Source organism: Osmia lignaria, chromosome 3, assembly GCF_051020975.1.
Source record: "Osmia lignaria lignaria isolate PbOS001 chromosome 3, iyOsmLign1, whole genome shotgun sequence".
Classification (NCBI taxonomy): domain Eukaryota; kingdom Metazoa; phylum Arthropoda; class Insecta; order Hymenoptera; family Megachilidae; genus Osmia; species Osmia lignaria.
In genome coordinates this window covers 10740192-11028549 of record NC_135034.1, presented here as the reverse complement: position 1 = coordinate 11028549, position 288358 = coordinate 10740192, and the positions used below count along the sequence as shown (strand labels likewise).

The following is a 288358-nucleotide window of genomic DNA, read 5'->3' as shown; positions in this document are numbered from 1 at the left end:
TAAATGCTCCAGATTTTATCATTTTCATTATCTGATTTTATGTGAAATTTTAACAAAATGTAGATTTTTATTACGTAATACTAGTAAGTTCGGACAGTACAACACTCAGTTTTGCATAAGATTACAAAAGACGACACAAAATTAGTTACGATAAATTTTACAAATACCGTGCGCACTAATACTTCATTATTATCAAGGTCATTCTGAAGTAATTCTTGATAGTATTTCCATGAAAGTTAGAATTAATTTAGGAAATTTTTTAGTTTCCCATAATCTATCTGATAAAATTTAAGTTGTTATATTTGTAATAATCTTATTATTGCTAATCTAATTCGTACAGATACTTCAAAAGAACTGAAAATAAAACAGGTATAGAGCAATTTTTTTAGTGATAGAAATCATGAAAATCTTGAACCCATTTAATCAAAGGCCTACTTACGATTATTTCTACGAAAATTAATATCGATAAAATATATTTAGCCATACTATAGTATTCATTTACACGGCTTGTAATAAATTTATACTCTACTTACTTGCTGATCAGATAATAGGCAGGTATGCATTACGAATAAATCAAAAGCTTTATGCGAGTTATGAACCATTTGTTATAAGGCAAAAAAGCATAAAAATAAAGTTTATGCGCGAGATAATAAGCCTGACTAATTTTAATATAACATACTGCGGCTTTTAAATATCAGATATTCGCTGTTATAATTAAGCTAGCAGCAAAAAAACAAACAGCAAAAAGCTTTACTACTTTCAAATTGAGATGTCCACCTCGTTATTATTACAGAATTATATATTCATAAGCAATAGGTGTTGGACATGAGACTTAGAATTAATAAATTTTAACATTACATATTGGAAATACATAATTTATATTTATGAGAACAATTATTCGCTATACACGATGTATATGAGTCATATCGATCATTGTTATACATATATATGAATCTACTAATAAATATCATTACAGAAATTCAATATTCTGTCTAAATAATCCTGCATACGTATTTTATACAATTTGGTAAGTAATGTGTCACTAATCAACTATATTATTACGTATTTTTATAAGATAGGTTTATATTTTCTCCATTTAACTATGAATTAATAAATATACTTTCTAACTTTCTATACTAATTAACGTTATATCATATATGTTAGGAATTATATTATCGGTACTGTTTTTTTATAAAAAATTTATTTTTTATATTAACAATAATAAGATGACTAGCGTTGTTAATGAATGTAAAAATAAAATATCTGCGCTTGTAAATAGCTTTTGAATACCATATTAAGAATTACACATCTGAACGTTTGTTTAGAATATAGATTTCATTTAAATTTAAAGCACAAATTAACTAGGTACAAATTAAAGAAACGCTTCAAACGTATATTGCACTTGAAAGTATATTCCCTAATTTGTTTCTATTCACATATTATCAATAGCCATTTGTTGGCAAGTATAACTAAAATCTATCATCTATGTGATATGTGTAAAATACAAATTCTTCAAATATCTTTTCCTTGTACGTTTGTAGTCTCTCTTACGACGAAACGAGAACACCCTGAAAACAACAATTGTCAACGCGAATTTCATGATATTTATGTAACTACTACGTATAAAATAATTATCTACAACAGAGCATATAATTTTTAAATAATTTGTATAAATATATAAACTATAAAATAGAATTTAAGATTCTATCGTAACGAACTAGATAAATTAATTAATAATTTTGCTATTTTATGAATTTTTTTAAATCAAGAAAAAAATATTTAGATCACAAAATAAATTTTTGTATTTAAACTAAAACATTGGCCAATTACTTTTCAGCAGGTTTAATAAAATTCAATTCATATTTAAACCATAGTACAGAAATAAGTTTTTCTGTACTTTTAAACGAATAAAAAAAAAAAGAAATTAATGTGTGTATTTTTTTTACGACCTTAATTATTTATTTTGGATCATTTATGTTAGGATTAATGTTTGCTGTGCACTTTTATTCATACATCTCAATGTATACATGTTACACAATATTTTTACTAATATACATTCATTATGAATGTAGAAATTATATTAATTAATGTTGATAATTACTCTGAAGTAACTTATATAAGTACAAGTATTGCTTGTAATAACAGACATTTGGGTATACTAAAAATGATATAACATAATGCATAGAATTCACACAGTTTCTAAGCATGATTCATAAAATCATAATTCTAGATACTGTAATGCAGCTTTTCTATAAGCACATTGGAAGTTAAATTACTCTGCACGAGTATTATGCAAGTAATAAAACTGAAACTTGACCTGTTCTAAGATAAAAAAAGAAAAGAACAAGAACAGTACAATTAAAAAAAAAAAAAAGAAAAATAAATAAAGATAATATTATTTTTAATATAACTGTACAAAATGTACTACTGTAAAAGCTGCATAAACAATCCTAGACATCATTCAACAGTCATACAAAAAACCTGATTAATACAAGTAGTAATGTTTCATCAATTTGTGTATTGACACCTATAGTAATCGGTAAGTTATTATATTCTTTAGTAACATTTAGTAATGTTACTAAATATTATGCAATAATAGACTATTAAACTACTAACTGTTGTTCAGTAACATATAAAGACCATGAAAGGCATCTCTCACTTTATCACAAATTGCTCTTATTCTTGTATATATTACTATCCATTAAAAACGAAATGATCATTAGTATTCATACTGATGACACTGTCATACATCATTTCAATGAATACACTTAAAATAAAAAATCTAAGGAAAGAATTGATATTCAATTGAATGTTATGCTAAAGTTTGTACTTTACTATTATGCATTGAAAGAAACAAAATCTGAATCATGAATACATTCAGCACTACTTGAATAAAAGCTAGAAAAGTCTTAAAATGCAGCAATCAGTGATGTGAAACATATTAATACAAGAAACAGAGTTCACTGGTACAGCTAACTAGTGAATATTCTCATTTTGTTCATCACATTTTAATGATTTTCTTTTGCAATAAAAATATATATATATCTGTTTTAATATATAATACTATTTACATACAAATTGAACAATAACATACTGCTCGAATTTTATAAAACTGGCATTTCAACATTGAATTGTTTTCAACATGAGAAAACGATCTTTTAATAAATAGTAATAAATATCGATACTCGTCAAATCAAGATTAGGACATATTCTGAAAATCGAAATATTTAGAAAAAATTGAGATTTATAATATGTAAAATAATTTTTTTGTTTTGATTATAATTAAATGTACAACTATCTGAATGAAAAATTTATTTTAAAACATTACTTGCACCTGTAAAAGGAGTGCTATTATTATGCACGTAGCATTTTAAAATATTGCATAAAAGTTGTGCTTTACCTCAGATAATGAAATGTTCTACAATACTTTTTCTTTTCACAAGTGTACTAAGAACTTTAAAATTACACATATGTAGCACCAAAGGAAAAAAAAATATTAATCATGAACTTGTGTGATGTTTGAAATAATTGTACTTGTTACTTTATAAAGTCATGAACTCGCACGTTCACGAGTAAGTATCTTGACACTATATTACGTATATATTACAATTAAAATCCAATAATGAAACAAAAAAAAGGTAGAATTTGCTTACGACTGTGAAAATCATAGTAAGCACTTTTCACTGGAACTATAAATATTAATAACATCTTTGCACCACGATCTATTGTTATACCCTTCGCGCGACTACATGTTCTTTTTATAGAAATACTTATTTCTTTTCATTTAATAGAAAGTAAAGATAAAAAAAATTTCAATTGATATATTATGCAAAAAAAGATCAATCAATCTGTACCAGATTGATTTATCTTAGTAATAGCAAACCATGTTACTTACAGTCTTACATTAAACAGAAGTCAGTCTACAGAAGGTTTACGTGATGTCTTCAATATCTAAATATATTTGGATTCTCACCCTCTATTGCACACGTAAAAGTAAAATACGTATATATTTATTAGCCGCAAATGCATAATTAAAAGTCGAATGTAGGGTAGATCGTAAATAAATACAAAATTATGCATTGTATATAAAATTGAATAACATATTAGTAAGAAATTATTTCTACTAAATATTTTTTAACTATTAACATACGAATAAATAAAATATTATGCATGATTATGCTTGCTGACTATTTGCAGTTTATTAAACTGCACACAGAATTTATTTACGTAAAATTATATACGTTTTTACTTTTTATGCAATGAATTAATAATTTAAAAACATTCACAATAATAATTTGATAAACAAAATGTTAGTATATGCATTTTTCTAATATCTTAATCCATTTTCATTATTTTATACCACATCTCACCTTCTGTGATTGATTTTCTATTAGTTTATGTTTCTATTGTAAGTACTAACTTATTAAATTGTATGCTAATAAAGTTCAATTAATCCGTACCAAAGTATTTCTGTCCAAAATGATTTGGGGCAACACTATGAATTTCTGATGTCAAAATCTTCATCTATAAAAAGGAAATTTCAGACAAAAAATTGAGTTATGATATAATCTGCAAACTATTTGCATCTGTGTGTACTAACTACATTTGCTCTGAGAATGTATTATACCTTTTAGTGATAAAGAAGTAAACTTATTTAAAAACATTACCTGAGGAAAGGCAGTGACTAGAGATTTGGCTGCAATTGGTGTGCAAAACAGATTTGATAGAATAATGTTTTCTTCGAGTACATTATGTTCCTTTAACACTGCCATTGCTTTGATCACAGTATTTCCAGTACCTTCAATCAGTTCATACATTAATTATTATGCTTCAAACATTAAAAAAAAAAAAAAAAAAAAAAAATGGGAGCATTTCTAATTATGACTTAAAACCATGTCCTTACTCATTATTGGATACATTAACAAAACTTTTCTTTCAGATATATCATCTGGAAATTTTGCATAAACTACTTTGGCCTCGTGCGTATCTGCATCACTTTCAACTAATATTTTTCCAATCCTAATACTGCGACAACAATCTCTTAAACCCTATATATAAAGTAATAAATATAATCAAAAAATCTCAATTGCTAATGACTATACAAATTAATATTATACTTGTTCCATTGCTTCTCCACTTCTTACTATGGATACCCCACAATTTCCTTTTTGGTACTTCAAACCATTGTATTTGGCTCCTGTTGGTGTAGTTACCACACATTTGGAAAAGGGTAACTGATTTAAACTTTCTTCTATAACTAGCCTGATCTGAAAGTTTAAAGCTCTATATATATATATATATACCTTCTTCCTTAAATATATATATGGCTAATCTTATTTTTTGTTAACAGGAGTATAAAAAAAAATAAAAAGTATTTGTTATTATTAAAACCATGATCATTCTTGAGCAAAAACCGTATATGACAGTATAACTAAATGAGAGGAGTAACTCACCAACCGGTCGGCGTAAAACTTGAAATCGCTCCTCGTGGTGTTTCTGTAAACGAAGATGCATCATACTCATTAATATATTTAATTGGAAACAGACGATACGATGTACCGGCATTGTGCCGGTATATTAACTCTAGAAAAAAATCCTATATGCAAACCGAATGATTTCCTTTAGTTAATTTACTTACTTATCCCGTAGTATAGTCTGCAATTCTTTCACTTGGTTATTACATGGAAGTGTTTTTAAATTTGGACCATAAATATCACCGATATCAGTGCTTTCACTCAATTTCTTTGGAACTGTTGTTATTTCCGTACTACCCATGCCTAATTTTTTACACATATACTATTTATCACGTTGATTGAGCGAAGGACACAGTTCATATGCGGTGATATCCCACAGAGCAATCAGCAAATTCCGCTGCCATTAACAAGGCAACTAATAGAGATATGATTTTGCAAAGGAACTAATGATGCTAGTGAAAAGAATTAATTATATTAAAAAATCAAACCCGATTTTCTTAGTTTACAACAGTAGTAAGTATAAAAATCAGTTGATGCTTGTACAATTTTTATTCTTATTAAAATTAACTGTTGTGTTAGTTACCTTTTCAAAATTTTGTGCAATATAATTTTAATCGTGTAATACGATTTTTATGGATTATTTGATATACATATATGTATATACAGTAAAAAAGAATATATGCCAAAAGCGGATCATGATTGGATGTATAACGCATCAGTATTTCTAGTCTTAAAAATGATTTTGGTGAAAACTGATTCCATTGCGTTTCTAGACAGAACGTCGAATTGATCAATATTTAAGCAAGATTTTGTGTTGAAAGCAGGGAACATTAACAGTGTAAAGGTACATACAATAAAAATGTCTCATCCTTACGGATCAGTTTCAGCACAAGGAAATTATGCACGTCGCAGCAAACATGGTAAACAAAATTATTACAAAAATTAATCAGTATAACCACATTTATGTAATTGTATGTTTAAATTGCAGTCTGTATAAACTACAATCTTATCTCTTTTACAGTTTGATAACATGTGCCATTAGGCAATGTAACATGTAATAATAATTGTTTGTAAACGTTATAAGAATATTATACTTCAGTTAGGTTAGAATTGCTAGTTTGACATTAGAATTGTATTCTTCTAATATTGCGTGTTATGATTTTTGTGCAGGGAGCAAAGTTGATAGTTCTCAATCTGAAAGTTCACGCACTGAACATCATGGTGCTTCAAGAAGCACAGGGCAAAGACATCCTCCATGGTTAAAGGGAAAAGATATAGGATTATATTACAGAGACAAAGCCATTAACAAAGCTAAACAAAAGCAACAATCCATCTGCAACATTAAGCTTCCATCGCATGTTCAAGATAAAATTGAAAATTTGTTAGAAAGATCTAAAGGGTATTATGATAAACTACATAACAATGAAGCTTGTACAGAAGATACCAATACTGCATTGGAGAATAAATATGTTCATATTCATGATTCCCAGTTTAAGAGAAAGTTTTTAAATATAGTGTCTGGTAATATACAAGAGAATCTTGCCAAAGCTTTACTTGTTAAATCAAAGTTAGACAAGGATAATGATATAGATGAGAAATTAATAAATGAATATAAGGCAAAACAGTCTTTGCAAGAATATGAGAATATGATGAAATTTCGAACGAAACTGCCATCATATCAAAAAAGATCAGAAATATTAGAATTACTTAGAGAAAATCAAGTTGTTGTAATAAGTGGAGAGACTGGTGAGTTTATTATTAAAGATGTGATGTTAACTCTACTAAGAAATTCTAGCTATTATATAGATGTATTTTAGGTTGTGGTAAAACAACACAAATTGCCCAGTTTATATTGGATGACCAAATAGAACAAGGCAATGGTAGTGTTACCAAAATCATTTGCACTCAACCTAGAAGAATATCAGCTATATCTGTTGCTGAAAGAGTTGCTGCTGAAAGAGCAGAAAAACTTGGTAGATCTGTAGGTTTCCACATAAGGCTTGAAAAGTATGTTATTATTTTAATATTTTTTAACTTATTTTATCATTGTTTTATTATATCTTCACTTCTTATAGAGTATTACCCAGAGATAGAGGAAGTATATTATTTTGTACTACTGGGTTATTATTACAATTCATGCAAGGTGATCCAGCTTTAAAAGAATTCTCTCATATTATTCTGGATGAAATTCACGAACGTTCTACAGATAGTGATTTCATTATTGCTCTATTAAAATTAATTATTCCAAAGGTATAATTAGTGTCATTCAATTCAAATTTCAATAAAGTAAAACTGATGTTCCCCCTTTAACATATATACTAATTTTAGAGGCCGGATTTGAAAGTTATTTTAATGAGCGCGACGCTTAACTCGGACACATTTTCAAAATATTATAATGGCTGTCCAATAATTCACATTCCCGGTTTTACTTACCCAGTGGAAGAATTTTATTTAGAGGATGTTTTATCACTCACAAGGTAATATTTTTTGCTATGCTTACTTTAAACAAGAATCCGGACAAAAATTAGAGTATATATCAATTTATAGATTTAAGTTTCCTGAAGCACAGCTTCCCCCTCAAGATCATAGGAAACACAGTAAAAAATATAAAAAAATGCAGGAGACCACAGATGAGTTTTTCAGAATCATAGATCCACACATCCGCAGACTTATAGCACAAGCAAGTATCGTTCTTATGCGATGGATTAGTTTATTATTTTCTCATTTTCTCGATTAATTATTTTTATTTTACTACAGAAAACATTTCCAAGACACGTGACTGATCAGTTAAGAAACCCAGAAAGTGAGAAATTATCTCTTGAACTTACAGAACAATTGATTAGGTATATCTGTAGTACAAAAGGTCCAGGAGCTATTTTAGTTTTTCTTCCTGGTATGATGGATATAATAAAATTACACAGGATGTTGTTAGATAGTGTACGATATCCTGATAGTAAGTGTATTTTATGGACATAATATATATTGTTTTTGATGATTGTAATAATTTAAACAATTGTTTGACGTATAGGTCAATATGTTATTTATCCTCTTCACTCTCTTATGCCAACAATTGATCAAAAACTCATATTCAAAGAACCACCCGAAGGGGTTCGAAAAATAATTATCGCTACTTCTATCGCTGAAAGTTCTATAACTATCGAAGATATAGTATATGTCATTGATTGTGGAAAAACGAAATTTGGAAAGTTTGATATAGAGAAGAATGTACAAACTTTAGAACCTGAGTGGATATCCTTGGCAAATGCGAAACAAAGAAGAGGTAGAGCAGGCAGGTAAAATAAGTGATACTCTATAGAAATGAACTTGTTGTTTAAAATATATCTGTCTGATTAATTGTATTTTATTTGTTTAGAGTAAGACCTGGTTTTTGTTATCATTTGTATTCGAAAGCTAGAGAAATGACGTTTGAACAGTATCCATTACCGGAAATGTTAAGAACACGATTAGAGGAAGTTATTTTACGTATAAAAATTTTACAATTAGGAAAGGCTAGATCTTTCCTAGACAGTGTTATGAACCCTCCAAACTGGGAAGCTATAGATTTATCTTTAAATTTACTCAGGACCCTGAATGCATTAGATAATGACGAAAATTTAACACCTTTAGGGTATCATTTGGCACAACTGCCAGTTGATCCACGAACAGGTAATATTTTTGTTTGTGAACATAAATTTTTATTATAATTTTCTAACGATCTCTGCATTTTTAGGAAAAATGATCATATGGGCAGCATTATTTTCATGTGTCGAACCAGTATTTGCAATCGCAGCGAGTCTAAGTTTCAAACACGCATTTTACTGTCCTCTAGGGAAAGAGGCAGAAGCAAAGCAAAAGAAACTTGAGCTTAATAAGGAGCAATATAGCGATCACATAGCATTAGCCGAAGCATTGACGAGATTCGAATCTTCGTATAGAAGGGGAAATGCTGGTTATTTTTGTAGAAATTATTTTCTTTCTTTTAGTACGCTGAAACTTCTTTCCGAAATGAAATCACAATTTGCTCAACATTTGTACGAAATGAAATTTTTGAACAGTCAAAACCCTAGTGATCCAAATGCCAATAGAAATTCTCATAACATAACTTTGGTAAAAGCAATAGTATGCGCCGCATTATACCCAAATGTTGCTGTAATCAGGTGCGTAAAATTTCTAACGTAACAATATAATATTGCAACACAAATTTTAATACATTTATCCCATTTATGTCTTTCAGGGATGTCACAAAAAATGGAACGCTTGCATGGACTCCGGAAGATGGTCGAGTTACTATACATCCTTCTAGTGTAAATGATAAAGTCAAGCAAGTTCCTAGTCAGTTTATTACATATTTTACGAAACAGCGATCAACTGCAGTATATTTACATGACACTACATGTGTTACCGTTCCGATTCTTATATTTGCTGCTCCGAATATCTGTATAAGTACGTAAATGAATGTTTCATATTTGTATTAATTAAAATACCTAATGTTTTCATTGATGTTTTGGACTTTTCAGAAGTAGAAAAAGGAAATTTCGTTATCACTTTGCCAAGTTTTCAAACTTTTCCTTGCGATCAACGAACTGCACAACTCATTCAGGTATGAAAATACATGAAAATTTACTTTTTAAAAATGATAATTTACTGACATTTTTTGTTTGAATTATTGCAGAAACTACAAGATCAGTTTAATAATATGTTAGAATATAAAATTACACATCCAGGAACAGTAACCTGGAATAATTACGAAGGCGACCTACTAAAGTAAGTGTTGTGCACTGTTTAAATGCATTTTTTTGTTATGTTTTATCTTTATATCGAAACACTAACTTAATTTATATGATCCTAGTGCGATTATAGATGTGGTCTGCCAAACAAATGAGAGTATGGGATTTTCCAAATCTAATGTTCAAGAACAGAGAAATAATACGTATGATGATGTTTGAATATTATTTAATAATTTATTTAACAAATAATGTAATTACTATAATTATTGCTTCAGAATGTATTGAAACAAATTCATAAATTGAACTTTCTGTTAATTTTCTAATGAAATTGATGTGAAAGACCATTAAATAACAATTCATTGACTATGGTTTTATTATAATACTAAATAGATGAAATTAAATAAAGAAATAGGATTATTACCAAGTGTGTAATATAAAAAAGAATAAAGTTTTATAGACAAAGTAACTAAAAATAGTATGATGATTAAATTTATATCAAATCCTGTTGCACAGTGAGATAAATTGGGCAAGGTATAACAATTTTATTTTTCTTTTAATACGGACAAATAATTGCAATAATTTATAAATTTTCAATTTTTTTTTTCTAATAGGTATAAGAATCATAATGTTACCTGACTGAATGTTATTTTATTCGGACACCGATTGCCCATTTAAATACCTGTATCCACCACTACCGATGGAACTATTATCAGTCGTTACTGTTCACTAATCTGTATCAAAGAAAAGCAGGAAGTTTCAGTAAGACAAAAGATTCGGAATTTCGAGAATAAGCCTCCCCACTGTTGTGGACGCGTATTCGCGCGTCGTCAGTAAAAATGAGCCTGGGGTCTGGCACGAGCTGATAGCCACCGCGAAGAGAAGTAAATAGGGAAAGAGAGGGGGGGGAGAGGGCAGAGAACGAGAACAAGCGAGTAAAAGAGAGGGTGGATATAGGAGGGACGTGATCCGACAAAACACGAGCGATGCTCGTAGCGTTCGATTCAGTCTGCATCCGACCGCCGCGAGTGTCGCGTCGTGAAGTTGTGCTTGAACTTCGGGGGGGAACACGAGACTCCGATACAAGAGAGTCAGTTGTGCGAGTGCGCGTGATACGACACCACGGTTCCTTATCCCGTATCTAGCGTACACCCTTGTTTTTTTTTCCGTATCTTTTCGTTTCTTCCTTTTCGACTCGTGCTCGCGAACGGGAGAGGGAGAGAGAAAAAAAAAATCAGTGAAAAATCGGAGCCGCGTACGATTGGTGTTAGAGAGAGAAAGAGAGAAAGAGAGAGAGAGAGCGGGTCACTGAACGACCGCACAAAGGTAAGGAAGAGGGAGAACGAAAAATAAAAGAGGGACAGAGAGGGATTTTCGTCGCGACGTATACATACATACGTATATACACGTGCGAACCCGAGGAGAGACGTGAATACGCGCGTGCGCACCCGCGTATATATCGCACACACGCGGACACGTACATTTCCACATATACATCTACACATACACGGACGAAAGAGAAAGACAACGACGACACGGCGCAGGAAAAGAGGGAAGAGAGCCAGTGACACCGGGAGGGTCGGGTGTTCCTCGTGCAAAACCGCCACCGGAATATATGTCGTGAATGTGTACGGCCAAAGATCCGCGGATAGAGACCGGCGATAGTGCGTGCAGGGCTTTAAGGAGCGAAAAAAAAAAAAGGCAAAGACGACTCCGGGTGAAAAGCAATGCGGGTTCATTGACTGCGTGCCGCGCAATGGCCGCATGTTCGTGGCCAATGCACAGTGCATGTGTGACAGGAGCTACGAGCAAGACGACGCCGAGGACGACGAGGCCGAAGATACCGGCTAATATCGAACTCGAGACCTACTAAAGTTTTATTCGGCTTTCTGGACGATCTGGAACGTGTACCTCGATCGGGAGGAGCACCGATAAGGACAAGGAACGCATTGGAATTTATCGTGCTTTTTAAGGTAAGTGTTTCTGATACTTCATATTTGATTCTATGAAATCGACACGGATGAAATACTCAACGATATCGGAGCATTGTTGATATTTTGTAAAAATGAAGTGAGGAATTTTCAAATGTTTTGACTTTTCGGTAAATAATGATTATTGTGACATCTATGTGCTACTTTAAGAATCTTCGTTCGCAAGATGTTGCGATGCATTATGGTAGCGGCATCGAATCGACCTAATTTTTCGTTTCCAGTCTCTGTTTAGTAATTTCGTGTCTCTTTTTACGACGCGTAAACACCCGTTATTAAAATTGACTTTCGACTAGAACAAGTGTGTCTCGAGTGTATCAAGGGCGCAGGGTCATTCACAGTGACCGGTGTTTTCTCGTTCACCGGTTGTTCCCGCAAGAATGTCTTGATCGCGATCAATTATTTTTCTTTTTTCGACCGTTTCTCTTGCGTTCCCGTGTTTTCGACTTTTCTAGATTTCCCTTCGATCATACATTTTTATTATTCCGCTCGTTAACGAAAGAAAGCGTAACCGAACGATACGTACGCGTTATATTTTCAATCTTTTATCCTTGATTGAGTCGACCGAGCGCGTTGCCGTAGGCGTTTTAAGAAATTGTAAACAAATGTTCTTCTTCGGTTATAACGAGGATTTTCAGTTAGGAAAAATGACATTTTACAGATATCTCTCTCGTTAAAAATTCATTCCTTTGTAACGAAGGACGAGCAAGCGAAGGACGCATACGTCATACTTGCAATGACCTTATCACCAATACGCTGACCTTACCTACCGTAGGTATTATAAACGTCACATTTTTGTAATAATACTTAATGGGATGGTTGTCGCAGTGTAGCCAATCTTGTTCCGAAAAGCACGTTCCCCGATACCCTGATGATTCTTCCATTAACCCAGGGGTGGACAATTGTTTTGGCTCGGGGGCCACTTTGTGGAAGCGGAGGTTAGCGGAGGGCCGTACCTTTTAAAATTGCATTCATTAGTTAACTTTGCATTTTAGAAAAGTATAAATTGTACCATAAAAATCAATAAATCATGAATTTATTTAAATACGAGACGAATCTTTGGTCGCGCATGGGAAGGAAATCTGGATTCAAGGCGGATTTTTCTGTCTTGAAGAGCCACAAAAAAACTCTTAGGGGGCCGATATTTGTCCACCCCTGCATTAACCCATAGCGTAGAAAATAATTTTAATCCTTCGGTCCGGAACAGGTTGTTATACCCGAAAGAACGACTCCATCTTTTTTTTCCTCTCCGCTTTGTTCATTAAGTTCATGAACCTTTCTAATTTCGTATCTAATCAACGGATGATAGACTTTGTCACGAGTCGACGGTGTCTTATCTTTCTTTATTTTCATAGTTTCTTTCTGAAAATTTGGAGGGTACATTTAAATAAGAGGATCAAGAGATAGGAAAGAAATCTCTGGAGAACGATTGCGTAAACGTAGAACAAGGAACGATTTCGCTTTCATCAACGAGTATTTTTAGGTTATTCAATTTTCAAAACTCGGATACGTCCGATTAGACGGCACCGGTTGTAGCGTACGAAAGGAACAACAAGTTCGCGGTTTGGAACAAATCCAACCGGTTGGCTTGTGTATTCTAATCGAGTAAATCAGGATAAGTACGTGTTTTAGCCTGGTCCGATCACCGGTTAATTTGCCGCCACTTTACACGATACAACAGGTGGAATATTTCATCGAATGATACAATAATATTTAAATACAATGGTTAGTTTGAAAGGTGCAGATATTAGATGGAAGCTCGTCGAATAGACGGCGGTGATCGAAATTCAAAGTCGTAATCTCGTTGGTAGTTATCGACCGTTGGTGTTCATTGATCTCGTTGTTTAACAGACCGAGATCATTGCACCCGTGACACGAAACGTACTACTCCCGATGAGATAATTGTTCTTAATCGTCGCACATTCTCATTGATAATAGTCGTAGCTAAACGTGTATGTATCTGGAAATTTCGTATTTTCGAAAAGTCGTTCCATTGATCGATTAGTTATTTCGAAATGATCGATAATGTTTTTATAACCTAAACTTGACATAACCTAAAATTATCGAGCGTGAATTATATCCATGGAATTCTTTTTAGTGATTTCAAGGTAACATTTACCGAACGAACGGTATCGCTTTCGTACAATACCGGTATCATAACCTTCCTCAACGTTTACGATTTCGAACAGCAGCGCCACTAATATTACCCGCCTGAAGGCTGTCGCTCGACGGAACTATCGAACGGAAGTTCGATACATATAGCGTCAGTAGGCGATCAGACGTATCGGCGGCCGTGAAATTAAAATCGTGTCGTTCGTAATCGTGTTTTAAGGTGGTTCGACTAATTAGGAACACTTGTCAAAATCATCCGGAGGATGTCCGCGTTATACGAGTCTTCGTATGTTAGCCACTCATCCGTGACTAATGCTTGGCAGGTGAAAATTGGCGCGATGTAAATATGGGACGCGTTCTCGTGTGGCGTCCGTCGCGTATATCCGCTCGATTTACTTCGTCAGTTTGAAACGCGACGTCTAACCTGACCATCTCCTTGCCACCGCGTCTACGCGTTCCCGATGCTAGAATTACGTTAAACCACTGACAAATCTCGTCGATAAATAACGACGATCCACGGTGAAACGATGGCGATTCGAATCATTCGAGGAATTCGGAAGTCGATCGTCGTTGACACGAATCAGTGTACGCTGGCAACAAAAATAGGTAACCCATATTTATATATACGTATAAATGCATACTGTTTCGCGAAATTGAGACGAATTTTTCAAATTCTTTTCTCGTCGGCCGTCAGTGGTAGCTTTAAAACGTTACTGCTACTTTTTTATTTACATTCCGGCCGTTTGTTTGGAATTTCTTCGTGCGACCGTAGAATGCGTTCTGACGTATACACTTAGAAAGATGGCGCTGTAGGCGTACTTGATATTTCGAAACTTTCAAACATATTTTCGAATATAAATACGATTAAAAATTTCTATTCAATTTCTTTTTCTTTCCATTATATTGAATTTCTAGTATCGTTCATCGGTGCGATCAGGCAATTTTAATCGACGAATACGAGAGGAAATGTAACGATGCCAAACATAATATCGCGAAATAAAGGTTCGCGTTCTGTTTTTGTTGGCCTGGTTGCCGGTAACGGATTACTCGACAGATTACCTTCGCTAGTAGTAATAGACGATTATGAATGAACGCGATGCTGCGGCTAGTCACGCTCACGAACGTATACGAAGCGTTCGTTGTGAACGGTAGCGCAGCGTTCTCTGGGAATATCAGATATGCTCGAGTAGAATGGACTCCGCTCGTAATTCTAAACTTACCGACCGTGGGTCGTATTAAAATGGTCTCGGTGCTACGTGCCGCGGCTCTTTACTTCATCGCGAATAGACAGCGCGTTTGAAAATAGAGGCACTTGACATTCTCTACGCGTTCCGTTTCTACTCCTTCGTTTCTCTCATTGTTCCGTTCCATCCAGCTGGAATATATCGGGAATAAAGAGGAACCTGGAAATTTTTTTCATTTGTCGCCTGGCACATTGCGGTATGCTTCTCTATAGGTACTAGAATTCGTCCGGAGAGTCGGCGACGCACGGTACTTAAGCGTACAACCTTATACAAGGGCACACCACAAAAGCGTAACTAATCAAAATCATTTTCTTTCGTTTTCAGACGACCGAAACAGTGCTGCTCGCAAAGGCACGACCTCAAGTCGTCACCCTACCAAAGAAGATCCAATCGAACGGTTAAACTCGATCAGCTGTTCGAGTTCGAACAATATTACTTGACGAACGTTTTTTAACCTTCCTCGAACTTAATGCTCGCGATCAAGTATCGTTATCGAGACACGTCATCGGTGTCTTGTCGCTGGATCGGTGAACGAAAATGTTGTCCGTTTGCTGACGAGAGAGAGGGCGGCGAAGAAGCCGGTGAATCGTTGCTCGCGATCGGTTCGGACATATTCGGGTGGCGGGACTTGGGTGAGAATCTTGTTCGTTTCTACGTGGTCGTGGTCGTGTTCGTGGTCGTCGCGCGTTGTACAGTCAGTGGTTCGGCAGTGAGAGAAAGATAAAAGGGAGAGGCGGGCAGCTATAACCGGCAACCACACGGTGGACATGATTATTTCAAAGGATCTGTTCCTCTTTGGCGACCAAGATTACCTGCGCCTTCCCAGTAACGAGAAGCGCCAGCAACGGGCAATGGGCCGACCGATCATCAATGCTCCCAGGTAAGTGCCTTCTACGATTACCATTTTACCATTTTACGACCAGCATTTCCTTCCTCTATCACCGGGTAACCGGTGTGAAAAATACACCGTGTATATTGTAACACTCTCGACATTGAAGAAACGTTTCTCAATGATTCCGTGCACCGATCCGTTGCACTTTATCAACTCGCGAACGTTGCACCGCGTCGCCTATCGCTTTCTGAGTGATTTTCGCGAGGAAACGCGTCCGCGATTTCTGGAATCGTAGAGAATTCTCGCGTGGAAACGATGCCGTCTGGCAAGAAACCGTTGAAAGTCCATTCGTCGCGGCGCATCGTATATCGCGTAGGCTAGAAAACAGCTATAAGAGTAGCAAGAAATCCGCTCGACTTTTCTTCCATCGCGACCGGTCCACGCCCGTGATAAAGAGAACGCGAATACGTAGAACACGTGCGGACAGCGAGGGAGAAACAGAGTCCCTTCACAGAGCTGAGAGTGGGTCACGCATGGGAAACTGGAACAGTTTCATCTCTGCCAAGCGGAAGACTCGATTTTTCTCCGGAGGAGAAACCACCGATTTTTCTTTCGATCGCACGAAAGGTTTCTAGGTTACACAGGCGTATCGTACGCTAACACGCCTCTGCTTCACGCTCGTGTAATACTTGCACGTAATGGGAATGGGAATGAATGCTTTTATCCACGCGGCTCGTTAGAAATCTGCTCGCGGACGATTCTGCGGTTTTCAACGCGTCGCGCCGTTCATTTTCTCCTCCGATATCTAACCGTCTGTCCCATGGTATCAACCGTCCGATCGATGGAAAACAGGATGGTCTCGATGCCTTTTTTTCCATCAACGTAATTCGATTAAAATTTCGATTAAAGTTATCGAGCCGAAGATAGATATCCCGGCTGCTTACGCAACACGCGGCTCTTTTCGCGCGAAAAAAGAAGAAGAAACAAAAAGCCCGGGAAAAAGCGCGTACTATTTAAAGAAGCGCGACGATCGAACGCGTGTTATCTCGCGAGCGAGCGAGCGTAGCGTAGCAAACGTGGATTCAAGTTCAATTTGGTGTCGGTGCAATGCACTTTGGCCGTGTTCTTTCGAGACTGGATGGAATGATTCATTCGACGGAATTAGTCAGACTGTCGGCGAGATCGATCGGCGTGGAAACGTTGATTTCACGATAGTTTCCATGCGAATCGATCCGATTTCATTTCGTTCTATGTAAAAGGGTATCAAGAATCGCGAACACGTTTCGATCGTTTCCGATTTTGATTATTCGAAGGAAAAGGGAATTTTTCTTTATTGGGGGAAAAAGAGTTAAGACGCGGGTCAGGTGAGACCAGAGTATTTTGCTTAGGCGCAAAAGTGGAACGAAAAAAGGAAGAAAAAAAAAAAAAAGAAGGAAAAAAGAACATCGAGGCCCGGTATTCCAACACGACTGACGGTGAGATGAAATCGAGGACGGTGCACGCAGGCAACCGTGCCATTAAGTAGATTGAATATTACCCTATATTCGGTAGACGCAATCAATAGCCTAGAAAAATGCGCTATTCTCCTTCGTAGCTAGCACGCGGCCTTGAATGGCCTATCAGCTTCGCGTCTAATTTACCAGGGAATTGTCTTGCCTCCACTTGCTCCAAGTTTCTCCTCGTGCTTTCGATCTTTCGTCTTTTTATCAAAAAAAAACAATTCACTAAAATTCTATTTCGGTGATCGGTGCTTGAAGTGCGACACGCAATCAAATAATTAAAACCAGAAAAGTTAAATTCGAAGATTCGCAGGTATAAGAATGTAGAAAAATGATGAATTTATTTTGAACGTTGTATCTTTTCGTTGAAAGAGTATCTGCTTGTAACATGTATGACCGTGACTATGCATCACGTAACAAAGCAGAAATTTGTATCAATCTTTTAACACTTGATCAATCGATTAAGTTTACGAGCTCAGTTGAAACTAGCCAATTTTATATCGATACAAATGCAATCGACTGACGTTGTTCTACGCATCACCGATTTCATCTGTATCGTTCATCCGCGAATAATACACCGACGAGCATTCAGTTTCGAAAATCAAGAAAATCAAGGGTTAAGAAAGAAACGAACTTTTCGATTAATTAAGAAGATGCTCGGTGGCTAATTTTATTCGGAGCACCGAGCCCGATGATCTGAAACGAATTAATATAGAAAATATATTTTAAGAGTCACATATTTCCCAAGCGATTAAAACATTTCAACGATAACGAGCATAAGTTGACCCAGTTTCTTTTGGTTAATTAGCGTACGGTTATCTAATGTACGAAACTTGTCGAGATAAAGAAACATCGAAAGTAGGAAGCAAGCTTCTAATCACACTACACAGAGGATTCAGCTTATCTATATATATCATTTTATTCCATTTATCGTGGGACTTTATTGAAACCGAACGGTACACGAATCAGATATCGAATCACTGACCTATCTTTTTATTTTTATCTGATACACCTTATCGAGGAATATCGATCGATTATTTTCGGTCTAGTCAGAAAACGTTTCATTCAGATAAAAAATAGTGAAAGCAGGTGTCGAGAAGGATCATCGACCTACAACACTCTGGTCCAAATAGTCCATAACGTTAGACCTACTTCTAATATACCAGATCTATTCTCATCGCTTTATTAGAAGGTTTCAGATCTTTTTCTGACAATGAATAAAGAAAATTGTGAAAGTAGGCGAGGTAAGGAAGGATCACTGACCTATACTACTTCATCGTTCGATAAACAAGAGATTTTTGGATCCACGTGAAACTATATTCTCGATCACACCCTGTATATTCGCATGCCTCGCCGGTTCTACGAGAGGCCGGTCCTGAAAGCCACGGATACAACTCAACTTATTATAGTTGAGCATATGATATATGCATACTCGTTCGCTCGGATTATTTATGTTCGACTGCAGGTGTCTGTCGTTAGTTTAGCTTGCGTTACCTCGCTGCACGTGTCTAGATCGTGCCTTTTATTTTCGAACATAAAAAGGGAATCTGAAAAAGTTTCGATATTTGTTGAAAACTTAGAATCTCGATTATAATGCATTTACCGGTACGGTGTAGGAAAATTGTTATCGGTTCTCCGGGATGTTGTACCTTGGATTTGTTTCAACGACGGACGCGGATGACGCTCGACGATTACAGAGAATCTTAATAGTTTTATCAAGCGTGGTACGAGTGAAGGGTACGAAGAATGATTTCTCCTGTGAGAGTGACACTGACCTGCTTCACGTAATTCCTCCCGTTCGAGAGCGATTTTCCTCGCAGAAAGCAGCTCGCTCGAGAACAAAGGATTATTCAATTTCACCAACGATGGAAACTGCGCTCGATGGTCTACTTATTTTTATCTGTACACCATCCAAATAACGAAGTTTCACAACTTTCCTACGAGATCCAAATTTATCATTCGACTTCGAAATCGTTTTTCAAGAGAAACATGTTAGGAGGAGATAAGAGAGGTAGATCGTTTGGAAAAATTGCGATGCGTAGATGGTTACCGAAGGTACGAGAAGAAGAAGAATAAGAAGAGAATGAGAAGAAGGCCCAGGAGGCATGCAAATGCCTCGATGAAGAAGCCCATTCTGAAAATGAATCATTCCCTTGGCCGAGGACGCCTGACCTGCCTCACGCGACTCGTTCTACTGTCTCAGAGACTCGTTTCAACGACGGAAAGAACAAGTCTACCGGAGAAGATCCGAACGAGCGTATATATTCCCTTCTTAAATCAGCGGAGGCACGGTATAGGGGAGGAATGCAAATGCCTCGTTTCAGAGGAATCACGTGACGGACATCAGCGAGAGCAGAAACTCTAGCCCAGGTCCCGCTGAAAATCACAAGGTGCAGCCGAACAATGGACCAGAGTGGTTGTCTTTTGTTGTTCGGAAAGGCTTCTTCTTATTCAGATGGCGAGCGGTGGCTTCGTAACCGTGGAACAAATTTATGGTTAATAACTCGTCCGGACGAGATGCGTTTCTTAACCGGCTCGCGAGAAATTCCAGAGAAACTCGGCTCCAACCAAGAATCATCGTTCCCTCTTGTTTCGTTCGTCGAGCGAGATGAAATTTCGGGGTTGTCTCGGAGGGAAAATCGGTTAATGAAGAATTTAACGAATCAACACCGGTAACGGAATGCGTCGAACGGATGGGGCGATAGTTGGATCGTGTACGGGGCATTCTGGAAGGAAATAGGAGTGTGCCAGGGATTCCTGCCGACGAGTGGGACGCTGACCTACCTCACGCGAGCCACGCCACTCTCGAGAGGCGAGTTTATTATAGTTATCTATCGCTGCTTGTTACACGAGCGGTGCGCCTTCCGTTTCGAGTTCTCGCTCGATCCTCGAGGCAAGCCAAGGACGCGTCGCGTCGCGTCGCCTCGCGTCGTTCCGCTCGCGTGTACGCGCTCCGATCACGTAGAAAACGGAAGTCACGTTCTCCAGCTGATGCCAATTTCGAAAGTGTAACTACCGTCGAATTTAATCGGCAACTATTCCTTTTCCTTTCTCGTGTCAGAGTAGATTTTCATTATTAAGGGTGGAAATTCTGGGGTTAAATTTACCAAGATTCGTGGTTAAATTTTTCTACAAGCTTGTTTACGTTTGATTGACGTTTTGCGGATTTAAACGGCAGGGTATTCCCGAGTCGTCCGAGGGATGAAGGTTCGTTATGTTTTTCTCTTTCTCTGCACGAAATCGACGGGCAAATTCGTGACCGGACTGAGGAATCGGATCGGTCGGTTGTTTTGCTGGGACGAAACTGTCGGATGGTCAGTGTGCCGTCGATGGTCGAAGGTGAACGCGATTCGGGTCATTCGGTGAACGTTTCAGTAGGAAACTTTCCTCCTGCCAATTCTTTCGCGCTCGAAAGCGATTTTTCTTTGATATTAACCGACTCGACACCCTGTATAATTGTTTACCAAGCGGATGCTCCAACTGCTGTTGGCTCGTTTCGTATCGGGAACGGAATGAGAATGAAATTATGACGCGAGAACCACGCAGCTTTTCGATGCAATTTACGATATCAACGTGCGTGCCGGCTGTTCAAATTCGGTCCCTCGTCTAAAATTGTCTTCGTCGCGTCCCACACGATCTGCTTATTCGCAACGTGCTCTCCAAACTTCTCTCGTTTTCCACGAGCGCCCCTCACCGTTTTACGAACCGTTGAGCACAGCTTTGAACGACGATCCGAATACCTTTGATTGTCAATGGCAATGCTGATCTTCGTATTTTCCAAATACTTACGCTCGAAGCTATTCGAAACGATTTCATCAACGATTTCCAAATATTTTCGTTCGTATTTCCCTCCTAATGACATTGGTTGCTCAACGACTCATAGATGTTTCAACGCGTCGCGTAATGATATTTCTGAAAAAAAAAATCGAACTGCTAATTGAGCAATCGTCAAATGTTCAGGCGCAGTCAGTAAAATATGCGTACGGTATAGGTCGTCCATAAAACACCATTAGTATTAGCGTAACCGAGATAACCAGAGAACCTGGCTCGCATTATCTTCCACTTATTATCGAATCCCTGTCTTTACAATTTACCGAACATTTAACTTCGTCAACCTCGAGCACAGCTTTTTACGAGGTTACTCTTACTTTTAAACGCGAATACGTTGAATAGAATATTTACCGCGTTTTTAGGTGTTTATTCGGTAAAATAACACGGTCTACTGCCACGGTATAGATACAGACGTCTGGTCCGACGCAGACTTAGTTTCTTGCATTAATTTAGAATTTCAACTGTATTTTAACCCTTTGACGGGCATATTTTTCTTCCGAACAGATTATCGAAATCAAAGATTTTTGCTAACGTCAGAATATTGCATAATTTAAAAATTCTGAAAAAAAAGTGTTTTAGTTTACAATTAATTATAAGCAGATAAGCCAAGAGTATAAAAAGTACTCGCATGTTGAGAAAAATCTGCAAATTAAAGAAAAGCACTGGCCCTCTGAAAGGGTTAAAAAACGGGAATGGCAAAGAAGAAAAAGAAAGTAATGAGAGGAGAGGTGAAAGAGGGGAGTCCTTAAGGGTACGCGAGGGTAAGAATAATGCCTCGGGGCACAACCCGATTATAATTACGCCTAGCCGAAAGAGAGAAGAAATATCTACGGGTATATCTATGGTATCGCGTTTGCTGAGCGGACACTCTTTATTCCGCTTGCGTATTCGTATGAACGGGCCAACGACAGAGAACGAATACCAGACATGTCAGTGTGGCTCTGGTGCGAACGTAGAGACATCCGATGACCGTATGCAAATCGCATCCTTGACTCGGCGAATGCAAGTACATAACACGGACGTGTACACTCCGTTAGGCGTTGGTGTATATACCTGCGTCAACGGGCCAATGACCGGCGCCGTCACGGTCCTCTCCTCTCCTCTCTTCTCTCTTTATGGTCCGTCTTTTTGCCCCTCTACGCGTCTCCCCCTGCACTCGAGGACTCGAAACGAGCAATGGAAACTTTCTCCCTCGTTCGTGATATACAGGGTGTCGTGTAATCGATGCTTGAAAAATCGAGCGAGATCACTTCAAAAATTCACACGAAAATCTGAAAAATTTCTAAACGAAAAGAAAAATCTGACACCCTGTACACCTCGCGACCGTCTGCTCCCTCCTAAAACGTCGAGGTTCCTCCGAGGTTCCTCGAGGATGGAGATACGGGCGCCGCTCGTTTCCTCGAGGATAACCCAACCACGGATATTCCCCGTGACTTTTATGCGTCGTAAGTTTAAACGTGGATTAGGACTGAAGAATCCTCGGGAATCTCTCGAGCGATGATTCCTTCTTAGTAGGGAACAGTCGTAAGGGTTAACAAGCACGAGAAATTCGCTTCCCTGAAAGACCAAGTTAGATTTTCATCTGAAAATCAGCCGAAAGTTTGTTTTTACCAAGAGAAACGTGTCAAGTAAGAAGTTTATCGAACACTTTGCGCTTCAAACGGTTGCTTCTATCACCTATCTAACGCCGTAAACGAGGCGCACAACGCGCCTCTGTATAACATACATATTATATAGATATACCATACATAATAGGTGTATGAAATATGGTCGCAAAAGCGTGTTGCAGTGGCTTCTTTGTTATCGCCGTTGTTGCCGTCCCAGTTTCCTCGCTCCGATACACGCGGTGCGTTTGCAATACGGCGCACAATATTGTCGCTTTCGGACGGAATCGTTGAAACAATGACACGATTTGTTCGCCGATAACCCGGTCGTTAAGGCCGATCGATCGAATTTTTCTTTTTCTCACCGTCGGTTTATACCCTCGCGTATTCTCTGGTTCAGCCACCCAAGGGTCCTCGACGAAGGGGAGAAAATAAAAAAAAAAATGAAAGAAGGGATCGAGTGGTTGTTTTTTCGTTGTTGCTCGATTCATTGTTTGCATAGCGAAGAATTTTCTTTCCTTTCGATAGCCGAGATCTTGTCTGGGCTCCGTTGGAATTGTTTTCGTAGCAACCTTCGACGACTCCTCGAGGTTTATTTAATTTTGCCGATGGAAATGGTTCGTTGGTAAAATGAAATTTATAAGGGTAGAATTTCTAGACCTCTCTAGACGCCCGTACAGAAATAACTTTGCAGCTCGATGTCGAGACGCGTTCTATCGGCGCAAGTTTCTTTCCTCCCGCGATCCTCGAGGATCATCCCCGTCCGCTAGCTGGCAGATTTTCGCGATCCCGCGATCCTAAGCCGATTAAATCAACCAACGACGGATTTTATTGGTAATCGGTGGGCGTCGACGGAGTTTGTTACGCGAGCTCGCGGAAAAGCGTTTTGAAATTTTCCCGTCGCCAGGCGGAGGAAGCTCGCGTAAGAGAGACAGTCCGGTCATAAAGCGTTTTAATTGACGTTGGTTAGGTCCGCGCGCTGATAGACGTCTCCATGTGGCGTTCAAGATTCCTGACCAGTTTCCAAAAGCTGCCCAGCTGGAGGCAATAAACGTTCCCCGCTGACACGATTATTGCGACTAAAGCCGACGGGCAACTATTAAAAGTTCCTTCGATGATGCATGCGCGAACCGCGATCGTAAACCGTTTGTTTACGAGAACGAACGATGCGCCACCCTGCGCTCGATCCTGCGCTCTCATTTACATTCTAAGCTCTTCTAATGTATTTATCTGACGGATAAACGAGACCTGGCCTGTGATCGATCGTTAAACGATAAAGTTCCTCGTTCCTCGATTCATTTCCGGTAATTAATTATACGGTTAACGCGGATCTGGAACGCAAATAATCGCCGATCGATCTCGTTGTCCTATTGTTTGTAATTCGATTTCAAAATTTTGGAAATAAAGATTCATAAATCGATAATTTATCGAGAAATCCGAGTAGATAAATTCTACCGGTAGTCGGGGAATTAGAAAGTGGCAAGCGTTGTCAACTGGCGGCTAATTATTTCTAGTAACGCGTTGATAAATCAAGCTCGACGCGATCGTGCGGAGAGCGAAGCAGACCCACCGGCTAGTCGAGACTGTTTTCAATCAAAAGAACCGTCTGATTTACGGAGGCGATCTACGAAATTTAGGAGATCTTTCTTCTTGGAGTGGGAAAAGGGAGAAAAATGGGAATAGTAACGATGGAGGTAGGGGCGCGGTGTTTCGAGAGGAATTTTCATTCCGGTTATCGCGCTCGCTCGTTCGCTCGACTTATCGCCGGTTAAAATTCTGCACACAAGGCCACGCCTTGTCTGCAATAACGTGGATGTGGGACGAAAAACGTGAGCGAAAAGGTGGACGTAACATTGGAACTCTGTACAGCAGTCCGGTTGTAATTTTATTCGTTTGAAAGTTTTTAGCTTTTCTTTGCCGATAGACGATTATCGTTCGATTTCAAGCTTGGTAAGCTCTTCTGAAAGGAGAAAATCGAGCGTTGAAACGATTGTTGGTGATCGTGGCGACGGTACGCTCGAGATGACGAGCGAAATAGCTCTGTACGCAGGGGGAAAGTGATAGAATTTAATGCCCACGGCGCGCCGCGTTTGATAAGATGGCCAATATATGTACAATCATGGTGGTTATCGAGTCGTTAGCACCGAGTCGCACTGACCTTTAAGCACGGGGGTCAGTTCTGGCTGCTCCTACCAGCCGTGTCACGTATGAACGTGCTTATTTTCTCATAATGCGCGCCAATTGACGGACCTATCTCGATTCCGTCACACTTTCGCCGCTCGTTACCAACTACCAGACCTTTATCTCAGAACTTGCACGTACCTACGAATCAATCGAGTCAACTAAAGATCCCTTAGAATCTAGAACAATTGATTCGTATTTCTTCCGATGACACAGTGGTGACGTTTGGCCAATCTGGCGGGACAAAAATATTTCATCAAGGAAATACTAATTATCGTTGGTTTTGTTTGTTAATCATTAGATAATCATTATCCAAAATGATTATAAAAATTTTTCTATTAATTTATCCATTAAACAAGTATACAGAATGTTTATTATAAAAATTTATTCAAACTTTCTTTTTTAAATTACATTTGAAAATTACATTAATATTAACATTTTCCTATGAAATGGACATTCTGTTTATGTCATTGGGCGTATCTGTGCCGGTTGCAAAATCGATTTTTCTCCCCGCTAGATTGGGCAAACGTTACACTGGGCGATGGGTAGAACGACAGTCCGGCATAGAATCTGTTCGTTTCGCGAAGGAAATCGCGCAAAGTGTCCGAGGCATCCGCGAGTATGACGCAGCTAATGAGCAACGTGTACGCGGGTCGAGTGCAAAAACAGAAGTGCATCGTCATCGAGAAAACGACGAACGCGTCCAAAAAATGGAACGTCGACCGCGTGTGTTCGCCATTACTAGGACACCGTGACGAGTTGTTGGCGCGTACCGCGTCACTCCCACGTCGTTTCGAATCCAACACACGATCAGCTGCGATAAAGTTGCACCGGACATTCCAGCCGGTAGATCCGCATCGACGCATCGGTCGCATCCACACGGATGCGGCTCGTCGATCGGCCGTATTTCTGCGCCCACATGCGCGCTCGCGTGCCAGGGCGTACATACGTATTTCGTACGACTCTCACTTTCGACGGTGTTCGCGCGAGCACGCATCGCGCGACGCGGCGTTTCCGTCTCCCATGGATAATATTTTATTGCTCGTTAAGACGATTAACGGGCGGCGTTCATCGAACGTGCCCGGTGAAACGAAACGAGGACGTTCCGGCAGATAAGCCTCGGTTGCCTTTATCTTCGCGTGAAAACGCGACGACGAACGGGAGCCTTCAGGGCCGTTTCTCCGATTCGTCTCGGCGACCAAGTTTTTGACGCGAGAAAAGCGCGCGAAACCGTTGAGGTTCCATGGAAATTTCTATCCTCGAGACGGATCGCGAGCGGCCGCGGTCCGCGAAAAGGTCCATTATCGTTCCTCGATATCCCATTCGGCGCTGCAACGAGAAAGGGGGTCCCCAGACGTTGCACTCTCCGTTGGCGAACGCGCCGCTGTCCGACTGCACCGAGCGTTGCGCTCGCGTGAAAGATGGTGAAAGAAGGAACGAGAGTAGCCGTGCGGAGTTTGACTCCGAGGGTTGGGTGGAAGGGTGGGAGGGTGGTATCGAGAGGGAAAGAGATAGGTGGGCATAGAAGGAAAGGACAAGATGGACGGCGAGATACCGGGAGCGTTGGATAGAACGAGGAGAGACGATGCACCGAAAGAAAAGTGGGAGGGAGAAAGAGAGAGTGAGAGAAGTCTCGAAAAAGGAGGGTAAAGGGTGGAGTAGGGTGGCGGACAGAGATATAACCAGGCTGTAGAAAGAGAAAGGGGCAGCGAGGGTGCGGTGAAGCGGGCACGAGAGACAAGGACGAAAGACAGGCGAAAAGTTAGCGAGAGATAGAAAGCTACAGCCTGCGAGGGGAAGGGAGGGTAAGTTGTTGGGGGGGGAGGAGGAGGGCGCGAGAGGGACGAGCCGAGGGATCGTTGAACTCGGCAGTGATCGCAGTCTGTGCTCAATGTGCGACTGCGTGAATGTGTGCTCGCGCGAAAGTGCATCGGTGTGAGAGTGCGCCGTTGCACCGCTTGCACTCGCGCGCACACATCGCCGCAGCAGCCAAGGTAGAAAGAGAAAAAGCAGCGCGAGGCTACCGATGCGAGAGAGAGAACGGCATAAGGCCAGGCCAGTCAGTAACGATGTCATTAGTTTAGTCAGTCAGCGAGTCAACAACTACGCTGTTTCGCGGCCGTTTCGCGTGGGTCCCTGCGGTCCCCGGGCTTTTTACCGTGCCCTCCCCCCACTCCCGACCGGCAGTCGACTGTTCGCCACTCGGCAGACCGCAAATCTCTCGAAAATCGGGTAATAGTCATTGTCGTTGCTGGGCCAGTCGCGGCAATTCGTCGTCCCTCGCATCTGATTTCGATGAAATACGTTGAAATTTCGACTGAATCGAACGGGGTTAGGACAGATGGCACGCGATGGATATTGAAATAATAGAGTTAGAGAGGCGTAGAAGCGTTACGTTAACCAGCAATTAGAGCTGAGTCGTGCTGGTTAACCCCGCGGCGCAATTTCTTAATCGGCCACGTTTTCGCAAATGGGACACATGGTGCTCTTTCATGGGGACAATTTGTTTGTTATCGTTGCCGATCCCTTCTCGTCTCGTTTCAGCCTCGTTCGTAATCGACACTTCGAAACAATCTGACGTTTCTATATCACCTACTCTAACCAGAGTAGTAATTCGAATAAACGATAGCCGAACGCACCATTCTTTATCTTACAATGACTCTTAGGACACCGAAATAATAATTCGATTCGAAGGCAAATGTGTCCCGATCGGGTGCAGATAGTAGAATAATACGAAGAATCGTCTCGCGGATACGTTCGAGTCTTATTCCGTGATCGCGATCGTCATCGTCCTCGTCGTAGGCAGCCGAAGGTTTCTCAACCCCGCTCCGTGTTTTCGCATCTCTCTCGTAATAATAATAACTGCGAGGAGAACACAATCCTCGCGAACACACGATCCCGCGTTGTGCAATGCTGCAACTGCAGTGCACTGCACCGCCGTCACCACCACCACCGGGCAAGGCATCGCCGGCCACCACCACCGTAGTCGAACGCGAACCAACGACGGCTCCGCGGCTCGCTGACTCTCGTGTAGGTGCGAACGCGTACGTGTTAGTGTTTTATACGCGGGTCAATGACTCTTGGAGTGCATAGTTTGCGCATGCGTGCCACCGTGTGCGTGTGCATACCGTGCACGTGCAACGTGAACGGCTGCGCGTATACGCGACCGCCGCATTAAATATGTTAATGTATGGTGGTTCTGACTCAATAGTACGGCCAATATTCCATTGGCGTATCGACCCGATGATATGCGCGTGTATTTTTGTACCGGCCACCCTCTCCGGCTCGCGACAATCAATCGTCACCGCGATGCACCTGCGCGAATCCAGGAGGTTGGTCCAGGTTGATCGAGGACGACGACGACGATAGTCGGTAGCTCGATAATCGTGGCAATTGGACCGATGCCCTTAAGTAGACTCGTTCATCTTCCCCTTTTTTCTTTAACCTTCCACCGTTTGAGATAGTTTAGAAATTGGACAGTCGCGCAAAGTTGTAACACTTTGATCTCGGAGTGTCCCCGCAAGGCACGCTAACAGGATAATCGGTTCGAGAAAGATTCTGGTTACCGAGCGACGCCTCGAAACGCTCGATCGTCTCTTATGTAAAACGAGACGCGACAAATTGCATGCGTTTTGCAACGTAATCTTCCTTTTCCTTGCACCGAGTTGCATCGCAGAACACGATGCACCGGTTACTCCCGATGCGTGAGAAACACGAGATTGCACAATTTTCGTGGAAAGACATTATCCTTTCCAGATGAAAATAAAGTGATAGAAATGGAAGGAAAAGGAAGACACGAATCCTTGCCGCGATTAAATGTTTTTTTTTTTTTCATATAATTAGTAGGCAATGATACCGTTACGCGTAATCGGCGAATCGTCGCGATCTCCCTGATAATCGACGCTGTTTCTTACCGAAAAAGGTCTCGGGTGTCCATGTTTGTGCTCGCGTGAACGTTATAGGATGTATGTTAACCCCCGGGGGCACGCGCGATACACATCGGCAATGCAACCGCGTACGTTTGCCTCTTATATCACGGTTCATTAACGTGGTTAATTAGTTTACTGGTACAACCGTAACGCGGCTGGTACAACTCGATTCACGTCGTAGCACGTTTCATTGGGAATTTATAGCGGACGCTTGTGAATAAAGTTTCGAGCTTAAGATTCCTTTATCCCTGCCCCGAGTTTACCGCTCCTCTTTCTCGCTCGCGCTTCGCGGGCATACTGTAATTTCGTTCCATCAAGTAGGCTAACTAGGGTCGACCAGATTGTCTCTTGTTTCGCTTCGTTTCGTCTCGTTCGGACGGAAATGAAATTTCGAGGAAATAACGGTAGGAAAGTTTGCAACGAAATTGTAAATATATTTTCATATCAAAAGAGAATTGTTGGAAGCCGGTTCTTCTTTTTTTTTTTTTTTTTCAAACCGCCGAAAATCGTATTCTAACAGTCTAACCGAACTCTTCTGCTGAAATATTCCAAGGAAGGTGATTGACCTCCTTGTTACTCGGTCACCGTATACGCTACGCGTTCTTTCGTCTAACAGTCACGACGTGGTTACTGTTAGTTCGTCAAATTTGCCCCAACATTGTCCGATGTTGTTGCGCAACCAGGGGACCGAACGGAACCCGTAAATCCTTGCCTCCGCCGACCAACCGAAAGCCTCCGAAACTCTGACCTCCTTTCCTTTCTTTTTCTTTCGAGCGTAAATAGACGTACGTGTTCTATTACCTTGTGTAATAGACTAATAGAAATTTCAAACCGTTCAGGTTATTCGTAATTTTCTTGGAAAAAGAAAAAGAAAAATCCAGCCGAAGGTTGCGTAAAAATAAAGTTTTACACATGATCGATCGATTTTCCATTGAAACTACCCGTTCACTCTTTTCAGTTCGACATTGAACGAAGAAATGTGTACTTGTCGTCTTAATTGATTACGCTCGATTTACGCGCGGAGGTGGGGAGAAGTTGTTCGAAGGCGGTCCACTTCTCCCATTTTCCGTCCGGTTAACATTAGCAATGTTATACCTTAAGGTTTAGCGAGAATTTGAAAAATAGTGTTTTAGAAAACACGGGAATAGAAGCAGGAAGTCGGATCGAAAGTAAACGATCGAATCCGATACCACCTGTAACACGCGTTGTAGCTGGCAAACATCGAGATTGAAAAAACATGTCGACCGGTGAATAGAAAGAAGGAACAGAAGCTTAACGTAATCCCTGCTCTCGACTTGTATATATGTGTGCGTACCTAACGATAGAAACGCTGCTTACAAAACTTGCCTGAGGAAGGTCAGTGACCCTTTCAAACACTCGAAGGCGCCGCCTAATGACTGGAATCATCGCGAAGGGATCAATTGCCGGCCTCTTCAGGCAATTAAATCACTACCGCGAAGAAGAAGAAGAAGAAGCGAAACGCGATCTAATTTTATCCTTTGCCATACAATTTTCGTGTCACGCTATTTAACATTTTTCGAAAATCTTTCAATCAATTTTTCATTTATTTATTTATCGTTTTCGTTCAACCAAACGCTACTCCGACAATTCTACTCTAACGCCAATGATTATTTGAACGCTCACTCCTCTCCTGTACGTCTAAACTCTAACGGGTCACTGACCTGCCGCGACGAAGTTGTAGCCGGCGACGTCCATTTCATTAGACGGCGGATACTTAGTGAAATTAGTATTAACACTCAAACGAGGCTGGCTCTCACTCTCGAGACGTTACGCTCGACACTTTCCGGAAAGAAAGCTTTTCGCGTTGACTCGCGAAAACTCGCTAGGGGATCTCGACTCGCTCTTGCCTGCTTGTACATTCAAATTTTCGAGTATTAGAATATTTGATTATCCAAGAAAAATGTCCAGTCCCTATTTCGAGGGGGAAAAAAAAGTCGAGCCATTAAGTGGACGCCGATTCTTCGGACGAATCGTTGGTACCTGTACGAAATCAGACTCCCAGGCTGCGAAGCAAATAAAATCCAAAGGATGAAAACGTGATGAAACCGCGTAAAAACGCGAATTACGAGCGTGTGAAAGCCTCCTGTTGCATACAGAAAACGCACACTAAGTTGGCGCAGGTGAGGCTTGCTTGTCGGCGTCGGGTCTTGGGTAGAACGTGGCGACGACATCGATCGGAGAACTACTTTCACCAAAGGGTGAATGCCTTTCGACTTTATTCTCGCCTTTATCCGCCTCCGTGGGCCTTCAAGAACAGAGAAAGATATACGGGGACGTATAGAGAGTATGTACACGTCACGCGGCTCTCTTGAGCAGCTTAGAGAGCAGCGAAACCTGTTGCTATTTAATGGTTCGAACTCGGTCATTGAACGTACACCGATTTTTTTTTTTTCTTTATTTATTACCTACGTGACCGGTGATACTGGATTAGACGCGGGTTGACAAAAGTGTTCCGTCTCGACTGGCCCGATTCCTATACGATTTATCGAACGCTAATGATTTTTAATTCACCCCTTTGGAGGGATGAAATTTCATTTTTGAAAATGAAAATCAATGAATCTCAGGGAAGGTGAAAATGATTAAAAAAAATTGTGAAATTTGTTATTTTTAATTTCCGATATTGATTGAAATTTTATATGAAAAATTCATGAAAGATCAATTCTTCGAAGGGATGAACGGCGTCGATGGAACGGTTGACCAAGTGGAGGCTTGTTTTTTCGTATTCTCTTATCCTTGGGTCACCCACTTTCAGTCAACTCTGCGCCATTGTAACACCGGTTTGCGATCGTCAAGGTACGATTCCCTTATTAAGGTATATCCGTCGAGACCTCTGATTTTCATCAACGACTTCTTTTTTTTCACTCGTTCACATCACAGGATTGTTTCTATCTTTAGCGTTAGAGGGGCGATAGTTAAATGTAACGCAACGATGTTACATCGAAATGTATGGAACGGGTTAAACGGTTGTTCGGCATTCCGTTTCGACGGAAAGTGAGTTAACCGAACGGTGTCCCGGGTGAATAACAAAATGAAATGATGCGAGAATAATGGTAGGTGAGTTAGTGTTTCGGCTGGTTAACGGGTCCTCCTCGATATTTCTTACGTCGACCTTCGTTGTCATAGTCGGAAGCGGTATAGTTGTTGGACCGAACAGAGAATAGCCGTATCCCGTTTTGCCTGCAGGCATCGTTTTCTGTTCAACCTTCGCCTAGGTCGCTTGATTTTCAACGCGTGCGCGCACCTTTACGCCTCCAAGGACGGCTTTTGAACACGAAAATTCGCATATATGATAATGACCGATCTTCTACGCAGAGAAGAAAGTAAAAGATTGCTCTTCGAAATAATTAAATTTCTAAAATTCAATCATTTGGAAAATAAGAGTAAATCGTTTCTTTTCCTACGGTGACGATAGCAAAGACAAAGTTCATTTTGAAAAAATACACTCACACCTGGACCTGGTCTGAAAGAGGTACACACGATTATGTCCCTGAGACTGTCTCGTCTTGTTGCTCAACATTTAAATAATTCTACTCCTCCGAAAATTTGCATATCGTCATTGCAATGTTGTGTCTCGTCAAAAACGCGTCGCAGAAACCAGAATGTTTATCGAATGAAAAAATTATTCGAAAATCATCGAGACTCTTCTTGGCGAAGCTCCAGGGAAACGAATTATTATTCCTCGATTTTCATCTTTTCTCGAAAACTTTTCAAAGGAAAGAGAATACTCTTTCTTCTATTATGAAAATTAGAGAGCGTGAAAGAGATACTCTCGATCGATGGATCGGTCGATCGAGCCGATCGAGGGGTAGCCAGCGCGATGATGATCTACGAGCGTTTTCTGGAAGGCCCCGGGCACGCCGATGGGGCTCCCTAGAAAAGTGGTGGAAGAAGGTGGAGAAGAGAGGCACGTGGCGAAAAGAGAGGCGCCTGCAACGTTCACGGATTAGTTGGGAGAGGAGTCCTTGACTTTTGGAATGCGGACCACTGGGGTCTCCAGGTACATCCAGGTAGCCCAGTGCCGCGGTTCACCGGTTACCCACACCTCTTGGTATACGTGTGTTGGTGAACAGAGGTAACCCGTCTTCGTTACTCTAACGCCGACGAACCGGGATGAAAGGACCTCGTGTAACGTTCGTTGCTGCTGCACTGTGCACCTGCTCTCTCTCCTCCGAGGCTTAATTATTGCCCCGTACCAGCCTGAGAGGATTCTTCGTCAAGTCGTATATATTCGCTGCCCTCTCTAGCTATTCGATTCGAGCGTTGATGCAGACAGTTGGACCGACGTTCGAGGAAGTTGGCCGCGCTGAGGGATGATTGACGAGCCTTTTCGACGAACTCTACACGCTGTCTCGAGTCGAAACTCGTTGAATCGCGGGAAACGCGTGGGCGGGTGGAAAAGATAGCTGAAATACTCGTGGGATATTCGAATAATTCAATCTCGAAAATCTGCTTCACTTCGGGGAGGCTTGGGTTACTTTTATTCGAGAGGGTGTTCAGTTGTTTTCCTCTTTTCTTTTTTTCTTTCGTGGATTTAGGTTCGAGTTTTAACTTTCTAACGTTGGATTTTCTTTTTCTGTTTCAGGTAAGAGTCAAGCAATGAATTGCAGAATTTTCATCCACTTCTTATTATCGACTGATTGTAAGTTATTTATATTTAAGTAGTTGCTTATGAGATTGAAACACGTGAAAAAGATTGATCGGTGAACGTGAAGCATCGGGGTTTGGCAAAGGTTAGCCAGGTTGCATGGCAACTCGTGTCGTGGAAGCTGATTCCAAGAAAATGGCCGATCATTTACCTGACCAGGTCAGCGGCACGAGATGCTAGAACTCGATGTCCAGACATTGCCGAACGATCAGAATTTCATCTTCGAAACTGTGAAAATTCATCTTCGAAAACTGTTCCCGATTATATTCTTGAATCTCGTCCAGATTCAAATACGATCATCGAGAAGAGAAACTAGTTTATAGTTCGCATCAATCTCCGTAAACTGTTCCCAATTATTCCTGAACTTCTCGTTCGCCTATTAAATTATTTATAGATACCTAATTATTTCTAGATTACGTATAAAGGGTTTTCTCTTAATTCGCACTTCTCGAATTTTCGGTTATCACTTGGTAGAACGGTAAATGAATGAAACGCGTAATGAATCAGCTTATTCTTGAATCTAGTATCTAGAATGGGTCAATAAATACCGTTCAAGGTTGAGCGTTTAACAGCTAGGCGAAGTGGAAACGCGTAAGGTGCTCGAAGTATTTCGTTGTCTGTTTCGCACAGAAATGTCTATTTGGAATTCTTTTCTGTCTCATCCTCTCCTCTTTGTCTCTCCGTCTTTCCAAATCTTCTCTTTCGCTGTCGAGAGTGTGATGTTGCTCGAAAAAAACTCGATCGTGGCCATAGGCCGTATAAAAAGATTCCTCTGGCAAGGTTTCGCGCGTCTCTTTCTCTTCTTGGTCCGCGCTCGCTGCAGCCTGGGAGATAAATTTTGATTTATACCACTGTGTTTTCACTTTCCTTCTGCTCTTCAATTCTTTTTTTTTTTAAATTTATTTTTGCACTGATATTATAAGATGGCACATCGAAATCCTTATATTAAAAGGGTTAAATAAAAATCCCTTCGAGGCGTGGGAAAAGAAGAACGACTTCAGTAGCAAAATCTCGATCGAGCCAGCGATCTAACGTTTCGATGTTTGTCTTTCGAGTAAAGTGGGTTCCCGCCATGAATTATTCATCCGCGGATGACTAACACGACCGAGAGACAATTGTTGTCCGTTGATAACGAACGTAGCGTCGATTCGCGAGCTCGTTTCTACCATTTATCTATACTTCCAACAAGCTTTTCGAATCTATCCAACTGATTGAAATGGAAAACTCTGTGAAAAATCCCTAGATCCGAGGAGTTCTAGAACCTCCCTGGAAAGAAGAACTTACAAGACTTATTAAACGCCCTGATACTCTGCGAAATAGAAAATTCCCTAGAAGTACCGTCCGATGTGATTTTGATACCAGCAAATTTTCCGCTCGATTTTCCCACGATCGTATGGAAAATCGAGGATGGCCACCGACACACGCGTCAAGGTCCAGTTTCGTCTTTTGCCTGCAGGCCAGAATGAGACGGGACCAGACTCTGGGGATTTTTACGGAGCCACCGTTTCGGGCCACGTCATTTCGTCTGGTTACATTGCAAGTTGGTGTGCGGCGATCCTGTTCGTGTTTCGCCACGGTATATAGAAACGGCAGAGACACGCGCGAGCGACCTTGCATTTGCTTTGCATATATACGACATGGCTTTGGGCATGGTCACACGGAACACAACCTTGGCGGGAGCATAAACGAAGGAACGCACCGCAAGAGGAGGACCGTGTGGGACGGACGGGCAAGGGGAGGGCAACACCGGGTCCACGTCACGCCACTTTCGGTTTTATCGTCGTATATCCGGCCACCATGCCATTTCCTCGCATCTCCGCATATGTATCTTCCATCGAATTCTATCATACTCGATGGATGCACGAATTCTTCATCAGATACCCCGAGACGTAAGGGTGCTGATTGACTTTGAAGGGGTTGATTAGTAAATCGATAGGACTATTGTTCAGAATGTACTCGTAATCTTCAAGGGTGTCGTTGAGCATACCGGAACCGATCGCTGGCTTTTGCGTATTTTCGACACTCTCTTTGCTCAATGCCTTCTATTTATACCTCCTTCTGATCCTCCTGCCTCTGGGGACAACTCTTGCTCCTCCATTATCCTCCCGACCTTCGTTGATAGTAATGTACGAGACTCGATTGAGATAGTTGAAAGGGAACGGACGTAGCAGTAGGAATTGCAATGTTTTTGTGACAAAATTTAAGGAAAATTTCGATGGTTGGAAAAGACGCGACGAGCGAGCGCATTGGTAGCCGTAATTGGTAGGAAACTCACCAATAATCGGGCTAAGCGGCTATTGAGGGCGATGAGAGTTTATATAGGGACGGTAATAATTTAGAAGCCGGCCATTGATGATTCCATGCTGGCGTTCCGATCGTGCTTCTCGAGATGCGATCATTCTTGCGTTTTCTTTTCTACCCTTTCCTGCTTTTAATGTCTTACTTAAAAATATTCATCATTTCTCTCTGTAAATTTAAATACCGACAAATCTGGAATGGTCTCAACGAAATTCCACGAATTTAAAGTGAATTTATTTATCTTCGCGCCGAGTTATCTGTTCCTTTTTATTGCTGATAGCCGTATCAGGTGCGTGGTTGAATTGCATTGTTTAACAGCGCGTTTTTTTATCTATTTCGAGGAAAAAAACATTATTACCGATGGCCTCGTGGATAACGGGATACTAATAAACAGGAGTGTTAAAAAATGCCATTGACTAGGTGACAATTTGCTGGTTTTCAAATTATAAGATTTTTCAAACTAAGATTTGTCAACTAAGCGTTGACGTTCGAGCAGACGATCGGCTATTTAACGAGCATCCACTTAACGCGCGGTAGGGGAAAGGTCAAGATTAGCCGACGCGACGAGACAGCTTTTCATCTTGGTGCAACGCGACCTCGGTTCACGCTCGCGGTGATCGGTGTCAGGCCGAATCCGCTGGTTGTAACGCGTCCAGAACGGGTCCCAATTTGGTGAATCAGTGGCCGGAATTTCGGCAGGCAGACGGGCCGACCTCAACGAGACTGAAAGTGAGAATTTTAGCGCCTACCAAGGCTGCCGCTGTTCTCGGATAAACACACGTACATGCTGCCCACCGGCATCGTCATTGACATTCGAACACGCGAAGCTGCGCCCTGGTGTGCACCTCCGAGGAAGAGAGTGGATGGCAAAGTAAGGAACACAAAGGGAAAGGAGAAAAGAAGAAGAAAAGCAAAGCTCGTCGTTTCGTACTTAGAGACGAGGAATATTTTCGGCTATTAATAATTTCTCTCGGAGGTTCAAAGTGAAAAGTTACTAAACGCATCTAGGGATCCCTAGATTCGCAGACCTTAAAATAGATACGAATCGCGTTTGATTAAAATGATGTATCAGAGATAACTTGCGATTTTTTTTTTTTTGCGATAATAAAAACGAGGTGGGATTGGATTGCCGTATCTTCGCAACGTTCGAGAATAAGCATCGTAAAGATCGAAATTACTTCTTGGAACTTTCCGACTGGCCAGATGAATCTCTTAAAATATACCCGAAATTCCAGCAGTTCGTCCAATATTTGCACGGTTCGACATGTATACCGAGAGATGCACCGGCTCTTTGGAGTCGGGATGTTCTGTCTCGAGCTACCGCGGGCCATGTGGCCTTTGTTTCTATTGTTGGAAAGAGCACTCCCTCTTTTCCTTCTTTCGGCTTCCTCGTTTCCCGATCGAAGGAAAGAATTCTCAATGAGACGAGAACGTTTGATCGATCGACGATAGAGGAAAAAGAAGAAAATGGCGTTATTTCGTAATAGTTGGCCAGCTCGTTTACAAATCACCACGAAGGAAGGCCTTTCTGCGGCGAACAGCCCCGGTTGCAATTGGACGAGCACGGATAATTAGTAAGTCGCCGGTAACCACTTTAACAAACGTGTCAAAGGAGCGGTCAACTTTAATATCAGGACAAAGACGAATGAACTGTTATTGATGGCACTTAACGCGTCGGAACGGCAGAGCCCGAGATGCTGCCACGAGTTTTACATCCTATTACTCGGTCGGTGTAAATTTATCTATGCGTCATTGATACTTCAGCGAATTCGTAACTTGCAATTCTTCCGCTCCCTCATCACCGACCATTCTCGTTACTTTTTCGGCCACAGTTTTAACACGAAAGAGCTGGATACGGATCGTGTCTCAGACAGGTGGTATTCGCTTCTTCATTTTCTTTTTACGTCGAGTCATCTCATCTCAATGAGAATCTTCAGCAAGGCAAATTTCCTTATTGATTTCGATACAAAACTAGGGACCAGTTAAATCGTGTTGTCTCTGCTTCTCGTCACTCGGTCCGACTTGATTCATCGTCTAATTAGTCGGCTAATTTCGTCGCGTAAGGTGGCCAACTAGAATTCGCATAGTTTCGATCCCTTCGACGATACTTGGTTGCCCGATGTTCGCGTGGGTTGATTTTGGCCTCCACGAATCGCGACACGCCGGGTTTACGCGTAGACGTAGCGATTGCAACGAACTCGTCTCCTCGGCTCCCTGAATCGTGAATCGATTTAAAAATAGCATAGGTTTATTGTTGGACCTCTTGGTGGTGCTCGTCTCGTGTCGCGTCGCGTCACGCCGTTCCTCCAGCCTCTGACGGGACACTCTCGAGATGCGTTTCCTTTTTAGTCTCTTCTGGGCCAAAATGGAAAATATCGTGTCGTAAGCGAGCCCGTTTGCCATCATTTTTCTTTTCCCCTCCATCGAAGCAAGAAATTCTCGACTCGTTCCCTTACGATCAATTTCGAGGCTGAAGCGAAAAGAAACGGCCTCCATTCGCAACGAGTTTTCCCTCTTTAATCGTCCACATTCCTCGCCCTATCAAACTCCCTAGATCTCGAACGCCGAACATTTCGAGCTCGCCGCCTAGAACGTTAACGAGTCTCCAGATTAAGGGCAGCGAAACTGATTAACGCGCGACAACGTCGACAATTCAGCCGGAGCGAGAGGCATAAACAATTCGCGGAAACTATTCGAAGCGTGAGCGAGAAAAAATTACCACACGGCTAGGTGGTACGCGAATCGCTCCCAGATAACGTTTCATTTTCCCCAGGTGAACCTACCATGCTCCGTACTGTACCTGTTCGAGGTAAAAACCTCGTAATTGGTCCTTCCATCGAGCACGTACGGCATCGTTGATTTCGTGTTTCGAGCAGTGCCGTGTATCGTACGATTAGAATTCCTTGGCCGGAAGTAGGTCACCGAGGACGAAGAAACATTGTGCCGGTGCCAAGTAATTCCGCTGACGGTTCTTCCATTATTTCGTCGGCCTCTACCGCGCCACCAGGAGCATCTTTACATCCGCCGAGTGTGGCAAATGTTCCTTCCGGTTCATTCAAGACCCGCATCCGTGAACGACCGCGACATACTTGGCCAACACGAACACGGCTGCCGTCTGAACGAACCTCTTGCCAATTGTACACCATGTACCATCTTTTTTTCATCGTTTCCACGATTGATCGATCGTTGGCAGTGGCATAGTTTTTTCTTAGAATTCCACGAAGAATTTCGAACAATGAAAGAAGGTGTACCTAGATCAGTCTGCTAGCCGAACGAAGGCTACGTTTCTCTCGAGTGTACAGTTCAGTTCAGTTCAGTTGCCTGGAGAAGGACAATCGTCCTTGTCCGGGCAATGTTTCCGATCGAGGTCCATCGATATTCCGCGAACTGGTCGCTCGAGGGCCACCGAACGTGGTCCTCCGGAGGCAACGTGCGTGCATTCCAGCAGCCGGTGAACCCACACAGCGGCGAGAACGTAGCACGCATGCTGATACGGGAAGCGAGTCCGGGCGAACAAAGAGGATCGCGGCCGGGGCCCCACGTTGCGTTTGCGAGCAGCGCCAAGGACTGAGCCGCAATTAATTCTTCGTCACTGGTTCTTGCCAGGCGAAGCTGGTGAATGAGCAACGAGAAAGGGACGAAGGAAAAGGAGAGGAGAACGGAACATCCGGACCCCTGGAGACGGACGAAGCATCCACGTTGCATGCACAACTATACCGCGAGGATAATTGTCCGGTCGCTGGGGCAACGATCGAGGAAGATTCTAGCCCCGCGTCGTTGACTGGGACCGTGTAATTGCCACATCTCGTGTAAACGGGCCGGCAATGGTAATAGCTCGTTTAGAACACTCGCATGCAGTTAATATCGCCCTCCTGGAGTGTCTACCGTCGAACCGACGCGACGACGAACTGGAACGTTTCTTCTCCCGGCGACACGCTCGCTCGCGACTCTTTTGAACAAGGACGAGGAGAACCGCGCCTCGTCCTGCTGTCGTTCTATTTCGGATGCGACGCGTGACGTCGCCGTCGAACGCGGAATCGCGCTTCGTCGAGCGTTTCTCTTTCGCAACTGTAGCCCCACTGCGACCTGGAGGATAACGGTTTGAGCCCTGAGCCAACATGGTACCCTCGGAATCTTAACCATTGATATTTGGAATCATAATCCCCGGTTACGGTGGTCTACTACCTATGTCCCAGATAATATTTCCGAAGAAGCATCCTGGAGTTATTCTCATCCCCTTCGAAGGAACGCCTCGAGCACCTACCGTCCCTTGGATCATCCAGACAGCAAGTTTCTCTAACTCGTTCGTTCGCCCGAAACTTCCCCCGGCACGATTTATATCCCGAAGTGAAGCGGATTTGCTTCGGTTACTCCGTTACGAGGCCGGTGAGAGCTCGCTGCGTGCCAAAAATCTGCCCGACGACCCTGACGCGAGAGCAGGCCAGCCATCATCAAAGCTCGGGCCCGCGTTCGAGCAACATCTCTCGGGATCCTTGGAGCAACAGAAAGGGGGATCAGGGCGATCCATTGCAAGGCCCTCTCCATTATATCCGAACAATGTAACAAATAACCTCATCAGACTATCTCAGACGCCATTGTGAGGCGTCGTTCAACGTTCGTCGGAGAATGCACCTTTGCCGGCTGTTTCTCCGCTTTTTTTTTTTTTTTTCTTCCACTGCATCGCCGTTTTCGTTTATTTTTCTCCAAAGACGCCGGAGTTAGAGCGGAGAAGAAGGAGAGAGTCTGGTATAAAGGTTGCATCAGGAGCCGGCCAGAGGCTCGTATAGTTTCATAATTCCTTGTACAGGCAGATTTGTCAAGTGTCCTTCGCTCGAGGGCGAAATAAAGGGACGCGGTGGTCCGCTTCTTCTTTTTTTTTTTTTTTTTTTTTTTTTTTCGATGCCAGACAGGATTTTCCGTCCTTCCTTCTAAGATTAATCCAAAGGACGGCCATTAGACGATAGCGGCGGGCAGGAAAGTCTGGAAATTGGCCGAGCAGTTTAGCTGGCTACCTTTTACGAGCCACGAGGGCTGTTTAAATTTAACCCGGGCTCGAGTCTCCTTTCTTTTCCCTCGAACAATGCGACCCACGGCACAAAACTCGGACTCGTACCTTTCTACCTTGAAATACCCTTGTTTCGACATTCAGCTGAATTTTCCCTCCTCTCTCGACCGAAAGTTCTTCTTTGCTTCGCGCTTCGTCGACCGTGTTTGCGAACTTATACTCGAGAAAAAGTTTCCCCCCAGACTACCGAGAAAATACTTGGGCGAGAGTTAAAGAATTTTCTCGTTAAACGCGCTCGTCCGAATGCTTTGTACTTTTGGAGAGTTTTCTGAAATGTTACTAGGATTTCGATAAGAATTCAGTTTATTCATATGTAACGAAAAGTTTTATTGCTTATGGGGAATATAAAAAGAAAGATCTCGGTGATAGAATTCATTATAACCATCTAGGCATCCCTAGGAATTCAAGAATCTAGGGATCCCTAGATGGACATCTCGAGAACTATTCGCAGTTCGATGTTTACCCACGTATTTACTTTGATTTTCGTCTATTTTCAACAACGGCGATCGGGTGAATCGTGACCCAGACTTACACAACGATCCGTCGACGAAAGTTTGAAAAATTTTCGAAACATAGCATTGAATGGGCATCGTTAGCAGCCGGTTACTCGAAGGAAGGCGATGTTTGGCCAGGAACAAGAACTCGACCCGGCTTTTTGGCTCGGCTCCACGAGATCGTGGCCAGACTAGCCAAGCGGACTAGTCCGCTCGATTCCACGCCCACGCTTCGCGAATCCCGCATGTACAAACGCGCCTCTTATCTCGCTAACAGTTTTTATTTCGAGCCAAACCCAGCTGTGGTCTAGGCCCATTCTCGCAGGGTGGCTTTCTCCTCACCCTGTGCTGGAATCTCGGATAAATCTTTCCCTCTTTATTTTTTCCTCCTATACCAGGCTCATTATGCGTTTCGAGTTTCTACATTCGATCGGCTAACAGCGTTTTACAACCGTGTCCTCTTTTTTATTTCTTCTGCTGGTCAATCTTTGATTTTAAGGCTGGTCGAGTATCACCGGTCGTGTCTTTTATTTTTATATTCAGATTTTGTTATTCGTTTCGCATGGATCAGATTACAGAAATTTTCTTTATGTCAGAGATTTAGATAAATATTAGAATTATATATCATCAAGGAGAAGTTGTCCGTTCACCAACTGATGTACTCCCCACGGAAGTGTTCTTCTCTCACTCGGGCATAATCGACTCCGTGGAGTCATCGATAGAAATACATCGCGATGGTTGCGGTTGATTTTCCGTTTCGCCATTGTTTCGTGTCGATTCGATGAGATAAGTGTTAATCGCTTTTAATATCTCATTGCGAAAGACGAGCCTTAGAGACACTGCAAACTTTTGCATAATTATTCTTTAATTAAACGTTCAACTACGCTCATCTTCGAATCATAGATACGTTTATATTTCCCATCGATTGCATTTGGCACGATTCGAACGAGCGTATACGGCTGCACCATCACGAAATGTGGGGCACAGTCGGGTCTAGGCTGAGTTATTCAGATTAATTGTCTTTTAACGTCGTCCAGGCAGAAACGGCCGCCGCGCAGGTAGCAATGGGACAATGCCAGTCACGGTGTCAGTCTGCTCTTCCTCGTTTCGCTACTCGTTTATTTTCATTCGTATCTGTCACGGCTACGAAGGAATCATCGACAGCTAGCGATGGGAATTTCAGACAGATTCCACTCTCTTATACCCGTTCGCCGGTACATTTCAATTTTTAATTAATTAAAACGGTGCTGTATAAATGATTATTCGAGCTCGATTTATGAAAACGATTTTCCGATCGGAGAAAGAAATTTCTATAAAAATTTCTTTAGTTTTCACTTCGAGTGTCTCGATACCGTTCGAGTGCCATCGCTATCAAGGATAACCGCCATCAGCCGTTTAGACCGAGCTTAATATTTATTTATCGTCTTCGGGTCAGGCTTTTGACCGACGTTCTTTTCCTCTTGCCGTTCGAGAGGACAATTGAAAAGGCGAATAAACGCGTGCTGAACATTGATAATCGCTTTGGATCCATTCGACGGAGAACTTTCGAAGGGTGAAAGTGGTTTCAGGTCGGAGGTATCAGGTTGGAACGATGTTAAGGCTGTCGTGGAGCTTATCGAAGCCGGTTGTTGTTCGTCGAGCAGAAATATATATATATAGAAAGAAGAAAAAAAAAAAAAAACGCTATCACGAATATAATTTATCAAGTAATAACAATTTTACAGTTGGTTGACTCCTGTCGTTCGAGTCGAGCGTTTCGACGTTCGAATAACATTAAGCTGCAAATGCTTACGTAGTAGTTTTCGTTTAAGCTTCGAATCGATACGTCCCGAGTGTTATTTTGCAATACCTCTTTATGTCATCGAAACGCGATGGCGAATTCGATTGCTGATAAAGCGTTTAATTCGCGGATTACGAAATTAGAATATCGGAGCGAATGTTTGACGAGTATGCAATCGTCCGGGGAATTCGTTTTCGAGTCCGCTTCGTAAACGCGGAAGTATCGACGAAGGATTACGCAATTATCCCCGAATATCCGACACCGTTCGCGCGTAATTGAAGGAATCAAAGAGAGAAAGAGAGAGAGAGAGGAGTAACGGTGCGCGCTCGAATTGCAAATGCTGATTTTTGACATTCCTCTGCGCTGGACACGTCTGACCCACTTTTTCACCCGCTACGCCATCGATATATCCGATGTTTCTTGCCTGTTCCTCGGAGAAGCCGAGAAATTTATTACCGCGTACACGATAACTGTTTAGATAACAGGCTCGCTCGGTGTCGAAACAAATAAATAATCCCGCGATGAATTTCCGAGATGACCGCTTGGAAAGTTTGAATTTTCAAACAAAGAAACAGTGAGATGCTAATCGATGCGAGGATAAGATTGAATATAGAGGATCGAGGGTGCCGGGCCCCCGGAAGTCCATTGTCCTTCCAGGTCTTTGGTCCTCGTAATGTCATAAGGACTAGGAAGAACTCGGGGGGTGGGGCTGATATATTACAGACACCGTCGCATCGTCCGTGAAAGGCATAGGCTGAAGGAGGAAGGTGGACGACGTCGGTAGCGGTTATAAAGATTTGTAGGGACAGGTTCCCGACTACCTACGAGCAGCTGGTTGCTCGTCCTAGCTACGAGAAGATTGCAGTAGATCTTCCAAGAGTCGCGTCCTCTTCCTCGTGGTTCGCTCTGTTCGTCCGCGGTCCATTCTCGTCCTCGTCCTGCTAGCTTGTTCACCGGTATACCTACACCTACAACACGCGGCTGAGACCGCCTTCGCTATACCCAGCAACCTACCTACGTGATCCTGCCCGGCTAACACACTGCCACACTGCCATTCTGCCTCGTAACGGTACATCAGTCCGTACCTATGTGCGGTCATTTCGTGTCGCGTGGTTACACGAACAGCTACGAAAACGCGAATCCGCAGAGACAGAGGAGCCCGAAGGAGTTCGACGGGTGATGGATGAAATTTTGGTTAGGAATCGATAAGGATTCTTCAGCACAGACGGAACGGGGTTGAAGGAAAATGAAGAGAGCTAGGTCGAGGAAGGCTGGTTAAAGAAAGTACAGAAGGAAAGAGAGAGTAGACCGGAGGATAAGAAAGAAAAGTGGAATAAGTGAGATAGTAGAACGAGGCAGGAAAGTAAAACGGGTAAACGGTAGAAGAGCAGTGAAAGCACGGATAGAAAGAAAAAGTGACTTCCAGGTAGAAGAAAATAAGAGAAAACACAAACACCTATGCTTCGATCCACGGCTACCATTTCCGTGCCTTCACTGGTGTATCCATCAGGGTCTCGCTGTTTTACTTCGAAAATCGATCGTTAAACTTGCGAAAGATTTCTCGAAGGATGACCAAACAAGAAGCGGGCTGCGTCATCGAAGCATCTATCGTCGAAAAATATTCGCAGGACCTGGAACAACGGGGAGTCCTTCCGTTCTTTCATCTCTGACGAATTTTCAATTATAAACATTTTATGTTAACGCGACACTAGTCATTCCTCTTTCTCTTTCATTTTGCGCTATTTCGAATGATCGCAAAGGTTTCGAGGGTGGAATGGAAAAAAAGAGGGGAAAGAAGGAGACGGGCCACCCGTTGGATAGGTGTACGCACGAGCGAATCGATGCAGAAGCTTGTGCGTGTTGCCGCGTGTGCGTGCCGCGAGTACTTTCACACGGAGGTGAACAACACGCGGCGGTATCCAGGCCAGGGGTGGCCAACCACTCCTGTTCGAACCGTACGTACTCCTATATACCGACGCTCTCTCACGTGCCAGCATCTCCTCTCTCTTTTCCTCCTTACGATGTGCCACTCATTGTCCGACCGACGTTTTCTTCAAAGGGTTAAGTAACTGGCCTACTCGTCTTTCGAATCTCCATTCATCAGAGATGTACCGGTAGCCGAAACGACGGGCTAATATCCGATGCTAATTATCTCGTGATAATTGGAACGCAACGTTGCAATTGCCGCGTTGAAAACGCGTTCAGGGTTCCCGGGGATCAGCTTCGCGGTAACCTTCCTTCCTTGGCAACGTGTAGAGACTGTGTGCCTATTGGACGTTCCTCGTATGGAACGTCGAATCGAGACTCGCGGCTGTTGATCGAGACTTTGGATCGACGCCGCGTGCAACTGCAATTGTCGAGATTCTTGCGATCCTCGGGACTGGAAACGGTGAATAGCTGCGACCGAATCATTTTCAATCGTAGTCTTTCATGCGATTTATCATAATCATTTTTGTTGGAAATGAACGGTTCTCGAGATATCGATTTTTATTTTCGAAAAAATTCAGGTTTCGAGTGTGTTATTAACCCTCTATTGCATTCCGTTTTGCAACTTCCGCTAAAAGGGATTGTAATTCCATCTATTCTATCGGTTGACATTTCCAACACCGAGGGAATAGGAAAAATTGAAAGAAATTTTCCTCTCCTAACGCGATTTATCATAGAGAATATACAGACGCAGAATACATAAGATAGCATTCTTGACTTTGCAAATATTCGCAAGACCGTTGCATTTCCAATCGATCCCTCGGAGGATTCAACAGCTGAATTAGCCAGCGTCGAATTTTTTTCGCGATCGTGGCAGAATCCGCGAACCGTGACGTTATTTTATCGGGAACACAATGAACGGTTTATTCGCCGGCACGACTTTCCTTCGTGGCAAATATTGAAGCTATTCAACAGATAAGACTTTTGCAGACTGTCGAGCGCGCTAGCAGACAAACGTAACCGTGCAAACCGTCTTTTTCTCTTTTTCTATCTGGTAAACGTTGAACCCCCCCCTCTCCGTCGACCAGGAAACTAGAGCAAAATCGTCAAAGTACCGCTTCGCGCGTTAATACGATTCGATCGGTCAACTTTGAATCAACGAAGACTACGAGTATCAACCGGATGGAAATTTATGTTTATTAAAAGTCCGGTAACTTGGCTGCGTTGAATCGTGTTCTGGCTAACGCGGAAGTCGTTCCCAATTAAATACGTTGATCTCGCGAGGATTCGAGGCAGAATTACACGAAACAGCTGTCGAGCACGTAGGTGACTGATGCGCTCCGTTCCTTGTAACGTTGCTGTTGACGAATGTAGCCAATAAGTGGAACAGGGTGCACCGGGGATAATTAGGATCGACGAAATTAATATCGACAGCGAATTAATCCGCGTTTTCACCTATCTTCTACGAATCCACCCAGAAAGAAAATACGCCAATTCAAGTATCTATTTCAGAGTATTGTACTTTGTTGGCGATCGATAAGACTGTTATTCTCTTATCTCTGCGTCGAGGAGGGAATCGAATGAAAAAGAACTTTGCCCGTTTTTTCAAAATACCCTGCGGTGTTGCTAATTTCGTCGACACAGGTTGTCGCAAGTACACTATCTGCGCCATAAATTAACGCGACAAGAACCGTGTTGTAACGTTGAATTACGTAGGCGTGAAGATACACTTCTTGGATGTACAGTTTTATCTATTCAATTTTAACTTGAAGATTAGTGTGCATCAAACGTTGGTAGTTCTATTCAAAACCGAATTGAAAATTACGATCGTTGAATTTGGTTTAGAGACACTTTCGACCACCTTATCCTGTTATACCCTTTAATTTGATTTATTTGGAAGTAAATGAATATCTGATTAGATATCATTGTCCTTATCACGAAACGGTGTCGGTGTAGGATAAGTTGGATCGTAGATTTACCGTATCAAGGGGACGCGACATACCGTCTCTCGCGGTGGTAGCCTACGGCGCTCGAAAGGCCGCGAATAAAATTCCGACCGCGAAGAAAAGTGGGACGCACTCGCGCTGGCACTCGCGTTCGAGTGCGCGTTGGCGGTAGCCGTCGCGAGTCGAGCTCGCGTACGGTCAGCCGCAGAAACTGCAAATTTGCATCTTTGAACAACCATACGTCAGCGCGATGCATCGCGTAATTGGTTGCTTATCAAAATTTCAGAGACGACTCGACGTTGTCGGAGGTCAATTGCAAAAACGAAACGATTAGATAGCGAACGAAGGAGTTGTTTGCGCAGGTGTGAAGTAACAGACGATGCAAATAGTACGATTCGAGATGGACGGAGTTCGTCAATGAACGCTTATTCCACTGAATAATTCGAAAAATAATCCGACAGTCGGTATCTGTAAATACAGCACTCGTCGATCGGTAGTTACTCGAGAAATTTGGAGAAAGGCTTGCACGTATGACTTGTGTACGTTTACCGAGAATCTTGGTACAGCAGGTTTCGAGAAAGTTGGAAACGAGTGAGATCACCTTCTGCCTTGGATCATCGCGAACCGTATCCAAGGTGAGGTTTCTAAGCGGCTTCGTAATGCCGTTCTTCGACGTATGTGTGCGCAATTAAAAAGAGAAAAAAAAAAAGAACGCCAACGCCCTGGCAAATCAATAATCCAGCATTTCCATAACGGAATGGCTCGTCTCATTAAACAGTCAGATCCAAGGTGCAACACGCGTCACGATCATTATACAAATCGTACGGATTGACCGATGTGTCCCGTCGAAGCGTAAATCAATTATCCTAATTGAATCCTTGATAGATTAAACGGATGTGTATTCGAAAAAATTCGATTCCTTGTGTAACATCGAAAAGCGTTCGTTTCTGACCCGCGTATCGGGTCCAGATCGAGTAGAGGAGAAAAATAGGAAGGATTAAAAAAAAAGAAAAAAAAAGAGGATCAACCGGGTGGCATTCCATTTCGATTACCTTGGCACAGATCCTTTCTTCGGAATCGCTGGCCACACTGTCGTATCGCATTAAAATTTACCTCGTGCGCGAACTCGGTTATGCATAAATAAAAGGCACGATGCATTCTTTAAGGTCAGTAACTCACCGATCCTGTCTAATGCACCCGATGGCCCTGTTTTGCTTGTTAAATGGTAACAAAAAAATCCTTTCTAAAAATACTCGAAATTTATTTTGCTAACATTGCTTTTTAATTCCAATGCATTCGGTTTGCATCGCAAATTAATCGATTCATCAGTTTCCTTGAAGGATCGTTGTACTTTCTTTAGCCTTTGATTATATCAAAGAATCTTTCGTCAAACGAAAACTACTGTTCGATGAACAGCACGGAAGGTGTCGAAGGGTTAACGCGTGGGTGTAGCATTCACCCTTCCGGTGGATCTTGAGGGAATGTTAAGGAAACGTAACTGAAGCTTGTCGCCGGTATAATTAGCTAACGCGATGGCAGAGGAGAGTCAGAGGATCCAAATTTCAGTCGGGGACGAGGTCGTTGCACTCGGTGAATTTCAGAGATCCGAGGGGAGTTCTTGCCGGCGAGGTGGACGGGTGATGGGTGGTAGGCAGAGGTTGATGGCCGGGTTTACTTCCTAGTCTGGTTGCTTGTATCGACCGGGTAGCGTCCCGACGTCTATAGGCCCTCGGATCGCTGATCTAGCCCACCTCTCCTCTAACGGGGCATCTGGACCCGTCTCCCGTGGGATACGCGCAGGTCAGTGCTCCGAAGTTAATTAATACCTTAGGAATCGGTGAAAAATAGAAAATTGCGAGCGGAAATTGACGAATTAGAAATTAATGAAATTTTCCCGATGAGTCTAATTAATTAAAATTACCCGGTCATAATCTCTCTGTTAAAATTAAAGTCCAACACCCAATATTTTACCCCCAACACCATGTTTCGCTTCTTTCAACCCCTGAATATCAACGTTAATATTATTTTGTTTTTCACTTGGACCTTAATTTAACTATCTACTTTCGTGCCCTCTCGAGAAACGCTTTCACTCGGCATCAACGGTTTCGTCGATCACCGAAACGGGTTAAATAATAACTGACGGACACTGTGGGAGTGGTGGCCGAAGAAAAGGTACGGTCACCCGTGAAAAGAAGCACACGGCATAACGATTGACTGTGCAACCGCTCGAGGACGGTTTCGGCAAGCTTTTTGCCCGGCTAACGAAATTGTTGCGGTCATCCGGTAAGGCCGCTTTCGGTAAATTACCGTGTTTGCCGGTAATGTTACACGCTGCCCTGGCATATTATTAGAGGAGGGCCGTGGGTCGTTTTTGGACGGTGGTTCTCACGCGAACCGGTAGACACTTGTCGGAACTCGACCGACTTTGTCGTTCAATTCTCTCTGTTTCATACATCCTCCGAATTGAAATCCTTTCCCCGACTTGACGGTACTGTTGCGTTCACGGAATTTGATGAACGAAAGGAGCCGAAAATTATCCGCCGTAACAGTACCGTTTTTTCGAATCGTGTAACTACGGAGATCGGGGTCAAAAGTAACACATATTATCACAAATTTTGAATATATATTATGAAGAATTACAATTGAAATACACTAAATAAAGTGATTTACACATTTATTACAGTTGTGAAAGTAATTAAAATTTTTTTGAAGAATTTCATTTATATTTAGTTATATCTCTTTTTCATTTCTTAGCTGATTCGTAAGAAATTTTGAAATTTCTAGAAGTGTGCCTGTTTCTTTGAAATGCAAACACGGTTTCGTAGGTACTGCTGGTTAGCTTTGACGTGTTACGTAATTGTTCGTTGCACCGAGGTAAACGTGAGAAACATTGAGAGGCGTTTCGTAACGAGTTTAACCTCTAATAAGCCGCGAATTTCGCGCGACACTCGGCTGCGAAATCGCCGCCGACCCCTTTCCACGGCACGAGACTGTCTCGTGCACCGTTGCGAGATTGCCTTCTAATCGATCGCGAACGATCGACGATCGAGATCGGAAAAATCGCCGCGGCGCGCCGCGTGATTTCGTATTGAACCGTTTAATTGCTGGAAAATGAATTACCCTACGTCTCGGAATTATTACACCTCATGGTCGATAACTTAACCCGGCTAAACGTACCGCTACGTGATTTATCGGTAATTGATCGAGAACGACTCGCGAAAATCTTTCGCTTTGGTGGAAATTTGATTATGTTCTAAGATGAATGGTTCGATAAAATCTTGAATACAGTAGCTCGCGAAAGTATTCGGTCACCGTTTAAAACAGAATACTTCATTGAAAAATTGGACCATATGACTTAAGGTTTTTTGTAAATTAATTTGTATAGCTTCTCAGAAAATCTTGAATCATTTGGTCCAATTTTATAAACGAGGTATTCTGTTTTAAACCGTGTCCGAATACTTTCGTGAGCAACTGTATATGCTTAATAAATGATCGGTTTATACGGGGAGAGCAGTTAAGAATATGTGCGGGATAATTCTATGGTATTTGGTTTAATGATACATTAAAGAGTAGAAAACGCCTATCGTAGTAAATTAAGCATCCAGGCGTACGGTGTATTAGCATATTTCTTAGAATTTCATACTCGATTCATTGCTTTATTAAAATAATAAACAGTCCAGACGGTTTTCAAATTTTTCTAACATTTCGCTCTGTTATGCAAATCTCAGGTGATTCATGGTCTTTAGCACCGAATAATTATATCTTTGATTTTCGTGCGTTCATTCGTTACGCAATCGGTGGATCGTATAATTGAATCAAGCTTAATGTAGCCGTAATGAGAATTGCATATGCATTGCAATCGGTATCGTTAACTGATATCGTGTTTCCATTTACATGCGCCTCGATAATATTACTCGCCTCGATATCGATGATATTACTCTATAAATTTAATTACCCGTCGACATTCGTCCGGTATATCGAACAAACGATCGAACAGATTCGTCGAATAATCGTGAATTTAACAAATTTTCTGTTCCCCTTTTTCGAAGGGAAATTTCGAGTGAAACGAGGCAGAAACTTTAGAAACTCCAGTTTCGTAGAATTTCACGGATCGCGTAGTTACGAGGGAAAATTTCCAGCTGGAAAAGGTAGCAGGACAATAAGGGTGTTTCAAACTGTGTCCAGAGGAGGGAGGGGATGTTGGCAAGTAGACACGATGCTCGTAAACTTTGATTGCACTAGCCAACTTAAAGGATGCGAACTCGGTGAACGAAAAGCCCCCCCTAACAATTTCACTTTTATGCGTTTTACAAGCACGACCGAGTGTACCAGCTGGCTATTAGCGTTTAAACGCTAACCGTAAGCCGCGAGCGTTCGCGAATTGCCTTCTAACGAGACGGCGAAACAATCCTCGCCAAAAATCACCGTAAACTGACCCGGTTAAACTCCGCGGCAATCTCCTCTCTCCGAAATAGAATCATTAATCCTCCGTAACTGAAATTGCTTTCATAAGTTGTTATAAAGATCGGTTGGTAAATCGAGCCGGTTGATCCTTTCTCTGTAACGAACGGGTTAGTTAGCGTCGATCAGTCGAATTTTTGCGAGAATAATACCGTGTCTGAATCGGTGGTATGAAAAATTAGAAGAATGGAAATCGCTTGATCTCTTCGAGATCGTTTCCCCTAAAATTCCCATCGTTCATCGAAATTCATGGAACAGTCGAGTTTAAACAGTGGATGCTGAATTACCGCGGGGGTGGATCGATGAAGGGTGGCGCGGGTTGAGGACATCTGGCAGGGTTGAGAGCTGCTGGTTGTCCGGGGTGGCGGAGAGCGAGCGAAGAGTAGGGTACGGGGTGGGGGTAGGTAGCCGGACGTAGAGAGCGTGGAGGAAGAGGGAGGGCTAGCAGACGAGGGATGGCGGCGGTTGTCAGGTGGAGGGGTCGATGGGTGGCGGAGAGAAAGGTCGATGAACTTGGGGTCGATATCCGCGCCGCGACCGACCGAGCCAACATCCACCCCAGACTCCTCTTCTACCTTCGCCAGCTGATCTACCTGATCTCCCCGATTAAATTGCACCAGCAGCCGAGGTAGAAGCATTTTCTTTCCGGCTAGTCGCGTCCTCGCCGCGTCTTACGATCACATTTCCATCCCTTTTCCCTCTAGGGATGTTTACCATCCTGCAGGAGGAATCGATCGACGAAATTCAAATGAATTGAAAGCTGGAACATCAACCCGTGTGAAGTTGGGCCCCTAATATAAAAATTAAAAATATTTTAATATTGGGGGGTGTCAACTTCACACGGTTGGGAAAATAAACGAAGAATTTTGAAAGGAGGCGCTCTCGTTAGAATTAAGGTCCGACGTGTAGAATCCGGGCCAAGGTATTGAACTCTTGCGAGCGTTCATAATTCAATTGGCATCGTGCTGTGAATGGACGTTTATACGTCGAAAAAGGCAGCCTCGTTGCGGCAGCAGGTCAGTATGCTGATTTATCCAGGGATCGGTGGAAAAAGATGGAGGTGTACCGGTAGGCACGAGCCGGGCTGACGGCCGGCTCGCTGATATCAGCGTCCAGGGGCCGTTGAATAGAGGCCAGGACGTGTATATTTTCTGTTGTACACGCGTGTCGGGACGCGTTTTTACGTTACGTAGGACGGGAGGTATGTGAGGCAGGCCGGCTCTCTCGCCAGCCAGCAGATAGATAGATAGCGTGCCCAGGGAGATTGTATCTGCGAGTTCACAGACCCCTGGCTATACGTGAATTTCTGCTAGTCTATGTACGTGTATGCATTTCTTGCGCCACAGCTACGCGTATAGAACGCGGCAATAGCACGTTCGCCAGTGATAAGCTCTATCGGCGGCCAATAACGGACCGTCCATCCGTACCGCACAATGAGACCATTGTATAATAATTGGCTACGGAGATGATGCCTCGCAGGAGATTCGGTCATTCGAAAGTAGTGACGGGCATATTTCTGAATCGCATCGATATTTGTTATCGGTATAGATCAATTGGGAATAAAGTATCGAGATTATTTAGAATCTATACAGGTTCGTTACATATTTAATAAACTTCTATAAATTTACCAAATTTATTATCTTTCAAGCATCAAATATGAAATGTTGAAACGCTATTAGAGCATAGTAAAGCAAGTTTTCTGCGTACGGTTGAATTAACTATAAATCAGACTGAATTCAAGCGATTGAAATTATTTATGGTCAGCAAGGATCGGACACACAACGGGCTTCTTTGAGTTGTGTTTCTTGTATGGTGCACCATAAATACGATAGCCGTGAAGAATAGGGACGGCCGTAAAATTGAAACGGTCTCGCGGCCACGATTCCTTTCTCGTTATGGCTATAATATAGTATCTATTAGCACAGAAAGCTCATGGGGGTTTGTTTCAGTCGTTGACACCGGATCTGAACCACCTTCGATTTACCTTCTACAGCTCCTTCGACGTATCTATATCAAATAGAAATTTTAGCATAGATATTTCTTTATTCTGCTCCTTGAAAAATCTATCTTTTTTATCATAGAAAGAGAAGAAAAGAGATATACATATGTATCGATCGATTTCTCTCAGCAGAGTAGAGAAACCATGGAAATGGTAGAGTGGACCCTTGGGTCGAACGATCACCGGGTCGCGGTTCGTGTTCCTTCGAGCAAGTTACTGGAACATGGTCGAAAGGGTGGGATGTGCAGTGGCCGGTTAAAATGTGGGCCAGTGCACATCCGTCCTTGGTTTCTTTCACTGGAAAGCAAGCATCCTTTACCGACTGACCCTTCTAACCCTAATTTCATCCAACGTTTATATCAAAGTTAACGTATCAAATTTACGGAGCAAACTCTTTTATACTTTTAAGTATACGTTTACGATTTAAGTTCCCTTACGTGGTCGAGGCTCGTGATTTAGTCACGTAGCGAGCTCGTTATCGGCTACGCGTGTCATAAAAGCGTGTAAACGTGGTTTTCGTGTCGCGTAGCATAACGCAACCCTTTCTGGTGAAACGTCACTGTAAACGACCAGGAAACACGGTAGCACCCTTTGGTATTTTAATAACTCGCGCGTTTCGTCGAAAGGAAATCGAGTTGTTTCGGATGGTTCGATCAGAAAGAAAAATCAATTTTCTACGATAAAGCGAGATGATCTCTCTGGTGGAAGAGAAAATAAGCGATCACGGTGAGGTGATAGACCCCCTTTGCTGGAAGAAACGCCACTCTCTTAGCGTCTCCCCTGGTCGATGGGAGAGCAACGTTTCCCAAGGAACGAGGTGAAAGAAACCTCGGTCCGCTCTCCAATGTTTACCGGGGCTGCGAAAACAACGGGAAAGTGCATTGAACCTTTCCAGCCGTTCGGCGTGTTGGCAGTTTCGTGATAACTGGCAATGAGTCACCGTGAGAGGCTGTGCCTCTCTCGAATAGCATTTACCGTCCAAGAGATTGGGAAATCTCAGCCATCAAAGCCAGCTAGGCTGTTTTCCGTCTGCGTTCTCCACCGTATCACGTGTACCGTGAACAAGGATAATTTGTGTCGAACGCGTGACCGTGCTGCCGTTGATTTATGCGGACTATACCTACTCCTCGCTACCTACAAGCTCGATGTTTATCTAAATCGTTGGACAATCTCTCTTTTCACGATCTCCAGAGAGAGAGTAGACCTAGCCTGTTGTACCCTGAAAGGAAGAATTTCACGCGTCTCGTTAACCGAGTCGATTGCCTTCTCTCGATGCTCGTCGCAATCGTGAATTTAACCCTTTCTCGATTTTCTAAGCTTCGCGGGGGTTAGAAATACGGAAGTATTCGAAAATATCGAGGAGACTTCTCGAAAATATTGGGTTAATTATCACGAGAGGGTGCATCTTTGCACGGGTAATTAATTCTACGTTCATTTTTCTGTTTTCAGGTAAGAATCGTATAAACTGGAAACTCTATCGGTCTATCAAGAGAATCAAGGTAAAATTATTCAGTTTCAATGGGTGATCGAATTATTAGAGCTGCTCGCATAAATTGACGATTTTATTAAAAAATTAATTCTTAAATGAAAAGCTAGTTAAACATAGTTTTCGTTATTTCTTTTGTGATGTATCGATGCTTGTAAAGTTATACACAGTAGAGAAAAGTGAAAGTTGTTGACTGGCTTGGAAATTTTCCGGACTTCAACCCCATCGACGATTTGTGGGAACATTTATTGTTAGTAATAAGTGTCAATTGATTGAACGTTTGATAGAAGTATGGGCCAGAAATAAAAAATGTCTTAAATTTGTGGCTCCACGCAAATACGAGAAACCTATTCTTCATATCGTCGCTCTAATAAGTTGATCACCCACTGTAATATTGATTCCAACGTGAATCTCAGCGAGAACAAACGAGTAGGTAGACGTGTACGATTAATAGATGCAGTTGGTCTAGGTTTTTAACGATCAGTGGCGTGTCGTATCGAGAGGTATCCTCGAAACGATGTCAAGGCTGCGACCTAATGCAAGGTCGTCGACCCTGACGAGTCTTCCCATCTTTCTCTTCAATTTCTTTTATCTTTCAACAGTGAAATTTTCAACGCCCACCCGGCAATTCACGGTATTCTGAAAGGAAAATTTGAAATCGATTGGAAATTATTATCAGCCGGAAGAATTGTCAGGGCGGAAGAATTAGAAGAGAGCGAGAGAGAAAGAGATAGCAGGAAGGATTATAGGAGCGGCGTGAAATATTCATTAATTCCATTAGCAAAGCGACACGATAATCGATAAGAATCGTATGACTCACGGAGTGGGGGGGACATAATGGGCCTCGCACGACTACCACGCTCTTTATCGTCGTTTAATTTACGCCGCTCCTTTATCATGCAGATTAGAAAGGTGCTGGCGCGGATACGGTGTCGGATTCTGACACGGCTAATTAACAGGCCGATCAATTCGATGACGGGTCAGCGACACCTTCTCCTTGTTCGATCGTAGCTATGCCTATGCAAGCGACAAAAAGAAAAAGCTACGAGAACTTCCTACGATTCACGGATATATGCGAGTCGCATACCTTATCGACAGGCTCGTTGCTCTACGAGACCTTAATGTGAATCGTATCCTGTGTGTTCCATTCGTGTCGCGGTGATCCTACGTCGAACAATCCTTCGTTGCTTTTCAATTACTTCTGCGAACGTTATCTTATTAGACGTTCAATTCTAAAAGGATGAATTTTTCAAAGAAATTCTTGGAAACGAGATCAGGACCTCTTCAGTGGAGATAGCGATCGATAATCCTGAATTCTTCCGCTATGATGCCTCTGCACACGAAGCTGTATGTGCGCGCGCGCGTGTCATTGCAGGAGCGGAGAGGAGAGACGGGTTGCATACAGAGTAGAGGATGAGGGGGCTAGGCACCCTCGTCGTGCACGCATGCACAATGCTCGAGGAGGGTGCAACAACCTCCTCCACCTTGGACTAGGAAGAAGAGAACGGAGTCGAAGAAGAAGGACAGACTCGGCGAGGCGAAAGAATAGTCTACAGTCTCGTTTTCAAGCACTCGTTGAAAACTCGACGCGTCTCCTCTCTACCAAACCTTCACCCATCTCCCAACTTTATTCCCAAACTTGGAAAATAATTCGTCACTCAAAAATGTCGAAAATTAAAGGAACGATGAATTACGAATAAAAAGGCGTTCGTAGACGTCTAGCCTGAAAATATTATGCAGTCGAAGAAAGGAGCGTTATTCGCAGACACGCTCGTCCAGCAGGACGCTTTTATTATTCCCTTTCGGCCGTGCGAGCTTAGAAAAGTCTCGCGGTATATAGCCTGGCTATAGGCTGGCGTTCGCGAGCAAGAATATAAAGCGTTTTATGGGTCTGTCTGGCGTGCGAGCGAGCGAGCGAGTCTCGTGCAAGGCCCTTAGCCCCTCTGCAATCCTAGTCTTCCAGCCGAGTCGTGTTCACCGGCTTCAGAGCGTTGCGAGTTCCGAGTCCGGGGTCCTTGCGCCCATCTACCTCGGCAACGCGAACCATCGAGAACGAAACCCTTGGCTAAAGTTCTGCCCGTCGTTGTCCATAAACGCGTGGAAGCCGCTATAAATCATGCCGGTTGCTCGAGCAACGAATCCGTTCGCGGTTCGTTAGGAAATTACTGAGCATCATAGACGAGGACTGGCTGGAACGGTCAGTGACGAAGCGACCGGAAGCGTATTTTATATTGTTAGTACGATACCGATGGGTTTCGATGAATTTAGATTGAATTTAGATAATTTCGGGAATTTCAGTATCCGGACTCGTGGCGCGAGAGAAAGGGTTGAAGGAACGTTTTCAGTCGAATGGAATCGCGAGCGTGCACGGTGAACACGTGTCGCCGTTGACCGGTGCACACAGGTGCAGTGCGGTGCATTTTTCCGCGGTGTGTGCAGCGTGATGCCGCATCACGTGTCTAGAATGTTACTTTCACTTCGCGCTGCGTGCGGCTGCTGACCCAACCAAAAGGGGGGATCGTTTCAGCCCGCGATCCGTTTTGCAACCGCTTCGCTTACTACAGCCAAGTGGATTCGCTCGCGGAAATCTTCGCGCAACTGGCGAGCTGTCAGAGTCTCGCAATAATTGAAATTTACACGAGCGAACATAGGACAGGGATAATTAAAATGATTTCTGAATAAGATACTCAGGAATCCAAGTACCATGACCTTCTCCAACTTGCAGCGGCTCGAAATCAACCCTGGTTCTCACCTCTTTCTTTCTTTCTTTCTATTTTTATTATTCACGATCAATCCCGCGAACGCGTGGAACATCGACCCTCCAAGTCGCGAGGCAACTCGCTCGAATACCTTGACCCTAGCTCGTCGCGCCCTTCGAAAGCTCTCGAGCTTCTTCCTGCTGCGGAGGGTGCGAATAGAAAGTGACGGAAAGAACGAGCGGAGGAAGAGAAGAATCGGGTAGACGGTGAAAACACCGACATCCCTAACGATCCAACCCTCTCGGGGGACGTCATCTCGTCGGTGATAACGGGTGACGAGTCGACGCGACGCGATGCTGCACTTAATCCTTCGGCTAGAACGAGTTCCGCGGTAAAATCATCGTCTGGCGAATATTCTTCAATAGAAATCGATGCAAATTTCATAATTTCTCCAATTTTCATTCGGAGGGTAAATGAAAAATATCATGTTTTTCAATTGGACGAAACGAGGAATAGAGACGGTTAATGGGTGCAGGGCGAGGAGGGATGGGAAACAGAGGGAGCGACGGAGTCTGCGAGGAGAGGAGAGGAAGAGGTAAAGGAGGGAAGGGCTTTTGGTGGGGGACATGGTCGTCGGCGACCTCCGGTCGGAGGAGGCAGAAAACGGCTGGAGAGGAGATGCAGCCGAAGGAAAGTGGCGGAAGGGCGACGAGGGGGTGACGCCGGGGTCAATACACCCGTAATCTCGGTGAAATGCACTTGGGTGCAACTACCGAAGCGCTACTACTGCCGTTACGCCAGAAGGAAAGAGAGAAAGAGAGAGAACCCTAACCGAGGCCAGAAATAAATATATCGAGACGGGCCGAAGTTCGCGGACTCGTACCGTGCTTTCGAGCTTGCTTTTCAAATGTTTCTCAATCGATTCGTATATCAGTTTGAAAGCACAGAGAAAATGATTAATTAATTATCACTCTTCGATTCCACGTGTATCTTCCTTACGAGTAGAGACGGTTTTCCCGCGAAATTAGAAAGTCGCCAGCCAGTGGAGGATACGGGTTCCCGATATATCAGGGCCGGCGATTACCGTTGATCGACTCTCAAGATTCACGATCGGTATATCGTCGTTCGATCGTGCATTAATTCTCCTATCCCGGATAGAGCCGATCGCGGGAAAGCAGTCGCGTGCATCATCTCTGTTCGACACTCCCATCTGCAACCTAGTTTCATCGTATCTCGAAAATTTCGCATTTAAAGAAATTCGAAATCATCGAAGAAACTGTTCGAATAATTCTAACATTCGAATTTGAATTATTTGAACGTCGATATCTCGTAATTAACCCATAAAGATACTCTATCGCGACGATACTGCAACATAGTAGCGCGACGTGTCACAGCTCTGTCGTAAACATTGACATACCGTTCGTCTAATTTCGCTTATCTTAATTGTTAATCAAGAAGAAAATAGAAAATGACGAAGAGGATCGATAGACTAAACGGAAGACGAAACTCGATCAGCAGGCTTGATCGAATGCAAAAGAAGGATTCAGGATTCAATGAAGCGATCGTACCCGGTCGACGATTAATCGCTATTGATAATTCATCGCGAGGATGTGTTTCTAAACAACCGACGACTTTGCATACGCTTTATGAGTGGCGAAAACAAAGAATACGAGGAGAATGCACGCCGACGTGGTTTATTACGGGACGCGTCTCCGAGAGAAGCCTCGATAAATTATTTTCCGAGATTTCTGGATAAACCAACTGGTATATGGAGAAATAGTCGGAGATTTATACAGTGCCTCTCTAAATGGCAAGACACTGACAGGGAGGTATAATTGTAATACTCGTTTTATTAAATCTCATTTTTATTTTATTTTTATAAATTTACGCTGAAATAGCAGAGAATTTTGAGCAGTGCGCTCCCTCGTTAAATGTCGCGGCTGAGATTAGACAGCGACAGTTAGAGAGGTAATGTCGTATCGCTAGTCGGCGATGTAACGCGTGACACGGCAATGCAACCGCGTTCAAGGCTGCTCGGCGCATTCCGTCGTGGCTTTTACCACTTTCCTGCTCACGTGCGCCGGAACGAAGACTCGTGGCAAGTTGCAACCCGCCATCCGCCACCGGGAACCTGTTTCGTCTCGGTCCTGCCGGTTTTTTGCGATCCCCCTTCTTCGTGATCGAAGCGAGTCCGCGGCTTATGCAAAACGTTACCTTTTGCCGGCCGGTGATCTTTGGGATCGCGATGTTTCCATAGATATCGTTGTTCATCCGCCAAGGGAGGCAACACCCGGCCGTCATTGATCAACCATCCGCTGAGCACGGCGATCGTTAACTAATTGCATGTATCAAGGATGATAAATGAACGAATTTGAATCGGGTAATTATCTGGTAGCGAGAAGGGATCGATCGTTTCACCGAGATTCCCTCGAGCGTGTATTGAAAAGCAGTTGGAAATCGTTTTCTCTTCTGGTTCCGGTGCCGGTTGTCACCGTTCTTCCGTGCCGCGTAAAAATCTGAACTAGTTTCGTCGGAAACGATCGGACACGGTTCGGTTGTCGAATTAAAGGCGGGCGAGTAATATCGCGGCACGGGATCGCGGAGAAAATTACATGTCACCGATCCGCCTCGCAAGTGGAACGCGACGGCCACTTTCAACCATAGAAGATGTACCACGGGGCTCGTTTAAATAGTTAATCGTTAATGAAGCCCGATAGCTAGAAAGTGCTCCTTTATCGCTCGATTTCAGCACGGATCTCGCCTGATTCTCTGCGCTTCGCAGGATACGAAATAGAAATGCCTCGCGGCACGATGAACTCGCCTCTTCGTGTACCACATTTCGATCGATAGATTTTCGTAGAAAGTGTCTCTGAAATCGAGCTTGCTCCAACGTCGGGCTAATTGTTCCGCGAATTAAGCGTTAATACTGGAAAAAAGTTAGGGGTTCGTTAATTAAGCCGGTCGAAAGGAAGGAAGTGTGATCGTCGATGCGAGTGATCAGGAAAGCAGAAGTCGACCGGTTCAGAACTTTTCAACGAGTTCTATTCTCGTGGGAAGGGCCGTGCTGATTGGATAGAAAGACGTCTGAGAATAAAAGTTGGAAGCTCGAGTCGATGAAACGAAGCGAAATAAAAGCGATTATCTGGTCAAGAGTTTGAAAGGCTTAAGCTAATTCATTGGTAATTGATTCATTTCATTATCCACCGTACGAGGCTACCTGAGAATTTATCAGAATAACCTAATATTAACCGAGTCACCAGCCTTCTGTTGAAATTCTCAAACCGAAATCTCAATTTTTCGACTCTTTTGCGTTTTTTATTTTTCCGAAAAATCCGAAGAAATTGGGAAAATATGACAGAAACCGCTTTTTCTATTCTACCCTCCTGATTGAGATACAGGGTTGAAACTTGACGAACACTTTTGACTATCTTATCCTGCAATACCCTTTGCATGAAACATCAATAGCGATGTTGATAGAAAGCCACGGAGAGTGATCACCCACGATCCGCAGGTAGTCGGAAAGCAGCACACGCGTGCTGTTGAAAAATCAGCATGGAGGTTGATCAGGGTACAAGAACCCGGACGCTCTCTAACCAGGTAACGTCCCACATCAGCCTGGAAACAATATCCACCTAAATCTGCCTATGAATCGTTGCCCGATATCCAAGAAACCCTCTCTCTTCCTTTCTTTATTCTCCCGAGATGCGTTCCGTTGTTGGAAAGCGACGTCGTCTTCGTCGTCGTCGCCGTGGTGGTTAGGAACCTCTCTCGTAGTATCCTATCTCTGTCTGTTGGATACACAGGTAAAGGGGATAGGTTGAAGGGAGAGGGAGAGACGGGATGGTTGGATGCAGCTGCAAACACGAGCTTACCTGTTCACGTGCTGCCACGAAGGTGACCGTGCCTCCTAGCCGAGAGTGCATCGAACGAGGTATCCAGGCTGACACCCACGCCGTAACGTTTTCTGGGCCGAAAAATCAACGGAGAGCGCCGTTCACTTCCGTGTGGCCTGTTGCAGAGAGCCAGGAGAGCTTGGTCGCGAGCTACACCGCTCACACTTGGGTTCCGGGTCGGTTTTTCGCCCTGAAAACGTCGCGATTGTCGAGACCCAGGCCTGGCTGAGCCGGGCGTGACCAGTTCTCCATTTTTTTCTCTCATTCTATATCTGCTCTCCGCGTCGCGTCGCCTCGCGTCGCCCCTTTTCTTCGAGGCTGGTACACACCGCCCCGAGTCACACTTGTCCGTCTTTAAACCACGCTTCTCACTGTTCCTTTTTCCTTTTCCTTTTCCTTTCCTTTCTCCAACGCTTAAGACGTCTCGCTTGTTTCACCGCACTTCTTTTCCCCAGCTGCGTAAAGTGCAAGATGATGTTCAGCATCCTCTGTGTTACGAATAAAGTCACTCCAAGTGGTCTGTAGTTGTAAAGTTTCAAGTAATTCAGAAGCATAGTTAGATGGTCGAAAATATTCTGTTTATGGTAATTTATGGAAAAAATCGTGGATATCTAGCACCGGTGCGATTGTCTCCGTGTTCGATCGGGTAAGAAGGTGGTGGGCGAGGAAGCGAGGGAAGAAAGAAGGGATAATATTGGTAGGGGAAAGTAAAAAAGAAAGAAGTGTACCGATCGAGCACAAGCGGATCGGTCGAGGGAAAAATCGATTTCGCGGTGGAAACGCATAACGCGAGGAATGCACACGGTGCATCGATCGTTCGATGGCCAACAGCAACTTGGTGCACTGGCGTACTCGAGCATCCATGCCTTCTATATACGCCTACGGATATTCCTAGTTACTTTGCTCGCGTGGGTAGCCTCGGAACGAGTATTTACGTGAATTCGGTGGATCGCGAAGCGACTCGAAGCTGTGAACTCGGTCATCGAAAGACGGATAGCCTTTGCCGATTTTCTATCGCGCGTGTCAATCGTCGTTCTTCAGGAGAACGCGATCTCGCGGCAAGACGAACACGAAGACGTCTGCTATGGTGGCTGGATACCTGGACGAGAATTCTTGCACGATTCTACTCTTGGTCGACAGGTATTTTCTCTATTTATTCATCGCGATTTTTCTTAACGCTTCGATCGAATTTTCAAACGAAACGCGTTTCAAGTTTCTACTTCAACGAGTTAGAACGAAGACAGTCGTTGAACTCGGTGCACCAGGAGCTGACGTGGATTAATTGTCCCCGGCGCGGCGGGCTTGTCGCGATTTTTTATCAGATCACCGCGAAACGACTTCATCCAGTCCGTTTTATTAGCGGCGAATCCGTTGAAGGAGACTTAATTGCCAGCTAGAACTCACTCGTCATCCTGCGTTTTAGTCATGACCGTACTTAACGTCGTTCCATTTTATCCCTTTGCATCGCTGCCCTTGACAGATAAACCGATTCGCCACGAAGGTTAATAAATGAAACCATTTTGTACAGACTCCTGTCTGTTGTTTTCTTTTCTCGAGATGAAAAATAATTATGTTAATCAGAGTGGACTGGCAACAGGTGCTAGTTAAGCTAATAGACGAAGTTCGCGATCGATCGGAAACGCTTCGGTTGAAGTGCAAGTTGCATCTCCAATGGCTCGGTTGAGCAGGAGAAATCGGTAGAAATTGGGCCAGTCGGTCAATTGGAAGTAACGAACCCTCCACCGTCGTATTATGTATTTCGAAAATGATCCTCTCTCTGGATAATTAACGGAGAAAAAGACAATTCGTGACACTCCTTTCTCCCGGTTAGTATATCATTTTTGCTTATTATGTGAATTTTCTATTTCGTAGAAAGTCACGTCCCATTACCGGGACGTTTGAATCTCCTACGGTTTAAGTACCGTCCGTCGCCGACTCTTCGGACGAATCCAATTTGACGTCCTGAAAGATTTCCAACTTCCCTTTCGTAAGAATGACAATTCCGTTGGGTTTGAAAGTGATTCATGAATTATTTTATACCCTTCTACGTATGGTTTTCATGAAATCCTTCGATTGACGAACGTTTCACGACCATCCTGGGAATCGTGGAAGAGTTTCGCGGAATTCTTGTTTCCTCTCGAGGCTTCTTCTTCTTCAAGGTCTAAAAGGAAAACGGTAGAAAGCGGTGGATCGCGTTTAAAAACTGCATCTCTTCGAACGAGCATCCGCGATTAGAAGGAAACTTTCACGCGGATGATATTTTCTCCGCTCGCAGTCGAATAGGCAAGATTATCGACCTCGTGTACAGAAGCGAGGATACGTGAAAATAATGGGCAACGATTTAAAGTCCATTCCGTTGTTCGAGATCTGTTTTTCCTTCGTTTTCCTCGTTTCACCTTCGAAGCAACCGCGCGATGTAACCGGTTTCGGAATTGAACAGACTCGATGATTGATTTCCACGACTCAGCGTTCGACGAAACAAGTCGTTCCCTTTTGATTTATGCGTTTCCTCGAATGCCGGAAAAACTTTTCCATCGAATCATTTGTATTTGTCCTTTTTTACATCGTTTAATCAATTTCGGTGACCCATTGTCGAAATGACGATTAAAGTGTTTCATGAACTTCAATCAAATTCGATTTATCAACAGGGTTGTTTAATTTGGGGAAGGATTTATCAGCGCGCCGAGGCTTACACTAGCGACTGTGCCTCGCTCGATAAGACGACGTCCTTAATTTCCAATTATCCTGGTTATTAAGGCCGGAGAGAAACTTGGCCGATGCTTCTCCTTTCACATTGTAAACTCGCGGACTTGTTTATCGTTCGCTTTAATTGAACAACCGACTCGCGAGGCATACTTATTGCCTGTTTAAAATGCAATTTCAAAAGAGTTTGCCTTATTTCTAACAAGTTTTCTAGAAAATCAGGATTTCCTAGGGAAATTTACGATGTAGTGATTTTCTAAAAATAATTTAGAAACAAAATAATATGATTTTTAATTATTAAATATAAAATTTAGTGTCTATAACTGAGAAATATGGATAATGAACGAATATCGATTTAAATTCTGCCGCGTAATTGTTGGGTCCGCCATAGGCCTATATATAGGGAGTCTCCACCCCTCGATCGTCATTCTCCTCGGGACCGCCCAAGGGGAAGGATGGATCCCGATTTGATCGCGGTTGTATCTACACTATTCTTATCGATATCGCGATCTACTTTCTGATAAAAACTTCCAACCACTGATTGTTTTCCAATCTGCCAAAATTACCATCGTTACACGCCATTGTTATCAGGGTGACGAGCCGATAACGCGACGATTCGTCGTTTTCTTGATCGAGGAAGTAAGACCGTTGCTCGCAAACACACGCGACGGTACACGCAAACAGAGGAACGGATGGACGCGCGACGCGAGGTCAACGGCACGTTGGAAAACAACCGTCGGTGCAGTATGGTACACGCGTTGCATACAATCGTGCACGTAGACGCGTGTGTGTCACGCGGTCGTTCAATATTATCGAGGCAATTTCGATTGCTTCCTTTTTTTTTTTTTAACCCCTTGCCGCGTGTCCTTTGTTCGCTGCGGCCAGGGAAACACCGCAGGCGCAGACGAAAGAGACGAAGATATTGTTGCAGTCGAACGGGCAGTGCATTTTTTTTATTTACGACGCTGTTTGCTTCGAGGGACTCTTTATTGGAGTCGTTTATCGAACGTTGCTTTGTTTTTCGCCGGTTATTCCTCATCGCCTTTAGACATTTCCCTCCTCTAGAGACGCTGTTCTATTTCTCTCTTGAAAATCACTTTGTTAATTGATTTTCAACATTTTTTTCACAATTATGGCCAAGTAGGTGTCGAATTTGTCCTTCTTTCGCATCCCCATCGGCGATTCGCGCGTATACCCAGAAAAAAGAGCAGGAAACCGAGCGGGAGTAGGCGGAATGGCGTTCGATGAAAGGGGAAATTGCTCGAGGAGGAGGGGGCTCAGAGATTTCCACGGTGAAGAGGGAAAGAGAGAGGCAGAATTTTTCCTGGACGGTGAAACTGTCCTACGATCGACTTTCCGTGCGACAGCGATGGAATCGAACCTCTATCGAGTATGTTTGCAAATCTATTCTCGAAACTAACATAAATTTAAGTAATACTCGTTTTCCCTCTAATCCGATGCTGTTTATTCTATAATATATTTTCCGATTCGTTCTCTAAAAAGAAATCAGACGTTTGATCCAGAGTATCAGGGAGTATATTACCAGTGGATTGTACGGCAGCCGGCAGTACGTTTCTCTCGTTTAGCTTGGAATTTATCGGGGAGACGAGAAAACAAAATTCTTTTCGAGAACGAAACGACTATCGTAGCGAAGCTCGATGAGCCAGTAACGAGTATCGAGGATTTTTCGTCCGAAAGCTAGTAGAATAAAACGACGGAAAACGCGACGCGGAGATCCACGCTTCAACCCTCCAAGCTGATATACAGCTCGTTTCAAAACTCTACTCGCTGTTTTAATAAAAATTAACCGTCGAACCTTGGATGCTGTCTCGTTTAAGATTCAATCTTCAATTTTATAATCAAATATTTTATCGCTGGATTATCTTTCCCTCAGCATCGATTGCTTCTATGTTTGCCTTCCGAGAATAATTTAAACATCGTTAAAATCAATTTCATTCTTCATTTTCACTTTTCACTTTCTTTTTTCTTTTATTTTGAACGTTCGGCTACACAAGATATACAAACGCTTGGCTAACAAAATATTGTTTTGCCAATTTCGTTTGAACGTAGAATTTGGAACAGCCTGTAAATGATAGGCCAGTTCTCATCCGTAGACACGATGATTCTTTGCCACGATCTATCACGATGACGATGATGAAGCTACGAGAACGAGTTGCAATTTTAATGGGCCCTCTCGTTGTCGGGAGTAACTAATGCCTTTCATTTGCGTTTTTCTTGCGGTTGTTTCGCCTTGCAAATGACCAGCAGATCTTCCTTTCGGTCTTCTCTCTCGTTCTGCTCTGTTTCTCATCGATATTCCGTAGAAACACATTAGAAAACATTCCATCTTTCCTCTCTAATTTCAAGTGGATCAATCGTGAGAACAACAGAATCTTTATCGTCGACGTTCCATTGTATTTTTGGATTTTATCGTTTTCAGTTTCATTCGCGTCTGCAGGATTCATTTCTTAAAATACAAAATTCTCGCCTCTGATCTCACGTTTTTCCTTTCCTTTTGATTGCAGGTAAGAATCGTCACCAATTTTTCATCCCTTATCGTTGAGGTTTTAGCAATCGTCCAAAGGTAGGACTAAGAATTTCTTTTGAAAATTTCCTTTCTTACGAATGAAGTACCAAATCTTCCAAGTTGCCTCGCGTTTACGACCTTCGATATTCGATGAAAAAGGCGGCAAAAATCATCGTTGATCCTAACAATCTCATCTACCAAGGGGTCCGCGTGACTCGTCGAGAATGCAGAGCGAAACGCTAGAAAAACCGGGACATAAAGCTTGGAAACGGGGTTACAGAGGCAACGACGGGTCGTTATTGGCCGTCCGGACGATTCGTCGAGATGGCAATTAGACGAGGAACATTTACGTCACGCAATTACCGTTACGACGCGTGTCATTGGTTCGGAAACGGTAAAGTTCAGCCGGCGGCCGGCTAAACTTTATTTTAGGGCACACCAAATTTTCGACCTTTTTTCTTTCTAATTTACAGTTTTTTATGCGTAGAATCTGAAAATGTAATCTCTTAACTTTAGGAATCCAGTGGTTAAAAATTTACGAGGGATGAAAAACGATGAAAAAGAGCGAATCGCCTTTTCATCCCCTTTTCGTGACGGTCGAAAAATGACGACCTTCGGGTCGGCACACCGTCAAGGATGACGCGAACGTTGTTTTACTACCACATTGTCGAGGGTCGTTCTTTCTCGGAGAAAAACAAGTTTCGGAATTTCATGGGAGAGACTTGGAAGCTCGTAAAAGCTTTACTACCGTGCCCACGAATTAATCCCTCCCTCGTTCGTCTCGCCCTCGAAACTCGACACAAATTGAAATTCAACGTGTCGCGTCATCGCGACGAAATTGGCCTCTTTAGCGGACAACACGAGCCTGTTGCAAGCGTTTTGATGAATGAAACCACGGCGCTCTTTGGATCTTGTAATCGCGTTCCGAGAAGGCTCGAAGGGCGGTGCGGTAGGTCAGATTGTTTGAGAGCACTGAAAAATACAGGGTGTACTATAACATGTCGACCTAACTTAATAAGTATGTACTGTGAGTCAGGCCTGCTTCGAGCACATGAATTTCTACGCATTTACTGTCTCTTCTCGTTGGATGAAACTGTGATCATAGACGAAAGGGTTAAAAATAATCAATTTTCATTTACATCAGTCACCTGTGTGTCCACCTATTATGATCCAACCTGTATAGCTAATCGACTGTTTAGAGTTCACGTTGGGACCTGGCTGACTATCTCGTTTCCAGTCAGTTGTAATTTTTCATTGCGAAAGATCGGCTGAACGGTAGTCGTTCGCTGGATGAGGATGTTTAGGAAGGTTAGAGGCTGCCCATTGGGCAAGTTTTAACGAGGAATAATGGGTGTTGAGAAAATGCCACTTAACCCTTTCACTGCACGTTCCTTGTGCAATTACTGAAACTTGATAAATAATTGACTCGTTAGCAGCGTTCGAGGTTGCATCGCGTATTAATTTGGAAGAGGATGACCGATGCCGCGGATAAGAATCGAGCGACGATTACGAGGAAACAAACGGAGTCGCGGGGAGGAATCGAGCGACGATTGCTCCCTCCCCCCCCCCGGTGCTCGCACCCCATTTTTCTCGTTAGCGGCGTCCGGAGAGACAGGATGTACCGAGATTGCAGCTCGACTATTAGAAGGTAATCGAACAGGCGAAAGGCACAGGCGTAAGGGGCGAGAAACGACAACGGAAGAGAAGAAGTCTCGAGTCCGGGAACGAGAGATAGCGAGGGGAGCGAACGAGCCTCTCGGGAGGGTCGTCGAACACACAGAGGGAGAGATAGAAAAAAAAGAAGCAACGAGTGAGAAAGGAGGAGGAGAAATCAAGTGAACGAGGGAGAAAGAGGGAGAAAGAGAGAATTGCCAAGAATATCCGAGGGCCGATGACCCGTGACACACAGTCAGTCGTATATATACTTGATATCATCACTCAACGTCCGACTTGCACGCATGCAATCGCGCATGCGCCTATGCTCGTTGCATCGACCAATACACCACCGAATATCCTAGTTATTTTTTGATCCATATAGAGATTTCCACCGTTCGAAGATACATATTTCGTCATTCTTAGGCTCTGAGTTCTACACGCTTAAAAATTTCGATACTTTAAAGAAATTTAAAGAATTTTAGGAATTTCGCAAGCGTTTCTCTTACTTAACTCTATCAAGGATCCAGCCGGATAGTCGGCGACGCACGGTACTTAGACTTTAAGTTAAGGGACCTTAGACCTTCCATTCTTGTTTCGCTCGAAACTTAGAAACTTTTCCATTTATCTTCGAGAAACAATGTCTGACCACATACCTCCCTTGTTCGAGAAACAATGTCTGACCACATACCTCCCTATTTTTCATTCTAATTCAAGAAGTTCCTTGGGAAATAAATTTGTCTCGCATATTCTACAATCTATTCCCTAGATATTTTATCATTTACAATTCGAAATTCGGTCGTTAACAAGACGTTGAAATTATTCTGAAATTCTAATGCAAGTCACTCGGTTATCTGGATGCAAATAGATGCACCCGTTCTTTAACTTCGCCGATGCTAATTGCGTGTACTTAATTCGAAGTTACACGTCAAGAATTTACAAGAATTTGCAAGTTAAAAAAAAAGGAACTCGATTCGATGCAAATTAGTTAACCACGATTTCTTCTCAAATCCTCCTTGTGTCCATTCTGAAACTCAAACAATTCAACCTTTCCCCTCGTGTTTTTATTATACTAATTATTAGATTACATTACCGCGTTTGATAGAGTATTATGTTTACATATACTTATGTTTAGTGAAGATTACGATATAAAAAGATTGTCACACAACTGTTTCGTCTCTTTATTATTTTCTACCGATCTTAAAACAAAGGGGAATATCGTTGATGCGCTTCTATCATCTCGCTGGAGAAGAAAAAAAAAAAAAAGAACGAATCGCGACGGGACGAGAAAATATATGAGTCTAGCTGTTACGATTTATTCGCAATGACACTCGTAACTTTCAGCTTCTTTTTTTATCGTCGCTAAGAATACTTGGCCAGACTTCGCTTTGTTTGACGTGGCTCGCTTTCAGCCGTGATAACGGCCCGTTATCAGTCGCCAGTTCAGTTTCTTTATTATTGGAAAAAAGAGGGAGAATAATTTCAATACAACTTTTCTGCTTTGTCATATTTTCCTTTGTTATCAGCCGTGCTAAGGTGCAATCTCCGCTCGAACGTTTAACGCGTTTATTATCATAGGGGTTCATTAATGAACCGACTCGAAAAGAAATGGCCATTTTCATTTTTACCGATCCATCTCGTATTTTTGTAAATCGATGAAAATCGACCCCCCGGTCGGTTCTGATTCCATTCCGAAGGGTATTAAATGTCCACGAGAGGTATGGATGACGCATCGTTGAACACCGTGATTCGCTGCCCACTTTGCACGCCCACGCGTTTATGCAGAAATCGAATTTCCCGGTGGGTTAAAAAAGGCACCGCACACCGTCGCGTCGCGTCGGCCGTTCCCTCGTGGACAAATCAGGTACCCATAGGTTCGTGGTGACGTACACCACGTTGCTGTCGCAACAGATATTACCATACCGTGTTCCGTTCTCATGTTTTTCAGCGTTACGTTGCGATCCGTTGACGTAGTGCTACGTTCTTTCCATCGGTGGGAGTCGAGACCCGTTCACGTAGCGTAACAGGTTGTTCTCGCGTGGAAAATTAAACGAACGCTCGTTCTTGACACGAAGAAAAATTGCAGGAATTATTATTGAATTAAACGTAGTGACACGTTTCGTCAGTTCATAACGCACGTTCATCCCCTTCTTTACCTTGTTAACGCCTTTTTTTTTTTCACACTGACCAAACAACGCTCCTTCGCTTTTCAGACCCACCAAGTACCCTTGCACACGGGATATAAAGTCCCGTTTGTGAGGAACGTAGTGGTACGTTTATTCGTACGCGTTTTCGCGCGCAATTTTCTCCCTGCCGACCATTGTTCGACGGTAACTCGTTAACGCGCGCGTTGCGGATCCAGTTCACGGACTGTGAACGCAAATCCCGGTCAGCTGTGTTATTGGGTCATTATTCCGGGGTAAACCGTGGGGAAGCGAAAAAAAAAAAAAAAAAACGAGGAAGAAGAAAGCCAGGGGTAGGTCCCCTCGATGGTTGGAAAACGAACCGCTCGGAAATCGCTCGCGCGAGTTCACGCGACCGATCCGATTGATTTCGCATGGATAAATTAATATTTGATTAGCGATATTTCGAAGACAATTATTAGAGATTTTTGATTTTTTAATTTCCTTTTTTACCCTTTCTTACTTTGAATAAAATCATTGGAGAATCATTCAAGATTGAGTATACACATAGTAAAATTAGAAATGAAAAATTTGAGAAGAAGCGTTAAATTTGTTAATTAGGAAAGAATGTTTCACCGTGAAAAAAAAATAAAAATCTAATGAATAGGAGATTTTCACTGACGCGTATCGCTCCCTTTTCCGATGGGCGTCTGTGCATCGTAACGGAAAATCGGCGTGGAAAACGAAAGGGAAAGGGTGCGTTTCCCAGGGGGGTAATATGGGTCTGGTGGTAAGAAGTGAAAGGGAAACAACGTGCCCAGGGACACGTGGACTTCCGATTGTTTTCACTTTTCGAGAAGCAAGGGTGGCCGAACTGGGGCAAACAAGTATCGATCAGTCAGCGTCGATGACCGTTCGGTGGAAGTGAAAAATAATGATGCAAGGAACGTGGTGTCATTTGAAAATTTTCAGTAACAGTAGAGGATAAATAGCGATACTCTGAACAACCTGAAATCCCTAGAACAAAGTCCCCAACGTAAATATCACAAAACAGCGTTCTAATTCCAGCTTCCTAATCGAATAAAAAACTTCTCGAATCCCGATGAACTCTTACATCCCAAGCAAATAAGAACTTTGAAAAAGTAGATTGAACAGAATCTTGAATCCCAAATCGAAAAGCTTGAGAAGCAAATCGAAAATCCGCAAACAGTAACCGCATCGCGATTCGACAAATTCGAAAACTTGAATGTAAAGTTCGATGTCGAGAAATCACCGGTTCGAGACTTCGGAAAGGTGAACGGTCGATCGAAAAGTGTAGAAGATACGAAGTTTTAGGTTTCTTTGCAAGGAACACCGTGTATAACGCGGCGCGAAGCCGAGAACAGTCGAGCCGAGTCTCGTGGTCGTGGAACAGTGACCCCCTGGACCAGAGATACAGTTATTGCGTTTACTCTCCTCTGTGCCGGTGCACCTACCAGCTCGAACACGCGAGCGTGTACAGAAAGACACACACAGAGAGAGAAATGCACACAAGCTCGTTGCACTCGATCGTCGTCCGTACATTGCACCGCTTCAGCTAGCGATCCTCTGCTTCGACTTCGCGAACGATCGAGTTTGAGGAATAATTTTCTTGATTATTTATTGAATTTTTTTTTATTTCAACGTTTCTTCGTCTCTGCTTAAAGAGAAGGATAATTTAATTAACAAGATTGATTTCATGATTATAATTGGTATTTAATATTTCATGATAGGTGTCATATATCGGTGAGTTTAATTGATACAATTATTGAAATTAACATAATTATAGTACTTTAGGTCGATTATTATTAAGTTTAATATTAAGAAATTGATTTGTTTGAAACTTACGACGGGTCGAAGCTATCACTACATAATTTCTATTTAATTTCCCAGTTTGGATAGAATTTTCTATAATTGTTAGGTTGAGTTTTCGATGATGTTTGCGATAGTTTTTTTGAGCGTTGTTCAAAAGCGATCGATGCGGATCGAAGCCTTCGCTAGTTCGATCAGGATCGAACGATCTTTCTGGTTTGGTTCGCGAAGAAAAGCAAGAAACGAGCTGGTGTACTCACGCACATTCGCGCGTCGTCGCCGAAAAATTACGACGCTTTGTTTTGAGTGTCCCTGTTTCTCTGCACTCCCGAGAAGACGCCTTTTTTTCGATCGGCCACTCTTTCTCTTTTACCCGTTTGTTTTCGACCAAATACACCGAATACTTGGTTCGTTTCTTATTTTCCTACTTGGGTGGTGACGCCAGGATTTGATTAAAAATTTGTATACAATCTAAAGTTTATTCGATCTTCGTCAATTTCATTCATAATATTCGTAATAATCAATGTTTGCGAAGAACGCTTAATTAGTTGAATATAATTGAACGAAATCTTGCCTGTCTCGTTTCGCTCGAGAATTCCACTTTTTCCGTGCGAGTGGTCGGTGACTCATTTAGCAGGAGAAAAGCATCTGAAACGTAACGTTACAAAGTGACCCGATTTACAGTTTTATTTCGAGCTTGTCGAATTTAGAAACCGCCGTGTTTTCTTTGTCTTGTTAACTAAGATCGATGAAAATATTATAAACGAGTCATTGGAAACCGTCCATGGATCCAACGAGCCGCGTTATTCGTTCCTCCATAAAATAATAATATAAATACGAAACAAAAAAAGAATTTTAGTATCGCAAATTTCACGTAATGTGTGTTAAATGAAAACGCGGATACCGTAGGAAAATCGCTACGGTAATTGATGATGCGGTTAAGGAAAAACACTCGGAATCGCGGGGGTCATCGATGAAACCTTCGCGCGAGAATCGAGCGGAATATCGAAATTACACGCGTATTGCACGCGCGACTCGCGGTGAGAACCGAGATAACCTCGTTTTGGGTGCAGCGAACGAAACGGGTTTCCTGCAGCCGGCTTTCGTCGCACGGAAAGACTTTAGCACGCACCGCGTTACGATAGAATCGCATACAACCGCTCAATCTTTCGCAAATTTCCTCTGACATCGAGTTTCAGTCCTTATCTTGATGTTATTCGCAAGGAAAAACGAATAAAACTGGTAGAATTATAATCAGCCTCCTTTAGAATAATTCTGATACACTGAACCGATGAGACAGGAGCTTTCTCTTTGATTTTATCTAAAAATAGTTAAACAACTTATGACGTTCCGCGGGTGAATTTTTTTATTTCATCCTGTACTATAACCTGGTATGTTTGATTTTTTTCGGAAAATGTAATTTTAAACGTACAAAGGGGTTAATTCGATTGCGAAATTTCATTGGAGATGTATGGATGGCGCGAGCGTAGGCAAACAGTGGCAGCGACCGGTATCGGTTCGTAAATCGAGTTATCGAGCACATTTCGATTTTTTCGCCTAGCTGGAAAGCGTCCGGGGGACCGTGCAAGCTATCTCCGCGGGTATCTTTTGCTTGGAAAGTGGGACGCCGCAGCGTCCACCTCTTCTCTCTTTCTTTCTGTTGCTCCCTGTTGCGCGCCGCGACGTTTTATCACTTTGCTATCGCACGTAGTTCGCAGTAAGCAACGTAGTAGAAAGTACGAGCATTTGGTGGTTGTATTTTAGCTTTCACGATCAGATACCGGGGACGTCGTACGCGCACGCGGCCATTTTATCGTGCATTTTGCATTATCCCCCATCTCCGTCGGCCTAACGCGGACAATTTTCGTTTCCGAAAGCGACTGTCCTTTTCCTGGATCGAATTTCATCGAAATATAGCTTATTTTGGTTAGTAGTTTCTGGTTGCCCTTTGAAAACTTAAGGTACAATAACAGACCCTTGCAATCGTCTCGATTGCAAATTCATGCTCGACAAACGAGACGCTGATAACTCAATTTACCGACAATTATGCGATTGTGATAGGCGTGCTCGAGTTTTCAAGCACGACACGCGCGCATTTTGCTCGCGGCACAATTTGCATATCGGTATTGCAAATTTACGATCGACCAGTGGAAGAATCAACGATTCGACTTGTCGCTGAACAAGATACGTACTTCTGCGTCGTTTGCTCGTGAAAGGTTCGAACACTGGCGACATAATTATTCATAGGCGGAGATCGGAATCGCTGAACGGGAGCCGCGTGAAATTTGCGTGTCGTTCGAGTAATTTATTAACTACCATCGCGAATCGATCATTTAATCCTCAATGGCAAGTTTAGAAGCTCGGCAATCCGAGAATTCTAAAGCTCGGAAAATGAAAATTTCATATTTCACATTTTTTTTAGAATTCTAATGCTCGAGCATCGGAGCACTCTTACGTTCGAAAATTTCAGAATTTTCAAACTTAGAAGTTTGAGAAATTGAAAAGTCGAAAGGTTCTTGGATCTTGAATCTGGTTGAATTCCGTTGGAAAGCGTTCAACGTTGAAGAAAGCCGACATCGGGCGACAATGTTTCGCGGGCATAAATCAGATCGGAGAAAGTTACAACCCCAATTAACCTCGGTGATACGAGATGACTTGTGCACAGGGTTCGTTGAACCGATCTCCGAGGAACGAACGAGAACGCCACGAGCCCCGGCCGTTTTGGTCCGTTCACCTGATAAGAGACTGTATACGCTCGGGTAAATATAGAACTTTGCGTCGACCATCGACCAATTTCCATCATAATATGGTCCATTAACAAATATAATTAACAAGTAATCGTTTTATATCAAAATTAATAATGAACGCTTTGCCATTTCACGATACTTTTAAGGTCGTGAAATCGTGTCAGAATTTCTGTATTTTACGCCGTTTCAATTGTCGCTTGTTCTAACGCGAAAAGAAGAAATCTTTCGTCTCATAAATAGATAGGTGTGAAAATGAATAGCGGGAAAAAAAATTCCAGGATGGATATTGGTGACAGAGAGAAGAGAACGGTCGAAATTTTGTCGCTGTCATTTGCATACAGGAGCCAGTTCAATGAACTCGAGCGGGGTCAATTCGACCAGGGGCCCTGGAACTTCCTTCAACGAGACCTAACCCCGTGAAACCTCGACCCGACATTGAGCCAATGAATTACGAAAATGATCGAGGGAGAAAAAAAGATAGGGACGAAGGTGGACGAGTGTTGTAACCGGAGAGTAAAGGAGAAGAGAATAGGCGCTTACGCATCGGGTCGAATTCTGCGAACCGCAAAAAACTAACAACCAGATCTTCTTGGGTTAACGATCTAATGAAGAGATCCATTGTACCGTGAAGTTTCGATGAAATTGGGCCAAATAATGTTACACGTGGATCAAGGATCGATACTATCCTGCCAAGGACCAAGGCGTTGATGTGTAATAATTTTTAATCAATGTTTAATAACCTTTCCATCGAATTTTCTCAATATTTCTTAATAAACAAAAGAAGAAATGTACAGAATTATAAATTACTATGACAATTATGTTTGAACAAATTCGTCGATCAACCGCAAAGGGTTAAGACGTTCTCCAAAAAGCATCCCGTAAGTTCGATGAAATTCAAGAAGAAACTACCCCGTTCCGTGTCAGGCGACCGAAAGGGTTACGAGTGCGATTGTTTTCAATACGTCGAAGAAGAAAAGATAGAGTTGCTCGATAAATATCACGAAACGAAGCGGTCTCTCTTTCTGCCTCGCCATTTGTTTCTCTCTCTTTCATCGAATCCCTCTTCTTCCCCCTTCGTCTTGTCACTCTCTCTCATCGTCCCTCGTCTTTCCTCCCTCTTCGGGACTGTCGTGCGACGTCGTCGAGTTCAACGAACCCCGGGATGACGTGATACTGCCATGTTGGGAATTTATTATCTGACTTGGTTGTCCAACGACCCCCGCTTTTTGTGTATCGCGACGCGACCGACCGCTTCCACTACGCTACGGGTTAGTTCCTTTCCGATTTCATCGGGGGAGGATCGGTAAGGCGAATCGTCACGTGACGGGCGTAGAGCTAAAGCTAAGTCGTGGATATCCACCGGCATCGCCAAAGGGATGACGAGGCGAACAAGTTCGATGGAACACGATGGAATTCCAATGGATGGAGGATAAGGTGAATACAGGTGATGGAAGTTTATGTAGGATCACTTTTGGGAATCGGAAAATTTGGAAAAATATAGAGATTTGAAAGTAGGAAATTCTAGAGCTCGAGAACTCTAGAATTTAAATACTTGAATGCTTGACAACTCGAGAGCTGAGAAACTTTATGCTTTGAGAATTCTAGAGCTTAGAAAATTGAAAATATCAGAATTGAATATTTTCTGATTGAACGAGTGAGTAATAAAATTGATACGGTTTACTCGAAATGCGATTAAAGAATCTCTGAAGAATTTCCTACTGAAATTTCACCTAACACAGGTGTAAAAGCAAATAGCAGCAGTTTGTTGTTTACTAGGAAATACTCGGATTACGTGCGAATAGCTTTCTCGCTATCACGAGAAGCGTCGTGTTTCTTTGCGTTTATCTTGCGTTCAGTGAGCACGCAAAACATGCATCATTGTCCAGAGGTATTGTTTTAACGTCTCGCAGAGATACCAGGAGATTTCTTAATTCCCTTTCATTTTACAGCCAGCGAAATTAGAAATTTGGAAGGGACTCGAAAACTCTAGAGCTAAGAATGAAATGTTTCTTCGGCATCAAGGATAACACAGATTGAGATATTCAATTTTTATTCGATACATCTGTTAAATGAACATTTGACAGGATAATTGAGATTAATACTCGGAATATGCGATTTATTCTTCGCGAATAGAACGATTTCAATTAAAGAAACGATGTCGGATCCTTTCTCTCGCGAGTTTCTTGGCTTTTTCACTTGCTGGAATCAATGAAAATAATTGTAAGAAAGAGAATACGTTGAACGGTAGAGTTAGAGGTTGAATATTTCATTTGAAAGCGAGCCAGATCTTGTTTGACATGGTCTGATTCGAGGCACAACACATGTCTCTCTTAATTGTTGTCGTGAAATAGCTTCGATGGCGCGTCATTGTTATTACGAAGACAACTGTTCGTGAAATGGTAGGCCAGAGTTTCGAAATTCCTACGCTTTTTCCGCCTTCCCAACAGGTTCAAGAACAATCGAGTTACTTTAAACTGGAAACTTGGGAGTTTGAAAATTTACGAATTCGTAGGCTTATCTTAAAATACTTGAAAGCTAATATCAAGCAGGGGTTCGATTTCAAGTATATTCATTAAGGCAGCGTTCGGGAAGACAATAGGAAAAGACCGCAATGGAACACCGAGTCAACTTACCCTACCTCCTTCTCATTAATTCCTCTTCAGAAGAAAGGAAAAGCACCCTTCCAAAAACGAAACAACAAAGGAAAGAAAGTTCCAATTAAGAACCTTCCATTTCTCGTTCATCCCTCGGAGCGATTCGTTGTTAACGATCGTTGAAAAGAAGCTTCTTACTAATTTTCTAGCGAAAAATCAAAGTCTTTCATTTTTCTCTTGACGAAGGCTAACCGTTCGATCAGCAATTTTAATCATCCTTCTCTATTTTTGTTTCATTGGTTACAGAGTGGAAAGCTCAGCGTTGCAGTTGGTGTATCCGCTGGATTCTCGTCCGGTGCAGTTAATCTTCCGGGGGTTGCAGGTGGTCAAGGAGAAACGTTCTCTTCTGAGGGATGTTTCGGGCATTGTTAAACCCGGTGAACTTTTGGCCGTCATGGGCCCTTCAGGTACGTCTTTCGTTATTGTACTTGGTAATTCGAGAACTTTGTAGCTTGAAACTTTGGCAATTCGAGAATTCTATGTCTTAGAAATTTAAGAACTCGGCCACTTTAAATCTCGGCGGGTTAAAATTAAAAAACGTTCAATTTTCGGAACTCTAAAGCTTGAAAACTTAAAAATTTGTTAATTTTAATCGGCGCAACTTCTTGTCACGCTCGAATAACGTTGCTCGTGTTGATGAACCTTGCAAAATGCAACGAATGCTGAAACGCATGTTACGTTCGTTCGCAAATAGAAATGGTGAACAGAGAAAAGGAATTACGAGCGCGAAGGTTTAAAGAGTAGGCCGTGTCTGTAGATACGGGACGAAATAAACGAATGACGCAAACAAGCGCAAAATTGTCCAATAGAGGAGCGCCGAAACTCGATCGGGTACCACGAGCATTCAAGAGAATAATAGCGATTGAGTCAATTAACTTTAAACGAATTCACCCAGTTATTCTCGGAATTCTCATCGATCCAAATTTATCTCGAACAATTAAATAAATTTATTTCTTTTATTCGGTTCGTAGGTTGCGGCAAAACGACGTTGTTGAATTGCCTGTCAGGCCGAGTGGGCGTCGACGGGGGTGAAATCTGGCTGAATCGTGAAAGACTGACAAAAAGATGGCGCAGGAGAATCTGCTACGTTCAGCAGCAGGACGTTTTCTTTCCCGATCTCACGTTGCGCCAGACACTCGAGGTGAGTTTAATCTCAAAACACGAATTAACATTTACTCCAAAAAATGTAAAAATTTTTCGGAAATAGTTTCGTTTACCTGATAGCAAGTAGTTCGTGCACGCAAGTAGAAGCGGCTGAGGATGGTCAGACGCGATATCAAAGCCAAGCGGTAATTGTCTCGGTAGAATAGGAAAGGGCAACCTAGAGACGAACAATTTCCTCGTTTTCCCGGAAAATCGAGCGTCTCCCGTGCCAAGTTCCGTGAAATTTACGAAGGCCCCGGTTGAAGAGAAAATTAGAAGGACACCGTGGATTTTCGAGCGCGCGGAATGCGGGACAGAAGCCAAACGGCTAGCGTTTGCGTTTAGAGGATTTAAACGTATCGTAGATCGCGCATGACCCACCTCGTTCTCGTTGCCATTCAAGTCTGAAATTGAACGGACCGCGACCTAATGAATTCTATGCAAACTAGGGGAACGCAAAGGGAAACATTTTGATATTGCTTTCACCCTTGAAATTTTTCGCCAAATTGACTTTCCCTTTTCGCGATGATCAGCATCGTTGTCGAGAAATTTTCGAGAGAGACAACGATCTTGACAGTCGTTGTTCCGAGTAGTCCAGTTTCCTGCTGGCCGAGAAGATGACCGCTATACCAGTCGCGAAATATCATCGGCCGCCACTTTCTCTCTCGGCATAACGGATCCTCTTGTGTAACGGACTCGGCTGTTGAGAAAATGGCACGTCCATCCGCGTTGCTCGCTGCGCAGGGTGTGTCGACCGCCGAAGTACCATAAAGCCTCGTGCACACAGAAGCGAGCAGGCGCCATCGAACCGACTGGGTGCGATAGAATTTTTCTAACATCGATAAGGGTACTCTTTTACTCGTCGGGTAAAACAAAGCAACGAAATCGTGTCGTTCGAACGGTAATGAAATTTCCTCTCATTAAGCCGTTTAATGGTTTCGTTGGAGCGGAATTTCAAAGAGGTGGCTGGGAAACAATGGGCCGTTTAATTGGCTGCTTTACATTGATTTAAGTTGACCAACTGCGTCAAAAGCTATTATCACTCGTTCCATACGGTTGCACGTTCTTTCGTTGGAACGGTTAAGTGGGACTATTAATCAGCCGTATAATAGAATTTTAAAAGCCCACCCAAGAACACGAGGCTCTACTTTTAACTAAGCGATATCTTATTATATTTTCGTCGTTTCTTCGGTAAATATTCAATTCTTTTATCTGACTATTGGAGGAAAGTAAATCGCTCAAATATTTTCGTACGTTGAAAGCGTTTAATAAGATAGAAGAAGAAACGTTTTCTTTCGTTTCTCTCGCTTCTCCTCGGCTCGCGTGTGTCCCCGAATTATCGAATGCACGTGAACGCGTTTTACCATGATGGAAAGTCCGTGCACTACGTGCAGAATCGCGTACGACCGATGGTGGCTCGTTTCTAGCCGAGTTGACAAAGGTGTGGCTCGTTACACCGCCACGCCGTTTCGTGCTTCCTCTTTACCACGGAAGATTCACAGTTTCTGCATTATGCAATTCGTGTATTCTTCTCTCCTCCTCCTCCTCCTACACAATCCAATGGACACTAGTAAGGATGTTCAAACAACGTCGAACATCAAATACAAGAAGGTTCTATATGAAAAGAAAAGATTGTTAATTAATTACCAATAACACCTCGGCGAGGTTTCAAAGAAGTGATTTCAAACAGGTCAAGTAACTGGAGAACAATCGGGAAGCCGAAAAATAATGGTCGAAGAGAGACAAGAAAAGGATGTAATAAAAATCTGATGGGGGTCGATTTAGGGTGCGTTATTCGTAATTGATCGATCAGGATGAAGAATGAAACGGTACATCTTACCCCGAGGGTAGCTACGTGTCGGATGGTAATAATAGACACAAAGTGGGCTGGATGTTACGAAACGGAAATGTGCACGTCCACGCCGACAGCTTTTGCTTACGTTGATGTTTAATGCGGTAAACGGTGCCCAACCGCGCGACCGGTTAAAGGCGACCCCCTTTTTCCCGGGAACCACGATACCGATCATCTTCGACGTACCCCTTGTTACGGATTCGCTTGATCTTTTTTTTTCTTTTCTTTTCTCATGGGTTCCAGTACCAGGCGAGGCTCAGGCTTCCGGACACGTTCTCGCACTCCCAGAAGATGCAGTGCGTGGATCACATCATCGAGGTCCTCGATCTTTCCGGCTGCCAGGACACAAGTAAGTAGAAATATCCTCCTCTTAACCCTTTCCCTAAACCCTTTCGCTGGATCACAGTTTTAATACAGTGTTTCGAAATTTTTCGTGATTTAGATGTCTTTTGATATTTGAAAGTTGATAGATGATTTTTACGATTTCCACGATCCCGTTTTCTCAAAGATCAAAGCCGCCCGGATCGAGAGCAGAGCCTACTATTCCGTCTTACTTTCCTGTCTCGCGTGCGATGCACCCACGTAAATTCACGGTAATTTGTTTACGAACGCGAAACTAGAAAGCCGTGTAACGATTTACGACTTCCACCGGTAAGAAACGATTTTAGCCGGCGTTGCTTTTCGCTAACCGGACGTCGTCGTCGCCACGATTCTGATTGACGATTTCCGCGATCGTAGCACGTTCGTTTTTCCCCGTAACGAAGTTCGTTATTGACCCAAATGCTACTCATTATTTAATAATTAAATATTAGACGCATTTCTGAATTTTAAAATCCAGTCGCTGGCAGGAAAAGAATGGAAAGTTGAATAATAATTATGTTTAATAAAAAAAAAAGAAAAAGCACGCAGACACCTCTTTCTTCTGAAATTATTGACGAAAAAGTGAAAGGCAATTGAAAAAGCGATTGCATACCGTGATAGCAGTTTATTTTATATCGGTGAATGGTTTTTACATAACGATGCACAGAAAACGGAAAAAAAAAAAACGAAGAACGAAAACATTTTATTCATTGCGACAGAGAATTTCGCCAGACACCAATCAATTTTTATTTAACCCGACCATCGAACGAGGTTCGATTGAATTTTTCCAATGCACCGTCGCTTTTGTAATTCAATTTCGAGGCAATTTTTCCACCTATCGCAATGAAACGGGAATTTTCATTCATTCCGCTTCTGTCGGTTATCGATCGATGCTCGGAATAAAATAACAATGTTGATGTGTTTCAATTGCAGTTATCGGAGATTACACGAAACGAGGACTGTCTGGCGGTGAAAAGAAGAGGACCAGCATAGCATGCGAGTTGCTTACGAATCCGTCGCTGATGTTGCTGGACGTAAGGATCTCTTTCGGTTATGATAATAACTTGTTTCACCTTTTTAAAATATTAAAATGTACTTTGTTATTCGATAGGAACCAACGAGCGGGCTGGACTCGCACTCGGCACAGGCGTTGATTTCACGGCTGAAGAAGTACGCTGAACAAGAGGGTAAAAGCATCGTGGTGACAGTGCATCAACCCAGTTCCAGGATGTTTCACAGCTTCAGTAAGCTTCTTCTGTTGAGCCGTGGCCAGGTGGCGTATTACGGCTCCACCTCGAATGTTGGCAGGTTTTTCTCCACGATAGGACTTACCTTGCTGCCGCATTACAACCCCGCCGACTTTATACGTGAGTACACTCCTTTATTCATCGTGTCGACGCCGGCGCTGCAATTAGTGGTTTTCGCTATCGAGCGGATCCATTAACAGAAATTTTTTCTATTTACCAAATGAATTTTAGAGTTAGCCACCCGTGGTACCTTTAAGTTTTAGAATGATACGTTTCATTTCGACTCGTCGGGGATCGATCGATATGCAATAATGTTCGAGTTGGTACTTTAAACACGGTTCTTCGCGATTGTTTCAGTGGAACAAATAAAGGGTCCAGAGGAGGTTCGGGAGCGTATCGTAACCGCAGCGCGGAACGCGAGACAGGGACCTGACTGCCCGCCGGAACTTCGTCCGGAATATAATCCCAGCCAACATCCGCTCTGCGACCATCTCATACATTATCACGAGCACCACATCAGCCACAACGGTAATACTTATTTCAACTTACGCTACGCGCCGTAACGTGAGATCGTTAGAAATATGAAAAATTCATTTGTTCGATAATTATTAGGCGACGGTGTTAACCCTTTGAAGAATTAAGTCAATGACACTTATCATTTTTATTTTTTATTTTATTTCATTTTTTTTTTTTTTCAAAGGGTTAATCTCGATGTTATTAAATCGAATAATATTCTAAATTGCACACGGTCGTTTTCACTGAGCTAGGGAACGTGTCGGAGCTCGATAGGAATTGAATAACACTAGTAATAATAAATTTAGTGTCACCGATCGTCTATTAAACACGTGTTCGCGTTCGCCGATGAATGCGAATCATTGTTAGCCGGTAATCAGCTAATAACGCGTATCTCGTTGCACGAATATTTCCTCTGGCGCTGTTTGATTAAAGCTTTATAAATGGAGATGTTTTTCACCGTTCAGAAGTGTGTCGACCCGAAGGGGATGATTTTTTTTTTTTCTCTCTTCCTCGTGGTTTCGCGTGTAATCGAACTTTCTCTCGATTAGACATCCCTCGAATGCCGGTGTGTACAAGAAAATAACAGCTCGGAAATTTTCTTGAATTACAGTTAAAGAAGACGAAGGTCGTACACTGTGGTTGGACACACAAAGCCATGCCAGCAGCAGTGCCAGTTCGGCGGACGAGGACTATTCCTGGCAGTGGCCCACCAGTTTCTGGTCGCAATTCAAAGTAAGTACCATTTTGCCATTTTCGAAATGGTCAATTTCCATTTTTCTTTCAAACTGGATGAAATTGAATGAGTAAAGAGGAAGGTTGAACGAAGTGATATATTTTGCTCGAAAATCGATGCACAACATCCCGAGAAGTGAAATCAGAAAGTGATCGGGAACCGGAGCATCGAGCCGAACGATCTCGTGACGATTCTGTTTTCAATTGCTTAACTGACGTCACTTCTTCTGGAGAAATAACGGAACCGAGTCCGGTTCATTTCGTTCCTTTAACGATACCTTCTTTCTCCATCGTTCCAGAGCGTTTGGAGCTCGTGACACCAGACACGTAGGTAATTTTCTTAATTGAGATTCACGGCGACGAACTGATCTGACTAATAGATACCCAACGATACGGAATTACAATTCAAACAATTGATCAGTAATGAGAAATAGTTATCAAACAACGTAATAAAATATTAAGTTGTTACAAAATTCTAGAACGATTTCATGACATAAAAGTATCATGAAATAGTAATTATTATACATCAATTTGAAGCTTAAACTTTAATAAAAACGACTACATACGCGTTTCATGAATATTCTTAATATAAAATAAATGATCCATCATTGGAGTAAACAATAAGCCGGTTCAGTCACTACGTCTTCTAATAAAGAATCAGCCATTTTGTATGAAGAATATTAATAAAACCTTTATACGATCATTTTCCTCGAAGTTTAAGCTTTAAAATGATGTATAATAATTACAGTTTCACGATACTTTTATGTCATGAAATCGTATCAGGCTTTCCATGTTTCGAAATCAGCTATCTAAACCATCTGATAGCAAAGGAGATCTCAATTCAGTATTAATTATTCCAATAAATAATGAATGAAACGAGCGGTGTCACTATATAAATTATCGTTCGGATTATCTACCGTTCGAACCAGCTCGAACTAGATCCAGATGTTAACTTAAATAAATTGCTTAAATACCAGGAATTAATGATTACAATATATAACCATATATATCTAAGCAACGCGTGATTTCACACAGCTCGTTGTCACCGTTTCGTATTTCTATCGAACGACGAAGGAGAGATCGAAAAGTTCGATTGCGCGACTAGACGCGATTAATAGAGCATGCAGTGGTAATATGAAAATTTAGATGAGTGTTCTGGTATTCGAGCTAGATAATAGCTTAGGGTAATTAGAATGACATCAGGATTCAAGTGTAATGCTCTCGTTAATCCTCGGAAGACGGATACTTGTTAATTAATGCTAGATCTGATCCATAATAAAAAACCTCGTTAGATACAAATCCGAAGGTCTTGATTTCGTAAAAAATTTTTAAATACATATTTTTAATGACAAAAAAACACTCGAATTTCCAAACAGAACATTTTACTGTATTACAATTCGGAAAATTAATTTGAAGAAGTATAAACAGGTGTGAAGGTCATTTTTCACACGGTCGAATAAAGTAATTTTCCGGCTGTTGAAAATTTGATAGAATAATTTCCTCCGGTTTGCAAAGGAGGAACTGCTACAATTTCCTCCCATAAAAAATGAAACGGGCTCGGATGCAGGAAGTAAACCTCCGTTTCCTGTCTTCGTCTACGTTAACCCCAGTTGATGAACTTCACCTTCTATAATTCAGATTTTCTATTCCAGACGAAAAATTATGATCTATGGAATTATAGAAATCCAACGTTGAATTATTGTTTATTGGATTCGAAGCGAGAGAAATAATAGTGGTCGGAGAAAAAGAGAATCGAGCGTGCACAAAGGAGAACTAGGTCGCGTTTACACGATTCGCCATATCCGGATAATTACCGCGACCAGCATGCCCGTTTGCGATGATGCTCTTTGTACAGGAACGCATCTCGTCACTTGCATCACTTTTACTCCATCTAGAAATTCTTCTTCGTCAAATCGCGTTTGATTCTCTGAGAAACAGAGAAAGTTTCACCCTTTTCCTTAATCTACGTCGACTGAAAAATATCTTTGCGACACCTAATTCGATGGAAATTAATTTTATATTTTTCTTCCAGTCATCTGTCATTCGAAGATTTCTTAAAAAGGAATTCTCGAAATATTCCACTGTTCAGGTGCGAAGCGACGGACCCTAATTTTAATTAACCACGCCCCAAATTCCTATCAATTTTCTCCAACTTCCCCAATTTTTCCCAGTTCGCCTCTGATCACATCTCGGGATAAGAAACGAATCGATATCACATCGCACAGATAATTGAGTGATCAACGATACAAAGTTCCTCTTCGTTGCACGGTTGAATGTCTCTGTTATATAGTTGTAATTTAAAGAGGCCTTCGAAAGCAGCATTGTGAAACTTTTGCGTTCTATTTCCTCACGGCCGTTGATATAATTGAGCTGCACCAAAGAGGTGTACCGAGCAACCTTGCATTGTGACATTGTCGCTCAGCATTTGTATCGTTATGAACATGTGTGATTAATAACCAGCACTCTCTGTCAGTCTATTTTTTGTACACAATTTATCATGATACGAGCTCTCTATCATCGTCGCATGAAACTTACACGAAGCTTCGTTCAAGTTTTAAAAAATAATTTGTCAACGAACTAAGCCATTTAGATTCTGTCGATGCTTGAAGATCATCGAAGCGAAGGCGAGTTAAGCCAAAGAATAGCAAAGAAGGAGACACTTTTTTAAGGTCCATAAGAGAAACAGGATAAAGGATTATTTAATAATAATTAATAAACTATGGATTTCTGTATCGGTTCGCAGGTATTATCAGAAAGAAACTTTCAAGAGGCACGGCCACGAATGCTGTCTCGTCTGAATTGGCTGCAAACGATAGCCCTAGGTTTACTCGCTGGACTGCTGTGGCTCAGGCTTCCCAGAACCGAAGCAGCTCTTCACGACATTCAAGGCTGGATGTTCTTCAGCACCACGTATTGGATGCTGTTCGCACACTTCAGTACACTCTCCAGTTGTAAGTATTCTTTAGACGAGAAAGGTGGAACAGCAGTCGAGCCATGGGAATTCGAAGGCAGGGATTTCGGACTTCAAAATAACTTCTCACTACCCTTAGACGAACTCACTCTTTCCTACGCAAACCTCTTCTAATTTTTAATTTCTTTTTGTCTTTATCACACCTTCATAAAATGTAAAGGGTACCCACCGGTGTATCCTAAATAAATTAAATGAAAATTAAATTAGGACCCTATCCTGTCCGCTAAATCAAATTTCTTGGCAAAAATTTAAGTTCCAGTCAATCCCTGTGAGTACTCCTTGAATTTTCATTAAAAGAATTCGATGCATAATTAAAAATTTTCCTCTAAAAATTACTTAACTTAAGATACAGTGAACTCGTAAGAATGCTGCTTGGAGTATAGAAGAATGGAATAAAAGCTATCGCGCGAAAAGTTCTCAGGTATTCGAGAGAGGATTGCGCAACGCGAACAGAGTCAGATGAGGTAGATTGGTTAATTGAGCGACGACGACGTGACGCGCTGAATCGGCCATTCAGCTAAGATCGTTTTTTTTTATTGCAAAGATTTGCAAAGGACCAGAGGAACGGTCAATCAAGAACGTTAGTATATGTAGGTCGCGCCGTGACCCACTATCCGGACCGGGTAATTGGAGGCCCTTTTGTCGACTCTGTACCGTGCAAAACGAGCGTGACGAAATTTTAGACAACGAATCCGCGCGGCTGAATTGCTTATAGAAAAACATCAAACGAGATATAGAAAATTTCATTGAAACGAATGCAATCTTGCGTTCGTAGTAGAAAGATGAGACTCGTGCCACCGGTTGAGCAAAAGGTGACAAATCGTCGCGAACAAAGGGTAGTAAAGGATAAAATGAAAAAGTTTAATAGGTACTCTACTATTTTAAGAGAGGTATAAACTTAGCCATAGACTTGCTCACGGTCTAGTCGCGAGTGTTTTACATTGCTCGTCTCTTATCCTGGCTAGAAAGTGAAACAGCTCGGAGGAGACGTTATAAAAGCGAACCCGAGAAAGGGTCAGAGTCGTAAAAGCAATTTTACCATCCTCCTTGATTCTCCTTTCCCTTCCTGTTCTTCGTTCCTTTGTAGCACTGTTACCGATCCATCGTATCTTTTTATCGCTCAAGGTTGCCCTCGACAAATTCTATTCGACCCCGATCGTGTTCGACATTTCGAAAAATAAGGGATGCTGAGAGGTGGAAAATGTTTGTTTCAGTTCCTCCAGAACGCGAGGTTATCAACAAGGAGCGATTGTCAGGGTCGTATCGGCTCTCGGCCTATTACCTGGCGAAAATGGTCGGCGAGTTGCCGCTTACGATTACGCTGCCCGCTGTTTACCATATCATTAGTTACCCCATGTTGGGCTTCCACAGTCCGGCTGTTTTCGTCACCCTGTTGGCGTTCCTGCTGCTCAACACGATCGTTGCACAGGTAGGGAAAAATCATCTGGATAAACTAGCCGTAACGCTATCGGCTAGACTTTGCCCAACGTAAGAGTAACTTCAGTTTTCGTCCAGTTTTCGACCGATCTGCGCATCCCCCACCATTACCTACCGATCTGGCGCATACGATTGGTCGCTACTCTATCCCTACCGGTCTCCTACTGATAACGGTACCGCCCAAATTGGGGACGATATCGGTGTATGTATAAGGAATTAATTGTCACCGCGTATGAAAAAAGAAGAACGTGTGCAGTTAAGTGGGGCGTCGTTACGCCTCCTGCCATCCAATCCATGCGCGAAACGACGTTATTCTTACGTTGGACAGAGTATACGTTCGTTTATTTTTCATCGCTCGAAACGACAAGCATTTCGCGGTTTCCTTTTTTTTTTTTTTTTCTTTCCTTCCTGCCCTTACTTCTCGACACTGTCCACCTACGGTCAATACTCTAAGTCATTGTAGCATGAAAGGCGGTCACGATTTACTTTCAAAACCACCTACCTATTGACGGAAATGAGTAACTCTCGTGTTTCACAATACACCGCGGTGTAATATCACGATCGAATCGGTGGCCACGATTTTGCGGTGCTCGTTTACGCGAATTTCAATCGTTTCGAACGAATCGGTGCCGCGTAAATCTCGGATGAAAATGATCGACGAATTAGGGACATTTCTAACGGATCGATGTTTGATTCGCAGAGCGTGGGCTTCTTCGTCGGTGCGTGCTGTTTGGACTTACAGGTGAGCATAACCGCTTCGGCGCTTTACACGCTCGCCACGCAATTGTTGGGCGGGTATTTAGCGACCGCGGTACCACCGTGGTTGGCGTGGGCCAGATACACGAGCATGGTTCACTACGCCTACCAGAACATGCAGATCCTGGAATTCGGCGTCGGCGAGCCGATCACGTAAGTGCACGTTTATACCTTAGAAAACGTTTATCGAGAATCATTTCCAAAGACGATCGATCCTCCGCTACCTGTCCCCGATCGGGCCGATTTAATCAAGTTAAAGTAACGTCGCGTGTAAATAATGAACGTATCCGAACCGCGACACGGCGCATACATCATTCAATTCCCAGACCTAACCGCTTCAGACTTCGCACTTTAGGAATAACGTGTTTCCCGACTCGCGTCTCATCCTGGTTACGCGATAATCGAGTTAGTTTTGAATCGATCTCGCCGGACGAAGTGAAAAGGACCAGAGGGGTGGATAATGGTTTTAATCTGGCGGCCTCTTTCCAATATACGAGACGAATGCAAATTTTAAATAACGTTGAACCGCACGGGTTTTTGCAAAAATTCGGTCTTAAATTATGCAGCGCGGTAACTCTGTCATTTAATTCGACAGTTTTGTAAATTATCCAATTATTTGCATTCTAAGATTACTGTAACATTAACAGTTTATTTCCATTCCCGTTAAACGTACCGATAGTTGGGTCCACTGAGCCGATTCCGTGGCATTTTTTTATCAGACGTGTTTGATCGCGGAGAATCGCTTTTGTGTTCCAGATGCTCACAGCCAAGCAAATTCCCCGAATGCAGAAACGCGACGACGATACCAGTGTCCGCGATTCTGGAGAGCCAAAATGGCGCCAGGGGTTCCGGTCTTCCATTGTGGGCGAACACGGCCGTTCTCCTGGCGTTTCTCGTGATTTTCCGTACACTCGGCTACCTGGTGTTGCGTTATTACCGCGTGCCGAAGTGAACCACCCGACGGCCCCATCGTCATGGACTGTATCGGCTGATCGATTAATCGACGGACATCGACGGTTAGCCCAGGTTGCGCTAACGGAAAATACGCGTCGAAGGCTTCCTTGACCCTTCGTTTCGAGACGGCCACGACAACAGAAATCGCGACGCGAAAGCTTTATTTTTCCAGGGGATCACGTTCCGGTTTTAACGAACGAGACAACCGGAAATGGCGATGGAAAGATGCATCTTAATTGGATTACCATTGGAAAGTTCAGAGTTATCCTACAGTAAGCATACTGACTAAAGTTCAGCTTGAGAAATTATTATTTTTCATTTCAATTTCGGTCATTTTGTAGAATAGAGCCTTGACAGTTTGAATTTCAAAAATATATATGAGGTACACTCGCGATCAGATCGAATGATATAACAGGAATTTTCAGAGTTATAATTTTGACGATATTAATATTAAATTTAGTTTGTTACTAAATTTCATCAAATTTAGTATATGAATAATAAATAAATATCTATTCAAATTTTCCCGCAATGACGTTGATGAGCCCTCCATTCCTACATTGTCATTCTCCCCGGGAATGCTTATGGGGAAGGGTGAGACCCGGAACATCCCCATTTACCTCGAGAAATTCTCCATTTTTCTGATTTGATTGCGAGTGTACCATCGTCATTAAATTGTGATTATGCGTAATGTAGGATCAATAGAAGTCTGATTTAACTCTAGACGGAGGGATTCGATGTAATTAAGAGTCAATTTTTCAGCTCCATTATCCGGTCACCGCTATTTTTAATTAACGAACGATTAGCAGATATTTTTCTTAACTGTACACTCATCTCGCAGAATAGTACGTATATGTATATATTAATATACCTCAGATAGAACAGGGAACCAGCGACCTAACGAAACGAAGGGTTAAACAAGGAGTGTTTAATTTCTCTTCTTTTGTATTCGGAATGTTCGTCGGGAATGGTCCCGCGATCGGGAGACAGGCGGACACGCCATCGAGAGACTTTGGCGAAGACTATTATATAATAATAAGATTGTATCAAGTAGAGACTTTATATATACGAATATATGTATCAACGCTAAAAACGAAGTACGAGAAACAGGGAGAATGAAAAATGAACGGGGAGAGAATGAGACATCTTCTTTGTTTTAATTTCTTGCGGCAACAAGGGTATAATAGTAGCGAGAGAGAAAAAAAGGAACAGAGCGAACGAGACGAGAATGAATGCTACCACAACTTGCGAGAATGAGAGAGAGAGCGTCTTTTTCTTTTTTGGAAAAATCGATGCGGCGTCGGGACGCCGCGAAACCGACTGAAAAAACAAAACAAACACATTTGTACGGACGACGATACATTTCTTACGCGCGAAATACAAAGAAATGAGAAGAGTACGAAAAAAATGAAGAAAAAAAAAAAAATGACAAAAAAATATGTATATGAAAGGGGGAATAGAGAAAGAAGAATACATCCTCCCTCACCCCTCCAAACGTGACCCGAGTAGGTTTAGGAAAGACGTATTGTAAAATCGCGAAGAAACTTTTTAATAATCGTTTAGCGACTATCCACGTTTCATTTTTACTTTTTATTACCGCAGAACAATTTACGCTACCCGTTTTTAAGATAATCCGCCTTAGGTGTTTAAGGTGATGCTGCTGCTATCTATTCATTAATTAACTACTCTACCACTTAGTACTTTTTATTATCGAGCGCTGTAAAACTGTAAGTGATTATCGAGCGAGATAAGGATACAAACCAACCGTTCATATATACATATATATACATATATAATATTATATATATGCCTGCCAATTTCGATATTCTACCGTGTAGAAAAAAAGAAAGCAAGGAACAAGGGGATGAGATGAGACACGTGTACGGTGTGAAAATAATGGAGATAGGTTTCTAGGACAATTAAACAAAGAAATTCTTCACAGGTCGCACGTGAATGAATTTTTTTTTTTTATACATAATTTAATATTGCGACTGATGGGATTCGATGTAACACGCGCGAGCAGTGTTACGAATAGGTATGCGTTTATGCTGACTTGCTTTATGGGAAATCGGGCTTCGATTAGCCGACCCCCATTAGAATTTGTTGGCCACTGACTCGTATCTATGTGATGTGTCTTTTTTTCTTCTCTTTTTTTCTTTTCTAGAAGCTCGATATTGTTACGAAATTGGGGATCCAAATGAAACATTTAACGAGCGGTGTAATAATTCATTGGCTACCTTGTGTACATAGAAATTTTATATATATATATACATACAAATATTATATATATATGAAACTATTATAATTATTATTATCATTATTATTATTATTATTTTTATTATTATTATTAATATTATTATTATTACTATCGCATGTACATGTGAACTAAGGACTGAACGAGGAGACACGCGACGTTTTTCTTTTCTCATTTTTTTTTCTTTTTTTTTTCTAATTATTATAAATGCACTGATTGGGGAAACGATACAGGATACAACATACGTGAACGAATATTCGGTATAGCAATGAACAGTTCACGAAATTTTAAGACTAATCTATGAATTTTATAAAAAAAGAATCTTTTTATCTGCATTTCTGACAGAGATCTTTTATTAGAATTACTAAACTAAAAATAGTGGATGATTCGTTGGTATACCTAATATTATTCTACCGATATTACCGATATTAACCCTTTCACTGCAGGAGAGTTCACCTAAAAGATCCAATAATCGTTACGAAGGAAAAAGATGGAGGTTGTATTTAGGAAATTAAAGGAGATTAGTCAAATTAATCGAACGTCTACGGCAGTGAAAGGGTTGAATAAATCCGCCAGCAATTCTAAAGCAAACAGTCTAAAAGCATGGATCCGAGTTACGGGAAAGGACAGATCCTCCGCAAGAACACGCACACTAAACACACACATACACAGCCAGAAGTTACGGAAAAGTTGAAATGTTCGCGTTTATATAGTATAAATAATAGTTAGGTTACCGTGGATCGTGGACGATGACGAGCCTCGATTCGAGAGGAACGATGTGTGCTTTTCTTTAGTCGGCCAAAAGGGGCAAAACGTTTTCGATTTTGTGCGAAGAACCGGACGACTCGCCTAATCCGCTAAGCTTTCCTTCGAGAGAAAAAAAGAAATAAATAAATAAATTAATCGGGGAAACCGTCGCGTGTCCAATCACCCTTTGCATATCCTCGTTGGGACAGCTTTCGTAAAGTTTCTTTTTTACTCTTCGTGACCTAATTAACCGCTTCGAAGTTTTATATACATATTTTTTGTTTCTTCAAATTTTTCATCACTTCCTTCGAAGAAACTTGGACGCTGACCGAACGACTTCCGGTTGTTTGAAAGACACGCGACGGGATTCGTCCGGTACACGCACATCGCAATATCCACCAAGTGTTCAGAAGTGGGTTCGGTGTCGAACGAGGGCGAGGGGATTAGAAATTGATTAAAGAACGAATTGTTCCGCGATTACAAAAAAAAAAAAAAAAAAAAAATAGTAGGTTTTAAGGGGGGTCGAGGAGAAAAATAAAACGAATACGAAGACCGTGGCTACGTATCGGAGATGTTTAAACAAAGATTTGGCTGTGTCAATGTCTCGAACGATTTATTCATTTTTCTAATGCTTTCTTTTTTCTACTTAAACGTTTCAAAACCACCTGACTGTTCGCGAATGCTCTGAACGTTCAAGGCATATCTCGAACAGCTCTGGTGTTGGAAAGTCATGGAAAATGTTGTTACGAAAGAACAGGGAAGAATGATTGATGAAAGAGAGTATGAAAGTGACGAACAGCGCACAGTTAAGAGAAAGAAACGAAGAGTAAATTAAAGAAAGTCGTTCAACGTCGATCATCGTTGAGAGTTATCCTCTTTCCTTTTCGAGGAAAATCTGTCTCAAACACGTGCGATTAGTATTCGTGGGAAAAAATATCACTGCCAAAACGAGGTAACGACCATTTTTCATTTTTAGTATACCTACAAGATACTCTGAATCGGATCGTGTTCAGGAAATAACGAAAGCGAATTGTACAATCTTGTTTCAATTCAAACGAACACCATATTATATCAAATGTAACATAGATGTTCTTGGATATTAAACGTTTATGGTGTATGCCTGGTTTATAAATGATTATCCATGTTACTTGGAGAAAGAAACTGTCTCTCTATACCTTTTCTATTAGGTCTTTTCTAATTTCCACGAAATAATACTTGTGATATATCAAATTAAAGCTTAAAGTTTCATAAAGGTTTCGTTGATATAATAAACTTTTGGCATGATAAATCATTCTAAAATGACCTAATAGAATATATTTTACACAGTTTTGAAACATATGTAATTGAATAAAGAATAATCCATAACATTGCAATCCTATGCAATAAAGGGAGACACTTTTCTTTCCCACGAATCGTCTGCTATCTCTTTTTTTTGTAATTACAAAAACGTTTATTTGTTGCTTGTAAGAAAATAACAGCGAACGAGACGACGAACGACTCGACGTTTGCTTTCTCTACTTGCCAGTAGTACGGCGTCTCTTTTCTCAGACAAAGTTTATACATATTATAGAAGATAGATGTGTGTCGAAGGTGGCGACGATATCGATGACAGTCTATACTTTCGTTTCAATTTCACCTTCGACGCATCCGCCGGCGACGATGAAAAACTGATATCACCGTTTTACGACACGCGTCTTTTTCCAAATTTTGATACTCCTATTGTATACACTGTACTCAGCGTTCCCAACATATTTGTATACGTTTTACAAACTTACAATTTTTGCAGGAAATCCGAATCGAACTCTCGCGATTGATACAATTCCCCGAGATAGATTTTCAAGATCGATCGTAGAGTTCGAACGAACAGCGAGCGCACGTTTTGTAGTGAACATTTTCGTCATCTTCGAGGATAGCCTCGAAGTTTCTACACACACACACACACACTTTTTCACGCTTTTTCGCACTGAAATACAATTTATAAGACTGAGAACGTTTTTGATACATGTTAGTCGTGACGGATACCACGAGCACCGCTGCGAGACGAAAGGATTCGAAAAGTTAGTGTCAAAGTGTTGAAAAATTTTCTTGAACAATCCCGAGAATTCCAATGCTCGTAGAGTTTAAATGATATTTCGAATACCCAATCGCTAATTGCGCTCACCCTGAAGAGGCTCGCAGAATGAAATTAACACAGCCAAACAACTCTCTCCCAATGATCGTTTCTTCGCGTTTCTTCAAACTCTGCCTTCTTCTTCGTAGGAGACATTTTTCGAAACGAATTCACGATCGAATGATCGGTTTAGGAATGTGATATAACGAAACTCGAGGAACGTTTATGTAAGATTTGATCTTGAACGAACGAGAAGGGAAGTTGTACGCGACGAGATGTGACTGTTTCGCTTTACAAAAATAGTGCCTTTTTTTAAAGAAAAACTCTGTTGTTTGTGCCAAGTCGAATTCAAGGGATGCGAATGCGTACGCGTTACACAGAGACACACAGGCTCGATTGTAAAGGGAAGGAGACGCGAAGAGGGCTGCGAATGTAATGAAGAGCTTAAGGAATTCGTCGAGAGACTGATTGAAAGGGGTCGTTTTTCATTATACAGGCTTTAAAAGGGTTGATAGAAGAATTTCTTCTCTAAAAACGTAGAATGTTTAGTTCACAGGGAACGAATCGATCAGTTCTTTACTCTACACTTTAGTTCGTTTAACCCTTTTCTAAGGCACACGTTCACGATTTACGGAGACAGAGAACGAGGGTGCAAGAAAAAGATCGTTCGGTTAGAAGGGCGTGTTTCTTGATTAAAAGATGAAAATGAGAGTATGATTGTGTGTATGTGGGTGTGCGAGAGAGAGAAACCACGGGACTAACGAGAAGAAAAGAAAAATGCCAAAAAGTGTTCCACTAATATTGGCGTAACTAGATAGAGAAGTAATTAAAAGAAAATTCAGATTAGGGATTCAAATTTCCAAATAAAATACCATTGCGAATTGCAAAAATATTTAAAAATTAGTCAAATTACAATTTTATGAAATAAAAATATCTGGGACCCTAGAAAATCCTAGTTACGCCAGTGTCTATTAACCATTGCCGCCGTGGATCCCCAGAATAGTACCTACCATTAAAAAAAAAAATGAAATTGAGTGTAATAATCATGTATGTAGATTGAGTGCAAAAGAGAGGAACAAACGGGAGGAAAAAAGTTAATATATAACTCGAATCATGTTCATACATATGTACATAATGTGTGTGTTCATCTATGTATAGGTATATATGTGTGTATCTATGTACAGCATCGAGCAAAGTAGAAATAATAGCATTACAAAATTTTAATTTCGATTATATTAATATTAAAATGTAAATGATTTTTAATCTCAAATTCTTCCATCTAAACGTTTGTACGCCAATGATGGGAGTCCATGAGATCTCTTTCCCTACATGGCCTTTATCCCCAGAGAAGCCTACCATGCTCGGTACTGTACACTGCGTATGCACACGTATGAGACACATGGACACGCGTTGCATATTTCATCGTCACCAATTCTACACACACACACACACACACACTCATAGACACACTTTGTATCGTCATCCCTTCGACATACCAATTTTCATCAGATTTTTTAGACTGCGTACTGTATATATATACATGAATTGTACGAGATATACATAAGTATATAGAGGGTGTGTCATTTCAATCAATTCCCTTTGAATACCCACTGAACTGTTGATAATATCAAAAATATTTCTGAGGAGAGTTTAAGGATTTTGAAAATTATTCGAGCTCCTCGTTTGTAAAATTAATTTAAGTCCACAAAATAAAAAGTAGGAAATTGTCAAAAGTTTATGAACCGGAGTTAATTACTTTGATCTGGGTATAATTCATACAACTCTGAAATATTTTTTTATATTATAAATAGTTTGGTAGATATTCGAGGAATGGTACACCCTGTATATGGATATAACGATACACTTAGCACTAACAGAATTATTACCCTATTATTATTATTGTATGAAATGATATTAATTAACTGATAGTATTATACCTGTTGTCCTGGTAGCGGATACAAGTTCTTTCGCAGTAATATTACCCATTAAAGAAAAAAAAAAAAAATGAAAATCGTTATACATATATACATATATATATAGCGTTATCAGACTTTGATTTTACCGATAATCGTTAAATAATCGTCATTGGTGTAACGATAAGGATTATTATTATTATCATTATTATATTATATTGTATTATTACTATTAATATTATTATCGTCAGCATCGTCGTTGTCATCGTCGTAGTCGTCATTGTCGATCCTCATCTTCGATCACATTTCTTCTATTTCTTATTCAAGTCTTTCAATTACTATACTTCACTTTTTGTTATTCTCTATTTTACTCTACGTCCTTCGCTTCTTCGATTTCTTCTTGCTCGATGTCGATCTTAAAAAAGGGACCCCAAATAGACTTTTCTCTGTTTTTTTTTTAATTGATTAATTAATTAATCACGTTGCCAATAACGAGCTGACTTCGTTTCGCGGCAGAGAAGAACGGTGAATCGTGCAAAGGTTTCTTCCTTCGGGTTTTTCATTTTTCTAAAGCATTACGACGATCGTGATTCTATCTGGAAGGAACGTTCGCACGATAATTAGATAATTAGAAATGAAAATTGAGAAAAATTCTTCGATTTTTAATTAACACTTTGAGTGCGAGGCCAAAACCGTAAATCTTTCAAGTATCTAATAAAATTAGTAGTAATTCGCTAAATGAGATACGAGTAAATGGCAATCAAAGTGTTGATGATAATTAGAAATGAAATTCTAGCGAAACTGTGTTAAATTAAATAGGACAGCGTTTCCCAAATTCTTCAGGTTGCATTTTTTTTAAAACAAATTGTACATTTCATAATTCTACAGAATTTGGGAAACGTTGGAATGATAAATGTCATCGATACAACTCTTTCGCCACGACTAACGTGCAATAATCAGAAGAAACAATTTGTTCGTTTTACATTTTCACGCGTACTCTTATTCTTACTCTATTGAAATTGATTATTCGTGACGAAAGGGTTAATCGAGACGATTGGTGCCGAGAGAAGAGAATAAGAAGAAGCACCAAATCCTGTTATCAATGTTATCAACCCTTCGTTGTCCCCGTTTCCTGTTACTTTTGAGGCGTGCATGTGCGTGTGTGCTCGGATAGTCGCGAGTCCGACTTGAATCGAATAATCGATCTCGTTTTCCAACCTGACAATTTATCGTTGAATGGTTCAGCTTATTTAACTTGTAAATAAATCACCAATTGATCAAACGAATCCAAGAGTTTTGATTTTCAATATCGAAAGAAAAAAGAAAAATGGTCCGTTTCAAGCAGGGATTCTCGTCCGTGGAAATCGGCTATTCGATTCGACGTCCAAAGCGATTTCCTGGAGGAAGGCTTTTAAGCGAAACTTGGCTCTTGAATGTTACCGATGTTCGTCGAGCACGGGTATTTATTTTCGAATAAAACCGTGTATCTTCGAACCTCGAAAGCGATCGTACCGCGGGAATTCGAACGAGGACACTTCCAGCAGGGAGAACACGTTCGAATTCAACAACGCGGACGAATCTTTGCTCAAAGCAAATGTTACCATTCTGCCGGCACAATTTGATCTTGTAAGGAGAAGAAAATTGTTGAAATTTCATCGAAATTAATTTTGTCATCGCGCGAGATATCGCGTGCTGGATCGTTGACTGTAAAAGTTGCGGCACACTTTCCTGTATATCGTTCTACAAGTTCGAATCGTGCACGGCTGTTACACAACAGTTTATTAGTGACTAAAAACGCGCTATTGCATACTCGAGATGTTCGCTTCGTAATTTATTGTAAATGTTAAAGAAGGCTAGAAAAAGAAAGACGAACGAGATAATGCCAAGAGAGAGAGAGCTGTTGATCGTGAAAGAAATTTTTATTGTAACGTAATTCTTCCTCGTGCTGGTGTTTAGAATGAAAAAAATTGAATGATCGACCACGTTGGTAATGGATCATCGGATATGGTTGGACGGAAAGTGTAAATAAATGGCGTCGCTGGCTGTGTAAATTGTTGAATGGCGATGTGATACACACACGATACATACATACACACACATACGCATATGTATAGAGTGTTAAATTTTGAACGAAAGGTAAAAGGTGAACTCACGTTTCGACGCCACCACATTTTGATTCGTTGACGCAAAGAATGAATAAACGATTGAACGATCCATCAGCATTTTAACTTCGCAGAAGTGATATAAAGGAACGCGTGTTTGAATTTTCGCGCCATTACGATCGAGCTTTAGATCGATTCGAGAGCTACAAAGGCGACTTTTGCAACGCGTGTCTAAAACGCGAGCAACAAATAATAAACTGCGTTCGATCAAAGATGACATAGATTCGATTCCATTTTTTAAATCTCTTTTTCTCATTCTTTTCATTCGCGTTTGGTTAGATTCGTCATGGGTTCTAATGAAAGAGATTAGAATAAATTGATGCAAAGAAAAATTAGTGATGAAAGAACGATGCAAAGTGCAAACGTTTCTTCTGTAAATTTTGCTTCAAGTAAACTATATAGATAGCAGACATGTGTATTCGAAACCGCGTTCCAATTCAAGCGAAGTCCTCGATATCTCGATCGCGATATATCGAGAATGCTGCGCGCGAGTCGAATTGGAACAAAATCGGAAACGATCTTCAAAACGAAATGCGATCCTTTCAAACTGATTCGATTTATCACGTTCAACTCGAATTCAGATTTAATCGATCAGCATCAGAGTCGAGGAGAAGGGTTCCTTAGTCTCAATTACTAGTTCGAATGTTTCTTGTAGCGAGACCATTTTAATAAATGGTATGCTAGGATTGAGTATGCGGTCGTGGAACAATTTTAAGCGGCACGAGGTCAATAAGCGATCACGAACGTTAATTTTATTATGAAACAATGTGCGATACTCTATTGTGTTCTATTATTATTCACGATGCATTTATTTTTACCTGAAAAATTAGATAAAATCTTTCCTTAAATTATTTGTTCAATTGTTTAAAATAAATTGTTATTTTTCAAGCAGCTATTAACTCATTGTTTAAAAATAAAGATACCATATCATAATAGGAGTTATATATAAGAAAAATAGCAGATTCGTATCGCTTATTAACTGTGTCTGCAAGAAACTATAGAAACAAGCAACCTATCACGGACATTGTACCTTGGACGGAGTTCTGGTGTCGGTATTAAAGAGTTGCTGGCAACTTAGAGGATCGACAAAATCGTCGATATCCCCTTGCAATTGTGTGTCTTTCGATTCGCGATAAGGAGGTACCGGAACACTGTCCCCAGGACTGGTTCGTTTATTTCTTATCTGTCTTATGATGCACCGAACTCCAGTGACGCGTGCGCGTACCGCGTTTCATTTAAATAGACTCTTGGTCATGTGTCTGCGCAGTGCATATGCGCAGATGTCACAAAGTGGTAATCGAATGCAGTTTTTCAAACTATGAAATTGTAACTCTTTTTACATGTATTTTATGCTATTAAAACTATATTGAGTGAAAAGTATTCATGCGTGCTGGAGTTTGATGCATGTTTTGTCATTGAACTGACGTTAATTACCATTGTGTTAATACAAAATCAGAAACAGTGAAAGGGAAAAAGAAATGCGTGTACATTTATCATAGAAAAAGAAAGGCTAAAGAACACATACTTGATTGTGTATACATATGTAAGAGAAAAAGGGAGAGGTTTCAACTGATGATTATTCTTCACCAACTATATGCAATATGAAATTGAGTATACAGAGCAAAGCAGCGCGAACCATTTGTCCTAGTCCTAGTACTCAAACTCATCACCATAATTTATAACCGATTTCAATTTAAATCTAATAAAACGATGTTATAACACAAAATACTTTGTTTCATCCTTCCTTTTAATAACGCGGAAAATGTCTGGGTGACGCTGAGACATTGTACGCATGCTCGAAAACAAGGCAAAAAAATGTTATATGTATACATTAACAATGCTTTACCGACAGTCCCTAGAAAAATCCCTAGAAAAATCCCTAGACGCAAGTTCTCAAATTACGTCATCATTTCTAAACAGAATGCAAAAAAATTTGAGGGACGTGTTTAGGAGGCTCTAAAGAATGGTAGTCTGATCCTTATATTATCCTTATATTATCCAATTCATAAATTATTCCTAGATACGCCCATCTTTGCCGGTAATGTCACTTCGCTGCATTAACCGTGTCTACCACCTTAATTAGAACTAGCACAAGGCCGAAAAATCATTAAAATAATTGTTTAACAAATTTAACTTCAATTACTTTAGAAAATAAATCATTTTAGAAAAGCAATAAATTATTTAAAGAATCGAAGAGTATTTGTAACTGTTATTATTGTATAATGTTCAATAACAGTTTGATAAAAATCAAATTTATATTAAAACACAATAATCACTTCTTAATATTGTATAAAAATTAAATAATTCAAACAAATTTACTGGATATCCATGTATAAAAATGATAAAAATAATAAATTTCAATAGATATAAGAATAATTTAATTAACAAACAATTGTAAAATTATAAATAATAATTAAATAATTTTTAATAGAATAATTAAACAAAAGTTTACAATATACCTACGCGGAAATGTAAAGAAATGAACAATTTAAATAGATATAACAATAATTTGATTAATAAACAATTGTAAAATATAAAATAATAATTAAATAAATATTAACAAATATCAGTTAAATGTAGCCGGCCGCGGAACCGGCGAAGCGGAACGTCATGCTTGATTGCGCGCTGCGCGCGCCGGTACAAGAGCGACCTGGAGGAAGGTCAAATCTAGTCAGTCTTATCGCGGCCGCCGAAGGATACGGATCGAGCTGTCAAACATATACCGGTACGGGTTGATACCATGGATATTCGTGCATAGATTTATTAGTGTATTACCACAAGTGTTACTGTGTGTGCCTATGGTGTTTCCTATAGTGTTTCCCATGTATTTTGGAATATTTATACGGATATATTAGTGCGTTTTATGGTGTGGTCACCCATGGATTCTGACATTTGGTTGTTGTCTGATATGGGTCCCATACATATTAGAGTGCCATATAACAATAAATGACGTACACAATCATACACGCGAAAATACATTAGGTTAGGTTCTATAACGTGGGACCCATATCAGACAATCCCCTGACATTTTTATACAAGTGCATTAGTGTGCTGTGTGGTGTGGTACCCCATGTATCTGCATGTGCTTTATTGTATTTTATGGTGTGGTTTCCTTTGTGCTTTGGCATATATTTACGGATTTATTAGTGGGTTTTATGGAGTGGTACCCTATGTGTTTTGGCATATTTATACGGATTTATTAGTGGGTTTTATGGAGTAGTACCCTTGTGTTTTGGCATATTTATACGGAATTATTAGTAGGTTTTATGGATTGGTACCCTATGTATTTTACTATAATTTTGCAAATATTTTATAGTGTTCTATGGTTTTGATCTTCGAGTGTTTTGGGATGTATTTGCATGTGTTTTACCGTGATTTATGGTGTAGTTATTCTCATATAGTTTTGCATGCATATTTTTGAATTATCCTATGTATTAGCATATTAACTACAACAAATTGAGAGAAAACATATATCGTTCAAGAATCGTGATTTTTATGCTTTCAGACGAGTGCTTTGGCCAGTGTCAATCTAACAATAAGATGCGTGGCGAGTGCAGTGGTGCAAGTCAACGATCGGTGAGTCGCATGCTTTAAAGTTCCTCCGGTTCCCACCATGTCGTAGGACGAATGGTCCGTAGCGACACGGGAATTGGTTGTAATTTTTATTTTTTGAGCGAGCATAGTGACCCACGAATATCACTGTATCATTTTATACAATGATAATCGTGCAAATTGCTTTTTTGTGTATTTTATGCCTTAGCTCAGGATAGGGTTTTCTTGTACATATTTACATATATAGATTTCGAGTTTAAAAATGTAGAGAAGTCGGATGACCCTCCGACTTCACAATACACTTTCTTTTTTATATGTACAAGAATTTATTTCGCGATGAGCGGATTTCAATATCAAAGTAATAAGCATGAATACTATTAATTATTATAACTACTTACTTTGATAACGAAATCGCTCTTGAAATTGAAACGTTTTTCCGATTTTACTTGTGAAATTGGCATCAGTTTAGTATATGGGCTGGCCCCCAAGGGGGTCGGTATTTGCTCTTCAAGCATTGTATAAAGTTCCCCTTTCGTACTTGAAATTCATTCTATTACGTTCACATTTCTCGACCCTAAATACTCATCATTCACACATCAGCCTCACGAACTCCATCACATAATCATTTATCCACCCGCATACGCTTGTGTAGTGAAATATTACCCCGTTAGGATTTTCAAGTTTAAGTAGTGTTGCGAAAAATTTTCAACGCGAGAGTAAATATTACCCCGTAAGGAGTTTCAAGTTTAAGTAGTGTTGCGAAAAATTTTCAACGCGAGGGTAAATATTACCCCGTTAGAATTTTCAAGTTTAAGTAGTGTTGCGAAAAATTTCCGGCGCGAGAGTAAATATGACTATACACTGACTAGTATTCGGTGGGAATCCTTTTGGTTTTTATTTGATAAAATTAGTAACAAGGATTCCGCGGCATAAGACCGTGAACACCACCTCATGGGAGATAAAACCATGCATTACTAGGCCTTTTCAGGCACAGCCATAGAGTACGGAACATTTAAGTATGTTGCATCCCATACGCTAAGCTGTCTTAAAGTCCTTTTGCCTATACTATGGGCGTCCACCACTCGGACACGTTGGATGCAACGTGTTCGATGGGTGGGTAGCGCTCTTAGCGAAGGGGTGCACCCTGCCTGGGCCTAGAGCCTTAAACAGGCGGGGTGGGTGGTATGTAGCGTCGGGCGTAAGTCCAGGGGGCCTAAGAACCTCCGTTGCCAGCTGATATTAGCAGTGGACGAATGTTTGAGTCATATTTGCTCGATTTTGCTTTTCAATATTTGCTCTTCAAGCATAATTTAAAGCTCCCCTTTAGTGATGTTGCTAGATCAGGATTTTCTATTTTAATTAGTGTTGCGAAAAATTTCCAACGCGAGAGTAACTATGACGATGCACTTACTAGTATTCGGTGGGAATCCTTTTGGTTTTTAAACTCAATGTTTTATTTAATTAATCAAATTAGTTACAAGGATTCCGCGGCATAAGACCGTGAACACCATCTCTGGGAGATATACCCATGCATTACTAGGCCTTTCAAGGCGCAGTTTAGAATGTGGCGCCCATCCATAGGTTCCATTTAATAAACTGCAGTCCTTTTGTCTATACTATGGGCGTCCGTCAATCTGACACGTTGGATGCAACGTGTTGGACGGGCGGGTAGCGCTCTTAGCGAAGGGGTGCACCCTGTTCTAGGCGGGGTGGGTGGTATGTAGCGTCGGGCGTAAGTCCAGGGGGCCCGAAAACCTCCGTTGCCAACCGATATTAGAAGTGCACCATTTTTGCGTCATAGTTGCTCTATTTTGCTTTTCAGTATTTGCTCTTCAAGCACTGTAGAAAGCTCTTGTTTCGTACTTGAAATTCATTCTGTCACGTTCACGGTTCTCGACCCTAAACACTCATCATTCACACTCATCACTCATCAGTATAGTGAAATATTAGCCCGTTAGATGTTTATGTACTAGTCATGTTCTTAGATCAGGATTTTCTATTTTAATTAGTGTTGCGAAAAATTTCCAACGCGAGAGTAAATATGACACTGCACTGACTAGTATTCAGTGGGAATCCTTTTGGTTTTTAAACTCAATCCAATGTATTATTTATTTAATCAAATTCGTTACAAGGATTCCGCGGCATAAGACCGTGAAACACCATCTCATGGGAGATAAACCCATGCATTACTAGGCCTTTGCAGGCGCAGCTTTAGAATACGGAACATATGAAAATATGTTACCATATTCTAAACTGTAGTCCTTTTGTCTATACTATGGGCGTCCGTCAATCTGACACCGTTGGATGCAACGTGTTGGACGGGCGGGTAGCGCTCTTAGCGAAGGGGTGCATCCTGTCCTGGCGTTACGACGTCCAGGCGGGGTGGGTGGTATGTAGCGTCGGGCGTAAGTCCAGGGGGCCTAAGAACCTCCGTTGCCAGCTGATATTAGCAGTGCACCATGTTTGTGTCATAGTTGCTCAATTTTGCTTTTCAGTATTTGCTCTTCAAGCATTGTATAAAGTTCCCCTTTCGAACTTGAAATTCATTCTGTCACGTTCACATTTCTCGACCCTAAACACTCATCATTCGCACTTCAGCCTCACGAACTCTATCACATAATCATTTATCCACCTGCATACGCTTGTGTAGTGAAATATTACCCCGTTAGGATTTTCAAGTTTAAGTAGTGTTGCGAAAAATTTTCAACGCGAGAGTAAATATTACCTCGTTCGGATTTTCAAGTTTAAGTAGTGTTGCGAAAAATTTTCAATGTGAGAATAAATATTAGCTCGTTAGAATTTTCAAGTTTAAGTAGTGTTGCGAAAAATTTCCGGCGCGAGAGTAAATATGACTATACACTGACTAGTATTCGGTGGGAATCCTTTTGGTTTTTATTTGATAAAATTAGTTACAAGGATTCCGCGGCATAAGACCGTGAACACCACCTCATGGGAGATAAAACCATGCATTACTAGGCCTTTTCAGGCACAGCCATAGAGTACGGAACATTTAAGTATGTTGCATCCCATACGCTAAGCTGTCTTAAAGTCCTTTTGCCTATACTATGGGCGTCCACCACTCGAACACGTTGGATGCAACGTGTTCGATGGGTGGGTAGCGCTCTTAGCGAAGGGGTGCACCCTGCCTGGGCCTAGAGCCTTAAACAGGCGGGGTGGGTGGTATGTAGCGTCGGGCGTAAGTCCAGGGGGCCTAAGAACCTCCGTTGCCAGCTGATATTAGCAGTGGACGAATGTTTGAGTCATATTTGCTCAATTTTGCTTTTTAGTATTTGCTCTTCAAGCATAATTTAAAGCTCCCCTTTAGTGATGTGGCTAGATCAGGATTTTCTATTTTAATTAGTGTTGCGAAAAATTTCCAGCGCGAGAGTAACAATGACGATGCACTTACTAGTATTCGGTGGGAATCCTTTTGGTTTTGAAACTCAATGTTTTATTTAGTTAATCAAATTAGTTACAAGGATTCCGCGGCATAAGACCGTGAACACCATCTCATGGGAGATAAAACCATGCATTACTAGGCCTTTCAAGGCGCAGTTTAGGATGTGGCGCACATCCATATGTTCCATTTAATAAACTGCAGTCCTTTTGCCTATACTATGGGCGTCCGTCAATCTGACACGTTGGATGCAACGTGTTGGACGGGCGGGTAGCGCTCTTAGCGAAGGGGTGCATCCTTTCCTAGGCGGGGTGGGTGGTATGTAGCGTCGGGCGTAAGTCCAGGGGGCCCGAAAACCTCCGTTGCCAGCTGATATTAGAAGTGCACCGTTTTTGCGTCATAGTTGCTCTATTTTGCTTTTCAGTATTTGCTCTTCAAGCATTGTAGAAAGCTCTTCGTTCATACTTCAAATTCATTCTGTCACGTTCACGGTTCTCGACCCTAAACACTCATCATTCACACTCATCATTCATCAGTATAGTGAAATATTAGCCAGTTAGATGTTTATGTACTAGTCATGTTTTTAGATCAGGATTTTCCATTTTAATTAGTGTTGCAAAAAATTTCCAACGCGAGAGTAAATATGACAATGCACTGACTAGTATTCGGTGGGAATCCTTTTGGTTTTTAAACTCAGTCCAATATTTTATTTATTTAATCAAATTAGTTACAAGGATTCCGCGGCATAAGACCGTGAAACACCATCTCATGGGAGATAAACCCATGCATTACTAGGCCTTTGCAGGCGCAGCTTTAGGATACGGAACATATGAAAATATGTTACCATATTCTAAACTGTAGTCCTTTTGCCTATACTATGGGCGTCCGTCAATCTGACACCGTTGGATGCAACGTGTTGGACGGGCGGGTAGCGCTTTTAGCGAAGGGGTGCATCCTGTCCTGGCGTTACGACGTCCAGGCGGGGTGGGTGGTATGTAGCGTCGGGCGCAAGTCCAGGGGGCCTAAGAACCTCCGTTGCCAACTGATATTAGCAGTGCACCATGTTTTATGTCATAGTTGCTCAATTTTGCTTTTCTGTATTTGCTCTTCAAGCTTTATATTTGCAAAGTCGAGTCACTTTCATTAAAAATAAACGCCCCTGGGGGGTCCAGCCCATATACTAATTCGGTGCCGTGAAATTTCGCCGATATTCTTACGTTTAATAAAGTGAGAATATCATCTTTAGTTTTTGCTAATCATACGTTTTAGCTTAGGCATTTCAGCACACATGAAGAAAACTGGTAGGTGAAAATACCTTTGGCCTTGTTCATTTTTATGCCCAAAGCTCATTCGGGTACTTAGATGTACTCGCGTGGGTGGAGGGCGGTGGACAAGGTTTAGTTTTAAGTGTAATACATTTTGGCGACTGACAAAAGTAGTGAACCAATAGTGAACCGCGATAGAAGTTCCACATGTGTGTGTGTGGTTAGGATGTGGGATTTGTATCGTTTATAAACAATCTTAACTTTCTATTACAAAATACTTATCAAGAATAAATTGAAAAATTTTTACATTACATAATTCAATAGAACACGAAAATGAAATGTGTTACTTTAGCATAATGTTCACTATTATTTGTCAGTCGATTTCAGCAAAAAGGTATGATTTTATTAGAGTGTGAAAGTTGAATTGAACTCGGGTGTCGGAGGCGTCCCGGGACGTTCTCTCTAGGTGTAGGCATTTTTGCACCCGGGTGGTTGTATGAGAACCGTGGAGTGAATTTTTGAGAGAATGATTTTTGCCCTTTTTTAAATATAGCGATAGGCAGGCAGGTAGTTTACTTCTGGTGTGATTGAGTTTAGTTTATAAGTAGGCAGGGCCAGAGCAAGCTTTCATGTTTCTCTTCGTATTCTCCTCTAATACGTGAGAAGCTTGTATCTGGGGTTGGAAATTAAAAAATCGAGAGGAAAAATGAAAATGCAAATTAATTAGTTGATTAATTAATTAATTTAGCATTCTCTCTTGATTTTTTCAAGGCCAAGCCTTATTAGTTTGTAAGTCGTAGTCGTGGTACTAGACCCGATTACAAAAATGAAGTATTAAAGTGAATGTGCAGTGAAGTGAAGTGAAGTGAAGTGAAATTAAAAAGTGTTTTGTGCTTGGACATTTGCAAAAATTGTGCAGGTATGCGAGTAGCGATTCAAGGGATCGTTGCTCGTTTACGTGTTACGTTTTTACAAATGTCTGAGCAAACGTAAAATTTTCGCGAGTGATTTTTGTGAGGCTATTGCCGAAGAAAGAAGAAGCTATATGCTGAAGAGCCCCGGCAAAATTTGCCCAGAAGAGGGGAACTACTAATGGCTCTCCATCTTCGGATGGACAGTCATTCTGTCACTATGCTCGCTAATTTGTTTTTTCATTTTTTGTTTTTTTTTTTGTATGTGCCTTTTGCACATATCGTCGAGAACATATTGAACTCGAAATTTTACAAGTTCAATACCCAGCTCGTTGAATGGTCAACTCACGATTTTATTTCCCCTATTTCTTTTTTATTTATTACTTTATTGAAATAAATTATTCTTTTCTTATTGATTTGCATCTCAATTATATTTCATTTTCTCATTTTAAATAGGTTCAATTTATTTAAAACATAGTCTGGGTGAGTTCTCATTTTATTAAATATCTCTGAGATTGTAATGGTAATTATATTTTCGGCATTTTTCATTCAATTGTAATCGAAATTATGATGTTAATTATATTTTCTATTTCAGCATTTTATTGTTGAATTGTTATTTTGTTATATGTTACTGAAATTATGATATTAATTATATTTTCTATTTCAGCATTTTATTATTGAATTATTATTGTGTTAATTGTTACTGAAATTATGATGTTAATTATATTTTCTATTTCAGCATTTTATTGTTGAAAGTTTTATATTGTCTGTTTTGGGGGGATTTTATAATTTTAGGGAGGTCACTATTTTATTTCAGGAAATTATTCTCTTCTTATTGATTTTATATATAAATCATATCTTATGTTTTCACATCATATATTCGTATTCTGGTTTCTTTTATTAAATGGTTCTGAGGTTGCTATGTTAATTGCTTACTGTTTCCATATTCTACCGTTTCATTTGTTACTGACATGAGACTATAATATCAATAATCATTTTTTCTATTACAGCATTTTAATGTTCAATTGTTATTTTCTCAATTTTTGCTGAAATTATGATGCTAGTTATATTTTCTGTTTCAACATTTTATCGTTTAAATTGGTATTTAATGTTGTCTCTTTTTGAGAATTTTATTGTTTTAGGTGGGTCACTAATGTAGCCACCTCCACGTGGTGTGACCTGGTAATTGATATCGTTTTCTAAAGATAACTTTTAGAAAGCGATACCAAGCTAAGAGCTACAATAAAAAGATTTATATATTTTTTAATTGGGAAACAATCGTTTAAATTAAGAAAAGTATTTTCGGGACTGCAATATTATATGATATTGATTCACGAACGTCAACGTAAACTCATATTGCTTTATAAGTCGTGTATCAGAGCGGTAAAGCCTAGTTAGTGTTTTGGTACAGTGCATTGTAATTGCTTTTTCCTGCCTTTTTGAAGTTTGCGGTGGATGGTGAACAAAGTCAAATATATATTTCAACTTATTTATAATTTAACTGATTAGGTCCTTTAAAAAGAAAACGCTCAACGTCCATCAAGGGAAAATGGCTGTCTAATTTAATTTAATTTAATAATTTGCTCTTTTGGGGTAAATTCCGATGTGTTTTGCACCGGGTGCGAACCCCGGTGCACCCCAGATGGGCATCAATGTGCCAGGCGTGGAGGGCTCTGGAGTAATACACATAAGGACCCAGGGACCTCCAGCACCAGTGTTGATCGGCGTAGGGTTTTAGTCAGTAGGAATCTGACACTCCCCCGCCGCCTTCCCACAGGGGGCGGTGGGGGGTCTTATGCAAGATTTCCCCACGTTAAAAAAAAAATCTGCAGACACCGATACCTTTTCATCCCTACATTCTTTTCATCCCTATATTCCTTTCATCCCTACATTCTTTTCATCCCTATATTCTTTTCATCCCTACGTTCCTTACATCTCTTCATCCCTTAAATCCCTACATTATTATCATCCCTACATTCACTTCATCTCTACATTCTTTTCAGTCCTACATTCCTTTCATCCCTACATTCCTTACATCGCTTCATCTCTTACATCACTGCATCACTTATATTTCATTTCATCCCTGCATTCATTTCATCCCTACATTTCTTTCATCCCTACATTCATTCCATCCCTTCATTCTTCTCATCCCTGCATTCCTTTCATCGCTACATTCATTTCATCCCTACATTATTTCCATCCCTTCATTCATTACATCGCTTCATCCCTTACATCACTGCATCACTTATATTTCATTTCATCCCTGCATTCATTTCATCCCTGCATTCATTTCATCCCTACATTTCTTTCATCCCTCCATTCATTTCATCCCTTCATTCTTCTCATCCCTGCATTCCTTTCATCGCTACATTCATTTCATCCCTACATTATTTCCATCCCTTCATTCATTACATCCCTACATTCTTTCCATCCCTACATTCTTTCCATCCTTACATTCATTCCATCCCTACATTCATTTCATCCCTTCATTCATTTCATCCCTACATTCCCTACATCTCTCCATCCCTTATATCTCTGTATCCCTTACATCCCTGCATTCTTCACATATTTGCAACATTTCAATGCAAAATCGTGCAAAATTTAGTTCCCTTTTTCGCCACCAGAGGGCGCTGATTCGACATTGAAATTTTAGTTCACATTTTTGCCGCTAGAGGGCCAAAAATTGAGCATTGTTTAGTTCCTTTTTCCAAAACCAGATGGCGCTGATTCGACATCGAGATTTTAGTTCACATTTTTGCCGCTAGAGGGCCAAAAATCGAGTCTGGTTTAGTTCCTTTTTCCAAAACCAGATGGCGCTGATTCGACATCGAGATTTTAGTTCACATTTTTGCCGCTAGAGGGCCAAAAATCGAGCCTGGTTTAGTTCCTTTTTCCAAAACCAGATGGCGCTGATTCGACATCGAAATTTTAGTTCACATTTTTGCCGCTAGAGGGCCAAAAATTGAGCCTGGTTTAGTTCCTTTTTCCAAAACCAGATGGCGCTGATGCGACATCGAAATTTTAGTTCACATTTTTGCCGCTAGGGGGCGCTGTTTTTTCGAAATTTTCGCGAAATTCTCGAAAGATATTGCGAAAATGTTGCAAATATGTGAAGAATGGAGGGATGTAAGGGATACAGAGATATAAGGGATGTATAGATGTTGGGAATGTAGGGATGGAATGAATGTAGGGATGGAAAGAATGTAGGGATGGAAAGAATGTAGGGATGGAAAGAATGTAGGGATGAAAAGAATATAGGGATGAAAAGAATGTAGGGATGAAAAGAATGTAGGGATGGAATAAATGTAGGGATGCAAAGAATGTAGGGATGTAATGAATGATGGGGTAAGAAGGAATGTAGGGATGAAAGGAATGTAGGGATGAAATGAATATAGGGATGTAAAGAATATAGGGATGTAATGAATGAAGGGATGGAAAGAATGTAGGGATGAAAGGAATGTAGGGATGAAATGAATGTAGGGATGAAATGAATATAGGGATGTAAAGAATGTAGGGATGTAATGAATGAAGGGATGGAAAGAATGTAGGGATGAAAGGAATGTAGGGATGAAATGAATGTAGGGATGAAATGAATGTAGCGATGAAAGGAATGCAGGGATGAGAAGAATGGAGGGATGAAAAGAATATAGGGATGAAATGAATGTAGGAATGAAATGAATGTAGGGGTCAAAGGAATGTAGGAATGAACAGAATGTAGGGATGAAAAGAATGTACGGATGACAATAATATAAGGATTTAAGGGATGAAGAGATGTAAAGAATGTAGGGATGCAAAGAATATAGGGATGAAAAGAATGTATGAATGAAATGAATATAGGGATGAAAAGATTGTAGGGATGAAAAGAAATTCCGTGGGGGTCCGGAGCTGGGGCCCCGGGTCTCCACTGCACGCGGGCCGAGGAGTGCCGCCATCGGGTGTGGCTCCCGATGTTGGCTGAGTTTGGCACATGGCGGAAGGTCAAATGACCCTTCCTGCCGCGCTAGTGCAGGCCACCGTGGTGGTTTTAGTGGGTAGAAATCCCACACTACCTCCGGCCCCTCCCCAGGGGGGCTGAAGGTGTCTTTCTGAAGATTTCCACCACGTTAAAATAAAAAAAAAAAAAAAAAAAATGGTATTTAAGCGTTGCAGGAGTGTAAGGAAATCAGAGATGGAAGGAATGCTGGGATGGAAGCAATGCAGGGGTGTAAGGGGTACTGAGATAGCCTTGGCCTATAATGAGAAATAAAATTATATCAATAACTGGGAAAAGTAAAATAAATGGGGTCCTCGGCTGAGACCCAGAAGAGGGATATAATCATAAATGTTCCCTTCGATGAGCTTATTTAATGAGGAAAAAAAAATAAATTAAATAAATTAAATAAACTTTGGAAAAAAATTATACTGGTTCTGCCCTCTTCATACGGTCCTGGTATTATCCAGGGGTGTCAGAGACCCTGCTGCGCCAATGACGCCCTTTACGTACCGACCTGATATCATATTGGGGTATTAAGGACCCCGAAACGCCGGTGACTATCTTTGTATACCAATAATATAACATCCGGGGTTCCAGGGACCCCCAAGCACCATTGACCATCTCTGCATACCGACATGATATCATCTTGGGGCGTCAGGAACCCCGAAGCACCGGCGACACTGTTTACATACTCACATTTTGGCATCCGGGGTTCCAGGGACCCCGGAGCACCATTGACCATCTCTGCGTACCGACATGATATCATCTTGGGGCGTCAGGAACCCCGAAGCACCGGCGACACTTTACATACTTGCATTTTGGCATCCGGGGTTCCAGGGACCCCGAAGCACCATTGACACTCTTTGCTTACCGTCACTACGACATTGGGGGTTTCGAGGACCCCAATGCCCCTGTAACACCGTTTCCATACCGACATTTTGGCATCCGGGGTACCAGGGACCCCGAGCTACCGGTAATGCTGCATACAATTTTAAATCGCTGTGGTGTCAAGGACCCCAAAGCAACTAGCGAAATATAAGAACGAAAAACGAACAAATCGTGAAACTCACTTGTTCGGAATAGTGATGGGTTTAACCAGATCTAGCGAAATATAAGAACGAAATCCGAACAAATCGTGAAACTTACTTGTTCGGGGTAGTGATGGGTTTAACCGGATCTAGCGAAATATAAGAACGAAAAACGAACAAATCGTGAAACTCACTTGTTCGGGGTAGTGATGGGTTTGACCGGATCTAGCGAAATATAAGAACGAAAAACGAACAAATCCTGAAACTCACTTGTTCGGGGTAGTGATGGGTTTGACTTGATCTAGCGAAATATAAGAACGAAAAACGAACAAATCGTCAAACTCACTTGTTCGAGGTAGTGATAGGTACGACCGAATCTGTAGCGCATGCGCACTACAATTATTTATTATAAAACAAACTTGTAAATAATAAAGAAATTATTCACTCAGAAACAATGAAAATTATATATTTGTAAATTACAAACGATTTCCAATCAATTACAGTTATCAATTATCACAGAATCTTTTTATTATAAGAAGTTGCTAAAATGTTTCCACTCACATCATGATTGAAATAAAATTGCTAATTACACAAGAACTAATTTGTCACAAACGTTAAAAATAGACTCACAATCAATGACAAACGATTTACAAACGAAATACACTAAGAAAAATTAAAAATAATCATATTTTATTATTCATTCCGGCTACCTGCATGTATGTACTTACATAGGTCTATGCATACCGACCTGATTCCATCCGGGGTGTTAGGGACCCCGAAGCACTAGTGGCGCTCTATGCATACCGACCTGATTCCATCCGGGGTGCCAGGGACCCCGAAACACTAGTGGCACTCTATGTATACCAACTCGATTCCATCCTGGGGTGTCTAGGACCCCGCTGCACCGGTGGCGCAGCAGTATAGTTTTGGAAAACTGTTGTTGAGTAGTTTCCGCCGTATTCTAATAGATGGCGCAACAGCAAATTTTTATAAATGAGCGCATTAATTTAAACAAGTTATGTATGTATATCATAAAGGGTATAGCAGGATAAGATAGTCAAAAGTGCCCTTGAGCCGAATTTGCTTCGCAATGCACCATTCGATAGCATATCCCAAAAAACCATGGTACACCAAGTTTCAACCCTGTACCTCAACCGGGAGGGTAGTTACAGGGTAAGAAAGAAAAAGTAGTTTTTGCCATATTTTCCCTATTAAATGGCATTCAAAAAATCTGAAAAAATTCTAGAATATTCTAGCCATGTTTCTTTATGATTGTGAATTTTCTCAGATTTTTCGGTTGCAAATCCTAGGCGTGAAAAATCAAAAACGCAAAAAAAAGTCGAAAAATAGAGATTTCGGGTAGAAGCTTTCGAGACACTAGATTTTTACTTTTACAGTAGTTAGATATTAGCATGACTGGTGTCCTCAATTTTTTTCAGATTTTTCATTCTGGTGCGTCAAACCGAAAAAAATCAAAAACCGATATTTTCGATATATTTCGTGCGATAACATGAGAAATACTTTCAATTTCTACATTTCCTTTACACACTTAGTGCATTATGTGATTTCGAACATTTTTGCACTGGATGCAGTAAAATCTGAATGGAGAGAGTGAAGTTATTATAAATAATTGAAAATTACGCACCTTATCCTCTAAAATATTAGAAACTTTTTCAACGTCGCCGATGGATAAGTCGGTAAGGTGTCCGACTATGGAACCGCTGGAAACTTTTTGTCACGAGTTCGCGCCCCATGAATGTACAATTCTATTTTTTGTCATGAAACAATTTTTTTTTAAATTATTAATCACATAAGAATACACAATAATCATTTAATAACGTATGAAAATAATTTTGAAATATTTTATTATTAAGTATACATAAAAATCAGTGGTACACAACCGACTCTTTGGCTATATGTACAATTAAGGTAAAATATACATATCTGTATTGATTTCAATATCCATCATAAACCAACAACCACACAACTTTTCAATTAACAAAATATTGGGAGCTATCCGTAATTAGAACAGTACGAAATCAGAAAATCGGTAGTGCACCACTTATTTTTATGTATACTTAATAATAAAATATTTCAAAATTATTTTCATACGTTATTAAATGATTATTGTGTATTCTTATGTGATTAATAATTTAAAAAAAAATTGTTTTATGACAAAAAATAGAATTGTACATTCATGGGGCGCGAACTCGTGACAAAAAAGTTTCCAGCGGTTCCATAGTCGGACACCTTACCGACTTATCCATCGGCGACGTTGAAAAAGTTTCTAATATTTTAGAGGATAAGGTGCGTAATTTTCAATTATTTATAATAACTTCACTCTCTCCATTCAGATTTTACTGCATCCAGTGCAAAAATGTTCGAAATCACATAATGCACTAAGTGTGTAAAGGAAATGTAGAAATTGAAAGTATTTCTCATGTTATCGCACGAAATATGTCGAAAATATCGGTGTTTGATTTTTTTCGGTTTGACGCACCAGAATGAAAAATCTGAAAAAAATTGAGGACACCAGTCATGCTAATATCTAACTACTGTAAAAGTAAAAATCTAGTGTCTCGAAAGCTTCTACCCGAAATCTCTATTTTTCGACTTTTTTTTGCGTTTCTGATTTTTCACGCCTAGGATTTGCAACCGAAAAATCTGAGAAAATTCACAATCATAAAGAAACATGGCTAGAATATTCTAGAATTTTTTTAGATTTTTTGAATGCCATTAAATAGGGAAAATATGGCAAAAACTACTTTTTCTTTCTTACCCTGTAACTACCCTCCCGGTTGAGGTACAGGGTTGAAACTTGGTGTACCATGGTTTTTTGGGATATGCTATCGAATGGTGCATTGCGAAGCAAATTCGGCTCAAGGGCACTTTTGACCATCTTATCCTGCTATACCCTTTATTAAAAGATTTCTTTTTGTATTGTATAATGTTCTGTCTTATTGTTATAAAATTAACTGATAATAAAGCAAACACATTCCATGTTTTAATGACACAGATGAGGTTTTATTCCATCGCTATATGGACATATTCGGCAATACACAATAGAATTTCATTTCTCACACGACGTGACCGAAAATGTTGCTATAGTTAAAATACATTAAAATAAATAAGTAAATGCTGTATATATTCCACGTTAGGTTAAATAATAGAGAAGAAAATTCACTAACTAGTAGTCACCAACGTTTTGTACGTATATGCAATATTTATATATTGATTGATCCAAAAATGTACAGATTTTCTTTAAAGCAACGGTAAAGCGTGTTAACATTTATATAACGATAAAAATCTTTTCTTTATCTTCGTATTTTAGAGAAATTCACATGTTTCTTTTTGTAAGTCGTATTCGTTGTATTCTACATTTAAAAATAAAAAAAAAACGGAATATGAATTGATTACATACATGTATACTGAGGTATATTACATTAATGACAAATCTGATAATCGTAAAAAGAAAGTGCGTAAACGTTTATGCTGCTTTCTGTAATCGCTCAAATATTTTTTAAAGGACTTAGTATTGAATAGAATCCCTTAAAGAACGTTATCATGATACAGGAATCATCTCCGTTTTAAATACAACTTCCTGACCTGCAAATGGACCCTTAATTTCGGGTTGTACTCTTATTGCTACCTAACAAACATTAATTTCACTGGTCTGAGAATCTTATACAACAATCTGATACTTTTCGATTTTGTTATAATGTTATATCTATAAATATCTTCTCTCGCGAGCACGATCTCAAAAAACCTTCAAATTACATTTTTACTTTCGTTTACACGTTCATACGATTTATACAGAAAATTGTTCCTATGAGGTGTTAATACTGGTATGAGTCCTTCGGAACCGTTACAATTATGTGAGTCCTCGAAATAAGTACTACTTAATTGTTAGTAACTAACATAAGTAAAAAAAAGAGAAAAAAAATCACAAAGACATGATTGAAATTTGTAAATCGACTGTAACCTATGAAAAACATTCCATAAAGATAAGTGCCTTAAATACATTTTGTAGACTTGACGTAGGTACTTAAACCATACTGTGCACCATCTTGAACACTTGACGCGTATACAGAATTAAAGTATTTGAAAATAGCTAAAAATATCAGACACCAAAAAAGTTGTGTGTATGGACGAACGGGACATTTCAATGAAATTCAAAACGTCTCAGTTCAATAGGCTTTCACTGCTAGGCCGTGGTTTGATGACCAGACTTTGTAAGGCTCTTATCTCGTTTTCACTGAGATTCGGAGGTCCAAATAGAAACTCCCTTCGAGAACTCGGATTGGACAGAAGGTCCTGCATGTTCTCGTTGGTTAGCACCAGATAATGCAGAGAGGTTTGAGTTAAATTTACTTTCCTAGCTAACGTCCCGGTAATATGAACATCATCGATCCAGAAATATGGCTCTTTTTGTGCCTCGCGATACAAAAGGAATACGCTATCAGGAGAATACAATATAGCCCATCCGGCACAGTACGCAGGATAATGTCTACCAGGATATTCTTGAGGTGAAACCCTCCATTTGGAACGCCAAGATCTCTTCACGGTGCCGGCTGATAGAAGATCGCAAAGGATCAACCGTCTGGCGCCCCAAGGTGACAGATCTCGTGTCAAAAAATCCAGCATCGCGGGTATGTGAACAAAAACATCGTCGTCTAACTTTAGTACATATTTGGCACCTGAAACAGGTATTAAAAATCTTTTAGAAAGTTCTACATTACCTTTGGAATATTTTCATTTTAAATATTTTTATTTCTTACTTGGACAATGATACGTAGCCCATTTCAACGCCATCACATGCTTGTAAGTCATGTTTCTGTAGGCATCGAGAAAGTTGCCTTGTATCAAATCTTTATATCTCCTATTCTCCTCCTCCAGTCTCGTCTGATATTCATCGGACCAGCCAACGAGGAAGAGGAGCGCTACATCCGTTGACTGTTGACCCCAAGTGTCTCTGACGACGTTCCTCTTGAGGAAATTCTCGGGTGCCGAATGGACGAGCATCAATAGCAACGGATGCGTCCGGTTGCACGGATCGTGGTTGATCGTGAACCTGAAATCCTTTATATCGATCAGGCTGGATTTGTCACCGAACGAAAGTTCGTGCAGTAAGTACGGCTGCGGTGAGGGTGTAGCGTTCCCAGGAAAGATCAGCAGATATCCCGGTGCCGTGCCACCGCCGTTGCTGTAAGCTGTCGAGGATCCGGATCCCTCGATGTGAAGCCAAAAGGAGAAGCATCCAGTCAGTGCCAAAGCGACCACAAAAATCAGGGTGCATGGTGGCGAACCGGAGGCATAAAGCCGCCGCTTATCCAGCATACTAACGAACCCCTTACATCATACACATCCGAGCCTGGCTGAAAAAGAAAAAAAAATCAAGATTAGACACATGTCGCAACGGATACAATGTGTACTTATTTTGTATTTACAGCACACACTCTCAAATAATAATTAATGTGAAACTGAAAAATTCCACCTGTTTTTCTTATTTACATTGACACCTTACACCTGCCTTACATATCCACGAAGAAGAAATTATAAATAATCTACCGATTGACATTTAAAATCGCACCAGATCTCTCTTATAGTTGACATAAGTCTACTTCAGTGAAAGTTGAACAGATACCGGATTATTGATATTCCAGATACCTTGAACTATCGTCGGACTTGTATCACTTGTATGTTTACTACTAACATCGAATAACTTAACGAAGTCCGCCAATGTTTCAAGGAAACGAAACAGCAATAAAACTGATTGAAACTACATACAAGTTAAGACTATTGCAACTTCAATGTGCACGCTATCATCGTTTCAACGGCCACTGATGCTGTACCCATGTTATAAGGAAACAGGAAACGAAAAGATATAATAAAGGTTGCGATACCATGTTTTGTTATACTTTACAAGTTAAATAATTTAGAACAAAGCATTAAATTAAGGCAGGGCGATATAGCGGTTACGTAACTCCCAAAGATGACCTAAGATAGTAGTAGGGATGGCCCCCTGCGGCCCCGCCCGCTGATTAGCGATCAATGTACACTATCCAATCAGTATACATTGTTTGATTGGTGAAAAACTTCAAAGGGATGATTTTCATCCCCAATTTCCGGTGGAAGGAGTGGTCCTCGAGGTCTGAAAATTTGGATGTGCTTCCTTCCGGTTATCGATCCTTCTGCGTTCAATAGTCAAGGTCCCAAGTCGATACCCCTTACCGTTTGGCTGCTACGGAGCGGGACAGACAGACAGACAGACATTTACAATTCTAATGGGGGTCGCGGCCCGCCTGGGCAGGGGCAGCCGCACCGCCAATAAAAGGATCCCACAATGATTAACATAGTTTTCATTTACAAGGTGTTAAATATGACAAACCACGCCTTTAAATCCTCAACAACATCACTACAATTCCTTACTCCTACCTTCGGTCTCATGCCAAGAATATTTTTTATGGCTTTTTTTATGTCTAATGCAAGAAAATTCAGTACAAATCGATATCACAACATTATAATGATTTAGATTCAACTGCTGTTCCTGCAGATGAGACAGTGTTTTGCAAGATCGCTTTTATTATTTCCTGCCAGAGAAAGCAATTAGATAGCGTATACATACCGAATGATTAATCTTTTAATTATTATCAATGATACCGAACACCTGTAGACAATGTAATGCCCGGAACAATTGATAAACGATATAACATACAGTCGGACGCAACAGAAGTTTTTGTGTTTTGTTTAAACAAATTCGACGCGTCTCATGCACGGTAATTCATAACAGAGTGTGCATATAGATTCCTTTAAATAATTATAACTCGTGTATAAACCTTGAAGAGTTTGAAGGTTCTTGCAAGTTGTCTCATTATCCTTATCTACATATAATATGTGATTGCAGACCGAATCATTCTTTTTTTTTATAAAATGACATAATTATAGCGTCAATATGGAAAATCGATGCTGATAGCTAAAATATTAATAATTAAAAATATTGGGTTGTTCGGTAGAAATCGATGGTTGGTAAATTATCTTGCTTTTTAGTAGAGGCATTCCAATTCCAGTTGCAGCATAAGTAACCGCCAATTATCCGAGTGTTATGCGATAAGAATATATTTCTTATCAGTTAAACATCGATTGCGGCTACGTTATACTAGTATTCTCTAGTGCTCGCACTCGAAAGGTCGATTTCTTCTTAGTTTCTAGTGTTAGAAAAATCAATGCTATTCTAAAATGCTGTTTTTCTTCATTTGAAGATTCACAAGTGCATCAATAAGTTTCTATGCAGTTAAAGGTAAACGTATTGAGAATTAATTTGTTAAACTCGGTTACGTAAAGCAAACATTCGGCTTCGAAATATAAAAGATATTTAAGATTTTTTCTGCTGTGAATATTAGTAAATAATAAAATTAGTTATGATATTAGTTGCATTAATTTTGGTCCCTTGATATTTCTCTGCTGTATGTACAAATATGCACAGCAGCTAAAATATTGCTCTAAAAATGAATATAACAGAACCTTTATCTTACAGCAGTGGTTCTCAAACATTTTGTCTGGTGGCACACTGAAATCATTAAACAAAATACACAGCAACCCTATTATTATTATTATTTGCTTTTTACAGTTAATAATCTACAGCCTTTTATTAATATTTATCTTTTTACATACAAATAATTCAAAATTTTGCAGCACCCAGTTTTAGAACCACTGCCTTACAGCATATTTGAACACAACAGTAAATTGTTAATACTATTCTAAACACATCTGTTTCTTTCTACTTGTAACAATAGAAGTGTTATAGAACCAACTGCTTTACATCCTTCATTAATAAATCACAGAGACACATGGTACATACTCTTGTTAATCTTTATAAGTTTGGTACATAATTAATTCAACAGTGTATACATATAATTCACTCAGTGTACAGTTCTAATACATGTACAGTTATAATACACTTACACAATATAAACAAAAGAATTTTTCATAAAAACATGCGTACCAAAAGGTAATTTTGCTAGATCTACATTGTGTTGATCATACCTGTGCCATTCAAATGTCACACTTCCTACTATCCATCATGCTATAGGATGAAAAAAAAAAAAGAATGTAGAGAAAGTACCAAAATGAACAATCATCTAATGATGTCCAAGCATAAATAATAACAATAATGAGGAAATAGTATGTTTATAACTTACGTGCAGAAAAAAGCTTTGGAAATTTCTAAGCATCCACTGTGATAATGAAAATCTTGTTTTGCACATTCGGCACAGGTGATATTAATGTCCTGACGTCGTTAAAACGTAATGTAATCCCAAAACGATTTGAGGTTAGGTCAGATGAATGTATTGTTGATGATGGGGAGCGTTCAACGGCAGCATATTCACAAGTCGCTCTTTAGAAAGGTGTCATTTTTCGAAACTAATAACGTGAATATCAACGACGCGTATGTTTCGCAGTGTTCAGCAACTTTGTTTCTTTTTTTTCCTGACACCCCTCATTTTCCTTACTATTTGTTTGTTTAATCGTACGTCTCTACGTAGCAGAGAACGAATCGAACCATGTGTAAAAAAATTTGCTAGGAGGTGAAGTAAAGCCACAGGACAAAGTCGTGGGCGAGGGGCGAAATCCGTTTGGGTCTTGAAACAGAGGTTAACATGGTATTCCTACCCTGGTCCGTTTGGTGCACGGGGAATGCACCCTCTTTAGTCACTGGGTCACATTGCAATCCAAGGCGGAAGCTTCAAACGCACAAATCTACTTATAAAGAAAATTAAGCATAATCTTTTCTTACAACATTTCCCAGTTAATTCTTCGTGTTATATGCTTCTTGTACCTTAGATAATTAAAAGAAAAATAAGCTGGATGATGTATGAATGAAATAAAAGATTTCTAAGAAAAAACTTACTACTGGGGTTCAACACCATATTAGAAAGATAGAACTTTTTGAATCCTAATCAATTTAATAGAACATAAGCAATAAAATTGCAATGATAGAAAACTAATGTTTCAAACAACTAGCTTTAATACCATTATATTCATCGTACTATTTCAAAATGATCTAGAATGTCTGCATTAGATTTAGAATAACGTAATAGAAATTTTGATATACGTAACAGCCATTCATGCCTGAAGGGTATATCTTAAGGATCGAATAATGGGTTAAGCGTTTGAAATGTTGTTTCAAAGTAGTGCAGAACGAATCGATAAGAAGATGAAAGCGGCAAGAATGAAAACGCGCGGTATACGCGAACAGTTCAACAAACGGTAATTGTTTCGAATGTTACCGCGGACGGTGTTTAGTCGTGAATGGCGGCATCGGGTGGCGCTAACTATTCGCGGCATGAATTGAATGGACGCGAGAAACTCAAGCGTCTGCAACGCTCAAGCCAGCTCTCCCAGGGGCGCTTAACGCGCACGCGTCACACGTTTATTATCTTCTTTCTGTTCAAGTGCCATTTCATTGCATGCAGTGCAGTCTATAAAACAGAATGCGTTCTCAGTGGATCTCGAGTTTCCTATCACTTATCGTCATTCGTAGCGTATAAACATAACAGCACGCGGTCATTAACTTACAAATTGTTTACGTGTCGTCTGACACATGGGAACCCCTTAATATCGTGGCTGAAATGCTAGTTTTCGCGCTATAAAAAACACGATCGTGCCATTGTTAGCGTCGTACACGGGTTTCGGATCGAATTTTCGAACGATCGTGCGAGCAAAATGTCATGCAGCTACGCGGACGGGCTTTCGCAGTACGAAAACAAAGGAGTGCTGGGTTTGGAAGAGGTAAAAAGCGTTGTTTCTACCCGCTCGTTTAGGCGGGAGTCGGCCATCCGCGATGCATTCAATCGTTTGTTTGATGTGTAAATTTTTTTTTTCTTCTTTCCTTTTTAGAGATACGACAGCGTCGAGGCATTACGACTGAAATGTGGCCTTCTAGCCGAGTGGATACAGGCGGCACGTCACGTTGTCGTTCACACCGGTGCTGGTATCAGCACTGCTGCGGGCATTCCGGATTTTCGGTGATTATCATTTGTAATTTTTCCCTCAAATCCCCACCCTACTTCAATGTAGTTCCATCCCTTCCCCCCAGCACCCCGATACCCTCTGTTTCCGATCTGTTCTGCGTTTCAAAGCGCCACTGGTCAATTCTTTCAAATTAATCAAGCGGGAAATGGAGCCGCGAAGAAAGGAGCGAAATTCCTTTGATCGACGCCGTCCACCATTGTTGCGCGCGACAATGGTGGTGATGATTTCTCGAAACATTGATAGCCCAGCATCTACGATAAACAAAAATGATGAAATTATTGCAAATTTAAGTAGAAGACGTCCAAAATATGAATAGTCTAAATTCTATATAATTATAATTAATATTTTAATATATTTTTTACCCTACTATACATTCATGATTAATTCATTTCTTTTTTTTCCTTTTTAATTATTTTCACATATCATGCATGATCATAGAGGTACAAATGGAGTATGGACATTGGAACAAAAAGGTTTAAAGCCTACCATGAACATTTCCTTTGATGAAGCAATTCCTACAAAGACACATATGTCATTGAAAAAATTAATAGATGCTAGTAAGTATAGTTAGAAGAAAGCATAGCTATCCAATAAACAGTAACGAAATTTCATTAATACCTGATTGGTTTCCTTTAGAAAAAGTTAAATTTATCATAAGTCAGAACATTGATGGTTTGCACCTTCGGTCTGGAGTGCAAAGACAGCACCTTGCAGAGTTACATGGTAACATGTTTACTGAACAATGTGATAAATGTGGAAGGTTGGTATTCTTTTGTCAAAATTTAATTGTACAATATTAAATAATATACCATAATACATTTTTAGGCAATTTATTCGAAATTTCGCTACTAAAAGCGTGGGCAAGAAGTCTCTTGACACTGTGTGTAGATCTGAGCAAATTGGTGGTCGTCCATGCCGTGGACGCATGCACGACACTATCCTCGATTGGGAGCATAACTTACCAGACAGTGATCTAACATTATCTGATTTACATTCTAGGTAATTTGATGTGAAAAATATTGGAAAAAAATCGTTAATCTAAAAATTCTGTGTCTCAGGTTTTAGTTTAACAATTACGGTATGGAAATGTATGTTTGCAGTGTGGCGGATTTAAGTATATGTCTTGGAACGACGCTCCAAATTATACCAAGCGGTAATTTACCTCTGTACACGAAAAAGTATGGTGGTCGTCTCGTCATATGTAATCTGCAACCAACAAAGCATGTAAGGATAAATTTTATGCTTAAAAATTCTAATAACAAATGTATTAATCATTTATTATTTATGTACATTAACTAAAGCATAGAGTGTGGTCAGTATAATTGTTAATTTACAACTGAGTACACCTATGGAGAATACTTTTTTTTTAGGATAAAAAGGCAGATTTAATAATCAATGGTAACGTTGACGAAATAATGATCAGTGTGATGAAAAAGTTAGGGCTAGAGATCCCTGAATACGAAAGTACAATGGATCCGACACGCAATTCTGACACAACGTCCAAGGAAATGGATTGGACGATACCGACCAGCAGAATAAAAGAGATGAACGTGCTTTATAAAAAAGTATGCAAGCCGATGAGAAGAAAACGAAAAACGTTTATGTACGAAAGAGACAGAACGGATGCGAAACGGGAGACTAAGACGAAGAAGCAGGCGTTCATGATGAAGCAAGATATAAAAACAGAGGATACGTTAGACACGTCAAACATGGTTTGCAATAACGCTGTAGTCAGCGATAATATGAGTAGCAATGCGGTGAAAATCGAAGATGAAATAAAAGACGTGGAACCATTTGATTTTTCGACGAACGACATGATACAACCGGATCCTGGTTTGCCAATGAACGACATACTGTAGCATGATTTGATCTTACAGTGATCTAACGACCTAATACTCCTATTAATCTCAGTCTCTGTTAAATTTATTTATGAGTGCATATAGAATGGATGTTATCTGTATGTGAAGAATGCCTAAAGTGCTATTGATTTGTTTATACAAAAACACAGGAAAAGGCAAAGAAAAAAAAAAAAGAAAAATTGAAACGTAAGATAAGTTTATCAACCGGTAAATTGCTTTTATCGTCAAGTCAGAAAGCGTTGCAATACGTGTACATACATATGTGTAGTAGTACTTTCATAATCGCTTCCATGTTTTGTCCGCTTTTTCATTACTTATACGTAGTTCTTATTCTGAAAGGGATTAATGTGTATCATATTTCTAAGCATACACATATATTGCATGCCCCATATTTTTTCCCCCTACTACGATACACTAACATTAAGTACTTAAGATGATTTGTTTAGGATCGTTTTTAACGTGTTAACAGGAAGATTTTATAGTAGCGATGCGTCGATCACGAGAAAGTTCAGAGAAGAGCGTGAGTTAATGTCTTATGTTCGAATGTATTTTATTAATCATTTTTAATCATTGGCGTAACTAAGCGGAAAGCGGAATGAGCTGGAGAAAAATCTTAGTTACGTCAGTGTCTATACTCTTAGTGTTTTTCTCGATACATGACCAAGTCTTCTATATAAAAATGTTTGTAACTCACGAAGCGATTAAGGAAGATATATTATGAGGATGTTTTAACGCATCGGAATAGTGGATACTCGTTGCTACTTTGAACGTTTATGATTGAAATCTTTAATAGGACGCTCCATACGAGCGAGTCGGTGTTGTTTGATCATCTAGTAGTTAAGTGTCTCTCGTTAAACGCACACGTTTGTATAATCGTGAAAGAACAAAGAAGTGTCATTAACGGATGTTGAAATGAACAATGGGACCGTAAGGTTTTATCCTTGACAATATGTATCCCAAAGCGAAAGTGCAAAAGTTGAGGAAGAAAAGAAAAGAAAAGAAAAAAAAAAAAAATGAATTAAATATAAAATGTAAGCAAGTCTTTCTTATATCGGCATTCAACGCTATTTTGTCGATAGCGTTTTTAATGTAGAACGCAGTTTAGCGAAATGTGTAATATTTATATGTAAATAGCGCAATATATGCTTGGTTGCTCTTAATAATTTATTACTTTAATTGATATCATTTACTGGACGTTACTATTAGTAAAATATATTATATAGTATTTGACAGGAAATAAAATCGTGGAAAGGAGCTTGCGTATAATCGTTATTTCCCCGTTTCGTTTTTTCAAATAATTGAAAAATTAGTCGTTAATTTGTCATTTTGATATGCTATATTCTTATTCATAGCCAAGTTTAAACAAGGATACAACATAATCTTGTACACGTGCGCTACAATAATTACTCCATAGCTTAAATTCTTCTTAAACAAATCAAGAAAAACACTTCAAGGATTCAAACATATTTCGCCTCTTTAATAAATAGATCTTTATCATTTACATGTTCCATGCTTTTTTTTTCACGCAGACTTAACCGACACATTGCGCCACATCGACGTGGAAATATTCGAATAAGATCTGAAACAGCGTTTCATCTTTCTGAGATGATGAAGATTATTTCGACGGTTTATTGATTACGATACTCCATGCCTAAACGCTTTCGAAGAATCTGGAAGGAATAATCCAGACAGTCAAAGATATTAATATTGTAGTATACGGACCAAATTAACAACTAACTTTCTGTTGAAGAAAATTATGAGAAAGAAAACGTTCCCTTAATATATGTACGACTACCTCTTATGGACCTTGAAATCCGTTTGAAAAATATCTTCATTACAGCGACGGATCCAGAACGATGAAATCTTCGAAAAATTAATTTATACGTGAACTTGATTATTTACTTTCAAATTGTGCAAGAAAAGATTCAAAAATGCTTCTAGATCCGACCCTGTTTCACGCAGCAAAGAAACACCGATTCAGAGCGAATGATCACTACGGGGTGTTTTCCGTGTAATTGTACAAAGAACAAAGCTAATTATATACGTTTTGATTTTCCTAAAGTTACGGTCAGTTTCGGTATTTATAATAAATACACCGTTGACACAAGAGACATGTACAAATTTTCGATATCGATACCTTAAACTTCGAGCGTAATCGCTAACTCTATATTTACACGCGTACGGTTTACACGATTCGCAATAAATCGCATTATTTTTGACATTCGGGGATTTAACAACAATTTTCATTGAACACGTTCAAGTTTCGACAGAAACACGACGAACCGCCTTTATATATGTATAACTATATCTGACTTTCCTAACCTAAATATTACAAAGGGGGTGTTAACGCTAGCAACCCCGTTTAATCGTGGAAACGGATTTCGACGCGCATCGAATCGTCTGTATCGATTAAACGAAGTCATTCGACATCGTTGTCACCGATTCCAACGGGATAAAGTATACACACGTAATTTATTCGCAATAAATATGTTATGCACAGGAAATGCATAACGCAACATCGAGGAGAGACCCCAAATACTATCGACGGCACTTTAAAAGTGAAACGGAAAGCACCCCGAGCAAATTATCCTCGACTTCCCGATGAGCGCACGTCGACTCACCCAAGTCGTTCTTTCTATAAAAGAATAAATACAGTGAGCTTAAAAAGAGAGAGAGAGACGCAAATAGAAATGGGACAGAAAGAGATTTTCTTTTAAAGAGACAAAGACGAAAGGTAGAAGAAATACATTTGTTAAATCATTCGTGTGCTCGTGTGATGCAAGAGAGATCATACGGTGAACGAGGAAAAACAATAACCGTAAAGAAGAAGAAATTGAAAAGGAAAGTATCACGATTAGGAGATATAAATCTTTTTTACCGCGTCGGTTCGAATCGCGTTGCACGAGATCGATCGAGTGATCGATGTCGATTTCGACGCCCGGCTAAATCAAAGCCGATTTATTTGGTATAATTGCATTTTAAATATCGTCTCCTTGTTCGGAAAACTCATTAACACCTACCAAAAGTGTTCAATTAGACTATCTATATACAGTAATCTTTACGCGACGGAATAAAAATCGATGATTACATATATCTATATTTATATATATATAATAGTCATGATAAACTTTTTCTTCCTATATTGCTCTACTTGCGTATTTTATCGATCGCTTCTTCGATTTTGCACGACGCTTACCGAAAGAACAGATGCAACTGATTACCGTTCAAGCTGTTGAAAACTCGGTCGGCAACTTATCATCGTTCGTCAATCCTTTCAGCTTATTCCGCGTTTCGAGACTTCCTTCTCGTCAAAGAAAAAAAAACAAAAATACAGTTCGACGGGAAAGTTCTTTTCTCTAATTACCGTGACAAACAATAAATAGAAGTACGTATTATATATGGCTAACTTAATTCGTTGTGTAAAATGTATCTTTGGGTTTCAGTACGGTCCGATCGATCAACGGGGAGCGCCGTCGATCGAATAAACGCTGCTAATACTTGATACCTGGTGACGCTCTCCCGTTCTCGACGGGCGCATTCGCATGCTAGTTTTCCCTTTGTCTTCGCTCATCCTTGTATTGGCAAGGCTACATGTATGTACATATGTAAATACAAAGAGGTACACGCGAGTACGCTCTGGCGCTTGGTGTGGGAAAAGAAAAAAAAAAACCGAGAAAGGTAGGCACGTAATCGACGTAGAGAACGAACAGTGACCCTAACTACGATCATTCTCACAGTGAAAATGGAGAAAAGCAAACGTGGCTCTGCGCTTTTGTAATCAATATATAACGCGTTCCTCCCCTAGCTCGTTCGAAGAACCTGATGAACTTCATGAAAATGATATATAACATTATTGATACGAATTCATTGTTGAATTGTTGTGTCACTGAGATTAGTACGAAATATCCAAGACAAAGAGAATTCTGAACAAGATCGAAACGATCGAATTTCAAAGATTCTTAATTAAAACAGAATTGGACATAAATATGAAATAAATAAAGCACAAGAACATCAACAACTTCATCAATTACCTATTCAGATCAATACGGTGTTGTTGACATCATCCAATGAATGTTCATGTACACCCAATGCTTTGGTAGAAAGTTGTTACAACAACTCTTTGTCCGCAATCGTTTAACAAAGAGTTGCTATAGCAACCGTTACTGATACATTGAACATTCATCCATGAACTGTTGCAACACTTCTGCAATAAACTATCGTGAAGATTCATCAAGATCGCACACCTAACTATGATTCCTTTCAGATATACCTCTGTTCCACATATGTAGATCAACTCACTGGTTTAGACGACGAGGAGAGGAACCTAAGGCACAAATGTGAAATGTTTGAAAAATAAGATGCAGCTTTATTCCTGGCTGCGTTTCACTCCTAGCAGCTTGGCGGCATCGTCGGCGGACGCTTGTAGTACCCGGTCAATAAAGCTCTTGTCTCGTATCCCAAGGAGATTCGAAATCAAGTCATTGTCCGTGCTCTCGGTCGCGTCTGGATTTACATTTTGCGGTATGCTAGCCAGTTTACCGGTCAGGGTGGTCAGTTTCTTGTACGGATTGAATCTCATCAGTCCGCTGGGCGTTGCATCACCGCTGACAACTGGAGCGACACTAGATAAAGAGATTCTATCTGAAATCTGAGGGTTTCCCGCATTGGCCCCGATCAACACCGGGGTATGCTGTTGAGTTCGAGGCGTGATCGTAGGCGGTTGGGTGGGCGAGTTCTCCTCGTCGCCGCTGGTGCCAACGTACATCGTCGAGTCGATGGACTCGTGCTTCTTCCGGTGACGCAGCATGCTGTGCTTCAGGGTGAACCTTCTGCAGCAAATGTCGCAGGAGAACGGTCTCTCCCCTGTGTGCGTCCTCATGTGACGACGGAGATCCTCCGCGGACCAGAACCGCCTCATGCAGAAAGCGCAGACCACCTGGAAATGTTGGCTCTTTTAGTTGCCGCGATTCTTCGTTAATGCTTGATCTGTTACAGAACAAGTACATATTCCTAGGAAGGACTTTAGAGGTGTGCGATAACAAAAAAAACAATAAATGTACCTTTCTGTTACTGTAATCCGGGAAACGTCCTCTCTTCTCCTCTCCGTCGCTGGTGTGCTGTTGAGGCGGTGGTTGTTGCTGGTCCTCCACGGTGTCTATATCCATATCCAGAGCTCCTTTCGCCACCAGCATCTCGTACGACCGTTTATGATTCACCTTGATGTGTTCCAAGCAATCCTGTCGCTCTGCGAAACCACAGTCGCACAAGTGGCACTTGAAGGGTACGTCGCTAGGTCCTGGGGATGACCTCGGCGATGGTCTTCTCGATCTTGACGTGTCGTTGGTCGACGGCGAAGTGTTCGAGGTTGATTTAGGAAGTCCTGGCACCGAAGAGGTCTCCATACCTTCGGATACACTGGACGATTGACTGTCGTAATCGGTCTGCTCGTTGTTCTGCTTGCTGCACTCCTGAGGGCTGTTCTGGGGCTCGCTGGACGGAGTATCGGACCTAGACTTCATTTTACGAGCATGTTTCGTGGAACGATGCTTCTTCAAGTTACCCAGAGTGGAGAATGTCGAGCTGGGGCATTGGTTGCATTTGTACGGCCTCTCGGGCACGTTTCTCATAGAGAAGGAGTTGTTGTTGCTGATGACCGCCTGCGAATCGGGAGAAGAAGAGTTCCTGGCTCGACGTACCTTGTTCGGGTTCGCCTTGTGCTTTCTCAACAAATGACGGTCGCAATTGGATTTCGTGGTGAACAAGAGGGAACAGTGCATGCACTGGTAAGGCTTCTGTCCCGTGTGCGTGAGGATGTGTCTCCTGAGGGACGATGTCCAGGGAAAAGGTCGTTCGCAGTATGGACAAATGACGCGATTCGGTGCCATCGAGTACGCGGATTTCTTCTTCTTCTTCTTCTTTTTCTTCTTCTTCTTCGACGAGATGCTGACGGAATTCAACGAGTTCACCGAGTCCGACTTGTCGTCGCTGCCGGAATTATTGCAGTCGCTATGGGAGGCTACCAGTCCCTCTTCGTCGCTCAGATATTGCGGTTGGAATTGTTGATATTGTTGAGAAGCGTTATCCAATAATTCAGAAACGCTCGCAAGGTCTGTCACACCATCTTCCGCCTTCTCACTTTTGTCATCGGTAGATTCGATCTTGAACGCTCGATTCTGTGTCTTATCCTGCGAGTTCTCACTTTCAGTTGGTCTCTCCGACATAGAGTCCGACGCCTTGGCATCTTCGGCATCGTTGTTCTCGTTGTTCGCCGATTCGACGTTTCCGATCTCCGAGGCGTCTTTCGTGGATTCTTCAGCCTCGTCCCTCATCACGGTGTCTTTCGAAGTATCTGCACCCTCTAAATGCCCTCTCAGCAAACTCTTCTCCTTCTGATCCTGAGATTCTTGACCGTCTTTATCTTGGGGATCCTCGTCGATCACGAGCTCCTCCTCGGAATCGTTCTCTTCCATCTTGTTGGCTTTCAACTGCTGCGCCAGAATCGCGTACTTCACTTGATCGGAGATTGGATGTTTCGCGAAGTCCGAGTTCGATGGTTGTTCAACTTTCGGCAGGATTTTCGTGTAAGACTGAGTCGCCTGAGAAGCAGCGGGCTGTCCGAGATTCTGAAGCAACGTGGGGTGACTGGATGGAGGCCTTCCCCTGGTCGAGTGACCTCCTCTGGGTCTCTGGCTCCAGTGCTGTGGGTGTTGCTGTTTAATATGTCTCTCCATGTTGCTCCTTAGAGTGAATCTCGCGGAACAGTGTTCGCAGGTGAACGGTCTCTCGGTTCTGTATCGTCTTTGCTTTTGTTTCGGCATCAACACTCCGTTCTTGATCACCATCTTGACCGAGTTGGAAGAGGATATGTTGTCCGGTTTGTCGCGATTCGACAGAGCTTTGCTCGCCATCTTCGCGGAGATCAGTTTCGCGTATTCGTTCTGTTCGCTTGCCGAATGAGAGTTTAATTCTCTGCTCTGCGCGAACGCTGTAAATCCCGCGGCACCGATCGAAGGCTCGACCAAAGTACCTCCGCTGGTCAGCTGCAGACCTCTGACCAATTCCTTCTGTAGCCTTTCCTTCATCGAGAAATCTTGTCCGAACACGTGAGGATTGAACATGTACGGTGGCAGAATGCCTGCCCCGACACCAGCACCGAACGTACCGAAGTTTCTGTAAATCGCGTTCGCGTAAAGAGCCTCCAACGAGGTTGCTTGAGAGGTACCTTGTCCAGCTTTCAATAGGGCCTCGGTTAACAGCAGCTGACTAGTGGTGTTGTACAAGTCCTTTTGATTCTTTCCAAATTGTTCGTGCGACGCGGCGAAATCGTTCTCGTCTTTGTCCTTCGACTTCTTGCTCAGGTCTAGCACGTCCATGGAAAGATCCAGGGGACCATCCTCCCCGGCAGCGTTCTCTGACACGTTAAGACCCTTCTTCAGGTTCATCGGACTAGCTTGTATTCTTTGGTGCGAATCTGATTTGGTATCACTGACTAGAGACACGCTGCCTTCCGACGACCTCGACTCAAGATCCTCGTCCAGCTTCGAGTAGTCCGACTTGGTATCCTGGGTGGATTTCGTGTCCTCGAGATTCCGTTGCGTCAGTTCGATCGGTTGGCTGGGTCTCGAGAACGCGTCGCTCTTCTCAAAATGATTCGCTGCCACATTGTGCATCGAAATCGCCGAGTTGTGCAACTTCGCCTCCTCTATTATCCTGATCTCACCCCTGACGTCCATAGGCGTCGGAGGATAGTGTACCTGAGCCTGGTGCTGGAACTCGGGACGTTCGTTGGGATAAACTAAACTCTTCCTCGCGTCGCTGTCCTTCATCACCCTGGGAGAGCTCCTCTCCACGTTCTCGTTCGTCGAGTCCTCGTTCGGATGATAGATCAGCACGCTTTTGATGTCCTCTCTGGTCAGTTTACCGTGTCTGTTTCTCACGTGACGTTCGCAGTTCGCCTTCGTGGTGAAAGCGTAATTGCAAAGGGAGCACTCGTAGGGTCTGTCACCGTTGTGAGACCTTAGATGTCTGACTAAGGTAGCTTTGTCTGTGCTGGTGTAGGGACACATGTTGCAGGGGTACGGCATGCCAGGTCCAACACCCATGTGCGCCCTGTTGTGACCCTTCAGCGCCCTTAAATTTGGAAATATCGCCGAGCAGAGTCTGCAGGGAAACTCCCCCTTCAATTTCATCTTCCTGAACTCGGCCGCGAACGCGTCTTGAGCTTCCTCTTCGTGATATTCGGACGAGAACGCGCCAGACGAGCCGGACGAATTCAGACTGGGAGTGTATTTGATGTTATTCTCAGGAGTACTGGCGTCCGATCGAGGAAAGTTTTGCAGTATAGGACCGGATGTGACGGATATGATGCTCTGGATATCGGCGAGATCCTTTCCTTCTTTCGCTTCCGTCAGGGCGGCTTTGTTCTGCAGATCCAGGCCCGCGAAGAAATTGTCGCGTCTGGACTGATTGTCGTCCGTCACCCTTGCGTGAGAGTTGGTCGTGCCGCAATCGATTTCGTGGGCATCTAGAGCAGACCTACAGGGGAATGCTCGCAGACACTTGGAACATTGAAACTTGGCCACCTCTCCCGAGGCTGGTCTGTGCAGAGACTGTTCGCACATCGCCCTGGCGATCGCCGGGAACTTGTCCGACGAGAAATCCACGAAAGTCAGATCGTTGAAGCCTACCACCGAGTTCCTCAGATTCCTCGCTGTATTTCCGATCGAGTGATCCGCGAAATGGATCATGAACCGGTGCAGGTTCAGCACCCGGTGGTTCTTGAACGACAGATTGCAGGAGTCGCATTTCGCGGGGAATTCCGGGTGACTTCGTTCGAGATGCGCCTCCAGGAGTGCACTCGTGGCAAAGTCCTGTCTACCACATACAGGACAATTGTAAACGTTCTGGTTATCGTCTGGCGACGACTTGATCTCGGTCCTTGAATTGTTCATCAAGATCTTGTGCCTCTTCTGGTTCTCGTTATCGCTCAGATAGTCGGTGCACTTTCTTTTAGTGGCCAAACTCGGCGATCTCTCTTCTCTGTCGATGATGTCAGGCGAGTTCCTCTTAGTGATCTCGTTGTTGTTGTACTCCTCCATGTGCTTTCTCTTCGTGGGCTTCTCCGAGTCGCTGCTACCCTCTGAATCGGTGCAGCTGTTCAACGACGCGCCTCGGTGCGCCGTTCTCAGGTGTCTGTTCATGTTACCGTTCGTCGTGAACGCCATTTCGCAGTATTTGCACTTGAACGGCCGTTCCCCGGAATGCACCAACACGTGCCTGTCCAGGGAACTAGCCGAGCTGAGCACCTTGTTGCACACTCCGCAGCAATAGTCCTCTTCGCCGCTGCAATCGGTGCTGCGGGGCGAATTGTGGCCACGAAGATGGTTCGTCAGCTCCCTGCAACTCGGCAGGATCGTGGGACAGGCAGGACAAGGATGCGCGCTTTCTGGCAGCTCCACCTGTAACAGACGAGTGGAACGCGTTAAGGACAAAGCACCTGAAAAGATCTATTTCAGGAAAATACAAAATATTCGCTGATCAATATTCCCAAGTTCTATTTTTAAATTTAGCATGAATCTTACAAATTTAATTACGCCGATGAAACGAATATGTATCGGGTTGAACAACTTACGCTCGACGGAGACGATGCAGCATCAGCTTGCGTTTCGCTCTCGTGTCCCTGATCGGATCCGCTCTTGACGGTAACTGAAACCAGACCAAACATTCATCGTTATTAACAGGAAGACGCATATATTCTGAGATTTGACAATTAATTCAAAGAAGATTATTGCCGTCTACTCGATCTCAATTGCACGGAAGAAAAATAGCTCTCCCCCTTTGATAACAGTCTTGCGTATTGTTTGTAAATGTTTTTAATTGTCCTAGAGGAGGATACGATCGCGTCGCCAGAAGGCTGTGCACGCGTATTCCGGAAACTGCTGATACAAGACCGCAAAGAACGGGCCGGAGCTGGGACAATGACACTTATCGGAGAGTTTGACCACACTCGTCCTTATTTACGCGGCTTTTCGATGCCGTTTCACGTGGCTCCTTCCGAGGGCTACTTCCGAGAACGATATCAGAGAACGAAAAGAAAAACAAAATAACACTGGCTGTCACGTTGCGAACAGTCATACAATATAATATTAATGAATAATTTAGTATAGTTTCATTTATTTGATCGAGCTAAAATGCACACACTATGATCTTACGCGTTGGCCTTTATCTCCAGTATTCTTTTCATCCGACAAGCAATTAGATTAAGCGTTATTGACAATCGCGCAGCGTCGATTCGCATTATCGGCCCGTAGCAGGAAGCAGACAAAACATCTCGCCCTGTTATCTCGATCTACGGTTAGCCGACCTTAAGATCATTGTCGTTCGAGCGAGTTAGAGATGTTGAGAAACATCGGACGATTCTAGCTACTGTCCACACGAATATACAAGTGACTAAATTAAAAGAAAAATTCAATTAAATTAAGAGAAAAATTAAAAAACATTAAAGCTGTGAATTCTGAATCGATGCGAAATAAGTAAATTGACAAAAAAAATGTTAAGGTGGGTAATTTGATCTTTTACGAGGACAGGTCGTCGACAAGTTGACGAGGGGAAGACAGGTGCGAGCGAATGAACTCGATTAAACCCGCGTTCTCCGGTGACAAACGTACGTAGTACCTGCTGCCACTGGCTGCACACAGGTGACTTTATTCATGCACGTAAATCACGCGGACGGAACGGGTTTTCGGTCGTTTAACTACGACTTAGCTTGCGGTTTGCGTTCGCGTTTAGCGAGCCGGTTCGCGCTAAACGCGCGAATAAATTCGATACGAATGATTTACCGACCAACGGGGACTCGTTTTTCGCTTGCCGAGAAACCGTCACGTGGACGGATCGTAGAGAATGCCGATTGAAACGGAACGCGAAATCACGGGGTTAACGTTCGTTAACCAACGCGATATTTTGACCGACACGTAACCTGACACTCTTTTCAAATGTTGGGAAATTTTTACTGGTAAACAGGTGCCCTGAGAGTCGCAAATTTTACTTGGAATTACGTTACGTTACCTTTCTAATTGAAGAAATAGAATTTATTTCAGCTTGCTTTGAGATTATCTCCGCGACTGGCGCTTGATGCACACCTTACTCAGGAATTATGAGAAATTCGCAAAAGTTCCTGGCTGATAATTTCGCAACGGATAGCAAATAAACATTTATCTAACAGATTAAAAAAACTACTTATCTGCGACGGAGCTGACTAACCTTATCTGGATTTCGAGAAATTTTGTTTTTAAAATATAATATTATATCTCGATCATCGAAAGGCGCGATCGTGATGATCGCATGCGAGAAGTATGATGAGTGCACTCGAGAATCTCTAGAACTTTGAAACGTCTCAAGAAAGACACATGACTCTCGGTGAAATTCGCGGCAAAGTGGAAATTCAGCTGCTTTCCATTTCTAACGATCACCGATCGTTTGAGACCGATGGTTACGAGGCTCTGCGAACCACAAAAACTGATTTCTATTTTTCTACCGTCTTAAAATACATATTATTAAATGGAGGAAACTGGAAATTTCAATAGTTTCCGGCTTGTGAGGTAAACGAAATAAGGGGATGAAAGCGGAGAACGAAGGGCGACATTGCAAAGGGCCAAACGCCACGCCCTGTATCTGCAATGCACCCCCTGGGGTAGGTTTCGCGTCGCAGAGAAGCACGGAAAAGGGAGCAGTGTCAGTTGATCGAGGGCGTACATGCGCACTTCCGCCAACCCGTGCCTCCTACGAATCATAGGATGCTGCGCTCGAATCATTGGTGGGGAGATGCTCACCCATTGGTCGCCTCTCATCTGTCCGAGCTTTTATCTCGTTTCCCTCTCCGTCCCACCACTAACTTCCCCCACTCGCCAACCGCACTACCACCTCCTCCTTATCCTCCTCCTCTCCTCGTTTCTCTCTCTCTTTCACCGACTCTGCCTCTCTATCTCATTGTCACATTTCTTTCTTTTTATTTATCATGCAATTATTTATAAAAAGACCCTTCTATTTTTCAATTAAAATTCTAAAGAACTAAAAATTTTTAATTTATACTTAAATTTTTGTTCCTATCCTCCGCTGAAGTAAAAACTAGGTATTTATTAAAATCTCTAAAATTTTCCTTCTCAATTAACGTAAATGAAAATTCGATCGCTTTTCTCGGAATTTTCACCTTCCGCACACTCTCTCTCATCTTCCCCTATCTCCCACCATTTTCATCCTTCCTCTTTCTCTTTCTTTCATCTCGTTCTTTCGAGCGTGTCCGACGTCGGCTTTCTTTCTCCATCTTCTCTGTTTCTCCCTCGCCCCGCTCTCGCCACGCTCGGTTACACCCACGCAGCACGCAGGAGAAGCAAAGATGGCGGTCGGTTAGTGTGTTTCGAGAGTCGTAGCCCTGACAACCTTGGACTTACCCAGCCGTGACACCCTGCCACCCTCTCTGCCGACCCTCCATGCTCTTACCCGTGGGTGACACGCTTTTTTTTTTCTCCTTGTTTCCTCTCTTTTCAGGGGGACACACATGATGCAGAACGGAGGAAGGACAGACAGGGGCGCTGCCGCAGGAGGGGAGACATCAAGGTGTAATTTGAATTTGTAACGGGGCTCTTTGAACAGTATCTTCATTGGTTAAAAACCCGTTAATACTTTGATTAACATAAACAAATAAGTAACAGCAGACTTACGCGAATCATCACGCGGATGAAAAGAAAAAGAAGAGCAAAAGGATAACCCTCGTCTTATCTGTGCCCGAAAATGGATTCTTCATACAGATTAGTGAGATTAGATTCTATTTCTACGGGGTCCAAAGTTTGCACGAAAAAATAAGGCGCGTGTCTACGGTCGAAAACTTACAACGGATGATCTAACATTCGCGGTGATCGATATCTCAAAATATCAGAAGTTATCGCGGTTGGATTTGTAATTGAACACTTGATTTCCTTATTAAAGAGCATCATCTTCCATACAGTAGATATATGTTGTGTTTGTCTCGGATCAATTTAGTTAAATCATTCGTTCGAACATAATACACAACACTGGTTCGAACGATTTCGAAACACAGCATTATCTCGTCGGAGAATGATCGACTAGACATACTTTCTTCGAAAACGCTGATCTGCCTGCGTGTAAACAGAAGAAATGACCTCTAGATCTCGATAGCAAACAGGCTAAGCATTGCCTAACAATAAGATCGTTCTGGTTCGAAGCGAAACGAAAAAGTTGCGCCCGTAAACGATTTGGATCGCGGATGTTCGACGTGAATTTTCTAATTTATAATAAGAAATCAAAAACTTGTCAAAGTTTTTCAGCTACATATTTTCTGTATCGATTCTACCTATCCCGTATCGAAGAATCGATCGGGAAGGGGACAACGATTCTCACGTTTTCAGGATTTTCTTGGGAACGAGCGAAGCCAGCGGGCGGAAAATGAAAGGAGGCAACGTTCCGCGCGCGGATCGAAGCGGGGAAAATGGTTTCTCAGGCCACGCGGAACCACAACGAATGGACGATCGCGATATGTTCGAATTCTATTCCGTTTTCTCCGTTTCGATATCGTGAAATCTCTTTAAATCAAGTTTTGCTTTCGTTCGATAAATCTTCATTTTTAAATACAAATTATATTACAAATTATTGTTTCCTCTAATAAATTCAACAATTCAGTTCGTTAAATTCAACAAATTTCCCAACGTTTCGATCCAACATGGTCGAAGAAAGAAATTATACGACAGTTCGGCCCATTAAGTTGCTCTCGACCGTTGCTATTGACCAACGGGGCCAACTGTCCATCTATATCCACGGTAAAGGATGTCACGTAAAGAAATCTTGCGTATACGTGGCCCAACCGAGTGTTTCCGCATATACCCGGACACGATTGTCATTTATACCCACCCCCGCGTTATATGCAAAGACCGATTCTAGCGCCTGGAACGAATTCTCACTTTTCTTCACGCCAAGATACCAGCAATTCGTGTCAGGTTATAGTTGAAAATCATAATGAGAATTATTTTTCATATTTGAATTTATTCGGATGTTGCAAAAATAATATTTAAAGGATGAAATTCAGAGACACGAACGCTAGGATAGCAAGCAAAATTTTCCCTGGTGGTCGACGAGACTAACGTTAATTAGGACGTCTCGTCCAGAGGGTGAAATCGTCAAGGGGCGAGAAAAAGGAGCGGTTGACTTTCCACGCCACGCCCTGATTCACCTTCTACCGACCCTTCGGAAAGTACGAAAACGCGCTTATTACCCTCCATCAAACTCGATCTGTCCTTTTCAAATCTGTTCCGTACACCTGTACCCGAATATCTGGCCAGAAATCACGAATAATCGGTGTTTAATTAATAAAATCAAGCGGAGAAATTTCGAGTGCAATGCCGGATACTCGACCGAAAGATTAAACAAATTTCAATCTGGTTTTCTCATATTTCGTGATTAGCTATCTCTGCGCAGAGGGTCAGAAATCAATGAAAGAAGAAATTGATTAATTATCACCAAAATGAATTGATCGAAATCGATTAGTAGATAATTCGAAGATAAAATTGAAATTTTTATAATTTCAATTGAATAACCGTTAAAAATGAATCTTGGTCCAGACAATGTTGAAAGTATTCGAGGAAAATACCTATTTGAAAATTTCTTTCACGATCCTCGGAAGATGGTTGGCCCTTTTTACGAGAACACCTCGAAAGATAATTCCACAGATAAGAGAAGAGGTCCTTATCTACTTGGACTGTCGACTCTCTTTCCCGATAGATTACAATTCAAACACGTCAGTCTCGAATCTCCGTGCGCGCCTTTCCTTCTTTTTCTTATAATTGATGATACGAGAAGTTAGGATAAGCTTGCTTTCCGTCTATCGAACAGTAACGGAAAAAAGTCGATACTCGAGCTTCCTGGAAACTGGCTTGCTGCTAGGATACACGGGACTGCGTCACCGACGATCCGGGTAATCTCGTTATCTCGTAAGCTTTCATTCCACGGACGCGCGAATTTTAGCCTCTGCTCCGTTTTAGACGCCATATTGGAACGGGACCGATCGCTGGACATTTAATACACCACAGACACGTTTCTGTTTATCGCCGCAGATGATAGAAGTGGAAAAAAAATATTTCATTTTTCAACTTCTACTGATTTTTACGTAAAAATTTAAGTAGCTAACTGGAAGAGGAGAATTATCTGTTTGAAGAGTCATCGAGATGACTCAGGAATTCGTGAATTCTTGAAGTTAGATTTTTTGTTGTTTTAAATATGCTAAGATAAAAATTGCAGTAAGTAATTAGATGACAAGAATCATCTGGTTAGAGCTGCACCACATATCGTGATGATTCAGAGATTTGTGGTTTCTCTCACTTCCAATGTAGAACTTTATCTTTCCTACGAATACTCGGAATTTTTCTCGAATTACAAAGAAGAATCTAAATGAATTGAAACAATTTTTGACAACTATGTTGATTATCGTTGATTACAGCGAAACATTAGCAGGATAACACTCGAACGAAGAACGTATCGTGTTCTTGAAACGAAAATCCCATTATGCCGAGTTAATGGAGATACCGATAGGCATCGATATTTTGTGTGTTAATCGAAAGACGCGCGAGACAACGGGGCCTCGAACGATAATAATCTGCTGTTCGTTCATCATCAAACTCTCGACTCATTAGCCATCGAATTTCGGTCGTTTCCGAGTATATCCCGTTGTCTCAGAGCCGAATAGCTATTCCCATGCCACAGATAAATCGACGTTAACGCCACCATTGGCTCAACATCCAGAAACAATGTACCGATCGTTAAAACAATAATAAGCGAAAGATCGTTTTTTCCTCTTCTCTTTCGACCGTCATCGACAGTGTCATTACAAAAAAAAAAACGTAAACGAAGACAATTCTGATCAATTCTCTTTCCCATTTATATACATTTAACGGCCGATAAAAAATGGAAGATAACGTAGAATAAAAGTTATGTCAAGTATCTCTGAGAAAAATTCATTTTAAACGAATCTGACCGAAGATGGTTCTCCACGTCCATCTTTAAATCGAAAACCCTACCAGCAGCTACGTTAGCCATCACCATCGAGGAGAGGTGGAAACAACGAAAAAATATCTTGATTTATCGATGATCATCGTTGGATATTGAAACGTACCTTTCGTCGAGCAATCCATGCTTCCCTCGTCAGCGTCGTGGTACACTCATGGAGTAGCTAATTAGGTCCCGGCACTTAATATCCATAGATTCTGCACTTAACACGAGCTTTCGTCATCGGGGTCTCACTCGCGGACCGGTCAATCTCTCGATTTCTCACTGTTTTCTACGAAACTCGCATCGGAACGTCGCACAAACAGTTAAATAAAAGTATCGTAAGAAACAAATTGGTTGCTTCTTCCAAGGGATTAGTCCTTCGAGGGTCAGCCTCCGTGGCTCGATATATCTTGCTACACTTCCCTCGGAACGGTCACCATCACCGTGTCGATTGGAGCACTGGTTCGACGCGTCGCATCCATGCGTGCTCGCTCGACGAAGGATCATGGACGAGTAAAAGGACCGGTGGGAATTCGAAGGGGTCGCTGGACACCTCTACCACGGCTCCCACGAGAGAGAAGAAGGATGCGACGCGGTGGGGAAGCACACGCAAAAGCCAGGTCCAGCTGAGGTCACGACGGGCCGACTCACCACGGACAAGTGACACGGTGCTTCTGACAATTTCTCTCCAGCCTGCGCCCGAGCCTCATCATCCCTCCTACCTGTTCTCTCCCTCCCACCCTCTCGACTCTCCGGAGAGACCTACGGTGCGTGCCGTGCCTTGCCTCTCCCACTACCAGGCTACCCTTCAACCTCTTCACCGCTTCCTATTCCCCTTTTTCCTGTCGTACACCCTTCTGCCGTGGCGCTCGGCTACTCCCGTGGATCTCCTCCGGGTACCACTCTCCCTTCCTTCTATCCTACTCTATCCTCACCGCTCCTTCGTCGCTCTATCTTCTTTTTCTCTCGCGAGTCTCTTGCGGTCATCCCCACCATTCGACTCAAACTTCTCCCGCCTGGCTGCATCGTGCTCCTACGTGTTCTCTACCGGAGAAGCGTATGTCCGGTTTCTCTGTATGTGTTCACGGGTAGAAGAGACGAGTTTGATAAATGTTACGCTTAATGATCAATGTATGCGTTCATGTAAGATTTGAGGGAAAAATAGTTGATCTGAAATATATTTTTATCGTATCAGATCTGAAAGTTGCAATCCCTTTATTACTTCCCTCTTACCCGTACATAAAATTTCAGGTCATCCTCGTTGCATTCGGTTGTCTCTGTTTTCGATTCTGATCGTTTTTCTCGGCTCCTGCTGTTGCCACCCCTCCCACGCTTCTATCATCCCCTCTCGCCGCACTTGGGCGATGGCCTTTCTCTTTCTCTCCGCTCTATCTATCCCCACCCGATGCCAATCTGTACCTATGCCAACGTCGTGTAACAGCGTCGGTCGCGGTCGCGCGCACCCGCGGCCGCCCGTGCACCTTCGGCTCCGTTCGGTTCGATGTGTACGTGATCGCAGGCGCGCGCGAACACCCGCCTCGTCATGCCAAGCGGGAGGATAGGCGCGATCCTTTGGATCCGATACGCTTCCCCCTTTCGATCGGTCCCGCGCATCCGCGAGCCGTCCAACGGTGCACCGATGCACCCGTTCCCCGTGCGATGCAACGGGAATTACGTAAAACGGCCACGGGGGTGGCCGTGCGAACCGAGCGGATATTTGAAAACGAGTCAGAGAATTTGGAGCAGTAGCTTCGAATCAGTCGATTACAATTCCCCTTCCTTACTTTCGGAAGGAAAAGAAATGTCACGATTTAACTAAGAGAACCCCTGATACGTGGTCGATGGATGGATTCATCAAAGGCAAAGTTGGAAATAAAAAAAGAAACAAAGGGATTCTTTTCGTAGAAATAGCGAATCTTGTACTAGCCTCGAATCGCGAAAATTACGACGATAGTCAGCGTCGATAAGGTGCAAGGTCACCGTCATTGGATGGATGACCGAGCATTAAAGTTTCGTTAGATAATGTACTTGCTCGTGCTTTTGCGTCAGCTCGTTTAGAATAATGGCGAATATAAAATCAGCCGTGAAAATTGATCAATTTTCATAATCATCGGCTACCTTTCCTCGATGAATAATAATTAAGTAATAATTATTACACAAAATCTATACTATGTACAGACAACGTTTGCGGTGAAATAAATTATCTGGTCCAAATATTCCTATGGAAAGTAGCGATTTGACTTGAAAGACGACAATTATTACGGTGCCCTCTCTTATTACAGGTACAGGACGATGTTCGAAGGAAGGAACCCTTGGACTTTGTCATTTTAAAGGGTTTACCGAATTCTTGTTTGCCCGCACGGAGATACGTACAACGGGCTGAATAGAAAGGGATCAGTTGGTAATTTTGGTAATAATGTTCGTCGCCTTGTGTATTAGAGACTCTAGTACAGTCTGCAGTCTGGAGAAGTAGTCTTTGACAGGCAATAAATTAAGGTGAACAATTATTGCAGCAATAAAAGGCGTTGGTTAAAGTGGTTCGTTTGCGGGACCTACACGGTATAATGGTATACCTTCATTACATTTATTGCAATTACTGTCGTTATTCGGTAAATACGTCGCCAGTCAGAGAAGTAACGAGAATTCAATCACGCAATAACTACAATACTCAGCGAACTGTTTCAGAGAATTAAGCGGTTTTACCACCTAACTTTCATGTTTCAAATTAATATGTATAAAACATAGGAAAAATTAGAAATGTACAAAGAATAAAATTCCGTTGTGCTTATACGGGTTAATCGTTAGAACTTAAACCAGCCACCCCCTTTCGGCAACCCCTTTCGAGCCACCGTAAAATCCCGAGATCCTATACCTGAGGCCCCGGACAAAAAGCACGTAATCTTCGAAGTCTGTTGGTCAAACAGCCGCATCTTTGGACCCAATAAAATAATGCAGGACAATAGTTAACTCCGGGTATTATTGTACCCCGAGACATTAGGACCATCGGACGAAACAACGAGCAACTACCCCGTAACGTATTCCGAGAGGTGTCCAGGCTGGCCGTATGTTAATATCGCTTACCTGAGACGATTTCGTCAAGTATCGTTCATTATATAAAAACGAAGGGTAAAGAGATTGACCGCGATGTCCAGATGGTCCATCGTGACCTGGAGGTAAAAAGAAAAGGGGTGGAGAAAGAAGCTACCCTCGTCATTTATATCTCGCGCCTGGACCTGTCGGAAGTCAAATTGAATCCCGGAAGAAAAAAAGGAAAAGATCAGGATGGTAGTTGACTTTTAACCGTTTCCTCTTCTACCTGAAAGCGAGAAGGTTTGCTTCCGAGTCAGTGACTTCGAAAATTGAATCATTATTAATCGTAAGTTTCTCGAGCGAAACTCAGAAACTGAGTAACTCGCGCTTGATCGTCGCGTTACAATATTGTTTTTAACAATAACAAAAGGATTTGCAAGGGATGGTCGTGCGAGAAAATAAAACACAAAGGAGGTATTATTTGGGGAAACGGTAACGCTGTGTATAATTTACGCGTTCAACGCGGCTTGCCTTTCACGTGGAATTAACCAAGGGACTCGGTCATACCTGTCTCCATACCTGAGCGATTCTAGGCATAACGACAGGAATATTGGTACGCAATCAAGTCGAGGAGAATTCCAGAAAGATGGGACACGCTGTTCTGCCATTCAAATTCCTTGGAATTTATATTTCATTCGACTGATTACCGTGGCACAAGTGTTCCAAGATGAGGGTTAAACTTTTGTAAGACAAATCACACGAATGACAATGTTTGCAGGAACAATTAAAATGAAGGATTACCGTCTTTCATTCTGCAAATATACAAAATCCTTCGAATGATAGTATTTGCGAAAATGAATAAAACAAGAGGTCTGAAAAGCAAATAACTGTTATCGAGCGGAGTTTAAGATCTTCGAATGATAATATTTGCAAAAACGAGCGAGTCTGTTAATTTCTCTCTTTGCTGTCCCTTCAAACGCGTGGTCCAATTATCTTTCCAAATATTATATCATAGTCGACAAATTTTTTAAAAGCGGTACACGAGAAAATTTCCATTTGCAAATATTGTTAACTGGAGAATCGCGATTCTGGGAAACTCTGTGGTACCCATTCCCTTGTTCCAGGGGTTGGATCGGTGTAAAACGACCTTCGTAATAAAAGGGATTAACAAGTTTCTGGCCAACGAGCCTCGTTGAATAAGTCAGTGAAAAGCTGCTTAATCCGCAATCGCGTTATTAGCACGCCATAAAGGAAGGTTCCCGAAACGGCTAACTAATGGCCGATCTTCGAATGGCTAATGACGTCTCCCAGACGATGCTGATGACATTATGGCACCACCTAGACGTCTCGACGTCGCTTCTTCCCCTTGAATCTTTGGTACGTTCGTGATTTTTCTCAACTACACTAAGAGAATTTCATCAAAATTTAATGGTACCCCGTGCAACGTTTGTTTGCGAGTCAAGCTAATTAAGACGAGACACACAACAGATAAGGAAATCAAATAATTGACGAAAGATTATGATAATTACAATGACAAGGTGTTTTATATGGTACTTGTGTCACATCGAAAGTTTTTGATAATTCTCATCGCAAATGGAACATTGGAAAATTGAAATCCCGATGCCGTTACCGATAGACGTTTCTCAGATTGTATTGCGAGACTAATTGCCGAGCTTCGTTTAGGAAACTCTTCGAGATTAGCGAACGAAAGTCGCCGTTTACAGCTTAAAGGGTCGCGATTAGAGAGGAGATACCCTTAATGGCTTAGGTATAAGAATCCGAGGGTTATTTCTATAGGAATTGTTGCATTATTACGATTGGGAATTTTCCAGACGATTTCTCGTCGACCGGAACGATAGTGAATGGTTTTCGAAATAAAGTTTTACAGAAAGAAAAAGACGAGCTATCGATTTTCTCTTGTTCCCAGTTTCAAGCGAATCGAGTGTTAGTCAGAGAGGAATCGAAAGAGGAAGAGAGAAGGGAAGGTCGGAGCTGGTCGACCACGGTTTCCGGGACGGAAACCTGTCGATGGCGACCGCGTGGTCTCGTGGCCGAGCCGATCCGATGCGGACGTTCACGTGGTGGGCCTCGTTGATAAGCTGTTCCCACAGGAAAGTCCTGGAATCAGCAGAGTGATGCTGCATCGTCAATAACTTCTCTTTCAGCTTCGAAGCTGATAAGTGACGCACGCGATTAGATCGCTCTTGTTTGCTTCTCCTCGCCCATGTTTGAACGGTGATGTCACCGTTGGTCCATCCGGTCCGGGATTAGGTCAAAGTCTCGTCACTGATAAAAATCGAACGCTACCCAGAAACTTCTCCTTTCTCTGAACGAAATATCGACGAAAAATGGGTAGACTCGAAAGGTAACGTTACCATTAAACGATCGCCAATTTCAGCCGGGTAATACTTTAATACCTTGCTCTATAAATTCTATTCCTTATCAGCGATTACCCTCGACATATTCAGCAGTAACGGATTAACGTTCCTAATATTTTATCAATACTATAGATATTTTCTAAACCGAATAAGATTAACGATTTCCATAAATGGAAATAGAAATATTGATAGCACGATAGTCCTCAGCATCACTGCTTTAAATCATGAAATCACTGTCCAATATTTGCCATTACCCGTCCCCTTATTTGTACAAAGAATTCTGAAAAATGTCTCGATACGAATTTCACGGGTGTGTTTATCTTTCGCAAAAAAAAAAAATCGAGAGCACTCTTCGAAACTTGGCCAGCAAATAAAATAATCGAACGAACCAAAATTCGAGACTCGTTTCAACAGGCTCCGTCATCGGGAACGCTTTCTGAACCGTCGATCGCCTATTAGCCATTGAAAGCACATTCGAGGAAACGAACAAGAGTCGAGACAAAAAAGAAAAAGGGAAACGTCAATAAATCAGTCAAAATTAGAATCGTCTGAATGGACGATGGGACACCAAGCAGGTATATACCTGTTCGAGAAACTTTTATTCGCGGACAATTCTATGATTCCCCTTCGGGTCGTTTGACTGAAACGCGAGACAACGGTACGAGACCCACTTACTTACGTACGTGGTATTTACGTACCATATCTGACCGAGTATACAGACGCGATAGATTCTCGTGTGGTAGAGAGATACACGCGAATAAAGAGGTGTACGAGGAAAAGAAGCGACGAAAGTTGCATACGAAAGGGACCCTGGCTAATCCACGTGGACACGGCCATGAGCGTATCAGTTCGACGCGAATGTAGGTTATCCGTTAGAATATGACCAGCAATTGGAAGCAACGTCGTTACAACGAGTCGACCAGTCCGATGCAACCAAGCAAAAATATCGTTCGTTTCTAATATACCTAGCAATCCTTCAAAGTGGCAGATTTCAAAGAAAGAAAATTTTGCCTCTTTTCATTATTAAATTACAATAAATTATACCGATATTCCCTCCTAGACTTAAAGGAACGTTTTAAAGCTCTGACATGTGTGATTTGACGGAAAGCATATATCCGTGTATGTGTGCTTTCATGTGTACCCATACTACCTGTACACAACAGATGTCCGTGCGGCTTGTGTAAATATAAGTACCTGTCTAGCCTCGCCCTGAAAGCCGCCCTTCAGCCTCCCTGCGCCATTATATGCTCATCAACCACCTACCATGGGGTTGCGACTTTCCAGCATGTGTGTCGTTAATGTGCAACACGCACGCGAGACACCCTTTGCTTTCCTTTTCCAATTATTTTCCTTCGCTTTTTCCATGGGAGAAGATCGATGAATTTCGAAGATTCGAATTTTAGTTAAAAGTTTGATTTTCGAAGGGAAGAGAATCGAGAAGGACGTATTTGAACGCACCTCCACGTAGATGAGGAGCAGGTTACAGATCGTCTCGCGAGCTTTTTATGCTTCCCGTGTTGCCGAAGTCTCATTCATCTGTGAACGAGACGTTGTTTGAATTACGAATGAGAAGCGGCCATTGGTCCGTTTCACTTCTCTTCTTCTTCTCGCGTGTCTCTTCGTGGGTTTTTATTCACCGACATCGAAGCCAGCGAGAAGATTCCTTCCTGTAGAACGTCTTCTTTTTCTTCGTCTTTCATGTACCTCGCTCGATCCTTTGGAATCTCATCTACCTATTCTTCAGGCATCGCGATAGAAGAGACACTTTTGTCACAAGTATTCTCTACTTTAAAAGTCGGTATATAAAATTTACGATGCGCTCGCGAGGAGTGGAAATATTTTCGTGAAGGAAGTCGTATCGAACAGATGGTATGCACTGCTTTCTCCCGTATGGTTTCGCCTGCATCCACTCGGCTGAATGGAGATACTTCCTTGCACAGGTTTCATCGAGATACTTTCGTTTCTCGAAATTTGAGCTAAGGATCGATCACCATCCTCCGGATAAATGATTTTCTTAGTTGAGGGTTAATATTATTTCGAGGTCGAAGAATAACGAAGACCGCGACTCATAGTTGCTTTTGTCCTCGTGTACGATGCAGCGTGCACGCACGACCTCAGGCCGTGTTGCGTTGCATCACGTTGGGAGGCTGGCTGCATCGCACACGTGGGAGACAGGTAGTTCACTTCCGGTCGCCGCGGCCGGAGACCATTATACGGGATGCACGAAATGCGCAGACCCACCGCACGATACCTTCGAAGATTCAATATTACACGCGTACGTGTTGCAGCACGTAACATAACGTGCGATCCGCAGCTTCCTTCGTGATCACGCGCAAAGTTCTTCGTTGCCCTCGATATTCGAGGCTTCCTCTCTTCCTACCTTTCGATGATTTTGAAATCTTTCAATTATTTCTCGATTCCTTTGTAAGATCAACTTGCGTGGCAGAAGAGGAGCAGAGTGTGCGAAGAGGAAGGTGCGTGGTTGCAACGCGTTGACTCGGTGTGCTCCGTACAATGGTCTCTAGCGACCGGAAGCGAGCTACCTGTCTCCCACGTGCGCGATGCAGCCTCCCAACGAACGAACGCACCTTGGTGCTGCGTGCACCAAGATTAGTTTGTATTCATCGAATAGATTTTTTTTTTATTGTTTCGACGCTAGACCGACGCGGTATTATTCCACGTGAGAACGCGCAGTTCGCTCTGCACCGTGAAAGCTGTTTACATTGTAATATGGAAATATGGAAATCCTCGTGGCAATGTGCATTCGATTAATTGATCAACTCGTTTCGATACTGAGAGAAATAGTTGTGCAACGGGTGCTTTCTTTATTTTCATTATCTGAAACCGGATACTTATTGCTTTCGAATGAAAACCTCACAAATGTACACGCATCCGTCATGGAAAGTCAAACGATCGAGGATATAATAAAGGAGAAAGGAAGTTTGATTAATCGTACCAGTTTTCCGAAGGGAAAAACACACCCGATTTTCATGTAACGTTACCACGAAAGGGTGAACGGTGAAAGGAGCTGCTTATGGGTTCACAGAGGCACATGGAAAGGAGGATTTGCATGAATTTTATTGTTAGCAGAACGACGTGAACGATGGATTAACGAGGTTTTACAATAAGTAATTGTGGAGCGATAAAAAAAAAAAAAAAAAATGATCAATTGAAGAAGTTTGAACAATCAACGTCCCTGTAGATGTATCGGTTTTAGAAATCTGTTGTAGAGACGAGGGAAGCTATTATCGCAGCTCTAACAGGAAACCTTCTGAAACGACGTGGCGCCTATAGAAATATACTTCCTTGCTTCTTTTACATATACTCTTTGGGTGGGTGAAAGAAAGAGATAAAAATATAAAGAGAGAATGGTACAGGTGTGTTCTGTAGCTACGAGAATTCATGGTGTAACTAAGAAAATAATTAAACTTTGCGAAGGATAATAAATATTTGTCATTTCGAACTTTTTACATTCGGTAAATACTGTGTAAATTTTCAATTAAGACACTTGGGCGTACAGATTACCATCCTCTGATGAGAATTGAATTTTTTAAAAGATCCTTGTACATGTTAATAACGATTCATTTATTTTTGATAGATCGCTGGAGATGTTCTCTCGAGATTAGCCACGTAATGCACACGAGTAAGTGGGTAAAACGGTTCGATCGATGTTTTAATTAACACTGCGACTAACAAGTGGTAAGGTCTAAAAGTGGGTTAAGTTAATTCTATCGGTACAATGGGATCGCGGCTCTTTTACGTTAATTGTATGTATATGTGGTAATATTCCGAGAGTCATTTTTCTTTGAAAACCAGTTTCCTATAACGAAGAATTCTAGCGAAGTTTGTGAATTCGCAAATTTTTCATTTCTTCCTGGATCGCGGTTCGATTACGGAATTAATTGATCAAACTAATACTTCCGGTAGACGAAGTCGCGAGTCTGGAAAATAATTCAGAGTAACGATAAATACGATTCGCGACGAGGTGAGCAGCTCAGAAATAATTTTATCGAGGCTTCGATAGCGGGTGATAAAATCCACAAGTGTCACGGAATACGTCTACGTGATCCAAGATCTTCGATTTCAATCGAACTCCTCGATCAGACGAGTTTAAGAAGAAACGATTCATCAACATCGAGCTGCTCGTTGTTTCCCGAGTAAACTTCCATGAAATACGAAAAATCAACCACGGATGTTTATAAGATCCTCTGGTTCTTCGGCCTCCAATCATCGGCGACGTTCTTCTTGTTTGCACATCTGTGATCCACTCGGTCGTCGAGCGAGTCGAATCGACTTATCATCCAACGATTTGCTTTATTTACAAATTACCATCTCTTTTCTTCTTTATTAACATTATCGTGTTCAGATCAGGTGTCTAACTCTACCGATATATGTTCTTTATCCTTTGTTACTTATCGTTGGTATAGATCTTTCTGATTTATAAAAATTCTCGATCACCGGGAATGTATACGAAAATTGTAGCGCGTGCTAAGGTTGAACTGGCTTTATCGTACCATTAAGGCGAATTGAACACATCTTCCGCGACTGATACCGAATCTCCAGTTTCATCCGTGTGCAGATTTCGATCAACGGATTCGATATCGATACCGTGAGCTTTGATAAAGCCTCGGAGAGAACGGATGGAATTTTTTTTGTTCCCCTGACGAACAGCGATTTGCGCAGCTCGTGAACAGTTACGTGGATTTTGGTTGAAACTTTTATCTCATTTTTCAGATATGTTTTGTTAGAGGAAGGCTTCTTAAATTTATCGAATTCGATACAAATTCGAATTATTCTAATTATTTCCTCAAATTATTATCGTTATTTATTTAAGCTGGTAACTCTGTTGGGATTAATTTCGAACACCCCGGGTTTCGCGATCTTATTTTTAATTCAAACGTCCCCGTGTAGAAATCTAACCGGGGACTGCAAAATTTCGAATTCAATCGAATCGAATTCATCGAAAAGCCGAGTCGGAGGAAGAAAATTTTGGAAGCGGAATATTCCGTCCTGCTCATCTGCAGCCAGGTCGCGACGACGGTGCAAACAGTCGCATCTTCCACGTCGTATGAGAAAGATACGTCGAAGATATACATATACTGAGTTACGAGTTTGTCGAGCGGATGACAAAGCCGTGTTCTTTCGCGGGAGAAGATAATGCTGTTCGTGTACACAGGTGGCGAGAGGAGGCCACGCAGATGCTGCGTCTAATCGTAAGTAACCGGACGAGCGGATATAGAACCTGCCGTGTCGTACACGATCCTCGATTCCTTCGCTATCGAATAATCATCAATTGGTATCGAAAAGATTCGTTAATTGCTTTATAATAATTTCACTATTCCGTACGAAAGTTTCATTCCACGATTTAAAAAATAAGAAATTCTATAACGTTCAAATTCCGTCTAAAATTCCCCGAATCGAAATTTTCAATCTCGCGGAAGTCATCGCTCAGCTGATTCACACCGAACTCGATGTAATTTTGATATGATATAGAACTCGAAAAAACACCTGACACGTGGTTTCTTTTTATCGGTAAAAATCCATATTGTCAGTTTGAAAATTCGAAACTGAATATCCTAGTTTAAAGAGGAGACCACGTTTCCGCGGCTACTATACCGTGAACAGATCTCCCGGGAGCAGAAGCCGAGTTTCAAGCGCGAGCAACTCGCATGAGCGCAAAGAATTATTACATCTTCTCGGTCTGCTGCACGAGGCTGTACGTTTAGTTATGCCACGTCCGAAAGTGGCCTCTGAGAAGACGAAGAAAATCGACGACGAGGACGATGAGCGTAACAGGAAGCGGTACACTGGACTGTACGATCAAATTATCGAGATTTCCTTCTTCAGCCAGGACAATTTCATTCTCCCGGTATTTGCGAGGAAAGATTGTGTAGACGAGTCTAATGACTTCTTATCCTTCCCTTTGAAATTCTAATACTGTTACTGTAGAATCATTACTTTCAAAATATTGTTAAGTATCGAACGAGAGTCCGGCACGTCTGGCTCTCCTCGCTGTTAATCAGCCATCAAACGTTATCATCGCGACAAATGTTGACAAAAGATGGAAACAACCGTTCCGAGAAACGTACGGCCACGGTTAGATTAGCGAGGAGAGTAGATCAGTTCGCGTTTAATCGGTGATTCTTATTGTTAACGTGTATCGTTCACGGGAAACGTCACGGTAATGGACGTCCAGATAAAATTTGCGGATGTTTCTTGTAAGGTTCGCGTGCATCCTCCTAGCTGGAAAACTATTAGCCACGGTTATCTGGCTTATGCGATCGCACGACTAACGAGCCAATCTACCCGCGAAATACAAATAAACCAACTTAATAATAGCATTCCATTTTGCAATCGCGATCTCTTTTATCGTAATTAGGTACATTCTTGTACGTATTATTCAATCGAGCAATTTTCTAGTCGATCTTGAACGATACCTCTTCTGTTTGTTCGTAACACGAGCTTTTAATTAAAAAGCTATCGTTAACGATTCGGATATTGAACTTCCCTTAACGCATTCGATTGTTAATTTAACTTCGTATCATTCAAGCCGCGTTAAGAGCGTGAAGAAAAGGAAGGAAGAGAATGATTGAAAATTCGTGGTTCTTTATGGCCATTTGGGATGCAAGTCAGTGATCGTTTGCAACAATGAGGGGTCATTGATCGCATACGATTTCCTGGACAAACTTTCTGTCCAACTTGCGTTTCCGTAAGGCTCTTTCCTTCCTTTCTTTTCCTTTCTTATCTTTTTTATTCTCAAAGAATTATTTCATCTTTAATCATTGAACAGCGAAGCGGTGTAAAAGTTAGAAGAGTTAATATTTCTAAGCAACGGTAGCTGCTACACGTGTATCAAGGTCTGTCGCGTGGGAGGTGATATATAAGAGAAATCTACTAATATACTCGGACGAATTGCAGAAGTAAAGATCTCGACTTTGCTAGTATCAAATGACGTTGATCTTGCGTTTCTCGCGCCTCCAGCTTTGCCTCGTCTTTCAAGATGCTCCAGAGCAATGCCGACGAATCGGAAACGACCAAGACCCGGACGGTTCGATGGAATTCGCTTATGTGACAAGGAATGTGGAATAAAAATCGATGAGATCGCGATACCGTTTTAGCTGGAAGCGAGCGTCACCGCGAAACTCTGTACCCGGCAGATTTTGCCGGGCACCGTCTTCAGGAACGTCGCGTTTCTCTTATTCCGCAGACGGGGCGAAATCAATCGGCGATGCGAGACTTTTCGAGCCTTGAAAACGATCCTTCTAGATATCTCGGTAGATTGTCACTGGATTCTGACAGTCAGAAGTATATCAGAATGATCAAATAACTCATTTAATCGTACGATTATACAAATTTTTACAAAAGTTAATTCGACTGTTCCTCGTTGAATCTCCAGTAAAAGGCACATCGAGATAATTACCTGTTATCGATGGCTGACTGTACAAGAATCGATTGAAATATTTCACGGAAAGATTGGTGGAGAGTCTTAAGCCAATTGGATCTGATCGATGAGTCAATAACGAGCGTCCCGTTTCTGTGTTGTCACACGAGACGAGTTTTGCGCAATTTCGAAATACCTCTTCCATAGCAACGGCGCGCGTTAAGCTCGTCTGCCTATGTGTGCGAACGTGTATTTCATGAATTTGCGAATAAAGATCTATACTTCTGTTGGTCTTTTGTTTAGTCTGGAAATGATCGACAATTCCGTTCGTAAGCAAATTCCTAAGGAACATGCCTCACCGAAAAGGTGAATTTAATTTTATAGTTCGTTACCCTAATAATATAGGCATAGAAAGGTGAGATAAAATAAGTATAATTCTATAAAATTAAAGAGAATAGAGATTCTAGTAGAGAATCGTTCCCGCTTTTGAACACTTCTCGAATCCTTTTTCCAGGCGTGCGCGAGTGCGAGGAATCTGTCGCGTAATGCGTGTCACACGTCGCTGGAGGAAAGCAACGGTGCTACGCTCTGACGTATCGTCATTTTGTTATGCAAGGGCTGTCATTTCCTTCTTCTATCGTGAGTCTCTTCGAGAAACGACGGGGAAGAAGGAACGCATCGTCAATCGAGAGCAAGATTCCTGAGTACACAGTTTCCGAAATCCGGACACGATTCGATGAAGTATCGCTAAATAGCACTCGTACCGTATCAATTTGTGGCTAAAGGTTTAATTGAACGATTAATTATTTCAAGGAAGAAACAAATGGAAGCCATCGAATCGTGTCAAACTTTCTATGTTTTGATATGGATCACTCGACGATGTTATCAGATATCGTTTCAAAGAGGGAACAGAATCATAAAGTATCGTGGAAGCGAACGAATAAGGTGGAATTTCTCTAATAGAAACTGAACAAACACGTCGAGGCATCGACGTCGAAACGGAACGCGACTCCACGCGATCGGCCATTACGTAATAAGTTACGCGTTACACGTTACAACTCGAGGAAAAGAGCGGCTGGAAGAGCGGGTACCGTCGGTTTTGTTATGCGAGGGGCATCATTTCCTTCTCGTCAGCTTCGTGAGAAGAGGAGAAACGACGAAGAACGACGGAACAGCTGCGATTCAACGGGCACGCCACGAAATTGTCGAAAGCTGGCCTCATTTCGTTCGATGTGCTCGTGTGAAACGAGAATACTCTTCTCACTTTCCGGTTCGAACGATTTTTCGACCGTGCCGAGGATCGAAAACCTTCTATAAATCGGGGATATCGTATGAAATCTGTATTCCACTTAATCGCATGGAATATAGAAGAAACGAAAAGAAGCTTCGAGTTGTAAAACTTAAGCTGGCCAGGTCGACGAATATCTTGGGAAGATTTCTTAGCGTGCGAATAGCTGTCGCCTAAGAGATTTCAAATCAACACTGAATGCCGGCCACACGGTTTTACTGTTGCAGGTAACACCATAAACGTAAACCCTAGCCTCGAAGTGTAACGGGATCAGGAGGTGGAGTAAGGAGGACCATTTTAACTAACCAGGGATGTTGTTCGAGTGATACAAGGTTCTCCAAAATTTGGATACCGAAGGGGTGAAAAGAAATTGGGATTGGATTTGATCGTTTACTTAGTATTCCCCGTTCGCTTTCGAGAGAAATCTGGCTTCCATTTTTGAATTTATCGATCTCCTCTTCGATTACCTCTCGATTCATCGACTTGCCATGCACGATACGTCGTTTCCTTCTACGACGCTTCTCTGCTCGCGGACGAGGAAACGATCGGGAGAAGAAGGAACCGGGCAACGGAAAACGGTACGAAGTGGCCGAACGGCACGTGTTGAACGTCGGTGCCATTGTCCGGAACCTGCTCCGTTCCGGAGAGTCCAGAGTGTGTCCCAAACAGGGACAGAAAGGCTCGTCGAAAGATGAGAGGTCAAGTGCAACGACGACGACCAAAGGCACACGGGTTCAACTAACTCACGGATACAGAGAGTTCATTTCGTTGCTCGAGTCTCGTTGACTGTCGAAAAAATAAATTTAAAAAAAACATCGGAATTTCGTTAATTTTTCGCAGAGGGAATGAACGAGATCACGGTTAATTTGCCGGTCAGAGAGAAGGCTGAAGTACACGTAGCACGTTCTATTGTCGAGCGTGTGGACGCGTGTTACCGCTCGACACATCGCGTCGCACGTACGCGCGTAATCACGTAGGTAAGTTGGCCGTTTTGCGGGTCCGGTGTCAGATCTTCATGGCGTGGGACCAGAGACGCTTAAAAGCCCATTTTCTGCCGGCTCGTCTTGCGAAACGCTTACAAATTGCTCCTTTTCAACGGCGATGAGAAACGCGAGTACGACGAGTTCTTAGTTGAAACTGAAAGGTGTTTCGCTTTAAATTACGGACGACTGTAAGACTTTCTTTACCGAATTAGTCTTGATCGTGATTACGCGTTTCATCTCTCATTTTGGTCCCATGCGAAGCATCCGATTTCCGCGAAACATTGTCGCTTTAATCTGTCGGGGATCAACCGGGAAGCAAATAAGATTACAACGTTATCTAAGCATGTTGGAGGATACGCGCCGGTGACGACGACACGTGGTAACGTAGCTCGTTCAACGCTGAATTTTCAGGTTGTTTCTCGTAATGAGCAAACGCGAAACAAGATAAAATGAAGCTTAACGTCAGCCGTAGTTGACTCACTGTGAAAAACGCGAAACAGAGTCGACAGATATGGAGTGAATCTTACTGGAACGACGGGCAATGACTAACACGATCAGTCTACGGTTACTATGTAATTAAAACTTTAAATTGCAATTCATGTTTGCCAGTTTTTCCGGAAAATATTCGTCAGATTCTTGGATAAATAATGCTTGGAAATTTTATTTATCTAAAAAAAGGAGAATTTTTATTTACGATTATCGATAATAGAATGTTTTTTCGTTTGTGTACAGGTAGATAGGTAATGAAGGCGAGTCGAAGCGCGTTGCCTTTCCGCTGTGATTAACGAGCAGCGAGAATCCGAATGTAAAACGCTTTAAAGAAGTCGAGAGAGTGAAATGAGCTGGCTGCTAGAGGATAAATCAGAGCCACGTTTTCTTTTCCTTACCGGAAGCGAGGAGGCCGAATCCGAAAAACGCGGACGCTTCCCCTTCTAATTGACGCGCGAACGCTCTGATTTATTCGATCAAGGAAATTCTTCTTCGAATTTTTCATAGAAAAATGAATTTTCGAAATAACGAGAGCCATTCTCCAAGAGGAGAAATAATACCTAAACGCAAGAGATGCGTCAAGATTGTCGGTCAATTAACCAGATCTCGAAAGGGAAAATATTTCCTTTCTATATGCATAATGAAGAAAAAGTGAGAAAACACGAGTTAACTCGTCTCGAGCAGCAGCTCGAGGTAAATAATAACACAGTTATAGATTAGGATATTCGAGGTAATTATAAATGACGGGGATTTTTAATTAGTCCTGTTCAGATAACATTGATTATAACGATGAATTATTTTCCTCATAAAGCGTAAAATAATAAAAGATATTTCGATTTCGTATGAATTATGTCGGTGGATATTTAAGAAGGCGGAAGAGATTCGCCTCCGAGGATTTCCTCTTTCTTCGTCTCTTTTTGGAGCACGTGATTCCCTCTTATCGTGCGATCGAAAGCATAACGCGAGCCTTCACCAGCTTGAACACGAGTTAGTGTAACTTCCTCGTCTTCCGAGCTTTTCCTGTTTCCTCTCGATCGAATCGAATTTCATTTTCTAAGGAAATTTTTCGAAAGAAAAACTTTCATTTTCCAAAGAAAAATCTGGAGTAAATCTAGTATGTCTTACAAATAGAAATAAAAAGAAAGTATTGGATAAACTGGAGCAAAATACACTTCGATTAGTTGCATTTAATTTTTGCAAAGAGTAGGTATGCGATACGATTAGGAAATTAATTTGGAAAATCTGATTTGTCGAGAGGCAAGCAATTTGCAAGGATTACAAGGCGCCATGCCAGCGAACATCGTATCCGCGTTCGCGTTCTAACGCACACTCACCTACGCAACACCACGCTGGCAAAATAGAATCGTGTGAGCGTCTATCTCGGCTGGCTGACCGCCGGTTTCTCCCGCGCTAATTAGCAAAAGTTCGCTGTGCAATAAACGCGTCCAGTTTTACGTAATCCGACCTGGACAATTGCGGATTCGTGGCCGTTGCGAACGGATTACGAGCGAGTTGTTGGCGTACCATCCGCGGAAATAAATCACGACGAGTTCCTTTGCCGAATAGAGAAATACTGAGAAATTAAGTCTTCCAGATTTTTCTTCGAAAATGCAATTTCTAAAACTAAAACCTTCCAGGTGTACAATTATTTTGTTATCCTTCGAAATGTTACGAGATTCATACATAATTCAATGAAATGATAGATCATTTCAATAAAATGTGATTTTATCTAATTGCCCCACTGTGCGTGTTATTACGTTCACTGACCTGTTCGATACCCGAAGAAGTGAATTCAGATCTTCAACTCCGATCTTAGAGCAGTCGATTTCGAAAAGTCACTTTCGAAAACGCGAGCACGCATCGATTCGCCTATCCCCTTCGTAATCCGACAATTTTCTGCATTTCCCGTGTTGAACCAATTAAGTAACCACGTCGTTGTGGCCCACGCGTAACGACCGAGAAGTAAACAACTCGATCGATCGGAGATTCAGAACAGTGAAAATTGCATTTCAAATAACCATCAGGTTTTACTTCTTCCCTTCAAATGTTTTGCAATTGGTTATTGACCACTTCGATTGGAATTAATAAGGATTGGGAAGTACCGTCCGGACGGATTCTTAGTATCTACAGGGGAGAATAATGCGAGGACTAATTGGGAAATAGAAAAATTGAAACAACTCTGCCAAGGATCGTCGTTAATACCTACAGGAAAAATGTAATCCATTCTTCGACAAATCAAACGTTCCACTGGTTCAACATCTAACTTAGTTTTATAAGAAACTTAACGCTTTCCTGACCCACGGAACTCCGCTAAAAAAAAAATCACGTTTCATCACCAGACAGACTTCCTGGATCCTGTTCTACGAGCTTGGATCAGTTGACAGAGGCTCGTTTCACGGGTTCGCACGTCTGGCTTGATTCTAGGCGCGTGTAACGCTACCGCAACGAACAGAGAAAAAGAATGGTTCGACGTTGGATCGTTAGAGCGAACGGGCCTGGTCAATGATAATTAAAAATAATTAAGAACCGTGAAATGAATTTCGTGAGCGAGCGAGCTAGTTATTGCGGAAAAGAGAGACGGCCACCAAGTTCTACACGCGTTTCGTTCCTTTAAAGATACACGGTTCGTCTCGTTCTATCGGGAAGCATTTCGGCAAAGCCAGACAGATAAATAATCCGTGCTCTTTAATAATTCATGTCGCTTCGTTACGTTGAAATGATCATTAGCAACCATCATCCGGAGCCTTAAACGCTTCGATGATTCATCTCGTAGTTTCGGAATTTTCTATCGATTTTACGCAGACTTTTATCGATACGCTTCGATTGAATCGTAACGCATTTTCCTGTGGTCGAATTAGAAAAGAAAAGAAAAAAAAAAAAGAAAAGAAAAATGTTACGTTCAAGTGATATCGAATCCACAATCTCCACTTCCCTCTTCGTTGCTCGCTTTCACCGATTTCATCTTGCTCGCGGATTTTTATTACGGATAACGATCTCGACGGAATCCCGAGGGTGGAGGGAGGAATAATTTGCGGAGAGTGGAAGCTAGCTAAAGTTTCTCGACGATACTTGTAAAATATTACGAAAAAAAAATAGCGGTGAATTTCCGTGGGCTGTCAGCGATCATACGAAATCTTTCAATAATTGTTCATTTCGATATGTAACGAAGATACGTACGCAACCTATCAGATGCTGAAAACCTTCTGATGCAGAAAGTCAGGAATTAGCCGTTGGATTTAGATGGGAAAGGCGATAACGGTGAAAAACGTATGGAAAATAGCGTTCCACGAAGGCCATAAGGAAACCGTGTAAACCTTTTTCAACTGTTCGAATGGAAATCGAAAAACTTATGCAATTATCGTTACAGAAGAGCGATGGTTTTTGCAATTAGACGTTCTTTGTGCTCTGCATCACTCCTTGCAATTGGTGAAACGTTTTTTTATTTTTATTCCATTTGGAAGAAATGAAAGTTTCTCGTTGCAGAAGATACAATGAGTTGTGTAATCATTTTTTTTCCTTCTGAATTTGTCAATATTTCGTCCATAAGTGGAAAATTAGGATTCTTTTTAAATCGATGCGTGATTAAACTCTTCGAATGATGATTTCTGAATACCGTGAACAGAAGTCGAATAACGAGCACGTGTAACCCTACCTGTAACACGGCTCCTGACACCAGCTGTGACATTCCAATAGCGACAGATACCTGACGATGCGACTTTTCAACAGGTTCCAGGGCAAAGGCTACGATTAACATTGGTCAGGGGATCGTTTCAACCTTCGAATTTACACCTAACAACATTTTAGACACTGCAGAGAATGTAACGAAAAAAATAAAGAAATTTAAAAAGAAAAGAGAAGCAGGTCCAAGATGAAAAGAAAATTGTTGCGCAGCGTTGACGGACAAAAGGCTGACTTCTTTCGAAATAGTGCACGGGGTTACATGCGAGGCAGTCATCTTGCAGGAGAACTAGAGCTATTAAACGGGTCTTGCTACACCCCACCCCATAAATCCCATAAAGCTTCAGACCGCTGAAACGTTACATGACGTGCACCATTTCTTTCTTTTCTCTTTTTCTTTTTCCCCCGTCCAACTGTTGTGGACTACCAGTTTTAGGTGGAAACGCCGTTCGACTATAAAGAAACTTCATGGCCATGGGATATCTCGTTGATGACACCATGGAAATGGCTGATCACCCGGCAGATACGAGCAGTATCCGCGTTTACGTGACCGCCACGAAGGTTCATGGGATCTGATATTATGAACGCGCCTTAAACGCTCTTCTGTGTTGTCCTCTGTATCGAGATACCGCGAGATATACTTTTGATACCGACTGTAAGCATATGCAAACTCGACTGCTGAGTTATTTTAGCACGTGGCAACGAGACACTGTGCCAGTTGCATCGGAGATGATGTGTACACGCGTACCATTCCCCCCTTACGTATTAAGTGATAACACATCGAAATTATATAGACATAGACGTGTATATACGTCGCGAGTCGACAAGGATACGAGCCGTCCCATCTCGCGATTGTTCCTTTTCTTATCGCTCGATCTTGCTGTGTAGGATGTCTTCGAGAATGCTGATCCCATCGAGTCACTCGAGATTGTTGCAGGAAGAGAACGAGCGTAACGTTGCAAGATTTGTTCGCGCCACGTTAATGATACCTTAATTGATCAATTTACAAGGTAATTCAATCTTAATTCGTTGCTTTGATGATTTATGCAACGCGGATTAATTGTACGAATAATTTGGAAGAGTTGAACACAGTGGAAGAATCATTTTTTTAGAGGAACATGTGCGAAGTTTCGAAAATCGGGACTCTCTCCATGGTCCGCCACCCCGTCCGAGGGTTAAACGATACTCTGGCTGATAACGAGAGGATGTTTTGGTTGCGGGAGGTAATGGCGATACAAGAAGAGAGGTCAGGGATTATGAATCGTGTGGCACGTGTAATCTGCGTAACGTTATACTTTCGTATCATCTGTAAACTAGCCGTGTTTTTTATCCACGTTACATCCTACACGCGTGTTATTGCATTCGTAAGAATCGTACACAGGATGTTCATGATACAACAACTGTTCCGATTGAATCCGTGTGCGAACAACCGAAACAAGAACTACCTCAATTACCCTCGAACCATGAATATCGTTTACCTACGGTGTTCCTTTACATTTCCACGGGCGCGACGGTAATCCGCGCGTAACGGGACGCCTTTACACAATATGGGTATACCTGGACGGAGGAGAGCGCGTAACGAGAAAACGGGAATGAACGAAGGGCACAAGGGGATTGGAAAAGCGGATTCGGAATCACGAGGCACGTTGTTAATGCAGATTGGACGATTGTGCGCCCGATGAATCACGTGCTTTCCGGAGTGAATGCGTGTCCGCACGCATATCGAGGCACGCGTTGACAGAAGGGGCCTCCTTGTGACTCATGCCTGGATCCTAAGTCTCCTTCGTGTCACCTATGGGCCACGATTCACCTTCAAAATTCACTACCAGCCTTGTTATTTTCGTCTTTTCAAACGTCGCTTCGACATTCGTCATCGAACGATAATTTACGATCGGGCCTTTCCGTTGGGGATGAAATGCAGATATTATTTAAGACCGTCCAATGTCAAGGTTCTAATGCAAGCCTAGTCTCGATGTTTACCAGGAAATTATTTATCGATCGATCGCGTAGCACGGTTCGAGGAAAAGACCATGGAAATTGTCGATTGATATCGTGCAACTCGGTTATCAGTCGCATTTACGAGTATCTCCGTAAACGATCAACAAGGAGTGGATATAAACACACGGCACCTTGGCTAGGTTCGAATTTTTTTTTTTTTCTTTCTCTGATCATTCGAGAGCACGGGTAAATAGTGACGATAAAAGTGTAATGCCGACACGTGACTTTAGTATAGCGTGCACGTGTTCCTGAATCTATTTCTTCGAGAAAATTGTGGCGAAATTGTTTTCTGCTAATACCTTCCACGAATATCAAACTCTTTTAACGTCCGACTTCTAATCTCGCACTCTTATCTACGAACGTACGTAAATTCTGAAGGTACAATAAAATAGTTCTACAAATTCCACTAATGCATCATTGATGATTAAATGTACACCGATGTACATTTTCTAGGAAACATACCGAGCTCTATCGATAGAGTCACTCGCGTATCGGCATCTTATTGCTTCGTGTTTTTACATCTTCTATTGATCTTCAAACCTTGACAACGAACTTTTCAAACGTTATCTTTATCGAGAGACGTGTTGCGAGAAGACACACAGATTACCCGATGCGTTTGTTGTTATCATAACCGTACAATGTTTCTCGTATTGCGTAATTCTTTTCACACATTCTATTCGCTTTAACAGTCACACGAGAATCTTTATAGATATCTTACATTTCGAAAAACTTAATTAGGTAATAAAAATGAAGCGAGACTCACCCATTTCGTCGATTTTTCTTGCCGTGGACGAGGTAACCTCTTTGCTCTCGCACCAGGGCCGAGTCTTCTCCCGCGACCTCTCATACGCCGATCGTCTTCTGTCTATCGATCAAACTGTTCGCGGTGCCGATCGATCAATTACGCAGCGGCCGTGCGAACCGATTCGAAATTCATTCTACGACACGTTCCACGCGAACAGAAACGATGGAGGCGAACAGGGTGGGAGAAACAGTTGGGTTGAATTTATGAGAAGCTATGACCGACGATTCTTGCCGACCGTTTTACGTTAATTGCGACAGAGATTGGACCGAGTCCAGAAACGATCTGAACACTGAACACGGAAATTCGATTGAACGATCGTCATAGAGGAGCCGAAGGTGAACACGATATGTGGAGAACGAAGCAAGTCCGCGAGGAACCCTTCCCCCACTACGGAACACGCAGGACCACCCTTTTGCTCGTGCTCCAGTTTTCTATTCGGGCTGATGCTCGAGTTTTCCTTCCAGACCATTCGTGGAAGGGTTAAACCAACCCCTCCTCTTCCCATTCTTTCTTTCTTATTTTTTTTTTTTTTTCTATTTGAGTTAACGAATTTGCGAACCGGAATTTTACAACCGTCTCCTTAGAAGGACATCGGTAATGAAATGTAATTAATTATTCAGTTAAGAAATTATTCATTTCAAGGAATCGGATAGGGACATCTTAACGTTTGCATCGAAGATCGATATAATTGAGCTATCAATATTTATGGGGATATTATTAGGACTTTGACATTAGTATTTATTTAAAAACGTTTTAGAATATTGATTATCGAGATACGATAAATCTCGAGAATGAAAATTTCACAAGTGGTAGTTTCTATGACGAAAATCAACTGCTTTCTCTTAGCATTTTCATTAGGTATTTCCTACGTTTTGCTCGTAGAAAGCACGCGTAGACGACGCGAGCGAGACACGATTATCAAACGTTTCGTTAATTAATTAATTACGTACAAACGAAACAGGCGTTCCACTCGTACCGGTGTTTTAACTAGCGATCGGCTTAAAAACATTGACTAAATTTGAATCCACTAGTTTAAATAACAATAATTAAATTATTATATTGAACTTGATTCCATCACTAAATTTAAACGTGGTCGATGCTTAGAACACAAGTTTTTTTCTACTCTGAACTATTCTCCAAGAAACCGGTCGGAAATCGGTATCGAACAAGTTCGCCGCGTTCATTTTATCATCGCGACGATAACTCGCGCTCGCAGGTCGCTTGCGCAACGATTATGCGACAAAAAGACACCGTATGCAAAACGTGTGCTCGTTTTTCCAATCAACGTACGCGTATAATAATTCTCTTTTCTTTAACATTATCCCCGAAACGAATCGAATTCCTACGAAGAAGAGACGATAAGAAGTCATTCTGATAAATGCACGAGAGGCTGGACCATTCTAGGAGAGGGGAGATCCCCTTTCGGATTGGTTCTGGTCCAGAGACCAATAGCAAGCCGGGTGATCACGTCTGCGGAGCATCCGGCGATTTCCAGAGCTCATCTATAGAAGTCCCTAGATTCATACGCGAAATTGCTCTAGTTCCCAATGTCACTAACAATTCATTAACCTTACATTATTATCAATAACCTTTTCTTTCACTAACGCGCTGAAATTTAAAATTTAGGATAAATGTAAGATAAATAAAAATTAAATACCATGAATTGCTCTAATCAACCGTCTTTCATTGCGAATCCCAAGATGTTGCAATTTCTAGAAAAATCACATCCTAAGAAAAGAAGCTACGTTCGTCCAGAGAGCGGAGAGAACCGGAAATAAATAAGAAGTGGAGCAGGACGCAGGGGTCAGAGGATCATATACCTGCACGTTCCTGGGGGACACTGACATCGTCCACTACCTGTTCGATCGAGAGCATGCGTGTGGAAAAACCTGTTTCCCGGGGGATCGGATTCGAATGGGCCAGTCGAAGGGGAACCGTCAGGTTCGCAGGTCAGAATGGACCCAAGGGTGAAACGGTGCAGGTCACGCAGGTAGATAACCCTTTTAGAGGGCTCGTTTAAATGTCCTCGTTTCGCGCGTACCCTTTCCTCGACGGGGTGTTAGAAAATACCGCTGATAAAACGTCTGTTCTTCTCGAACGTTCTGATTGGAGGATTCTACATGGAAGGGAGTAGAGTGTCGGTGTGTCCAGTTGCTTGAAACCGTTTTCGAGGAAAGAAGAAGATGGACAACGGGCACGGCACGAGGTGACCGTTGGCTAAAACGATCAATCGGATCAACAGGGTGTTCTCGGTGACAGGGGGTTGATCAACGACCACTGGTTCTAAAAACAATTTCTCGCTGACTAATTTGACGATCTTGAAGGGGATGGATATTGTTAATGAATCGGGGTGCTTAATCTTGTTTATCCTTTAATGTCTAGAATTACTGTGTCGAAATGACAAAGAAATCCTCAGTCGGGTCGTAATAAACGAATAAAGATAAAAAGGTTCGTCGTTCTCTCTTTCCAGAAGATTGCGACTTTTATATCCGTTTCCTTGGAACCTTTATGTCCTCCAACGCGCATCGTGATTTTCGTAAAACGTTTATCTACCGCGTTGCACCGATCTTCCTTTTCGTTTTATCAACAAAGTGAATATTCAAAGCGTATATTCGTGACGAGATATCGTGTCTTTAGGACGACAATACTCGTGGCATTCGATGAGTTCAGCAATAATTCTCGAGAACTATACCTTCGAGTATATCTATTGAATAATGTAAAGAATATGACGGTACAGTGGTCCCGATAACAGGTGATAAACTTTAACCAACGTGGCTGATTAAATTTCAAGGTTCGCGGCAGGGAATAGGTGGAAAAACGTTATTATATCTCATTTCTAAGACTCACCTATCGAATGCAATAATAAAACGTCTATAAATCATGGAAATTTCCAGAAATCCTTGCTCTAGAATTTACATACGTCCCTTAAATACCTTCAAACGCGAAATCAAACAATCCTGAAAGGGTTGAAAGCGAAACTTCCAACGGAAGAAAGCAAAGCTCGATCAATCAGGCCGGAAATCCACGGTCTGTCCGTTGCTCCATATAAAATCGAGCCAGTGGCAAAGCAACCCCCATAGAAAATCCAACGGTCGACGATTCTGACCAGCCAGAATATCAAACAAACCGCCATCACGCTCCACCCCGTGGTGGGGATGAAATTTCAAATTCTCAAGACCGTTGCTCCAGTTAACGAAATGACCCAACGACGACGGCATAGGCGAAAAGAAAAAAAACTGAAACGAGAGAAAAAGCGGAAGACAACGACACTGATATAGAGCGTTTGTCCAGGTGCAAAGGACACCCCGCATCCCTTAACCGTCTGCCATATTAGCGGTTGCCTTTCCTCTTTCCCATCGTCCAAGGATATCGTGCCGGACACGAGGACGGTCACCTATGTCTAACGGATTTTTTCGACCTGATTTAAATAGGTTTCGAACGCGTTGTATCTATCCGGGGTGGTGAAATGGCGAGCACGGGGTGTTCAGGTAAAATTCGATGACCGCGCGTCCTTTTTTCCAGCGGGTCGAAACAGAAATCGGCTACCATCCAGGTAGCTGAAATCCATGGGAATCTAGACCGACTGACCATTCGCATAGGTCAGTCGATCTCGAAATTAGAATATCGCCAACCCTCGAGAATCATCGGGATGTCCCTCGACCTTTTTCAGGCTGTAGGAACTCTTTCTGGCCGGAAGAAGGTTGCGTCCATGGTCCATGGGGATCTCATGGGAAACTGGGGTGCCTTATCGCTCGCTTCGAATGTGAGAAAAGAATCTCTGCTTCTTCTAGTAGATAGTAGCTTTTTTTTTATTATAATTGTTTCACCAAGAAAATTCATTAGAGAAGGATTTATTTATTCAGGCCGTGTTAACAGGTCTCCGTATCATCGCTAAAGTATACCGGTGTCGGTCGGTATGAGCTTCCAGAACTACTGATACATCTTGATTAACATAAATTTACAGACGGAACGTCCGGTGTACTGGCCTGCGACTGGCTATCGGCGTGGTAATCGTCTGCTTTGCATACACTTAATCCCTAAGCGTTATTTACTTCTATGGATCCATCGTACACGTTCGCGAACAGAAGATAAAAAATAGAGATATAACATATTTCATGCTTCTATGTCGGATAATATTTTCAACGATCTTCAATTTATTCAGATTCTTTCATCCCTTCGAATTTCATTCTGTTTCATCGAGATTTTGATCGAAGCGCGTTTCGCTGCTCATTCCCGAGTGTTAAAATAAAAATACAAATTGTCGTCCCATATTCTTTCAACCCTTCAATTGTCACGTTCGTTTCCTTCTTAGTTAGACTATCTCTCTAGCTTTGCATCGCGGTCTGGTTTCCGGGAGGCCATGACGCCTGTCGTTTCTGACACGAGCTCGAAACTCGGTATGTTCCCACATGGAGGATTGTTTGCAACGACCTCTGACCCCCGGTATACGCGTCGCAACATCATCGTTACATTCACGCAAATAACCCAGCCAATTCTCGAAGGCTAACGCGTCGAGACGTCGAGCTTCTTCGTCGTTCCTCCTCTGGCTCATGAATCTACATGAATATGGATCGTCCATGCTCGATATCGATCACTCATTGATCCTCAGGTCAGGAGGATGCTCTAACTTCTGCCCGATATCATGGCTGGTCCCTACGTCACTGATTGTTTACCTTCCTCTACACAACCCCGCTACGACATCTTTTTCTGTCTGCTTGGAAATCGACGGTCGATCCTTTCCTTGCTCGCCAACCGTCGTTTCATTGAATGCAAATCACCGTACGACTGTCGCGGCGGGCAGCGCGGATTTCCATCCGGAGAATTATGACGAAAATTTTGATTCTTTGCTGTTGGCGATGGTTTGCCGAGGTGCGCGGGATGCGTCGCGACTGAATAATGTGCCATTCTACAGGGTGCTTCAACGATAACGCGTATACGAAAACGGCGGACCATGGAGAGAAGCCTAATTTTAATTTAATTTAAATATTTTAAATAATTAGTTTTTCCAATATTATTTTTGCAATACTTTCCGTCAGAACATGCGAATTCTTTTCCACGAGTTCACCGCAGATAGGAGACAGTGAGTCACTCGTTTCCAGCTCTAGATATGCCAAATATAACCAATGGCCGGCATTATGCGAACATATATCGCTGCCGTACACAGCTATTTGGTTCCTGTTTTTCTTGCTACGATGTACGTATCTGCAGTAAATGTCGGGACAAAACATTAACGCCGTCCTCCTTATCGCGGTTAATTGCGCGACTATTAACAGCATCGACCAATTAACCGTTGTTAGATGTTCGACGAATTTTCTATGTTCCCTACTCGATACCGACGCTCGATTTACTCGTAACTAACGACGCTGTAATGTGGATCAAAGCAGATGTAAATAGGGCAAAAGATGGCGCGATGAAAATAAAATCACGATCACGTGTCAAGGTGATAAATAGAAAACTTGAAACGTCAAAGATGGACGGAACAACTGAGTAATCAGAACCTGTGTCCAAACGCGTCACGTGTACGCCGCGTTTATCGCGATTGCGGAAAGAAAAGGAATCAACGTGACTTGGAATTATTGCGCAAGATTTTTCAGCAGCTGCGACCGAATCTCATTCCTTCGTTCTTGAAATGTAATCGAGATGTTTCGAGTCTGAATCGTCAAGTTCGTAAAGCAAAAAAATTACGCAAATTCGAGGTGGTGGTAGATGATAAACCCGACCCTTCTCCCGTCCATTTTTCCCCATTTTCCTCTCCCTTTTTCAAGCGGATAATCGTTAAAGCAGGTGTCCCCGACGAGCGTGGGAGAGTGGAGCGCCTCCCGGCGCGGCGCAACTCCCAACCCATTACTATAACGAACACCGAAGCGTCACCATAGCGACCCTTGGAGAAACACACGTGGGGTTGTAGTAGCTCGCTCCCGTTTTTTCCTCACCCTTCTCTTTCCAACTCTCGTCCACCCTCAATCCGTTACCTCTTTCTCCTCTTTCTCTCGCCGGTGGCTCGTGCTTTTTCACCGGCTTCCCTCTCGCCCTTCGACCTCTTTCATCGAAGCGGAATATCTCGCAAACGGAGAACCAGCCAGCCAGCCAGCCAGCCAGCCAGCCGTCTCTACGTTTGTGAATTAAAGCCCGAATGAGCTAGCAACGTTACCATGGCCACCAGGTTGGTTGCCATCGCGATACCCGGCCACAACATAAAATCGCCACTTTGACGATTTGTTTCGGGCCATTGATGCCACACGAGAATCAATTTCACCCTTCCTCTATTTTCCCATCTTACATGTAAACTTTCATTCTCACCCCCGTACGTTCGCAGTTGCCCCGATGAATTATCCTATCGACTTCATTTTCCAGTTTAATATCCTTCCACGATAGCTGCCTTGCTCATCCTGAGTCACCCTTTCATGTCTGACTGGCCTGCTTCTCGGATGGAAACGACTTTCTTCGATCTCCTCCATGTAATTCCTTTTAATGGTACCTTCGATGACGAGGCAACGTTTATTTACTGACTTATCGTCGTACAAGGGGATTGGATTGCAGCTTGAAAACGATACACCTTACATTTTGAAAGAGGGCCATTTCGGTTTCATTTCTATTTCTTTCATTGAAAAATATCGAAATTCTTTCTTCGTACCGTTCGCAGTCTCGAATACTTCGTACACAGTCGACTACCTGCCTTCATTTTTAAATGTTGTTATCTTATCTCCGTTAATTTATACCTCTTTTGCATACGTATCTTTGTAACTTATCTTTTTTTTCCTTATTTTTTTTCTTGGCCTTCTCGCATCGAGCATTTCTCTCCTGACGATTCTGGTTACCGAGTCGTCGATAGGTATCGTTTAACCAAGTCAATTGTTGCTTGGATCAACGGATCCGTTTGGTCGGCTGTATTATATACACGCGTATATATGTATAAATGTTCGTGCAACAAACGCATAAGCCACTGCGTCATATAGGTAAGAGTATTTAGGTATTTAGGCGTAGCTACCGTGTGCATTTAAGTATAACGATCTCAAGTTCAAGCTCACACGCCACACGGTCGTTGCGGTTATATTTTGCACGATAAAGTCGAAAACTTCTCGTGGAAAAAGTTTTCTTCTTCCGCCGTCTCTTGGTGAATTGAAATTAATTGAAAGGCGTGTGACTCGTGATACGCGAAACCCAGTTGAAAGCGACGCAAACTTTTTTTAAGGGATGATAGATAAGAGAAACGATTGATTTGAGATCCGAAATGTTCGATCGTTTCGTTCTACTCGGGTATCTTTTGGATACGACTACCCTTTCGATTGTTCTATGAAAGCAAGTGATCGCGCAAGAGACTTTCCTCGACGCTAGTCGAGCATCGTCTGTTATGACGACCACGAATACAGGCGAACGCACACGCGAACGCGTTCGGTTACGAGATCCACCGACTGTTATGTAAATACGGTTGCTCGCTTACGCGCGAGGACGTAAACCACCGCGTTTCTCCGCTCCTTCATTTTTCTCCTCGCGATTTTCCCTACGAAACACCTTGCTTCTTCGTTTTAATCGTCGAGATTTCATCATTTGCCTTCAAGTATTTTTCGAGTAACGTTGACTGAACAAAATAAAGCGAACAATTCAAACGGAACGTGTGCAAAAATCCTACGACCGGCATCGCCATTCGAACGCTTCAATCGACGCTGTTTATCAGCGCTGTACTTGTTAACTGACGTTACTCGTAAGATAATGTTCAAGAAATATAATGTATATTATTTTCTCTAGACTGGAAATTTTGTTTAAAACATTACAGTACGGCTGAAGGATTATTCGAACGAATTATTGCAAAGTGTAGTCTAATTTAGCAGAAGAGGAATGGCGAGAAATCAGCTCTAGAAAAAGGACGAGCCGTTCCCTTACACGGTGAAAAAAGAAAACAGAGATATCACGTGGCACGAGTGAAAGTGGAAGGAACAGAACACGGTTAGATTCGCGTTAGTTAACGATTGGCGTGGCCAATAAGATGCAGGGCCGTTCATCAGCCATTATTCATTGCGCGCGATTGCGAAAACTCGCGTTTCGATTTCCCCCGACTTTCCTTCAGATTAATAAAACTCGAAACTGTTTGCTTTATTCTACGATCTATCTTCGATTCAACATCTTCTTCGCGATAATCGTATATAGAAAAATTTTGAAAATTCTACGACGTATTGTAATAAGTGAAATCTATTCGTTAGATAGGTTTCTATTCGCAGCTACGAGTTCGAAGATGGCCGCGGAGGAACGACGCAGAAAAGACGCTTCCGATAACGATAAACCACCGGTATCGGTTCGTCCCCCTTTTTCCTTTCGCCCCTTCTTCTTCTACGGACAGCTCTTCATTGTCGAGCCGGGAAACAAGCTGTCTTTCCCTTGAAAGATATTACTAGACCATTCGAACGTCCGATCATCTGAAGAAAATTTCATTTGAATAGAATACGATACAAGGAAAAATAATGAAAAAAATAAAGGAACAAGGAAACTCTCACGGAAACGAATTCATCTATTGATTCTCTAATCCATGCAAATTCTATGCGAAACGAAGTTGAACATATTTGTCATCGCATCGTTGATGATATGCGTCTTTCGAGTGAATATTCTGAACGTGAAAAATGTAAAAAACCACACAGCAGATAAGACTCTTTTTCACGTGCACTGATAAAAACAAGGAGAATAGCTTAAGAATGATTTGTAATTGTAACCAATGGCGTGCCTCGACGCATCAACGCCCCTAAATACTTTTGCCGAAAAGTCCTCGAAAGGGTCTGCCTTTCAACGAGCACCCTCGTCTCCCATGGCGCACATTGGTCGCCATGGAATTCTCTGTGACCAATGAATCATTTCCATGGGATTTCCCCGGCCGATAAGTAACAGGTGATGGGGAACAAGTGAATTACTTGTTAAAATAATGTCAATAAAGTCGACAGAGTGTACGTTTGAAATCGAAGTTAATCGTCCTCTTTTACGAGCGCACAGAAACGATAAAATGTCCTTCCTCGGCTCTATCGAAGAACCGAAGTAGTAATAAACAGCCAAGGAAGTGATAGCGACTAATAGACACGTAAACATCTTTATTCGAGCTGGTGTACGTAAGCGAGGACATTCGTCCAATGTATTAGAAAATGTATCATATTATATTTCCTACCTTTTTAGAAAAGGGGTGAATCATTGTACAGGGATGAACAACTGTACACGTTACCCTATTAATAGTTGAAAAATGGCAAGTTAATAGTCGATATTGCCGGGTGTCTTACTAGACGTAGCTGTTTCTACTGCGACCATCAACATTTCAATACGTTCACTGGCAAAGTAGAAACGGACATCTGTAGCGAGACACATTAAAGCACTAATCGCTTAATTTCGTCAAGCATTTAAATTATCGCCTGAAAATAAGAAATGAGTCGGGTATAAAAGAAAAAGAAACGAGAGAAAAACGAGTATACATGTCAGCACGAGATTCCAACATCAAAAGGCCGGCTTACTTTCGCTTTCCTTAAACAGAAATCGTCGGCAATTATTTCGGCAATCAATTTTTTTGTCCCTCGTCCACGTGACATCGCGACAAGTGCATCAACGGGTTGTTAGCTGCTGAACGAACGGGCGTCGATCACGCCTGTCATTGGCCCGTTTCCAGGGGACATTTTCATCTGCGCGCGAGGGATCGTTGACCGTTACAGAGAGGAGATAGCGATTAAAAGCGAAGGAGAAACGGGGAGAAAGGTAACGCAACGTAATGTAAATGTGGATGCGGTTGGCGCGTGCGCCTGCAGTAGGGCAGGGCAAGACGACAGCTGTTTCAGTCCTCAGGCAACATCAGCGTTGCACCTGCCTACTTGCCTGCCTGCCTGCCTGCCTGCTTGCTTACTTGCTTGCTTGTCTGTTCGTCTGCCCGCTTGCCTGCTTGCCTGCCCGCTAACCTATAACAACCACTATCCACCTACCAACCACTCGCAGACTCGAGTAGCTTTTATTAGCTCACTGATCTACCGGCTTTTATCGCCGAACCTCATGGCTATCCGCGAGTAGATCGTTTAATACTCGTTGTAAGGTAACTTCGAAGGTTTATGAATGGAACTGGTATCGTGGTACCAGAAGATCGAGATATTATTGGTTACTCTACTAGCATTTTATTCCACGGATCACACGGATCGCATTCGAGTCTGAGAAACGTAGCTAGTGAATTGTAAAGCGAACGAGACGGTACAGTTAGCTCTAAACAACAAGGCTCGTTGTTGCTCCCGCATATAATACGAGATGCGCGCATGCCATATAATATGAGAAAATACCTCGTTACTTAGATTCCGGTAATAGAGACACGCCGATGCCGGTACGTAATAAGTAGCCTAACCTTTAATAAGAAACGAGCGAATCGGAAAAAAGCGAGTAACAAACCAGGCGATAAGTTTTATAGTGATTGACTATCGGAGGATTCTAGCAGACCGGTTAACGATATTTCACACCGGTGAGCGACATTAATTTTCTCTTCCACTTTGATCCGACTGACCCGTTGACCAAGAATCGACGGATTGATTGGCCAAGAGACTTCCGTTACCGCAATGAAGTAGGCCTAGCAGCGACAGCGTTTGCCTTCTAAGTCGCGATTCTTATTAACCAGTTCCCCTCCTCATGTAAATTCATCGTTTAAACAGTATTATAATAATATATAGTACAATAGAATAATGATCGAAGAAAGAAATTTGTTAAAATTCCATAGGTATAGAAGATACGAGGAGATCGAAGATAGATTGGTTTTTAAATCCCGTTAGTTTTCGTCTACAACGCCTTGTTTATCGGCGATGAGGCGAGGCGTCGTGACGCGTGCCACGCTTGCTTATGCGGGCGCCGACGTTCGACGACGCATCGGATATATTAGGCGTCGTCAACGAACTATGCGTGCAGGCAGGACCGAAAATAAACTGTTAACGTTCTTAACACGTGCTCGCGTGGCTGTCTTACAAATCGCATGCGGGGTACGAACGTTCGCTGAAATTTATTGCCACCAGATAGAATCGTGGATGGTCAGCTTGCCGATTATTCGGCTCACCGTGGCAATCATTGAAACCACAATATTTGAACAATTTTTAACGAAAAATAGTTATTTTTCATATCCGTTAACATCTTGATTAAACGAATTCTGTCTGAGCTGACAAATAACCGGCTAAAGAAGGCATCGGTGAAACTGAATTCAGATAATCAAGTTTAATGACGATTGATTAAAAATGAAAACCTTGATAGGATAGGAGAGAGTCGCGATCGGTACGTTACGATAATTAAGACTTGCATTCGCGTGCAATAATTTACATTTAAATAAGCTTCGCAAAGAAGAACGAGAAAAAAAGAGAGAATATAAGAAGGGTGGGTGCAGCTTGAATGAAGCTGCACCCACCACGATAAAGCGATGACAGATGTTGCAGCCACATTAGATAATTAATCTGGCGAAGAGAGTGGATCCCGAACGACGGGCGTAGAGGGATGATTATCGACTCTGTTTAGTCCTATTAGCTCGTTCGCTCAGGATGGGGGCGAATTTAACCTTCCGACTTCTCGTGCCCTTTCGAACCCCTGTGATTTCGGTTTACCCGGTGGATAAATGAATTTAATCATCGAGAAGCCTGCGAAGAGTAAACAGCAGGAAATGGAAAGGGATGAACGTGTCTCTTCTATATTCGTATACTATGGACCAAACAGAGGATAGATGTTTTTCGAATTTTTTTCTTCCTCAACCCTTGAAAAAAGGCTGTTTCGCGAGAACAAACGAGCATGGTCCCACGAACCCGAACTATTATGGGGAGGAAGATCGATTCCTGGGAAGGGAATTAGAGGAAAAAGTCAACGATCGATCGAAAGCGAGTAGAAGGGGCCGTTTAGGAAACGGTGAGAAAGAAGGATGAATAGGTCCACCTACATGCGATCTGGGAAGAAGGATAAACAAGCGATCTCTCCCCTTGACGGGGTAAAAAAAGGAAGGAGAAAAGAAACTTCCTCGGCCGGTTTCTCGACTCTCGGAGCGAAGTCGAAGGGCCTTTGGTAGCGTGGTGCCACGCACCCTGACATTATCTGCCGGTTTATTATATAGGTACCTGGTGGCACGCGCCCGCTCGGCAACAGCTGCTCTTGTGCCCGAACACCGGAGCTGGATGAATAAAGTGAGAGGCACACCTTGCTGCAGACGCGTGCCGGCAGCCTTCAAGATGTGAATACCGAGATCCTTCGTGTGTCTGGCCGTTGCCCTCCTTGCCTTCTATCTTCGCCAATCGGACCCGGTGAAATTTCCACCTCGTGTAGCCCGACTCGGAAATTGCCTCTTTCTTCCGGAAGTTGAACACTTTTCTTTCAACGATTATCATTCACAGTTTCCCGTACTACTAACTTTTATCTAAAGTCAACGGAAAATTTGTCGGATCGATATCGTAAGAATCGATCACTATTGCTACTAATCACCTACCAAATAGTTCTCTCCTCCAGAACGCGTATGTCCAGCATTGCTTTCCGAAGAACGAATCTTACAGACATTCGAGTATCCATTATCGATATCGATTCTCTATCGTTCTCTGCCAGATGTTTCTTGATCGATCATAACACCGAACCTTTGATCAATCTGCTTAATCGATCTCGGATTTATCTGCAGCTCACGGCTGGAAAATTTTCAGACTGATAGCACGAACGGTATATATCAGTTCCGAGATATTTCAGATTTCTTCTTAAAAGATAGAATATACAATCTTTTAAAAATTTCTTTTTTTTTATATCTATCATTTTCCGCTCTGGCATGTTATAAATGATAACAATGCACTGTAGGTAGCGATTGCATAATTAGGAGACGCGGCGCGAAAGACAATAAAAAGTGGAAACGAGGGATGTCAAGATGGATAGGTTGCATCTGCGAACGCGATATAACGTCGCGACGACCATCTTGCAGATGCGGGGACCTGCGTTGCGCTTGTGTTGTAAGTCAGCTCTCTCGAGTTGTATATATCGCGGTATTCATCCCGTTGCATGAAGGGTAGCACCTGCCAGCTGAGCCAACAATGCTTGCTCGGATGAAGATCCTTGCGTAAAATTTTTTTATCACCGTTGCACCAGGAGACGAAGAAGCAGGCGTCCGAGCGGCCTAACTTCTTCTCGTGCAGACTCATCGGCGTTCTCTTAACCCAGATACGTCCGCAGATATTTTCAGACAATTTTTCACTTTTACTTTCCCATCGGCGTCCCAATGTCGGATCTCTTTGGTCTTTCAAATATTCAACCCTTTAACGTCTTACGCGGTTGACCTTCCGAACCGCGTTTTCTTCGCGCAACATCAAGTTCTGCTCGAGCGAAGAGATAAAGATCGCATCTCTCATCTGTTCCTTTCATGGGCTGCGAAGGTCCGTTTAAATTCATGGATGTCACCTGCTGCTTCAAGAACGATCGGTGCTGCCTTTTAGTTGGGCCGCTCGCAATGCACAACGAGATGCATATCGGCGACAAGATATCTTAGTTTCCATTCGCCATGAGTTTCCCACCGATGGCGCTCGTGATCACACATTTTCCAGTCGTGATAATATTCTTGATATACCGCCGAGTTAATTGAAACGATCGGCAACTTTCTCGCGTACCTACTTCAAAAAGGTTTATAATATCCGGCTTAATGAAATCAGCTTACAAGTTTGTATCAATTATACGTGATAAATTACACGAGGAGTAAGGCTGATCGCTTCGAGCATCTCGCGCGTGTTTATTCTTTCTTTTTTTTTTTAAGGCAACCCATATGCGTCCACATCTTTGGCCGCCGCGGTGCGGCGGATGGAACTGACAATAACCTACTGATCGAAGGCAGCTGGACCTTCCTCGAGTCATCTGCCCGTGTAGCTCGCGATGCGATAACTATTCCCCCTTCTCGCCACGACCGCATTAATGGATATTTATTATCGTCATCGAAGGTATGGGTACTCAGAAGACAGCTGACTCTGAGAAGAGTACCGAGCGGATGATGCGAACGAACCACCTTACGATACGCTCCTTCATTTTTTTAAAAATTTATTTTACCGAAATTCAATTCTATCGGTTCGTTTAAGAAATAAACAATCCACGGTCCACTCCAACAAATTGGACCGGCATGAAAACGATTATCCTGGACGAGCAATTAATACACTACCCCGGCCACCAGATACCTACACGGCAAATATTTGATACAACGATGAAAATGACAAGCTGGACGCGGTGGAAGAGTGCAATTCTATCCAGGGGACCGAGTTTCGTGTCGAGACGGTGGTTTTGGCACGCGCCTGCCACCGAAACCGAGTGTGGGAAGTGCACACATACAGGGACAGAAAGGGGAGCGGAGATGACGGCATTACATCGTGCGGAAAGGCGGGAAATGTTCTAATAACGGGCTACGATGATCAGATAGGAAATTGTATAGGGGAGAGGCAAAATGCCAGACTGTTAAAATGTCAGAACAGCATCCCTCTAATAGGCCGGTACCACTCGGCCGCCGACCTATTGTCCCTGTATATAGTTCATCATGTTACTTTGTCACGGTTTAGAGTCATCTTTTTTTTTCAGAGGGGAGATACAAACGAAAAGGTTTCCCTAATTTTTTTTTTTTCCCATCACCGGTATGATATAAGACTACGGAACACGTTGAATAGTTCAATTATTTATGAAGAAAGTATTTGCTTTCCCAAAATGAATAATTCAATCGCGAGGAAAGTTAGAATCCAGGAAAAGGAAAAATTATTGATCTCGGTACGCGTACGGAGGTAACGTTTTCCAAGCTTATCGAGTTACAACGATGCTCGTTGCGTGCGAGTTACAAGATGATTCCACTGTTTTGACTCGTGCAAACCGAGGTGGTACGCGCACGAACACCTTGATGAAACTTAGAAATCTTTGTTTTCGAGCTCGTTCAGGCCGCGTTCTGTCACGGTTCGAAGATGCTTTTTAATTTCAAGAGGAGAGAAAACCTAGGGGGCTTACGAGCATTCGCTCTGTCCGCGGCAAAAGTGTTCCTTTGTTCTTTCTGCTACGTTGCTGTACCGTGAAACGGTAACTTTCCTCGATGACGAGACGTCCAAACGATTATACAATATCAGAAACAAAGATTTTCCTTTTCTCGAAGATACCATTAATCCACGGTAACGAGATCATCTCCAAATTTGAAAGAGTTAGCTCCAGTTCTCTAGCTAGTTTCAAGGTGTTCCAAGAGCGAGACACACACATTCGAGTGTCACATTTTTCTTCCTGCGTGTAGGTGACCACCCACACTATCGCACAGTGTATCGAAACGAAGCGTGCAGCTATCGGCGTGCAAACGTGTCCACTGGTTGGTCGATAACGGGTAGAGACGCAGACTGTAGGATGTTCATCGGACACCGTATATCCTGTTATTCGGCCTACTACAGTTCGAGTCGCGAAAAAAGAAAAGAACGATGAAGAAGATGAGCTGCGCCGAGCGCGGACCGTGGACTCGCGTTAGCCCCCCGTATCAACTGGGAAGACGTTAAAATTGTCAAACTCTGAAAGACGTATCAGAAGACATCGGAAAATGCCACAGATGAGGAGGCAACATCGACAAGAAGCATTCTTAGAATCACAATATTGCTTATTACAGTTATCCGTTCGAAGGGTAATTAAAGGCAGCCTATCAGCTCCGTGAGATCGAAATCACAATACGAGCTTCTGTGTTCAGGTATGCAGAGTTGTATGAGCCTAAGGTATTGTCGATGAGTCAGACAACAACGTGGAATGTCGTTAATGAGTCGTGCCGGTCACGAGTCGAAACGCGGAGTCTTCGTGGCATCGCAGCTTTACTTACAAAAATGATTTTTCGTCAACGTTCTATGGAGTCGAACGCCATAGAAATTCGGTCAATTTATCGCGGCATATTTGAAACGAGAAAACGACACCGCCCCCGCACAGATTGCAGGACTCCCCGGTAAGGCATCGTGCAATTAAATTTCCGCATGCAAGCCCGGGAATGACACAGTGCAACCGAATGAATTGCACGAAACGTTTAAATGGCGACCTATCCTCGTATGTCCGGCGTCGAATTAGGGAAAAACATATTTCCTTCGGAGACTGATTACGACGCGACGCGGTCTCGGATCTCGGATGTGGTAGCGTCATGCGAGATCCCTGTAATCAAAGACAGAACGGAGAACGCGGCCTGGTACCTTGAATTCGCGTGTTCGCGAATCGTGGGAACTGGTGTAGTATCTTTCAAGAGCGTGGGTTAGCAGTATTAGTGTTTATTCAACAGGCGGAACAATGGAGAGGACTGTCGGTGGCCGTTACGCATTGCTGCTTCCAAGATCATCAGCAGCCTCTGCTACTGTTCTAAAGTGTACCTTTGTCACTTTCCGATGACTAACGGCATCTATTTAAATCCTTCCCCTCGCTTCCCTGCCCGCCGATCGTCGCTAATGAAATCAGAATTGTGTGTACAAAGGATTACGTGATCACGAGACAGAGGAAGAGACGCTGGATCCTCGACGATCGTTATCGCGACGAGAACTAACAACGGATATTTCCAAGAATACGAATAACGTTTAGAAAATTTCAACGATTTGCAAGAATTAATTCAACGGTTACCATAGGTTCCCTACCGAACAATGCGTAGCCACAGCTCGACGCGAATTACCAAACCGGGTAAAATGGCTAAACCAAAAAGACGCGCGCGTAGAGAAGGGAGTTTCGCAACGAGCCCGCTAATTTCCCATTCGATAAGACCTTAAGAGCAGTTTTCAACGACGCCCAGTTACGCAAATGCCAATTGGTCCCTCGGTACATCCGAGGCTAGCCTCGATTCCCGTTCCCGTCGTCATCTCGCGGCCGAACAATGGACACGATTACGAGGACGATGGTCTTTCCAGACAATCGGTCGCGGTGGATTTCTCAGGTGAGCGCCAACGTTAACGCAATTTCCATGAAAGGTGTGTACTCGACGGAAGACAGCTCGTGGAGCTGGCGAGGTCCCCGGTTATTGATCGGCTGGCTGGTTGGCTGGCTGGCTGGCTGACTGGCTGGTTGATTTTACTCCCAGCACGAGGAGGACCATATTGGATGTGCTATGGATAATGGTCGCCTATACCTACGTACTGTACACCCACACCTGCTCGTCGAAACTACACGTATAGCTATCGTGGGTGCACGTGAAGTAACGGCGCAGATACCGATTTAAACTCGGCTGCAGGGGATCGACTCGGTCGACGTAATATTACGTTCTGAAAAATTTGGGAACCACTCGACCGTCCGTTTCTGCGGCGGAACGGGCTTATGTTCTTATTCTCTTAGCGAAGATTAGGTCTCGTTTCGTAGGGTTTCGATTGCTCTGGAAGCTGATGCGGTGACCAATGGCTTCGTTTGGGAGATTCGAACTGACGATGAACTACTTGTATATATTTCGAAGAAGGAAACGAATGTCTGTTTTATCGATGATCGTAGAAAAAAAAAAAAAAAAAGAAATATTTGCAGGCTCGCGTAGTAGGAAACGTGACAAAGGAGGACTCGAAAGTTCGCCAGTGTGGCGACGAGGATCCGAGGTAGGTGGTTTCGTAGCCTGGCAACCTGGGCTAGTTCCAGCCGTAACCACACCCTCGATTGACCAATTTATTACTCATCCAACGAGCCGTCGTCGTCGTCGGCTACTGTCTGCCGCAGTGTGTGCTTCTGATCCTGGATAACCATCGTTTCCATCCTCTTCCTACCTTTCGATTAACGTTTGATAATTCTCCCTCTGGTCGGATCGATAATAATTTTCGAAGAAATCCGAAATGTTCCTTTGAAAATTCATCCAATCCAGTGATTAACTTAAGATCATCAACGCAAACAGTCCGATCGTTGAGAGTAGAATTTCGACTGACACGAGGATGATTCGATGGTGGTAATAACCATCTGGCCTACCCTGTCGTCGGGGGGGGGAGCAGATTCGTGACGTGGGCGGAGGTACGAATGCGAGAACTTGCGAGGAAGCCTTAATGATCGAGCGTTCGCTTCTTCCACGAACCCGGGGAATCTGATTCAAGGGGGAGAAAGAGGTGGCCGCGTGGGTGGACGGGTGGCCCGTAGGCTAAAGTCAGATCTCCAAGGTTTCATAGGTGTGTTGGCTACAAACGGTTGCTAAGCTACCGCTAGGGAGGCAACCGGTCAATACCTCGCCTCTGCTGTTGCCGCCTTTACCTCCGCATGAGCTAAAACGTCACCGGTGGAGAGTTGCTCTCCACCTGTCCCACCCTTCCTACCGACCCTCCCCGACCGACCGCGACGCCAGCAGCAGTAGCACCAGCACACCATCCCCTCCGAACCCAGTCACGCCACCGCCATCCACCCGTTTCGTTCTTCTTTTTTTCTGACAACCACCGCCGGACACCAACCCCTCCGATACGTTTCACGTTATCTCCTTTGCTCTACGATTTTCCTATGCTACTTGATTCCAGCACGACTACTTCCTATGAATTAACTGGAATTAATTGAACGGCGGGAACATCCTAAAATCTTCGATTCTTTTTCTCTCAACCTGTATATTTTCAAAGTAAACATTGACGTTGCATGTTCCCATCATGGATGAAAGTTTCACGAACGTCGCTTAGACCATGAATAAATAACGGCTCTCGACAATTAGATACCACGTCCTCGCGAGTTTCATCCTTGAATGAACTACGTTACGTGTAGTACTCGAGATCGTTCGAAGGAATCGATGCAGATCGTCGTAGAATTTCTATTTCTACCCGTGTTCACGCGTGTTCCTTTCCTGGCGTCCTAGCCAGCCACCCATTTCCGGGAACCGCAGCCACGGGACATCCCCGCGCCCCGTGAAGCCCCAGGGACGAGCGAAAGGGTGCTCTATTTCTCTCCCTCTCGTTGTGCTCTGCACCACCCGCAAACACGCAACTCTTTTCTCTCCGTGTGTATACGTGAGCGTTGATGTTGATGCATCCCCTGGCCGATGGCGGTCGAACACTCTCTTGCGGCCGCTTCCTCTACGCCATTTTTCGAGCCCGATGACAACGTTACTTTCGAACGAAGCCTTCCTTTCGATGCTAAAAGGTCGCCTCCATTACCAGGAATACTCCCTGCATGACCGAGTGTGTATTTCGTTGCGGTTCTTTGCGGTTTTGCCTCCGCCTCCCGTATCCACTGCCGTATATTTCCTGGCATTCGATATTTTTATATCGATTCGTGACAGAGAAAAGTTATTAGGAGAATTTTCTGAGAACGTTTGGGGTATCCGTTAATGGGTCGTTTGCGAGCTAAGCGTTATTGCTTTCACAGCGTTCATTAGAAGCTCTTTAACTCGTATCGTCTTAACATTTCGGCTAGGAAGCTTGATTGTTCCTCCTAACGAGTTGATTTTATCAGAAAATCGTCTGGATGCATAATCATTCGCTGTTAACCTCTCGTAAGAGGATTCTAGATTACTGTTATTATTTAGATTTCTAATGACTTCATCACTTTCGAATTTTACCTTTCGTAGGTTTGAACGTAGGAACATTTAGTACGACGCTGGATAAAGATGTACATAGACTCGGTGAAGCATCTTGCGGAGTCGGGTAATCTAGCCTCGGGCAAGTCGATTCCTCAGTTTCAGCCGCGTGCACATCCTCTCCACAGTCTGGTTGCTCACCTGCGTTCACCTGTCTTCCGCTCACTTTCCTTACCCCAACGTGGGCGATGCTGAACGCGTACGAACCACTTTGTGGCGACCATTTAAACATCACTCCGTTTCTCAACCTTCTTCAGCTCCCACATTAACGATTAGACAGACGCGATTGCGCCATCGAGGGGAGTATTCTTTCCCCGTTCGTCGTATATGGAGATTTTTCTTCTGTACGCGCTGAAATTACCCGTAACGTAACCATTCCTTTCCGCTACACGGAATCGTTTCGCATTTGAAAAATGAAAAAAAAAAAAAATTCGACGATTGAAAATATATATCAAGCGAGCCGGGTTTCTCGCTTCGTGTCTCACATTCGCGCCCTAAAGTGCTAACATAAAATACACGATTAATCATCATCACCCTGTACACCGGTTGCTCTTGAACAAACGTATCTCTCGACGAATCAGCAATTGCAACATCGTTTGAAAATGATCGCTCGAAATGGCTGACGGCAGAAACGAGAAGTCCATCCAAGGCCCGAGTAACCAACGCGCGCTATGTTGCATTGAATGTTAATTAATGAGAAATGCGATCGACGTGGTTCGTTTCGGAAGAAATCGAGAATATAGAAAGTAAGCGGCAGACGGAACGAAGAATCGACGTTACTACTTGCCGGCTTGGAAATTGTAAGGCAAAGGTGTCTGTGAAGCGGAGGCTAGGAAACTTTTGTCTTTCCTCAGCCATCGTTTAGAGTTCAATGTTCTCGGATGCTATCACGCGATTCAGACGCCATCGTTCTATACCGAGTTTCCGTGAAAAACCGAACTCGATAGGCCGTTCGATTATTTATGTATACCCGGTATAGATCTTCTGTTACCATTTTCGCGCTCCAACCGTTCGTGGGAGGTAACGGATAGTTGGTAAATTCATCGAGTGTCTAATAATTAATTCTACAATTTGATCTAATGTCCGAATAAAAGAGGACGTTGGTGTCAAACGGTCGGAAGGCAACATTTCCATAACTTCTCAGCGAACGCACGAATGCGTTAAGTCGGTTATCTCGCCACGAGAATTGATCAAGATTAGAATTCCCACATCCGGAAGCGTTTCTTATAAAGTTTCCCTCTTTCCTTCATCTTCCGCGACCGTTCCACAACCTGCTGTACTCTCAGCGATGCATCCATGCACTTTCTTTCGTCTTTGTTCCTTTACCGATCATTCAAATTTTGTAATGAAAATTATTCTACGCTCGTCGTTTCTGATATCGATATAAAATCAGGTGAAATTTTCGAAGAGAACGTCGAAGAATTTCAAGCGCGACACGGTTAGCGCGCGATGAATATCTTCCGTGGAGAAGTTATGCTTCTCGTTTTATCAACTTGCCTTTTGTGATACGCGATCTGCTATATTTGCACCGGTGTCATCGAAGCAAGTTGTCGCCGTTATAATACGAGAACGCTTCTTGGAAAACGGATGCGGCGCTAATATTTCCGTGCCACGTGTAACAGGGAACGCGAAACGTTCGAAAAATCGCCAAACCCGCGAAATTTTCTCTAGAACACCGACAGATGTGCACGGTCACTCCTTTTTTGTATCGTACTCTTGCACGCTTCGACTATCCTCGCAGACATCAACGCATTTTCGTAATTACAAAAATTAACATACGTATGTATAACGCAACCTTGACGTTTCATTAACAACTGTGACCGAGCGAAATTTTATTAAACAACTAAAAAGGGCTTTACGATATTAATGTTAAGTTTTGCAATTGTTTGAACGGATTCAAACAAGACACCCTGTAAATGCAATAAATCGTTCAATTATGTAACGTTCAATAATCGAGTGGAAAGGCCAGAATTACTGATCCGACGCAATTAAAATAATGTCCCCGTATTTCGTCGCACCTTTAAAATAGGTAACAAATGAATGGCAATTAATGTAAAGAGTAATAAACGACGCGACGTCCACGGTAATTGCCGTCTGAATCGTCCATAAATTCGTCGGCTGTCTAACATGCAAAGTTACAGTGTAACCACGCGCAAGTATAGCGTGAAATTTGGCAAAATGTTGCAGAGAAGTGTGAATTATTGGCGAAAGTAGTGGTTGAAAATGCATTTGTTAATCGATCGGCATGGCAACCTGCACCTTCGCTTCTGCTGCATAATTTCATTCCATAATTTTCAACGAAATTTATTCTCCAATCGCCTTCGCGCTCCCGTTTTACTCAAATATTGTATCACCGTGATCTTACAATGACGCACGACTTCCTATAAGCGGACGTAAGTAAGAGGGCATAAAAAATGCAAAGCGTCGGAATAAAGGTGGGTATTCTTCTTAATGCAGTATAATCCTTGGTATGGATAATTAAGGGAGGAATCGAGGGGAGAACCGGTGTGGAATTGACGGTAAACATCCTCCACCGTTGCATCGAGTTTTCGATCATAACAGCCACGATTTTCATTGTTCATCGAGCATAAATCGTGGTCGCGTTCGGTCGCCGAATTAAAATGCATATGTATTCGATCGTTCTAGCCGGCTGATACGCTCCCGAGATCGAATAAACAAACGGCCTGATTATGCGTCGGATGACCCTTGATTACTGACCTTTTCACCTATACCGTCCACGCGTGAATTATTCATCCTCTTTAACGGCCATCCTAAAAACTCATCAACGGACCTCGTCCAAGTCTTCTCGAAGCGTCGAGTTAATGAATACGAAAGAAAAGAGGGGCGGGAAGAAACGCGTTTCCTTTACAGCGTTTGGAAACGAGGGAACGCGATGGAATTCAGAAAACTTCGATCGAACGGACGCTTGGCAACGTTAAAAAGTCAATTGTTAAGTCGCGACAGGTGATGCAAGCGCTTGGGAAAGTGTTTGAAGCCTTAGAAGCTGAGTTACGAACTCGGTGCAGCGACTTTATTCCACTCTTCCCGACGAGAGAGTTACAAGATATTCCCTTTGATATTTCTACAGTTCCTCTGAACGTCGAATCATCTAGATTTTCCCTCGTGCTAAACTCATTCCAAAGTGAAATGAAACTTCCAGCCGTGAAACGTTTCCATTTATCTCCTTGAAATTGATCCTATCGAGACTGGTAAGGGTGAAGGTAACGAGACCCATATTTTCTGTAGATCTAAGAAATTTTCGCGAAGCAGGCGAAGCATAGGATTCGCAGATGCGTTTCTCGTCCAGATGTATCCACGTCCGTGGAGATAGGCGCGCATTAAACCCCGCACACACGTGCAAACCGGTGTGTAGGTCCACCTGAGCGAGCAGACGAGTGAGTGAGCACGGAGGAGAAGGTGTCTCACATGGGTGCCTCTGTTCCCTGCAACACGAGTCCCACAGATGGGGGAGACATCCGGGCAGCTGACGTTCAAATGAAACTGACTGACTGACTTCGGCTTAACCGACTCCACATCCTCCTTCGATTAAGGAGAACTACGTCCGGAGAAGTTGGAGAACGGAGGATGAGAAGTTTATATTCCATCAAATTCCGTCTTTTCCCTCTCCCCCACTCGGATCGTAACAACCTGTACGTCTGTCTGTCTGTTTGTCCCTTCATCGGTTCTAACACGCTACCTCGTTCCTTCTTCATTGTTTCTCGAGACCTTTCCTCCTCGACGACGGATTCGGAATCGAGAATCGAGCTAGGATTACGTATCCCTGAATGTCCACGGTTAAATTGAAGCCGATTCACATGCATATGTATGCGCGCTGAATTTTCCTGCCTCTCTTTTAACCGCCACGAACGCACGACTGGCGGAGGAAAGATTATCTGCTTACGAAATGAGAATCGAGACCGTTTTCGGGATCGGCTCGCCGGACGGCCAGGCGGAATTTAAAACGTGTCAGGGCGTGAGAAGAGCGTAGAAAGTGAATCGTGAGAAGTAACCGTGACGAATCATGGAAATGTTACGGTTCCCTGTTAGTTTTGCCCGTAATAATAAATAGCACGATATCCGTGCGCCGTTTCTTTTTAACGTTATTCGTTTAACCCTTACGAAGGATTAACAGGGACATTTCAATTTAACTTGCCGCGTTTCGAGTAGATAATTTGTTGAACGAAGATGATCCATCGATCTGTCGTGTTATACGTGCCAAAATACGCGCGCTTATCAGCTCGATTCGATAAGATTGCGTGATATAGGTACATACGCAAAGGCATGCGAACGTGCCACGCAATAGCTTGCCTCCTATTAATTCAGTTGTTACAAGCTGCCTCCCCCCTTGTCATAGGACGATTAGTAAGATATGATTGAGCACATGCCTCCCTGGATCAACTATCGATAGGTAACCTTGCCCCGACGCCGCCACCTTTATCTTCCTATCTACGTTGATTATATTAAAGCGTTATAAGGCGCGTATGACGTATCGTCGATCGTCGTACACTTCGCGAAGCAATAATAAGGTAAGAAGGGACGTTTCAACATCCGCAGATCGTCGGTGATCTACTCTGAAAATTTCCAATGACATTTCGCGATTCCGATGATAAGGCGAATAGAAGCCGCGCCCTCGAAACACTCGGCTCGTACCGAGATAATCCCTACGTGGTTGTTCACGGTGACCAATTTCAACGTATTATATGTACCGGGTTCGTAGGCCAGGTTACCGAGTAGAACGAGATGGAGTACGGCATTTGCGAGCACGAGGGGGAAACAGAAGGAAGGAGAGGCAGGAAAGAAAGAAAAAAAGAGAAGAGAAGAGAGAGAGAGAAAGAGAGAGAAAGGAGAGATAATGTACCCCAGGGACGGGGAGTAGCCCATGAAACGACGAAGAGGGCTTCGATAAGAGCTGAGCGGTGGCGAGCAACGGAGGGGCGCCGACCGGGAGAGACAACTGGAGAACAAGGGAGAGACGGGGAGTGTACGGATAAGAGGAAGCGTGGGCACTCAGGTGTGACTCTCCCGCGGGTTCTCCTGCCTCTCCTTGCCAGCAGCAACAGATACGCGGACCTTGGTCTCCCCGTGCGCCTCCGGAAGTGCTCTTTATCTCTGTCGGTCTGTCCCCTCGCCCGTACCAGCGTGCGTGCGTGCGTGCGGTGCCTGCCTGCCTGCCTGCCTGCCTGCATGCGTGCGTGCATACGTCTACCTCTCTTGCTACAGGGTCTGCACCAACACCGGGGCCACGTATGGCCGCTCGATTAACCGAAATTTCGATCGTACGAATTCGTATCGACCAAACCTTCCGATCCCTCCGACGAATTTCCTGCTTTTGCCCGGCTGCACACGTGCCACTGGGGTTACATCCGAGTTCTTTCTCCATGGTACGAGTACCATCGATTACTTTCCGAAACTAACCGATTTATCATTCGCATTGAGAAAACGTTTCCTCAATTTTAACCCTCGAACAAAATTAATTTCCAAAAAAAATGAAAATATCGAAGAAGTTTCAGAAGAAGATAGCGTTCCGAGGAGAATCTATCGTACGGTCGTCGCTGCTCCCAATGCGTGGCGTGTCGCACTCTCGGGCAAGAAAAGAAGCGCAAAGGGGACACGAAACTCGGTGAAATTCGCATTACGTATTACATAGCGATGAATCCGATGCGTCTTCGAAAGGTAACGCGCCGCGTGCAGGTGTACGGGGTAACCGATTGATCGACGGTTACACGATTAGACGCGTTTCACGCATTTATTTACACGCGAGACTAATTGTAAGTAAGCCGGTGCTACGTGAACGTTCGAAAGCTGGATTTCCTTGAATTTCGTAAAAGCCCCCTTACTTCATTGATCGCTCCTACGCCGATACAGGTGTCTACCATCGGGAAAGGGAAATTGAGAAAACGGAAAGAACACGTTTCTGGGAGAAACGAAAGGGCAACAGAGAGATGGATTAGTGGTGCGGAATAGTTGGTCTGGTGGGGTTTAATCGGATGAAGAGACTTTCGCACAAAATCTACGGTTAATTTCGTTACTTGAAGTGATATTTTTCTTATCGATGAAACTACTTCGAACAAATGTAAACTGATCCTTTTTCACGAGTGACTTGTTATAAAATACACGAACAAATTTTCCATTTAAAGGAAAAAGATCGCATGCACGATGCGGATGGCTGGAAAATTATTCAGCTTTCAACGGATAAACGCGATGAAGGCTGAGGTAAGCGGGTCGAAAGAGGGAAGATAGAATCGCGGGAAGCGGGGCGTTTTTTTTTTCCCCCCCGAGAGAGAGAACGTTTTTTCCGCTCGAGGAGAAGAGGAAGCGGAGCAAAAGACGAGGAGGAGACAGACGGAGAAGAGATGCCAGAGAAGCAATGCTAATTCCTAGCTCGCAGTTGGGAGAACCAGAGAGGTTTCCCACCTTCTACGGTTTCCCTCTTCTAGACGGCACGACGGCCACTCGTCTGCCGAACGTTCGTTCGAGATGATAATCATTTCCTTACCGATCGCTCCGTTAAATCGATCTTAACTATTCACCGTCAACGTAATTCCTTACGTCGAACGATAGATAAGCACGAACACCTTTTATTCGAAACTGTTTCCGTAGATTGGTAAAATTTTTCATCTGTTAAATTGTCTTCTTAAATTACTCGAGAGGTAATTAATTTTCATTGCTACAGCAAGCAAAAGCTATCTTTTGCACCTGTATTCTATTGAATCTTAAAGAAATTATTGATAACTCTCGAGTAACGCGAGCGCGCAGCGTTATCGGTCTTGTAACGCTAGGATGTAACATCAAACGAAATCGATGATGAGATAATGGACGCGGACGATACGACGTTCGGTGCTGAATATAAATCGTTTCTGAGTCAGAAGTTCGCCAATGTGTATGCACTTTGGTAGTAACAATTTTTCAAACAATTTCGAATAAAATACATTGAAGAATTTAAGGAAAGCCCGCGACATCTGCCGGAGAGGTAGCAAAATGAGGGAAAACTTGGCTGATAAATTCGTTACCATTCTTTCTTTTTTAACAATGTTTTTTTACGAAGAATTGTTTAAAAAATCCTTGGTTGATAAAAATGAAAAATATTTTCTAGTTTCTTTGATTATGAAATCGAGGCATGGCTCCGTTACTGACACTGCAATTCACAATAATTTTCTCTGTGCCTATTTCTCGACGAGAAATATATCATTTTATATAGTCTGATTAACGTCGCAACTATTATTGGTAACCATCTCGATTCTCTGAGTAACACAGTGGTTCTCTCTCGAAATTTTCATTTCTTTTTACCAGAGAACAGATAGAAAATTAATTGGAAACACTTGGGGATCCAAAAAATTAATGGATCAATTAAGGGCCATTATTCTTGAATAATGTATTTAAAGGCTGTTATCTTAATTGAGAGATTTTTGCAAAAATTATGACGATTAACAGGTACAAATAAGGCGAGTGTGTAAAGCCAGTTCCTTCCATAGAATCGATAGAAAGTCGAAATTCCTCGAGTCGATGATCGAGAACCTCTATCCATTGTTTAGCAGTTGTCATTTCGCGGATGGTAGTCGCGAGTTACGATGGCAATACGGGAAATGCTACACTCATCCACCCTGGCCAGGCAGAACGACCGTTACATCGTGTGCTCTTAACTACTGTTCTCTCTTCTGCGTCAATGGTCAATCGTGGAAAAAGAAAAGCTACTCCAGATACCAGTAATTTTCCCGAACCGAGCGGATCGTCCGACTGAAAGACCATCGTCAGTTCTATCTTCGACAAATAAACTAAAAAAGTTAAATGAGAGAAATAATCATCTAACACCTCGATTGAATTTCGACAAATATTCAGCGATTCTTGTTGCCCTACCAGCGCCACTTCCGTTATCAACGAGGCTCGAAGAAAAAAAAGGAGCACACGTTATCTAAATACGTGCCACGGTAGATTTAGATATGTATTCGGTTCAAAAGATCGCCGGACGGAATGGCGGCTCGCAGTGATGACCGGAAGTTGTCGATACCGTAATGTTCGGGTACCAGGCGAACCGGAAGCAGCGTCCACGTGTGCTACAGAGAAAGAACGGGGAAGGGGCACGCGGAGACTGTTGCTTGTACGATGACTTTCTTAACGAACGACTCAATAAATCAATCACGTAAAAGAAACTTATGCGCAATGTTTTTCGCATATGTATGATGAGTTATTAAAGGACTCTCGGGCCAATGACGATTAAATTCGCCCGAAGAAGATGACGGTTTATGGACACCTCGTTGGATCACTGAGAACAGACGAATGGTTCCTAGGATTGGAAACGAAAATAGAACTCTCAAGTTCAACTTTAATTGTACTATTAATGCAAGGAGGTGATGGATCCTTTGATTGTACCATTGGAAAATGTACTCTCCAAGGTCACGATGATCTTCGTGTTTTCCCGATTGAGAAAGCTCAATAAAGCGTGGCGCGGAGCGGAGCGTAGAGGCGATCACGATCTCACCGCATCTAAAATCACCCGGCGGTCCTCGTGATTGTATTAATTCACTTGACAGAATACAGAATACGGGACGCAGAGTGTATACAGATGCGGGAGAGCGTACCACCGTGTGGATGTGGATGTATTGTCTTCTCGGCTCCTTTCTCGCATTAGCATAAGAATTCAGCGTGTACATGATCCGGGTATCAATGCCCGTCCCGGTGAATCAAGACTTAAATCTTGCACCATGATCACCGCGACGCTCGAATGGTGAAATATCGTCATCGACGATTGAAACCTGGGACACGTTGACCCGACGGGACACGGGACCCGGGAACCTAACGGGGAAACGACCAATGCTTTTCTCGGAACGGCGAACCTAGTCGCAAAACGTTTCCAAGAAACTGATACATCTTTTGTCGCGTCTCTTCGTCTTCGATCTTCAGAGGGATGAAAGGGGTATCATTTGGAAAATTTCTGTTCTATCGTGTACTCGCTCGAACCTAACCCTTTTTATTTCATATTTCCATAAATTCGACATCGTTGGAGTTTGTTCGACATTCGACAAGTTTGAGAGTTACGATAGACCTAGGCTACATTGTTTAAGGGTTAATGTCGCTAGACTATTCGCAAACAACTCTGTCTAGAAGAAAAGTAAAATTCTGAACTTCCTGACCCAGCAGTCGACCCCTGGAGTCTGCGTTACGAAGATAAATTCCCGAAGAAAGGACAAGAATCACGTAGAATCGCGATAAATTAAAACGTCCAGTTGAATATCGCATAAATTTCACTTCTCGCGTACCGATAAATCCTTGCATCTCCATGATGCGCGTAATAGATCCAACCTGTACAGACTAGATCCTCGAATACCTTAACGATCATCATCCCTTACGCGTGAAACAATGTTGCAAACAGAGAGTTGGAGATCGAGTTCCATCGAATAGCTCGTAGAAGGAGGGTAGAAAAAGAAAGCTGCGCCAAGGTGGGGTCGTTCCTCGGACGACAAGGAAGATCGAAAACGCGCGTGTCCGAGACGGGACAGCAGCACGGATGTGCAACACGGCCAACTGGAAGGATCGACTCGATCCATCCAGTGGCTCCAGTCCCAAGAACAGAAATTGTTACGTGCCCGCTTCGTCGTCGTGATTCGAATGCTCATGGGTGTATCGGCCCCGGTCATCCAGAGAGACGAGAGGAGAAGACTGAGAGAGTTCCGTGGCGTGGCTCGAGCGAACAGCTTTCCTCGACGCGTAATACATTATCCTTCATAAATATCCGGACGATTGTTAACTTGATACCAGACGTAACACAGAAATTCGATGATTTCAATGCTGGCAATATACGTACGACGATACCTAGGTCATTATTAATATTTCCGACCCTCAGCTGGTGGCGGTCACCAGTGATCGATACCACAGATTCAAGCTAATCGAATAATTAAAAATTTCAAGTAGTATTAATAGGCGGGTGTAAAGGTGGAGGGGTTGGTGATCGCGCGGGCGCTCCTCAAAGGCGATTGCCCGTCCACGCGGAAGCAGAAGCATACGCTCCCGAGGATCTATCCCTCGATCGCCTCTCACTCGCAGAACACGTACACTTCGTGTCCCCGTACACGTTCCTCTGGTGGCTCTCTTGTACGCCGGTATTTCGGTGGCGGTGTGTATGTGCCAGTTACTTCGCCACGACACGCTGTGCAACGTCCAAATTATCGGGCCGAGGAATAGGAGAGCTCGATGCTTTCGCGACGAACATTCCAATCGCTGCCTCTTCACTCGACTTTGTTCGATTCCACGTTTTCCAGGTGAAAAGTGACCTCCATCATTTCTTTGCTTGCTTTTGCCTCGCCGAGCTTTGCGCGAGTTCAACCTCCCGATAAAATTGACGATCAATCTCCCATTGGAAAAAAGGAAACAATGCTAAACGACTTCTGTAGACGGCTAATTACGTTTCCAACGAGTATCGTTGAGGATCTATTTTAAGGCCGAGTATCTCGGCTAACGTTACCGGCTTGGATGAGGCCGTTGAATACCGACAACTAGATTCCGATTTTGCGTCCGCGCGGCGTATCAATTGCCTCGATTCGATACGAATCGATTCGATTGATCGCCAAACTGGTAAGCCGCTTTATGAATGCGGCTGGCATTGTGCCGTGGGTGGGTGAGCCGAATATGGACACGGCTCGAAGATGAACGTAGCCGATCAGACGACGTCCATCGAATAAGGACGTGACGTAGTTATATCCTCGCGTATAAGGAACATTGGCTCGCTGTTAATAGTCAATATGCATTAGAGAAACAATGAGCGGATCTTCGTGCCTCACACGAAGACGACCGCAGAGGATGTTGGTCGCGAATCAACCATAAGCGAATAACACCTTCAGGAAATTTTTCGAATAAACGACTCATCGAACGACAGGAATTCCCTTTTGCGAGTTGTCTGAATTTTTGATGGTATCGATCAACGCTTCCTTGGAAATTTCTACATCAATCGAATACAATTCCCTCCTCTTGGAAGAATGTTTCACCCGTATCGATCGTTTCTATTTCTAAAATCATTCACGAAACGCCAACGATGCGATGGAAATCAAGGAAGAAGCGAAGAAACACAGATTTCGAAGGAGAGTGGAAAAAGAAAGCACCGGAGAAAGATGAAAAGGAAGAAGAACAGAGGGGCAAGAGAGAAACGATGAGGTGAGACGGATTTCGAATGCGTCGCACGGTTCGCTACGAAATCTCGGATTCTATTAACGGAGAAATTATAACGGATTGACGGACGCAAGGAGTGGATGCACAGACGGATAGACAGAACACCGCCTCCTGTCCCGAGAAAGATTTCTCTTGAATCGTAAATACCGATCAGTTGCTTGTTTTACCGGTTAAGCCTCACGTTGCATGTTAAAGTACTTCCCGGTGCAATCGCAAATTGTACCAGAGGACGGAGGCGCGGTTTATGCAACCTGCTCGACACGAAATACGCCTCTCTGTTATAGGCTCCCGATTCAGAAGAAAGTATCGACTGTGACCGGCTGTAAATGATCGATTCCCGTGCAATCGATGCGTGCAACGTCTCGAGGAAAATCGAGTATAAATCGTGGAACGCCTCCACGAGATTATTCTACCGCAACGTTTCCTAATTTTATTTCTCTCGTTTTTATACTAGTTTCCACGATCCTTCGAGCTTTCATACAGATGGACATGCGATTCAATCATGCATAAAGCGATAGTAATTCAAAATAACTGACTCACCGTTCGCAGCACGTCTCGTTGTCAATGATTTTTCGATTTACCTGCATCCTTGATCCTGAAGTACCTCGGTCCTTGATCGATGATCCTTCGCGTAGATGCCCTTCTCTTTCGTTGTTATCGATCCCTGAAACAATACATGAATTATTTAGTCACTGAAAGTGAATCTATCCAATCATATAATTTCCCTGAAAAAAAAAAAAATCTGAAAAACGCCCAGACCTGACGGACGCATCGATCGATGTGTCAATCATGAGATCACAAATTTGGCAATTAGCTAAATTAGGGTAAATCGAAGGGAAGATTTGATCCTGTTGTAACATGAAAATTGTTTCAAGTATGTAACTAAAGCTTCGTCACCTTTTCACTATGCAAAAAGACTCTGGGTTCACGAAAAATCGAAACATTTGTGACATCCGAAATTTCAATCCAGAAGGTACTTTTTACCAAGAGATCTAAACAAAAATTTCATCGCCTAACTTTATTCAACTTTACTTTCAGATATAACCACAGTTTACAAACACCCAGATGTCATTCATGTTTGCGAATATATCAAAGACAAACTGTATTTTGCAACGTTAAACAATGGTCGAAAAGATGTAAAAAGTACTTCGAGTATTAGTTTTTTCAGCATCGATCACGAGCTAATTTATAATAACTTTTACAACGATTTTGGCCCCTTGAACATTGCCTGTTTGTACAGGTAAACTTACTCCTTTGGAAACTTTATAATCATAGATTTTCTGTTAAAATGATATCGTCCACAGATACTGCTGTAAGGTGAACAAAAAGCTCGAAAGTTCGGTAAACCAACATAGACAAATCGTGCATTACACCTCGCAACGAGATCAGAAGAGAACAAATGCCGCTTACCTAATCACATCCTACGCCTTGTTGTACTTAAATAAAACCCCCAAAGAGGCTTACAACAGCCTCTTCACGGGGGGCGATGTTCCTCTAAAACCATTTCGAGATGCATCTATGGGGCCGGCCATCTACAACATTCATTTATTAGGTAATGAAATTCAACATTCTCCTTTCTTTTCAATTTTATTAATTAATTAATCTCGGTGTTTTCGTTAAGAGCAGATTGTTTGAACGCGCTCCAGAAAGCAGCCTCGTTTGGATTTTTTAATTTTAATGACTTCGATGTAAACGAATACGAGAAATACGAGGATATAAGAAACGGTGATTTAAGTTGGATAGTACCGCAAAAGTTTCTTGCTTTTGTTGGGCCAAGCACAGAACCAGGCACCCCTTATCATCCACCCGAATGTTACATTGATTATTTTTTAAAAAATGGAGTGATTGCAGTGGTCAGATTGAATAAAAAGTCTTATGATGCATCGAGGTATATATTATAATATTCTTATAGATTTTATTGAATTATTATATTATATTTTTTGAGCTAGGTTCACCGAGGCGGGAATAAAACATTACGATATGTTCATGCCGGACGGTACGGTTCCCCCTAGAAGAATTCTCAACGAATTCCTTCAGCTCAGTGAAAATACTACAGGACCAATAGCGATTCATTGCAAAGTAAATTTCATTATGCGAGCGTTTCATTACGACTATTCTGATTTTTAATTTATTACAAATCTAGGCTGGGTTAGGAAGAACAGGTTCGCTAATTGCCGCGTATTTGATAAAGCATTACAAAATGTCCGCCAGAGAGGCTATAGCTTGGACAAGAATTTGTAGACCCGGTTCCGTGATTGGGCACCAACAATCATGGTTGGAAAATATGGAGAAAAATTTATTGAATACCGGCCAACAGTACAAGTAACTTAAATTTACAAGTATAAAACTGTTTAGATGATATTGTTATTGATTTGATTAAATACCTGTACTGGTTACACCAGATTGAAGTACTATGGCGATGGTGACGTAATACTGCACCACAAGTATGGAATATACTCGATTACAAATCCAGTGGAGAAACAAATATCTTACTCCTCCGAAATTGGATGCACTGGTGAGGATTTTCTCTTGCAACCCCTGCAACATGTTGAATATTTAAGAATTTGCCCGATTCAATCACGAATGTCATCTATCTTTGATTTTTCAGAAGCTAACAAATACGATAGTCCACCGATCGAGAAGAGGAATAAAATGAAGCTTACGAAAATTTTAGGTGAGAATCTGATTCAAGTAATTGTTAACCTAATAGTTAAAATCACGAATAAAAGCTTCGAATTCAGTCGTAAATCATATTAAAAGTACAAATTTTTATAGATTTGTCGAAATATTAACGAGTTATTGATGACGCATTGTAGATACATTAACCGCTTAACCCATAGTATGCTATCATGTAATATTTCGTCTGTGAATACAAAAAACTTATTGATTATTATATCTTTGTACATACCACTGACTTGGCGATGATTAGAATCATCATTTTGGCACTGTCTCGATGTTTATGCAAATAATAATATGAAAAAGTCACAATTAACGGAACGACGCTACACGTGCACTGTACTAATGCGCGCCAAATTAACGAGGAAACTGCGCGCGCATCCTAGCTCAAACGTTAATCGATTGCGATTTATCGTGCTTCACCTACAAAATTAAATTTCCTGATAATTGTTTATAAAAAGTAAAGAAAAAATTGATATACATTTACTTTTCTTCTACTTTTAAATTTCTGTAGCTTTTATTTCTAAAGAAAATCAGTTATTTAGGTTATTAGTTTCATATCAACTACTGCCAACTTCAGAAATATCGACAGCTGCGCAGGAAGTCATTATCGATCAATATTTAAATCAAATCATTTCCCATACTCTATATAATAAAAATACAATATCAAAATCTAATACTATTTATTAATTAAGGAATTTTACTCTTAATAACTTTATATTATAAAGTGTTTCAAATAAACTCATTTTCCAAATGTATGTATAAGTGAAGAAATCTAAGTTTAATGGCAAAGATATTAGATGTGCACGTTATAAAACAACATTTTTACTCTTTAAGTTTTTTTATCCAGGAAAATTCCGAAATATCAGAGGATCGGACGATTTAGAGAAGGAGCCGCGAGGATATCGGAGCAACGATGCAAATATAACACAAGGAGATCGATTGAACGAAATCAAGCTGAATCGACACAGGCTATTTACAAACACGGACTCGAGACCGAAGAATCATATTGGGTACAGACCAGATGACTCGAACAACGCGCGTAAAAGGAAATAAAACAGGTAAACTGTAACAAAAGAGAATTTACTATTTTATTGCGTTCATAGAGGTGTTCAAAGTGAATACCACTTTAATTGTAATCAAGAATAATTTGTTTAAAAAAGTACATAAGGACTGTTAAAGTCAGAGCTTCGGAAGAAGAATGATTTATACGAAATCGTTTCACATAATTTTATAATCCATTCGTTACAAAATGATTCGTTTAGTATAAACTAAATAGAGAGAGATTTTCTCCAGGAGAATTATTACAATAATTATATAGAGAATATAATTTCTGAACAACTCACTGATTATCATTACAACTATCACGATTGATTAGAACAAACAAAAAACAAAAAAAAAAAATAGTATGCAATAAATTTCAGTGAAACCTGTTCAAATTATTCTATACTCTATATATTTATTCAAAAAGTAATTTCCACGTAGAACATTTTGACATAGCGTCGACAAATAGGAGGTATTTCAGCAAAAACAAGATTTTGAGAAACAAAAGCAGGTAGAATGCTTGAATTACACAAGCACCTGCCTCTCTCAAGTTTTGTACATTTATGCGTCGATTAACACTTTTGTTTAATCTTGTTTTTCTTTGCTAATCGCGAGCCTTGATGCAATAATTTCATTTGGCATTGAAACTTCAACCTTTAAGCAGACATGATAATTTGTCGTTCAAGGAAAGAAGTAAAATAGAAAAATTGACAAGGACTTATATGTTTTTCAAAAAACATGAACCACAAATTTGTACCTAGTTAAATATACGAGGAAAGTTTGCCATAAACCTGTGCAGTAAAAAGTGTTAATCAAAGTAATTATCGCTGGTATCTCACGTTCCATTGAATGGTCGTTCGTTATTTATAATTTACGATTATTACTCGTTATAGATCTTATAATTGCTGTAGATTATTAACTATCGAAGTTTATACGATACATAAAACATATGTATTTTATACCCTATAGTTAATGGGAACAGTTTCAAGATAGGGTATACGATTGTGCTATGTAACATCGAAGTGAAATTCATTCGAATTTGTAGGAAAAAGAAAAAGAAAAAAAAAACTTTCCGTGAGGTATTGTGATTACCTGCTTTGCAGCAGATTTATGGTGGCAGATTCAATTGTTAACGACTAAAACATCAAAGACAAATCCAATTTTGCGAGCATACTTATACCGCAAATATTATCTAATAGCACAGAAATATAAGAAAGTAATTATTAACTAAACATCATAACTCCGTTCTTTTTTTTTTTGTGTTAATGCAAAAAGAAGTAATTAGTAATAATAATCTGGCATCGAAATCTCGCGTATCACAATGATCAGAGTTTGATAAATAGGAGTGTATAAAACAGGCCATGAGTTTAATTCCTCCTGAACTGATACACGCGGTCCTTATTATTCAATCAGTTTATCGTTTCGTTAATCCCTTTTTAAGATACAATTCGTTACTATGTTGTTGAGAAATGAACGTGAAGTGTATCTAAAATTACTATGATCCACATTTTTACGTTTATGCACAACAGCATTATCCATGATGCATCGTGAACTCTATATTCAATCATTTCTGCATCATCATTCATTGTTTCTTTTCTTTTGTCTCCACTTTCCATTACATCTAAACACGCGTTACAAAATTTTCTTTTACGAAAGTTATTCCTTTACTTGCACTAAGCACATTATTATATTTTATGATTATTAACCGTTACAATCATCGTAGATTTATCCACAACTATCAAAATTCTTATTAATCGTCTGGAACTACTTTCCTTTTTTTTTATTCTTTTCTTTTTATTGTTATCGAGCTCAGATATTACAATATTGATCGCTCACGTAAGACTGTGTTGTGTTTTTTTTTTTTGTGTTTTCTTTAACTATACATAAAACTTATAACCAAAGATAAAAACGGTATATTAAATATGATATTACTGAATATTGCAGACACTTGTACCCCTTAGTTGATCGTCTTTTTGCAGTTTTTTTTCATGTTTTTTGCTTTTTTACTTTTTTACTTCCTTGATCGATAATTCAAGGAAAATATGTAAAATGTTACAAGCAACAGTATTTGATATTCAAAATGATATCGTTTTGGATTCTGAGCTTTTCACGCTGAATTGCATCCTCGGTAAATAAATTTACCTAACATCTTTGTTTCTCAGTGTATACATTAGTGTTAGAAAAAAAAACTGTCTCGGTGTTTAACACGCATCACTCTTGATACTCCTATTTGATTATACAGTCTTTTTTTAAGTAGATGTTATTATGCAATTGCTGTGACGTTAAAACTTGTCTATTTTTTTTCTTTTTTCTTTTTTTCGAGTGTGTGTGTGTTCATCTTCCCAACGTTATTCCCTTGTTTGCCCTTCAAAGAGCGTTTTATAATGCACCATATCGTGTAAATTATCGATGTCACACCGCTCTATACAGAGTTACACTCGCAATATGCTGATTCGCCATGACTTCGACAATCGCGTCGCGTATACCATAACAAAAGGTACATCCAAACGGATTTGTTGTGTTTGTCGAAGAAGCACGATTTAACACAACTGGTCGCGCGCTTGCCTTCAATTGCTCACTTATTCTATCCCATTTAGTATAGGCAGTGATCTATAGAATGAATAGTTATTAAAAGTACATTATCAATTATCAAGTATTTATCTCTAAGTTTCTGTTCACTGTAAGGTTTATTAATGTATATTCGTTGATTAAAATATGAATGAGGGAAACATATCTTACCGTAACTGGAGAAGGGGAAACGTCAATCAACTTTCCCGATTCGGTGGAATTATTTTCCGGTGGCAAAGTTAAAGAGAACTCGCAACGATGGTACATATTAAAATTATAATGCCCTGGGTAATTTGTATGTAATACAAATTTTTTAACACACTGGGTTTTGGCATCGAATAAAACATCCTAAAAGTGTTTTTGAGTACATAATTCCAGCTTGTGAAATATAGAATATCTATTTAGACGAAAAATATTTACCAGTCCTAAGGTAAAATAGTTGTAAAAGAAATCTGACCGCCTTATTTTATCGCGTTTGTGCGCGTGAGGACTATGAATACGCATCTTGTCCTCGGCTTTAAAAAATACTCGCGACGGTGCTCCCAAAGCGCTCAGCACGTCTTCACAAGTGTCGCCAAATAACACCTATAATAACAATACACATTACACAGAAATGAAAAGAATTAAGCGACGAGTTTAAAGAATAACAATCTGAAAATTCTGCAAATATAATATGTAACCTCTTTTGTTAAGCAGCGTTTCTTTGGCTCTAGTAATACCCTTGTTACAGAGCTACCTTCTGTAAAGAGATGCAATCTGAGACCCCGGGTACGCGTTTTGTCTCTCATAACATCTGCCTTTTCTAAATACAGATTGTTATGATAACAGACCTAGTAAAAGATGATTATATAGCGTCAATCTTGTATCTGTACATATGCGTACCGCCTAAACTATAACACCAACAAAAAATAATTACGAGAGGTAGCGGAGGTGGTGGTGGTGTCTTTAAATTATGTTCGTCGCTTCCCATTCCAGCCCCCATATTACCCACATAAATGGCTGTTTTCGCCACAAGCGGCGATGTTCCATTTGGAAATTGCAATGATCCTAATCCATGTGCATATCCAGGTTGGAACTTTGAGTCAATGGGAAAGTAGAATGATAGTCCTCTAAAGTTTAATACAAATACCTAAAAATAACATGCAGTCCCTTTGCTAGTATTTTATTATTGAGATTTCTGAAAAATTCTCATTGAAACAAATATGTACTTGTTTGTCACTATCATAAACACCAGGGTGGGTTGCTCCAAATGAATGCTCAATCTGTTCAATAGATGGCAAAACCTCTGGTGAATTGAATGGTAAACCACAGTATTTAAGTTTAACTAATTTCATATTATAAATTTCAATTATTTTGAGCCTTTGCACCACAGGATCAAATATAAGCCGAACACCATCATGAGGTAAGTTTATTACTAAATCTACATCTAAAGGATTCTGTAACACATATTATTCAGTATTAGTTATATAAAAATACAGAATACAATAATATGTATCTAATAAAATTTACATTGATACTTACACTATCACTATAAAGTACTTGCACTCCCCTTATAATGCCCACTTGGGATTGTATTATTGACACAGATTGAGAAAAATGCATCCCTAAAATAAAAATTTCATTAAAGAAATATATCTCTTCGGTATTGTACAACTACATCATTTTTTTCTTGTTATGTATGCATTATTTTAAACTATGTACATATTAATAAGTGTTTTACCATAATTTCTTAATTTCTATAAAATTCATACATTATTTAAAAAATATATTTTATTTCAGCCTTTATCTCTGACCAATTACCAGCCTGATAATTGATATATCGACAGTAAGAGCCTCAACAATCAGGGAATAGTTGTAAACAATTACATAATGAGCAACAAAATATTCATAACAAGCTCCATTTTCTTTGTTTACGCGCGATTGTCAAACGAGGTGTTTACAAATAGAACGAAATAGGGTGCTACGAATACAGTCGGGTGACGGCAACATCAATAAGATGTGTTAGGCATTGTGAATCGAAGTTTCGAGGATCATCGATCAATTTGCCGATCATTCGGAATAATTTAATTGTTGGAAAATTATGCGTAATACGACATAGCCGCGATACAACGCGAGTGGTTTCGTCACTTGCCTAAAATAAATTCCCACTGTTCGCAACCGAGGGATCTCTCGGGAACCACTTCGAGTTCCAACATTTTACCACGATTCTCTTGTTTTTTCTTACTTAAACCAACTAGAAACGAACGCACAACGAGTCTCCAAATATCATGAGAACTGCGTTGTTCTTTTGTCTACGTATCGCACTGTTACTAATCACCAGATAGCCATATTGCTTTCCAAACAATAAACCTCAACACTCTACTACGGCTGGCAAACTGTCACCGAACAGCTGATACTTACCGCAGAATAAGTAAAATCATAAAGATCATCAGCCCTGTTTAATTACACGAATATAGTATTTTAAACGAAATACTTCATGTTCTATTCTAAAGATGTCGCGAAACAAGCTACTCCGTCGGTCAAGGTAACCAGCGGGAAACATTTGAGTCCAGGTGCTTTTAGCCCCTCTTTTGCCCAACGAACTTTTTGTCAACTATTTCCATTACTTCTTTTTACATTGCATTGCCTTATTCTTTTCATTATTCGTTATTCGCTTTCCGCTTATTCATTTGCCAACAGCACACGGTCACCAATCTTTTTGGCGAGAATCGTGCCCACTTAGCTTGACTTCGGTGATCTTACGGGTACCGGTATGTCCTAAGTGGCTAAAGGCCGTTGACGAACAAATTTTTAAACTAGGATAGAGCAGATGGCGTTCGTTCCACAAATTCAAGACCCCTTGAAAACAAGGCACGTCTTGTCTTGTTGGATCTGTAGTCACTGCACTGCTAGCAGTAGGTACTATTTACAAATCTGTGCGAGATACCTTTGCCTCTACAAATATTAATGTTTTAAAAAATGTTGGAAAAAACATCCACCACTGATAATAATCAATTATCTAAAGAAGATTATTTAATTATGCGCGCAAAAGATGCATTACCGGTTGATATTTATGCGGCTAAATCCTGGCTAATTACAGCTAGGTCTTTATTCCCTCATAGTGCTAAAGTTCAGGTTAATATTGACCTAATGTTCGACGTTATTAATGTTTAAGAAATTCATTCAACAATTAATTATATTGTTTCTTTTAACAGTTCGAAGCATATCGGATTGAAAAGCTTTCAAAAAATGTGAAAGAAGCAGCTAAATGTTTCAGTGAAATGTAGGTGGAAATACTCATCTAGGCAATATTAAAAATATACATTTTTCACACATATGTAAACATTTGTTTAAATATAAGAATAGATTTCAGAATTTTCCAGATGATCGAGATATATGGAAGGAAATAGAAACAGTAACAACTTGTCTACGTATGGAACAATGTGATTCTGAAGCAGAATTTTTATGTCAGATGTTCCAACACATACCTCAAGAGCTACAGCATAGATTGCTTGTTATGACAGCTGATCATAGTGAGGATACAATGGAACATTGTAAATTATTATTATTGTTACTACGTAGGTTCCCTCAAACTATTGCTACTCATGGAGTAAGTATCTTTATTTAATAGGTTTTTCAACATTTGCATTAGTTGTTCCTTAGTAATGTTACATTTTCAGGTACGGTTAGTAGAAACTCTTCTCACTGCAGAGAAGCACAGTCATCCAGGGCGTGCAGTGAATGGTTTCAGAAAGCTATTGGCTTGTGATGCATTACCACTCCTTGGTACTGCACCAGTTGAATTAAACCCAAGATTATGTTTAAGATTACTCTGTAAAGCAGTAGAATTTTATTTGGCATACATACAACAACCACAGGACAATCAAATTCAGCATCCATGGGATAGATTGTTTCAAGTTGTAGAATTAATTGGAAAGAAATTGGGGTGGGAACTGAGTAGTTTGTTTACAATGCCTTGGAATCGAGATGTATATTGCGAGAGACTGCATCAATATGCAGTCGTACATTCAGCAAATTTATGCGAAGAATTAGTAGTTAGACAATTGTTGATGTGTACTATTGTAGTTTTGTTACGAATATTAAATGAACATAATGCGCTTATAAATAATGATGATACCATGTACTGTTTAGTAGAGGCATTTAGAGAGTGTGTACATTCATCTGCAGGTAAGATAATGACTGAATTTGCAGTACTTTCTTTTTTATCCATATATCTATAATTTTGACTGTATGTATTACATCTAGAACCAAAATTAAAAAAACGTAAAAGGGAAGACAATGGAGGTATTGTAGTAACCAGCGACAGCGAGTACGGTGGTAATGGTTTAGCATCAGCTGTGAAATTATGGGATTTGTTACATAGCAATGATTATTTGCAAAGAGAAGTAGCAAAATTAAACCAACAGCTTCGTTTAGATTCATGGCTCAACTTCTTTCTAACAGATTTAGCTATGTACAAAGGTTTACATCATGAAGTATTAGCAAGATTATCTCAAGAAGCAGGTAGTTTATCTGCTCATCTTCGTTTAGCAAGTACATGTTTTTTCTTAAAAGATTATAAGGTACATTACCTGTTTTCATATTCTTACGTCGTGTCTTTTTTTCCTGATAAAATAATTTTAAATATATGTTATTTTTTCAGGGAATGTTAGAGTACATAGTTTTAGCAGTTAGTACATTGCCTTCAGTAAGTGGAAAAGTATCTCATAATTTAACTGTTCCATGTGCAAGGCATTTGCATTATTTAACAATTGCGCGTTTTCCCATCATTCAATATTGCTGCAGATTACTTCTTTTAGCGATGAAGGTAACTGACATACAACTGTGGTTAAACGTGTGTCGATTTTGATTGTACATTTATACATACCGATTACTCCAGGAAAATTTTTCATTACCCGGCGGTGTTGGAGACTTGGCCATAGGACATGTATTGGTATTAATGCAAATCGATTGGCCTCAGGAAGCTAGTACCTTATCTACAATTACGGAAAGAATCATCAATCGTGGATCTTTTTCATATCCATTATTTCAGGCGTATATTATATGTGTAGATATTTTAGAAGAATTGACATACCTCTGGACGGAACATGGGGGTGGTGTATCTCTGGATATAGCCTCAGGATCGGGAGTATTGCAAAGTACGTTATTTTAGGTATATCTGCTATTGAAAAGTTAAACTTATTATATTTTTACAAAAATATTATAGATCGACGTATAACTACTCGTGGAGCTGACAAAGGTGTACGCGAAGAAGTGAAACAAGCAATGCGCCGGCAAGCAGCACGTGATGGAATCGATCCATTAGATGAATTGTTACAAAAGTTTATTATTAATGAAAAAGCTGCTATTCTACACAGTTTAATTATTCAATAAATTTTTCTGATTTTTAATAACAAATTTAATATAACTTTTTTTATTTAAAAATATACACATGATTTTTTAAAGCCAACTTTAATATTTTATGTACACATATTGGTTAAAAGAACAAAATTCAATTAACAGTTTGCGAGAACATATTAATGTCTTCTCTGCTCAAATATAGTTTTTCTATTTTTTTACATGCTTTTTATAACGAATTTCTTAGTTGTATAGAGATAAGCCATTTTTAGTTGTAGAATATATAAACTTTATGTTTTTTTTTTTTTTTTTTTATTGTACGATGAAGTCATAAAGTTCATATGTAAGTAGTTACGACTATTCATACTGCACTGAATATCGTGGAAAGTTAATTTAACGCGAATATCTCGTTTAATAAGGATGTTAAGGATTATAAAAATTTCAAATTATAAAAATGATTAAATGTAAATATTTCCGATTCTGTATATTGCATTCTATCTAATATAGACATTTAGTTGAAGGGCACTTAGCAATAATACTTTAATTCCAGGCATAAAAGAAGATATTTGACTGAAATCTGGACCTGATACTAATTGCGTATGAAGATCTAAACATCCGGTATAATTTCCACTTTGTACCATCTGTGATATTTGATGTAGTCCTTGCAATGTATTTTGGGATAACTGTAAAATGCAAGTTTATTAAATGTATTTTAATACTGAAAATGACGGTATAATGAAATCAGATGTTTACCTTATTTTCTCTAAGGCAATCATATAAAACTTCAAGTTTCTTAGATACATCTTCTATTTTCCTTTTAATTTGCTACGGTAATAAAAAAATAAATAATGTTGTTTATAATATAGTTTATAAAAAGTGTGTAAACTTACTGGATTCTTCGCATTCTCGAAGCACTGATTTTTTAATTCATCAAATACTGTTTTTAAGTGCACATGTTGCTCCGGAATCGGTGGTTTTGGTTTCTCTGGCTCTGGTGCTCTGGCCATTGCTGCAGGTTGCACAGGTTCCATTGGTTTGGCAAACTGAGCGCCGATATTTTGAACGTTCTGAATATTCTGAGTATATTGCTGTGGATTGTAAGGTACTTGCGTTTCAGGATAATATTTTTCTTGCTGTGAAACCTAAAAAGATCAATCAGAAAAGAACAGAAATTTTATAGTTTTGTAAAACGAAAATACTATATACTTACATTTGGTTCTGATTGAGGCATAGCACCCCTCAATGGATGCAAAATTGGATTCTGAGTCTGGTAGTCTGGCTTTGACTATACAAAATATAAAAATTGTTATGCTTACACATAACACATTATATTTTTAATCATAACGATAAAATTAGCGATGTCTGTGTAGTAAAATATAACATTTACACGACACCAATGTTTGTTTGAAGCTGTACTTCACACCGTGGTATTGGTTAATTGAAAATCACACGAAACTATGATGTTATTCGTGATAAACTGAATAAAATTCTAATATACGATATCAAGGGAATGAATACATCTTGCTCAAAAATAAACAGCAATTATGATACAGTAAAAAACAGCACTCAATTTCTTGTAGTTGTCTACCTTCGTATTCACATTCTTCGAATGTTTTTCTTTCCATTTCCGGGTACCGGCATGTTCCGCAGACATTTCATTTTTGTTGCATAATGCCAGTACTGGCTATATTATTTGAACGTACATACATACATAAGTATAAACTTGGTAAAGTTTACGTTATCAGTCTTTAACTTTATTTGAACAAGTAATCCGGTATATGCTAATGTATTAAAAATATAAAAACAATTTACCTGCATTCTGGATTTTGCAGCTGGTGGGTCGTTCCATCCGGCAGGTTGCGGTGGTAGCTGATAGGCGATCGAACGATCGACCGGTGGTGGTTGATTCTCGTTTCCATACATTGAAGTCTGTGGAAGCGGTTGGGTCTTAATTGGTTCATAGATTTGACCCTGTGGCGGATTCTGCATTGGCGTTAATACGCTTGGCTGAATTGGTTTAAAGGGTTCAGGTTCTTTCGGCATAGTTGTGAAGTTCTGTCCAGGATATGCATTTGTAGGAACAGGTATTTGAGGCTGGTACACGTTCGGTGCAGGGTAGCCTTGCAACGGAGAAACTTGTTGTTGGTTATTGTACATCGATGTTTGCTGAGGGAAACCAGATTGTCCGTATGTTGAAGGAGATTTCACAGATGGATCTATTAAGTATTTCGATCTTGTTTGAGGCCCAACACTGGGCGGTCGAGATCCTATTCCGCTTGATCCAGTTGTAGGAGGTGGTGGAGGAGGCGGTTGAGTCATAGCTGACGAAGTGTAAGTGTTGGGCATTTGATCGTATTGCATAGATTGTACATGAGGTTGGAGTGGAGATATTCCGAAAGGTTGTTGTTGCTGCTGGGTATTAAATTGGTTTGGAGGTGGCACGAAAGATTGTTTTGTAGGGGCAACATTCGAATCGAAGAAAGGCCTTGCTTGTTGCGTTGCAGCGTGTAGTGGATTTTGTGCAACCTGCATAGGTCTTCTTGTTCGATCGTAATAATTTTGTCCCGCTGGCGCTTTCGGTACGACTTTCGATTCCTGAATGTAGCCTAACGCTCTGCATAGACGATCTTTTAACATCATAACATTTTCATCTTGACTGTTTCCAAGATAATTCAGTGCAGCATCGAGATCACCTTCTGCCGCTAACATTTCGGCATACTGAGATAAAACATTTGCAATCTTCCCTTCTATTTGTACGTCTCTAATACCCTGCGTTTCCAAAGCTTTTTGCATTAAAACTACCAATTCAACGACTTCTTGAATTTCAGCGTTGGATGATTCAATCATTTTATTCAAATTACCAGAACAAATGTAGCAGATCTGAGCTTGTTCTTCAAGCGCTGGATCATCAGACGATGCTAATCGGTCTCCGAGCATGTCTGTAGTATAGAAGAAATTGAGAGTATTAGAAGTCAGATATTTATTTTCAATCATCACGCAACGTGTTATTTAATGCATACCGCATAACGTAGAGCGCTCTTGTGGGTTAGAATGAGTAAATATTCCGATCAATACTTCTTTCCAGCAATTTATATTGGCATTTTTAATCACCTCAGCCCAATTTTCGCTAACTAATGAATTGATAAGAGAATTAAGAGCACCCGAATGTTCTGAAAAGTATCTGTACTGGGTACGTGCTAACAAGTCGGGTCCAGAAGCCATTGAAAGAATGACTGCATCTGCGTACCTTTTATTTGCAAAACACAAAGACACAGCGGCTTCAATATTCCCTAAGAGGATTGCTTGAGTTATAAGCCCATCCTCATCTGTAACATAACAAATCCAAACATTAATTATTAATAGCATTATAATAAAAATTTAGAACATTCGAAACTATGTTGTCAAAATTACCATCAGATACGTTTATTTCGATATTATTATTTCTGAGTGCAGCCGCGGTTGTTTTCTTGCTCTCTTGCGCGATGGCATCAAATGCCGCACATCCATCAACAACATTTCCATTAGCTACCTAAACAAACAAATTATATTTTACGATATACCAAACATGTTTTATGATTTATTAAAAGTACGTTAAACAACATAAAATGATAAGTACATTATTCAAGTTACCAACACCTTCGGTGATGTTGCTGATCTCATCTTGAGGTATGTACTGATTTAATTTGTTATTCATCGTTTCTATATCATATCCCAGTAAGTTTAATATATCTTTTGTCACATTTTCACCAAAATATGCACCCACACAATTCCATATCTTTTTTCTATGTACATCATCAGTTTGATCGACCTTGCCTTTACAGTAATCACTGTATTGCTCAGTTTTAAGAACTTCTTCCAATTCGTTTGAACGTTGGATTAAATCCGGTTGCGTGACTACTTGTGATATGATGACTTTCCTATTTGAGTTTGGAGGTATATTGGGATCTATAGGCCCATTTTCAAATATTATCAACTTCCCACCAAACTAAAAAAAGTTTACTGTTTTTATGAAAAGAATCACCGATTTAATACTCTATTACGATTTGGAAAAAATGAATTATTGCATAATTCAAAAACAGACACTTACTCCAAAGGATGAGCCAAATGGCCTTTTTAACCATTTTGGAGCCTTTGTCAATACAACCGCGGGTTCTGCCTGAACTGCAGAAGGTGGTTGTGTAAAAGGATCCATTCCAGGAAAGGAGTCTACAATTTTGTTGGACGTTTCTACAGACAACTGTTGTTGTCCACCTAATAAGGAATAAACTGCTGCATGACCGTCGAAACTGGTTCCCACTACTAATCCTGGATGTCTCGGACACCACGAAACGTCAAAATTCCATTGATTCGTTTGTGCTAATTCACAAATCACTTCTCCATTCTACATAAAAAAATAAATTACTTGAATTCATTCATTACTATTAAACGTAAAAGTGTTACTAATAAACGTACAGGTGCATCGGAATTAGGATTCCAGCACAATATTCTGTTGTCTTTGGCACAGCTTAAAAGCAAGTCTGGATCATGTGGATTCCATGCAATTGATAAAACTCCACGTTGATGATTTTGGAACATTTTTAAAGGTGATGTTGCAAACCTTAAATCCCATAATTCAATTACAGGGGCCTGATCATCTTCTGATGCCAGGCACAACTGTGTTGCAACATCTGGATGCCACTGGACCACTTTCCATCTTACCTTAATTTATAACAGTTAATTATAGAAACTACATGTACTAAAAATAGTAAACATATACGTTTGAAATTACTTTTGAATTTGCGTCTGTTAATTTGATTATAGGTTCATTTTTTCTTAGATCCCATATGACACAACGTTGAGAAAATGTGGAAGCAAGAATGTGTTGCACTTGCTTGTTCCATGCAATATGTTGCACATCCTCTAATGGTTGACTTCTAGACCCAGGAGTCATTGGAGTGGTTGTATTAACAATATCCCATATATAAATTTCACTTTCTGTTGCACCTGTTGCTAATAAATTTGCTTGGAAAGGATTAAAGTCAAGTGCTCTGACTGGACCAGTATGTCTATCTGGACTGCTTATTAAATAGTTACTATCATTAGCTAGCATTTTTGCAGCTGAATAAATCTTTATCATGCCATAATCACAGCCTCCAACAATTATGCCAGCTGGATTATTACCGTATGAACCCCATATTATTTTATGAAATCTGAAATTGATATAGACATGTAAGACTTCATCAACAGATTAATAATATTCTCATGTGTACAAAAGAACCATTTCCAACCTATGGTCACTTGCAACACTAGCTTTTAATTCCAAATCATATCCTGGTTGTTGCAGATTCAATGAGTATAAATCTAAGCTAGCAGATGTGTTAAAACTTGCATCAAGTTGTTGGGCTGCAGTTCCTGCAGCTAATAATATGGGATGTTGAGCTGCTGGTGACCATGCTACATTGACAGTCTTGAGCAACTCTTTTACCTTCATCTTGGGTGTACTGGAAAATAAATTACTTAATTTAAAAGAAACATATCAGAATTATTGTATAAAATAAGAAAATGACACACAATAATGATAAAACATGATACATATTTATGTTCACCAAAATTGTAATTGACAGGAACATAATATTTTAAAACAGCATTAAAAATAAATTTCAAGGTATGTACATGATGTCATATGCTTCCTTCAGAACATACTTATCGCAGAGACTAATATGTTCAAATGTGTATAAATCTGAATATGAATTTTGAAAAAAAAAGGCAATCTTATTATAGTATAAAGTTTGTAATTGCAAGTGATAATATTATAATTATGTTGCTCTTGATTCGAAAGTTCAGCGACCTACTGCTATCAAATCGTAACACGTGTTACGTATATCTCCTGGCCTGGGTTGTAACTAAAATAAGAAATACATTATTCACCCGAGTAACATTCCTCACCTTATTATATTCAATTAATAATAACTAATTAGAGTTTACAAAACACAGTCCCTAATGTCAAACAAGCAGTAGCTACCCGTCAACTTCTTCCAACGTGGCGAATTGACGAACCGTACGTTAAGAATGGTGCTGACCTCTTCGGTATTCGTGATACATTAATAAAGTCTGCTCAGATGATGTGTTTTCTTCAAGTAATGAGAAAAAGAAGGAAAATGCTTCTCCCACTTGGTATGATCTTCTATTACGTATTTTCTGATAATAATTATGGTATATAAGTGAAGCTTATAATTGTCTCAAGTGAGGTGCTGCTAGAACTTCCTCCTTATTAAATGCTTGACTTAATTAGAGTGATTCTTTTAAGCAAATTATAAAAAACTACGTGACAGGTTCGACTAACCTCTGTATACAAATATTATATATATATATATGTGTACATATTATCATATATAGCAATTCAATTGACTGTATGTAGTTGTACGACTAATTTTATTCTTATGTGTTGTTTTATAGATATTTGAAAGAACAATCAGAGATGAACATGAGATGCCTACCGAAGTTTATTTAGTTAATAATCATTATAAAGTTTCATTCATTTTACAAGGCCACGGATTATCTTGACATAGCACTGTCTTATTCATAGCATCCTAAGTTCTTGGAGTTCATTCCAGTTACCGGATCTATGGGAGTGTGAACTGAGTGATTTTTGTGCATTGTCTGATTCAATAGCACTTCAATAGGATAAAGCAATTGCGAAATAATATTTTTCGTTAAAAAGACGTTCCAGATATTTTTCGTAAAATACCTGGAATTATCCATGGCACCCATGGTGTGATTCAGGTAAATCATAATCTTAATTATAAACTTCATAAAATCTCGTGGATTTGTTCCACATTATTCTTACCTGTAAACGAGGTCTGTAATTTTTATCATTTCATGTAAATTGTAAATTAAACACGATAAATTAAACATGAATTTCTTATGATAAATAATATGGCAATACTAAATGGCACTTGAAACTTCTTCCAGTTCAAGGTGGATCTCGGAACTTTTTATTTTCTCACGATGACCCGTAGTGAAGACCGTGAGATAACGGAAGTCCGGCTTCAACGATAACGGCTAACTATCCCATAATGAGATAAACCGGGATTATTTTCAAAATTAGTTAAGTTCGACGAGGATCACGATGTGGCCACGATTCAGGAGATCATGTCGCGCGTGGACGATCGCTCTTTCGATCGTTCTGTTGATGGGAATATTTTTTGTTTGGCCATGGAAAAGACGGGAGACTGAAGATTCTCGAGATGATTACGTTTCACTTCGGTAAGTGAACGTGAAAGCAAAAACTTTCTTGAAATAATTCCTATGGAATTCCGTTATTACTTGTTGCATCAGTCAGTAAAGTAGATCTCCCATTTAGTGAAAGTAGATACAACGAATAATTTATTAACCGAACATCAATAAAATGTTTTGTAGGCTTTTGGATAATCAAAGGGATTACATAGATCGTCGTGGAATACATGTGGTAGTAGGTCATTACATTGGAGATTCCGTGGACCCATTGAAAGTCCCAAATATTACGAAAGGTATATTACAAAAGAATAGATCATGTTTGTATATTCAGTCTCATCGTATGTCTTCCTTTTAGATCTCATTAATAAAAACATGTTTAATCCACGGCCGTTTGAGGGGAAGAATGGAAGCCCGGTTCTCGTTCCGGCAAAAGACTTTTACCAAATGCAACAGCTCTTCCAAATCAACCGTTTCAATTTGATGGCCAGCGATAGAATACCTTTAAATCGGTCCTTACCCGACGTTAGACGCAAAGGGTAACATTAGATCGTTACTGTGTCTACCGTCGGTACCGACTGTAACTAATTTATCTATTGTAGGTGCATCCCACGATATGCGAATTTGAGTGATTTACGCAAAACATCGATAATTATCGTCTTCCATAACGAAGCTTGGAGTACGTTACTTAGGACCGTATACAGTGTTATTAATAGATCACCGAGGCATTTATTGGAGGAAATAATTCTTGTGGATGATAACAGTGATAGAGGTAATAAAGATGATTTATGTAGTGTGTACTTTACCTTCCATAAAAGTAATTTATTTCATGTGCTTTTTTGTTAGAGTTTTTAAAACATGAGTTAGATGAACATGTCAAGAATTTACGAGTCCCCACCAAAGTTCTTCGGTCTAGAAAACGTATAGGTTTAGTGAATGCAAGACTTCTGGGGGCAAATGAGGCTAAAGGTGAAGTTCTCACATTCTTGGATGCCCATTGCGAATGCACGGTTGGTAGGTAAGCTCTTCTTTTCTTAAATGTCATCATAATACCTATTATCCAGTAGCACATATTATTCTGATATTTATTTGAACATTTCAGGATGGTTGGAGCCTCTACTCGAAGCGGTTTCAAAGAATAGAACGAGGGTAGTATCCCCTGTTATCGACATCATAAACGATGACACTTTTAGCTACACTCGGTAAGTGTGGTTCATCAAAACATTGTTATCAATCGTGCTCATCCACAAGATCATGTATTCACATAAAATTGTAGATCTTTCGAATTGCATTGGGGTGCATTTAATTGGGATTTACATTTCCGCTGGTTAACGCTAAATGGTCGATTGCTGAAAGAGAGGCGCGACAACATTTTTGAACCATTTAGAACGCCCGCGATGGCTGGAGGTTTATTTTCCATGAACAGAGATTATTTCTTCGAACTCGGTAGTTACGATGAACAGATGAAGATCTGGGGCGGTGAAAATTTGGAAATGTCATTTCGCGTATGGCAATGCGGTGGCAGCGTTGAAATTGCTCCATGCTCCCATGTCGGTCATCTGTTTCGAAAATCATCCCCCTATACATTCCCAGGCGGCGTCGGGGAAATATTGTACGGAAATCTTGCTAGAGTGGCTTTAGTTTGGATGGATGAATGGGCGGAATTTTATTTTAAGTTTAATGCAGGTAATTGAGGATAGCTTGGTAATTAACAGCTCACTTATCTCATTGACCCATCCGTTTATGTTTCAGAGGCGTCTAGATTAAGGGACAAACAACCAGTACGAGCTAGACTTGCGTTACGTAAAAGATTGCAATGTAAAAGTTTCGAGTGGTACTTGGATAACGTGTGGCCTGAACACTTTTTTCCAAAAAGTGATCGTTTCTTTGGAAGGGTGAAATATATTATAATTATGGACTTACTTGTTAAATCATTTTGAAAAATGATCTATAAAACTTTTTGTCCTAGATCGTACACGTTTCAACGAAGAAGTGTATTATGCGACCAACTGCAAAAGGGACGTATTCGCAACCCTCGGGATACGCGCTTCTTGAGTCGTGTATCCTACGACCAGCGCTTAGTCAGATGTTTGTGATGTCAAAAAGTGGGATTATAATGACAGACGAAAGCGTCTGCTTGGACGCGCCTGATCATGACACTCAGCACAAGACACCAAGGGTTAAAATAATGGCTTGCAGCGGTCATAACAGGCAAAATTGGCAATACGACGAACGAGTATGTTTATTTTTTCTTTACGTATTTAAGCAAACATGAATGATGTACGATTATATTGTTTTCAGACAAAGACATTTTTACATACATCTACCGGAATGTGTCTGGAGTCGAGTAACGACGAGGGTCCTGTGATAGCAGCCTGTACAAAAAACATCGAACAAAAATGGTTACTTGAATCCATTCCGTGGAAATAGTATTACCAATTCATTTTTTGATATTCCTTTTAATCAAATCTTAACCAGTGAAGATGTAAAAAGGTTATATGTATATTTTTTGAATCTCTTTTTACCTGGATCTTGCACTTTTGTGCACGCGCTTGTATTTCGTGCAAATATGTAATCGTTTGTAAATAAATTCACCATTACTTACAAAAAGAAAATGTGGTACCTAATTATATGAAATCACTTGATCCTTCACTTTGGTGTACGCCGCATCGCTTACATTTTTTTAGACAAATGTAGACATTTCCTAAGTGGGTAGTAAGTTAATTCCGGAGAAGATGCTGCTCACAGTTGATGACTCACCGAGTTCTTAAGGTTACACGTGACGAATCATCTTTATCGTCATGAAGGTTGCGTCGTCGTTGAAATCTTTCCAACCAGGTCCCTGAAAAATAAACTCGATTCAAAGTTTCTGATTAGAAATCGTCAGCCCTTTCACGCGTTGATGAAAAATATAAAATAATACGCAAACTTTATTTCGATCGATACAATTTGAATTCCTGCTTACCGTCCGACCAGCGTACTTTACCGATAATCTGGGTCAAAGTCACGTCCTCGACGAGGCCAAGAAGCGGCCTAGTCTCTCTGTTCGTTCGGTATTCGATCACCTCCAGGCCAAGTTTGGCTAAGATGAGTGAGCCTTTATTTATGGATCGGTATCGTTTGACGAGCAGAAAAGCCACGCGAGTGGTCGACGATGAATCTTCTGGATCCGTCCAGGCAAACTCGTCTGATCATCTTTGGAATTCAATCGACATTTAGCTACCTTTTTTTTTTTATTAATCTGATTTGCAAAAGAACTCGAGCACGAGTCTAAATAACAGGTATTATAATTATAGTCTTGATGAATATTCTCGATCGGCAATGAGCGGACAAAAACTTCCGAGATCATGAGGATGACGGTGAAAAAACGTCTTCCTCGGCGATATTAAAGGGAGGACTCGGATTAAAGATCAGAAGCGTAGAAAATTCTGCACTGTTTTTTCGTTAGCTTGAAAAGAACTGGCTTGAAATGAAAAATGATTTATATCGATCGTAAAAACCAGCCACGAGTTTGCATCTATGCACTTTAACAATTTATCAATCTTCTTTGAGGAAGAGGAAATCAATATCAAAAGAAACTTAAGACAGTGTTCGACGAAGAGTCAGGGTAATGGTTTTTCGTAATAAAAAGATTTAATTAAAACAAACTAGTTCTTGAATTATCTAAATTCGCCGTTTGTCCACGCGGTCACGTCCTTAGTCCAGTGCGTGTTCCGGTTCTCACACGTCTATGACCCTGGTCAATCTACCGTTTCTCACATTAATTGCGGTTGCTTTTCCCGCGAAAGAAGGGGACAGAAAGGTAGCAGCTTCTGGAAACCGGCACATCTTCCTTCGAACCAGAAATTCCGAGTCTCGCGGGCCTCGCCAGGAAGGCACGATAATTACACTACACACCAGAAAGAATTTATCCGCGTTAATAGCGCTAAGTCTATCGGTTAATGAAAGGTTTCACAGTGATTGATGGAAGGAATCTAACGAGGGAGCGGAGAAAGTAAAGCACGGATACAACGAGACCATCTTTCAAATAAATTATCACGCGTACGTTCTTTCGTTTCTGTATGTTCGTATGTGTACATACATATATATATATATATATATTTCTCAAATCGAATATTACATATGAACATATATACAGTCACCACTATTCTACAGGACGCGCGACTACGGGGGGAGCTAAACAGAGTGGATTTACCTGTAAATACAAAAATAGGAAAGGGAATCGTTCGCGATCAAGAAATCTCGACGAACGAATTTCATCCTCGCGACGAGATCATCCTGTCGTTCTTACGATAAACGTGTAATCTCTGTAAAAAGAAATGAAGAAAAAAGGAGGAAGAGGATATGTTATCGATGCGACGACGATACCGGGCACTTGGCCCACTTGAAATTTGACTATGTAAAAGGACACAAAGAGAAAGAAATGAAAATGAAATAGAAAGAACCCAACGGGTCGAACTGAGCTTGGTCATGTGCGTACACTTACGAGCTAGCGGTTTTACGGAAAAGAAGAAAAAGGTAACGAGCGCTTCGTAGCTTCGCCGCGTTTCTGGCTAAACAATAGATAGAATACGTATTAACTCGGTAACCTCGGTGAAATCACAATCGTGGTAAGGTTTACAAATACATACATGTGTATATATATATATATATTATCTGTATTATTTTCTTCAATAATCATCTGCATATAGATCTCTATGTTTCTGCCTGTTTGTGTATGTATATTGCTACGTATAAAAATTAAATGTACTTTTTACAATCCGCTTGGTACACCTCGCGCGCGCGCGGCTGACTATTCGTTGCGTGAGGATCGAGACCTCCGCGTTGTAATTGCACGCTTTATTCGCGGGATTAGCTGCCTTCCATGCTTAAAACCCTGACGAGTTCGACACCATTAAGCCAGTGGGAAAATTTGACTTGAAGCATCGAAGTTTTTTCGAAAATTTGACAGCACCACTGATTAGAGAACTCGTCGTTGCTTGGAGAACTAATACATCCGCGACAACTTGGACTAACTAAATTGAGCCTCGTTTCGAATTCTAGCAGCTATAGGTACACCTGTGTATATCGTACAAAATGTCCCATGTTTCTTTCAGCCATATTACGCGAACGGTATGAAAAGAAAAACCTGGAACAGCCTGTATCACGCTAACGTTATTATTCGTAACACGAGCAACCGCCAAATCGCGTATGTACAAAGTGACTCGTGTGGCAGAAAAAAAAAAAAGAAAAAAAGGAGAAGGAAAATTTCCTTTTGGACTTTCAGTTTCTTTTCGCAGCAGGCTGTCGCAATTGGAATTGTTTTCGAGCTGTCCGTCAGCGAGCACGAGTGAAATCACGCGTGCAAACTGGAACGAGATGAGATCGAAAAACGTCGCGCGGACGATGAGAACGTGCCGCGATTTCGCGGATAGAATCGTCCCCTTGAGAAATTTCTTTTCCGCAATGAAACTGGTCAACTGACTAGCGCGGAAATTATAGAGACTTGGATCATTTCTATCGAAAGTCGACCTTTCGTATCTTTGTTTCATTTTCAGAACGATATTCCTCGTTTCCGATTGCGAACACTTCCACGAACACGCGATTTGAATTTCCGTCAGTTGTTTTGCAACCTGTCCGTTTCGCATGAATTCTATTTTCTGAAAAAGTCGATCTCAAGTAGAGATTTCGGCACGATTAGGGGATAAGGCAAACTAAAAGTCGCCTGTTCAATCTAAGAAAGTAAGAAGCGCAAGAGCCATACGATCGTGGTACGCCGTCAGGATATTAGGCGGCAATTTATCGGTACTTTCTACCTTGTACATTCACTGCAAGTAGCGCAGGTGCAGGAGGACGGTGTTTACACCCAGGCCCGAGGGAGATCTCTTCTTGACCTTGGTAAACGCGTTCGACCATCGATGGTTGGGGTTGGCCGTCTTCGTTCCCAAGGAGTCCCCATTGAACGATGATCCACGCGTGAGAAACAGTTTGCGCTTTCTAGTTTCGAATGTTCTTGTAAATTATATGAGAGCTCGATTTGCGCACGAAAAGCCGCGACCTTGATAGGTGTATCGACATAAAGGAAACCTGGGTAGTGCGTTCGAATCGATAAAATCATCGAAAAATGACGTCCATGAGGAAACTTTCGATACAACGTTCCATGATATCCTGTCAGTAACTGCATGGCAATGAAAACGAGCGAAAAAAGCCGGATGATGGAGATGAAAGATTCAAATTTATTTCGCAGAGTAAACCGCAACCGTGAAAACGACCGAAAACCACAGCGAGAAGAAGGCGCGCATACGGTTTGATCGTCGATCGAGGTGCATCAACATGTGCATCAGCGATCAGTAGAATCGATCGGTTCACGAAATCCATTTTAAGAGAGTTACCGATTTCGTAAGGAGATCGATGCAGCAACGAGGACGTGGCGAGGTGTGACTAAGCTCTCGACGACGATATATAGATCTCTGATACATCTCCTCTCTCTTCTTGTTCGTGGCGGCCAACTTGTGCCTCGTCGAACAGAGGCACGCATATACATGTATACACACGATCCCGGTCGACGAGATGGCCTCGGACCTCTGTTGCGTTACACTTTTGCCACGCCCCGATCGCACGGGCAAGCTCATCGCGAAAGTGAAACGCAATAAAGGAGCCAAGCCGAGAGAAGCCTAACGGAGCTCGGCTACAGCGAGAAGGAAACATTCGATATCGAGGAAAACATACTTAGCCGAGATAGCGTCGATCGATCGTAGCCCTCGATCGATATTCGAACAATCGCGGTTAAACTTCGTTTTAAGGACTACGGTCGTGGATGATTCGTTAACGAGTTTCTATCTGAAGAAATTGTAGGCTATCTTTTACCTTGATGTACTTCGAACGGGGTACATAACTGTTCGCAGGCTATGTAATCATCCGGTATCAATTTTCGAACCGTCGATCGATGTTGCTGTCGATGCCGATCTAGATCGGGTATAATTAATCGAAGTGAACCACTTCGGCTCAAGGTCGAAGTAACTCTGGCTCGCGTGGATGTTAGTTGGTAGCTTACCGATTAGAAAGTACCGGTGAATTCGCAACAGCGGAAGGTGATTAGATCGTTTCGCCCCGGGTAGAGTTTTCAGCGATCGTCCGCAGGAAATGAGAAGGGTATATATCGTCGACGTGTGGGATCTTACTGATGACGCCTTTCGTTCCCTTCTTTTTGCTAATCATCATCGGCAGGAAGTACGCCACTTTTCCATGTCAACTTATAGATTCCCCGGGTGAACGCGTTTCCCATGTACCCGCTGCCATTTGCAATCATTTTTCTTGCTACTATAGCTACTTTCATTTCGATTTTAAAAGAGAAACAAATAAAAATGTTGTTTCCTTCGCGATTTCATTCTCAAGGCACCTCCTGGTTACCTCGATGAAAAACTTAACGATTCGTGTCTGAACCGTCGAATTTCCTCGTCGAGGACAATTCCTAGACCTATCGACCGTCGATTGACAGCCGCACCGATCCGCCCACCGATTTCTATTTTATTATCCATCATTGGCGGTTCACCGATCGGTGCCGCGGATTACCTTCGAGGCGGTGGAGTGGTTGAAGTTCGCTTTCTAGATCGTAAAATCGAGAAGCATCGTTTTCAATGCTTCTTTGCCGCTGGAACGAATCGCATTGAATTCGATCGATCTTTTCCTTCCGAACGTTTTTGTTTTCCACGTTCCAGCAGCGAACGCGATTGAATAAGACGTTCTTTAACGAAGAAGCAGTAATCGGTATTTACGATGACATTTCGACAGCCTGCGCGTTAAGAAACTTCCCTTCGAAATGATCTACCACGCGAAATGAACAGCTCGATTATACAGAATGTTGAAAGTAGGGTCTAAACCTTCGAAGCCTTAGACCCGTTTCTTAAAATCACCCTACGTAAAACTTACCTTACTTTTCGAATCACGAACGGCGATGGTAAAAGTAACTAAAAAATATCGGCACTTAAGGTCGAGTCTCGTCCTCTGTGCAATCGAGATCCGCAAACTTCGATCTTAGAGAACATTATTAGGCACGTACTTTAAAGGCACCCGGTTCCTAATTCGCTAAATCCTAGCTTCAAGATGCGAGAATCGGATAGAACGACAAGGTGTATCGTATAAAAATAATTCTGTCTCTCGGAGGATAGGTTTAAGTGTTCATGGTAGCACGTTCACGAGCGTTTCGAAGCTCCAAACAACTATGGGAACATCGATCTGCCTGGACTCAGGTGTTGTTCCCGGGCGACATAGGCGGTGAATTGACCTCCCTCTGTTCCTCTTGTACACTTTCAGGCCTGCTGGTGGTGCTGCTCGACCTCGAGCTCAGGTTGTCCCTGTCGCTAAAGTAGGAAGAATCGCCTCTCTTCTCTTCCAGCTGGAGTTGCTGCTTGTCGTTCCTGAACTCGTCCCCCCCGTGTCCGAGTAAACCAGGGAAGTAAGGTATCCCTTGTCTCTGGGACGTGATCTTGCCCATGAAACTGCGAATCTCTTCGAAATACGACTCGTCCGCCCTTGGCAGCTGTCCATGGTACCTTGATCTGACCTCGTCCAGTATCGTTGGTCCATCCGCGTCGTGTTTCTTCAGATGTCTGTCGAGATTCGTCTGTTGACCGAAGCATCGTTCACAGAGCGGACACTTGAACGGTTTCTCCTTGTTGTGGATATTCCTGACGTGTCTCTGGAGATTGCTGGAGATGCTGAACGATCTCTCGCAGTATTTACACTTGTACGGTTGTTCGCCGGTGTGCGTCCTCAGGTGTCGGGTTAGATTGGCCGATCTAGGAAAAACTTTGCCACAGAATTTGCACGAGTATCGGTCCTTGGGTTTCAGGCCGGCTTGTACGCTGATGGAGTAAGGTGGAAGGCTGGACGCTGGTTGCGGTGGCTGTTGCTGTTGGCTCGAATGGCTCTGTTGCTGTTGAGGATGCTGAGGGCCACTCGAAGGGCTGGGTACTCTGGGAACGGTCTGCGACGAGGAGGGTGATGTGGACGAGGTGGTGGATGGGAATCTGTTCGGTGGTAGAGGTACCATCGTCGGCAGAGCTCGAACTTGGATCTTCGGTAGGTCAGGAACGGGGGAGGTATGGTGATGCGATCGGTACATGGCTTCCAAGACCAACGGATGAACGGCATGGTGTTGGGGGAAGAGGACAGTGTGGTAAGGGATACTGTTACCGAGACTGTTTTGATTCAGAACCTCTATCTCGTTCTGATTTTCGTCCGTCAGCCTTTCCTTCTTGTGATCGACGCGCAGATCCAACGGCTCACAGTCGAGATCGTCCTGATGGTGTGTCTGAGGCGGCCTAGCCGCGGGACTCATATGGGGTTGTTGCTGGTGCTGCTGCTGGTTCGTGGGACTCGATAAACCGCGGCCGTGACCATGGCTCAAGTCGTACGGCAATTCTTCGACGTCTGGCACGCGAACGCTCAGCGGGTAAATGCTCGCCTGCTTTGGGCTGATATGGCCCGGCATTTTTCTTGGACTTGAGTCCTTCTCCCGCATGGCTGGAGGATACTTCGGGTCGTGCAACAACGTTGGGGGCAGGGTGATGTTACCGAGATATCCGCTCATCACACCGCCGCTGTCACCCTTGGCCTTGCTCCTGCTCGTCGCACGGGATGATCTGAAACGAGAATATCAATTCACGCCATGATAATTACCAAAGTTTAATATTCACATTTCTTATGGTTTAATCCGATTTGACAGACAATAGGTAACGCGATTGCTTTTGCAAATAATTCCTATAGATAAACCCGAGACAGAAAAGCCGAATGAAATAAGATTCGATAGATCATCGGGCGTCAAGTCGCAAGAAGCGATGATTCTTTTTTTTTTTAGCCGGAGGCGACGATTTTAGAAGCCGTAGAAATTGATCTCTCTGACTGCTCGCATTTTTATGCTTTGACGTGAGACTAGGCTATGTTAAAACACGTAGACGAGTTTATAATACCAGTTGTTTTCAAGGGCACAACGCGTTAAGTGTTAATCATGAATGTAAAATATAACACTTTCGTTTGTACGATTTCAATCGTCGAATAAATGAATGGTATTACACACGTATTTTAATTTCATTTCACACATACCTATTCGCGCGAAAACCGTGTCTCCTCTTTTTGCAAAGATTATAATCCGACAAATAACCGAAAACTTGAACAGCGATTATTGGAAAGTGCGAGGCATTAATAACGCATCGCGGGGACAAGTTGTCTCATTAATGCACTCTTATCGGGCGTTGAAATCACCGAGCGGGCGAAGCATCGCTTATGCGCGCGTTGAAATCTCCACTGGCGCGTGACATCGACGCGGCTCCTTTTCGCCGAATTCGCTCCATCTTCGCGTTCGCGTCGGCCACGGAGAGGGAATTTCTTGATAAAGGAAGCTCCCGTCAATTCGAGAAATCGTGGAATCCTTTCACAGCCGGTGTCGTTTTCACGCGAGTCGATCCAGTTACCGAACAAGCTAATCCTCAGCTGGTTGTCCAGTTCCGATGAAAGAGAAATCCGTTCGCGACAGGAATAGCAACGAGAGAAGGGGCACATGGGGGGAAAAGGAGGAGTTCGCAGAGGAGCAAGAACCCCGTTTCAACGTAAAAGGAGCAAAAGCAAAAAGCTCGTCGCGACCGACAATAGTGAAAAGCGTTAATTACGAGAGTGGAGAAGAGAACGCGACCAAGAGAATCGAAAGTGTATCGAGCGTTGTTCGATGATACAGAATGAAATGGAAATGTTAAAAAACTTATGGATCTGTGTTGACCTGTCATTGCGTGTAAAAAGAGAAACGAACGGATAATAATACCAGAGGGATTATTACCAGAATTTCACCGTCATTGATGGACAGCGCGAAAGGTATCAATTTCGCATCCCTAACGACAACAACGGATGGACTTTATCCTCTTTTTCCCTTTGGATCGACGAAAGCGATGGGACACCGTTGTCATCGGTCTAGATGTGCTCGATTTAAGTTCGATTTACATATCGTACTTTCCCTTGTTCCCCTTCGATGGTCCGCATCGAGGAGAAACTCGCGTGTGCTAATCAGATTTTTCAGAGTAAATAACGCAGCCTTTACGAGCAAATCTTTTCGTTTCGATTTAACGAGCTGACCAGCCGTTGATCGACAGCGACGAACGTTCTTTGCACGGATTTCCGGTAACACGATCGCGAACGGGTGTTCGAAGAATTTCGTTTCCAGACGACGCGACGTTTTATCTGCCGAGTTTGGCGGAGTTTCTCCGAACGACTCGGTGAGTAATGTCCTCGGGAAACTGTAGCCGGCTCCTTGGAACGTTGGATGAAATAAGAAGAAGGAAAGGCGGAGCACACGATCCTTAAAGACTGACATCTGTTACGTGAATCAAGCTCGAACGACGTCTCCGGAGATCGGCCGAGATCCACGGCTGCCAGCCACGATCCAGTTTTCGGTTTCTAGAAAGTCAGGATGAGTCTCGGGCGTGGTTTGTCTCTCTTTTCTTCTCTTTTTTTTTTCTTTTACACTCTCTTTCTCTTTCACCCTCCGCCGCTCTCGCTCTGTCGTCCTTGCCGGTATGATTTCTCTCCCGACATTCACCTACGGGTACCTACCGTAAGTGCGCCTACAGGGCCGCATCGTTGAGCGCGAAATTTTAGCGATCGTCAGAGTAGTGTAAAGTTTTTCATGAAATTGATTTAGTTAAGAACGGATGTCAACTTGTTACCCGAACGAGCCACGTCCCTGGTCTGCTCCTCGGCCACATAGAAGATTTCAATTGTTTCTTTTTCGCATGACGCAACGGTTTCTCTTCTTTTTGTTTTTCAATCGTCAAGAAGGTGTAACATAGAGGTGTGTCCTGTGTAGTCGCGTGAAATATTCAAATTCAACGCTTAACGAGCTATTTTATTGTTCGCCCTCGGACTGCTATTATCTCGTGATTGCGACTCGCACGATGATCCTCTTTGCGCAATTAACTCGAGCGCGTGCCACTTTCCTTCGACGAATATGCATTGTCGGTCAAACGATTGCGGCTGCACTTTGCAGCGACAAGAACCGAGGACTTTAACGCGTCGATTGCCACATGGCAAAAAAAAAAAAAGGAGGGAACGAAACAAACTTCCATCTACCAGTTTGTGACTATGTAGAAAAGAAAGAGTTAAAATTGTCTCTCCCTCTCTTCGTAAGATCTTGATCCTCTCCGGCAACCTGTCTTTTCGTTTCTTCGTGTTCGCAAGAAGACACGGTCGAAAAAGAAGAAAAAGAAGAAGAAAGGCTTCCTCGTTGCACCGGACTCCGTACGAGGCATGATCGTTGCTGCCGATAAGGGGGCCAAGAGGTGCCGGCATTTAATTACGACTCGCGCCGCTTTAAGCACCGCTGTGTCGGAGATAAAGTAAAACTCGTTGCTGAATTCATACAGCTCGCGCGACACGAAAATATTGCTCCACGTGTGCGACGAGAGAGCAGGCAAATTTTGCGATCCCTTGTCCTCGCTATAATTACTTCGACGCCTTGGTAATATCGTAATTAGCTTACTGGCGGCACAGAGCTGATCGATAGATCGAAAGCAACGATAAGTCTGAAGGAAATTTCGATAGAATCTTCGACGATTCCTTATTATTTCTCAAGGTAAATTATAGCTAATTGAATGGATCCCGAGATGCATTTAACGAGGCTTCTATCGATGTCGTGGATGGAAATAAAAGAACGAACGATGTTGTAGGAGATCGTTGGAGGAAAAAAAAATGTTCACAGGGTAATGGACAACAATAAACAATGGCCGGGAAGGGTCGGTGAAAGGTGGTAAAGCGGTAGAACGCGGAGTAGTACGGTTCCTGTGCCGCTTAATCGTTTTCAATGTTACTTTCATTCGGCCTGACGTACGACATCGTTCATTATTCATCGAGCTTCTTATTTACCGATACTTGCATCGGCCAATGTCCGTTCTGGCAGAATTAATTTGTCGACAGGGTTTCGTCTTGGCTGCTGCCCGGTCCATTATTTATGATATCGCTTCGACGACATAAAAGCTACGATGAAACTGTTTCTTAACGTTCGATCCGTTGCACCCACGCGTTTCCTTCGCTCTTCGGTAACCTTGCAATCGTATTTCGGAGAAAGGAGAGAGAAAGGGAACGTGTTCGTTAACGAAACATTACTCGAGCACCATCGAGTTTCTTCTTTTCCATGAAACGGTAATTATCTCGCTCGGTGTTCACCCACGGGCCTTAAATTGATGGATGAAAGACGGTTAGGATAAATAAGTCGAGACTAATCTGCGAACAAATTGGCCCGAGTCGAGAAAGTGTTCGCTTGCAGTGGAAACTGTTCTTTCGTTAGACGCCATTACAACGGCGATCTTTTAAACAGTTCTCGAATACTAAAAATATTTCATCAGAACAGGAAAATATTTGAAGCACCATCTACGTGGGGTTTAAAAGTCGCGTCTCGACGAAAGGAAAAGTGATTTCTTCCTTTTATTGTTCCAGTTCCTTGGAAACGCAGTCGTAACGCGCTTCGCTAAACCGATCGACCGACCAGCCAATCTCTTCGTTTCGATCGCGACGAACAAATTAAGAAGGTTTCCAGTTGGTTTCCGGTACTTTTACGGACTCTGTGACCCTAATAGGCGTTTGCCAATTAGGATCGAAGGAAGACAATGCTGTCAGCGATGACCGCAATTCTTCTTCCAAGGAAGCAACGTATCATCCGTGATTCCTCTCGAAACCTATTCTGGATAATAATATTTTCTACGCTTCGAACGCTTTCCAATCTTTATTTGAACGTGTCTACGAACGTAACGCAATGTATTTACTACGGAGTTTAATAAAAATAAATTCATAAAACACTTTATTAAATTTGTATTAGCATTCCGAACCGTATAATTTCGTTCGTTATATGTTTACGTCTAATTAATCCGCAGAGTAAGCTCGATTGGTCTGGGTGAAACGAAACCGTGATACAAAGTAGTTTGCAGATAATTTCCTACTCGAGAATTTGCTGGCTCGAATTGTAGAAAAACGCAAAGTGCACCGCGAGCCGACTCATTGGCGATTCCTCGTCGAGGATTTTCCAACGTAACGATTTAGAGAATTTCAGACGAAACGCTTGGCCATATTTCAGTATTCCTGCTATGAGATAACGTTTCTTCCTTTCCTCTATAGTATCTCTATGATTTAGATAAACGGCAGCTCGTTGCAGGCGTTTCCCTATGAAAACTTCAACTATCGGTGCGCAGTTGGAATTTCGCTGCATACTCTCACCGCGATACCGTCTCAGATTTCATATTACTGTTTCACTTGCGATCAAAAGAAAGTGGAAAATATTACACAAAACTAACAAAGTACATCGCGAAAAGACGAAAAATGATGTGTACAATTTGCAGAACATCGTCGACCACTTTCTCGTCGAGGTAGCCCCATTTCGAGCGGAATGTTAATCGTCTGAAATTCGCTAAATATTTCTCATCCACGCCGGAAGAAGATTATGCCATTTATAGACGTTAGATCGAGGCCCGGACAATGGTGGGCTGAGAATTTTTCTCACAACGCAACGCGTTTAGGCCGCGTCTGGTAACAGTAACAGCCATTTGTCTGCAAATTACGCGATAACAGAAGAATGATTCGAAGAAGGGACGGGAAAAGAAAGTGACTCCTTTTAATCAGTCAAACTTGAATCTTGCTAAAGTTCTTTGACGATTGCAGAACAACGGGAGAAGAATTTCATTTCGTTAGAAAGAAAAAGAAAGAAAAAAGAAGCGGATTATTCGTTAGTTTGCTTAATAAAATTCTAACAACTGTGTCGAAAGAGGGCAATTCTCAATGAATATCGGAAGATTGTTCCAAGTATTGCGTTTGCAAGGAAGCCAAGCCGAGGAAGAGAAAGGCGCGGCAAATGGAGGAAGGGTTCGTCGAAACAAAGACATCAAACGGTTCGCTTTGCCGTTAGACACGCCGATTCGAGCAGGCCATGATCATTTTCTACGGTTCTAACCATTCGAAAATGCCCGCTGGCGGACGTCCGAGTTTTACGAAACCGATTCTTACAACGCGATCGATCGATCTACTACTCGCCATTATTTTTTATCCGCTGGCATTATTTGTTCATCTTAATCTTTCTATCTCTTGCCCTCTGATATGCATATCGAACTATGTTAAAAGGTTTTTTGTCATTTCTTTGAAAGAATATCCGATGCACCTTCTTATGCATTACTTCTCGTTTTTTCTGCGAATCAATTGATCGTTACGATAAGAGTCGTGGACAGTTATCGATAATGCTTCTAATAAATTACGAGTAGATATAGGTTCCAGAGGTTACCGTGCGTCGCCGACTATCCGGACGGAGCATTCGGTTCTTGTTGCGAGGTCGGTTACTATTTTCAGCCTGCTCTTCTTTACCTTTTCCTATTGTGAACGCAGAGCCGTAACAGAGACGAAAATTGAGCACGAGAGAACACCTTCCCTGGCCGTAACAGACGGGTATGATTTAAAAGGAGTGAAATCTGTGGCAGATGAGAAAACAAGCCGGGCGACAGGACAGAAAATAGACGCAACGGGGAACGCCTGTGCGCGATGGCACGCAACGATCGATGAACCGGTGTAATTCAATTCGACGTATTAGAAAGTGACTTTTAATTAATGCGTCGAACGATATTAGCCTCCGTGGCGCAGGCACCGTGTGGATTCGATCAAATAATGATCTCGTCGTTTTGATTAATCGTAATCGTTCGCGGTGGGCCACCTGGGGCAAACCAGCTTGCCCCAGAACGATGCTCGTAATTGGAGTGCTGTAAATCGTACTGTTGCGTAACCGATGACTCCTCCAACCTCCTATTTGCCCTAAATTCAATCTTCTCGATCTACTTTCCAGTCTTTATACCGATCACACTGTTAACGCGTTCACCGAGCTATCGTACTTTCATTCTCCAACCCAAGTACCTACCACTTAAAAGTACTATACTTAGCAGCGTTCGGTTAACAGTAAACGATTTTCAACAAAGTAGATCAATAAGCTACCGTTTTCTCGATTACGTGAAACCTGTTTATGGTAAATCCACGTGTCGTTTATCTATCGCGTCATCTAACGAAGAATAGGAACACGACTTCCTTCCTTCTGTCGCGTACACGTGAACCGAACGAATGACCCTTCTCTGTGTCAGCGATAAACGGGAGGAAAGAAATGTGCCAGGGATGTGGCCGATGCGGCGATTTCTCGCATCGTCTGCGAACCGATCGAAGTGAAAAAGGGGACGAACGAGAGGAGGAGAAGAGGGAGAAGGAGCGGTTGACTAACAAACGATGATTTCGTTCCGTACAACGTGAATATTTCATGAGAAAACGGTCGAAGACGGCACCGCGCGGTGAGGCCGAGGGATGGACGCTCGCGACAAGATAACGACAGAGACGAGACACCGAGGAAAGAATCGCGACGATCAACTATCAAATACTTCGAATATAAATTTATGGAGAAAGTCAGGAAACACTTTAAATTCGGTAAACCCTAAAACTTATGAAACTCTTTCGAATATCGGTAATTCTTGAGAATGTAGAGCATGCGATGGTATGCAAATCTGAGTTCGGAATTAAAATTATCCTATGCGTAGTCACTGATGGATAAGCTGCAAACGCTTATGCAAATACACGTTTTTATCAAACATTTTCTCTCTTCGAGTGACTTCAAGTATTATTTTTTTACGTTGTCGAAGAATTTATTACAATTTCTTATGCGTACTGTATAATTTGCGTATTTCTTGCGTATGTTATAAATGAATAAACATCCGCGGTTTACCCATCACTAATTACCCGTTGCACGCTCCGAGAAGTCTTTCGAGTGTTCTTGCAAATTCGCAAGATCGAAAATCGCAACTTCGAGTATCCATCGATGCGGCTACGTAAAGAGAAAGAAGAGTAGGAGAGAATCAGGCCAACGGCTGGCCAACAACCGCATCGAAGGAAAATTCATGAAAATCTATTCCTGATTTCGTGCCTGATCGTTGTATATATTTGTGAACGAGGTATTGGCCAGGGCCTGTTTGAATATCGGGGTTCACCAACTTTCCACGAAGTGACGCGAACGTTGTACCGTTTCGTCTTTCTTCGTAGTCGATCCGAACCGATCCGCCTGATGTCGTAACGCGATCTTTGGCGCGCGTTCTCTCGTCGAACGATAATCGTTCCCGGCCGATTCGCAGAACGATGGCATCGTTGGCTTCCGTTTCGATGCGTTTCCGAAGAAAAACGAGGAAAATCGAAACGATTCGCCCCGAGCGACGCCGATTGCTTCACGCGCGAGAAACGAAATTTGGCGTTCCGGGAAGCTGGGTGATTTCTGTAACAGCCACGCGATCGGACTACAAATTGCTCGGCTACTTGGATCCAAATAGTGTTTCAGCGTCCTTTCAAGGCCATCGGTAACCAGTCATTTGCGGAACAACCATAAATGAAAGGATTCCCCGCGAGAATTCACGGAATTCCATGAAACTACCTCTTCGTCGTTCTTTCCTTCTTCGTTCTTCGGTATTCTTGTTTGGATTTAATCTCTTTTCTTGCTACCTATTTTGTTCCGCCAATTATCAGAGACTCTTTCGTTTGAAATGGCTCGGATCGTAAGACGATGAGTTTAGTTTCGCGAGAGAAGTGGATGTCTAGCGGACTTTGCTACGTTTTATTCGCTATAGATCCACTTGTCAATCCGCTTTCGGTCCGTCCTATTCTACTTACTATCCGTCCGACTACACGGCACTATCTACTCCTCGCTCGTTTCCAAACCTACTGTCTGCTTACGATCGTAACCTTCGACGATACGACACGATCGAACAGATTGATGCACGTGCGTTTGTTGCATCGTCAGCCGTGTTCGAACAGCTGCGTGTCGAAGGATAATGAACGTGGATGGACGAATAAATTGTTCCTGCCCGTTGTCCGCTTAGGAATTGCTAATTTATTTCTTTACGGTGTAAAGTGTACCCTCTACGGACATGGTCGATTCAAAGTTCGTCCTAGACTGTTTTGCGTGCTTCTAGTCATCCTTCCAATCCGAACTTGGTCATACTTGTATGATTAATCAAAAGGTCCAAGTTTGGAGAACCATCTGCGTTGCTAGTGAGAACCACGAGAAAGAAACAAAGGGAGTAGTCGTGAACAAAAGAGTTAAGAAGATCGTATTTTCGAAAGACACCATGTATATCGGATGGGCGGTGAGAGAAGCGTAAATTCAGCACGCGGCTCGTTAAAGTCGATGCGTAATGAAATTAATATAAAGGCACCGTAACAAGCCCTGGTCGATATTAAATCATGCAATTAATTACGTGTCGTTGGTTAATTATATCGAGTGGAAACGCTTTCACGAGGATTCGTGGCTGATCCGAGGCGAGAGAACAGCGAGCAAAATAACCTCGCGTAATGTATGTTTTTGCGTTATCCGTCGCGTTACGGTCATCACGATTAACATTCTTACGTCACGAATGTAGACTGTGGCCTGAAATCGAAGCTACCGAAATCGCCGAACATCGGAATGCTTGTTTCGCGAAAACGATCAAGGACGGATTCGATTGCAGATCGCATTTGTTTCACTCGTTACCACCTTGGAACCAACAGATTTCCCTTTCATGGATGGTAATCAGATTCCACAAGCTTTCACGTTTCGGTTTATTTTATCTTTCATTAGTGAAGACCATTAGCGATCTCGCCGAGGATAATCATCCGGGACGACGTAAGATCATTTTGACGGACCAGGAAGAGGTGCCCAGCGCGCTATTCTATCGCACCGCGTCGGTTCTGTTTCTTGCGCTGCGTTGCAAATCAAGCGGCGAGGAAAAAAGGAAACGGAAAAAATTGCATGCCCATGGTAATGTCCGACGATTGCATCGTGCTCGTAAAAATGACACGCTCGTAGCCTCGGCTCCCGGCACCGAACGATCTTTCAGCGAACCACGCCGTACACGTGTCACGCCCGTTCACTTCTATATAAACCAGTTTATAAATCGTCCGTTTCTTTTCTCACCTATCGCCGTGGACGATCTCGAACGCGTGCTTAAGCTTCCCCGAAAGTAAAAGCAGTCCAACCCTCGGTGCGATATCGAAAATCCGACATTTACTCGAGATGATGCGAAAAATCGATTCCGCGACGATGCGCTCTCGTCCTCGGAGTGAATTTTTCCCGATGAAAAAAGTGGGTGTGCGTCGGTCGTCTACGATAGGTGGGATCACCGTGACGACGATGAACTTAACAATGGCATTGCGGTACGCTGCTCGAATTTAATTCGAAAGCAACGAGACCCATTGTACGCGAGAGACGTATAAATAGACGAGGTCGGTACGCGTGCCCACGCAGCAAGCTTTATGCCACCGAGCATCTCTTTCTCCTTCCGCCTCGCGCCGGCTCCAATTTACATTTTACAACCGCCAACGACATTTTAGAAAAACAACGTATAAATTCTCGTTAAACGCGATTCGTCCGGATTACGGTTCGTTGCACGGCTTTACTACTCCATCAGGTTAATGCATAATAAATTCTAATGGTATCGCTGGATACCTACACGATAGAAGAAGTTTTCCGTTTTTCTAAGATTACCGGAATCCGATTACTTCTTTGATAGTTTTCCACAGTTAGTCCTGTCCCCTATCAGGAATCCGACGACGCGACGCATCGATACCGATACGAATCAGGAATATTCGTACGCTCTATTAATCCTGGAACGGCTAGTGGTCAGGTCAATTATAACTCAGACGTACGAAACGTTTTTCGTTTCGCGCGATGCAGTTTGGAAAGACAGACCGGTGTTTCGCGACAATTTCCAAACGAACGGATGATAATAACGTAACACGATGACAAGGCAGAGAGACCTGAAAGACAGTGTTCGGCGACGGTATTGTCGTTCAGGAACCGTTTTATTGCGGTTTGCGCCAGTTCAGAGGCGAGGATCTCCGCTGGCGAGGACATTGTTCGAACGTCTGGGAGTCTCTCATGATTGTCGTGCTTCCCATTCTCGTAATAGTGGCCGTATTCAAATAACGTCGGTACACGTCTACGCATCGCGATCGTTGGGCAATCGAAAAAAAAAAGAGGAAGCGACCTGCAGTAGTTCGCGCAACTGCACCACTTGACACCGGCACGGCGTGCTACATTCGATCCTTTCGACCGTTTAATAAAAAAGTAATGTAAATTTATCTGAAAACATTGCAACAATGTTTATCAGTGGGTTATGCTACTTAACTCGATAATAAATCGGCCAGTTTCATTAACGCCGCCCTCGATCTCGAGTTTATCTCTGGCCTGAGCGTTAATTGTACAAACTGCCAGTGTAAATTACAGACCGGGTCCGGGTGAGAAAAATACCGGCCAACGGTCGTCGGTGAATTATTACACCGATAGAAAAGACGGTCGCTAAGGAATCGTTAATGGCGTGGCGCGGATCGATCGACGAAAATAAAGAAAATAATGGAGCGCGTACGAAAGAGACGAAGAGAAAGAGGCAGATAGAAGGCCAATCCTATTGGTTTCGCGCGACCGTTAACGGTCTTGTCGGTCTATTTCGATCGGCGTGGTCCCGGCAACAAAAATCCAGGCGCCTCGCCGTTGGCTTACCTGTTATCAATTAACTGTTAACGTTGCTGCACCCTCGGAACCGTAAGTGCTGCGTGCACTATCGAACCGGCCTGTTTCTCTATGAATAATGTATCTCGGTTCGGGGAATTCATGGCATTTAATCATTGGATCGTTAAGAGCGGACAGACGACCGACTTGCTGAGATTTATGCGGCACCCACGAATATTCCTGCCTCGTTCATGAGAATCTTCCGCGAACCGTGTGATTGCCACGCTCGATTCTCAATAACGATAATATCGAACGATTCCGAAAGGCTTTCTCCATTTTTTTTTCAACCTTTCAAAGTGGTACCAAAGCGGCAACGCGATATTAAAAAAAAAACGCGCGGTTAATTGTATTGTATTTACAAAACACGATAGTGGCAATTATTTTGAGAATTGATCTATTCGACGAGATCATTATTATGTAATGATGCATCGATAATCCGAGTGGATTTCTCTTTTATCGATTTGAAAACTAGTTCCTAACTAGATTTGATATGTAACGTACCTAGTTAATTGTTAAAAAACTAATCCATAATCTTCTCGATAATTCTGATTGCCGCATGGCGCACTAGATTCGGATATTATCACTTGCGCTGGTCAACCTGGAGACGAGGTAAATTTCTGTGTCGGAGTCTAAGCAACAAACAAAGAGTGATTTTCTAGAAATTACAAGAGTTGTTGGCAAGCTTTCCAGTCTCATTTACGTCGGATCAGCTAGCGCGAGGTTATCTAGAGGTGGCACGAATGGGCGCAGTCGCTCGTCCAGTCCGGAGGCGCGTAAATTTATGAACGAGGAAACACGGCGGGCATCGCGGCGGGAACATAGCTTTCGCGATGTCTCGTTGCTTGAGCGGCAGAACGAACCGTTCGGTGATATAAGGATGAGCGTGGGCGATGCTTATTTTTGAAACGGGATCGCAAGCGCGACTTTGAAACTGGTTCCGGGCGAATTAGACGACCGCGAGTCTTCTTGTCCAGGGAAAGCCTCGCTCGTTTCTACTTTACAATCTATACACCTATTCGTTATTCGTCCTTTTTTACATGCAGGCTAATCCGGATTTAAAGAGAAGCAGCGGTTTGAAAACGACTTGTATAAATGACAGACGTGCACCTGTAAATTGGAATTTTTTAATTATTTATAAATTTCTACTCGATTCGTTAATCTTTCGTTGGGCAAAGAGAGGTAAAAATTCGTTGGTCGCACATATGAGTGTTCGTATCCCTGACATGGTAGCTGAGGTATGCGCGATCGTCTGCGGAGGGTTAAACCGGACTACTTGGGGGAACGGAAGTTCTCCTGTTAACATAGGGAGGAAGGAGTACGAAGCGAGATTTCATCGACAGGTAACCGTACGAGGGAAGCCGACGAAACGTCTCAATCAATTTCAGGTAGCCACGTTTTCTTCGTGGTCGCCTCTCGATTCACACGGCGGCGACGGCGGTGGCGGCTTCATAAATATTCAGAGGCGGCGCTCGTGCTAACGCTCGAACCCTTGGAAGAAAAAGAAAATCGATTTACCTTATGCGTCATTCCACGACCTTGAAGTCGGGGGTTGCTGGTCGCACTTGCGTCGAACGGTTCTCACTTTCCCACCTGTTCCGTTCTTTCTTTTCTTCTTTTTCCTCCTTTCTCGAACTCGTTTTCCCGTTTTCCTTTATATTTTCTTTGTCAATCTCGGTCACGTGCCACCGTTACGAGTTCACCACGTTACGATACCACGCAAGGGATAGAAAGAGAAGAGTCAGTCAGTCATAGATAAGAGAGAAGTAGAAGAAGTAGATGAAAGAAAGGGCGAAGAATGGAAACTGTAAGATTCACTCTGGGTTTCAACAACAGCACACTATTCCTCACACTCGAGCACTCTTCTTCTTCTTCTTCCTCTTCGTTCATCGATCCACGTTAGGATCGTGTTCCTACCGATATCCTGAACGAAACGTCCGATTGAACATCCTGAAGAGGTGTCGCGACGGGAGTGTGGCTTTCAGCGGTGTGCCTCGTGGCGACCACGTGTTCGCGACGCGTGTCACGCGACTCTTCTTCGGATCACTGAATGGACGCGAGATAATCCTTCGAAGGAATCCCTTTGACTAGATCGTCCTTCCAGTTAAGACCGTCGCGTCGTCGAATACGTGGATGAAGAGGTGGGGAACGGTAGCACGCGACGATCGATCGATCTTCACCGGTTCACCAAGTTCACCAAAACGTGCTAGTATCCTGTGTTTGACGTTCGGAGGTCCTCGGACGTCGTTACACCGACGAACGGAGGACGATCTCGTGGTGTCCTGATGGATCGCGTGTCGTGTCGACAGGACAGTCGGGTGCTGACTGGTCGTTTCTTTGGCTCACCACGGAGGAGGAACGGAAGGAGTGAAGCACGTTGCTCAGCACCGTCCGGCGATCGTTTGGTGCTCCTTGTCCAGGTCCTCTCTCGAGGCGTGTGATATCCCCCCCGTCGGGTTGCCTCGTGGACGAAGCGGAATATCAGCGAACGCTCTCGAGAGACGCGACTCGCTGCGAGTCGTGGATCTGCGAGGCGGGTAACGGGGAGAAGTCGTGGCGAAGCGAGGCGCGGCAAGACGCGACGACGAGAGGCTGTGCACGACGGTGGTGAGTAAGCCGAGTGTATCGGTGAGTAAAGCTGCGTCGCGCCAACTGAACTGAAGAGAAGAGCACGGTGTGCTATCGTTGGTTGGATAATGACGAACAGGAACGGAGTAAGGGAGAAAAAGGTGATCGACGGTAGAGGGACGGAGAGGTAAGTAGACCAACAGAGAGGAAGAAGAAGAAGATGAAGAAGAAGATGAAGAAGAAGAAGAGAAAGAGAGAGGGGTGGGAGAGGAGAAGGGTATACGGTGGACTGGGCGGGGAGACTGAACCCGTAGGATGGCGGGTAGGTTGGTAAGTAGGTAGGTAGGTAGATAGGTGAACCAGGAGGTACACACGGTGGACGTTCGCCGGTGTCGTAGTCTGGGTGGATCGTTGCTGAGGTCCAGGTAGGATGATGCGCTGGGTGATGACCGAACTTTGTCGTGTCCCGTCAGCTGATCATGACCAATTCTTAAGGAAACTGAGGATTCCAGGAAATTCCGAATCTATCCTTTGTCATTGAATCTAAATAAAAGAATGATGCGACAAACATACGATAGATTTGAAATGTCGGTAAAATATGCAGGGGGTCATTTTAGTGTTAACCGTGAGAGACGTGGCGTCGGGAAGGTAAGTGCTCTCCTCTCTTTCAGCTACGGGAGTAGCACCATGCCGGCACGCGACCTGCCCTCTCCATCCCCGTCTTTCGTCTCTCACGATCCTCTCTCTCTCCCACCCCTTGTTCCTCGCGTCTTCTTCCTTTTGCTATAGCGGCAGCCGGCAGTTCTCCTTCTAACTTCCATCGTTTCCTCTACTAGGTTCCTCCTCGACGTTCTCCTTCCCTCACTGTGCTCACCGCCAAGGGAGACGCGCGGGAGAGACAGAGATGAATCGTGGATCTAGTGTTGGTGCACCACTCCTACCTGGTGGACACTGACACACCGGAATCCTCCCACCAAACGGTGTATATCCTAGAGAGGAGTCGGGAGTAACGCTCGGCTATCTCTTCTTCTGTGTCGTTAATCCCGGTGTAACCTCTCGGCCAACTAATTCACCTTTGCAACTGTACCGACACCCCACCTGGATCGTGCAGGGATACGCGTCTTCCTTTTTTCCCTCCATCCTCGCGTCACGTCGTTTCGTTTCCTGGGTCAATCATTATTTTCATACCAGTTTTTCTAAAATCACAGAAGTGTATTTATTCCTCGTTTTATTTCTCGACTGTAGGTCACTAATTCACCTTCGCAACTGTATCACTGCCCCACCACAGGATGTTTGACTGCCACGCCGGTTCTTGGATCTTGGACCTTGATCCGGTTGTCCTAGGACCGGGCCAACTCGTTACCGTTTCATTCCCGTTCTTCTACCTTTAGTAGATTTTTTTTTATTAGTAAATTAGTAGATTAGTAATAGATTTGAGAGAACTTTTCACGTTTCGTTAAGTTAATTTTCTCATTGTTCAATCAAAGTGAGGTGAATCGTGCGTGAATTACTCATCCTTGCACCGCCATATTTGGAGGAAACATTATCTCCAACTTCTGGCTTTCTGGGTCAATCTCTGGTTAGCTTCTTAGCTTTAGGTTGCTCGAGACGCCCGAGAAACTAAGTACGACGGGTAAATCGAGGAGGCAGTGTAGGTATATACGCCTCGAGACCTTAGATCATCGGATCCTCGTGGATCTGCTTCGCTCCGCCTTGTTGCGCAACCATCACCGCCGACGGTGATCTCGGGCACAGCAGTCCTGACACAGTTACCTGGTCAGAGCGTTACGGTCAGATTAAAAGAATGAAAAGAAAAAGAAAAAAAAAAAAAAAACAAGGGGGGCCCGAGAAACGTGATCCACTCTCGAAGACCCTTCTCTCCCTACTTCATGCTTTCGTGACGTTTTTTTGCGACCTCTCGTTCGCTGAACGAAGAGACAATTCGCTCTTTCTTTCTATCTTCCTTTCGAATCATTTCTTCGTTAAGTTTCTAATCGTTACGTCGTCAACGAGAGCAAATATCCTTTCTATCTTCCCTCGTACATCTCAGACATTCGGAGCACTTAGGAAACTTTAAATAATCGTCGTAGGTAGAGAAGAAATTTTGCAATTTTTTGTATTATCGTATCCTGCTGATGCCAGTCGAAGATCTTTCGTGATAGTTCACGCTGACGAAAGGTGGGTCGGAATTCCCGACCAACGTGTGTCGCGACGGATTCTTCCCTTTCGCATTCTATTCTGTACGATGACACTTCCCGCGGGATTGACACGGGACGGACGCGTGCACGCGGTGAGAACCCATCATTAGACGCCTACTCAGCCGAGTATCGGCGCGATGCTGCACCGCGACGCGTCGTTGTCGCGACGAAAGGCCCACGAGGCTGATCGAAGTGAAAGAACCCATTGACAGCGTCCAACACCGGAAGCTCACTGGTGATTTCAACAGGGAATCAATGTTCTTGAAAAAAATTCATGGTTTCACTGGGTGGGTAACCAAATAGGTTAAACGCGCCCTGGAGCAAAATTACAAATTGGGTCGGTAAGGTGCCGAACAGTTCGAGACATTTCCCGCGCTGAAAGCTTCGAGGCATCGTGGAATCGACCGAATGAAATCTCGATGTACCAATCCGGATATCGTAACAGTTTGTCGGTGTTCCATCGTCGATGCGTCCCGATCCTCTTTATAGTCGATCCTCGAATCTCGTCCACTGTTGCGCATTTTCGCGCCATCTTGTTGGAACGCTCGCTCTAAATCTTCCTTTAACGGCATCGTTAGTTAACCGTTTTAATCTTGGTCCAGACCCTGGCCTGGGTCTGACTGGTCGCACGACTTCGACTTTTGTAGATCCTGGATCGTTGCGAAAACACCTCGCGACCAGAGCGAAGGAAATTCTGTTGTTTAATCGTTCGAGCTATGCCCGATTGACTTCTTTTTCTTTTTTTTTTTTTTTCAAGTCTTGCTCGAACAGCGTTTTCGGCTCGATGGTGAGCGTAATTCACGACGCGTCGCGATGTCGTCGACGCGTGACGGTAGGGGGAAAACTAGCACCGTTTCCTTTCGATTGGTCAGTGAAACGATGATGCATTTTCAGTGGGAGGAGCAGTTGGCGCTTATGCAGCGCGGCGGTGCATATGGACACGCATAATGCATGCCTACGTAGCTGTCAGCGAGATGAACATCTACCCAAGCCGCGTGGTCACGAGCGCGTGCGTGCACACGCGCTGCACCGGAGCGCAGTGATGCATCGGACCGAACCATCTTCGATAGGGATCTCGATCTCAAAGGCCAACCGCGGCAGAAAAATGAATCACAGCTTGTTACGTCGTTCGCGGAGAACCTTATTTCCTTCGAGCGTTTCTTTGGTACATCGAGCACATCGTCTCTCCTCTTTTTCTTCTTCTTTTTTCTTTTTTTTTTTTTTTACGATCCATTATCGTCACGTGAACGTGTTTATTATGAACATGAACAAGAACACGCATCGGGTGACACCACTTTTTTCTTCTTATTCGTCGTGGAGGCAGAAGCGTAAAAAGCTGTTCCAACAGCTACTGCATCATCAATCAGAATCTTTTATCAGTTTTATTTTCAACCTTTATCTTCGGCGCAGAAAAAATGCCGGGAGTCAAAGTTACAGGAACAAATGAAGATTTTTATAATAAAGTTACGGGTGATTTGTCATTGGAGGATTAACCAGCTGGCGGAATCTTCGTGGAACATTGTCAAGGCGATTGGTAAAGCAAGCAGTGAAATACGAGAGGTAGAAATAAAAAAAAATCTGGCAAATTCGCGTGACGTAAGGCGAGAAAGGTGCGGGTAATTGATAACGTATCAAACGTTACATTGAAATATCGTTCAAGAGAACGGGAGAAAGGTTTCGCGAGGCGGTGTAGCAGCGTGCACCAGGTTCCGGACCCTTTTCTCGGCCCGAGATCGGTATCGAGACGGTTGATCTATCATTCCGCCACCAGAAGTGCGGGTACATGCATGCACGCGTGCGTGCACGAAAGCGCATGGTTGCGTCCACGTAACGCCTGTTGCACGTAATGCATTTCTTCTTTTCTTTTTTTTTTTTTTCTTGCACGATCGCCTCTGGCCATTTAACAGTACCTACCGTTATCGTTAATTACGGTCATCGAATGAAGCGATAATTCTGTTATCATTCGAGGGAATTAACCTGATCGTCGAGTCGTAAAAATTGCAATTACTCGGAATACAACTGTTTCATTTTCTAATTGAAATCTTTCTACAGAGCCGATACCAATGGTAGATTGAAACTCTGCTACAAAGTGATACGTTTGACCAATTTGGCAAGGGAACGCGCTTTCTAGATTCCGATCGGTGAATCAACCGAGTGTTTCTATTCAGCAAATTACCAGCTGCTCGGTGATCAACACGCTGATCAACTTGGTGAACTTCGACTTGGAACTTTGTCCAAGTTTATCGCGGAGGACGATGTGACGATAGTCGTCGACAACTCGGTGCACACCAGCGGTGTAGATTTACATATAAAACGGTATTGTTTTTCCTACGGAATAGGGTGCGTCTCTGGTTTCACATTTTACATTGGCGTCCAGGTACGTCGCGAGGCCGCAACGGTACCTGATATACGCCCGATATATCGTGTGCCTCGCGATCTATCGGTTTCGCAATGTCGCGACTCGATCGCCGCACCAAAGGTATGCCGTTCTGCTCGCGGTCTTTCGGATGCTGACACGACGGATAGACAATCGCGTGTCGTAGAACTCTAAAGGTGCAATATTTTTTTCAATTTCTCCACGAATTCTTGTTTACCATTAGCGGCTCGTTTAGCCGCGAAATGTGAAATGGCCAGGCGAAATTACCGCTTTCCACGTCTGGTATTCGATGGTCAGCCCGGAGGGTCCTTGAAAGCTCTCGGGATGGCGCAATTGAAAGAAACTGGATGCCTCCGGTGTACCCACCCACTTCACGCACGCCTAATCTGCTGATCGCATTTGGTAATAACCTCTCTTTTGCTCTCGATCATAACTGGGCCACTCGCTGCTCTACGGCCTTTCTCTCTACCGAAGAATTTTAATTAGCTCCCCGTCTACAACGTGTTTAATAGTTCGATCTAAACTTCGAATTTCGAGCAATTCGAGGAAGAATTTAAGTAAACGATGTTCGTTCATTGTACTCCCATTAATATCGGGACACTGGTAATAGGTATCCGAGAGATTCTATCTCGAGGAATATGAAAGTAAACTCTAGCAGAGCAATTCAAGTCCACAAAAAATTCCTTTCATGCAATTTACCGAGGACCAAAGTGAACGAAGGAATGTCGACAGATCCGAAGTTTTCGTAGTTACGCAAGCGTAGCTGGAACTTCCTGGACAAGCGAATTATTTTCGCTCGGATCGATCGCTCGAGAAGAAGAAAACGACAAAATCTTTCGCGGTATTGCTTGGTTGAGCAACGACCATCGTAGAAAAGAAGCGTAGTAGAAGTCTCCTTTCCAAGAGAACAGAGAGAGAGTCTTCTTTTATCTTTCAACAGTGCTTGTCCACGTGCTATTAGATTATCTAATCTCGTCTAACGACTGTTCTATTTGATCTTGATTCTAATTTCGTTAATCTATATCTTTTCTATTGGCCGATCGAGACGGTTTCACTCTTTGACCGGCTTCCTTCTTCCTCTCTGTTCAGTCGGCGTGTCTAGATCGATTGGCTCGATTACGAATCGACCGTAATTATTGCGATATTCGATCGCTTTCGATCGATACAGATGACGTCAGCCTTGGTCACGATGTCCAGCTACCATTAGGTCATCCAAAAACTTTTTCCTACCAATGGTTACCTCGATCAGTGTTTCAATTTTAGCTATAGAATCGATAATTTCATTAATAACAAGCCGCGCGATGTTTATTACCGACTGGAATGTTAATAGAATAGCAGGTTACAATGTATTTTTGTTTCATTCGGCCGGAAATTATTGTTCTGGCATGCGAAGTATCCTCAACGGGATTAAGAGGTTGCCTGGAAACAAACGGTACGACCATCGCGAAGAATGTTAATCTCAAAGTAATTCGGGACGGCCGATTACGCAAAGTATATGAACGAACGGAGGTACTCCTCTATGTAATTACCCGAGTCCCACGTAGCTGGTCTTATTTTGCAGCATTGTAAACAGGTACGAACGAATCAGTGGGCACGTTTGATTGTTTCGACGGATGCGCGTTACCGAGAAATTCACCACGTGTCACCACGTTCCCTCTTGGGACACACCGGTGATTATCGTGCCGTCTAACAGTCTTTTCAGTCATCGTCACTCAGTACCTGTCGCTCTATTCATCACACTACCCTCTTAAAAAGGAAAAGGGGAGTGGCATCTTGGAGATCTCGGAACGATAGGTAGATTCAAGAAATGGTTCCCTCAATTTCGCCACCTTGGCATCCCAAAGTCCCGTTCGTCGCCGACCTTCCGTACGGATTCTCGGTATCTATAGGTAAATCGATTCGGGTGCCTTCCTAACTTAAGAAGCACGATGCGAGTGAAAATTGAAAGGAGCGAACGATACTGGCGGAATAATCCGCTTTAAGAAGGTGATACGCGGCGGTAATTCGCGGCGTTTTGTTCTCGGTCATTATACGCTTACACGCGCAATCGAGCACATCGACTGGTATATACGGGCCCGATGTAAGAGCGTGTACGTTCGCGCTCGAGAGCGCACGGTCGAACGAGCATTACAAGCGGCGTGTCCCGGGTTGCTTCATTCCATTCGCGATATTCCACATTCTTCCCACACGTGTAAGAACACATCGGTAGGTACACGGTGCCTGAGATGCCTGTTGCTGATACGAACCTCTCCGTTTGCCGCCACTACTGTGCCGCGCCATTTATGGGCCAAGGGAACATCCGAACCGTTTACGGGACAGGAGAATCCTCGCTTTTTATGCCGTGGGAAGCCTTGTCCTCTGGCTAAGTTGTTCTACCATTCGGTGAACGGACGATATCGTTGCAATAGCCTGAAGTCAACGTTCGATGTTGCGGTTGTTAACGCACGTTCGCTATCATGGAGGGGTCATCTTCAATCGAAACCTGACGAATCGTTTGTTTAATTATCATCTTAACAGAGACGAGATCGCAGTGAATCGAAAAAGAAAGTTCGTTCCTCAACGTAGAAGCATGGAAGGTTGAAGAGACATCCCTAGGAAGCGGTTAACCGCATGTTGGCAAACGAAGGCGGGAGGGCGCAGCATCGTCCGCGATGTTTCTCAATGGGCGCTAAATGTCTGGTACAAGATAGTACTTGTGGGAGGTGGAAGACGCGTGAGATACGGTTCAGCGTTCTCATAGCTCCTCCTGAATCGAGACGTGGGCGCGAGAAAAGGGTTTATTGCCGCACGACCAACAGTACACAAGCTAATTAATTCCGCAACGCTTATACAGAAACGATTCGTCTTGTCCTTCCTCCCGAACAAATTTCACTAACGCGTCCTGTACTCTAATCGACGAACACAGGCTGCCATTTTAACGTACGATTCACGATTCGGATTGCTCTTGTCCTTGCGAATTTCATAAACGCCTGTCCTGGGATAATTTGCGGTTCGAGGATTACGAGTCGCAGGAAATTAAACGGAAAGGTAAGAAAGCGAGGGAACGCAGGTGTGCCAGTGCGAAAGCGGTGACCCATTATCCCAGCTGCACAGGGCAGTCCGCTACCAGGGATCGTCCCGGTTCGTTCACTCAGGAATGCCTCGATACGCCTTAACAGGATAAACAGATGTACTCGTAAATAAATTCGCCTTGCGTTATACGTTGTTTCGTGGTTACCATCGATCCCCTCTTAATTATCCCTTCGAACGCTATGTTTCTCTTCGGGAACGAGGAAGAGCGTAGCCTCCAGTTCTTCCAGCTTTGCATTTTCAGAAAAGAGAGAGTTTTCGACTCTCCTTTATTACCGTTTCGTATGTGATTAGTACCTACCGAGTGATTACAGTCACCCTTAGCACGCAGCTACCATTTGATATGCCGCGTTGCATAATGAAAGGGTTAACGAATCCCTGAATTCGCAGGCCATTTCAAACAATTTCGCTGGATAATAATTGTAATAGAGAAGCTCTGGTCGGTAAAGATACTTTCAACCAGCAGTTTCCCTTTCGGCATCTGGAGTTGCCGAAGAAGCAAAAAAGGAACGGGAAGATGCTTCTTTTCACGTTGGTGGAAAAAAGCTGGCGACTCAGTTCGAGCCGTTCCACTTTTACTTTGCTCTTGAGAATCGTCCGCGAGCTGCACCACATTTCCACGGATGCCTGCCAGCTCGCTAATCAAGCGTGCACGTGTTTGTATGGGAGAGAAACAGCTTAGCTGCCATGTGTGTGTGTGTGTTGTGTGGCGGAGTGCAACAGGAGCGGAGCGCCGCTTCATCAGGGTGGGGTTCGCCGTCGGTGGAAGTTTAACTCTTCGGTTTTACTTTCTAACATCTCCCCTCCTTCCTGAATGGTCTGCTCGCGCGACGACGTGTCCTGGTACACCTACTCCTTCGAGGACGAAGTCGAGTCGCCGATTTTCTGCTTTCGTATGGCTAGACTAGGTTCTTCTGGTCGTACCTCGGCCGCGGGGAAAAGTGAAGGGGAAGTGTTTTTTGCGTTTTCGTCGCCTCCTTCCACTCGTCATCCTTTGTCCCTTTTTTCCATCGATCCTGCCGTTCGCCGTAGCTCTCTTTAACCCTTTCGCTACGCTACTTTTTACCGGTAAACTATTCCGTATCTTCGGTCGAAGAACGATCTTATTCGTAAGATTTCATCAAAATTTTTCCTTCGATCGATGAAATTCCAAGTTTACTCGATAATCAGTGAACAAAGTCAACGCTTGCGCCAACAGGAAGCACGCGTGGCGGATATCTGAACTTTTGCAAAATTTCCAATCTCCAGTGGCGCGCGTACCGGTGTACGGGAATTTTTGCACGAACGGTAAGATCGCGTCAGAACGTCCGCGTCCCTGTGTAAGTGTGCGAGTAGACCACGCCAGGGTGGGGTCCTCTCGCATCCGACTTGGCGTTTTCAGTTTCACTTTCTAAGTCGTCGCTCCCTCCCTTTCCTGCCGACACTGCGCCGTTAACTCCCCACCTGAGACCACCTTGCGGCACCGATCTAGACCCGAGGAGTAGTCAGCCACCCCACGCCCTACTATTCGCTCCACGTCGCTCGCGGATGCAGGCATCCAGATCCACCGTTGCCTCTCGATCCTCGATCGCAAACCTCGCTACCAATTTACCGGGATCTTTCCAATTCCTTTTAATTTCATTTAAATAAAGGAATTTATCTCGAGCTCTACTACCCAATGGTACCTGTGACCAATTCCAAGTAATTAGGGTGAATCACAGTTCCGGGTAATTAGCACGTTTTTCAGATATCCCTTGAGTCAATAATTTCGTTTGGGATATACTGAGATATATTTCGTCAAAAATACCGAAGATTTATTCGCAAATCTTATATCGTTCCACATTCACGACGTTCGTTACACCCAAAGACTCTGGCAATTTCACGAACAACAGAGACGTAGGTGGGTGCAGGACGTGAAATCGTTAACCAGAAGCTGACCGACAGTGCCGAATTATTATACGCGGCGAGCAGAAAGTGGCTGTTTTCTCGGAGAGATTTATTCGCGAATTCGTCGTCGGGCTTAATTGGATCGCAGCACGTCGCACTCTGCCAGAGCTTCGTCCATGCTTCTCCTTTCTCTCATTCTCACTGAAATTTCGTCGACTTTCCTCGTCGTTCGTTGACCGGTCGAGAAGAGGCGACAATTGAAACTGGCTTCTGCCTACACGGTCGGAATTTATTCGGTGAGGCGTCGACGAGCCGCGACTTTCGGCGGCGAATAAACAACGAGCCGAGAAAGTAATCGCGTGCCGCGATAAATTAATGTTCGAACCCGAGCTCGTGCATTGACATCGATTCTCGAGCTGCCTTTTAACCCCTCGATGCATACGTTTCCTTTGACTTTAGTGGCAGAAAGAAATACAATATCTTATTCGATAGTAATATTTTACGTAACTTCTCGAAAAAGTCCCTGAACGGAAACGAGAAAGGGGTATCGTCGAGTTTCCAGAGAAACTATTAGGCTAAGGTAGAATCTGCGGGAGGGCTGTTGAAAAAGTTGGACGAAAGATTGCAGGAAGAAGAGAAGACGGAGGTGTTTCTCACGGTTTCGTTCGGATGCCTCACCGTGGAAGATTAGGGTCCATTTGGCCTCGAATCTCGTTCTCCAGGAGCGTGCCTAGACGTCAAGATGGTGACGATGCGTGACAAGTCGGTCAATTATATCGCGTACGAATAGATTCCGTTGTCCTTTCTCAGCGAGGCCACCATGACGAATTTCCGAGCCTCTTCCATACTGTTTTCTACGATTCCTTGAAACGCTCGATCGACGAAGGAGAGGTGAAACATTCCTTCCTTTTTTCTCGACTGCCTCTCATCCGGCGTTCATTATGGCTTTCGAAGGAAATGATTACTTAAACCGTAACGACGAGACGAGGAAACGGATGATTGCAGAATATTCTACTGTTCGTCTGGCGAATCCTAGACAGAGCTAAGTGATCATCAAAATATAGGAAAGGGAATACGAATTATAGCAAAACGGTGCATCGTTGGGACGAAAAAGGAGTACCTTTCTGCTCCCAGGAATTAATTATCGCCCGTCTCCTCTAATTGCCCTTAATCGTTTCTCATTCAACGTTTGTCGAGCATTTCTCGACCCTGAAATCAGCCATTTGTCACGCGTGTGTCCGAAGACACGGAATGAACGCGATACGAAGCAGCCGGTTAAGGTTGATCGGGTCGTATAAGGTCGATCGGCCTTAATCGTGATTCGGTGGCACAATGCCGAGCGATTGTCGCGAAATGAGTGTGTGTCCCCTAGCTCTTGACACTTGGCCACCTGGGATGATGCATAGCGCCGTAGCTGGCATTTCCTATGTTAGCCTATCATTTACATCCCCGTGTGTACACTCGTACACGTATCTCACTGCTCATTATCTGCCTACGTGTGGACTGACGCCTGGCACCGTCATTTCTGCCCATCTGGACACGTTTGCTGCCGACCAGATCGGCTTCCATCTACGGTCCTTCTCTAACTACCTATGCAAACATCAACCTTTCAAGCCTAGTTCATTTTCATTTTATCCCCATTGTCTTCGAGGAATGGTAGGAATTTATTTTCGTGTATCGACTGAAAAGCATTCTGGTATCAATGGTACCAGTACGGCAATTGTCCGGGCATCAGACTTCTTACGACAACCTATACAGAACAATTTCCTGCCTGGAATAGAATCTCCCCTCACCGGTCGCTGCATAAAATAGAAAGTCGATCGATCGCTTAACGATCTCGGTTCGATTTCGGACTCGCCTCGATTATGAATCGTTCGCCGCGGCACGTGTTTCGCGTCACATGGAAACAGGTGAAAGCCACGGACGCGGGATTAATCGAAGGAACGTTTCGAACGCGGCTTACTAGATCCGGAAACGTAGAACGATCTTGGAGGAACATCTGCTGGGAAATTGTAGCGATGAACGGTTAATCGATCCTATCCATCACCTAGGATTAGCCTTGTCGAACGGCCACGCCAAACAAAGAAACCTAGAAAGTGCTCTTCTATCGTCAATGACGAAACGCGAACGGGAAGACGAGTACCAGATTCGATGATAAAATAGATGAAAGCCGGTATGAATTGCGTCTGATCAGTCTATCTGAAACGGGGATCATTCGAATCGATCGTTTTCCCGTTTCGCGGCTTCTTCTTGAGCAACATTTCCTAACGTGTCGCATCGAAACACGTTGAAATGATATCTAACAATAAGATCTAAGTAAGTCGAGTCTCGGCCATCTAGTCGTCATCTGTTTGAAGGAGAAGCAAAAAGAATCGTCTAATCGCAACGCTTCACGACTATCTAATTAATGGACGGTGAAGAGACAACTTTTTTAAGACGAATGCCTGCGAAAGACGCGACCGATCGCGGCGGGTATCGGTATCGAAAGGATCGCAGGACGATCGAGGAAGAAGGATACGCGCGTGTGAGAACTGGCCGAGTGGTCGGAGGAAACCTGTTAACGGCGATAACGGGACGGCTGATTGAAACGCTACGACGAACCGCGGATCGGCCAATTAGTTTATCAAATACCGGGAATAGCGGAGCAGAGTTTATCGTGAGGCGATCTGCTTCGCAGTCAGTAACTCGTTAACTTGCCATAAACCCCGACGAGGACGATAAGTCGGGACGGGGCTGCTCTCTATAATTCTCACCAACGATTCCATTGCACCGGCCATTTTCGCACAATATTATGGCAATATTCTCATGCTGAGATTGTGCGCTACGGGTTCCCGGAACATTTCTGGGTGGCCATTCACGCGTTTACTTATCATCTATTTTTACGAACTTTTTATGGATTGATAAAGATATTAGATTGCCAGGATATAATCGTACAATTTTTGTCGAATTTGGAAAGAAAACCAAGTAGGTACTGTTTTTTTTGAAAGGACGGCAGGTTCAATTCGAGACACATTAGGTACAGTCGATGCTCTCGTTAAGAGATGTTCAAGATTATCCCCAGTTCTCGATACGATTCCTTTTACGTATGCAAGGACCCGTTATGAACACGACGCGATAATAAACCTCTTATCAGCGTCGGTTGCAGACATGACCACTTTGATAACGATCGGCGCTAGTACGCGAAGAAAAATCATTTTCGCAACGTTTACCTTCCTGCTCGAGATCCAATTAGCTAATAACAGTCTTTTCTCTTCGGTTTTAATGAAACACGGAATCGTCGATCCATGAATCAGCCGACCACCCGATTGCGATTTCCATGCTCGTTGTTCGAACGTTTCGCGGCGTTAACGTATCCAACTTAACCGGTAATTATTTATCGAATCTGAATCATAACCAGTTTCACGTTTTGATAAGCAGCGTTTGTGTAATATCATTCGAAGCTAAAATCGATTTATCGCTCGTTACCAAAACGCTGAGAAGTTGAAAATACTTCAAAAAAAGAAAAAAAGAAAAATAATTTTTATGTTTTCATGCACCTTAATTGAATTTACGACAATCCATTCTCTTCTTACTCAAGAGTACAAAAAATACAAGTCGCTTTTTACTGAAGCAACTTCTAAGTCACCGGTGAGTCTGGCTATTAGTTCGAATAAGGGAGGTTCTCAATCTTGCAAAGATTAAATCAAAACAAACTCCTACACCATGAAAAGGTGAACAGCCTCGAATTTGCATAATACAATCATAAGAGCGTATCGTGACGTAAACGTGGAAAATTTATGACAGAAGGTGTTTCAATAATCGTTATCAGGGTATCGATCCAACGATACCTACGTACAAAGAAGCAATTTCATCGCGCCCGGAAAAGAGGAAGAGAAAAAAGGCGGTAGAATTGATCGTACGAAGGAGAAAGAAAACAGCCGGCTCATGGAACTGGCGTGGAAAGGGCGAGAGATCGAGGCGTGGAAGAACGATTTTTAAAGGCGACCCGCTCGCGTATCTGCGTCATAGATCGTTATCTACTCAAATGAATCAGGTGCCGGGTGCACCTTCGTCGTTTTTTTCTCGCCACCTGGCCTGCAGATCTGCTTTCGCAATTAGAACTCGTTATTTCGTTGCGCCACGTTTCCGTGTGCGCTCGCGTCGATAAGACGAATGGTAGGGTGGTCGATTTGCGCCATCGCGTTGCTTCGACACCTTCTCGTAAAAGGATCGAGACAAACTTCCTTCGATCAATTTGTTCTATTGTGATCTTACCAAGAGGAATCATTAGAAGATGTTACTTCATTCTAATGAAAAATTTACAGTATTTGACGCGTTAAACGGATTTGCAGTGACTGTACCTGAATAATAAAAAAAACGAAAAAAAAAAAAAAAAAAAAAAAGAAATAGGTATCTATCAAAGTTTGCTCGATGATTAATGTCGGTCTCTGTACGATTAATCGGCGTATTACGTGGATATAAACACGACGGAGTGCGTTCACTGTAAGACGCCGGTCGAGCTGTTGGATCCTTCCAATATTTCTTTGTAGAAATTAACGCTCGATTCGCGGGTAATAAACGATCCAATGTATGCGTTCTGCCATTGAATTATCGACCAAATAAATTATTACCGAAAGTAATCGTGCAACAGGGCGAAACCGGTTTTTCGTTTTGTTCGATTCGTTCGAAGCACGTACCTATGGCTCTCGATTCAAGGTTCCATTTTCTTACCTACTTACGGGAATATTCCTTTCGATAGCCCTTATTTCGCCTGGGAACCAAGGGATCAAACATATTTCACGATTTCGTTTCTTTTTTTCTGAATAACCACTTACCCGTGGTTCGCTTCGTTCCTTGGTCTCTAGGGGAGTAGCGTGCAATCGAAGCCGCAGGCGTAAGCATCTCTTCTTAACCGTGGCATTACCCTGAAATTGAAGAGCATCCGTTAATTCAACGGGTAGACAGAGGTCATTTGCAACCTGATGACTCGGTTCACCGTTGCCTCTCCCTCGTCGGTGATCACGAGGTCCGTCCATTACGCGGCGAACGGGTAATCGGATTAACGGGTCTGCCGGGGCGGCGGATCGAAACTTTCGTCCCTTCGCGAAAACGGCCTTTTCACGGTGCAATTTTTGCGGGTTAATCGTTTCTACGGGCCCAACGGGGACGTGACCGACCGCGTAATACCAGCGTTTATGGTTGTTTAATTCGAGAAGAAGGGCGTGCTCGTTTGCCAGGCTACGGGATAGTTTGATTTAATCGGGACCCCGATTGCGATACGCCGCGATGCCGATCGTCTCTATGACGAGAGATCTTTGCTTCTGTGGCAATTCGGTGGGTGAACTTTCAAGCGAAATGTAGGTCGAATGTGTGGGATATTGAGTAAGTACATCTACTTTCCTAATTAGAAAAGGGTAAGTACATTTGTTTGTTTCTTTTTCTTCTTTCGTTCCTTTATAAAGTCTTCAAGGTTTTAAGACATTATAAGACATTTATCACTTTTTACTGGGCAAACTTTCGGGTATCCGAGATGGGAAAAAGGTAATAAATTCCGTGAAGTTTGCGACCACCAAAGTTCTTCGACAGCGATTTCGAGTCAAAGACATGTTGCAATTTCAGCAACAAAAAAACGCGTCGCGCGACGCATTTCTCTTCGAATCCGGTTCAGAGGCTGTACGAAGTTCGTGATGCGAAACACGAGGAAGAAGTTTTTCTACTTTTACTTGGTCCCGCGAAAGGGGGCTGGGTACCGAGAGCCAGCGACGACGACGTTCCGTTATCGGCGCGGAATCGCGCGAAACGAGCGTGCGTGCTCCTCTCTCGGCGCCGATCGTTCCGCGCCGTTTCCAGAATCCCAAGTAGATCCCCTTAACATTCGCCACGCGGATCCGCGAGCAGGTTGCAGGGAAATCTAGTAACGAAATAACGAGTTCTGTTTGCGAAACCAGATGTCGTTCCCGAAGGAAGTCGAGAAAGAAGTCGATCGAAACCCCACAGCGGATAGACACACGATCCAGCCGAGATTGATTCATTAAGAAGCCAGCAAAACAGAAGCGGAACGAATCGGAAATCTACTCAAAATCAATTGCCAAATCAGGCTCAAGGTCCAAATGTGAACGGTGTCGTTAGCGACTCTATCTTTTATCCTGGCAAAACATGAAACTGGCGAAGCGAATTGACCCCTTTTTTTAGGCGAGAAACTGAAGCTTCGTATTAGCTACTCTTCATTAATTTCATACAATCTACAACTATCAAGACCAGAATCCTTTCGATCTTCAAGGATCAGCAACTGAAACGCTGCGAACGGGTTACGCGACGTTTGACGTCGTTTCGCTGGACGTCGCGAGTCGAGCAGTTCCGTTTGCGAAACGAATGACGGTGGATAAAAAAAAAAAAAGAAGGAAAAAACAAAGAAACAGAGAAGGAAAGCTGATTCATGCAGGTGCAAGCACCTTGAAAAATCGTTGTTACGACTCGCAGGGAAAGGCGAGGGCGCGTATTAATTGATAATTTCCTAAGAGCACGTTTCCCTCGACGAGTCTAGTTTCGTTCCGCGATAATTTGACGATTATTTGCGCGAGCGTAGATCGTTGAACACGAAAAACAAGCGATTTACGTAATCCAGCACAGTTCGGCACGGAGGCTCGACTTTTCCACGATTGGCAAAAACATCTGCGTGTAACGTTCGTCTGGAAAGTAATCGATCTCCTATCATCGGATCGTTGCGAGGTTTTTTCCCCTCTTTTTGAATGGAGTACAAGATTTAATGATCGCAAACGTAGCCGAGGAGTGGCTCGGATAAAGATATTACGAACGATAAACGAGCGAAACGAGAAATCGGTGGATCTTTTGTACCCGGATCGAGATCTACCTTGGTTGATGCATAATATGCATTCTGTTAGATCATTAGATTGGGATAATTCAAATCGTTTTATAATAGTACGATGTCGGCGTATTCGTATTTTCTACTACTTAAAAAACTTGCAACGGGGAAACGAATGGATACAATTAACGTAGTCCCTATTCTTAAAAACCAATAATGTTTCAAGATTGTTTAACTATTAAGCTAACGGGACTGACGAGACTATTAATACTATCAAATTATCACATATATTAACCTTTTGCGGTTGCAACCTGAGATATTCCCAGCACCAGGTTGGTAACATGATTGCAACATGATTTGATCAGACTTATTACGTTCGCACTGGATCAATTGTACTAGCACCATCGTTTTATTACAATACACAAATCCGTTTGATCGAACAAATTTCTAGTATCAAAATTATATAAAGCTACAAAGTTTACAAGTCTCGCGTCCACGATAAGAAGCAGAGTAATTCAATTTAAAGGATATTTTGAAAAAGAAAAAAACAAATAGTATAGAAAATAATTGCGTGTACGATTATCAGAGATAAGCAAATCATCTCGGAACCGTGTCGAATATTCGCGTTAATTGCCGGCGAACGTATGAAACGGCGTCACGGTGTAGGTAATTGCATCCTGATCTGTAAGACATGGGAAAACTGGTCGGCCACGGTGTAGAAATTCAATAAGCCTGCTGAGAAAAGCAGAGGAAGAGAGAAAAAAAAAAGGGAGCGAGTAATCCTCGCTAAACGATCCCTCTTATCGGTTACCGTTAAGCCGTTCGCTACAAATTATTACGATTAAGCATAATTATCTCGCTTTTGCTTACTAGCCATTTCCGCGATTTATAGTTACTCGAGATTCCGTAGCCCTTTGCTCTTTAACTGTTTCCACGAGAATTTTTTTCGGAAAAACGCATCCAACGGAGCCGGCACTATCGCGTCGGCGTTTCCGCGTGAACGTTGCGCGCCCGAGAGCTGCACCGGTCGATGTTGCGAAAGGTACAGGACGCACGGATCTATTAATACCGGCTTATCTTTGCTGGTGTGGGTGTTATCAGGGCAGGGCGTGTCGCCAAGAAAGCAGCTAGTAAACCGGCAGCCAGCAACCGGCAACGTGACTGTCTGCCTCTTAGCTAGCATCCGCTTCTATGTCCCTCCTTTTCCTCCTCTCGCATCATCGCGCTCTTTGTTTCTTTCTGCTTTCAGCTCGAAAGGCTGCACCCGAAGCGTTCTGACTCTTTGGCGAACCGATACCAGCGCCTTTTCATTTGTTTCGACGATTCAAAAGTGCAAGTGTTGGTCATCGATGACCTCCACGATCCGACCACTTCCATACAATATCATGCTCAGTCAAATACCGTCAGTCATCAAATTTCGCGTCACGCAAACGTCATAAATTCGCCGAGGTAAAGAGAAGAGTAGTGGGTCACGGACCCTGCGATTTCAGTCTCCGTAAACCTCGAAAGGAGAAAAACAATCTAATTTTCATCGGGGCAAACGCTTCGGTAACCGGTTTTCCTGTTTCCTACTCAATAAATACTCGAACACCATCACGAATGTATAAATGTTGAAGATTTGCGCAATGATCATAAACGAGACGATGAAAAACAATGATTATAAGGAAAGTATGAAACTATGGGGGCGAAACGATCCGAGAAAATCAATGTAGATTATTTCGATGGAATATCGTTGGTTATCAGCGATGGTTCGGAAATTATGCGAGCCGATTTTCACACGGTTCGAGGCGGTCTTGGATGCGCGAGCAAAAGAAATTTCACGGCGGAACGGTACACGTACGACGCCAAGATAACCGGATAACAGGCGTTATGTAACGCGTGAATATAATTATGCAGATCAGAGTGGCTGGTGTGTCTCTCTTAACATTTACCTTTAGCCCGGCCTGAATCGCGACGCTTAAGGACAGGTCACGCATGCGAATCCAGCCGGTTCCTAGACGATCACCGCGTCATTCTACATCATTTTCTTGCTATACCATTAGTAGATTAGATTTCTACACCACAGATGCACATTCGTCGAGAAACCGTAAGGGGATCAGAAATAATTAAGAGAAGGAAATAGAATTTTGATTAGTGAAGTGTCTGACTATATACGTCTGTTTCCACTGTGCCAGTCAAAACAGTTCTCTTTGTTCCTGAGAAAGTGGAAGATTTGATTTGGATATAGAAAATTAGTGAAAGTAATAGATAAACAAATGAACAATTGATTGGATTCGGATGTAAAAAATCAATGAAAGTATTAATATGGTGAATCGATTAAAAGACTATTTGTTATAGGATAGATGTATCGCGAAAGTAGAGCACAGAATCTAAATTATTTCAACTAAAATTTCCTTTCGCTCCTCTGCCCTCTCGAATTCCCATCGAGCGAGGAAAAACTTTCGAAAGTGGTTGCAAGTGGTGTTGGCCGTCGAATCATACCGATCAAACGGTTCAGGAAGCGACAGGAGTTGATCGAAGAAACACCGTTCGTTAAAATTCCGTCTATCCAAGCAAAGATTCGCCGATCGCCATTTTCACCTAATCCATACCTAACTCGACCCCCTCTGTACCTAGCGGTAACATTCTACTCTCTTGAACTGGACGAGCTAAAAGAGTCAGGCAAAACCGAGGAAATCGCCGCACGATCGAAGAAATCTCGTTCGTTAAAATTCCGTGTATCGTTGCAAGGGTTCAAAAGGACGCGCACCTTCGACGTCTGTCCTTCTTCACCGCGTTTTCTCGCGTCCATTGTGAACACGCACAATGAGTATCTCTCCACAGGAGCCAATTAAGACCCGAGCCTCTAGTCGACCCAACCGGTCTTTTCGTCGCTGGCCCTTTCGGCAAATTCAACGAGGAAACAGTTATTAATGAGACGTCTTCGCCCCCGCATCTCATTAACAGAGTAGATACAATATTTTCCTTGTGTCCCACTTTGCCGAAATAATGTCCTCATTGAATTATTATATTTCCACAAGTTCGATTGTATAATAAATTCGAAATCTTATTAATGAGGTAATTTGTTTCAAACGTTAGCTCGAACGGTGCATTGATAGATATATCTATTACACGTTTCCCCACGTATCCGTCTTTGATTTATTCAGCATCGATTTATCTTCGGTTCGAACGGTCGTCGCGTGTTTTGTAGTTGTAGAAAATCTTTCTCCTCGGTGGCTTGCATGCGCCCTTCGGGGTGCATCGATTATACCGATACTGTTTAAATCTTGATCCTGGCTGCGGGCGGTGAGCAGCCTCTCTTCCTTGTTTCGTTGCGTCCTAGATTCTAGTTTCCATGCCGAAAGGGACGTTTCGCGGTCGTAATTTTCTCATTGCTCTATCCCGGATCCCACTCGAAGACCGTTTAGCTTTCAATCTTTCACGTTGAAATTTTCGGATCGCGATTGGAAAACGATTCCAGTAGCAGGTGTCCAAAAATTCGAGCTTTCGTAACCGACGTGATCGCGGTCGGATAGACAAAGGATCCGAGGAGGACGGTAAGCGTAGCCTGAGCGGGCAGGGATGTTGCCGATACGGTGACGACTCGTGATTGCCCCAAGAAGGGAAAGGTGTGGCACGGTGCAGTCATGTTGCTGATTTATAAGGCTAAATTCCTTTACTGCTTCACGGCGTGCAATAGTCTATAGTGGGTCGCCGGCTCGAGCAATATAACCCGCCTACACCTAGTCCTAACGCGTGCAATTCGGTTCTAACGTTCCACTAAATTTATCGCTACTTTGCCTTCTTCCGCCTCTCTGCTCCTCCAGCTGCGTAATCCTACTTCCACGATGACGTGAACCACCGTTAACGAACCAGAAACCCTCTCTCTTCTTATCAGGACGAAAATCTTGTTATAGGAACGTTCGAAGGGACAAACGATCTTAAGAAACTAAGGGACGCGCGAGGGGTTAATATCCTCTGAACAATGTTTTTTTCTTTTCCCCGAGTGATACGAGGACAGGCACGATAGAAGCGTATTGAAATTAATTGAACAGACTGGATTGTCCTCTGTTCCGCGTCGTGGATTAAAGGCGAGCGTAAATAACGATAATTGTATCGTGCAGCCTAGTATTACCTTCCTACACTGGTGTCTCTCTTATTGTTAGATCCGGCATTGAGCAAGTCGCGCAACTCGTCTGTTTATCGCGCCTATTTATACAGCCCTTTTAATTAAATTGACGACACATGCGAAGTAATCGATCAGGGTAATTGTGAAACACGCAAACTTCCTACTTACAAACGTACCGATGTTCAACGCGTGAATTAGAATTAATGCAAACATTCGGATAGTTAAAAAATTTTTCAATCCTTTCAACGAATATTACCGTAGTGAAAGGGTTGAACAAATGTTCCTTCGTCTAAACTAAAACCATTCACTTGTGTACGGTATCTCGAACGTATCTTGATATCAATAAAATACACTCGTACCAGCTAGCAAAAGCCAACGAGATATTATTTAATTTTTCTTCTGTCCGATCGAAGGAAAATGAGCAATAAATGTTGTGTTGATCGATAGTCTCACCCTTCGAGCATTGGATCGAAGTGCGTGGCCGCCCATGCGTGCTCATTAAGCTAGGTGAATATTTCCGAACAATGGCGAGTTGGAGATACGAACCGGTGGCCTTGGCGCCTTGCCGATCAACGTTTAGCAAAATAATGAATAGGTAGCAAAGATCTCGCCAAGTTATCCGGCCCGTTCCTCGTGAATAAACCTCAGTCCGTGTACTCTCTCCACCACCTCCTCCTCCTTCTCCTCCTCCTTCTTCTTCGTCTCCATTCTCTGTTGGTTCACTCTCGGTAAGATCTCTGCAAGTAACTGGGGCGGAGTTGTGTTGCATCACCGTGCCACAATACCCATTTGCCTCCCTCCTCGCTCTTTCTCTGTCCCTTTGTCACTTTTCTTTCACCAGCGACACCGATGACAGGACGTCCCGCGTTCTCCGTCGATTCGTCCGATGACGAGGCTGTGCAGCATCCTGTTGCAGTTAACACAATCGGGGTGCTGTTCTTGTCTTCCATTCGAGACACACTCGATCCGACTGGTTTTTGATTTCCGTTTCGAATAGAAAGAGACCTTTTCGAGACGCTAACGAGTACGGAACTTTCACCCTCGATTGGTAGCCGGCCAGTGATAAATGATAACGATTAATAACTCGCCCGGTGGATCCAGGTAGACCCACCTTTCGTATCCAAGAATAATACTGCGAGTATAAAAAAAGAATCACCAGGGACGCGTTACGTAAGATTCTGTCATTACCAATGCGTTTACCCTTTTTATTTTCTTTTTTCCATCGCGTACAGTGAACCTCACCTTAAGGGGCGACCTTAATGTTCGCCGGGATTACGTCACCGAAGGATTAATACGAAGACGATCTTGAGACGAGACGAGAGGGTGACAGGATCTACTAGGGTGGTAATCGATGTGTTCGATTTTACGTGTAACATTAAAACCGAGCGACCTAATTTGCAACGTCACGATCGAAAAAGAAACATAGGCTCTCTGTTCCTCACCACCCACACGCCGTAGCCGTCCTCTTCGTCTGTGACGACACCTTCTCTCCTACGGTTGTATATACGTGCAACCACGCCTTTCTAAGCCCAGGGGCATCCGACCGGATTAGATTCTGGATCGCTTCGAGCTTCTACCGATTGGTTGCCCCGTTTACCCTGGCGAATATCGCGAGGATTACGTGGACGCGTCTGTCTGGTCAACGGGGAAAGTGAGCGTGCTCGGGAGGAAACGCGGTCGGACTGGATTTTTGAACGAAAGCAAAACTCGAGTGTACACATGTGGAGGAAGGAGGATCAAGGCTCGATGGGATTGACGTAAGAGAAATGTGAATCGGATTCAGGATGATGAAGTTAGGGAGGTAGAGGCGACCTTAGAATCACGGGAAGGATCGCGAGGGACGAGAAGGTAAATGGAGTGAAAGTGAGAGCGGGAGGAGAAGGAGATCGTTCGGAAAGGGGAAACGTAAGGAATGATCAATTGGATCGATTGCGTAGACCGATGGGGCAAGATGGATTTAGCACCTGAATTCGCATCTGAACGATTAATGTGGCTAAGGAGGAAACACGCAGGGTAACATATCTGCATTTGCACCGTAACGTGTTGTTAAACTTCGCAAATTAAGAGCATTAATTGAAGAATGTGAAAAGGTTCTCGAACGTTTGCCAGATGATTTATTTTCGAAGTCAGTCTGCCTGTTCGAACTCGGAATTCCATCGTAACTCCTAATGAAGGGAGGCATGTTTCAATTTGTATTGAAACTACCTTATTCTTTATTGATTGAGAGGAAGATAAATAAAGTGATTAGGGCAAATTATATGTTTCAGCAAGGTGATGATGATGCAACCTGACCCAAACCTCTTATACTAGTCATTTCGAATAAAATATTATTTTTCTTACCGCATCAACGATACCAATCAACCTGTTAAATAAGCCAATAAAGAATTTGTTTCGTTTCGACGACGTTCAGGTAGGTACCGGCAAATAAATCCGTGGCTTATTATCGAGCGAAAAGAGCGAGGCCTGGTGCTGGCAGCGGATCCAAGTCATGCGACGGGGGTCGTCGGGGTCAGTACCGATTGGATCGTGCAGTTTCCACGTAGAAAATCGATCCGCGTGCTGCAACTGCAACTGCAGCTTCAACGGGGGCCCTTGGCGAACCGAGGCAGCCTATTACCGTGATCGAACCGGGTCGTAGGCGGCACGACCGACGACTCGACAAAAACCGGGAAACCCATCGGCATCCTCCTCGTGGCCGATCTATCATTTAGACCCGTTTAAACAGGACTGGCTCGATCGTTAATGAATTACCGATGCAGTAATAACGAAACTGATCCGCGGAATCTCTCGCGATTCGAAAGAGGAACGCTCGAGTCACGAAATATCATCTAACGCGGTGAATGAAATAAAAAGGAAAAGAAAAATCGAGGCCAACGATAAGCAAGCCGAAGAATCGACGTCGACGTCGTCACGTGCGGCGGCATATCGTGTCGTCTCGAATTCTGATTTTTGTCGTGGACGTCATCAGCGAGGACATCAAGGTCGCTGAAACCTGCTCCGATTTCCGTGAACCATCCTGTTACTACGGCCTTCTGTTCCTGCGAAACGGCAACCACATCTCGCTTTGATTTCGTTTCTCTTCCAGCTTTCCCCTACTAATCCTCCAGTTTCTCATCCTCCTCGGATCTGGTTCTTCTTTAGAAAACTGTCGCACCGAAGTCCATCATTATACGGCTATTTGCGAGGATCGCGTGTACGCACGAGGAAGGTACCGAAGATACGATCTCCTTTCTGTATCTGTTCGTCGATCGAACCGGTTTCTTTTCATTTTCTGCTTCCTTCGCGGCTCGGTTCCGCGATCGACCGCGAGCATCTTCGGCAAAAAGGCCAACGCGTCCAGCCCTCGTTCCGTTTCACCTGAAGCCTTCGAGATCGCAATGACGCACGATGACAAAGAAATTTTAATAGATGCTTCAGCTATGATTCATTGAAGTAGCAGAAGAACGAGACGAATTTTTAGTAAGCATCAAGTCTTCTTCGCGAAGAAAAACATTCCTCTATCGCCACATTCGTGTCGCCATTGAAGAGAGATTCGAAGAGGACAAAACACGTGACTCGTCATTGTATTCTTTTTTTTTTTTTTTTTTTCGTTTTTTAACAGGATCGTTACGAAGCGTAAACACGCGAACAAGACGAGAGACATGCAAATGACGGTGAACGATGACACGAGGATCGCGAGGCTTTCTACTCCTTCGGGCGTCGAGCGATCGATCCGGACACACGTTTTGTTTTTGCGTCTTCTTGCACAACGCGGCTAGCGATGCTATAATCGTTTGCGATTGTTCGTCGCGCGAGGAAGCGATCGAGCCATCGTCGCCGCGAGCGACAGAAAGAATCAGGAACAAGAAACGTCTGGGCGAATGGAAAAGAATCTCGATTAGCATGATTGATTACTCAATCGTCGAACGAAAGCGAATCGGCCTGTCTCGAGAGTAAAAATTGAAAAACAGTCGCTTCCTGTCTGAGAAATATCTTGAAAGATAACGAAATGAACACGGAACAGAGTGAAATGTTCCAGGTGCAGTTTCGAATTCCGCTCGCGTCTGGAATGGTATCAACGTAATCGGTATTCTAATGTTTCCGAACGTGCTGCCACTGTTGGTCGCCATTGATCTACATTCTAGGGATCAATGATCCACGAAGAATCACTTAAGATTCCGTGGACAGATGGGTTCCGTTACTTCCGCGTAAAGACGAGGAGGAGTCGATGGTGCAGATGGTACGGTATCGAACCACGGATCGGAATTCGTCTGAATCACGTCTGTCAGATCGATCGTTTGCTCCCATCTTCCTCCGGTTCGAATTCCACGATGATGCGCTCCTCTGCGAAGCCATCTCGTTGAAAGATAACCAGGTAGACGTTGAATCGCTTGTACTGTTCGCGATTACGACCTCTTGAAAACTAACGACCGCTTAACGCGCTCGATAACCGGAAGACGTTTCGTTTTCATACCCGCTTCTCGCCTCGTTCTCCTTCACAAGATTCTTTACGAAGAACGGCCAAATCTGCTTAAAAATCGTTACCAACCTCCCATCGATTTACGCGAAAATGATCCATGAATCTTTATTGCGAATCCCTGGATAAGTGAAGCAAACAGGTTTTTCATTATTACTTTTTTTTTCTTGTGGCATTTAAACCGTTCCGTATCGTTCGATCGATGACGCGCTGGTGTTTTGCATCCGACACGTTTATCAGCGAGATCGTTATTGCAGCTTCGTCTTTGACGCACGAACGACCTCGTTGACGGTCACAGATGAATGATTTCGCGAGGATTCGAAGACGAATGACCATCATCGATTACTTCTTAAACGGAAGGGTAACGGAATCGAGTTCGACATGGCTGCAAATCTTTGTCCGATTGAGATCGAGAGGATGAGTACCGATCTACCTTTCATTAGAAAAACAGAAGAGAAAAATGAAAAGAAGAGTCGAGAAAGTCTGCGATGTTTACAAGAGAAGAGGTCTGTTTCACAGTCGAAGAAATGTCATCGGGCAAATGTGAACGGTTTCGGTGGCAACGTTTGGAAATCAAGCAAACGCTGCCGATACGAACCAAGAGAGACGATGTCGATCGTTATCGAAGCTCCTTCTCTTGAAGCCAGGCGTGTCCTTAGGATGGCCTTTCTTATCGCGATAACTCTCGAGGACATCGTCTCTCTCTCGTTGAGCAACGATACTGCGCGACTCCACCCACTCTCATCCGTGATCGGTACTACTACCTCCGGTCTAGACGCCTCTGGCGATCAAGGAGACCCCGATCGATTCGTTTTGTTTCGTTTCGTTCGGATCGACCACGATCGATCTTTCTAGCACGTGTGAGAACACGCACACTTGTTTTGGATCACACGGTGTCTCGATAAAACGGGTTAAGAAGACATTAGAAGATATTATTGAGACTAACCCCTTAAATTCTGTGCCTAGGTGCTCGCGATTGATCAAAATTTACTGACTTTAATTTTCTTTTTTTTTCGGGGTTTAGAATTTGGTTGCGTCGTGGTTTGTATACAAGTTTTTCGAGTTTGTATTCTCGTATGAAACGCAGCAGTGTCGAAACCGATTGAATGTCGCGAAATTCGGTCGGCACGTTCAAAGATCCATCGAAGCGGGTCATTAGCGCGACGATTGCATCGTCGCGATCCTGATAAACGATCCACGCTATTGTCCGAATTGGACAGAGAAAAATGACCGGGCTATTCAATGATTTCGATCACGTGATAACGAACGAGCATCACCGGACATTGGCCAGCCGTACGTTCTCCAGGCTGAAACAAGCTTGCGGTTGGTTTGAATTTTTGCGCGAGCCTGGTAACGGGCTCGAACCAGGACGGACGACTGTATTATAGGATCGGTACGGAATACGCCTTGGGAACGTGTCCTCTTCGCCTTTCAGTACGATCAGGCTACGTGAACATCGGGCGTCTTCTGCTCCCGCATTGCGAAACACCGAGGCGCATCTGCTGGGAGCCCACGCTTTGCTCGCTTTACGCCTTACGTTTACCGATTCTCTCCACACGTACACACACACACACACACATCTATGTATTCTTCCGTTCCCCGTCGTCGTCGTCGTCGAGACGCCGCGCCGGGATGAGCCAAACTCCCGCGACCAGGCAAAGGGTACAATTACGTCACTAGCGTCGGCAGATACACGCGTCACGAAGCGGATTACGTAAAACGCCGATCATAAAGCTCGCGGATGGGAATAGCAAAATTTCGCAAATATAATTTAGTTAGAGATCGGCTGATGGGAGAGACGGATAGATGATACGAATTTAATTGAATTTCAACCACGTTGAGTTATACTTAACAATTAACTTGTTAACGTCTTCGAAACGGAGATGGCTCGTATGTAGATGATTGAAAATAAATTCAATTCATCATGCAGATTCAATCAGCAAAAAAAGCCATCGATTACGAGACTGTTACGAGGATATCATCTCCTTGAGCAAGAGAAATCGACGAGTGCAAAAGAAAAAAAGAAGAAGAAGAGGCGTAATCTCGTTCTCCGATTCGAGGTTAATTCGTCTTCGTGAATTTTTCGAGGAGATGGTCGAGGAGGTCGTAAAGAGTAGCCCTGGGGCAAGGAAAATCGAGCCCAAAAATAAAAGTTGATCGGGAACGGAGGTGCATAGAGGTGCACTCTCGTAGTCTGGTAACGAGAGAGCGTCGGATTCAGCGAGAATGGAGAACGGAGGTTCGAGGTGCACCAACTGAGAGAGAAAAAGAGAAGGATGGATGGAAGGATGGAAGGGTAAGAGAGAAAGAGCTGTGGATAGTGGATGGTCTGTTACACGTGTGCCAGCACGTGTACGTGAGTAGGTTGACTGTCTCTGTGCGCGAGTACGCGCGCGTGCTGAGGGGCCAGTCGCCCTTGCCGAGGAGCCCGAGGCACGGGCGTGGGCCTTTCACTCCTGCCATCCGCATCGTTCCTTAACTATCGGGCCTTAGCTGGCCCACGGCTGTGTACGTGCGTGTCCGTGTCCGTGTGCGACTCGCTATGCGCTCGGATAAATACAATCACTCTTGCGGACCTCGCTCACTTTGCGGACCTCGTTGCGACCCTCCCTGTCACAGTGGCACTCAAATTTCTTCCTTTATTTATATATATATTTTTTAATATATCTGGCTTCAACCCTTAAATTTTCTGCGTTGAATTTCTGTAACCCAAATTTCTAAAAAAAGAACGATACAAGTTGGCGTGGCTGACTCGGTTCTACGAGTGGGACAGTTTGGTAGAGGATGCAATGTTTCCCGGGCAGGTGTGAGAGCAACGTAACTGTCACTATTACAATGGAATCGTGAGAAGTAATTATGCTATACCGGCGCGTTTAACAGGCCTTTACGCAACACTGTGATCCCATCATAAATAGCAATTACCCCGCATTACTCTTGACAAGTTAACGTATCCTGCATTCAACGACGCTCGTTTAACAATCATTAAATCTTCCTTCGACCAACAGAAAAGAAACGCCGATACCTCGACACCTATGTCGCTTCTCGTTAGTCGGTTTGTTGTTTGATGAGTCTCTCCGTCAAACTGTTTCGCGCGTGTAGTAATGGAGCTCGGTAAAAATCAAGTGGTATCGGTCAAATGTAGTATCAATCTGAATTTGAAATGCACCCAGGAAGTTCTATCGCGAGATCAAACCTATGACCGTCGTCTCGTCTGGTTTCAATTAAATCGTATTCGTTTGGTCTAACTAACAATAAGAATCGGTTAACGGTACGCAGCGTGCTCGTCCGACCGATTGTTCACGTCGATCTCCGATACGTTCCATGGCATTGTCGTAAAAGTGGCCACGTTGACAATGGTTCGGTAGGAACGCATTTAACTGTACAGGTTGGCGATCGGTTTTAGCCGATTATCCGTGAACAGCACGATGTGCCGTTCTGTACAACCGGTCCTAAGTCGTCGTCGTCTTCGACGTCGCCGTCGTCGTCGTCGGTGCAAGGAGCAAGCCACGACCGTTAGACCTACGAGGACACACGAGAACGGAGCTGAACCACGCCACGCCATGCCACTCTCTCTCCCCTCTGACAAACAAAGTTAATAAGCAATATCTGGCGGCGTGCACTGCCGTTACCGATAGCACGGGGCACCGTGCCATGCCGCAACATAATGGTGCATGTAACGATCGTGGCGGCCACCGCGCCGCGTTCCCTCCACCAACCATTGCCTTCGTGTATCAGTGGCACGCAAACCGAGGCTTCGTTACGCGTAAATCGCCACGCGGACCAAAGCAGACCGTTCGCGATCAAAGATAAGTGATAGAACGGCACGGCGGGGGGCTGCTTCGATAACCGAACCGCGTTTCACCACTTTTCGTCAGCGTTAAAATAATTATCAATTTTATCTTGAAATACAGTAAATACAGAACGTTCGTCGAAACAGATGGAGACGGTATTCAGGTCGAGTCAGTTTTCGACCGGTCTCCACGGATTTCGGAAGAGTCTGACGAGTTAATGAAGGGATCGAGTACGCGATCGTCTCAAGGACCCGGACACGATCTCCTTTTTTCGACTGGCATCGAAGCGTTGATTTTTCCAACGATCGGAAGGTCTCAGCCCGCCAGAAGACAAGACAGAGGCCACGAATCACCTCAAGGCGACGCGGTTCTTCCTCCACTACCAAAACGAGACTCTGATAAAAACTGCAATCGACTCGCGGTTGCATCCGAACTTGAAGAAAGTCTACTTTTTGTTAATTTAGGTTCTTTAGACGAATAATTAGGACAGGACCGATGAGAAATCGTGGAGCAGTCATAGCGAAAGCGATACACCAACTATGCGCGGCACGCTACTCTAGACTCGAGGCAATCAAACAATTATTTTAATAATGCATTATTACATTGTTCCCTATCACTGTAATTCCGTCTGGAACGGTAATTTCAACGCCGTCGGTGTAACTACTCGACCTCGAAATCAGGCTTCTCCAGAAATCGGAAATAACAATGATACACCCTTAATCAGCTATTAAATCACCACAATTGCTTAAATTTCTAACACTGGGAGCTGAAAAATAATGAATTCTTGCAGATCGTAGGGGGTTTAAGGAGTTCCAGGAATTCATTTTGCGTAATTTCCTGCGGGTGTCAAAAGAAACGAGAAAATCGCTAAAATAGATGAAATTCACAAAAAGTCTAGTAGACTACAGAGTTGTTTCCTGTTGCCATTAGTCATGGAAGATTCGAAGTGCAAGTGAAACTCGTCGAAGAATGGCAACAAGAAGATTGCGGAACTATTCATTTTTATAGATCAGTATATTTGATAATTTCAACGAGTCATTGTATGTTCCCTAACAAAATTCATAAAAGAAACTTTTATGTAAACAGAGATGAATAAATCTTGCAAGAAATAATATCTACAACTTTTTCGGGTAACCCAGTTGGGTCAATTTGAAGAATAAAGAAAGACTTACTCTTTGATGGTCAAACGAGCCGTGTGTTTGCAAAAAATCAGTTGCCAAACTCGTTATAACGTCGCCAAGGGAAACCGGGGACGATCGGCGTCGATAATGACTGATGTTTTGCTGCCGTACGTCATCGCGTTCCTTTAGGAAGTGCATCGGTAGACGGGTGCATCGCCTTGACGGTGGCTCATTTCGTTCGCTTCGGTGCAGCTTCGATTCTCGTCCTTCCCACGATTCCATTTTGTACCACAGAAAAATCGAGGCTGGTCCTTGTGGCGTCTCGAACCCGTCTCATTATCCAGAGCTGCAAAATTGATGGTGTTATAGATTAATATCGATGAAATTACACGATACCGGTGCTCGATCGTTACTTAACTGAAGATTTTTTTTCATTCCTCATGGTAGTTGATCAAGGTGTGGTCTTTGATAGTATTTTAATTTCAATTTGCTTGAAAGCCGGCTGTTTTAAGTAGTTCAAGTAAACGATAGTCATCGAATGACAATTTCATCTATAAATTCTTCTCGAATCACTGAGATTTTGAGTCAAAGTCGTTATCCAGGGTACAACGTTTAATTAATCTCTTCATCGTGCTGACTCGAAAATTAACCCACATACGTCTGTCAGCAGTCAGCATACCACCCAAGCGAACAGGCAGATGCATCTTTCGTTAATTAACGAGGTTCGTCGAGAAACCGCGCGCATAAATAATACGGCTGATTATCTTTAATCACCGATTCGTTTATGTTAATTCGATTCAGTCAGACATGGTGAAGTTTGTAAAATTATGAATTATTCTCTGTTTGACTTCGCCGTCTCATTTTCCTACAAATGGAACTGAGAGATCGTGTCTACATCACGACGGTAATTTATCACGATTATCGATGATATTGCTTCATCGTCGACGGGTATCGATGAATTATCGACTTCTGTTTCTACGTTTATCATCGAACACCTACTACACGAGACACCTCCCTCGATGAAAGTCTCCCACAGCAGTGACATTTATGTCAGTATAAACATTCAATCTTTCAGGTAAGCGCATCAAGAATCGTTCGGTTCTGTAGAAAGCATCAATTATCCTCTGATCGTCCAAGTCGAACCATCCTATATACGGTCAATACTGAAATACCTGGTTATTTAGGCCTTCTGTGCCATTCGTGGCAGTGATTTCTCCTTTCTCCGACGTGACTAAATGTTTGCTTAAAGAATTGATTGTTTCATTCCGAATTGACGAGGTGTTGATTGATGATGGTTTCTCTCGTCATTATCGTATACAATTTTTCTACCGCTCGCACAGCACGGAATCTAACAGGAGGAAAAAAAAGTCAGGAAATCTCAAGAATCAACGTGCTGGCAATCTCAGCTTGAAATCAAAGTCGAAACGTGCTCGTGCACCAAGTTACGAGAAGAAAAGAGAACCGTGAAATGTCTTCGATGTAACTCAATACGCGCCTCGTGTTTTCCAGGATAAACAAGCTCATCTGTTGTAAAAACTGTGATTCGTATGCAAAAACGCTCTAGACGATTCTTGCTGGAGAGACATCTTGGTCCAATGGTCCAGGGACACCCACGTACCAGCAGGCGGCGTATATCTCCATACCGGGCAACGTAAATCATCCGCGTGATGAATGCGAGATCTATCTCGTCGCGTTTTCCCTATAAATTTCAGGGGCGCGATGCGCAAGTCAGACAACGCGTGGCCGACCCTCTGCTGTGACCAGGTGGGCGTGAATGCTGGAATTCAACGGTAATGGATATGAATATTGCCTTCAAGAGCTTCCAGCATGATACTCCAGGTCCTGTACCGAGAAGATGACGTCCGGTGAATTCGTGTTTCAACTTTCAGTACATTTTATTTTTCTTCGATCGTTGGATTTAAATATTGTATAACCGGGAAGGGAACGCATATACTGTATCGTAATTAAAGAAATAAAATGCTCAGTCGAGACAAGAACATCGTAATTATTGTTCCCGAAACTCCGTACGTCAGCAAGCTTTCGTTTCTTTATTTTCTCTCCATGCAGTTTCGTATATGGAACGACAGGGGCCACCTTTCCAGCGAGCCACGCCAAGAGGAAGAAGAAGAAGACGCGTGTCTCACGCTTCCGTGCCGAAAACGTTCGTGCACGTCCACGCCAATTAATGGCTTTCGTCTTTTGATTGACGTCCACCGACCACGTTCACCTGTTACACGCCAGGTTTCACGGTAATCACCGATCCACCAGTTTTGTGACCCTTCAATTCCAGGGATAATATACGTCCGCGTTCGCCGGCGAATACTTGCTGGCTTTTATGATCGTCGAAGAGCTGTCGCGATCAATTTCGAGGGATGAATTCATCGTTCCTCTAGAGAGGCCAATTTCATTTGAATTTAACGTTGCTTTATCATTATAGAAACGGGAATGTATTTGCCAAACGGTAGTGGAAGCTCTTTATCAGCAGCACCCTGGCTCGCAACTTTATTGCTCCTTTTAACGCTGGTATTGTCCAAGAGAAAGACAAGAACCAGCTCGAGAAAGCGACCGACGTTTAGTGAATAATTTTATCTGATAACCGGTTGATTTGCAAGCGTCTAAACCTCGAACAAGTCCATCGCGAATAATCTTATACCGGTGCGGCAGCAAGGATTTTCTTTTCAAACTGGCCTACCATCGACGACCGATTGTCTTCTCTTTGCAGACCGTTCAAATGTCGCGATTGAAATGATCGTGGCCGTTATTGGTTCGTTTAGAAAACACGGTACCGCAGAGTCGATGTTGTTAAACGGAGTGTCAGGAACACACCCACGTAATCCAAGTTACGGACACGCAAGGTTGCCGATGGATAGATTTCGCATAAATTAATTTCAGAACCATCGTGACCTCTGGTCGCGGTTCACCGCAGAACAGAACTCGAGTTAAACGCGATAGATCTCCGCGGGATTCGCATTCCTCGATACGTTTTCCGCGCTTTTACTTGAAAAGCCTTGTTACAGGCTTGGCGATCTTATCTAGCCGCGATCCGTGTTGCGTTTATACAGATCGTTCACCCTCGATACCTTGCCGCGTTCGATTTTATTATCAATCGAGCGCAACGTTTCTGCTCTATGCGTTGTGTTTAATCATCGAAATTAATTAAGTTGACACGATATATCTGTCACTTTGTTTATGGACCGTATATAAATTCTTCGTTTCAGATACATTAAGAATCGGAAGCCTAAAGGGTTAATCCTTGTTCGCGATGTCAATCGTTAAAAGGTTAGGCATTTTCACAATCGGTTTCACGAGGAAACGTAACGAGAAACGAATTGCGAAAGGTTACGGTGGCGCCTGGATACTCTGGTCGCGATCGATAGATCTCCGCGCGCAGAACATAGAGATTTGCCGGTGAAAAAAAAAAAAAAATCCTCCGAGAGAATTCCGCACGTTCGACTACACCCTCTCGCGGTGTCTCGCGAGAAAGGATTCTTTCCTGTTGCTCGAACGTGCACGAGCCGCCGCTATCGGCGCTTTAACGATGCAGATAAATCCAGACATCGATGTGGTAACCGATAAAAGATCGTCTGGAAAATCGTTCGACCGACTCGGCTCGACGTTCGTTTGTTGCACCCCGACGAGTCGTTGTGAACGGTGCACAATGCATGATTGCGCATAGTATGCAACGAACATGCGGTTGCACGCGCTTACACGTGTTTCCGTTTTCATTTCGAATGCCAACGCGTGCATTAGCAATCGATAACTATCGCTGTTTCCATCGAATATTATCCAACTACTCGGACGATCGACCGAGGAAAGTTTTACAAAATTTCTACGATACCAATTAAAGCAAAATTCTCAACGCTTCGCGCAGCCTAGATTCGCGTATATAATCGGTGATTAATTGAAACGGTTCGAATACTTTAGCGAATCGGTGTAAATGGAAAGCCCGTTCCGTCATGGGAACCGAACAAAGCGATCCCATCTCACGTGTGCATGATTTTAGACGAACCAGGAAGACCTGGTTCGGGTTCGAAGGTCTCGACGTGAGAATCGGAACGGTTGATCGAGCCACGCCACGAAGACGAGGCGGCTTCTATCACTCGGCACTCGGCAGGAATACATCAAAGGACACGGGTGGAGGTGCTCTTTGATCGAGCAGAAACCTAGTCGTTGCCGAGCTCGAGCTAGTGGAACATCCGATCGACCGGGGATGTCGTCGAACCGGAGTTCGTCTCTCGATTTCCGGGAGGAGACTTGCGTGGCGGGTCAACGATAGCGTGCAACTTATTTTACCGGTACAGTTAGAGATAGGGAAGATGGACGAGCCGGTGGACGAGAGAACAAGGTGTTCACTGTTGATTCCTCGATTCGCATTCCACCGAAAGGGGTGCGATAGAAAGAAAATTCTTATAGAAACAACTACGTTATTCACGATGCCATGATAAATCGCGTTTTTTTATCTCTCGTACAATGTACGATTCGAGATATAGATCAATAGATTTGCGGACAGATAGATAGATGTATACTCTAATTAATTTAACGGACGCTTTCGTACAGTTGCGAAGAAATGCTCGACGCTCTGTTACTTTTTCACTTTCTCTTTGTACATTCTTCTTCGACCCGTGGGCGCTTTCTCCTCGAACGAACAAAGTTGAACGTTGCGTGGTCAGAATTGCAATTAATTATAAGTTGTCGCCTGGACCACCCGTTATAAGATAAATTACTTCTACCCAATGATGATAAGAAAAAGAATTCTTCTGTACCTCTAATTGTAAGTACCCGTGTCGTTTTTCGACTGAAGCGTCGTTAAAGTCTCTGGCAAAGCGGATCGACGATAATCGCGAGCAGTCAACGTGAGAGCACGACCTTCGCGAAAATTAAGAATTCATAACTGACCGAGCAGAACGAACAGCATTACAGAGTTGGCTGGCAAGAAACGATGGCGAAGCAGCGGAAGAACGAGTCGGCCGACTGGTGCTAGCCCCGCATGTTACATAGATACACTTTTTAGATAGAATCCTGTTCTGGGAGGTGGACGGTGGGTACGCGAGTGCGTGAGAACTGGGCCGGCAAAGAGAAGACGCGCGACAACGTTTATCGTCAACCCGTTAGAAGAAATAAAGAATCATAGCGGGCGTAAATAAGTAGAGGTACGCGTGAATCAGCTCGCGCGGTGCGTGCCAATCCGTTGGAGAGAAAAAGCGGAAGCGTAACATTATCGCGGCTGAACGCGGCGAGGAACGCACGATTGCGATACCTAGGACTAATCGTAACGCGATTAGCGACGCGGTTGGTTACCACGTGGACCGATTGCAATATATCTTTTGCAAAAAAACAGTTTGCCAGCTGTTGCAAGCGGTCGTCGAATCGATTCGCGTCAATTCCGGTTTCCTCGCTAGATTTGAATTAAAATATTGATCGAAATCTGGAAAGGGTTAATTCCTCGTCACCGGAGTATCGAAAACAAGGCGAAAAGACACGCGTTACGTTCAAAGACCTGTTTACCTGCGGTTGCTGATTTAAGGTTAGCGTTTCCTTCGTTTCGTCGAGTCCTTAAAAATCCCACCGGATATATTAATATCTCGTCGAGATTGCATTGCCGCGTGAGAAACAGGTGAAGGAAGAGAAGGAGCGCTGCTAAGGAGACTGGTCGAAGCAGAAGGCGAACCCAGCGGACGCTGGATTTCACCCTTTTCTTTCTTTCCGTTACGGTTTTCTTTTTTCTCTTCTCTAGCGTGCAGTAGCTCTAGGAGGGGACGTTCGAATCCGTATTACATAAGGTATCGGTCGGCCGGATGCATTGTGCTCGCGAAACTACCAGCTGAATTACGACAGCTGAACGATTACAAGAACGTCGTTACTCCTTAGGCGAGGACCAACGTCACTCTGTTCGCAACCACGCGATTCGATGTCTTCGAAAAATCTTCCTGCGAACAAGAAATCACTTTCGAACTGGCAATCCATAGGATCGTTTTCTTGCCACCGTGGAAGAGTACGTGATCGGCACCGAATCGACGTGATCGTGTTTTGAAACGACAGCTCCTTTCCATCTTTTTTATCTCGTCATTGCTTCTCGCTAATTGCTTTTATTTCTTTCGGATATAGTCGAATAAATATCTTGAAAAATAGAGACTGCGACTATTGACGTAATTGAAACGAAGATTACAGGATGGTCGAGCATGAAGCGTGTACGAGATTAAGGAAGCGTTAAGTCTGCCGGTTGGCAAAGTTGGATGCTGCCAAGCCACGACTTGACACCGGTGACCCCCCGCTGTTTCACGATACATGAAGAGGTCACCGAAGAACGTCGAGATCGCTACTTGAACGATCGTAGCAGCCGTTAAGTAGGCGTCACGAACGATCCCGACGGATTAATCGCGGAAAGTGTGAAGCGATTGGAGCTTATCCGGCAGCAAGCCGTTGCTAATTCGCAATTCTACACAGCCGTAACAGCCATCTTTCCGATCTCACTGTAGCCTCGATCCGTGATCCATCTCTTTGTTCCTCTTTAGATTTCATTATTTTTCCTTGTTAGGGCGAACTGTAAATTTTTACCTCTACCGACTTTAAATATGATACAAACGTAAGAGAGTCGGTTCATCGAGACTGGAGAATTAATGATAACGATTTGTCAATGGTCGCTTATTCGGCAGGAAGATTACAGGTCTCGCGTTGGCTCGATTAATCGATCGAGCCCGTTGCAGCTTGGAAAATGAAGTGCGAAACCACGATCGAGTTCGAACGGTAGAAAGCAGCGAACCGCGGCAAATCCGTGTTTGTGCAACAACATCAACGCGGTTGGTTGTTAGGGATCGAAAGTGCATCCCCGGGCTTCGATCAAAGCACCGATGTGTAATCGAAGCCGATCCTCGCTCTTTCTACCCCGTAATTTTCATAATACCGAAAGCCACGCGTTTAATGGCCGGCTAATACGCGCTCTTGTCTTCGGCTAAGCGAGGATTCCCCGGTTGCACGGTAATTTTCAATGAAACAGACCCCAGTTTGTTGTAAATCTATCATTTCAACCGTTGAACGTCGTTGCAAAAGTGTGACGACTAATGTTACGTATTCGTAAGCTTGATACCTAGCTTTTTACCCTTGCATTCTTTCTTCCATTTTTAGCCACCGCATTATATTCTACTTAAAATCACAGAAGTAATCATTTTGTCGAAGCTTTCTGATAATATAGTAATGTATTCAGTTTTTGCTCGAAATTATATCGTGTTCCCTACTCGTTAGAGAATGTGACATTTAATTATCTAACATTGCACCAAAGATAAAAAAGAGTCTATTGCATGGTATTTAAATACACGAAGGTGATGAAATCTCTAGTACGCCTCCGTCGAGAAGAAAATTATATTATCTCTGGTCATATTGTAAGCATCAATTTTGATGTTGTATTCTGTTTAGAATAAACGATAGATCGTAATCGTCGAGTAAAGGTAATTTTTGATGGAAGAATCAAAGAGAACGTAAGGATTCCGGTGAAATTCGGTGAACCGAAACCGAAACGTACGGACCGCGACTGATTTGTGGGGCGTTACGCGCCTTCTCGCCGCCGCGCCACACCGCCTTCACCTGGAAGAGTGGACATCCTTGAAGACCTCCTCTCGCTCCCTTTCTTTTTCTCCTTTTTCCCAACGACGTGTCAATTATCTCGCGCCGCCGGACTCTCGTGGTTCGAGCTAATTTGCGATCGAATTAATTCTCAACGTTCGAATCGCAGCGTGTCCGGTTCGCGGGCTCGCGTTCATCGATAGCAGGAAGAATTAAAACGAGTTAGCCGACCGTCCGTGTGTCACCGTTTCATTATCTCCATCATGTATTATTAATTATGTCGCTTGTAGTGTGTGCATAACGACACCCTGTACCTGGCGCAACTCCTAAACACCAGCTTTAGAATCATTTTCAATCGGGACATTAAACATTTTTCAACCGATAGATCGATAATTTATGTAGTTAAACGTGTTACCGAGCAGAAAGAGAGATTGAGGATTTCGTAAGAGCGGAATAATTTCGTGCGTGTCGAACTGAAGAGGTCGATAAGTTGATCGGGACGAGGAAAAGAAAAATATTTTCTTCTTACGGTTTCACCGTCGATTCTCGGTTAGTCATCGTTGTCTCGCGTTCGCCACTGATTGTCCCGTGATTTTTTCTTTTTTTTTTTTTTTTTTAACGAGCATTTTCACCGACGCGGTTCCTTTGCTTCTGGTCTCGATCGGGTCTCGCGAGACGTCGAGTCACGAAGCTTGGAACGTCGAGAGTCCAGTGACGTCGTTGACCTCGTTACTTTTCATTTCGAGTTCCTCTCCACCGTGTTTTTCTGCCGCCTTTTGTGCAATCGTAACGAGATCAACTGTCTCTGTTGTAACGCATACATTATTATCCACACGCGAAGACGAATTTTATTCCGACCGACAAATGTTTTTGGCACCGGAAAGGTTAAAGATCGAGTCACGTTCGTTTAATCGCTAACGAGACAAACAACTCAACGGAGCGATCCTTCATTAAAAAATAAATCGAAATTATGGAATAAATTTCGTTGATACGACGTGTCATTACACTGATTGCCATCGGTAGAGAATCACTGCCCGTACAGACGCGATTGACACAGCTTTAAAGTCATTATCGTGAAAAATTACGCGTCGGTACCAGCAAAATTTATTCCACGATTTCAATTTATTTTTTAACCAGAAATCACACCGCGTCTGCTTGTACCACATTATCCGGCGCACCCTGTTTAAAAATCATCCGAATGCTTTGATGATGCGTTCAGATACACCTGCTCGTTAATCGCGCCACGGCTCTGATTAATTTCTCTTCCTTTTCGCTTCCTCTCAGTTTCACTGTTCAAGAAAAAACGGCACCCGTCTGTTTCTTCTTCCTGGAGGAGGAGCCGTCCAACATTCTTAATAGAAAGTCTAAGAATCGTTGTTCTGTCTATCAAACAACATTAAAAGATGAGAAGCTAATAGCTTCCTTAGATACGAAACGTGTCGGACATGTAAGAAAAGGATGAAATAGCGATACCTTTAGGATCGAATCTGAAAGCGAAAGAGTTGGATGCGTGGCATCGCGCTTCTCAAGGAGACATCAATGCCTGGAGGGAAAGGACGGTCAGCTCGTAAATCATTCGCTCGATCCGGCTACTTTTCTTTAGGCACCATGGTCGTTTAATTGGTCAGCGACTGTCAGTATTGGGCATCGATTATTGATTTCGCGATAAGAATCAGAGTGTACGAGATTATTTGGAGAAACGGATCGTACGTGGCGTTAATAACAATTATGTTTGTACGTTGTATCACAGGTACGTTAATCTTTATATATCGAAATCTGGGTCACTTTAAAGTTGTACGACAAGGTATTCGTTCACCTTACGATGTACAGAGTACGTATACTCTTAAAAAAAAAATTAGCGTTAAAAATATCGATTGCTGATTCAATTTGGAAAATGAAAAATCCACGAATATCGTGTAATGTCTGAAAGAAATTTCCGATCCAGAATAAGGATGGAAAATTGCAAGCCTCTTTCCTTGACGGTTTCTCGATACGCTCACCGATCGGCGCCATAGATCCTTTTTCTATCGCGAACATTGGTCCTGCAGCTAGGACTGGACGACTGTTCCTTTCGAGAAAACCTGCAACGCCCTCGTACGTGCGCTTATGCCAAGGAGAGAACGAACGCGATAAGCGTCGACAAGGCACGATGCAATTACCGATACACGGCCGGCTGCGCGGACACCGAGCTACGTTTTTCCAACTATCTCGATCATAATCGATCGGCTTATCGATCCTTCCTCCCCGCCAGCCGTTTCTTTTGTCGGTGGAGCGCTTATGAAATCTAACCGATACGCAATGCGATCCGATCCGATCGGGGGAAAAAAATTATGATCGCCACGGCGCCGGGTGGGGTCTGGCCTTTGTTCCGGATTCCATCGCGAGGTGATCGCTCGTTCTCCGTTTATATACGAATTAGATGGAAACGAGGTATGAAATTGTAAATTATGAAATAGCAAGGAACGATACGAAAGAACGAATCGGCTCGACGCGTTAGTTTCTAGGACTTTATCCTATTCCACAGAGACCGGAAAGCCGTTCTTTGATACGATTACGCGAGGATAGTGTCGCGTGCAAAGGTCGTGGCACAGCAGCTCGAAGCTTTCGTAATCGTGGCGATCTGAGCACCGGTGGAACGACCGCGTGTCTCTATCAACAGGAGAATTTACACGCGCTACCTCTCTTTCGCCGTTCTTATCGTCCAACTTGCGCTGACCGTTCGCTTTTCGCAACTGTCCGCCAGATTAATCTGCAACCGTGGCGAAACCGTAATTCTGCAAGAACATAGAAAAAACAAGTTCGATACATCGAGCAATAACGAATTAGATAATAGATGAAATTTTCCATTCTAACAAACTGATCATCATGGATGAAAACAAAGTCGTCTAATCGAACGTCCCACCGACCAGGAAACGAAACGATTCTGAACGTGTTTACGAACGTTATGAATATTGATGGCACTCGTTTAGCCGTCGATGAAGAATGGCCTGCGGTTAGTAGAGCGCCCACGCGAATCTTCCATCATCCTCGATCTTCTTCTGACAACTACTATAGGAAACAAGCATTGGTAGCCTTATCGTACGGTTCATCCGGCTTCTTACGGATGCCACGTGAGCCCTCCAGGGCTAGAAGCAAAGAAACACGATGTCGTGTTGAAATAATTAACCCTGGGACAACGAATCGCCGAGATGCCGCTACTTCGAGTAAGCTTCCCTCTTAGCTGTTTTATATTCAAATAATATTTCAGATGAAAAATGAAACGAGGATGGGTGCCCACCTTCTCAACGTCGCTATCCATAAATTAACCATCGACCCATTGGGCGTTTTTTTCACGAGGACGTCGTTTCTCGAGCGTCCTCGGTCCAGAATTAATCGAGCCCGTAACCTTGCGAATATATTTATACGTAGGAAAGAAAAAGAAAAAAAAAAAAAAACAGGAAAGAGTTCGACGAACATGATGAAAAAAGCAAGGAGGATATCGTTCAGGGTCTTCGACGGTCGCGTACGTCGACTGGATAAAGTAAATGGACCTGTCTCGCGACGAGTTCGAGGATGTCTCGAGCGGAAGGCACCGAGCTTAATGCAATTTTCTCTGTTGTCGATCGATAAACGAGACCACGGGCGTTGTTCGATACCGAACCACCAAGAGGATCATCGGTGTTGTTCACAAGGCTGGGTTGGAATTTGAATCACCTTGCCTGCGGCGGAAGTAGACCTTGCTGTACCGTCTTCTGTCCTCCCTGCCCAGCCTTTCGAAGCCTCGACCGAATGATTCGCGTTGACCTCTCGCGATACGTTTCTCGGATGCTTCAAATTCTTGTCCTTTCACCTGGCTTGTTTTGTAACGTCGCTACAACAAGCCTGTCGACGATTTGGTAAGCTCAATTTGTCCGGCAAACACAGGTTTAACCCTTTCCACTATGATTCGATATCAAATCTTCAAGCGAATTCCATGAAACGTAACCAGTTCGTATAAATTAATTTTCCTCTCTGCCATGAATTTTATCAACGCGTAATTACAAGCTCGAGGAGTTTCAATATCTTTAATAATCCTCGTTGTAATGTACCACGGTAGATACGAATATTTCCAGTGTGCCGATCGACGTGTTAAAAGTACATTTATTTTACTTAGGCTTCAACAAAAACGCACTACATTCTTTTGAAATGAAATTACTACCTATCGGTACATTCATCAAACAGTTTTACCATCGCAATCCAACGACGATTACGAAACGTACAAGGTACCTACATAAGAGCGCTAAAGAGTTAAGAAGAACGTACACCGTGAATTCCTACGTCGGGTGGAGAGAGGTGTAATTTCACCAGCGAAAAACAATTCACGATTTTCGTGAGACCGATAGTCGTCGATTGCGACACGATCGCGATCGAAAAAACGACGCTTCGTTAGCCCGAAATTCGGGCGTAAATCTCGGGAATGCAACGAGTCGTCCTTGCGAGAACGGATCCCTTCGATCGACGATATATCTTTTCAACGATACCCCCTTCAGCCTTCTCTTTTACTGTACGAACGAATTAAAGCGTCTCTGTCGTTTAAGGTAGAAATCGCGTCTGTAAATTTGATCCATGGGTCAAATAGAAACTGACCAGTCTATACGTTACAACAGCCAGGGGAAAAAAGGCGTCAGCTCGTATGGATCGTTTTATAAAAAGCTGTAGACTGTCGAAGCGATTTCAAATATATCCATGCTAAATTCAAGCCGAGGTCCGTGGAATGATGTAACGAAAAACATTGAGTCGGGATAACAGCGTGCAAAATTACGGGGAAAAAAGAAGCCGGAACGGAGAAACTTGGTTGGGTCCGTGACACGCGTAAAATCCGGGTTGACTGCGTGCAACGACGCGGCGTACAGCTCGCCGTATCTGCAAGTCAGCCAAGTAACAATGAAGCAGCTGGAAGCCCGTTTGATTTGTTGCAATATTTGTAAACACACTGGAAAGGCGGTCGTAGCTGTTAACAGAGCGGTGTTTCGTGGTAACACCGTGCTACGTGCACCGTGAGATCGATCCGTCGATCTTGTACGATCGATTCGGCCAAGGTCGATCGTGATCTGCACCCGTGAAATATTATCCCATTGTGCCGAATCTTTTTTCTTTTTTCTCCCCCGTTCGATCTGCCTTTGGCGCCTCTCTCGCATCTCGGCATCATTGACACGCGCTCGAGCTGTGGGCGCGTGCAACCATCGACAGAAGAAATGAGAATTGCGTAACCTGCGCAGTTTTCACCGCAATGGTTCTCACGAAGTCGTTGGTTAATTAGCAATTCGAGGATAATGAAGAGAAGTGTAACCCGGGAACAACAAGTGCCACGTACGGTCGATTAATTAATTTTGCAATAGGATTGATTTCAACCAGCCGAAGGATAATGTTTGGTACGAGTGGTTCAAGATTGCAGTGCCTTTTGTTTTATAAGAAGAAACGTCCGTTTTCAGGATTTCTCTAATTACCACGGTGAGAAATCTTGTGGCTCTGTACGAGATTCGTCCAGAATCCGTCGATTAGACTTTCCGCTTCCTGCTTGCAAATTAGCGGTCTACGAAAGCGGCGCGGCGCGGCGCGTATGCACGCGAGTTGTCAACCGTCCCGATGCAGATATGCAGGTAAAGTTGGTGCAGGGGTGTGCGAGATAGGTACGTGCACGGCGTGCGGCTCGGTTTGACATCCGCTATACGTTCACTATTGCACAAGCAATAGATACCTCCTTGCACCGGTATCGCTGTCTCGTGCAGAGCGAAATTCTTCGTTGTACGGGCACTGCACACGCCTTGGTACACACCCTCGCGAGTAGGTGAACACCAGGCCCCGACTCCGACTCTCTTCTCGATCTCTTCGTCTCCGTCCTGCTCGCTCGCCGCTGCACGCTCGAGATGGAGAACGAGACAGATTTCATTTTTTTCTTTTTCTTCCCTGCCTTCACTCGCGAGAGAAGTTCAGCGACGTGTGCTGCACGAGGTTCTGGCACGAAGGTACCAGGATTTATGCAGCCGGCAGGGATTTATTTCTGCCACGAAATTGCACTTCGAACTTTCGATATCGGAAATCGCACGTGATGAAAGCTGCACGCACCACGGTGAAACGTCTCGGTTCGATTGCTTCCTAGCTTTTTGCTCTTCTCCGAAGAGAAGATAGACCATTTCGATACGGAAGTGTAACTGGATGCAACAGGAATTTTGTAAGAAATTAGTTGCATGCTGATTGCACTTCAACTCTTCCCCCCCTCCCCCTCGATGTGATAGTTTTCAAGCTTTAACACTTCGATAATTGCACGCGCACCTGCAAACTCGAAATAGTAGAATAAATCTTCCATAAAAGGTAGCGCATCGTTTCCCGTACAACTCCATAACTCGACCACTTAACATTTCTCCTCCTTTTGACGCGTGAAAAGATGGATAAGCTTGGATTCTCTCCTCGGGAGACGAGTTTCACGGCTGACCCTGATGTTTCGAGGCTCGCTAACGAGCATAATCAAGCGGAAGATATGCCAACTAATTTCTCCAAGTGTCTCGCGTCTTCATTTTCTAATGACAGGTCCATTATGAGACGGAGGTCGAAAATGTACACGATTCAGAACTGTATTATATCCATTAAACGAGAACGGTACGTCAACGTCAATCGTAATCGAGCCAGACCGCTATACTTTAATTCGTGTCAATTCAGTTTCTGGAACGACAAACGAAATCAATTGCGAAATCGTAACGAGCGACTTACTCTGTCGATTCGCTTTCATTAGGACCGATAGGACGTGTTATTACCACGTCGTATACGCTGCTAATTTTGTCCCCCATTCAATTAGGTCTCTGCAATTAGTTTGATATCTGAAAAGTATCGAAGTGACGGTAGTGTCATTTTGCTGGCACGACATCGTGAAATGCAATCTCTAAAACACCATAGGATCGTTGGAATTCTGAATTCAAGTGGTGTACACTCACTTTTAACTCTCACTGTTTATTTAAGAAGAAGAAATTTAAGAAATTACTCGGTGAACCTGATCGTAGCAGGTTGTCAAGTGGACCGAGAGTGTTCATCAATTTTTTTTACCAAGGTTACAGCAGTGAATTTCCTCGGGATCGTCAAAAGTGAAATCCAAGAACGCGAAACGAAAGCGATCTTTCTTCTCGTAAAACACTTCACCGCTTTGCTCGTTACCTTTTTGCGAGACGCCCGCTTTTGATACACGCGTTGCCCCGGCAATTATCCGAAACGCGAATCAACCGTTTATCCACGTGGTTAATTACATGCAACCGAGTCAGTCGTTCGTTTCCCGCGAAATCTGCCGTCTGTTTTACGACACTTTCTTTTGTACCGTGTTGTTTCCTTTCCGACTTCCTGCCTCATGAACCGATGAACATACACGTTTCTTTTAATTGTTTTATATTTCATAACTCGTTCGGTTTGCGACTAGATCGACGACACCACAAATCACCGTGCCCTATTCCATGAATAAAGGCAACGATCTTTAACGCGAATTTACATAAAGTGTAACGAATGTTCGCCGCGGTAGGTACGGTACTGTGTAACGCGATACACACTGTACATTGTAAGGAAATCAGATATTTAACACACGAGGAAGGAAAGGATAAGAGGGCCGATGTGCTACGTCGTCACACCCATATATCGATCGACCACGATCCAAGAATTTGCGGGATCTATCGATAGAACGGTTCTCGAAATCTATGCGCGTATCGTCTTATCTCTGTAGCCTCGATTTGAAACCGATCCGGGGGAAATGAAATTTATATTCCCATTCTTGCTCGAACCGCTCCTCGTTGTTCCAGCGTATTACACTATTCACCTTGATCGTGCCAGTTGCATAACTCCAACCACCATTTCGTTTCCCGGAAGAACGAAATCGACGCTATGCTCTTTCAACCCCTTCGACACTGCGTCGTTTAGATTATAATCTTTCGAGATTATTATTTTCTGACATTTCGAGCTGCCTTGTTGAAAAATTTGTGTACTTAATAAGCACGATCAACCGAGAAGACCGCACCCCCGTGACATTGACCACCCAATTTTTTTTCAATTTGATCGTTCGTTACCTGTTTATCTGAACGGTTAGATCTTCGTTCCGATCGTGATCGTTCCATATGCGGAGCCGCGAGTCGCGTTCGTGATCTTCGTTTCTGTGTTATTGCCCAATTATCCGTTTACACGGTCGCTTTAACGATCCGATACTAATCATTCCTCTATAACAGATTCGATCGGTTCTTTCTCGGCTCCCAGATGCTGGACGAGCATCTCGGCCGAGATTTCGCGCGGGAGTCGAGATTCTTTACCATCGGCCAGCCTCTATTATTTCGCTTTCTATCACTTTCACTGGTGTCGATCGAACGCAGCAACGAGACGATCATTAAAATCGTATCAGCGAGGTTTGCGTGCGGATCACTCTGGCCCCACCCTTATAATTAACCGCGTTGCGACATTTTCACACCTGATGGAGAGTTATTAATCATTTGTGAAGAAATCGATGCTGTACTATTGAATTTTTCTTCTCTTTTTTTTTTTTTTTTTTTTTTTTTTTTTATCAACGTACACCGTGTAATAATGTCATTGGTAGCGAAAGGGTTAACCGAATGATCTATTGCAGGAGAAAACATTCGAGTGTTCTGCGGTGAAGTAATGTCGTGATTTTACAGAGGGATAATAGTCAAATCTTGCTGATTTCGATAAGTCGATAATGGACAGAGAGGGCAGAGGCGTGTCGGTGGGTGTAATAGTGTGGCGAACTCGAGGCCCGATTTACAAGAGCCGCGATGCAAGGGAGTGTAACGGCTTCAAGGACGATCGTACGTACAGCCAGACTCTCCCAGGAAACTGCTAACCGATATCCGCGAGGACACAACCGCGTACATCTGGTTCTCTCGGCTTGGCTTAGGTAGCACTCACAGCTTGGCTCGGTTGCATCGGCAAAAACCAGTTGGCTGGCTACGCGACCGAGTAGCGATGGCCATTCGATACGATTTCTCGCCGCCGCCTTCCGAACCAATCGGTTCGTGATGCACTTTCAACCGTTTTCCAAACCATTTCCAATGTTCACTAATCTTCGGAATATCGGTTAATTAGAATATTTCAGAATTGAATAAAAATAAAAGAAAAACCGAAAGTTCGACATTGAAAATTATTTCGAAGCGTCTCATTCCCATTCCTACATGAAGTCTGATTAAAAGGGAGAGGCAAGAAAGACACTCGAGGTAGCGGACACTCCGAGGAAGAAGAGGGATGAGGGATAAACCGCGTTCCTGACCTAAAAAGCGTCTTCCTTTTTCTTCAGCTTGTCGGTGCGAGGACTCGTTCCACGAATTGCGTGAAATTACGTGAGATGAATATATATGTGTTTACACCGGTGTTGACGTTCCTCTCGTAATAAATGTCTGTTCCTCGCAATTTATTTGATCTCCTTCCAGCGTGATATAACATCATTGTTACATCAAATAGAAATAGAATCTCTGCTCGAAATCTGAAGACATCGAGATTCGAGGAATCGAAATTGTACAAAGTTTTCACTCGTGGCAAGGACTTTATTATTATAGTTGCACCATCAGCCCTGAGCACCGCTGCGTCGTGACTTTTTGCCATTTTAGAAATCGGCCATAAGGTCGGTCGACCTGGTGACTGGTGATTTCGAACGGAAGGATTTCCTCGATTCTACTTAAAATCACTACCGAAACGATCTATCGAATATCCCTCGATCCCATTTGCTTACTAATGAATTCATACGATAATTAATAAATAACCCATTAACGTCAACGGTGAACAGAGCAGAAATTAGCCGGCAGAAAATTGATACCCACGGTCTCATCCTCGATCGAGAACGTCTTAAATTATCCACCGGGGTATCGATAAGTGGCACGCTTTTTAATTACGCCTCCTTAAATCGAGCATCCAGCTCGTGTACCGAGTGAATTCGATCGACACCTCCATCATGTTTGCCCTCGGTCCGAGCTGTCAAAACATCCTTCGTGGTGTCGCGGTTCCTTAATGTCCCGTTAACGATCACGTAAATCACCACCGAACGCCAGGGAAACTAATGACCCTGGATGCAGGTACGATTCACGCGAAACGCTTGGTCAATAATTTTCGCACGACTTCGAGCGATTAATTTCTGACCGAATCGAATGCACCGTTAACCAGCTTCGCGTTGGCCAATTGTTTCTCGATCGAAGAAACGATCGTGTGCGGAGGAACGAGAGCCGTGCCGGTCGTTCGATAGCGATCTGAGGGCAGAACGGAAGAGGAAGAGAAAAAATTGCGGGGAAGAAATCATCCGAAAGATCCTCCTGTTCAACGGCACATAACGACTCAATATCCCGGTAAACGCAATTAAAACGTGCTACGAGATGACAGGTAGACTGGTTAGTTTGATTTACTGAATCGCTCGACGTAGGTGTAGGTTCGAATATCAAATTAGGGAGAAGGGAAGTTGTCGGACAGTCGGATAGCTCAATTGCAAGGCAAACGATCCTTCATCGGACCAATGTAATTTCACGGAACGAGCATTGATTCTTCTTTTTTTCCCCCCAGCACGAGACACGAAGATCTTGGGTGATTCATCGTTGCTGAAGGGCTCGATAAATCGTCGCGGTTCAGCCGATACTTTCTTCGAGGAGACGTCTAATTTAACCGGACCCGTTATATGCGAGACACGAGTGCTCGATATACGGTTATTTCTTATTTACATGCCTTCTTATTTATTTACCTATGCTAACTGTGCCTGTGCAAGAGAATTTCTTTAAAACACCCTGTACGATTAACCAGCCACCAGATGGAAGAGGAGAACGTAACGGATAACGCGCAAACCCGATTCCGTAGAACGATTAAAGAAAAATGTAGTTACGCAAATTGGAACAACAATAATGGAATGGTTCGCTGTGACCAACGAACTAAGGAACGAAGGCTACTTTTTCCTCGGCATTTTCTTGCAGCCGAAGAGGGATTTTCGAAGCGGTTCTTGCCACTTCGAACGAGAAACAGAGAGAAAGAGAGCGTCCTTCGTATCACGGTCGTTGTTGCTCGAGATCCTCGAGCTTGAAAACTTCTATCTTTTTATCAGACTTCTTCCAGTTGATCCAGCCGATCCTTGTATCGAGCGAATGCTCCAAGAGATGTACTTCTTTAACGACTATGTCTACATGAAACGTAAACCGCTTGTCGTCTCAGAGAAACATCTTATCGGCCTGTCGATGCTTCCTGACACCGAGCATACCTCTAATAATTACATCGAATAATTGACCAGTCAGGTTAATTAATAAACATGGTACACGGTTGAGTACGAGGGTCGATAGGCCGGTTGCAATAAATAAAGTCGCTTCTATTCTTGCTTTCTCATTTGATATTCTTCAGTCGTCTCGATTCGAAAACTTTGATTTTCTAATGAACGAACAAACGGAAGATATTAATTTATCAACGTTCACAGTTTTTAAAACAATTTCTTTGGTATCCTTGAGTTTCACTCAACTGTGTCAGGAACAAGAAATTAATTATAAAAAGTGTACCTACACGGTTGTGGATCAAGCCACAACAGGACATAGATTTCTTCCGAAAGAAATGTGAATGTAAGTAAAGAAATGTAGGAAAAATAGTTGTATCTCAGCAGAAGGTTATCACTGATATCAACATAAATCTCATGCTCGTTTCATTCAGGTTCCTTACAATCATGAAGGGATTAATTATACCAGCCAAATGAGGATCGTAATCATTGAAACGACGATCGTAAACACAGCCAGTTATCATGGACTCGATAAGTAACATGGTGTACTAGTAGAAGAAGAAGAAGAAGAAGAGGAAGGAAGAGAGCAAAGTCGGCTGATACCGTTCGAGGGACATCGGACTCCTACGCGCGACACAACGCAGAGTAAAGGAAGGAAGAGAAAAGGAGACGGCCAGGATCGATGTAAGGATCGAACAGGAATATATATCGACGCCAATAAAGGATCGATAACGGCATAAATCGAGATATACGGATGGGTACACGGGCGGTACTTGTACGCGGAGGATCCGACACGAGCGGCCGCTTATTACGAGAACGAAGAGCAGTCCGTTGCTCGCACAGGGTCGTTTCATGGGTGGTCCGTCTGTATGCTAATCCGCGTCCTTGCGCGCGTCATTGCGGGAAATTGAACCCGGTGAAAATTTCCAGTAGATCCATCTACGTAAACGCGCACTCGATACGATCTCTGTCCTCCCGTAAAACATTCAGCCCGGCTACCGATCAATCGTAATTTGGCTAATTTGTTCTCTTAAAAATCACGAAGGACGCGGTAATGTTTTAATTAATTTTCGTCCGGATTACCATGTAGGCGTTCCCGTTGAGTTACGATCAATAATTACAGGCCGTGTGTCTCCGTATCTCGAGGCGTCTCGATGAAATCGAACAAGTAAATGTTAAGTTGCTTGGAATATCAGCTTCGTAATTGTCGATGGTGTTTCAACGAATTGTCTGCGTTTTTCGTAAGACACGTCCTCGAAAAGAGCACTTTTCGACTCCTTCTCGTGAAATGAAACTCATTTAAAAAACGAGCTGCCTGATTTGTGATTACATTATTTTATATTCCAAGTGAACGTGTATTTTTTTTCAACCCGTACCGAAACGTTTGCCATAAACTTTCAATTTCACGCGACAGTGAAGCAGTTTGAGTTGACGCTTCGATAAACGGTCGAATATCGAAGCGGAACGTGTACGGCGTGTAGGATAGCTAGGCGGATTCTAGGAGTACTCGCACGAATCGGCTCTCTCGCATCGGCGTTTCCTGAACGCGTTTGCCTCGCCGCACCGCGCCGTGTTACGTAAGCCAGGCGTTTAAATGCAAATTCCAACGCGATGGGAGACGCGGTTTCAAGCGAGAGAAGCGGCCGCTTTGCTCCAGAACCGACGCAAAAGAATGTCGCCCCGTGGCTGCATTCGCTTTCGAAAGCCGCTCTGCTCTGTCGGTCGTGTTGCGTGGAAAAATCGGCGTGGATCAACAATTTTATTCCCTGTATAATATTAACTACAACTACATCACGTTACGCGACACTGTGAAACTGCAACTGATTTAAAAATCAAAAATTGTATCTATAATGAAATCCTCTCCGGAAATGGTACCGACAAATGTCCCTGCTTATCAACTTAGTTGGCAGGCAATTTAAAACAAGAAAATGAGAAATTAGATAAGAAAAATTTCAAATCTATCAGAAAGAAGAAATTACGAACGAACCAATATAATGTCAGGACTGCGTATCAGTTTCGTATCGACATTTCAGGTACACCTAACACGCACAATCAAGCAGAGCTTGTATCTCGAGGTTGGATGCACGTTGAAAGTGACCGAATAAATAAAGCTAAACTGGCTGGCAGATAAAACAGGGTGGACATCGAGGAGCAGTGACGTAAAGTTGGCGAGCGACAAGTTGATTTGCAACCGGTCGACTTTCTCAGATTAGCTTCGATTCGGAAGCGCAATTTCGTTCAACGATCCTCGCTTCGGTCACGGCTAATTTGTAGCAAACGGATACGAAGTCGTTAAGCTAACTCGATTACCGGTCAGCTGGAAATTCGAGAAAAAGGAAGCTGTATCGATGGTGAAAGAGATCCAGCCGGACGATCGGCGACGATACCGTGGATGTAATTACCAGCTTATTGGCGGATTTATCGAGGCACCGCACCCGGCTCTCCGCTCGATCTCGAGCGTGTATCATAACGCGAACAGGAACCGGTTTCAAGACAGAGCGCGAGTTTGACGCAAATACGAAATGTGTCGAAATTCTGGACTATCAACGACACGCCTTTGATTGTGTCGCAACCGATTTCGTATCAGGAAATTACCTGCCAGCCATAAATATATTACCGAACGGCTTTATCTGTTTCTCTGCTTCCTCGAAATATCGAATACACGATATTTCAATTTATTCCGGTGAATCCTTGATAACGTTCGATCGATCGATCGATCGACAATTTGTACGCCAACAGGCTGATACTTATTTCGCATCCCGATGGCAAACGAAATCCTCCCACGAGCGAAACGATCTTTCGACATCCTTCCGCGTTCCTGCGACACGTCCTTTTGTTCAGCCCACGTTCAACCCTGACGATGACTCGAGGAAATCGACGAGTTAATTAAATCATTTCTCGTCTAGGAAGACAGAATCGTTCCTCGGCTCGATGTCACTCGATGATAGCTGATTTTTCTTTAACTCTGTATTACATAAATAAATAATGACTATCCTGAAGACACATTTGTTAGACCTGTTTACCTGAAGGGTTAACCACCTTTCGCGATGAAAGTCCTTTACCGCGGATCGTGTAGACAATCGAACGCGTTCGAAACGATTCCGAAGCCGGATCCCGATTCCGATTCCGATTCCGATTCCGTCTACGCAGATCGCGAGCTGCGTTCCGAGGGCGGAGCAGTGAGTCAGAGAACGAAGGAACCTAAGGAGCTGAAGCTGTCCCGGATCGGAGCAGACCGAACCGGACGATAATCTCGAGTGGTCGAGGGAAAAAAAAGAATGGTCAGCCCACCGTTCGTTCGTTGGTCGAGCACTAGGTGCAGCAAGATCGTGTAGGTTGTAAGAGCAGGCGTCTCGATCGCTTTGGTATCGGATGCTACGGACACCGATCGTAATGTCCTGGGAGAGTAGGAAAGGAATCCTCCAGTTCCACCTTCCGAATCGTCACGTGGGTGGGAAGACGATAGGATCTCGAGGAAGATCGACTTACGGCTTCTGTCCCGTTCGATGGGACACCATGTGTTGGACTTGCTGCACTTTTTATCCAAAGGATACGCGACGTTAGTTGAAATCTTAGACGTACCAGC

General features: G+C 42.5%; 13 protein-coding genes across 39 annotated transcripts in view; 7 read left to right on the top strand and 6 right to left on the bottom strand.

Moving 5' to 3' along the window:
* Positions 1-996, top strand: part of LOC117608007 (SH3 domain-binding glutamic acid-rich protein homolog) — a 3643-nt gene extending 2647 nt beyond the window's left edge. The window contains exon 5 of one of the 2 annotated variants that reach the window (XM_034332407.2): positions 1-996. This exon is cut by the window's left edge and continues 766 nt beyond it. The gene's annotated coding sequence lies outside the window, so the exon portion shown is untranslated. The other variant, XM_034332406.2, reaches the window with a different exon arrangement.
* Positions 997-1207: 211 nt separating this feature from the next.
* On the bottom strand, positions 1208-5793 carry kri (uracil phosphoribosyltransferase krishah). Of its 2 annotated transcripts, XM_034332404.2 has the most exons (7): positions 5639-5793; positions 5454-5496; positions 5118-5267; positions 4904-5048; positions 4668-4798; positions 4461-4524; positions 1209-1568 (listed from the first exon to the last, which is right to left on the bottom strand). In XM_034332404.2, exons 1-7 carry the CDS (start codon positions 5791-5793, stop codon positions 1513-1515), a joined length of 744 nt encoding a protein of 247 aa, XP_034188295.1. In that variant the 3' UTR covers positions 1209-1512. The 2 variants fall into 2 exon arrangements, with proteins under 2 accessions (XP_034188296.1, XP_034188295.1); XM_034332405.2 differs by lacking the exon at positions 4461-4524 and having other exon boundaries at positions 1208-1568.
* A 51-nt stretch (positions 5794-5844) lies between these two features.
* Positions 5845-75402, top strand: LOC117608003 (ATP-dependent DNA/RNA helicase DHX36). Of its 2 annotated transcripts, XM_034332396.2 has the most exons (18): positions 5845-5987; positions 6248-6394; positions 6645-7220; positions 7292-7481; positions 7550-7724; positions 7803-7951; positions 8022-8154; positions 8232-8427; positions 8503-8767; positions 8848-9140; positions 9205-9631; positions 9709-9917; positions 9992-10074; positions 10147-10238; positions 10324-10732; positions 10813-12171; positions 15867-16422; positions 67360-75402. In XM_034332396.2, exons 2-15 carry the CDS (start codon positions 6334-6336, stop codon positions 10418-10420), a joined length of 2946 nt encoding a protein of 981 aa, XP_034188287.1. In that variant the 5' UTR covers positions 5845-5987; positions 6248-6333; the 3' UTR covers positions 10421-10732; positions 10813-12171; positions 15867-16422; positions 67360-75402. The 2 variants fall into 2 exon arrangements, with proteins under 2 accessions (XP_034188287.1, XP_076549291.1); XM_076693176.1 differs by lacking the exons at positions 5845-5987; positions 67360-75402 and adding an exon at positions 34022-41276 and having other exon boundaries at positions 6155-6394.
* Positions 58865-97484, top strand: E23 (ABC transporter G family member E23). The gene is made up of 12 exons (XM_034332398.2): positions 58865-63271; positions 78615-78775; positions 79340-79509; positions 81607-81712; positions 82657-82757; positions 82835-83090; positions 83328-83498; positions 84097-84218; positions 86962-87169; positions 88404-88618; positions 89327-89535; positions 90139-97484. Exons 1-12 carry the CDS (start codon positions 63216-63218, stop codon positions 90332-90334), a joined length of 1971 nt encoding a protein of 656 aa, XP_034188289.1. The 5' UTR covers positions 58865-63215; the 3' UTR covers positions 90335-97484.
* Positions 97485-117024: 19540 nt separating this feature from the next.
* LOC117607970 (beta-1,3-galactosyltransferase 5) lies at positions 117025-122432 on the bottom strand. Of its 8 annotated transcripts, none has more exons than XM_034332310.2 (5): positions 121844-122432; positions 121689-121728; positions 119630-119886; positions 118424-119020; positions 117025-118342 (listed from the first exon to the last, which is right to left on the bottom strand). In XM_034332310.2, the coding sequence occupies exons 4-5, from the start codon at positions 118980-118982 to the stop codon at positions 117828-117830; spliced, it is 1074 nt and encodes a 357-aa protein (XP_034188201.1). In that variant the 5' UTR covers positions 118983-119020; positions 119630-119886; positions 121689-121728; positions 121844-122432; the 3' UTR covers positions 117025-117827. The 8 variants fall into 8 exon arrangements, with proteins under 8 accessions (XP_034188201.1, XP_034188203.1, XP_034188202.1 ...); XM_034332312.2 differs by having other exon boundaries at positions 118424-119016; XM_034332311.2 differs by having other exon boundaries at positions 119643-119886.
* Sirt6 (sirtuin 6) lies at positions 120386-125715 on the top strand. Of its 2 annotated transcripts, none has more exons than XM_034332306.2 (7): positions 120386-120942; positions 123543-123670; positions 124116-124234; positions 124314-124437; positions 124503-124676; positions 124778-124901; positions 125048-125715. In XM_034332306.2, the coding sequence occupies exons 1-7, from the start codon at positions 120931-120933 to the stop codon at positions 125534-125536; spliced, it is 1170 nt and encodes a 389-aa protein (XP_034188197.1). In that variant the 5' UTR covers positions 120386-120930; the 3' UTR covers positions 125537-125715. The 2 variants fall into 2 exon arrangements, with proteins under 2 accessions (XP_034188197.1, XP_034188196.1); XM_034332305.2 differs by lacking the exon at positions 120386-120942 and adding an exon at positions 122967-123434.
* On the bottom strand, positions 125716-194752 carry LOC117607957 (uncharacterized). 6 transcript variants are annotated; one of them, XM_034332271.2, is made up of 5 exons: positions 163575-194752; positions 141711-142658; positions 135168-135241; positions 130597-134994; positions 125716-130472 (listed from the first exon to the last, which is right to left on the bottom strand). In XM_034332271.2, the coding sequence occupies exons 2-5, from the start codon at positions 141727-141729 to the stop codon at positions 129903-129905; spliced, it is 5061 nt and encodes a 1686-aa protein (XP_034188162.2). In that variant the 5' UTR covers positions 141730-142658; positions 163575-194752; the 3' UTR covers positions 125716-129902. The 6 variants fall into 6 exon arrangements, with proteins under 6 accessions (XP_034188162.2, XP_034188164.2, XP_076549481.1 ...); XM_034332273.2 differs by lacking the exon at positions 163575-194752 and having other exon boundaries at positions 125716-130158; positions 130300-130472; positions 141711-162919; XM_076693366.1 differs by lacking the exon at positions 163575-194752 and adding an exon at positions 142826-162918 and having other exon boundaries at positions 141711-142756.
* A 231-nt stretch (positions 194753-194983) lies between these two features.
* LOC117607966 (dual specificity protein phosphatase CDC14A) lies at positions 194984-204005 on the top strand. Of its 2 annotated transcripts, none has more exons than XM_034332297.2 (10): positions 194984-195211; positions 195277-195478; positions 195543-195790; positions 195865-196126; positions 196188-196317; positions 196382-196560; positions 196641-196753; positions 196847-196912; positions 197765-197975; positions 203889-204005. In XM_034332297.2, the coding sequence occupies exons 1-9, from the start codon at positions 195145-195147 to the stop codon at positions 197968-197970; spliced, it is 1473 nt and encodes a 490-aa protein (XP_034188188.1). In that variant the 5' UTR covers positions 194984-195144; the 3' UTR covers positions 197971-197975; positions 203889-204005. The 2 variants fall into 2 exon arrangements, with proteins under 2 accessions (XP_034188188.1, XP_034188190.1); XM_034332299.2 differs by having other exon boundaries at positions 197752-197975.
* Positions 199806-202892, bottom strand: LOC117607968 (PHAF1 protein CG7083). Its single transcript, XM_034332304.2, has 8 exons — positions 202658-202892; positions 202048-202130; positions 201735-201962; positions 201443-201655; positions 201207-201356; positions 200947-201111; positions 200698-200874; positions 199806-200568 (listed from the first exon to the last, which is right to left on the bottom strand). The coding sequence occupies exons 1-8, from the start codon at positions 202719-202721 to the stop codon at positions 200371-200373; spliced, it is 1278 nt and encodes a 425-aa protein (XP_034188195.1). The 5' UTR covers positions 202722-202892; the 3' UTR covers positions 199806-200370.
* On the top strand, positions 203070-206040 carry IntS10 (integrator complex subunit 10). Its single transcript, XM_034332285.2, has 8 exons — positions 203070-203640; positions 203721-203788; positions 203872-204115; positions 204186-204693; positions 204772-205088; positions 205169-205333; positions 205406-205664; positions 205733-206040. Exons 1-8 carry the CDS (start codon positions 203485-203487, stop codon positions 205897-205899), a joined length of 1884 nt encoding a protein of 627 aa, XP_034188176.1. The 5' UTR covers positions 203070-203484; the 3' UTR covers positions 205900-206040.
* Positions 206041-206152: 112 nt separating this feature from the next.
* Sec31 (COPII coat complex component secretory 31) lies at positions 206153-212709 on the bottom strand. Of its 5 annotated transcripts, none has more exons than XM_034332275.2 (14): positions 212690-212709; positions 211131-211343; positions 210632-211052; positions 210316-210561; positions 209951-210244; positions 209480-209848; positions 209275-209392; positions 208884-209189; positions 207676-208802; positions 207452-207547; positions 207074-207148; positions 206754-207005; positions 206617-206688; positions 206153-206546 (listed from the first exon to the last, which is right to left on the bottom strand). In XM_034332275.2, exons 2-14 carry the CDS (start codon positions 211331-211333, stop codon positions 206358-206360), a joined length of 3768 nt encoding a protein of 1255 aa, XP_034188166.2. In that variant the 5' UTR covers positions 211334-211343; positions 212690-212709; the 3' UTR covers positions 206153-206357. The 5 variants fall into 5 exon arrangements, with proteins under 5 accessions (XP_034188166.2, XP_034188168.2, XP_034188167.2 ...); XM_034332277.2 differs by lacking the exon at positions 212690-212709 and adding an exon at positions 211865-211998; XM_034332276.2 differs by lacking the exon at positions 212690-212709 and adding an exon at positions 211789-211962.
* LOC117607964 (polypeptide N-acetylgalactosaminyltransferase 3) lies at positions 211890-215681 on the top strand. Of its 3 annotated transcripts, none has more exons than XM_034332287.2 (12): positions 211890-212016; positions 212299-212625; positions 212815-213108; positions 213262-213371; positions 213434-213614; positions 213678-213847; positions 213922-214089; positions 214178-214277; positions 214352-214761; positions 214828-214970; positions 215045-215311; positions 215377-215681. In XM_034332287.2, exons 3-12 carry the CDS (start codon positions 212972-212974, stop codon positions 215503-215505), a joined length of 1815 nt encoding a protein of 604 aa, XP_034188178.1. In that variant the 5' UTR covers positions 211890-212016; positions 212299-212625; positions 212815-212971; the 3' UTR covers positions 215506-215681. The 3 variants fall into 3 exon arrangements, with proteins under 3 accessions (XP_034188178.1, XP_034188179.1, XP_034188177.1); XM_034332288.2 differs by having other exon boundaries at positions 212013-212216; XM_034332286.2 differs by lacking the exon at positions 211890-212016 and adding an exon at positions 212022-212174.
* A 38-nt stretch (positions 215682-215719) lies between these two features.
* LOC117607967 (uncharacterized) lies at positions 215720-284899 on the bottom strand. Of its 4 annotated transcripts, XM_034332303.2 has the most exons (5): positions 267164-284899; positions 266410-267092; positions 266043-266337; positions 250528-250617; positions 215720-222698 (listed from the first exon to the last, which is right to left on the bottom strand). In XM_034332303.2, the coding sequence occupies exon 5, from the start codon at positions 222644-222646 to the stop codon at positions 221300-221302; it is 1347 nt and encodes a 448-aa protein (XP_034188194.2). In that variant the 5' UTR covers positions 222647-222698; positions 250528-250617; positions 266043-266337; positions 266410-267092; positions 267164-284899; the 3' UTR covers positions 215720-221299. The 4 variants fall into 4 exon arrangements, with proteins under 4 accessions (XP_034188194.2, XP_034188193.2, XP_076549491.1 ...); XM_034332302.2 differs by having other exon boundaries at positions 266410-284899; XM_076693376.1 differs by lacking the exons at positions 266043-266337; positions 266410-267092; positions 267164-284899 and having other exon boundaries at positions 250528-250630.
* Between the last annotated feature and the right edge of the window lie 3459 nt (positions 284900-288358).

What these genes read in the sequence shown, in the direction of transcription:
- LOC117608003 (XM_034332396.2), top strand. Translation starts at nt 6,334, where the DNA reads ATGTCTCATCCTTACGGATCAGTTTCAGCACAAGGAAATTATGCACGT. An exon ending in TTCCACATAAGGCTTGAAAA is followed by an intron (nt 7,482 to 7,549) that starts GTATGTTATTAT and finishes CACTTCTTATAG; the next exon opens with AGTATTACCCAGAGATAGAG. An exon ending in TAAAATTAATTATTCCAAAG is followed by an intron (nt 7,725 to 7,802) that starts GTATAATTAGTG and finishes TACTAATTTTAG; the next exon opens with AGGCCGGATTTGAAAGTTAT.
- LOC117607970 (XM_034332310.2), bottom strand. Translation starts at nt 118,982, where the DNA reads ATGCTGGATAAGCGGCGGCTTTATGCCTCCGGTTCGCCACCATGCACC. An exon ending in GGCTACGTATCATTGTCCAA is followed by an intron (nt 118,343 to 118,423) that starts GTAAGAAATAAA and finishes TACCTGTTTCAG; the next exon opens with GTGCCAAATATGTACTAAAG.
- Sirt6 (XM_034332305.2), top strand. Translation starts at nt 123,369, where the DNA reads ATGTCATGCAGCTACGCGGACGGGCTTTCGCAGTACGAAAACAAAGGA. An exon ending in TTATCTGATTTACATTCTAG is followed by an intron (nt 124,677 to 124,777) that starts GTAATTTGATGT and finishes GTATGTTTGCAG; the next exon opens with TGTGGCGGATTTAAGTATAT. An exon ending in ATCTGCAACCAACAAAGCAT is followed by an intron (nt 124,902 to 125,047) that starts GTAAGGATAAAT and finishes CTTTTTTTTTAG; the next exon opens with GATAAAAAGGCAGATTTAAT.
- E23 (XM_034332398.2), top strand. Translation starts at nt 63,216, where the DNA reads ATGGTGGCTGGATACCTGGACGAGAATTCTTGCACGATTCTACTCTTG. An exon ending in CAACCCCGCCGACTTTATAC is followed by an intron (nt 83,091 to 83,327) that starts GTGAGTACACTC and finishes CGATTGTTTCAG; the next exon opens with TGGAACAAATAAAGGGTCCA. An exon ending in GGCGTCGGCGAGCCGATCAC is followed by an intron (nt 89,536 to 90,138) that starts GTAAGTGCACGT and finishes TTTGTGTTCCAG; the next exon opens with ATGCTCACAGCCAAGCAAAT.
- Sec31 (XM_034332275.2), bottom strand. Translation starts at nt 211,333, where the DNA reads ATGAAGGTAAAAGAGTTGCTCAAGACTGTCAATGTAGCATGGTCACCA. An exon ending in ATCCTAATTCCGATGCACCT is followed by an intron (nt 210,245 to 210,315) that starts GTACGTTTATTA and finishes TTTTTTATGTAG; the next exon opens with AATGGAGAAGTGATTTGTGA. An exon ending in ATTGCCTTAGAGAAAATAAG is followed by an intron (nt 206,547 to 206,616) that starts GTAAACATCTGA and finishes TGCATTTTACAG; the next exon opens with TTATCCCAAAATACATTGCA.
- LOC117607967 (XM_034332302.2), bottom strand. Translation starts at nt 222,646, where the DNA reads ATGAGCGGATATCTCGGTAACATCACCCTGCCCCCAACGTTGTTGCAC.
- LOC117607966 (XM_034332297.2), top strand. Translation starts at nt 195,145, where the DNA reads ATGCAAAAAGACTCTGGGTTCACGAAAAATCGAAACATTTGTGACATC. An exon ending in CCGAAATTTCAATCCAGAAG is followed by an intron (nt 195,212 to 195,276) that starts GTACTTTTTACC and finishes CTTTACTTTCAG; the next exon opens with ATATAACCACAGTTTACAAA. An exon ending in AATACCGGCCAACAGTACAA is followed by an intron (nt 196,561 to 196,640) that starts GTAACTTAAATT and finishes TGGTTACACCAG; the next exon opens with ATTGAAGTACTATGGCGATG.
- LOC117607957 (XM_034332271.2), bottom strand. An exon ending in CTGCATCGTCTCCGTCGAGC is followed by an intron (nt 134,995 to 135,167) that starts GTAAGTTGTTCA and finishes CGTCTGTTACAG; the next exon opens with GTGGAGCTGCCAGAAAGCGC. An exon ending in CGGATTACAGTAACAGAAAG is followed by an intron (nt 130,473 to 130,596) that starts GTACATTTATTG and finishes CAACATTTCCAG; the next exon opens with GTGGTCTGCGCTTTCTGCAT.
- LOC117607968 (XM_034332304.2), bottom strand. Translation starts at nt 202,721, where the DNA reads ATGTTGGAACTCGAAGTGGTTCCCGAGAGATCCCTCGGTTGCGAACAG. An exon ending in AACGCTGCTTAACAAAAGAG is followed by an intron (nt 201,112 to 201,206) that starts GTTACATATTAT and finishes TTGTTATTATAG; the next exon opens with GTGTTATTTGGCGACACTTG. An exon ending in ACTATTTTACCTTAGGACTG is followed by an intron (nt 200,875 to 200,946) that starts GTAAATATTTTT and finishes AAACACTTTTAG; the next exon opens with GATGTTTTATTCGATGCCAA.
- IntS10 (XM_034332285.2), top strand. Translation starts at nt 203,485, where the DNA reads ATGTTGGAAAAAACATCCACCACTGATAATAATCAATTATCTAAAGAA. An exon ending in TACTTCTTTTAGCGATGAAG is followed by an intron (nt 205,334 to 205,405) that starts GTAACTGACATA and finishes CGATTACTCCAG; the next exon opens with GAAAATTTTTCATTACCCGG. An exon ending in AGGATCGGGAGTATTGCAAA is followed by an intron (nt 205,665 to 205,732) that starts GTACGTTATTTT and finishes AAAATATTATAG; the next exon opens with ATCGACGTATAACTACTCGT.
- kri (XM_034332404.2), bottom strand. Translation starts at nt 5,793, where the DNA reads ATGTGTAAAAAATTAGGCATGGGTAGTACGGAAATAACAACAGTTCCA. An exon ending in TAGTCACTGCCTTTCCTCAG is followed by an intron (nt 4,525 to 4,667) that starts GTAATGTTTTTA and finishes TCCTTTTTATAG; the next exon opens with ATGAAGATTTTGACATCAGA. An exon ending in TTTTGGACAGAAATACTTTG is followed by an intron (nt 1,569 to 4,460) that starts GTACGGATTAAT and finishes TGTTGTTTTCAG; the next exon opens with GGTGTTCTCGTTTCGTCGTA.
- LOC117607964 (XM_034332287.2), top strand. Translation starts at nt 212,972, where the DNA reads ATGTGGCCACGATTCAGGAGATCATGTCGCGCGTGGACGATCGCTCTT. An exon ending in GACACTTTTAGCTACACTCG is followed by an intron (nt 214,278 to 214,351) that starts GTAAGTGTGGTT and finishes ATAAAATTGTAG; the next exon opens with ATCTTTCGAATTGCATTGGG. An exon ending in TTATTTTAAGTTTAATGCAG is followed by an intron (nt 214,762 to 214,827) that starts GTAATTGAGGAT and finishes TTTATGTTTCAG; the next exon opens with AGGCGTCTAGATTAAGGGAC.